This window comes from Sturnus vulgaris, chromosome 23, assembly GCF_052056855.1.
Source record: "Sturnus vulgaris isolate bStuVul1 chromosome 23, bStuVul1.hap1, whole genome shotgun sequence".
NCBI lineage: Eukaryota > Metazoa > Chordata > Aves > Passeriformes > Sturnidae > Sturnus > Sturnus vulgaris.
Genome location: NC_142265.1, coordinates 3,807,071 through 4,038,267, shown reverse-complemented (window position 1 = coordinate 4,038,267; position 231,197 = coordinate 3,807,071). Strand labels below are relative to the sequence as shown.

Genomic DNA, 231,197 nt, shown 5'->3' with positions numbered 1-231,197 from the left:
GCTGGCTTTTCCAAAGCACAGCCGTATGTTTTGTGTGAAACATCTTTTAGCCACCCTTAACAAAGTAAGTGCACACCATTGAAGCTTTTTGTGTGGCTTCCTTAGAGCATTAAGTATTTTGTTCCTAACAATAATAAAGGATTATTTATTTTGCTTAGAGGAGAGTGTCTGAGCTAAGACCAAACTCAGCTACTGAGAATGTGGCAGAGCAGGGGTGAGAGTTCTCCCAGGGCCGATTGCACCATTCCTACCTAGGTGATATCCCAGGAAAATGAAGCTGCTGAGAGAAACCTGGCTTGGGTTATGCACAGAGTGCTTTCCACAAGCTGCATCTGCAGAGTAGTGAGGTCACATCACCTCTGTGAGAGCTGAGCTTGCTGGGAGCCCCATGCAGAGCAGGGGAGCTGTGGCCATGGCACAGCCTTTCCTACAGCCCAGAGATTGGGGTGCAGTCCTAGTGGAGTTTGGGGTCTGTTAACAGCTTTTCAGAGCACACAAGCATTATCAAATAGATTTACTGATGGTAGCCCTGATTTCCTCAGCTGCCTTTCACAAATCCTTGAGAAATAGGCCACAAACACCCAGAGTGAGATCTGTGTGTCTGAAAACCACTCTAAGGGCTTGAGTTAATTGCCTTTGAGCATGAGTTGCCTTCGTGTCAGTCACAAGGTCTCAGGTGAAGATAAGAGAGCAGCTCACAGCCATCTATTTGTGTATCTCACTTGAACCTTTACCTCGCTGGTGGTGTTTGAACCCTTCTATCCAAATTCTGAAGTTAATGAATTCAGTGTAACTGCGTGTTGAGTGGCTGTGCCCTGACTTTGGCACACACCCCTCTCATTCCCAAATCTACTGGATTCCTGTGGGAGTGTCTTTAAGAATGCAGGCACTGCATCTGGGTGAACTGTGCCTCCCTAGGTGTTTGATAGCTGTGTTTTGCACAGTTCCCATCACCCAGAAGGTAACAGCTTTTTCTGCCTGTTCCCCTGAACGTGCACATGCAATGTGTGCTCATGCAGAAGGAATTTTGAACAATTTTGAAAACATCAGTTCACCAATTCCTCCCTTAGTGCTTCCCCACAGAAGCTGGTACTGTGTCTCCTGGTTGGTGCTCAGATGAAATGGGTGACAAGAGCCTTGCTTTGCTCTGTTTTAGACCTTAAAAGCTGCTCTTGATTCTGGAGTGGAAATGACAGATGTGGTTTCCTGCCATCCCTTGCCCATCTCTAAAAAAACTTCTCCCCAGGGAGGCAGAACTTACAGACAAGACACTGTGAGAAGCAGATATGTTTTCTGGTCTTGAAGGGTTCTGGGTTTTTTTAGGTGGGAGTGAGCATTGATGGTACTTCAGTATATTTTTCTCTTTCGTTTTTTTCTCTTTGTAGAATCTGACATTGTCTAGACTATTTCAAAGAAAAAACAATATCAGCTACAAATAGATTGCTTTTAAGTATGAAGAAACATTGAGGAAGTAATGGGTACAATTCACTTGTGTCAAAATAAAGTCCTTAATTATTTGTTGGCTTGAAGAATTTCTGTCTGCAGTGCAGAATGGCTTTCAGACTACCTTGGATCCAAGAGATGTGTGAGCATGGCCCTGGTGCCTCTAGAAAGACAGAAAAGAAATGGTAAAATGGATCATTTAAATTCTCTGGGGGCAGGGAGAAACCTCTCTCCCAGGTGAGCACACCCCTGGGTCAAAGGAGATGCTCAGGAGGAGCTGACTCTCAATTCCAGGAGCATTTCTGTGTGTTTGAGTGAAGAGACACACACAAGGAGAAATGATCCCACAGGCTTTGATGCTCCATCATTGCAGGGAAACAGTCCACTGGTTTTGGAAGAACAAGGTAAATTACAATCCCAGCCACTGAAGCATTTAAATAGTCTGTCTTGCCATGAAATTTAAATTGCTCCTTAAGAGCTTACCCATTTTGTGAACTTGACTTTTGCCAGTAGCTTCTCTGACTCAGCAGAGTTTATTTTATAGCCTGTGTATTAATGGGGTGCACAGAACTGTTTTTGGAGAGTTTCTGTGCATAAACAGACCCTTGTACTGTGTAAAACAAAACTGGAGAGAAAAGACACCAAAGAACAAGACTAATAGACAACAGAGCTCAGAAAACCAAAACATCTCTCCAGGGTAGGACTTCATCTTCCCACAATTTAAACGAGAAAAATAACAAAAATCCTAACAAAACCTTTTATATAACTTCAATGTTGCAGTGATCAGTTTCAGGGTTGACGTGACAGCAATTACAAACAACAGTTATGCAACTGCCTCGTTGATGGAATTGAAATTAATACAGAGAAAAGAAGGAGCCAGACAAAAAGAAATGGCTCTGGGTTGGACTGTTATGCTTGAAAGAAATAAAAAAATGCTCAGGTCAGCCTCTTTTGAAAAAGTGAGCATAAGCCCAGGCTGAGAAATCTCCTTGAAGAAAAGACAGAGTCAATTGCTCTTAAAAATTCTCTTTGTGTTAGAGGCAAAAATGTGTTTTCTCTTCTAAGGTTTACAGCTCGTTTTTTGTAATCTGACTAGCTAGTTCAATGTTTTAATTTTACTCGAGTTCCTTTAAGTCTCCTTTTTAAAAACCGTTTAACAGAGCATCACTGGGTGTTGTGATTGCAGCGTGGCTGATTCACACCAGCCGAGGAGCAGCCCACGAGTGTCCCCCCATCCCCTCCCTGTGCAGCTGCGTGTTTGTGAGTGCAGCTGAAGGCAGCTCTGGCACCCTGGGCAGGAACCTGGGGAAAATCCTGAGTCTGAGCCTGAGTCAGAGTCAGAGCCCTGCCTGCATTGACAGGAGCTGCTCCTGGCTCGTTCCTGAGATGTCTCTGATGAGGCAGGATGCAATTTCTGTTCACACAGCAATGGCTTTGTGCAGGCATGAGCCAAACCCCTGCAATTCATTTGCCATTCACATGAAGGTGACCAAACCATGCCAGGGTGGGTCTCTTATTGAAGAATCTTGCAGATTTCTGCAGGGGGTTGGAACCAGATGATCTTAAAGGTCTTTTCCAACCCAAACCACTCTGTGATTCTATGAATTTCTCCTGTTGATTCAGCGAATAGGAATTAAACCTGGTGTTTCTTTGCTCCTCTTCACCTTTTTGACCCTGAGTGGCAGGAAGCAGAGGAACCCTGAGCTTTTTGCTTCCAAAGGGAGAGGAGGAGCAGATTTTGGAGGAGCCTACACAAGATGAGTTTGCTACACATCCCACTGCCATGTGCTGGTGAGTGTGAGTCACCTGGGAATTCACTGCATGGAGCAGGTTCAGTCAGAGCAGTGCTGAAGGAAACTGCAGGATGGAAAACACTGACTATCCATGCATGCCATGAGCTTTTGTGCTGGGTTCCCTACCAGCTTTGCCACGAGCAGGTGTTGGACATGTGGCTTCATCCCCAGCAGCCTGGCTGCTCAGGAGAGAAGCTGATCTCCAGCAAAGCCTTGGCTGTTGAGTTCCCAAAGGCCATTTGTTCTCACCTGTGTTTCTTGGGCCAGGAACTGAGCACTGCATGTGGCCCTTGGCTCCTCAGTGACATGAAAAGCCCAATTTCTGTTGTTCTCCCTTGCCTTTCCTGCTTTCCTCCTCCTGCCTGCTGCTGTGGGTTCTAAAGGAACAAGGGAAAAGTGAAAGCTTGCATGGCCCCTGACACCCTCCACTCCAGAAATGAAGGCCTGGGAGGTTAAATCTGATGATTTGCCTGGCCTTCCCCTCTGGAGACACGGAAAGATTAGAGGAGCTTGATCTGCAGTGTGGCTGGGCAGCTGTGCTGGGTGCTTTGTTACAGTCCAGAGCAATCAAGCTAACACAAACCAGAGCCTTCCTTCTCTGTGGCTTTAGAGAAGCCTTTAAAAAGTGATGGATGTTGTGCAGCAGGAGAGGAAGGGGAATCAGTAGGTTAGGTCAAACTGCAGAACACGATAACCAGGGCAATTAATACCACTTAATGGGGAACTGCAAGCTGCTCAAATATTACAGAGTTTATAATCCAGGCCAGATTGCCTTTGAAGTATGGCTCTCATCAAGGGAGGCTGGAGAGCCTTGCTACAACAAAACCATTCCAGGGAGATGATCCTTGTCCCTGTCTGCCATGCCTCAAGTCGTTTTTGGCTACTGGCTTTGGCCCCCTTTGTCTCGGCACTGTAGGATCTGTGCAGCCTTGGGGGAGGGGATGGGATCCCTTTCTCTGGGGAGGGGGAGCTGAGCTCGGTGGCAATGGGGCCTTTTCCCCATCCTCTGCCATTTATGCAAATTCCCTGAATTGGCTGCAGAGCTGTGACTGGGCACCAAGTGCTGTTGTCCTTGTTGCTGGTGATGGTGCCAGAAATCCTTCAGCCTGAACTCCCTTCCCAGAGGGGATTTGCAGGAGCCACGTTCTGAGGAAGCACAGAGCTCTGAGATGGATGTTGGGAGGGACAAAGGCTGTGACAGCACTGGCCAGGACACATTTTCCTCTCCTTCAGCACCCTGCATGTTTGGATCCCTGAATTAACCTGAGACTTTCCATTTTCTGCTGGTAGCTCAGGCAGCTGCTTTCCTGTCTTCTTGCCTCAAGCCAGAAGGGGAGGAATCAAACCTCTGCAGGAAGAGGGAAGAATCAAACTCCAGCAGGAGAAACCAAAGAGGAAGAGGCAATTCCTGCTGAACAAGTGTCACCAGGATATAAAACCCAGCCTGTGCAGGGCCATGGGTGTGAGTCTGTATTTCCTCTTCTTATTGCTTTGTGCTGCTATGGTTTTCTCTGACAGAGTGCAGCCACATCATTCCAGGCTTTCCTGTGTTCTGAAACTGGCACAGAAGTGGAAGAACTGAGGTCCTCATGCCCGTGATATTTTTTATACAACTGCATAAAATTCATTCCTGTGCTGGTTTTGGTTTCTTTTATCAAGGGGTGTCAAGCACAATCACTTTGCTCATTAAAACTAACTTTATTTTTAAATTCCTGAAGGGAAACAGAGAGAATGAAGAAGTGAAGTTTTAGTTTTCTGAAAGTGTCTTGCAAAGAAAATTACTGGATTATTGTAATTATCCCCAAAGCAAAAATATAAAACCTGCAAAATTGGAAACCAATTTTCACTGCAACTTTTTAATTTAGAAAGTGACTTTCATTCAGTCGGTTCATTCTCCCTGAAAAGATGGAGGTGGTGGTTTTGTACAAAATACTTCTATGATTTTGAAACAGCCTCCAGAAAATGTCACCTGTTTATTTTTTAACATGATATACCTTGCTCTGAAAGGTTTTCTTCTTGCCTTGGAAGACAAGGTAATTTCAGAGCATCAAAATCTCTCACAAAGACAACTCTGGCTTGGCCTTTGGGCAGGCTCAACACTCCCCTACTTGCATTCAAGTCATGTTTGGTAGTTTGGCTTTGGGACAGAGGTGCTTTTGTCACGGTTTTAAGGACTGAAAAACAAACCCTTAATTACCCTTGAGAAAACCAAAAGGACTGTAGTGAGAGTCACCAAAAGGTGTGTGGAAAAGGGCAGGTATTGGCAGCTCAGCCATGTGTAGTTCCCCAGCAATAACCATGGAGCAAAATGCCTATTTATAGAAAACAAATTTAATAGCATCAGAGCAGGAGTCCAGCATTAGGCTGGACTCAGAAAATTGCATTAGCATATTGGCACAGTGTGGGTTCCTGGCCTGGAAGAGTGTCCATAACACAACAGGCTGGTCCAGCAGCCCTGAGTGACAAAAAGCAGATTTTGCAAAGTAAACCCAATCCTGCTCTTACCTCTCCCTGTGCTCAAACAAAGCAGTTCCATCTCTGCATAACCTTGTGGTGAATGAACATCAAGTCTCTACAGCCAAGTCTGAATTTAGCTTGTGGCTTTTTTATCTCCAGAGGTGTTTCATTAGCTCAATTACAAGTGACATGTTCCACTATGTGCTGCTGACTGAAAAAACTCAGCCAACCTAAATCCCTCTCCAAATAGAATCCAATTAACCTCTTACTCCCCCTTCCTTTAATCCCCTGTGCCTCATGACTCATTCACAGGCACACCTTTTAAAGAAGACCAAAGTGAACTCCCTGAGATAACTGAGGACGGAAGAGCTGAGGTGGTTTTTTGGGTTTGTTGGGCTGGGGTGTGCAGTGATTGTCCCAAAGGCCAGAGCCTGTTTTGGGATGGTGTCCAGTGACAGATCTCTGCTGCACAAACCACCACGGGCAGGTGACCCTGTGTGACACACGGAGGATCCCAGAATACTTTGGTGAAAGGGACCTTAAAATTCACCCAGTTCCACCCTCTGTCATGGGCAGGGACACCTTCCACTATCCCAGATTGCTCCAAGTCCTCTCCAACCCGGCCTTGGGCACTTCCAGGGATCCAGAGGCAGCCACAGCTTTCTGGGAATTCTACTCCAGCCCCTCATCACTCTCACAAGGAAGAATTTCTTCCACATATCCAACCTGAATCTACTCTCTATCAGCTTGAAGACATTCTCCCTTGTCCAGGTGTATGTGAAAAGTCTCTCCTCATCTTTTTTATCAGCCTCAGGTACTGAAAGGCCACAGCTGGGTCAAGCTGAACCTTCTCTTCTCCAGGCTCCCCAGCTCTCCCAGCCTTTCCTCCCAGCAGAGCTGCTCCATCCCTCTGCTCATCCTGGTGCCTCCTCTGGACTGGCTCCAGCAGCTCCAGGTCCTTCCTGTGCTGGGACCCCCGGGCTGGAGGCAGCTCTGCAGGTGGGGTCTCACCTGAGCAGGGCAGAGGGGCAGAATCCCCTCCCTGAGCTGGGTGCTGACCTGTGGGTACCTGCAGAGCCCACTCTGCTCCTGGCTGGGTGATCAGCTCAGGGTCTGGGTGCTGCTGTGGACACATCAGGGTCTGGGTGCTGCCCCAGCTCCGTTCATGCCCTGGCACAGGAGCTTCCCCAGCACTGCTGTCAGGACAGGTGGATGCTGAAGTCACCAGGGAGGTTCAGAAGCTGGGATGGAGGGCTCGGCTCAGTGCCCTGCATCACCACACGAGCCTTGCCCGAGCCTGATCTTCTCCCCAGGAGCCACCCTGAGCCCTCAGCAGCACAGGCCATGGCACAGCATCCCATGCTCTGTGTCTGTGCTCAAATCCTGGGGCAGCAATCCCAGGAACTGGGATTTGGAAACCCTGAGTGCTCCATTTGGCCACAGCCTCTCTTTGCTAATACACACAAACATCTCATTTTCTCCATTTTTTTTTGCCATCATATCCGTGGTCTGTGTCCTGATGAACTTGTACTCCCTGTGAATTGGTGGTAGGATTGTTACTGGAATTTCATCTGCTTGCAGGCTCAAAGAAGCTCTTGATTTGAGATTTAGGCTGTTGAAGTTGTTGTGTTTGGTTTTGTTAGCAGACAGTTATTTTTTAAAATAGTTTTTATCTTACAAACATTTTTCTCCAAATAGAACTACAACAAATAAGCAGTAAAAACTCAGTGGCAAAAATGTGCTGATGAGGAGGAGCCAGCCCTTGGGACTGCTCAGAACACGTTACAGCAGAGCTGTGGGGTTACAAACAGGGGAATACAGCAGAAGATATACAGAAAAACTCCATCTTTTCCAATATTAATGTTTTGTGTGTCTTGTGGGTCCTGGATCAGCACAATCCAGCTCTCTGTGTTCCAGCCAAAGCTAGTTTAGGAAGTATTGCTACAAACAGCACCATAAAATTTCATATCTGTGTTGGGTTTCACTTTTAATTCCTGTAGGTTTGAATGTCCTGACAAGGATGTTTTAAAAAAAAAGAGAAAAAAAAAAGAAAAAAAAAGAAATCTGTTGCGTGAACTGAGCCCAGGAATGCTGTAGTGCTGTCCAAAATGAGTCAGTGCGTTCTGGGGGTAGCAGAGCCTGTCTGGGGTGGCTGATGCCGTGTGGATGGGCTGGGCTGGGCTGGGCTGGGCTGGCTGCTGGTGGCACAGGGGCACAGTGTCCCACTGATGAGCGCCAGCACAGCCCCCGGAGCGCCGGCACAGGGCGGGGGCTCCTGGGGCTGTCCTGAGCCAGCACCGACAGAACCAGTCTGGTCAGGTTTTCCTCAGACAATTATCTATTTATTCTCTTCGGATGACATCCCTCTAAATCCTTTGCTGGATTTTCTGCTTTTAATTCTCCTTTCCTCCCCGAAGCAGAACATCAGAACATCCATCCTTTCCCGTCCTCTGCTGCCCGCAGCCCATCCTTGCCAGCGCTCCCTGCGGCTCAGGCAAAGCTCCTGTCTCCCGTCATCAGCACAAACTGCAGCCTCTTCCTCCTCCTCTCCTCCTCCTCCTCCTCCTCCTTCTTTCCTTCTCCTTCTTCTCTTCTTCTCCTCCTCCTCCTTCTCCTTCTTCTCTCCTCCTCTTTCTCCTCCTCTTCTCCTTCTCCTTCTCCTTCTCCTTCTCCTTCTCCTTCTCCTTCTCCTCCTTCTCCTTCTCCTTCTCCTTCTCCTTCTTCTCTTCTTCTCCTCCTCCTCCTTTTCCTTCTCTCCTCCTCTTTCTCCTCCTCTTCCTCCCCTTCTCCTTCTCCTCCTTCTTTCCTTTTCCTTCTTCTCCTTCTCCTCTCCTCCTTCTCCTTCTTTCCTTCTTCTTCTCCTCCTCCTTTTCCTTCTCCTCTCCTCCTTCTCTTTCTCCTCCTCTTCCTCCTCTTCCTCCTCTTTTCCTTCTCCTCCTTCTTTCCTTCTCCTTCTCCTTCTCCTTCTCCTTCTCCTTCTCCTTCTCCTTCTCCTTCTCCTTCTCCTTCTCCTTCTCCTTCTCCTTCTCCTTCTCCTTCTCCTCTCCTCCTTCTCCTTCTTCTCTTCTTCTCCTCCTCCTCCTTTTCCTTCTCCTCTCCTCCTCCTCTTTCTCCTCCTCTTCCTCCTCTTTTCCTTCTCCTCCTTCTTTCCTTCTCCTTCTTCTTCAGATTTCAGGCAGTTTCTCTGCTCTGAGCCCATCTGGGTTTGACACAGGGACAGTCCTGCTCCCAGGGTTGATCTCAGCCTGCCCAGAGGTGCTTTCCCCACTCCCCCATCGCTGCTGGGATGCTCACAGGTGTCACGTCCCCAGGAGCTCTGGGCTGTCTGAACTGCACGCAGCTTTGCTGTGGCTTTGGCCTCTTCCTTCGTCTTCTGCTCTCTGTTCTTGGAGACGTTTTGTTTGTGCCCTCCCCCTTAAGGGGTCAAGTGCTTCCACGGGGAGGTTAGCCTGGAGTTTTCCATGGATCCAGACTGCTCCATGCATGAGTGGATTTGTTCTGTGATAATACAGCCCAGCATGCAAAACCACAAGTAAATCAGCCTGGGTTTTTTTCCCGTTTTTAATAACAGTTTACTATTCTGTAAGTGCATGTAAAGCACATGCCCTGTTCTCCCAGCCAAGGAGCTTGACAGCTTGTCAGCAAGAACTACCATAGGTCTAGAGTGACTGATTTATACAAGTAAAAGCACACGTGCCAAGCCCTGGCAACAGCCTCCTCCTTTTTTTTTTTTTTATTGCAATGACTTGGCAACCCTCTGTCTTCTCCTTCATCCAAACTTTTGCCTTTTATAGTCTTTGAATAACACCTTTTTTTGAAATATATGTAGCAGCTTCCCTCTCTTCTCTTTCAGCCATTTGTTCTCCTTATCTGAATTGGCCACGGGACAGGAGATCTTGGCTTCACAGCAAGCAGCTCCTGGCTGAGTGCACACAATCACAAAGCAGATTGCACATGGGCCTGTGTTTTTGTGGACTGGGATGGGTGTGTCAGGGATTTGTTACGCTGCTTTACCTGTGTTCTGACCTCTCCAGGCTCATGTGTTTTACCTGTTTGTGCTAAAACTCCCCTCCCTCCATAGAAAGGTGCCCAGATCTGAGCTCCCACTGGTGCAATCAAGTGTTTATTAGCATTATTCTCATGTCTTCAGTGTGGAACACTCATTTAAGGGATCACACAAATTCCTTTGTATCATGCAGGAATCCTTACATTCTCTCACACACACATAGAAGCCACGTTGTGTAATCAAAGAGCCTCCAACAGAGATCCCAAGTGGGTGATGCCAGGGTTTGTGCCTTTGCTGTGTCTGCCAGGGCTGGGTTCAGGTGCAGGCTCACTCACAGCTGTGCAGCCACCAGCTCTCTCAGACACCAGCATTCTCAGCACAGACAGTCTCTCACACATAAGCTTATAGATTTATGATTTGTTGTGAGAGTGGAAAACAGCTGCTGCAGGCTAATCAAATACAGCAGAAGATTTAATGCAAAATATTGAAAAACACTGTCTGGTAGGAGGGTGAAAGTCTGAAAAACATGCTGGTCTCATGGCAATGGGCCAGTACAAGAAGATTTGCACCTGGCCATGATAAACGTCAGCAGCAGGGCTGGAGGAGGCTGCTTCACCCTCCCAGGCTGCCAGACACTCAGGCTAAAAGTCATGTTGGGTTTGGCCCTGGGAAGAAGCAGCTCCATCAGTCTGGGGCTGTGCTTTTCCAGGGCCGTGCTCAGCGTGGAGCAGCAGGAAGGAGGAGCAGCCCAAGCCTTGCAGGTCTTTGGCAGAGCAGGATGCAGCTCTTGCTGCTGGCTCCTTTCTGCCCATCCCTGTGGACACATGGCAAGCCTGTTTGCTCAGGGCTGTCAGTTCAGCACCTTTCACCAGTTCTGCTAAGGCTGCGAAGGCTTGGAAATAATTAACTGCAAATGAAAGAATTTCATCTCAGGTTTCTGCTGACTGACGACACAGGCAATTTATGATGCCATAAGAAGGCTGGGATTATTTCTGTGTAACACCCAGTGCTGCTGCTTGGCAGCTCAGTGATGGTGTTGGAAGGGACAGAACTTGATTAATACCTCGTGGATTTCAACTATAAACTTCCATGGGTTTGGAGGGCTCAGCTTTGCTGAGTACAGACTAAAACTGTGGCAGCTTGCAACATCCTCATCTGCCTTTCCTGGTGCTGTAGGTGGGACTTGTCAGCACAGCTCTTCCCTTCCTCACCTGGCAGGTATGATCTCACTCATCCATCTCCAAGAGTCAGACCATGAAAGGCTGGGCTGTGAAAATAGCACAGGATCTGTCTTCAAAGTGTCCTTCCCACTGAGCCCTGGCTTGGCAGCCTCGGGCTGCCAAAACAAAGCCACCTGCTCCTGCTTCCTTGGTGCTCAGCAGAGAAACAGGACACCTGACCAAGGCACTCCCACCCTGTGGCTGAAGGACAGGTGTATTCTGATCCTGGCAAACAGGGACCTAAGTGGTGGCAGATTGGGTCTGGGAGGAATCTTGATCCATGTGGAATTTTAGCAGGCAGAAGCCCAATCCCAAGCACAGGGCCCTGGACATGAACAGTGGCCATTTTCCCTGAAAACAAAACTCACCTTCCCAGTTTAGTATCAGTTTGGAGGAGGCATTTGAGACTCCAAAGGCAGCCAGGGTTCTAGGTAGTGACAGCTTGAGCTTGGGAGAAATCCTGATCCATTGGGAATTTTAGCAGGCACAATCTCAGTCCCAGGCCCTGGACATGAATGGTGAAACTTTTTCCTGTGAAGCAAAACTCAGCCTCCCAGTTTATGAATATCAGTTTGGAGGAGGCATTCCAAAGGCAGCCAGGGTTCTAAGTGGTGGCAGCTTGAGTTTGGGAGAAATCCTGATCCATTGGGAATTTTAGCAGGCACAATCCCAGTCCCAGCCACAGGGCCCTGGACACGAATGGTGACCCTTTTCCCTGGGAAACAAGACTCAGCCTCCCAGTTTCCTGATATCACTTTGGAGGTGTTTGGCACTCCAAAGGCAAAAAGAGTTCTAAGTGGTGGCAGCTTGGGTCTGGGAGAAATCCTGATCCATTCTGAATTTTAGCAGACACCCAGTGCCAGGCACAGTGTCCTGGACATGAACAGTGGCCCCTTTTCCCTGTGAAACAAAACTCACCCCCCCAGTGCCATAATGCTCGTTTCAAGGAAATGTTTGGAGTTCTTGGTCTGCAGGACACAAGAGGTTTCTGCTTCAGTAGTGCTGCAAAAAGAGGTCGTTCTTGTCAGCTGATGGCTGTGGGGTTAGTCCCTGTTATTTACCTGCCAAAGGTGCCAGTTTTTCTGCTTGGAAACTCCCCAAGCTGAACCAGGAGGTCACTTCTGCTGCTGTGAGCTGGGGTAAGATTTTCTGAGAAGAGCTGTGGGGCAGTTGGGCTGAACTCACTGATTTTGCATCGCCTGTGTGCACAGTGCCTTAATTCCAGATATTCCTGGTCTTTCCTACCCAACACGTGCCCTGAATGTCTCCGTGTCTGGCTGTGTGACAATCAGGTGTTTGGGGCTGTTCTTTGCAGCTGCACAGACATCACAGTGCACCAGCAGGGCTCTGACTCACAGCCCTGCTCTGCCAAGGAGCCCAAATCCCCTTTCCCCAGGGGCAGACAGCCCTGGGTGGCATCAAGTGCTCACTCAATTGCACCATCCGGGGATATGAGAAGCATCTGTTCCTTGCAGATGTTCAGGCATCTCATTGTTTGTTACATTTCAGGACGGGAACCCTCTTCAGTTGTGTGAGACACTCACTGTTCTCAGATGTCTGGGAAGAAATGTCTTTGTGTGACGCCAGCAAGGAACAGAGACAGAGGTTTCGTGCTCTGTGGAAAATACTTGAAAGGCCTTTGAGCTCTGGCTAATCTCCATTATCTGTGTTTTCCAGCAGCAGAAGAGTGCAGGCAAGAGAGCAGGGCTGAGAAGTGGAGCTGGAAATCTCTCCCGTGCTCAGGTGAGCTTGGCAGAATCCACTGTGGCAAATGGAGCTGGATGTAAGAGAATCCAGGCTTAAGCTCGGCTCAGATCTTAGGCCCAGCAGAGCCTCCTTAGATGTGCAGGAGCTGTGTCAGAATCTGAACACATTTCAGCCTCACTGAACCAACACAAGTGCAGCTGTTTGCATTTGGCTGTGGCACACGGCAGAGGGGAGGGTGCCCACATTTGAGGCCTTTTTGCCCCCAGGCTTTTTAAGTCTTTGGGTTTTTTACAGATTTCTTTCCCTCTTTCTCTGTAGATCAGCTTTTAGAATTCTCACAATTCTGTTGGACAGGACTGGCTTCACCACCAGTCCTTTATTAGAAAACCTTTTCTCCCTTCTTTCCATAGACTTCTCTCAGGCAATTCTGACTCCTTCTGTTCTCTCTGCTAACCCCCAGCTGGGGTGGCTGCCTAAAGCCCAACCTGGCCACCTTACCCTGACTGTCCCTCACACAGCATCACCCTGTGTGTCCCTTGCACAGCCACATGTCCCTTACCTGCCCACAGCACAGGCAGGCTCCATCCCAAACTGCAGCAGGCTCAGAGCCTCTAACTCCAACTGCAACTTAACCCGTGGCCAGCAAACCCACTCTTTTCTAACACCCAAACTCATTGTGCAGGCAAGGCTGTTTCCATTTCTTGGTGATCAGTACAGCAGTAATTCACTGGGAAAGATTCCCTCCTGCACTAACCTGACAAAATCAGTTTTCTGCTCAGGTTATGTACAGAGTGGTACTTGCAGGCAGGGACTGGAGGATGGCACTCTGTGAAAAGTTGGGCTTTTTTCTGTAGCAATGAGAGCTTGGCAGTCTGTTTAACAAAAAAAAAAAAAAAAGTAATTACTTCATAAATCCATACCATTCTCCTACACTCACAAACTCTTCTCCTGCATAGAATGACTGGTGCACTGCAGGCTTTGACCCCTTAGTGTAGGAAACCTGAGGCACAAAGCTGCACAACAGCAGTTGCAAAGATGCCAGGGAGGGTTTAGCAGAGCTGTGCTGTACCTGAATTCCAGGTTAAACCTTTGATCCCCTCCTCTCCCAGCTCACTGCCCTTTAGCCATTTGCAGAGTGCCTTTAGGTCTGAGTTACTGTGCCCAGGTGGGTTTGAGCTACAGGGTCCCCACCTGGGTTCCATTTCTGATGGAGACATTTCTAAACCAAACAGGATTTGAGGAGCAGAGGTAGTGTGGCTCTCAATTTTTCTGTGTGGGTTCAACCAGGTACAGCCTAGAGCAAGGCCAGAGTAGAAATCTGATCCTGATCAAGGCAGTGCCAGAAAGAACTGTCCCTTCAGTATATCCCTCCCACTTCCCACAGAAGGAAAACTCCATGCAGCCCCCAAACTTTCCTAGTCAACACTTGTTCCCTTTCCTCTGCACCGGCAGAAAAGCTTTGTTAAAAAGAATCATTTTCAGGATTTTGAATGTTTTGTTCCTGCCAGTGAGTCAATGGTTTTTCCAGTCCCTCCTCCACAATAAGTGAGTGCAGGCTGAGTGTGGTCCAGAGGAAAATGTGAGTTACACGTGTCCTGGCCACATGCTGCTCTGGTACCAATGATAACCAGATGGTGGCTTTCAGATCCCAGCTCCCCAGCAAGGAGAAGTGTTAGCAGGAGTGAGGGCAGAGTAAATATATAACCCAGCCTTGCCTGTGCCCAGCAAACACCTTCCCACAGGAAGGGTAGGGCTGTGGGACCTTGTTTTGTTCTCAGCATCCCCTGAGCTGAGGAGGAATGGGCTGGAGTTCAGGAACCCCCTGTAACAAACTCATCACTGAGCCCAAACTCCAACTGCATCTCCCATCCCCAGCACTTTGCTGTTCTGCTCATCTCCACTCCTCTTCATCTGAGCATATTTTCTGTTCTGGGAAAGGAAATTAGAGGGGCTGGATAATAGCAGAGACAGGCCTTGAGATAATTTCAAGGTTTGGGGGCAAACCAAGTGCAACTGGTACCTTATCATTTTGGATCTTACTCATTTAGGATGCAAATACTGCCAACCATCTGTAGCTGGAACAGTCCAGCAATTGGCAGATTTGAGGACAGTCATGGAAGCAACTCTGTCCCAAAAAAACAGCAGTGCAGGAGCCACAGTGTGCAGCAGGCCCCTGGGGCACGTCAGACCCCTTTGCCCTTGCACACAAAAAAAACCCCTGCAAATAAGCTCCCCAAAGTTACCACCATCATCATCATCATCATCATTTTCTGCAGAGTGATAGGAAAGCCAAAGCCCAGGTATCCAGAAGATTTTCCTGTAACAAGCTGAATACCTGGGAAGATTGGGACATGCAAGAAATCCTCTCAGTCTGAGGTTGGTGCCTTCGTTTCCCTTTCTCTGCTTGCCCTGGTCTTTGCTCTCACAGGGGGTGAGATTTCCCATTCCTCTGTGGAAACAGCGAGTTCCTGCAAGCACCCTTACCTCACTTCCCTCTCTTTCTACTTCCTTATTTTGAGCCACTAAGGGAGTGAACAGGAAGAGATCCATTGATGATTTTTAGGGTAAAATCTCAGGTAGGTTATCTTTATTAAAGATAAGCTAAGTACACAGAAAACATAAGCTTTACTCAGGCAGTAGTTCACAGGAACTTGGCAGAGTCCTGCCTGCATTTCAGAATCCTTCTCCTTTTTCTAGATGAAAGCCCTGCAGAAGGATTTGTTTTTCAGACAGAAGGCAAGCCAAGTTGGTGATTTCATCCTAAGGCAGGCTGTGTCAAGCTGGTCCTATTCAAACATGCAGGAAATCAACCCTGGAGCTCGTTCAGAAATGAGGATGGAGAGTGGGGGTAGAGAGAGGGGCCCTGAGGAGGACAAAAAAGCAAGCTCAGAAGAAGCAGAGAAGGTACCTGCAGTCAGGAGCCCATCCAAACCCTCGGGAGGATTGACTGACACAGTTTCATTCATTTCTTCATTTCCAGCTCTCCCATCTCTGTCCTCACAGATTGCTGTGAGGGACACGCAGGCACTGCTCTGGTAAGGGGTCAGGTGGCTGCCACAGCCCAAGGAGGATTTCCCCAGAGTTCCCCCATTCTTTTTTCTGTTCAAAACAATCATTGCTAATTAAAGCAGTTGGTTTCTGAGTGTAAATGAGGAGAGGAGAGGAGAGGAGAGGAGAGGAGAGGAGAGGAGAGGAGAGGAGAGGAGAGGAGAGGAGAGGAGAGGAGAGGAGAGGAGAGGAGAGGAGAGGAGAGGAGAGGAGAGGAGAGGAGAGGAGAGGAGAGGAGAGGAGAGGAGAGGAGAGGAGAGGAGAGGAGAGGAGAGGAGAGGAGAGGAGAGGAGAGGATGCTCATGGGAACAGGGAAAAGGGAGAGGGAAATGGAGAAGAGACTCTGTGAAGACATTCTTTACAAACTGTCACAATTGTCTCAATTTAAACATTTGTAGAGCAGCAATGGAACTCCAGTGATCGAGGGGAGGCAACAGATGGCAGAATTCAGAACATTTGTTCTTGGGTCTGCTTCAAAATCTCCGAGCTCTTTGGACAGTCCATTCCCAAGCAGCAAGGGAAGGACTGTGGAGAAAAAAATTGGCATAATTTTATCTTCTGCATTTTTGCAGCTGCCAGCTTGCCTGTTGTGTGGTGAAGTCATCACTCCAAGAACCTCCATGGCCCTGCAGCAGGCTGAGACCAGCACTCCACAAGGAAAACCCATGAGAAAAACCTGCTGGGGATCTGTGTGTGAGTGTGTATAATCCTTCATCCCCAAATAACATCTGCAGGGGCTTCTGAGCAAGGCAGGCAGCGTTTGCTGTCACTGCTGGAAAAAGCTCAGACCTGCCCCTTTGCACTCACTCTGGCTACAGAAAAACTTCAAGGGCTCCAGTCCTTCCTTTCTAGCAACTGCTCTGCTGATTCCAGATTTTAGTGGTTTGGGTTTTATTTAAATCAAGCACTTTCTGATGTGAATAATACCAACAAAACTTTTGTATCTTGGCCTGGAAGATGGGAAAAATGCAGACACCAAAAGCCAAGGCAGGCTCTTAAATGTCGATGCTCATTAGGAATTTTTAACATTAGTGCCTGGTGCTGGAATCTGCCCATGCAGGCTGGAGGATGAGGAAATATGATTTGAACACATCTGCTCCAAGAGATACTGTCAGACTTGGGGAGCATCTTGTGGTAATTAGGGGAATTAATTTCTTCATATTATCCAGCAGCAGGGTTTTTTCCTGATTTTTTTTTCCTTTGGTTTTTTGTTCATTTGTTTGCTGCTTTGATTTTCTTTTTTTTTTTTCTTTTTTTCTTTTTTTTTTTTTTTTGTGGGGGGGATCCATTAACATTTTATTTTCTGCATTTTTTGACAACTGAAAAGCTCCCTGGCAATATTAAGAGCCTGTGTTCTCATAGCACCTCCCTCCCTGCTGCAGAGCACCTGGGTAAGAAACATTTTGGAAGTCAAGGAAGAGAACTCTGTAACCAAGTATTGTACTGTATTTTGAATTTTTGGCTCCAGATACAATACAGCTGTGGACCAAATTTGCCTTTCCCCTTTCCTGTCTCTGCCATATCTTCTCCCTCTACATTTCCCAATCCACACAGATTTCTCTCCAGAGGCCCCCACGAGACCCCCGTGCTGTGGTTAAAGCAAATCTTGGACTCTCCTGTCCAAAATACTGCCCTGAGCCCTCCCCAGTCACTGGTTTTGAGTGTTCCATGGTTAGTGTGGAGGAAAGGGGTTGAGCTGGATATTCCAGATTATGTCCCAGGCCAGAAGCATCTTTTTCCTCTCTAGCTGCTCTTACCTGTGTTCCCCAAATCAAAACTCTTCCCTCAGCAACTTCCATCTCCTGAGAAAATCTTTACAAAATCTATTAAAGAAAACAACAGCTTTAAGCCCTTCTTCTTTTTTTTTTTTTTTCCCCCCCTCTGGAAAAGGGGCCTATAATATTGTTTAATTAAAAGCTCATTCTGCAAGGCTCATTTGATGTCAGCTTTGAAATTCTGTGCGTTTTGTTCCCATTCTTCTTCTTTTGTGTGTTGAATTCAGTTCATTTCCAAACAAGGTTTCTGTGTGCTCGCTCCTTGAACCTCAATGCTTTGTGCAGCACTGAGCAGTGACAGAGTTATGTCAACCTCTCTGCTTCACTGGGCACATTTGTTCTCCCAAAATCAACAGAGCAGCTGGAGATGCTGACATCTGAAACACTCCTGGCTCCCTTTGCAGCACACAGCTCCTCTCTGGGCTGGGTGCAGTGCACAGAGTGCCTTGCACTGAACTCAAGCCAGAAAAGCAGGTGCTTAAGGACAATGAAGCCTTAGCCAAAAAAAAAAAAAATATATATATATATATATATCTTTAGCTAGGAAAATACAGGTTCATGGGCTGGTTTTGTGACTCCCAGTTTGGCTGCCTAACTGGGAGCAGCTCCATGGGGTCACTTTATTGGCATGGAGCACCTCTGTTGGGTGGATGTTGATTGGGGTGGGTTTGCTTAAAGTCAGGCTTGAGCTGGGGCCAGCTCGACCCAAATCTTTCACTTAGGCTAAGCATAATGTGGTGGGTTTAAATAAATTCATACAAAGCACCACACACAAGTACATGGTTGAGCTTTAATCCTGCTCCTGGAGGAGGAGAGCTGGCTAACCCTGCCCTCTGCTCCAGGAGCTTCTCCAGCCCTTCCTGGGAAGGCAAAAGCTTGAAGGAAAAGGCAAGGATCTTATACTGGGGAATGTGGAGGAAAAGGCAAAGATCTCATCTTTGAAAACTTAGAATCTTTGAAAATCAGAATCTTTGAAAATCAGAATCTTTGAAATCTTACTGATCTCTGAAAATCAGAAATTTTCAAAGAGAATGGAATGGGAAATGTGGTTTTGCAAGAGGTGGATGTTGGAGAGCCTGACTGAAAATCCTCCTTCTCAGATTTGGGAGACTGAGCTGGGCAGCTGTGAGGATCCAGCAGGGTGGAAAAGCAAGGTGGGATGTTAGAGGTACAAGATAATGCTTGAACACAAATGCTGTGTGAATTGGGGTGGGGGGTGGAACTGTGCAGTGATTGTATTTCTGTCTGATCACTGTCTGGGGAGTGCAGAGCTGGGGAATGCTGCTGGGAGAGCAGGCAAGGTGTTTTAGCTTTTTAAAAAAAAACAAATTGAAAGGTCATCCAGAAAAAAACCCCCAACATTGATATCAAGGTCTAAGAAATTTGCAAAAGTATTGCAGGGTCTGACCCTACTCCTGAGTTTCCATTTTCAGCACACCTGGCTGCTCGAGCCCATCCTTGAGGAAGCCTTTTCCTCACCTATAGCAGGGACAGAGAGAAACCACAAATGTCTGCCTTGAAGAACTGAAGATTTCATGGGGCCAGCTCTGTTTTGTGTCTGCACTTTGAGAGGACAGCACGACCAGAAGGTGCTGGAAGCGCTGGGAAGATGCAGATGAAGGCAGGGAGGGGTGGGAGCGAGAACTCGTGTGTGGGTCCCTTCCACCCCAGAATATTCAGTGATTCAGATGCCAGGGAGGTGGGCTGGGAGGGCGAGGGGGCTGCTCAGTTCTGTGCCTTTTGCCTGAAGCATTAAGGTGTAAATGCCGAGGTCTGAACCATTTAAATTTTATTCCTAACTTTATGTGTGTGCACAGCTCATAAAATCAGTGATGAGGGTGCCCAGTGGAGATGAAAGCTTCCCACCTGATGTGTACAGTGAATAACAATGATAGCTCAGGTGCACATTTTAGAATAGTTCCTGTTATTCTAGGAAGATGAAGCTCTGCCATGAAATGGTGGATTTCCTTAGGCTTTGGCTGTTTCTTAGCACCCGTGCTCATTTTCATGTGGCTTTTCCATTTGTTTTTCTCAGTGCTTGGAGGTGCCTGCCTGGCCTCTATGCCAGGGAAGATTGGGAGCAGGGAGTATGAAATTGGGCAGGTTTCCCCTGTCTGTGCTGAGCACAGGAGTGATATTGTGGTTTCTGAATTCGGGGGAAGCCTGTGGTACATTGCCAGCGTGGCTGTGTCCTCCCCAGCCAGGTGTGAGCAGAGGTGGTGGCCGTGGCCCTGTGGCTCCAGGAGCCATTTCTGGTGTGTGACAATAAGAAATGAGTGGTTGTCATGGTTACCTGCCTCCCTTTCCTCATCTTGCCAGATGTCTTCTCTGGAGCCTTGGGCTTGGAGCAGGATTCAGCATTTCCCTCCTGTTGAGATCACTCTGATCCAAGCACCTTGAATTTCAAATGTGCTGCTCTGTCCCCCTGGGGTGACATTTGTGAGTTTGGGTACCTTGGGAGCCTCTGGTGCTGCTGTCTCCCTACTGACCCTTCAGAACAGGAGAGAAGGGATTGAAATGAAGGCATCTGTGGGCTTCTTTAGGGGTGCAGCCCTGAGTTTGCTGTGGGGTCTGGGTGGTTCTCTCTTCACCAGACCATCCATGGCCTCAGAACAGGCAGTGCCTCCACAGAAAAGCTCCCAGGGGTCAGCCCAGCTCTATCTTTTCTCTCAGTCCTGTTTTTTGATATCAGACTAGTGTGGCAAGTTATAAAGTGACCTGAACCACGGAGGTCAGTCTCCACAAACCTTTTGGATTTAATATTTTTTCCCCCTTTTAGTGCCTTTTCTCCTTCTTTGCCAGAAAAGGAAGCTTGAGTGAGAGGGGAGCAGGTTAACAAAGAGTCTCTTTAAGGTTTTTTTTGTGCTGCCTTTGGTCAGCATTGCTTTGGAGAGGAAACTGAGCTCTGAAAAAGGGTTCATGCAAGCCATGCAAGAGTCCCATGCAGCAAGGGGGTGGCAGGGAATGCAGCAAGTCATGCTGTAGGAATTCTTGGAGGAGGAAGGTGAAGAGTCTCAAAGGAAGCAAAAGGTCATTTCCCTTTTAACAAAGTACATTTCAGAGATGCTTTAACAATTGATCAGTATCTAAATGTGCAGTCTGCTGTAGGGCTTGGAGATGGGTTATTTTACAGACTAACACCTGGCAGCCAATGTTAACAGGATGGACCCCGGAGCTGCAGGGAAGGTGACTACCCCATGGGGAAGGAAAACTTGCTCCTCTGGACCTCTTTTGAAATTAGGTCAATTATATTTACCATTTAAGGAGGATAAACCAAATTAAAATTATGAGGGTGCAAGGAATCCACTGTTTCTTCCTTTCTGTCCAGCTTTTATAGTAATAATCATTACCAAAAGCCCAGGAATGAGGGGCAGGGGAATCTCTGTGCATAGACAGCCAAGTGTTACAACACAGCTCTGGCTCGGGCTGCTGAGCCCCCTTGGAGCCTGGAACATCTGGTGCATGTCCTGCTGGAAGGTCAGCCTGGGAGCCAGGCAGAGCAATCAGCTCCTGAGGGCTGCACCAGGGCTCCGGGGGCTGCCCAGCTCTGTCTGCAGCTGGAGTCTGCGTGCTGGAGGAGCTCCTGCAGAATCAGATCAGCCCGTGAGGTCATGCAGGCAGTGATCCAGGCTCCTCCATCCCCTCCTGGATCCTGGAATGGCTCCCAGCAGAGGGTTGGGCTTCCCCAGCCATCCCTGCAGGGTCCTGCTCAGGTGTTCCTGGCTGCAGGTGGGAGGGGAAGGAGGTGGTGTGGTTAGGACAGCAATCCCTCCCTGCTTTGTTGGCTCTGTAGCTGGGAAGGGTCCAGGACTTGCTGCTCTGCCCTGCTCACCTGGGAAAACCTTTGGATTGACTAACCTGCCCAGAATTTTCCAGGAACACATCAGTGTTTTGCACACCCTCCCCTTCAGTCTCCTGAAATCCACATCACGCTTGTCCAACACCTGTCTGGGAGCTTACCTGGTGACAACTCTGACTGTCCCATGAACTGACCAGGTCCCTCCTGGAGGTGGGGAGGGAATTGGTGCTCTGTGCCTTAGGGTGACCAGTGCCACAGGAGTGGGAAGGCATTAGTCTTCTAATTAGCATTAGTAGGGCAACTATTATCTTAATTAAAAGACTGATAGTGACACTGAAGTTGTATTTGAGGTTTAACTGCTGCAGGGCCCTGAGTGAACTGTGTTTGTTAATCCTCAGTGAGGGAGTTCTATTTCACTGAGTGGTGTTTATTTAACGTACAAAAAGGGTCTTAATGAATCTCTATTAAATGCATATGTGGAAACCTTAATTTGAAGCATTACAGAAGAGAGTGAGATCTTCAATTCACAAAATCCTTTTTAAACACTGTGAGCTCCAAAATTTGGCCAGTGCCAAAGCAAACTGAATCCTGTAAACTCTGTGCCAGATGTCTCATGTGGGGTATGCTTAAAGTCCAAAGAAAATAAGGTCTGAAGGGAACAGTTTGGCCACTGACTCCCTAATCCAGCCTATATAAAGGAGTTTCATTTCCATTCAGGAAATAACCTCTTCTGGATGGATCCTGTTCAAAATGTGTCCACTGAACAATCCTTCTCAGCAATACCTATGCCTGTGAGCAGAAAGAGGATCTCATGGGAAGCTTTGGGAAGAATCTGGAACCTCTTGAAGTCTAAGAAAGAAGAGATAATAAACAGGTTAGAAACATCTCTGGGTATTTGGTGTTGCACTGGTCACTGCCTGGCCTGATGCTGAATACAGAGAATATTCTGACATGTTCTGGGTGTGATGTGAGATGAAACTTCAGCCAAATGTGTGACTTGCTACTGTGCCTTGTTCTGCTCTGTGCAGGGCACTCCAGGATATCGGGGTTAAAACAAACTCCAAACTTAACATTTAATCTTAAACATAACCATAACCCTATCCCTAAAACTAATGCTAACCCTAAACATTAGGACAACCCCAGCACGAATTCTAATGCTAACTATAACCAAACTCTAACCCTGAAGGTAACCTAGCCCTAAATGTTAACCTTAACCAAAACCCCTAAATGCTGACTCTAACACCAGGTACTTCTAAAGGCCACGAGCCCTAGTCCTAGAACTAACAATTAGCCCCAAATATAAACCCTACTCTAAGCAGCACCAACAGCCACCAGCCCTAACACTAACATCATCCCTACAGCCAAAACCAAAATCTAAACTATAATACTAAACCCAAACCTTAACCTAAGCCTTACAAAACCCTACCTCAAACTTTAATCCAAATTAACCCAAACTCCTAACCCTAAATTGAACTGTAACCTTAACACCATAACTCTAAATATAACCCTCACCTTGCCCTACATAACCTCCTAATCCCAAACCTTCCCCCTTGCCTTTTCAGCAAGGTGAGCAGCTCAGCCTTGGTGTGCAGCTGGTACAGGGCCCAGGGCAGGTAACACCCAGTAACAGTGCTCTGGCACCTTTAGAGGGGATCAGTCCCTGCATGCTTGCTGTTTTGGGGGAGAGGATGCAGCTTCTTTTGAGATGGGGTCTTTAGCAAAGAAACCAGTCATGGATCCACACATGGGGTGGTCTTGGTGAATTTAATTGCTTTTTCTAGTACACAGTTCTGTCTGTTAGAGCTGTTGAACCATTACAGGGGGAATGCAAAAGCCAAGCTGGTGAGAATTTCATCCTGGTACCTTTGGCATGTGAGCAGTCCCTGGTGCTGTTCAGTCTGGCTCCTGACTCGGTGACTGTCCTGGGTTACAAGGCAAAGATGTGCCCAAAAGTGTGAATTCTGTCCCCCTCTGTTAACCCAGCTGGGGCAGTGATCCTGATCTCTGTGGAGATCTCCTCTGTTAATGGACATCTGTTAACCCAGCTGGGGCAGTGTTCTTTATCTTGCCCACAGCCCATCCTCCCTCCAGGAGATCTCTCCTGTTCATGGCCGTGCAGTCCCGGGGCAGGGCTGATCAAATTCCATCATCCCATTGGGAGATGCTCCAGCCAGGGCAGGAGCCGAGCATTTCCTACCCAGATCAAAGGGGAGATTTGGAACAGCAGAGCAGCCTTTTCCCACTGGATCCCAGAGGACAAGAGCCACCAGACCTTTCTACAGGATCACTGCTTCAACCAGAACACTCCATCTGGACTGCCACCACCACCTTAACCAGGGGGGTGTCAGGTTGGATTCTGACACTGGCAGTGGTTTTCTTTTGTACTATTGAATGTATTTTATTTTTATTTTTATTTTTATTTTTTTTTCTTTTTTCCTATTAAATGGTATTTCTGACTTGGAGTCTCTCACTGGTTTTGCTTTCAAACCAGCACAGTGAGGCAGAAGGATTTCGATGGTGCCTAGAGCTGAGAGGGAAAGTGCAGATACCAGGGTGTGTGGTGCAGTTCAGGTTAAAGCCAGCAAGATTTTCTCAGCTGGAACTTGGGTGAGCTCTGCTTTTGCTGGATGTTTTTGAGTTTGTAGCTGAACTCTATGATAGAGACAATGGTTATTAACAGGAAAGGTTTCGTGTTGCCGTGTGATGCAAATGAGATTTTGTACTTGGAAGGGGAAGGTGGGTGAAATCTTTTTGTCCTGCCAGAGTTATCTGAGAGCAGTGACATTTTCAGCTGGGATCTGCCCTTTGGTGGATTAGAGATAGGCAAGGACCATTGGCTTCTTTTGCAAGTGCACAGCGCCATTGTGTGGTGGTTTTGTGAGAGCTGACCTCGGTCAGGTGAAAGCCAAGAGCTTTTATATCCTGGCACTGTTGGTGCAGGAACTGTGAGTGCAATGTCAGGGCTCCCTTGTGGGTCCTGGCTCCTGCAGACTGACAGAACGTGATGCTGCACATCCCTGGGAAGGAAGGCCAAGTCTCATCCCTGAGTTTGTAGGCTGCAAAAGAAAAGTGAATTCCAGCACTGCCTCTTTCTTCCAGAACCTTTTCTGTGCTGATCGTTTTCAGCTGCTGAATGTTCTTAGGTTTGGAACTGGACTCTGTGAAAGTGCCTGAGGGTCCATTGAGCTGAGCACACAGAGCTGTGTGTGCTGCACTTTAGAAGCTCCAAGGGGAAAGTGAAGGCCAGCACTTACTTTTTGTTCTAGGATCTCTGGTGTGGCTGGACATACTAAGTTTTGAAGCTGGGCTCTGCAAGAGTGGAAGAATGTGATGGGACCTGCAGCTGAGCACGAAAGTGCCAAACTCCAGAAGGTTGCTTTTCCCAGGATGCAAATTAAATGTGCAGACAACAACTGCTTGCTGAGCTGGAACCTTTTGTGACCAATATTTACATTTGATACAGTTAGTTTGGTTTCAGCAGCTCTGCAAGATTGAAAGAACGTGACAGGACATTGAGTTGGAAAGGGAAGCTCATAGCTTTGGTTTGCATGATCTTGTTACTATCCTTCAAAGTCAATGTGAAACCCAGCAAGTGTTTTCTCCTCTTTTGTTTCCAGATTGAAATTATGGAGCTGGATTGAGTGAGAGCACAAACATAAAGGTGCAGGCAGCACCTGGCCTCAGCACCAGCATTTTGGTGTTATCTGCCAGCTTTGCTGAGGGTGCCCTCTGCCCCAGCTCCCAGACCATCAGTTAAGGGAAATGTTAAACAGGAGATGTCCCAGTGCTGATTCCTGGGAGACATTCCTTGTTCCTGGCTCCACACTAGAGTTGGTGCTGCTGAGCAGCAGCCCTGGCCCAGCTCTCCTGGCCACTGCTGGCTCATGAAGCCCAATTTCCTTGGAGTGAATTGAACTTCATATTTAGAAAAAGGAAAATTCCAGGTGGGCACATGCAAGCGCAGAGTTTTCACAATCCCACCACACCAACATCCCTCACTGTGTGTTTCCACCAACTGCCCCAAAACCCAAAGGAAGGGAACATCCTGTAAAATATTCATGAAAGGCCGAGAAGGGGTTTTAATTATGGGTTTGGCTCTTCTGTTTGTAGGCTCCCAATGAGAGTTTCTTCCTTTTGCTTTCTGAGTGGTGGTAGTCCCTGAGCTTCACGAGCTGTCTGCAGAGATTGCAGCCCTGCTGGGAGGGTTTGCTCTGCTCTGCTCTGCTCTGCTCTCTTGGCAGGGGCTGTTCCCAAGCAGCCCTGTGTGCTGGAGCAGGCTGGAAGCTCCTGTTGGAGGGCCCTGGAGCTGTGGCATCCCTGTGAGTGTTGTCATGATCTGGAGGACTCATTCTCCTCCTCCTCCTCCCTGCTGAGCTGTTGTAGTTGGTGGTGCTCATGAAATATCTGTGGCGTTCATTGCCCCACCGTGGGGATCTGCTCCTGTCCCTCTCCCTCTCTCTCTCCCTCTCCCTGACACTGTTCCTCCGGCTCTTTGTCACCCTAATCCTACCAGGCAGACCCTGTGCAGGACCTGCCTGGCTGCTGGGCTCCTCCTCACTGGAGGAATGGAATGATGAAGAAGATGTTTCTTCCCTTTGTGAATTGGAGCGCCTGAAGGGAAAAAAAAAAAAAAAAAAACAAAAAACGAGGGATGTCTGTTTAGGGCATTTCTTGCAGACTTATCTGGAATTCAGTCATTTTTTTGAAGTGGTTCCTATGACAGAGAACCAAGGTCACCAATGGGAAATTCAGACACACGGGGTCTTCTTACCAGGTCTGTCCCTGTCATAGGAAGGCCTTGTCTTTAGAGCCCCTACAGCCTCCATTTCACAGAATCACAGAATGGGCTGGCTTGGAAGGGACCTTAAAGCTCATCTCATTCCAACCCCCCTGCCATGTGCAGGGACACATCTCAATATCTCAGGTGGCCCCAAGCCCTGTCCAACCTGGCCTTGGACACTTCCAGGGATCCAGGGGCAGCCACAGCTGCTCTGGGCAACCTAAGCCAGAGTCTCACTGCACTCACAGGGAAGAATTTCTTCCTTGTATCCAATCTAAATCTTCCCTCTTTCACTTTGAAATGGTTACCCTTGTCCTGTCAGGACTCTCTGATAAAGAGCCCCACCCCATCTTTCCTGGAGGCTCCTTTAAGTCCCCTTCTCTGCATTAGCCAGCTTCAAAGAGCAGACAAGGAGCAGCTTACACAGGACAGCAGCCTAAAGCCCAGCAAGGAAGAGAAGAACTGGTGTGGGATAGTTCAGAACCGACAGCACTGAAGGATGCAGGGAGGAATTGTCTCCTATGGCACAAACACTCAGGAGGATGAGAAGACAAACAGCAAAGCCAGGAAAAGGAAACAAATCCTGAACAAGTCGCCCTGGTATTACCTGGCATAGAACAGCAGATAGGCTTGCTGCCCCAGAACCGTGTGGATGCCACAGCTGTCCACAGCCACATCATTCATCTTGTACCACTGCCCATCACTCGCCTGCAAAGGAAGGATCCGTGTCTGCCAAACTAAGACACTCCAAAACAAGCCCAATCCAGCCCCAAAGCCTTGGCTGCCAGCAACACGGCCAGGATGGTGTGACTTCCCAGCACACATGGCTCCCTGTCAGGAGGGAAGCTGCTCTTCACCTTTGTGTAGCACAAGAAGTGTCCTTCAAGGCAGGTGTGACCAGTGTGCACCACCACAGCATACAAGGAGTAGAGGAGGGGCTCTCCATCGGGCTCAGACATGTAGGGCCCAAGATCCAAGCACTCAGGATACTCCACAACCTAAGGAGAAACCAAATAGCTCAGAAATGATCCTGGGCTGCCACATGAAATAACCTTCAAAGTGTCACGGTTTGGGTGGGGGGAAACTGTTCTCTGCCAGGGCTGGTCTCCCCATGGGAGTCTCCTGTCCCTGGGAGGGAACACGAAAAGCCCAACATGAGCAGCTTGTGACAGAGCCTTGGGGAATTTCTGCCCCAAAAGAGGAGAGGATTCCCCAACCCTCTGGCTGCACACACACCTGGCTGAGCTTCCTCCTGGTCCGATCATCAGCCCTTCCCAGACACACCGTGAGGATCCTGGGAGCCTGATGGATTGTGACCACCTTGGACACAGCAACCTTCTTCTTGCACCTGGAGCCCAAGCACAGAGCTGAGTGCTGACATGAAGCCAACCTTACCTCAAGAGTGCCAGCAGTCTTTCCTTTCTCACACCCTGGCACTAATTTTAAGGCTATTCCAGGCTGTGAGACCATAATAAAAAAAGCTGCCTTCAATTATTGTGCATTAAACCTGAGAAACTGCTTGATTTCACACAGATCCTGCTGTTAATATGTTGTAAGAAATCGTCTTACTTCCTACATTTGAAGCACTTTCTCCCATCTGTCTGCTTGGGTGCCACAAAGTCCTCCAGAGCTGTGGTGAGGGATGAAGCTCCCTGGAGGAGTGAGAAAGGAGCTGCTGAGCTGTGGGAAGAGCCCTCACCCAAACATTTCCCAGGAGCTGACACTGAGGAGACCCAGCAGGACCCCACAGGCAGTGTTTGTAAGGAGACAGAAAGAGGGTGTGATATTGAACATTTCCCTGTGTTCCAGGGGATCCTGGGGCCATCCAGAGCTCCCTCTCAGTGCCACTGCTCAGTTCAGCTGCTGATGGCATGCAGGGGCATCAGCAGTGAAAAGTGATCCAGCCCATCAGCCTGGGGGCCAGATGGGTGTTGAGAGAGGGCACAGGGAAGAGGAAGGAGAGTACATCAAAGGTGCAGAGGGGACAATGCTGTTTAAACCCAGCACCACGGACACACCAGTGCCACAGCCCTTGCAGAAGGACACTGTCCATTCCACCACCAAGATCCCTTGTGCTCACAAAAGAGGTTTTTAAGACAAATCCTTCAGTTCTGGAAAGCTACAAGGGCCTTGGGACCTCTTGAGGCACAGTTGCAAATCTCTTACCTTGATTTTCAGAAGAACATCCCGGAAGGCTCTGAAGAAATCAGAAACTGTTTTGCAGCTCAGGCATGTGACTGGAAGGAAAATCAAAATGCTGAGGGAAGTGAATTGATGGTGTCAGTTTATGCTCGTGGCTCCTCCTAGGCCAGTCATCACAGGACCAGCTGCATGTCACAGGCACTTTAAGGGCACAGAAAATGCCAAGAAGGGCAGTAGTTGTGGAAGCATACCTCTGGATCTCAGAAAGCCCCCAAATATTTGATGGATGATGGTAGTTTCTCGGGAAGAGACGTCTGAGCTGGGAATAAATGGCAAAGCAGAGAGTTACCTCCTCCAAGAGTTTAGCACTGAAAGCCCTGGGTGTAAGTGTTCCTTGATAGGAGCACTTCAAGGAGTCCCACAGATTCAGGAACAGTGAAAAGGGAATTTTCAATGGGGATTTTCTTGTGCTTACTCGCTGCTTCCACTCAGACAAGCTCTCTGCATGGCATTGACAGTGCAGCGTAAGAACTCGTAGGCATCTCCTGGGATGTCAGGCTTAAATTCTCCTATGACTAAGAAAGGAGTTAGCAGCTCTCCCCTCAAAGAAGGAAAGAAAACCTGTTGAAGCACATGGAGTTGCCTACATTTGAGGTCCCTGATGACAGCCCTGGGGCGGATGGCAGTGGCTGAGGAGTACAGGACTTTCCGAACGTGAGCTTCCATGATGCACATCATGCAGAAACCTTGCCGGCGACCTGGGCAAGGGGGGAAAGAAACTCCTCAGGTCACCAAAACAATCCCCAGGTGGAAAACATAATGGAGGTCTTGAAGTGTTAAAGACTCTCTACTCCTCCTGAGGTGCCAGGTGCTGACAAGCCCAGGACATTTTAGTGCATAGGAAATGTTCTTCATGGGGAGGCTAAACTGGCACAAGTTTTCTGTGCAATAAACCAAGAGGGCTCAACTCGAAGGGACAGAGACCCAGGGCTAAGAAGAGGTGCCTGAATGCACCTTGATAGGACAAGTGGCTTTTAGTTTGAGTGTTTGAGGAACATAAACTCCTGGGGCTAACAAAGAATGGCTGCTGTTCTCCTCAACCCACCTGCAGTTCTGGGAATCTTTGGGACGTGCCTAAGAGATTTAAAAGGAGATATTCCTAAAAGAACTCACAGAAGCGGCTGTGCTGACGAGAGAGCAGGTAATTAGCCAGAGGAGCTGTGTATGTCAGGCACTGCAGGATGACATTCAGGTAGCAGGTACTGCCCAGGTTGTAAAGCCCTGCTCCAGGTCTCCGCTTTTGCCTCCAGTCCATGTAAATCTTCTCTGGGGGAAAATGAATCTTCCGTGGTGGAGTCATTTCCTTGCCTATGACTGCAGGCAAACATTTAGAAAGAGATGAGACAATAGGTGGGGGAGACAGGGAGTTGGGGTCAGGGGCAGCAGGGGACAATGAGGGACAATGGGGGACAGTGGGGGACAATGTGGGACAGGCACACTTTTCCCTGGGTAACGGCCAGGCAGGGCCCAGAGCGTGGTGGTGAATGGTTCTGCATCCAGCTGGTCACCAGGAGTGCCCCCAGGGATTAGTGCTGGGCCCAGTTCCTGTTTAATATCTGTTTAATATCCTGTTTAATATCTTCACTGATGATTTGGATGAGTTGGTGGAGTGCACCCTCAGTAAATTCACAGACCACAGCAAATTGGGTGTGTCAGTCTGCTGGAGGGCAGCAAGGCTCTGCAGAGGGCTGTATCAGGAATGGTGTGGCCAACAGCACCAAGGAAGTGACTGTCCCTCTGTCCTTGGCTCTGGGGAGGTCACACCTTCAGGGCTGTGTCCAGTTCAGGAGACACTGAGGGGCTGGGGCATGTCCAGAGAAGGGCAATGGAGCTGGGGAGGGTCTGGAGGGTAAATCCTATGAGCAGCAGCTAAAGGAACTGGGATAGTTTGTCCTGAAGGAGGCTCAGAGCTGACTTTATCACTTTCTGTGACTACCTGAAAGGAGGTTGTGGCCAGGTGGGGGTGGGCTCTTCTCCCAGGCAATAACCACTGGATAAGAGGATACAGACTCTGGAGCTCTCCCAGGGGAGGCTCAGCATGGACATCAGGAGGAATTTCTTCACAGAAAGAGTGATTAGATATTGGGATGAGCTGCCCAGGGAGGTGATGGAGCCACCAGCCCTGAGGTATTTAAGAAAAGCCTGGACGTGGTGCTTCGTGCCCTGGTCTGGTTGACATGGTGGTGTTTGGTCAGAGGTTGGACTCGATGACCTTAGAGGTCTTTTCCAACCTAATTGACCCTGTGATTCTGTATTTAATGCTATTTGATTTAATTTAATGAATATTTAAATGCTGAGTTCACTATATGACACCAAGGACAACAGCTCTAACTCCCAAAGCAGAAACATCAGGGGAAGCCCAACACCCTGTTGACATCTACTGACAGGGAAACACTTCTGGGAAACAGGCTGTTCCCCTGCTTAGTCTGCCAAAATCCAACAAATCCACACTGATTTCTGGGCCTCAGGCTGCCTTCCTTTCCCTCTAGAGCCTCAGATTATCAGATCTTCATTTTCCTGATTGTAATGTGATGAAAAGAAGCAACACCTGGGTCTGCTGCTCTCAGGGAATGCCCCAGAATTCACTCCAGGCTGTCAGCACATCAGCATTTAGGGATGGAGCAGTGGCCATGTCCGTGGTCCGTGGTCATTCACAAAGTCCAAGCCAGCTGGTGAAAATGTTACTCCAAGAAGTCACTCCCTGTTGTAGCCATTGCTCCTCTCAGGTACAGAGCAAAAACCTTTGGATGACAAAGGATATCAGCACCTCCTGCAGAAAGATCCAATGTTGGGAAAGGAAATATTTGTAGCTCAATAAAATGATTTTTAAAACCCCAAATGTTACCCAAAAAGCACCTTCAGCTGTCAGAAGCGTTTTGTTGGTGCCTGTGGCTGCTGCCAAAGACAACACTTGGGAAAAGGCCAGGCCTTGCACAGGTGAGCTCACAATCACCAGGCACAGGTTCCACATCTCTGCCACTTCTGTGACACAGGGCAGCACACATTGTTGGCCCTGTGGCCACCTCATCCTGGCTCCTCTCCCAGCTGGAAGTCTCTGGAGCTCCCAGGTGCTGATGCTGGAGGGCTGCTCATGGGCCAGGGCTGCTCAGGGCTGTGGTGGAGCCTGGGCACAGCTCTGGCTGGCACTGGGGGTTTCTGTCCTGTTCTTCACAGGTATTGCACTGTGCCCTTTGGGTTTTTAATGGTTCATTCCCAAGGAATTTTCTCTGACCCCAAACTGCCACTACCAAGGAGACACCTCCAGTGGTGGCACAGGGCAGATTTCAGCTGCCCCCAGGCTCCCACCCAGGTGGGAGTGAGGCCACCCAGTCTCACCCAGGTGAGACCCACCCAGGTGCTCTTCCACCCTGGAGCTCCCTAAAATGATCGTGGATGGCTTTTTTAGCATTAGAATGCTTTGGAATGCAGCACTCAGGAGAGCACATTGGGCTCCAAACCTTCCCTTAGGGTGCAAGCTCCTCACTGAGAGCTCAAAGCCTCGTGTTCTTCATGTCTGAAGCCTCCTTTTGCAGGTGCAACAACTGATTTCTGGGGTATGAAGTTCCATTTTGAAGGCCAAAAGACTAATTTGTAAGGTCCATAGCCTTTTTTTAGGACCAACAGTTCCATTTTTAAGACCCAAAGCCTCCTTGTTTGAATCCATGTTTGTGCTCACTCGTTTTCTTTTTCAAAGTCCTGAGCATAGAGGCAGAGAAAAACCAAAAGGCATTTTCAACCAGAACCACCTGGGTCAGTCTGGCTGCTCTCAGCTCCTGCTGCCCCCTGTGCTCAGTTCTGGTTCCTCTCTGCCCCAAGAAATAAATCTTTGGTCCTGACTAAGAGGGCTTTGGGCACTGCAATGGAAGCTTCAAGCAGTAAAAGATGGCTCTGGGCTCTCCAAAAGAGGATTTGGGTCTCAAACCAAGTATTGACCAAGCATTAAACCATTCTAAAAATGGATCTTTGAAAGGGAAAAGGAGGGTCTGAACCCGGAATTTAAGTTTTGGACTCTCAAAAGATGCTTTGGTAACAAAAATAAATCTTTAGAGGCTTAAAAGGTGTTGAGCCTGCCAAATTGCAGACTGAATCCTAAAGAGGAGGGTTTGGTCCCTAGATGGGCTTTGGGAGCGAAAAAAAGAGTCTGGGCTCAAACCTGAGACTTTGGACTCTGCAAATGAAACTTTGGACCTTCCAAATAACCCTTGGGGCTCTCAGAATTGCACTGTGGGAGCTTCCGATGAGCCTTGGGACCTTAAGGGCAGGGCTTGTAACTTAGAGATGAGGGTGTGTGACCAAACAAGGACCACAGAAATTACACTGTGGACCCTAAAAATGGTGAGATACTTCAAATGACCCTTTGGAACCTGGAAAAAAAAAAAAGTGGAACTACTGGTTCCTCTCCAGCCCCAGGAAACAAAGCTTTGCCCAGCACAGGTGAAGGTCTGGGGTAGCTGGTATTGATTATTGTGACAGGCTTTCCATGAGAATCCTGCTTTTCTCATACCTTTTGCCATTAACAGTGTTGGTTTTCTCATCTCATTGCTGTTCCCAGTAAATTGTTCTTTTCTCAGCCCATGGTCTTTGCCTTCTGTGAGGGGAAGCAGCATGTGGTTTGAGCAGAAATGCTGAACTGGAGGACACTAAACCATGACACAGCTGTGCTGCAGAACATTCAAACCTGCAGCTCTGTGTCTCCAGGGTCCCAGCTGGGACCAGCTTGCCCAAAAAGCTGCTGGGGAGCCACAGAGCTGGGCTGGGGGGGCTGCTCTGCTTCCCAGTGTAGCACAGGACACCCATGATGCCATTTTAGCTTTTGCCTTTTTTTCTTTTCTATGTTCTCTGTATTCCTCACACACATATTTGGAGCTCTGTAACCTATTGTATTAGTGGCTCATCTTCCCAATATTCTCCATGGCCTTTCCCTAGGCAGAAAGACAAAAATTCCAGAGCTCCAAGCCCCAGGGGTACAAGGCCCCTGTGCTGTCTTGGTTCTTCCAGGCTACCAAGGCTGAGAATTCTGGAGATTCATTCATGGACAAAGTACAGCCAGTGCTGAGGGGGGACCCCAGAGAAAGAGCTTGACCTGGGGGGAATTGATCACCACTCATCCTCCTCATTGGTGCTTTTTATCAATTATGCTAATTTCCTAAAACCTTTAAAAATGTTCTCACCCCTGTGGGGGTTGGCTTTTGTGGACATCTGTCCATAACTGCTCTTGAAGGCCTTCAATAAAGATCCACTTTTATATTAAATCCTTACTAAAATTATCTGGAGATGCATTTCCAGGTTAAAAAAAAAAGACAAAGCCCACACCATCAGAGAGGAGGAAGGATGAGCACTCTCACCCCCACCATAACACACTGGGACCTAATTGAGATGAAATAATGGTGACTGGAGAGATGTTGGCTCTCTAGGAGCCATTTCATTTCTCAATTTCAGCTGCTGTGAAAAGGCAGGAGCCATTCAGGGGTGAGGCCTGAGCTCTGGTGTGTGCACAGAGCAGAGCTGTCTGTGTGATCTCAGCCTCTGATCCCAAACCAGACCATGCTCATCTGTCCCTCCCAGTGCCACTGGCTCTTCCCTGTCTGTTTCTGTGACACCACAAATAACTTCTGTCCCTGGAGCAGTCTGTGACACTTGGTTCACAAGGAAATCCCCATGGGCATCACCTCAGTGTGGTCTCAATTCTGTAAAATCTGAGGCATGATTGACTGCAAAGAAATGCTTCAAAAAGAGTCATTGAAATCAGCAGCAGAGAATTTGTGCTGGGTTTCTTAACCTCTCAGTAGTGCTGGTGCCTTGTGCTGAGTGTGAGCTCTGGCAGCAGAAGAGGAAGGGCTGCAGTTCCAGCTGCCCAAAGCTGGGTGAGGACAAGGAGGGGATGACCTGTCCAGGAGCAGATGGCAGTGGCTTTGGGATGATGAGCAAAAGGCATTTTCATTGTTCCTTTTTCTTCCCCAGCCTTTCTTCTCCTTCCCATGTCTCCATCCCACTTCTGCCCACAGAGAGGAGGGCAAAGCTGAAGGGGGCCGGCAGAGCTCTCCGTTAAAGGATGGGCTCTGCCTTTATTTCACCCCAAAGCTGACAGCCATAGGCTGCCATAAACAATCCCCATGTCCACCCCCACCATCCCAAGGGCTTTAACAGAGCCCAGGGAGGGACCTGCCCCGTGCCCAGGGGTCTGAGAGCAGACAGGGAGGCCAAGGCTGGGGAGGAGAGTCAGAAAAGCACTGAGCTGGGGAGGGAGATTGTGGACACACACATTCACAGAGCTGGGGAATCACAGCTTGGAAATTCTTTCCAGGCCTGGATTTCTCCTGACTCTCAGCTCCATTCCCAGGCTGACAAGCTGACTGCAGCTTCAGTTAGGGAGGAGTCTCCCAGGGTGACAACACGGTGACAAACAGAGTGGAATTCATCACCAACATTAACCCCTGGTGTCTTTCCCGTGGGACACATCCTGAGGTGCTGTCCCAAGGATGTTTTTCCCAATTGTCCAATGAGCTCCTGTCCTGTCCTGGCTGCACTGACACACTTTAAATCCGGGCTGTCTGTACAATAAATTGGCCTTTTTTCCCCACAGAGCCCCGTGTGTGTTGCTGTCCTTTCTCTCTCTTTTTGGCACAGTGACCACAGGAGATCTCTGTCCCTGGAGGTGCTCAGGGGGCTGGGAAAGGTGAGAGCTCCCATGTCCTGGAGCTGGGTGTACAAGCAGGGCTGGGCTGGGGAGCATCCCCTGCTCCAGGGCAGAGGCTCAGCAGAACCCAGCAGTGCTGGAGTGAAACAAGGAGGCAAAAGAAGGGTTTATTTCCTTTTTTCTTTTTCTTTTCCTTTTTTGTAATTTGTCAACAACTTCTACATGAACAAGGTAAAACTGCACAAGTATCTCCACAGTTCTTCAACATCATTCCCAAAAGAGCAAAACAGAACAAAAGCAACGAGTAAAAAGAAATATCATCAATATCAACATCTACACTGACCCCCCCTTTGCTTTTCTTCCCCTTCCATTTTCCCCCCTTGCCTTTTCCCTCCTTCTCTCCCCTCCCTTCCTCTCATTTCCCTTTTGCTCCTCCCATTCCCTTTTCTCCCTCCTTGTTTTGTTTTTTTTCCCCTGCCTTTCCCTTCCTGTGGGAGTCACCTCAGATTTGTTGAGAAGGGCCCAAATCCTTTGAATCAACGGCATCAAAGACTACAAATAAATCTGGGGACAAGAATCGAGGCAGGATTTGTTCAAAACACCCCAGCAGGCTCAAAATTTCTGAATATTTATCGCAATTAATTAATTAAACAACACTGCAATGCTTTATATGTATGCATATGGATTTAATGGTGCTAATTAACAAGCTGCATTAAGATGGTTTCTCCAAGGATCTTTCCCTGTGGATCCCAGTGCATTTCCCAAGTGCTCCAGTGACCAGGTTTTATTTTCACAAGGTGTGAAATGCCATGGAAGAGCAGTTGTGGCAACAAATCCAGAATTTTGGCATCATTCTCACATGACCCCTTTGCTGAATGCCATTGTTTCCCCATCTCACAACCAGATACTCCAAAATATCCCCCTTGGACAGAGTAGAAATCATATTGTGAAGGTGGTTTGGCCATGGAAGTCAGTTGGAAGGGCTTCATTTGACTTTTATTTCTTTTTTTTCAAGTTATTTTATACCCCCAAGTATCTCTCAGCTCACAGGTTTTCAGCTTCCTGACACTCCTCATAGAACAACATGAGCATTAAAGTGTTTCAGAAATATAAAGTCCTCTGCAGAGGTCCAGGAGAATCCACATTTTTGTAAAAAAAACCAATTTCATCCAGATCTTATGAAGCAAAATCATTAAAATGCCCATTTTTTCATCACCTTGTCTCACACCATGAAATTAAAAACATTTTTCCTCCATTTCCCACCTCAAAAAGAGTTTTAACTCTCCCGATAATTTAATCTCCAAACTCTTGTCACCCTGTAAAGTGGGTTTTTTAGGGGTAAAAATTAAATTCTGAATGCTGGAGGTGGAGGGAGGGACACTCACTGTGGTTCCAGGGAATTGAAACGGATCCAAAATGTTCTTTGGGCTAGAAATGGCTCATGTGAGGCAGCATTTCACCACTCCACGGGGTCTTATTGCTGCCTTTTGGTTTTGTCCTGCCTTGCCAACAGGGAAAAGACATCAAATCTCTCATCCTTCAACATCTGGAGCTGTTTTATTGGTGATTCCCCAGCTCAGAGCTGGGACCCCCAGTGTCACCCCCGCTCCTCTCCCACGGCCGTGGAACGTGGCCCCCAAACATCACGGGGTGGCCACCAGGGAATGTTGACCTCAGCCTTGGGGGATTGGTTGCCAACAACAGAACCTGGCCCTGGGGTGGTGCAAACGCAGCCCTGTGCCACAACCGGGGGACCTTTGGAAATGACCAGGTGCCAGCGAGGGGACCCTGCCCTCAGCCATGGCCAGGTGCCGCCCATACAGCTTCCTCCTCTCCCTGAACCCCCCCGGCCACAGTAAGCACTGCTCTGTAAGGAATAGCAGATATTCAGATTTACAGGGAGATCTCGGAGCTCTGTTTATTTGATGGTTGTTTTCAAGGTTGTTTTCAAGATTGTTTTCAGGTCCCGGCGTTCGCTCCTGCGTTAATTAGTGGGAACTGTGCTCCTTAGGAATCAGCGAAAAAAATATGGAATATTTGGGGTCTAATTTAAGGGTATTTCACCCTTGTGGTTGCTGAGCCCCGAGGTCAGGGGGTGCCATCCCTCATGGCTTGAATTCACTCACCCCCTCTCACAGAGATCCAGGAGGCTGCAAAACATCTCAATGCACAAATCCCCCTCACTGGGGAATGGCAAGGGGGAGAAATCTTCCTAAATATCATTTTGGAGGATGATAGCTGAAGATATTTTTATCTTTATATGTTTCATTTCTTGTTTTATTTGATTTTTATTAGTAGTTTCATATTGCTGCACCTCCAAATCCAGCTCAGATCTGAGGAAAAGAGGGAAAAGCCCAAAAACACAGTTTCCAAGATCTGCTCATCAAAAGGGGTTTAGGGGGAGGTGGCCTGGTGCTGATTTCAGGTTATCATCAGAAAATCCTCAAATCCTTCCAAAGCGTGGGATTTTAGGGATAAAAGTGCATAAATTAGTGATGTTCAAGGTGAGTTCTTGCCAAGCTTTGCCAGCATCCAGCTCCACGTGCTCCTGGTGTTCAGGATCCCCAGGACCATCCTACACCAGGCACCCCTTGAAGAGCTGAAAAAGAGCCAAAAACCTGCGGGTTTGGGTTTCAGAGTGAAATGTGAGCTCCTGCTGGGAGAACTCGGAGTGAAATCCATCCGGTGCACACACCAGGAACCACCCTGGAACTTCTCCAGGTTCCTGGCTCTGGGTTGATGCCCCTCGGAATAGTGGAGCCACCACCCTGAGGTGTCTGCTGATCTGGTCATCATCATCACCACCATCACCACCATCACCATCATCATCATCATCACCACCATCATCATCATCATCATCACCATCATCACCACCCCCCTGCTCTCCTGACACGTTCTCTCTCTGTCCTTTGCAGCTCTCAGAGGTGCCAACAGCAGCTGGGGCGTGCCAGATGTATTTTAGTAAGTCCCACAAGTTTGGGGTGGGAAAGGGGATTCCACCAGCCTCGATCTCCATCAGGGATTCTCTGGTGCTGGGCTGGGTCACCCAGCGCCAAAATCCCCCTGAGGTGTCCTCCAAAAGGGATGAAATGGGAAAAAAAATCCTCCAAATGTCTGGAAATACCCCAACAGTACAGAGAATAATGCTGGGATGGCAATAAACCCCCTTTGCAGTTCTTTGACCCAGAGCTGTGGCATTTAGGGCTCTGTGTGCTGCCCAGACAATATTTTGCCAAATGGTTCATTTCTTCTTCTGATCACAAAACTGTCGATGATTGTTGATTGTACCGTTCTGGGGGAAAGGAGAATCAGGGGAGTGAGTGATGCAAGAGGCAAAACCTGGCCTCTGAGAACCCACCTGATCATTTAAATTGCTCATAAAACGTAATTATTGGACCATAAATGTGTGTTGTAGCATCATTAGTTGTAGCATTTATTAACATTAATTTGTTAATTAGGTGCTGGCACTGCCTCCTTAAACCTTTTTCTGGTTTTTGCAGCAATCCTCAGGACTTGAACATTTTTTTGCCTCAATCCACAACGGTGAGTGACAACTCAGCTCCCTCCCCAAGCCCACACAACTTCTGTAACACAAACATTTTCTTTAAAGAAAAACTGGATTTTTACATCAAACCTCCGCAAAGCTCATCATCTTTTGGGGCTGAGTTCCTGCCCCTGCTCATGCAGTACAGGGATTTGGGGGATGTTTTGAGCCAGAACTGGGAACAGGCAGAGCTGCTCCCCAACTGCTGGGGAGAGCTTGGTGCTTTCTGGGGCTGCCCCTCACTGCTGCACCCTCTTTTGATTCCTCTCTTCTTTTTTAATTCTGCACCAAACAAATGTTTGTCCTTCCAGACTGACCGTGCTGCTCTCTCAGCACAGAGGATGCAGCTGATGCCTCAGGATTTCAGTTTTTCTATTTTCCATCTATTTGTAACCCTGCAGTTCTTTAGTGCAGAACTCTAAACTCCATATCCAGTGTGAGCTGCTGCTCTCCCATTTGGGGCACACACAACAATTCCTCTCCAGGCCTGGCAATCAAGGACACCTCACTGCCTCAGGCCTGAGAGATGGAAACAAAAGGGAGTTGGGGGCAGCAAACTTGGGGTAAATGACTTCATTACCTGGAGCTGGAATTGGAAGATGAACCCCCAAAATGCAAATGGCCCAAAGTTATCAAAGTGTGCAAACCCGTGACCCATTGTCCATTTTTTGGGTGTAGCCCCTGGGGAGCTTTGTCTACCTGAAGGCTCTTCAATAAATAGAACTGCTTTTTATTTTCTTGATTTTGTCTGGCTTTTGTTCTTAGGTAGCCCAAAAAGGCACCACAGCCAGTGCCTTTTTTTGGAAGGTGCTGGGGTTGGCCTTTTCTAAATTACTCCTTGGAGATCCTTTCACTCCCATCACCTTCAATTTCCTCTGTGAAAAACTAGGTTTGCTTTCCTGATAAATTTCAAAAGGTTTAATAAAAGACAATAAATACAAACAATAAAGCAAAATATTATAATGGCCAGGTGCTTGACATTCAGCCAGGAGCACACCCTAACTCAGAAAACATTTGTTAAATGCATCAACATGTTGCATATTCATAGACTTTCATGCTTTATTCAAAATCATCCCCCCAACCTGTAAACCAACTTTTTTTGTGGCTCCATCCTGTCACACACTCCCTGATCAATAAATTCCCTGCCTGGAGTTCTGGTTATCTTCATCCAGATAGGATAATCCAAGAACATGAAGAATTTCCTGCTTACCTTTTTCCCATCCTCTGAGTTAATTACATGAACAAAAGCTTTTTACATCCCCACGCTGTAGCCCGAGAAAAACACATTTATCACACTGCTATTTCTACGTTGTGTTAACAGCAGAACTAAAAAAAAAACTGTATTCATACAGCAAAGCTTTAAACGTTATATATATAGGATTCATTTTATTATTTGCACAAAGCCAATAATATGTTATTATACATGATATATAATGTTATTATATATGAGATATATGTTATTTTATATGAGATATAATATGTTATATATGTGTTACTATATAATATGGTGTAAATATGGAGTTTAACACCTCTCTCTCTGTGTTTCCCATCCCTTTCCCAGGTGTGGGAGCCCTCCCTGAGCACTGATCCAGCCCAGCCCGTGGTGGCCCAGCCCGAGGGCTACCTGGGGCTTGGTTGGGCCACCTTGGGGCCACCTCAGGACCTGCTGCAGCAGTGCCTGACAGCAGCTGGCATCACTGAGCAGCTGCTGGAGGCCGAGGCCAAGCAGGACCCTGGCACCTGCCAGCCCCCCGGGGCTTCCTGCGGTGCCCCCCAGGTCGCCCCCATGGGTGCCCAGCCAGCCCTGGGCCAGCTCGCCGTGGCCAGCAGTGCCCAGCCCTTCGTGCAGCACCTGGGGCCCTTCTCCTGCCTGCCACTGGCCATGGGGCCAGCTCAGCTTGGGGGACAGCAGGTGGTGGCCACTGCCCTGCCAGTGCCACAGCTCGTGTTCCTGCAGCAGGCAAGTGCCAGCCCTGGGCACCTCCATCCTCTCCGGGCTCACTTCTGGAGTTCTGTGCTTTGAATTTTTTTTTTTCTTTAGTTCTTTTAGTCCCATTTCTGTCTCTTTAAAATTCCTTATGGATTTTAATTTTCCTTTTAATTCTGTGTCTTTTGTTTTTAATTCCTTCCCGTTCAGTTATCTCAGTTTTTTTAGTTTTTTCATCAGGGAAGAGGAACGGGGACGAAGATCCCAAAACTTGAGCTTTTATTTGGCTCAGTCTTCACCCCTCTCTGTAGACCCCTGATTTGTGGGTTTGGGGCACACACCTCCATTTTTAGGGTTCAGACCCTGAGAAGGGCAGCTCTACAGAACCCTTTGCAAATTGTAGAGTCCTTAAAGTTTGGAAAACCCTGGAAGATCCTCAAATCTGACCCTTCTTGTCCTTCCTCGCACCCTCTGGTGGCAGGACCAGAGAATCCCCACATTCACACCAACCTCAAGCACTCTGTGGGTTAAAAAGCACCGGATTTAGGGCGTGTTTCCATTTTTTTTGTGGTGTTTTTCACCCTCTCCAGGTGCCTCAGAGGATCATCCTGCAGGTGAAGCAGCCGGGCCCCCCCACACTGGCCCTGCTCCCCAGCCCAGCCTCCTGTGTCCTGGCGAGTGGCCAGAGCCCGGGGCCACCAGCCCACAAAGCCACTGGGCACCCCCATTCTGCCACCCTGTCACCCTGTGGCCACCCTGGAGCAGCAGCACCCCAGCACAGCAGCGTCCATTGAGCCAAACTGGGGGAAACTGGACTCCTTCAGTTCTCATTTTTAATAAAACTCCCGAAGGAAAGTGCAGTCAGAATCCAAAGTGAGATTATTCAGCGTTAAGGCTTGAGTTTAAACACACCCCAGGTCTTGTTTCATACTGGAAAGTGTGAAAAATAATAACATAATCATCACCTTGGTCCCTGAGGAGAGGAAAACCTTCTGCAGAATTTCTGTCCCCGTTTCTGCTGGGAAGTCCTTGTGCCATGCAGCTCCCCTTCAGGTGAGGAGCTGGCTTTCCTGGCAGTGCTCTTTGTTTCCAAGGTTTTCTACTTTATTTTCCCAAAGTTTGGTGGCCAATTTTCTACTCCTTCCCAGTTTTGTCCTTCATTTTTATTTTTTCCCCTCTAATTCCCATTTCCCATTTAATTTCCAAATTTTACACCTTCTTTCACAGCTTTACCCTTTATTTTCTAGTGTTCCACTTTCTTAGCTTTCCTTTTTATTTCCAAGTCCTCCACTTTGATTTCATTTTTATTTCCAAGTTTCCTTTTATTTCAGGTTTTTTTTCTCTTTCAAGTTTTCCTTTTTCATTTCCACGTTTCTCCATTTTGTCCCGAAGTTTTCTGCTCCCTTTTCAAGATTTTCCCCTTCACTTCCCAATTTGTCCCTTGATTCTCAAGGTTTTTTTCCACATGAAAGCCCAGGAGAAATGCTCTGACTTTTCTTTGCACAGTCAATAGCTGTGGGTGAGAGCAGAGGAGGAGGAACTCAAAGTGAGACACAGGGTACAAGATAAAGAAATTTGGTGAAAAAAAAATGCCCTCGTGACAGGCTAGAGGGTCCAGAAGGAAGATCTGGATCAAGAAGACACCAGGGGGCTACAGGACAGACAGGGAAGGATGCAAAAATGGTATCTGAGAGCTGGGCAGAGAAAAATGGAATATAATGGAAATGGAAAATGGAAAAATGAGAAAATAGACACGAGCAGAGGGAGGGAGGACCTAAAAGATGGGGACAAGGTTCCTGGTGCTAAACCTGGCCACTCCCAGGGTTCAGCCAGGCCATTCCCAGGGCTAATCCAGGCTGTTCCAGGGCTAATCCAGGCCGTTCCCAGGGCTAATCCAGGCCACTCCCAGGGCTAATCCAGGCCGTTCCCAGGGCTAATCCAGGCCGTTCCCAGGGCTAATCCAGGCCATTCCCAGGGCTAATCCGGGCCGTTCCCAGGGCTAATCCAGGCCGTTCCCAGGGCTCTGCAGTTCCCCACTTTGGCCGCTCGGTGGCAGCCGCGAGCGTGGGAACTGCCCGGCGGGTGGGGGGACACGGAGGGGACACAAAGAGGACACAGGGGGGACACAGGGGGGACACAGGGGGACAGGGACACAGGGGCACACGGGGGGGACACAGGGGGACATACGGGGAGACACAAGAGGATACGGGGGGGGATCCGGAGGACAACCACAGGAGGGGGCACAGGGACACAGGAGGACACAGGGACACACAGGGACACAGGAGGGACATAGGGACACGGGGGGACACAGTGGGGACACAGGGAAGGACACAGAGGGGACAGGGGGACAAAGGGACACGGGGGAGAAACAGGGACACAGGAGGGATATAAGGGGACACAGTGGGGACACCGGGACAGGAGGACACGGGGGGACACAGGGACGGAGGGGGGACACGGGGACACAGGAGGACACACAGGAACACAGGGGACGCAGAAGGGATACAGGGGGGACACGAGAGGGACATGGGAACACAACGGGGACACAGGGAGGAACACAAGGGGAGCACAGAGGGGACACAGGAGGATACGGGGGGTACGCAGGGACACGGGGGACATGAGGACACGGGGAGGGACACAGGGGACGGGGGGGACACGGCGGGGGACACAGGGACCCGTGCCTGTGACACTGCAGGGGTGGGAGCTGCCCCAGTGCTGGGGGAAGCTCCAGGAGCTCCTGGGCTCCCTGGGGTCCAGGCAGGTCCAGCAATTGTGGTGAGAAATGATGGACAGAACGCTTTAAAGTTCTAGTGCTAAAAGCCCCACTTTAATGTTATAGCCTGGTTTTCTATTTACTTATTTTATTTCTTTTTGTAGCCTATTTTTGTCCCGTTTTTAAAGTTATTGTGTTTAATTCTAATTGGTTAGTAAATTTCTTGCCCCTCAATTCGTTGGTGTTTGTGTGTATATGTGTTAAGATTCTCCTTTTACACAGGCATTTACATTTTTTACTTTGTGGATTCTTATGGGATAAACTTCTTATTTTTCACAGATGTAAACTGCTTTTTTATAAGAATATTATGTAAACTGATTTTTATTCTTATGGTTCTTTTTCATGAAAGCTAACAGGCTAGCTGTTAATTCAGCTGAAATAGTAAAGTCTGGGAGATTTGTAGCAGAATCCTCCCAATGCCCCAGTGTTGTCTGAGTTTAACACAGTTATAGGGGACAGAGACTCCAAAATGAGCTACTTCTCCTTCAGCTTCAACCACTCCACTTTCACCAAGAAGGAGAGATGGATGTGAGAAGATAAAAGTGAAAAAAATAACAGAGCAGGTGTGAAGGGTGGTGGGTCCCACAGAGCAGCAAGTCAAAGAGCTGATGCTTCATTATCCTTCTGACATGAGTTCCACACTGGGGATTTCTTTTTTTTCTCTCTTTCTTCCTCTCTCACTTTCTTCTCTTCCTTCTCTTTCTATTGTTTTTTTTATTTCCCTTTTCTTCTGTGCCAGATGGCTCCATTTTCCATCCTCCCAATATCAGGTAAATAAATATGCAGCCTCTTGCCTCAGCCCTTGCCATGTTGAGTCAGGAATGTGAATATTTAATATTTAATTCCTGTAAATGCTGGACAGTGTCACTCTTTGTTTGGCCAAGTGTTTCCTCATTTGGTCCCTGAGCAAAATTTCGCCATTATATTGTGAATTTGTTGTTCCAGGTGTGAGAAGGATGGATCCTGCCTCTTTGGCTAACACAGCATGGATCACCCAAGGGAGCTGGGACAAGGGCCTGAGGGACAGGACAAAGGGAATGACAGAGGACAGGGATGGATGGGATATTGGGAAGAGGGAGGTGAGGCCCTGGCACGTGTGTCCCATGGAAACTGTGGCTTCTCCATCCCTTGAAGTGTTCACATCCAGCTCTGATGGGGTTTGGAGCAGTTTGGTCCAAGCTCTGAGAATAAAATGAGTTTTCGGGTCATTTCCAGCCCAAACTGTTCTGGGATTCGAGGATTTCTTCAGCACTGTGCCAGAGCACACGATGCTCCAGCAAGGACTTGGCAAAATTTCATTAACCTTAACAACAACCATTTCACAGACGCTTTTGAGGTTTTTCCTTAATATCAGCAACTTGAGGCCATGTGCCAGCAGAGAAATTCTTCTCCTGTCCTGCTGCATGGAAATCAGCATGGAGAGGGAGCAGGCAGCTGCAGGCAGCAGTGCCTACCTGGGAAACTGAGCTTAAACCCAGATATTCCATTGGCTCTGAACTAAACCCAGATTTCAAAAGAAAAAAAACCCCAACAATATACATGACATTCATCTAAAGCAATTGTTTAAATTTCTAATAAAATTTAAAAATGAAAGCTGAAAGAGAATTATTATAAAAAGCTACTCATTTCTTGTGATTACTATTTTATTTTGTGAGAGGAAAAAGACTTTTTTTATTTTGTAATTCCCTCTATTTTTATTTTCTAATTTTTAACTGTTTTATTTTAGAACATAAAAGATTTTTGGATATATGACTTGACCTTTATGTAATCTTTTTTTGCCTTTCCTATCTGTAAATTTCTATTGTCACCTCCATGCCTTGCATTATGTTTTTTCCGTTCTCCCTCAGTGTCACCGATACCCGCGTCAAAGAAAGGATAAATGAACGATGGACATGGCGGGGGTTCAAAGGGGATTTTAGGGATGGAAAAAAGGATGGAGCCCCCCCGGGGTGAGGGATGACGTCACGGCTCCCTTGACCACCATCCGCATCCCTTCCCGGTGACGTCACCGGTCCTGTCCTGCGCCTGCGCAGTGCGCGCCCAGCACCCCCCGGAGCGGCGCGGAGGATGCGGGGCTGCAGGTGGGGATGGGGGATGGGGGGGATGGGGGGGGAAAGGTGGGGATGGGGGGGCTGAAGGTGGAGTTGGGGGGCTGGGGGGGCAGCGAGGGGTGAGGGGATGGGGGATGCAGGTGGGGATGAGGGATGCAAGTGGGAATGGAGGGGTGCAGGTGGGGATGGGGGGCTGGAGGGGTGCGGGGATGGGGGATGGAGGGAGGCAGGTGGGGATGGGGGGGATGGAGGTGGAGTTGGGGGGGCTGAGGGGACAGCGAGGGGTGCGGGGATGGGGGCTGCAGGTGGGAATGGGGGGCTGGAGAGGTGCGGGGCTGGGGGGATGAAGGCGGGGATGGGAGGCTGGGGGGGCAGCGAGCGGTGCGGGGCTGGGGGGGCGATGAAGGATGCGGGGTTTGGGGGGTGCGGGGCTGGGGGGGCGATGAAGGATGCGGGGTTTGGGGGGTGCGGGGCTGGGGGGCGATGAAGGATGCGGGCTTTGGGGGGGTGCGGGGCTGGGGGGCGATGAAGGATGTGGGGTTTGGGGGGAGCGAGGGGCGATGCTGTCCTTGCAGGCGGGGGCGGATGTCGGGGCGCAGGCGGGGGTCGCACGGGGGGTGCGGGTGTTGTGGGGGGTGTCAGGTTTGGGGGCTGACGCTGCGGGGAGGGCTGGGGGGCAGCGGAGAGGGCGGGGGAGCGGGACCGGGGGCTCCGCCGCCTTCAGCGCCGGTGCGGGGGCCGTGCGGGGAGGGGGGGGCGCGCTCTGAGCTCTGCGGGGGCGTTTTGGGGGGTCTCGGGGGCGTGGGAGATGCGCGTGCGGGGAGCGGCGGCGAGGGCGTGTCCGTGTGCGTGTGTTTGTGTGCGTGTGGGCAAAGGATGTGTGTGTGTGTGTGTGCACGTCCAGATGTGTGTGTGTATGTCCAGATGTGTGTGTGCAAGGGATGTGCATGTGCAGATGTGTGTGCGCCTATCCAGATGTGCACGTGTACCTGTCCAGATGTGTGTGCGTTTGTGTGTGTGTGTGAAGTGTGTGTGTGTGATGTGTGTGCACGCAAGGGATGTGTGTGTCCAGATGTGTGTGTGTCCAGATGTGTTTGTATGTCCAGATGTGTGTGTGCAAGGGATGTGCATGTGCAGATGTGTGTGCGCCTATCCAGATGTGCACGTGTACCTGTCCAGATGTGCGTGTGTGTGTGTGTGTGTGTATGCAAGGCATGTTATGTGTGCAGCTTGGTGTGTGCATATTCAGATGTGCGCGTGTCCAGATGTGTGTGTGCAGGTCTGTGTGTCTGTGCAGATGTGAAGGTGTGCATGTGCAGCCGCAGGGGCACACGTGCAGGGATGTGTGTGTGCAGGGATGTGTGTGTGCAGGGATGTGTGCAGGGATGTGTGTGCAGGGATGTGTGTGTGTGCAGGGATGTGTGTGCAGGGATGTGTGTGCAGGGATGTGTGTGCAGGGATGTGTGCAGGGATGTGTGCCGGTGTGTGCAGGGATGTGTGCCGGTGTGTGCAGGGATGTGTGCCGGTGTGTGCATGCAGCGTGGTGCCTGTGGGGCCTGGAGCTGGGTGCCGTGGGCATGGTGGGCTCTGTGGTGCATGGGTGGGAATGCACAAGTGCACAGCGTGTGGGGGGGATGCAGGCATGCACAGGAGTGCACTGTGTGTGTGTGTGCAGAGCATTGCATGAATGCAGGAGTGCAAAGCTGCGTGTGCATGCAGACTGGCATGGAGCAGGGTGTGCACCCACCGGGGCACTGGGGGTGAATGGGGGTGCAGTGTGTGCCCATGTGCACCCCTGCAGCACACATGCATCTGCCTGCAGACACTCTGGGCACACATGCACTGCTCCATGTGTGAGCCTTGCATCTCTGTGTGTGTGTTCACGGGGAGCAGGGGGCATGGAGCAGGCGTGGGCACCGTCCCTGTGTCCCTGTGTCCCTGTGTCCCTGTGTCCCTGTGTCCCTGTGTCCCTGTGTGTGTGTGTGCACCCCCATGCCCCACAGCTGCAGGTGTGTGCAGGGACGGGCTCACCTGCAGGTGCATCTGGGGCACACATGCATGGGGCAGTGGCCGTGCTGCACACGGCTGTGGGTGCTGCTCAAAGCCCTGGTGAGGTCAGGATTTCCCCCAGAGCTGTGGTGTTCGTGCTGCCCTCGCCAGGGGAGCATCTCTGGGGCTGGGGGATGAGCCGGGGCACTCACACCGTTATTCGGCTGTTCCTGCCTTACTACAAAGTCACTGCTTGCTTCCCGTGAGGCTGCTGCCAGGACGCTGCTGGGATATTCTCACTAATCTCCTGAGGGAGTAGTGAAATATTATCGAGACACAGCTGAGATGCTCTCAGGGTGCTGCTGGGTTGCTACTGAGATGCCAGGAGTTTACTAGAATGTGGACAGGCTACTCTGCAGACAGCAGTAAGATACTCCCAGGTGGCACTGAGGTACTCTCAGGATACTGTGTGGATGCTACAAGAGCTCCACTAAGGTACTATCAGGCTAATAATACTAATAATAATACAAATAATAATACTAAGGTATTTCCAGAGCTGATACTGAGGTGCTCGTGTGGAGGTACCACTGGAGCCGCTCACACAAGGCTCCTCTCAGGACATGTCCAGGTTGCTTTCAGTGTAGTTACATGGCAGTAAGGAAATACCTGGACAATGCTTTGCACCAGCAAAGTACCACCAACACACTGTGAGGAGAACAGCTTATCCCACTACACCACGATTGGGATCCTGTCAGGACACTCGTGACCTACTACTGTGATACTATCAGGGCACCAGGATACTATTGGGATGCTCCTGACAGAATCAGGATATTCCTGCCTGTGCCAGTACAATACCAGGACAATGCTGAGCTATTCAATGGCTGCTACTAGGATACTCTCAGTAGCACTATAGTGGGATACTCTCAGTGTAGCACAAGGGTACTACCAGCACCCTGCTAAGATGTTATCAGGAAAACATCCTGGAGACTCCAAAGTGTCACATTGCTAATGAGGCACTACTAAGATACCACAGGGTCATTACTAGGACACAACATGACTGGCACTGCTGTGATAGCACCAGGAAATTCCCACAAAGCTACCAAGGTGCTGCCAGGACAGGAGCCAGTTTTCAGTAGGATGCTGCCAGGATAAAAGTGCAGGCATCTGTAGGATACTAGCAAGATACTACCAGGGCACTAGAAAAGAATGTGGTAAGATACTTCTGGGAAGCCATCAGGGCAACATTCATATTTTTGGGGCATTGTTGGCACATTATTGATATTTTCAGGCCACTTGCTTTGTAGTGATATAGTATAAGGGTACAACTAAGATACTACCACTTCAGGGAAATAGATAGTGGTATGACATTTTTTACATATTTTCATGGTCACACTAAGCTACTTGGACCACTGTCAGCACTTTGTTGCAACTAGTAAATTGCTACTAGAATAGTGCCACAATATCAGAATATTTTTTCTGAAGGAAGCACATCCTGTTGGGATACTGCCAGGATACTACAGAGATACTGTTGGTTGTGTAACAGCCCTGGCAGGAGCGTTCCAGTGAGCACAGCAGCAGCGAAGGGAGCAGGGAGCTGGGTGTAACCTGTTAGTAGCCTGGTGCTTGTCCTGGTTTGGAGCAAATTTGGGAGAAAAATCTCTGAATGGGGTCCTTCCAGGAAACAGATTCAAGCAGTCCCTCCCCCAGCTGGTTCAGGGAAATGTTTCCTTGGAGACAAGTGAAAAAAAAAAGTGTTTCTTTAACAGGCAAAGCACTTCTTAGCACAAAAAAAAAAAAATGAACAATAGTGAACAGCAAAACCTCTCGCTGCTCCAAAGAGATGACAAATTCAGAACGTCCCTATCGTGGGGTGCAGCCCCGCTCACCCAGTCTGTTCTCAGTCCCTCTGGTGCTGGGAAATGTCACAGCCCAGGTGAGCCACAGGTGTGAGCTCCTGCTGCTCCTCTGGGTTTGCAGTCCAGAGCAGGTTTGAACAATTCCAAGAAAAAGGAAAAGAAAAAAAACCAAACCCACAGTCTGGGGAGCTTCTTTGCCTCAGCTAGCCAGAAACTAACCTAGAGCACAGGGAGAAGGAGAGCTGTGTGCTGCCGAGCTCTGCAGACAGCACAGGCTGTGTGAGGGATGGGGGCAGCAGGTTCAGTCTGTGACAACAAACTCTGCACCCCTGCTCTCCCCCTTCACCCCTGGCACCAGCCTTAGAGATTCAGAACTCAATAAATAGCCAGCAGTGACAGCACAGACAGCTGGGGACACGAGCACCATAAAGCCACCCCAGGGCGGTGCCTCAGGGGTCGCTGTCCCCGCAGGTAAGGCAGCAGCGTGTCGAGGAGGATGGAGGCGCCCCTGGTCAGCCTGGAGGAGGAGTTCGAGGAGGGTCCTGGCCACGATGGGGGGTCCCTGCAGCGCCCTGCAGACCCAGCGCTGGCCGAGCTGGAGAGTTTCTCTGCTGAGATGATGAGCTTCAAGTCCATGGAGGACCTGGTGCAGGAGTTCGATGAGAAGCTCACCGTGTGCTTCCGCAACTACGACGCCGCCACCGAGGGCTTGGCGCCCGTGCGGGGGCGGCTGCAGGCGCAGGAGGAGGAGGAGCGGCTCCAGGATGAGGAGTGAGTAAAACAAACCCCCCTGCCCTGGGGGCCCTGTGCCTCTCACAGCCCTGACACCCCCCCCAGCACTGCCAGCAGTAGCGCTGTAGTATCCTGTGAGTAAGGGTCTGCGTGGTGCCGTGCAGCATCACAGCCGTGCAGCAGCGTGGAATGGCTGTGTAGTATCTTTGGAGTAGCTGTGTAGTATCTTTTGAGCCTGTAAGTAGGTCCTGCAGGCATCCTGTCATGGTCATGAAATCCCCCTCCTTCCCCAGAGTGTGCAGTCCAGCTCACAGCAGGATTGTGTAGCACTTCGGAGTAGTGGTGTAGTATCTTATGAGTAACCTCCCTCCGGGGCCTGTTGCACCTCCTTGCACTCTTCTATGAGCCCATCACATGCAAGTCAGCCCCTGGAGTGTGCTGTGATCGTACAGCACCTTGGAGTAGCTGTGGAGGATCCTTGGAGTAGCTGTGTGTGATCCCTGGAGTAGCTGTGTGTGATCCCTGGAGTAGCTGTGGAGGATCCCTGGAGTAGCTGTGGAGGATCTCTGGAGTAGCTGTGGAGGATCCCTGGAGTAGCTGTGTGAGGTCCCTGGAGTAGCTGTGGAGGATCCTTGGAGTAGCTGTGGAGGATCCTTGGAGTAGCTGTGTGGCCCCTGGAGTAGCTGTGGAGGATCCCTGGAGTAGCAGCCTGTGAGGAGGAGCAGTGTGTCCCAGCCACAGCTCTGTCTGTGCAGGGAAATCCTCTGGGGCTGAGCATAAACCCTGAGTAAGGTGTGAGCAAAGTTCAGCCACCCCCTCTGTACCATGGCCGAAATCCCTAAGGTCAAATTCCCCCCTAGACCCCCCCAATTATTATTGTGCCTTTTGTGTTCAATTCTGCAGTTTCATTAAAATCCTTGGTTTTTTTTACAAAATCCCATTTTTTCCTGCAGATCCTTGGCCTTTTTCCTTGTGATGATTCCACACTATCCCATTCCTAATGGATTTCCTGTGTGTTTAATTGAGATTATTCCAAAATTACTAACCCTTCTTTTCACCAAGCAAAAGGATTGCTTTCAACCCCAAAAAAACCCCAAATCTATTGGTTTGTATTTGGCTTTTTTTCCCCCCAAACCCACTGAGGCTGAACTGATTTTTGCAGTTGCCTGAATTCATGGTTTTTCAGAGCAAAATGCAGCTTGGCTGCGTGCCAGGGCTGCCGCGCTGTCGCCGCTTTGTGCCACTTATTGTGTCTTTTTTTTTTTTTTGGGTCACTTTGGGCAAAACAGGGCTTTTTTTTTTTTTTTTTTTTCATTCTTCTTTGAATGAGCCCTGTGTGCAGGCCAGGGGAGGAGCCATGGCCTCACAGGCTCCGGATTTCCAGAGTTTTTAACCATTTCTTGCCATAATTTATTCAGAAATCCCTGCTGGTCTTTGCCTACCCTAAAGGGGTGCTGGTCCTTTAAGGGCAGAGAAAAAAGAAAAAGCAAATTTGATGGGGATAATTACTAATTTGCTGTGCTTTGTTTAAAAAAAATGAGTATTTAAGATGTGGCATCCACATTTTTTGGGGGGAAATCTGTAATTCCAAGGGGAATTCAGCCCTGGTGGGGAGGGGAAATGTAATAAATCCCCAAAAAATGAACAGTTTGGGGTTGGAAAGGGAGAAAATGGTTTTGGGGTGATTTTCAGGATTCGGATGGACTGAACCCTGGTGGGAAAATGGGGGGGTTTGCCTGAGATGGGGAGAAAATGTCTAAAATTTCTAATCTCTTTCTGTGCCTTTCCCCCCATTTTTTTACTTTTTCTCCCATTTTTGGCCTTTTTCTCAATGTTGCCAATTCTCAGCTCTTTTTTCCCATGTTCTGTCTTTCTCCTCCATGAATTCCCTTTTCTGCACTTTCCCTGATCTTCTGTCCATTTCCCCTTCATTCTTCCTTTTTTCTTATATTTTCTTTTTCCCAATTTCCTTTTTCTCTTGATTTTTCCTTTTTCCCTTTTTCCCTATTCCCTGTTTTCTCCTTTTTCCCTTTCTTCCCCTTTTTTCTCTTTCACCATTTCCCACCATTTTCCTTCTTTTCCCTCTTTCTCATTTTTTCTTCCATTTCCCCCTCTTTTACCCAGATTTTCCTTCCCCTACTTTTCCTTTACCCCTTTTTTCTCTTTTCTCCTGTTTTCCCCCTTTCCTTTTTTTCCCTCTCTTTCCCTTTTTCCTTCTCTATTTTTTCCTCTTTTGGTCAGTATTTCAGGAAAGCATTTTAGGATATTTCTGGGTGTTGAAAAGTGACATTTTGGGATCTCTGGGGTATTTCAGTGAGGGGCTTTGATTGTTGGAACATGGCAGGGTGACATTTTGGAGCTTTGGAACCTTTAGGGGTGTTTTGGGAGTATTTCAGAGAATATTTGGGGACAGTTTGGAGTATTCCAGGGCAGCACTTTGAGGTGTTTTGGAGCCTTTCAGAGAGTCTTGAGGCTTTGGAGCTGCTTTAAGATAATGTCACTTCAGGGCATCGTGGTGATGCTTTTGAGTGGCATTTGGGGACATCTAGAGACATTTTGGGACATTGCTGTGGCCTTTTGGAGTGTTTTGACAGCAGCATTTCAAAATGACATTTAGGAGGCATCTCAGGTGCTGAGGCAGCATTTTTTGGGTACTTTGGGGTATTTCAGGGCAGTATTTCGTGATGCTATTTTGAGAAGCTTTGGAGTCTTCTAGGACAGCATTTGGGGTTTTCTAGGATATCATTTGGGGTGTTTTTGGGATGTTTCAGGCGTCTCAGTGGTGGTGTGGGATTTTTGGAGGTCACTTCAGGATGTATCTGGGCTGCATTTCGGGATGTTTTGCAGCATCTTGGCACGCCGTTTTTGGGATGTCTCTCTGAGATGCAGCATTTTGGGGTCAGCACTCACCACCCACCTCCCTGCAGGGTCTGGGATGCTCTGACTGATGGCTTTGCCCCCCGGAGCTCCCCCCGGCCGTGGCAGCTCCCTGGGACTGAGGCCCTTGATGGCACCGACCCCCAGGTATGGCTGTGACACCCCTGTCCCCACATGGTCAATCAGCCCCAAGGCTCAGGGACCATCGTGGCCCTGACTGACATGGCACAAACTACCCAAAAATTTTATTTTAGCAGCTGCTCTTTGCCACTTTGCCCCCATGTCATGGGTGGGGGGGGGGTGTTTTGGGGGGTTGCATTTGTAGTGAGTTTGTGCTGTCAGGGTTGTAAAAATGTCCCAGTATCCACGGGATTGAACCCATTTGGATGTAAGCCTGTTGCTAAAGGGGGGTGAGAAGATAATTTCCTTGGGTTATTTTCTGCTAGAAAGATGGGAAAAAAAAGAAGATTCCTCCTCACCCAGCATCTCCATCAGCCATTCCCTGGTGGTGTCCCCTCTGCCGTGTCCCCATCTGGTGTCCCCACCCCTGTCTCCATCAGACCTCTCCCATTCAGCTCCACCAGCCTCATGTCCCCATCCAGCATCTCCTGTATCTCCACTGAGTGTGTCCAACACCTCCATCCAACAGACCTGGACGTCTGCTGTCCTCTCCCTGGTCCATGGCTCCATTCTACCCCTCTCCATTCAGTATCTCCCTGCCCAACATCTCCATCCATCTGCTGGCAGCACCTCCCCCTCCAGTGCTTCCCTGTTTATTGTCCCCAAAGCCCCATCCAGCATCTCCATGCAGTGCCCTCCATCCAGCATGTCCCCGTGTCCCCTGAGCCAGGGTTTCCTGGTGGCTGTCCCCATGCCAGGGCAGGGCTGTGGCTGTGGCTGTGGCCATGCCCACACCAGGCCTGTGGTGCCACTGCCCAACCTGTGTCTCCTGCAGCTCGGTGGGAAGGAGGAGGAGGAGGAAGAGGAGGAGGAGCTCACTGAGAGGAGTGAGCAGGACTCTGGGATCAACGAGGAGCCTCTGCTGACAGCTGAGCAGGTACCCATGGGCAGCTGGAGCACTGCATGTCCTCCAAAAGCCAGGCTTGGCCACCCCAGCCCCATGACCATGGGCTGAAAGCACAAGAAAAAGCCACATCCCATCATCCTGGGATGCTGGACTGTGGATGCAGACAGAGGTGTAGGCTGTGGGTGCTGATGTGGGATTTGGGTGCACGTGGGAAGGTGGGCTGCAGATGCTGCTGCACAAAATGGGTGCCATGGGGGGAAGGATCCAAGTGTGGGGGGCAGAGATGGGATGCAGCTGCAGGATGCCAGAGGCAGGATGCAGATGTGGGGTGCAGGGTGCAGATGAGGGGTGCAGGGTGCAGATGTGGGGTGCAGACTGCAGGGTACAGGTTTGGGGAGGGGGATGTGGAGGCAGCTGCAGGGTATGGATGCAGTATAAAGAATGCAGGTGCAGGTGCAAGTACAGGATCCAGGATGCAGGAGGAGGAGGTGGGTGCAGGCAGGTGCATAATTTAAATTTAGATGTGGATGCAGATCCTCAGTGTCCATGGAATTTGGGATTTGGACGTGGGTGGGAATGTGGGATGCAGATGTAAGATGCAAATAAAGGAGCCAGGGCACAGATGGATGTAAAGGCAGGTGCTGATGCAGGATGGAGGGAGCAGAATGCAGCTGCAGGATGCAGGGGAGGATGCAGGTGCAGGATGCAGAATGCTAATAAGGATGGAGGATGGAGGGAGCAGACTGCAGATGGAGGATGGAGAGACAGGATGCAGGGGCAGCATGAAGGGGGCAGTTGCAGATGTGGGTGCAGGGCAGGAGTGCAGGTGCAGGACAGTTTTAGGTGTGGGTGCAGGATGTGTGGGGTGCACAGTGCACACCCTTTGTGCAGGTAGCATGTGCAGGTGCACACGGAGGTCACTGATGCCCCACAGGTCATCGAGGAGCTGGAGGAGCTCATGCAGAGTTCACCTGACCCTGAAGCTGACCCCGAGGGTGAGGAGGAAGAGGAGGAGGAGGAGGATGAGGAGGAGGAGGAAGACACCAAGGCTGATGCTGAAGGCAAAGGCGGTGGTGGGGGCACGGAGCCCATCCTGCTGCGGGAGCTCCATGCTTTCTCCCCTGCCCTCAACAACAACTGCTCCCACGAAGGTATGGCCAGCAAAGCCCAGGCCAGTCACTTTTTGGGGACAATTCCAACCAAATTGGACAACTGAGTCTCTCCAGGCCTCAGTGCTGGCTTGCTGTGGGACTTGGCCAGAAGGGCTCTTGGCAAAAACTGTGAAGAACACAGGGATGTGGCTTTTGGTGTGGAAAGGCACGTGGGGTTCACCAGGAGCCTTTGTGTTCTGCATGGGGTGTTCCATGCACATGAGATTTGTCACTGGTGCCGTGGGCTGTGTCACCAACAAGCCCAGGCACGTCACTGATTGCTCTGCTCTTCATCACACCGTGCACTAATCACACCATGTCACTAATTGCACTGTGCATGTCACTAATTGCACCATGCATGTCAATAATCACACCATACATGTCACTAATTGCACGATGCATGTCAGTAATTGCACCGTACATGTCACTGGTCGCACCATACATGTCACTAATCACACCCTGCCTGTCACTAACTGCACTGTGAGTACCACTGAGTGCACCTTGCATGTCACTAATTGTGCCAGGAAGTTCCTTAATTGCTCTGGGCACGTCGTTTATGGCGCTGAGCAGATCAGTAATTGCACAACGGGTTTATCTCTTGGTGTCTCAGAAAATGCAGAGCACATCTCGCTCGGCACGAGATGCATTTTAATGTTGCAGTGTGCGTTTCTCTGACTGCACTGGGGGTGTCACTGATTGCACCAGGCATTCCCCTCCTTTCCCCATGCATGGCACTGGCTGCAACGAGTGCAGAGGAGGCCATGGAGATGCTCCAAAGGCTGGGGCACCTCTGCTGTGGTGGCAGGTTGGGAGAGCTGGGGGTGCTCAGCTTGGGAAAGAGAAGGGTCTGGGGAGAGCTCAGAGCCCTGCCAGGACCTAAAGGGGCTCCAGGAGAGCTGGAGAGGACAAGGGATGGAGGGACAGGACACAGGGAATGGCTTCCCACTGCCAGAGGGCAGGGCTGGATGGGATATCGGGAAGGAATTGTTCCCTGGGAGGGTGGTGAGATCCTGGCACAGGGTGTGGCTGCCCCATCCCTGGAAGTATCCAAGGCCAGGCCGGACGGGGTTTGGAGTCACCTGGGGTAGGGGAAGGTGTCCCTGCCCATGGCAGAGAGTGGAAGGAAGGGGCTGTAATCCCCGGCACGGCCGCTGTGGCGGGATGTGCCCTCGGACACGAGCCCAGCCCGTGTGTGGCCGGCAGGGCTGGGCCGGCTGTCGGCGCGGGAGCTGCTGGCGGCCGCGGGCCGGGCGGAGGCGGCGAGCCGGGCGCTGTCGGCAGAGCTGGTGGCGCAGCTGGCGCGGAGGGACGAGCTGGCCTTCGAGAAGGAGGTGAAGACAGCGTTCATCGGGGCCCTGCTGGCCGTGCAGGGCGAGCAGCGAGAGCAGAGAGAGGCCGCCCGGCGCCGCCGCAGGGACAAGGGGCTGAGCCTGCAGGGGACAAAGGGCTCCGAGCGCGGCAGCAACATGCCCCGCAAGGTGCGGACCTGGTGGCCGCGGGACTGGAGTGGCGGTGACTCGGGGTGACAAGGAGGGGGCTGGGGGTGTGGGGACAGGATGGGTCAAGGGGATGAGGATTGGGATGGGATGGATGATAGAACAGAATGGAATAGAATTAAGAATAGAATCAAGACTAGAATATAGAATAGAATGGAATGGAATGGAATGGAATGGAATGGAATGGAATAGAATAGAATAGAATAGAATAGAATAGAATAGAATAGAATAGAATAGAATAGAATAGAATAGAATAGAATAGAATAGAATAGAATAGAATAGAATAGAATAGAACAAGGTGGGATGGGATGGGATGGGATGGGATGGGATGGGATGGGATGGGATGGGATGGGATGGGATGGGATGGGATGGGATGGGATGGGATGGGATGGGATGGGAATAGTGACATGGCAGAGGGGCCTGAGACAGGGGATGGGAAGGACACAGGACGGGGTCATGGAGCAGGGACGGGGAATGTGGGACAGGGGGACAGAGGGATATGGGATGGGGAGATGGAGCAGGTGCTGGGATCTGGGCAGGGTGTGGATGTGGGAGTCAGGGAGTTGTGGGGGGTGCAGAGGAGGTGCCATGGGTGATGTGGCTGCCCCTGGGAGGTGACGGGGTGACACGTTGTCCCCCCCAGCGCTTCAGCATGGAGGGCATCTCCAGCATCCTGCACTCCAGCCTGCGCCAGACTTTTGGTCCTACCACCAACGAGAAGCAGGTGCCCTTTTTCCCCCCCAAACATTGCCCACATCTGTTTGTTTTCACTCCTTCTCCCTGCACTCCCCATTCCCCAACATCCCCCAATCCCCTTTTAAAATGTTTTTTAATTTTACAACACTGCTCTATCCCCTACACCCTGCTAATCCCTCTTGGAAAACGGTTTTCACCCCAAAAAAGTCCTCCCTGAGGAAGGAGAGATTCCGGTGGAGTTTCCAACACCCAGTTAGTTCAGCACTCCCCAAAACACCTGCAAATTAAATTGCAGGAATTTCACAGAAATACTCTATTTTTGCACAAAATTGGGGGTGGTTTGTCTCAAGGCAGTGCAAAACCCAGGTGGGTTTGTGCCATCTGGGTGTTTTTTGGGGTGGATTTTGTTTTTGCAGTACCTGAACACGGTGATTCCCTATGAGAAGAAGGGCTCACCTCCCTCTGTTGAGGACCTGCAGATGCTCACCAACAGTGAGTATTCCTTCAAGCTGCTCTTTTGGGTCAGCATCACACGTTTTGGGGACACAAAGGCACATTCTGCTTTGCTTCAGTGGCTGTAGTTTGGGGTATCATTGCAGCACAACCGGTTTGGGGGATTTTTTGCATCAATGCAGCACGGGAAATTTGAGGTGCTACCACCCATGTTGCATCATCATTGCAACAAACCCACCTGGTGAGGGAAATCCCTGGTTTGTATCACTGCAGCACAGCTGGTTGGCAGCCAACACTTCCCCCCAGTTTGTGCTGCTTTTAATGGGTTGATCTGGGGGTAAATCACCCATTCTGCACTGCCTCGGGGTGGGTAATTGGGGAAGAAAGTCCTGTTTGTTTTATGTTCCCAGGCCTGCTGTATAAACTGTATGGGGAAATTGTACAGCAGCTGTGGGGTGGTTTGGGGGAGGGAAAAGGGACATTTAGGGGAGAGCAGGGCCAGGCTCACAGCTTTGTTTTTGCTCACAGTCCTGTTTGCCATGAAGGAGGGCAATGAGAAGGTGCCCACTCTGCTCACGGATTACATCCTCAAAGGTACCCTGTGCCTGCCCTGGGCACCCCTGGTGCATCCTTCAGCACAGATCCCCTCTGCATCCTCTTCATTGCACCCTTTGTGCATCCCTCTTGCAGCCTCATTTGTCCCTTTTGCATCCTTGGATACATCCCATGTCATTCCTCCTGCTTCCCTCGTGCACCTCTGCTGCATCCTCCACACATCCTTCAGGAATGCCGGGTGCATCTCCTGCACACCCCTCAGGCATTCTTTGTGCAGTTCTCCTGTTCTGCCACACCTCTGGAGGTCCCTGTGCAGCTTCCTGGGGCCCATCCACACAGCCTCGTCACCCCCTGTGTGCCCTCTGTCACCCCCCACGCCCCATCAGGCATCATCCTCTGCCTCCTCTGCCTCCCTTGGTCATCCCCATCCATCTTCCTTGCATCTCCCAGGCACCCCTGTGCATGTCCCACCCCCCTCTTGTCCATCTCCTGTGCATCCTCCCGAGCCCTCGTGTGTCCTTGGTGCTCTTTCTGTGCACGGCTGTGTGTGTGCATTCCTTGTGCATCCCCTTCATGCTCCTCCTGCATCCTGTGTGCAGCCTCGTGCAGCATTTGTGCCTCCTCGTGTGCCCAGGTTCACACTCGTGCAGCCCTGTGCATGCCTGGCTCTCCCTGTGCCCACTCGTGTGTCCTTGTGCAACCCCCAGGCACCACTGTCCTTCCACATGCAGCCCCACATGCAGCCCCACATGCAGCCCAGTGCAGGCCTGTGTGTCACTATGCACCCTTGTGCAGCATTGCACTGTGCATTCCAATGCATCCCCATGCACACTTGTGCCTCCTCCTGCATCCTTGTACATCCCTGGGCATGCTCATGGATCACAGTGCATCCTCGTGCATTCCAGTGCATCCTTCTGCATCCTTGTGGATCCTCATGCATTCCAATGCATCCTCATGCACACTTGTACATCCTCCTGCATCCCTGTATATCCCTGTGCTTGCTCATGGATCACAGTGCATCCTCCTGCATCCTTGTGCATTCTCCTGCATCTTCCTACATCCCTGTGCATCCTCCTGCATCCCTGTGCATTCTCATGCATCCCAGTGCACCCTCCTGCATTCCAATGCATCCTCCTGCACACTTGTGCATCCCTGTGCATCCTCCTGCATTCCAGTGCCTCCCCATGCACACCTGTGCATTCTCTTGCATCCTTGTGCATCCTCCTGCATCCCTGTGCATCCTCCTGCATCCCTGTGCATTCTCATGCATTCCAGTGCATCCTCCTGCATCCTTGTGCATCCCTGTGCATCCTTGTACTTGCTCATGCATCCCAGTGCACCCTCCTGCATTCCAATGCCCCCTCCTGCTTCCCCACACACACCTGTGCATCCCAGTGCATGCTCCTGCCTCAGTGCATCCTCAGTGTCCCCCCCAGTGCCCCACCCTCTCTCTCTCTCTCTCTCTCTCTCTGCAGTGCTCTGCCCGACCTGACCCGGTGCTGTCCCCCCCTCTCCCACCCCGGAGCCTCCAAAACGGGGCCAAACCCGAGGAAAAAGGGGCCAAACCCGAGGAAAAAGGGTCACCCACCCGTGGCTGCCCCACCCTGCACTTCCCCCTTTGCACAGCTGGGAATAAAGAATTCCTTACATTAATTAGGCAACTGCTGTCCAGTGTCTGTGTACTCCTGGCGGTGCTTTGTAACTTTTTGGTAGGAAAATGATGTTTTTCAGCAAAAAACCTCAACACACGTTTAGCTGCAGAGTTCACAAATATTCTAGGATGTACAAAACCACAAACTTCTGGCTAAGGAGCTGCTGGGTGCTCAGAGGCAGCTGCAGCTTCCACCATTAAAGGAGCAAAATCCAGATTAAATTCCATTCTCCGGGATTTTTCCCATTTTTTCACTTTTCTGCAGCCCAATTTTCTGCTAAAAATTGTGCAAACATCACCCAGAAAATCAACCCATTATTAAGGAATAGTTCATTAAGGGACAGGGAGGCTCCCATTGCTTCTGTTTGGGGAAGGACTGCTCTGTTTTGGGGTTTGTCACTCATTTTGGGGAAGAGTGCCTAATTTGGGGGTTGTTGCTCACCTCCTAATTTGGAGTGTTGTCCATTTTGGGGCAAATTCAGTCATTTTGGGGGAAATCACTTATTTTGAGAAGAGTCACTCATTTCCAGAAGAACCAGTTTGGGACAACATCCTTTGGGGGGCATGTTACTCATTTTGGGGGAGAATTTTTGGAGAATACAACTCTCCACTCTGGGGAGAAGCACTCATTTCTGGGAGAGATCAGCCCCTTTTGGGTCATCATTTGATTCTGAAGAGCATCCCTCCTTTTTGGAAACCATCACTCATTTTGGGGTTGTCTGGAACACTTTGGGGGAGCTTCTGGGGGGAGATTCACTCATTTTTGGAGAATCACTCATTTTTAGAGAATCACTCATTTTTGGAGAACACAGCTCATTTTGGGGTGTGCATCACTGGTTTGGGGGGTCTGTCATTCATTAGTGGGCAAAATCCCATTGGAGCTTGTTTGAGGGGGAAAAAATTTTCATTTTTGGTTACATTTTTGCATTTTCAGTTTTGGAAATATAAATCTAATTTTCTCCACGTCACTCAATTACCAGTTTGGGTCCATCCACCCATTCTGGGGGTAAAATGAGTTTTATGAGGGGAGTTTTGCCCATTTTGGGGGGGTTATTCCTGCATTTTGGGTCTTCTCCACTCAAAGGAAGAAGCTGCCAAGAAAATATAGGTGCAACCCCTCATCTTGTAGCACTTTATAATAAATGGCCAGGAATTAATACTAAATTACAATGAATCCTTTATGAAATTACAGATTACATTCACGCCAGATCAGTATCCAAAAATAGGCATTTCTGCCCATTGCATCACTTGTGGTTTTTATCCCAGCTCTTGTTCAGGTTCTTTTGTCAACTCTTCAAGAGCCAGGAAAAAAAAAAAAAAAAAAAAAAGGACAATATGGGCAAAAAGCCACCAAGAAAATGATCTTTCTCCTAGAATCTCACATTTAGAGCAGGAACCTGCAGAAGACAATTCCTTTATTTTTGCCCTGGTTTGCTTTTGCATTTCCTCCCATGCCACATTTTAAGGCGAATACACCCTTTTGCTAGCATTTAAAATAAAAAAAAAAACCCCAAAATACAGGGTTTTGGCAGCTGCCCTCCTCCACGGGGCTAAAGCTCCACCATTTCCCCATGTGGAGGGACAATACCAGGGAGAAATCATCTTTTAAGCAACAATACTGAGTTTCCTTCCACCCAGACGAGTCTTGGTGATTGCCATTCAATTTTGGGTGAAATCTTGCATTTTTTTAGACCAATTATTTCCCCATTTTTAACAAACTCTGTGCCAAAATGCCTTGGAAAAGTTTTACTTTGGGCAGCCTTTGCCCCAACTCTGCGTCCAGCCTCAGCCCTTAAGGATGAGAACAGGGTGAGTTGGATTTTTTCCAGATTCAGCAGAGGTTTTAGCACATAAATTAAAAGGATTTGGAGGAATTTCCTCCTTTTTCCAGAAAGTTGTGTCCAGAGTCACCAAACAGCCACAGCATCGGGGCCAAAGTTGGGAGGTTTGGAAATCCCACGAGTCGAGCACCGAACCCTCCTCGGATAAAGCAGAATTTCCACTCGCTGATCATTTTTCTTCCCCCTCCATTCCAGTATTTATGCCTGTGAATGACCTTTCTGGGGGGGGGAAAAAAAAAAAAAAAATCCAAAAAGCATCAAGTCCTGGGGTTGCTTTGACTTTTCTTTGCACCAAGAAATCCAAGGGATGGTCACCTGCCACTGCCCGAGCGTCACGTGGGGAAAACACCTTCCCCTAAAAATGCTTTTGTTGCTTACCCCAAAAGAAATGAAGGGAAAAAAAGAAAAAGAAAACCTGAAATAAAAGATTAATCTGGCCACAATATGTGCCTTGTAAACGTGTGTCCTTCACTTCCGTGCGCTGCCATGGTGGTCCCCGTGCTCCTGTGGGCAGCCAGGGCCTCTGCCAGCGCTGCCACTTTGCTTTTCTCTCACTAATTCCTTCTTCTTGCCTTTGTGGTTTTTTTTTGCATTTCGGGGGGAAGTTTTGTATCTGGTGCTGTCAATGATTTGGGAGGGTGCAGGAGGAGCTATTCCAGTGAGTCACTGTGGTCCAAACCAAGGTCAGCGCCAGGTGCTGCTGGGAGGCCACCAGGCTCTTCCTCCAGCTCTTCCTCCTCTTCCTCCTCCTCCTCCATCTCGTCCTCGTCCTCCTCATCCTCCTCCTCTTCCTCAGTGCCATCCAGGGAGTCGTCATGGGCTGCCAGCATCGCCTGCTGCATGGCCATGGTGGCAGTGGCTGAGGAGAGGGGTTGGAGGTTGTCCATGCTGAGCGAGCCTGCAATTAAAAGGACACAAATAAGAACTCCCCAGCTAATCCAGAAAGCACAAAAGAAATGCATAAACCAAGAAAAACTGCAGTGAAAAGCTTGGAGAGCTTCACCCATAGGGTGTCCCACCTACCCCAGTCACTCCTCAAGGTTCAATCCTTACTTTTTTTAGCTAATGCATCATTAAAGAACAGGGAACCTTAGTTCTGAGCAAGTAGATGCCCAAATTGGTTGGGCAGATCTTCTCTTCATCTTCTCTCAAGTCCTACCTTTCCTCCTCTTCACCTGGCCTGGTGTTCGTTCATTTCTGCCCTCTTCACCTTCTCTTCATCTTCCTCATCTGTTCCTTGTTCATGATCTCTCTTCATCACCATCTTCTCTACCCTTCATTTTCATCATCTACTTTCTCTGCATCTTCTCTCTTCCCATTTTGTCTCCATCTGTCTTCTCACCTCCATCTTTCCATGTGTCCCCTCCCTGCCTTCCCCAGCTCCTCAGGAGACACCCCAAGTGTCCCATAGTGAGTGACCATCATCTGTGCTGCCCAACTGGAAGGACATTCTTGCATGGACCACCTCGAGTGTTCCCCCACATAAAGATGGCTAGAAATTACCAATTAAGGCTGTAATTAACGCGTGGCCACTCCTTCCTGGAAAGCAGAAGCCCCTGGGGCTTGTCCTAAACATCAGGATTTGTCTCTGGAAGGGCAGAGGCCAATGGGGCTGGTCCTAAACATGAGGATTTGTCCCTGGAAGAGCAGAGGCCACTGGGGCTTGTCCTAAACATCAGGATTTGTCTCTGGAAGAGCAGGGTTCACTGGGACTGGTTCTTACCATCAGGATTTATCCCTGGAAGAACAGGGAATTCTGGGGCTGGTCCTAAACATCAGGATTTATCCCTGGAAGGGCAGGGGCTGGTCCTAACCATCAGGATTTGTCCCTGGAAGGGCAGGGGCTGGTCCTAACCATCAGGATTTGTCCCTGGAAGGGCAGGGGCTGGTCCTAACCATCAGGATTTGTCCCTGGAAGGGCAGGGGCTGGTCCTAACCATCAGGATTTATCCCTGGAAGGGCAGGGTTCACTGGGGCTGGTCCTTACCGTCAGGATTTGTCCCTGAATTGCCACCCTGCTGCTGCAGGACGCCGGCAGCGATGGAGTTGGGCCAGAACCTCTGCGTGGGCCGGTGCTGGGATTTGATTTTCTTGGCTTTGGGGGCTGGGTCCGGGTTGCTGGCGTCGAGCATTGGCTGCAGGATGCGCCGCCGGGCGTTTATGAACCTTCCCGAGGAAAAGAGGGAACGCTGGGATAAGTAGGAGTTGTAGCAAATCAATGAGTTGCAATATTGTAATAATGATGATACTTTAGGAAAGCAGCTTCATGGTTCAAAAAGCTGGGCTGGTTTTTATTTGCCTGTGGCACGTTATGGCTCTGCATGAATCCCCCGTGCTGAGCCGGGAGAATGCTGCACGTTGGATTTGCCAGGAGAGGGCACTGAGACCTTGCAAAGCACTAAACACAACCCAGCTCACCTCCCAGAAACCCCAGAGTCACAAAATCTCACAAGATGCTGAGTTAGAAGGACTCAACTGAGTCCAGCTCCTGGCCCTGTGCAGGACACCCCAAAACCCACCCAAGTTACCCCCCAAAAAAGCATCAAATCAGGGTGAGAAATGTGCTAAAGTCAGCAAAATGACTGCGTGGGCCACCAGTATCTGCTCACCAGTTGTTGACTTGCAAGAGGGTCAGGTTGGTTTGGGCAGCAATTTGCCTCTTCTCATCCTCTGTGGGGTAGGGGTGCTGGAAAAAAAGAGAGATGGGATAGCAAGATTACATCCCTGCATGTAAGATGTCATCCCTGGGTGAAAAATAATTTTTTTTTTTTTCCCCACCCTAAATTTGGTGGCTTCTTGCTTTTGTTGCATGGTGGCATCCAAGAGCATCAGGATTTCCCTGGGTACCTTTAGGGGTTTTCTAAAGTTTTCCATCAAATGTTTTCCTTGAAGGAAAATGTCTTTGGTGGCTTTTTTAATTCCAGCAATTTTCCAGTGATGGTTGTTGGTAAACGTGGGATTTGTGCTTCAAATCCCTGAAACGTCAGCACTGGGAACCTCCAGCACTCCAAGCTTCAGCAGCCTCCTTCCAACTGTGCTAAAATGCTCTTTTCCAACCTCAGAAATGAAATTATTATCAAATTATCAAATTTATATTTATTTTTTTTAAATATATCTATATAATTATCAAATTTTTATTATCCACATGCCACGTTTTGGAGCCCCAAGCCATGAAAATTACCATGACTTGTTTTTCAGCTGGTAGCCCTCAGATCTGTGTGATTTCCTTGGCAACACCACCCAAAGTCAACACACACTGGGGACTCACTTCCCACTGGGGCCTCAGTGGTTAAAAGTGGCAATTTTTTTTGCAGAAATATTCCATTTTTGGTGTATTATTTCCAACTTTCTTTCTTTCTTCCTGCTGCTGCTCCAAAATTTCCAGTAAAATGATGAGCTTTTTTTTTTGGTTAAAAACCACATCACCTCTGACACCAGATGGAGAAATCTCATGGGGAAAACCCAAATTTCTTCTGACCACAAGGACCAGGCTGAGATCAAAGGTCCAACCATCCAGCAGAAGAATTCATTTTGGTTTTTCAATTCAGTTTTGGAAATTTTGAACTATAGGGTTCTCCTGGCACCTGGCAGAGAATTGTTTTGCAGTTTCTGGTCTTGTGCCTTCAAATCTGCAGTCGTGGCCTTCAGAAAAATGGGAGATGCATGACACAGCAACATTGTGTCCTCATTCCAATAAATCCAGAATTTTCCATTAAAAAAAAAAAAAAAAAAAAAAAAAAAGGTTGGGAGGTTCCCAAGCTGCTGCTTCTTCATGTCCTGGCTGATTTTTCCACAAGTTGCTCCTTGGAGCTTTTACCTTCTGTGTTACTGATGCCTTGGGGATCTCCCACCACTCTGACTTCCTGCAGAGCCAGTCTTTGCAATCAGTTTCCAAGTGATTTCTTGGCTGAATTATGCAGGGAAAAAAATGTGGGATTTTTGGCTTTTTGCCCTTCTCCCAGCCCTGCTGATGAGAGAGAACTCCTCATGCACAAAAATATCCAGTTTGCATCTAAGCTCCCTCTCCCTTCCATCTCCTGCCCCCCAAAACGAGGTGATTTTGCAATTCTGAGTTGTGACTGATGGCTGATGTGCTACAACCCCACCTGTGAGCAGCTCTCACATTCCAGCTTGCCAGAAAATGATATTTTGGAGCTGTTAACTGCAAAAAAAATGCTCAATTATCCATCTTCAAAAAGTCATGAGAGTCCCTCCTTCTGCATTTGTGTGCTTCATCTTGCCTTAAGGAAACATTTCTTCCCAACTGCAGTGACAAAAATTCCCAAATACACCCAAAATACAAACCACCAAACACAAATCCAGGCAGACCACCAGCTGGATTTGAGAATTTCTGGGGGGTTTTTTTGTCCTTTTTTTTTTTTTTTTTTTTTGTCCCCATCTTGCAGGGTGTTTTGGTGGCTGTGGTGCTCACCATGAGATGCTGGAAGAGCCATGAGCGCATGATGTTGGTGGCGTGTTTGGGCAGGACCCCCCGTTTGTTCTTGGATTTCTTGTCCTCACCATCGAGGAGGGAGGTGAGATCCAGGTTTACCTGTCAGGAGAAAAGGAATGGGGAGAGAATTGGTTGGAAATGGTGATGGGCAACCCAAAAAAAGGAGCAAAACCAACCTAAAATGGGAGTGGGATGAGTGAAAAAACACCTGGCACTTACAGGAGCATCCAAAATCCATTTCCTGCTCCACCCAATCTGCATAAATGCAGATTTTCTCCCAGGATCTGCATCTTTTATCTCTTTTTTGGTTTGGTTTGTGTTTTTTTGTGTTTTTATTTGTTTGCTTGTTTGGGTTTTTTTGTCAGTGCTTTACAAGGGTTAATAGCACTGTTGGGGAGTGTGGTAATGATGCCATGATAAATTTCAATGTGTGCTTTAGGAGGAAAACACTTTTATCTGAAAAAATAATGTAAAAAAAAAAACCCAAACCTGATAAAAAAAGATGATTTTCTCAACTGAAAGTTAAAAGAAGCCCTGCCACTCACCAACCCCTTGCAAACCCATGTTCCTCACCCAGCTAATTTCCACCACAAGGAGGGAGATGCCCATTGAGCCACAATTTGCTTTCTGCCCCCCAGAAATTAAAAAGAAGCATCTTGCTGCAAGAGAAGTTTTAATGAGGATTCAGGAACCAAACTGAAATCTAAGCACTTGAGTTAAAAAGGGATTTTTTTATTTTTTTTTTCCCCCAAGTCTTCATCAAAACACTTCTCCTGGATGAATTAAACATCAGGCCAGCAGGTCCCTGTGATTCCCCTGGGCTCCAGCTGAATAAATCATGCCAGTGGCACAGGAAGAGCATCCAGAGGTGCTTGTCCAGGCTCTCTCCCTGCCCCAATATTCCCTGTGCACATGTTTTCCCCACCACAGAGGGTTTTACTGCAAGATTTAAACCTGCATTGGAGAGATATTATAGAGAGAGAGAATTTCTCAGCATTGCACAGGGAGGTGTCACCCCTTTCCAAAATTCTGTTTGTTTTAGAAGAGGTTCCTGCAATTAAAATGGGGCATTTCAGAAATAATGGGGGTGAGTTTCTGCTGCTCTGCCCCCAGGAAGCAGTGTTACAGAAATTTATGTTTTTTGGGGATTTTTTTTCCCAGATTCCTGGGGAATAGGGGTTGGGAAGAGCTCCTGGACAAGTTGTGCTAATAAATCCAGCTCTGCTCCAAATCATTGTGTCACTGCAAGAATGCAGGGATCATTGCATAACTCATTGCAATGTCAGGGGGAAAAAAAGGGAATAAAACCAGAGCAAATGGCTGGAAAATATCCCTGAATTCAGAAAGGAAGACCTAAAAATGAGCCTTTCCCTCGAGATTGCTGTGCTGGACAGACAATGGCAGTGATCCCAGACCTATAATAGAGCATAATATATAATATAATATAATATAATATAATATAATATAATATAATATAATATAATATAATATAATATAATATAATATAATATAATATAATATAATATAATATAATATAATATATAATATATCCCAGATCTATAATATCTGTCCTATCCTATCCTATTCTAGATATAATAATTAATATAGAGTATGTTCAATACACAATATATAACAAAGCACACAGAATAAAATAGAATGTTCTATCACACATTACAAATAACACATATTGTTGCATGTTATACATTGCAAGAAATAATATTATTATTATATTTTGTAATATATATTAGATATACTATATATTATCTATTATACATAATAATTATTATTATTATATGTTGTAACATTTTATAACAATAATATAAGCATTGTTATAACTTCTGAGGTCACTGCTGGAATTTGTTAGGTACCCCAAAGGCACCTGGCAGATGGGTTTAATCAACATTTCTTGCTAATTAAAAATTTAAGACACTCCAAGGATTGGATTTATGGAGAAATGGGGGGATTGTGCCTGCTGCAGTGCTGGGGTTTTTGAGCTTTCTGTGCTGTCAGGCACTGACCCCCTGGAGAACACTGCTTTGGACCTGAGGCCTTGGAGAAGGCTCCCAAATTTGAGTAATAAAGTTAAAATCACGGGTGTGTAGTGAAATAAAAAAGTGCATTTTCACATAGTGATAGGTTTTAAATTTGAAGTTTTTATAGTATAGTAATAACTATGGAACAATAGAAAAGATTTGAGGCATTCTCTCTTTCAATTTTCATCTTCTTCATAAGTTTCAGGTAGCAGTTTCTAGTTAGTCAGTCAGTGTCACATGAAGAGTCATAAAAATTATTGAGTTAAAAGTATAAATAATATAAATGTTAATTCTCTATCAAGCTATTTAGCTTTAAGAAACCTTGTAGCAGATAAATCTTGCTCCATTTTCCTCGCTTCTAGCTGGAAGTGCTGTCAAACACTCTGCACTTTCTGATAAAATTTAACAAACAACTGTCCTGGGTTACAATGTAAAGATGTGCCCCAAAGTTTGTATTGTATCCCCATCTGTTCACCCAGCTGTTGCAGTGTTCTTTATCTTGCCCACAGCCCATCCTCCCTCCAGGAGATCTCTCCTGTTCATGGCCATGCAGTCCCAGGGCAGGGCTGATCAAATTCCATCATCCCATTGGGAGATGCTCCAGCCAGGGCAGGAGCCGAGCATTTCCTACCCAGATCAAAGGGGAGATTTGGAACAGCAGAGCAGCCTTTTCCCACTGGATCCCAGAGGAAAACCAGAGCCTTGCACATCATCCCTGGAGCTTTGGAGGAAAACTGCACCTTGTGCAGGAGCCCTGCTCCAGCAGAACCACATCTGTCACTGCAGGAGGATGCAGCCACCATGGGATGGGACTGCACCAACCCTGACTGACTGACGGGGGCACCTTGGATTCTCACTCTGGCAGAGTTTTTCTTTTCTACTATTGCATGTATTTTATTTTTTCTCTTTTTTCCCCCATTAAATTGTATTTCTAACTTGCAGCTTCTCACTGGTTTTGCTTTCAAACCAGTACAACAACCAAGCCCAAACATGACAAAAACCATTTCCATCAAGCTTTTGTTAATCCTAGCTCTAAATAAAAAAAAAAAAAAAACTAAACCAAGCCACTAATTAAGCAGTGCAAAACTCCCACCACTGCTACACTGCAGTGACATTTTTGGCTGTAATTGGAAGTGGGAAGGCCTTACCTGGGCATTGGGGATCTGCAGGGCACCAGGGGTGATGGCTTGGGCGAGCACCTGGCCCTGCGACGTCACCATGGTCACAGGCTGGTACAAGGCTCCACCTATGGGAGAAAAAAAAAAACCAAAACCAAAAAACCACACGTGGGGGTAACAAAAACCCCCCAAACTCTCACTACCCACCACCTCCCCCGCAGTGGTGCCTACCTGGCACAGCAGGTGAGCTGCTGCCAGTGCCCATGGCCAGGTTTCCGGGTGGCAGCGTGGCCGCGGGCACCACGATGCCCGGAGGGGGGTTGGATGCCGGGGGCAGCGCTGCTGGAGAGCTCTGCAGCATCTCCTGCACAAAAACAAAAGGTCAAATTTTAGCATGAAAAGTCGTCTTGTTGGTTTTTTATCCCTCCCTCTACGATTTTTTTTTTTTATTCCGGCGGTTCAACAGCAAAAATGTGATTTTTCAGTTTGTTGCAACTAAAAAAAAAAAAAAAAATCATTTAAAAATAAGGATTTATGCTCTTCAAAGCCTCCATTTAGCATCTTCCCCAAACTTGTTTTCTTTGTGCAGTCACTCTTTTCCCTAAAAAAAATGAAAGGGGGGAAAAAAAAGAAATCATGAGGGACCAAAAGGAATTTCTTTTATCTTTTTCTTTCTAAACATTTTTTGGTGCTTTGGCTGGGATTGGATGATGTAGCCTTTGCTAAAATTCAGGGTGAGCACCATGGTTTCCCTTTTAGTAAAAAAATTAAGTGAAAAATAGTAAAAAAAATTAACAATAATAATAAAACCCCTTTTATATCATTCCTTAGCTTTAAGCTCATTTCTTGCAAAAATGGGCAATTTTTTGAGCCAAAAGCTGTAATTTCACTTTAAGGCCCATCTCTAGAGCAGAAAATAAAAGACCCCAAATTGGATGATTATTTGATTATTTATTTTAATATTTTAATGACTATTTGAGTAGTTCATGTGACATTTTGGGAAGGGAGGAATGCCACAATTGAGGCTACAGAGGGAATACAGGGCATTGGACCCCAAGCTTCCACTTGGGCAAGATTTTGTAAATAATTTTGGTAATATTGATAAAATTCTCATTTTGGACCCAATGCCTCTGCCACAAGTTACTTTTGTTATTTTTCTTATCTGGAAAATTTTTCTGCAGTTGCTGTGAATTTTTCATTTGCTTCTCAGACATTCCTTTCCATAGCTGAATTAATTTTAAAAATGCAAATATGACTGTAAAATACTTTCACTTTTTTTTTTTTTTTTTAGCATTCCCTCCCCACCTCCAGTCTTCTGGGGGATGTAGTTTTCAGTTTGAGAAATGAGTATTTCTCAGGATATAGAGAGCAAAATTAATCTCTCAGATTTGGCCCTGGCAAAGGATCCAACTGATAAACACTGTGGAAATATTAATAAAAAAACAAATATGAGAACACTAAAAAGCAGCCAGATATGCCCAGGTGCAACCAAAAGTTTGAGCAGCTTGAAGACCTCGAGCTTTCCTCCCCTGCTTTGTTTTTCCATCATTTTTCCTAAAAAAGGGCATCTAGAACACCATTTTTGGAAGTGCATTGGGAAGGATCAATCTGGAATATCAGAAAATAGGAACATGAAACTGCTGTTTCTAGAAACAATGGTCAAAGATATTTTCAACAGTATTTTGTGATGAAAAACATTGCCTTTGTTTTTGTGGTGTAGAGGAAAACTCTCCCAAAGTAACATCTCCCTAGTGTCCAGAAAGGCAGAATATTAAATTATTAAAAAGAGCCATCAAAGGAATTAACAGTCCTGCAACAGAGCTGAGAAACCAAAGTGACCCAATGGAGGTGGAGGCTCCACCTTCAAATAAATATAGAGAGATATCTCCAAGAAGATTTTAAAAAATATATTTTGCATACCACTTGCCTCAGATTGCAAATGTCAGCCAAATTCTGCTAGACTTGGCAGTTTTGCTGCAGTGGAAAATATTTGATATATTTTATATTATGAGACTGAATGAAATTCATAGAATCCCAGAATGGTTTGGGTTAGAAGGGACCTTAAATCTCATCTTGCTCCAGCCCTGCCAGGGACAGGGACACCTTCCCCTGTCCCAGGGTGCTCCAAACCCTGTCCAGGATGACCTCGGACACTGCCAGGGATCCAGGGGCAGCCACAGCTGCTCTGGGCACCCTGTGCTGGTGCTGCACCACCCTCAAGCTGAAATGCTTTGGGCAATTTTGAAATCTGAGTGGGAAAAAAAAAAGCATCACTAGGTGTCTCTGCAGACCCACATCTCAGTACTGATCAACAGCAAAACATGATTTCTCTGAATTAAAACCTGATTTCTCTGAATTAAAACCTGATTTCTCTGAATTAAAAGTCACTTCAGTGAAGAAAAAAAACCTGGGACATGACACAAAAAAACCTTTTCTTAAAAAAAGGAAAATAGCCAAATGCCAAATTGTAAGAAATGCTGAAATCCAGTCCTACTTGAGCTGCTGTCCTTGCCCTTATGCCACAGACATTCATTTTTGGGTGGCACATGTGTCAAAATGTCTGTGTCATCCTAACTCTGGAAATTACCTGTACTGGGGGAGATTTGGATTAATTGGAGAGAAAAAGAAACCCACAGGCTTGCCAAGAAAGAGCTGGCTAAACTCAAAGCCATGGAAGATAATTCAAAAGGCTCCTTCATGAATGGATGGGTGGGTGGAGATGAGAAAAAAGTTGGCTTTAAATAAAGAGAAATGCAGGGTTGATCACAGGGCAAACTTGGATAAATTAAGATCTATATAGAGCTCCCTTTGATGCAAAGCAAAGTTGAAGTGAAGCATTGATTTAATTTGGTTTCTTCCCCCTTTCATCAAAGAAGGACCTCCCCTCTGCCATCAGAAAAAGCTAAAAAAATACTCATTAAATAAAGGGAGGGGGTTAAAAAGAGCCCAGTGTGGAGTTGAGGTAGAGGAATGAAACCAACAAAAATAGAAGAGGAATTGCTTGGTGGACTTGCAGGACAAAGAGCCAATGACTCAATCACAAGAGAAAGCAAAGCACAAAATGAGGAAGCAATGGAGAAAAGAGGGGACAAAAATCTTGGTAAGGTAATGAAAGTTCAGGGAAGATTCATCACGTGGGAAAAGCTCAAATTTGTCACCCAAACTTGGCAACACCAGGAATCATCTCTGGGCCTGGCAACAGAACAGTCAAAACACCTTGGCTGAGTGTTCTCCCATCTTCCCATCTTCTCAGGCATTTTACACCTCCCAAAATTCTGGCATTTTCCATCTTAGAAAGCAGAAATAACAGCAGAGGAAGGACCATCCTTTTTGGATACACCAGAGAAATCCAAAAGATTGTCCTGTGATGATTTTTTGACACATCCAGACATTGTTTTCCCAGTTTGGGTTAATATCCTTGTTATTGTGTGTCCATATTTTTTAAAATATGTCCTGTGGTAAAAATCTTAGCCAAAACCTGAGCTATTTCACTTTCATGACAAACTTGGTGCATCTCCTCACAAAATGACTGATGCTCCTTCCCAGCCCTAAGAAAACCTATTTGCTGAGAAACTTCCTCCTTTGACACTAATTACATTTCATCATTTCGATTTTTTTGAAATCCTAAATTAAAGCCCATTTGCTCTTGCACCTCCCCTCAGAGTGAAACCAACAGGATAATCAGAGAACTCATCCCACTTGCCATTTTTAAAACACCAATCCCATGATTTTCCAGCTCTCTGGAACATCCTTAGCCTCTAAAGCCCAACTGATGGATACAGAGTATTTCCACCCTTTTTTTCCATGCAGACTCAGGTATACTCAATGAGCTGAAGTACTCAAGCACTTGACATGGCATAGTTGGATACAGAAAATATTTGTCATTATTTTATCACCAGTCTGTCATCCTTATCCCACAACCAGATGAGATGGTGGCTCTCCCATGGTCCATCACTATGAATATTTCAGCTCCATGAAAATCCCTCAGTGGCTGAGCCAACATTTCTCCTCCAGTTGGGTCTTCCCTGGGTGTGTTCCCATTTATTTCACAACTGCCTCCAAATCCTCACTTGAATTCCTCAACTTTCAAGCCTGGCCCAGAAGGGAAATGTCAGCAGCTCTGGGTTTCCAGGAATGAGAAGCTCTTGGTACCTCTCCATGGGCCTGATTATTTTCCAAAGACTTGTGCTAATTTTCTGATATGATCCCCACCTCTTTGTGAGACACTAAATCCTCATTACTTTTCCTGACCGATGCATTCTAATTAGATCAACACTTTAAAAAAAAAAAAAAAAAAAAAAAAAAAGGAAGGAAGGAGGGAAAAAAAAAAAATTCACAATAGCCACAGGACGGCTTTCCATCTCATTAACTCCCTCACTTATTATTTTCATGAAAATTACTGATAAAAAACGTGCATCTCCATTTGCTGGGACCAGGAGCTTTGTCGGCTCATATCTAACATCTCTCTCATCACCCGGGATGTGAGCTGTTGCCATGGCAATGCACAATAATAGAAACTAATAAATTACAAACGAGATGCTCGTTGAGCAATTATTGTTCTCTTTTATGCAAGTGTCTTGCTAATTTTGATCATAAGGAATGCTTCCATAAAGCAGCAAAGGGATAATAAGTCTATTTCTAGAGATTATTCGAATATACAGTGAGGATGGGCTTTCTTAGATCAATGATTAAGTGGTTTGGTGCTTTCAGGGAACCCAAATAAGAAATGGAACTTTTCTGGGGGATTTTCCTTCATCATGTTGGGAGCTTCAAACTCTGCAGCGGCACCTGAATCTGAGCTTTTAAAAATGATTTTTTTTCCTTTCCACCACCTGAAAAATGCCCCAAAGGCCCTAAGAAGGGCCCCTCACCTGCCTCCCTTATAGGGAGAGCCCCAGGAGCTGCCTGGATTATTTTGGGTTCACTAGGGATTGTGCAACCCTAAATTCCATTTTGTTACCCCAAAAACCAAGTGTGTGAGAGGGAGAAATGCCCTAGGGGAACACAATATAGCATTGAGTTTTTTGGGTTACAACCAACCAAGATTTACTCCCTGCACTGCAGATGCACCTGAAAACCCCAACCCATGGGCAACTTCTTTTCTGAATATTGGGTTCCAGCCCCTTATTTTGTCCCAAAAGCCACCAAGGCTCAATTTGGTTTGGCTGCTTCAGTTGATATTTCTGCAGTTCTCAGGCCCTTCCTTGTGCTCTTTCACTTATGCTTGAGGCACCAAATGTCTTCTTCTCCCAGCCAAAATCCAAATTATGCAAAAGGAGAAGCCAAGGGAATGCTGGTCATGCTGGGGGAGAACTGCAAGATCTGCTGAGACACAAAAAGGAGCAGTGAAGGCAGAAAGGGTTACCTGAGACCCAAAACTCCTTTGAGCTGCCTTGAAACAAAAAGTGAGAGAGAAGCAGTGAAGAAAATCCTGATGTTTCTATCCTCCCTGCTAATAAATAGCCTTTTTTCATTAAAAAATGCAACTTCCTTGTTTATATTCCCATACATGTGCATGGTTCCCCTGCCCTCACATTTAATTGCTGCAACATTAGAGTTTAGGAGTCCTTCACTCTCCCTCTTGCAGAGCCACAAACGCTGGGGTTGCAACCCATGGAAAAAAGGACATAAAACAATTAAAATAAAGAAAAAAAAAGTCACCACAACATCATTTATTGCACTCTCTGAGTAAGGTACAGGATTTTTTTCAATTCCTGGGGATGGACTCCAATGACTTTTCAGGAGGCCACAACTCCTGCAGAGCAAGTCTGAAACCTTGCTGGCCCAACTCCCTGTTGGCCAAAGTGCAACAATGGTTATTAGAGAGGAATTTTAAGGTGTTACCTGGGGGTGGAGGCTGATGGAGGAGGGGTTGGGGGAGTAGGGCCCCCCCAGGTCATTCCTGAGTAGGTTGTCACTGTGCATCTTGGTTTTGAGGCAGGTGATGTAACGGTTGCAGAAGTCCTTGCACAACTCATTGACCTTCTCCAGCTCCAGGAGGTGGATACGCAGCACCTGGATCGCCTTCACCATCTGCACAGGGGCACAAAGGCAAAAATAAACGTTCTGCCCCAAAATCTGCCCCAGAACTGATCCCCTACAGCAGAATGAAATTCATTTCCTTTCTCGACACACACAAGAAATGAATATTCTCGCCCCAAACCCATCCCTCTGCATTCCTTTTCCTTGCCCATCAATCATATAACCCTGAGATCCAAGAGGTAAAAAAAAAAATCTGCCAAATTCACCTTTGCCTTGCTGGGAATTGCTCCCCATGTCCCAAAAAAAAAAAAAAAAAAAAAAAAAAATGCACAAGGCCAAACCCCTCGTTGTTGCAAAGTGTTTGGTTATTCTCTGGAGGCCACTTCTTCTAACAAGATTACGGGGCTGCAACTCAGCCGTGAGCTGTTGCTGGTGCAAAGCCTGGGCCTCATTAAAACGTACCCCATAAACCTTCAAAAATTTACACATAAAACATTCCTCTCACCGAGCTGAAACCTTAAGTTTTACAGCCGCTGTTTGAAATCTTGCATAATATATAAAATTTCAGCTATTCACTCCGGGGCAATAAATCCGGTTTTATGTAACAAAGCGTCTTTGCATTTCAAAGAGTGTTTTTAACTTGCAAATTTTAGTGGTCATCTTTACAAACTGCAAGTTGCCATGGTTGGGAAACATCCTGAAAAATCCAGGGCCAACCTCCAGTGGCAGCTCCACGATAGAGAAAGTGAATTTTTGGTTGGTGAACAACAGGGATGATGGGTTGTGGCTGGAAAAAAAAATCTTTAATTTAGGTTTCTTCTTCTTCTTTTTTTCTGTTTTTTTTTTTTATTTTCCCTCCTCCACGGTTGACGCAGGCAAAGCCCAAGGTGGAGGCGCCGTGCCCACATTGGGCTCAGCGGCCATGAAAGTCAACATTCAAGGGCAAAGGCAAGAAGACCTGACACATATATGTAAAAAAATAAATCTCTCAATTATCTCAGCTCATTTGCTTAGGGTCTCATTTTATGTCCCTGCTCTGCTGCCTCGTATATCTGTCGGGATAAAGAGTTACAGTCCGATGGCGTACGTGCGCGGGGTTGTAAAAAATACAGATGCTGAATTAATTGACTGTGTGGCACTCGGCAGCTGATTGAGTTGATAATGGCGAGATCTGACCTTTTTCTAATTTCTAATTATGTGCATCTTGGCAGAGAGGAATACATGACTCTTATTCTAATGATAGCTAATGCCACTGGCCTTTTCAGCCCCGCTGTGCCATCGCCAATTCCTGGCAAACGGGTGGAGGTAAAAAAAAAAAATAAATGGAAAAACAGCACCCAAAAAATAACAACAACAAAAAAAGGGCAGTGCAAATAGGGGGAAAGTCTCAGCTCAAGAACAGGTTGAACTGTTGAGTTTTGAGCACTGCAAGACTTTTTAATCCAAAATTCCTTCAACTAGTGCTTCCCACCACCCAAAAAATAACAACAACAACAAAAAAAGGACAATGTAAGTCAGCTCAAGAATAGGTTGAACTGTTGAGTTTTGAGCACTGCAAGACTTTTTAATCCAAAATCCCTTCAACTAGTGCTTCCCACCACCCAAAAAATAACAATAACAAAAAAAAAAGGACAATGTAAATAGGGGAAAAGTGTCAGCTCAGGAACAGGTTGAGTTTTGAGCACTGCAAGACTTTTAAGCCCACAATTCCCTTCAACTAGTGCCTCCAAAAAATAACAATAAGGAAAAAAAGGACAGTGTAAATAGGGGAAAAGTGTCAGCTCAAGAACAGGTTGAACTGTTGAGTTTTGAGCACTGCAAGACTTTTTATTCCAAAATTCCTTCAACTAGTGCCTCCCACCACCCAAAAAATAACAATAACAAAAAAAAAGGACAATGTAAGTCAGCTCAAGAACAGGTTGAACTGTTAAGTTTTGAGCACTGCGAGAGTTTTTAACCCAAAATTTTAACCCAAAATTCCCTTCAGTGCCTCCCACCAACAGGAATGTGCTTGTCCAGCACCACATCAGCCATCTCCTCTATCTGCATGCAGGTTACCCACACTGAGCTGCTCCTTGTTTGGAGTTCTGGGCATTGGATAGAAAATATCCAGCTCTGTATTAGAACTATGGCAAAGCCACATGAACAGAGATACAGACACAGCAACAGATATAAAGACATGACTATGACTGTATCAGGTGTATACATGGAATTAATGGGATCAATCCAACTGCCCATGGCCAAATTTCACCTTGGCAGCAAGAGTTGCTTCAGAATATGCCTAAAAACCATGACTGGTGTGTTGTGGGGTTTTTTCTTTTAAAAACCACAAAATTAAAAAAAAAATTAAAAAACCCTGAAAATAGCCAGTGTAGATATATTTCCTGCACTATCTGCTGGTGATGTTTCATCTTGACATGTACAGAAATAGGTTTTCCTTTCCCAAAATTTTAGATTTTTTTCTTTCTGGCTCTATTTCTCTCCTCCTGCTAGACCATTACACCGATTTTTATGCAATTTAATGCAGTGGGGGTTTGTTGGTGCACCTCAACATTTGTTTAGTCCAAAAACTGAAATAATCCAAAACATTGGCTGAGTTGGTTTTTTGGGTTTTTTTAAATTGCTTTTCCCAGAGCAATTTCTGTTCTTGACTACAAGTTATTGCAGAATGAGTTTAGCAATATGCAAAAGGGGCTTTGCCTGGCCTGCAAATTTTTTGGAGGGCATTCCACAGACTCTTGGTTTAGGGATGTTAAAAACTCTCCTCCACAAGCTGAAATTGGGCACAAACATGTGGGATTTTACTGCACCTTGAAATCCTCTCTTGACTTTAAAAAAAAATAGTTCTTGCACCTAGATAAGTTTTGCTAGCTCTTCCCTTTTTGATACTTCATTATTCAAAATCACCTCCTTGATATCTGTAACACTTAGAAAAAGGAGCCTGTGAATTGCCTGATTTTCTTCTTTTTTGAGATGGAAATCCCTCTGCTATAACTCCCAGGGGACACATAACCCCTCAGGGAAGGTGTTTTGCTCTTTGCATCATCAGAAATGTGCAGAATTCCCTCTTCAGACCTTGAAAATTTGCTTGTGGAGCATCAGGATGGTGCCACGAACTTGTCAACCAACATGTTTGCCATGGAGACCATGTCTGGATGCTTTCTGGACAAAGCAACAGGATTTGGGGATATTTCCTGAGGTCAAAACAAGAGAAATCCCAAGCAGAGTCTTCTGAGGCACCTTCCAGCAGCAATTTGAGGAAATTTGAGATGATGTGGCAGGGAATCCATAAAACCAGTCCAAACTGTTCCAATCTGTTCCAAACTGTTCCAAACTGTTGACATCCATGACATTATGGAAAAAGTAATTATTTTGCCTGCTTTGAGGACATGAGCTGGCCATGACACTTCAAAGCAGATGGTGCCAGATGAGAATGCTGACACTACTGCATGTTGCACTGAGGAGCAGTAATTCCTACAGACTGCAGTTCTGGGACACAAACCAGACAGAGATCTTGGCTGTTTTCAGGAACCTCATTGACCCCACGGAACAATGAGCCAAAAGGGGGCAGAGGGGCTGCTCTTACAGGGGATCTTCTGGAAAATGTCTCAGAAAAGGTTCTGGAGAAGCTCTCACAAGGTCTGTGAAAAATATTGCCAAGATGACCAACACTACAGAGCCCAAAGACACGGTGGTAAATCTTCATTTGCTCCTCACCCCCTACCTTTTCAACACCCCCCAAAAATCATCTGCCAAGCCCCAGCTGCCTATACCAGGTTGTCGAGCTCGGGGTCGTCACTGAAGAAGGGCTTGTGCTCCTGCTCCTGCTGGTGGACAAAGTTCTCAATGTCCACATCAAAGCTGGCTGAGGTGATGCACTCAGAGCCCTGCGTCGCCTGCTCACACTTCTCAAAGAGCAACGTCAGCAGTGGGAACAGGGGGTGCCTGCAGAGGACAAAGGAGACAACCCATAATAGCCACTGGTTCAGGTCCATGCCCCACATCATTAATCCATCATCCATCATCCATCCATCATCCATCCATCATCCATCCATCCATCATCCATCATCCATCATCCATCCATCATCCATCATCCATCATCCATCCATCATCCATCATCCATCCATCATCCATCCATCCATCATCCATCCATCCATCATCCATCCATCCATCATCCATCCATCATCCATCATCCATCATCCATCATCCATCCATCATCCATCCATCCATCCATCATCCATCATCCATCCATCATCCATCCATCCATCATCCATCATCCATCCATCATCCATCCATCCATCCATCATCCATCATCCATCCATCATCCATCATCCATCCATCATCCATCCATCATCCATCCATCCATCCATCATCCATCATCCATCCATCATCCATCATCCATCCATCATCCATCCATCCATCATCCATCCATCCATCCATCATCCATCATCCATCCATCCATCATCCATCATCCATCCATCATCCATCCATCCATCCATCATCCATCATCCATCCATCATCCATCCATCATCCATCCATCATCCATCCATCATCCATCCATCATCCATCCATCATCCATCATCCATCCATCCATCCATCCATCATCCATCATCCATCCATCATCCATCATCCATCCATCATCCATCATCCATCCATCCATCATCCATCCATCCATCATCCATCATCCATCCATCCATCATCCATCCATCCATCATCCATCATCCATCATCCATCCATCCCCTCCCATTCTGGAAGAACCTGGCAGTGCAATCCTCACTCCCAAGTCACACTGGAAGTGCTCCTTCTTTCAGCACAACAACAAAAAAAGCTTTAAAATTGTAAAATTCACTATCTCCTCTATCAGGCAATGACTTGTTCCAATGTCTTGGTGTTTTCCACCATTGCACCAAAGTCAGCATTTCCTAAACAGGCAAAAAGGATGTGTTGGACACAGCCAGGATGTCCTGGAGCCATCTGCTGTCCAAGTGGCTTTTCCTTTCAAGGATGGACATCAGCACCTGCTCATTGATGGAAATATTTTACCTCAAAATGTCTCTGTTGGTTGGAGATGATGGATGGGGACCTCTACCTGCCTGCAGATCCTATGGACCAACCTTGTTATGGGCTGCTCCTCCACCAAGAGGCCTCTTTGCACCTCTGACAAGTCCACAAAGATGGGACAAATCCCACTTCTCTCTTACCATTAGATAATCTTGAAAACAAAGATTTACAGTTCTTGAAATTCCTATCTGTCCAAGGATGACACGAAGCTGATGCCAGTACACAAACAGCACCAAAGCACGTGGACAGCAGGGGGTGAGGACCACGGCTCAGGGCCAGCCTCAATGAGCCTCTCCAGCTGTGCAAATGCAAATCAAAAATGTTTCATGGAGCCTTTCCAGGCAGAAATGCAAAATGCTCCTGCAGGAATGGTCCCCCACAGCACAATGGGAATGGCTCCTCCATTTTATCTCCAAAAGATGGCCCAAAAGATGATTACAAATCAATTCCTCACAGCCTTCTGGAGCCAGAGTCAGGCGAAGGGGTTAAACCCCTTGGCTAAGTCTTCATTTGCAGCTGCTAATACCACAGCATATTATAGTTTAATCTGTCCTGATCCTGGTTTAATGCAAGATTCAGCGAGGCTGGAGCAGAGAGAGGAGAGGGGGGAAAATCATTTCATAATTTCAGGAGCCCCGCCGGAGCTTAGCCAAGGGATATGAAAGGCAAATTCCAGGCGGAAGGTTGAATTATTGGGATTTATGAAGCGGTGGCACCGCAGCAGAGGGGTGGAATTACCCCAAGGATGGGGGTCTGGGGAGGGGAGAAGGGGGTTCCAGCCCCTGAGAAATCTGTAACCCCTTTTTTTTGAGGGGTTGCATTGACCAAGGGGGGATTTAGGCCAGTGCCAGCATCACCCCGTGCTCCTCGGTGTTGATTGCTGCTCTGTGCCCCCAGGAAGGTTTTGGGGCTGGCAGGGAGTAGGAGGAGGAAAGGAATTGTTTTGCTTTTCAGCTGAAAATAAAATGGAATAAAAAATTTAAAATCTAAGATCAAATTTAAATTTAAAAAAACCCAGCTGAAGTGGAATCCAATCCAGTCAAATCCGTGAATAGAGAAAAAGAAAGTTAAATGAAACAAAATAATAAAATAAACACGAAACAAACAAAAAAGTTCAAGAACATTAAACAAAAAAATATTAAAAACATAATAATATAATTAAAAAAAAAAAAGCACAAGGGGAAATCAGGGGCCAAGACCCCCAGGGAAGGCACCAAGGGCATCCTCTGAGTGCAGTCTCGAGGAGTGCTGGAATTTGGGGGTTTGCCAGGAGCTTTATCCTGAATTGTTGTAGAATTTGGTTGGGGTTTTTTTTTCATTTTTGCATGGGTAAAAACCCAACCCTAACCACCATTTCCAGCCTTTCCATGGCCACACCACGCAGAGGAAAGGACAGCACAGCAGGGCAGGTGGAGGTTGTGGCATTAAAAATTGAGAGCTGGAGCCCCTTTTGCCAGGAAATTTGCAGTGGGGGGAATAAATGGATATCCAGGATGCACAGGGGAATCAGGAGGATTTTCCCCACTGTGAGTGTTAGGGAGGTGGAAAACCACCCCTATGGCACAAAGGAGTGTTTTGGGGTAGAAAAATCTGCTTTTTCTGATTGTGGATTTGCAAAAAAAAAAAAAAAAATGTTTTCTTTACTTGGGGTTTATTTTTTTGCTGGGGAATCCTCCAAATGAAAGGGCTGAACCAGCCCTGACATTTTCCTGCAGGAGAGAGGTCGTTTGCAGCCACTAATAAAAAGGATTCGACACGGGCTAATAAAGAGGAATGAATTCCTCTAATGGCCTAATTTCCCACCTTCAGCAGAGCCAGCAGCACAGCAGGCACATCACAACAAGAATTTAATTTTTTTTCACCCCTTTTCCCCTAAAAATACCCCAAACAACCCAAAACAAAATTAAAAAAAAAACAACCAACCGAAAAAAAAAAAAAACAAACCCACACAAAAAGCTCCCCACCAAACTTAATGCAAAGAAATCCAGCCATTTCCCACTTGGAAAAATCCAATTTGTGGTGCTCGGGTGCTTTAAGCATCATTTCCCTTCAGGAGCATCATCTTTTCTGGTCCAAAATCCATTGGGAAGTCCCAGCCCCGCTGTTGCATAAAGTCAAGAAAACATTTCAGCTGGGAGGAAATTGCAGCTGAAAAGTGACACTGCTGGACCAGTCCCTGCCAAGAATGTTGGGGAAGGATTTTTTTTTTTTTTTTTTTTCTACTTTTTTCTATTTTTTTTTAACGGGTGATAAACCCCCTGCTAGGGCATAAAACCCGGCAGGGTGACTTGTCCATCGGTTTTTATATTTCCCATCACATTTTCCCAGCAATTTCCCTGCAGCTTGATCGACTGATGCTCACAGCCAATACCTTCTGCCTTGCTGCAATTATTGAAAATTAACAGAAATCCGTTGTTTTGGGTGGAAGGAAATGGATCCAAGAGAGCTAAGAAAAAAATCCTCGTGTGCATTTGATACCTAATCACATATACAGCCACTGGATAGGGGGATATCCAGCAAAAAAAGGTTAATTTCTTGGAAATATAGAATGTATTACATACATTACATATAGTAGCATGTATTTGTTTTATATAAAATATATTTGTGGGGTTATTTTGGCTAGAATCCAAAAATAAGCATCCAGGTTTGGGCAATGAGTGCACACATGGAACTGGACAACAAATTTCCCCAATTTTCTAGGGGGAATATCCCTTTAACCTTCCAATTGAGGCTGTGAAAACTCCAAGGGTGGGGTTTATTTCCTTCCCTTTATCCCACAAATGCTGCAGAACTCCTCGTGGAAGGGAGAAAATAAAATGGTTTTGTCCTCAAATGGTTTCTTTTACTTTGAGGAAATGATTTCCATCACTGGGAGACCTGCAGCAAATAATCCTTTGTGTTTTCCTGGGAAAAAGTGAGTTTATTCCATACTTTCATCCACATTTCAGCCTTGTAATATTTGAATATTTGGAGGACAAATGCTTTAACTCCTTCAAGTTTTGATTCACAAGCCCCCACAGTCCTGGTGGTTGACAGGTTAATCCTAAACCTTAAACTTTAACCCTAATTATATTAGAATATTGTTACTCTGCCATCATTGCTCTGTGTTCTAATATTGCAAATTATCACATATCACTGGTATAATTACGTATTACTTATATAATTATACTATTTACATAATTAGAATATTACTTATAGCAGTTATACAATAACACTACTGCATATATTAAAGTATAATATATTATTATGCCTAAATTGACCAAAAAAAGGCACTGGAGGAGCTGCCCATCCCTGCCCACATCCTGTCCAGATGCAGGAACTGCACATTCCAGGTTAATATTTAACTTCACTCCTTGTTCAGCCCCAAATCCCAGAGCTTTGCCCCCAAAAAAGGTTAATTTTGGGGGGGGGGAGTGAATATTTTGAAGGGCAGAGATGCTGCACAACAAAGTCCACAAAGGAGCTCCATCACCACGTTTTATAATCAATGCTTATTATTGCTAAAAAGCAGCTCATTACTAACCCCCCCCCTTTCCCGTGTGTTAATTAATGCATTAGAAGAGCAGCAGATTAATAAGGCATAATTAATAACGCATAATTAATGACGCATAATTAATAACGCGCAATAACAACGGCGCGGGGCGGGAACCCACGCGTTAATTAACGCGGCGCCGGCTCCACGCGACAACCCCGCGTTTGGGCGACCAAAGCATTAATTAGAAAGGCATTAATGAAGGCAATGAATCTCTCCTCACCTGTACACAGCTCTCTTGTCTGCCTCCAGCTGGGCCTGGGGGTCTCCTCCGGCCGCGGGCAGCGGCGCCGTGGCCGCCGGCGTGGTGAGGTGCACGGGCTGGGCTTTGGTGGGCTGCTGGGCTGTGGCTGTCATCTGGGCAATGCACAGAGTGAAAGGGGATGGGGGGAAAAAAAAAACAAAAAAAAAATGTAGAATCAAATCAAATTTCATGAAATTCAAGTCAACAAAAGCAATTTTTGCCGGGTTTTCCCTCCACCCACGGAATTTTGGAAGTCGGGGACGCGGCGAAGGCGCGCAGGAATTTTGTGTGCCTGGGAAAAGAAGATTTGGGGTTTTTTTTTTTAGCACTTTTTCTACTTTTCACCAGGGGAAAATAGAAGGAAGAAGTCCCAGCACCTTTATTGTGTGGGGTAATTTACTAGAGGGATGTTTCACACAAGGCCCAGATTTAATCAGCTGCAACGCCGTGCTTTGCCAAGAATTCTTTCAAAGCACAAAGTTCTTTTCAAAGGCATTACTGTCTAGACACAGTCATTTCCAATTTTAGCCCAAAATTAGGTGAGCCTCTTCCAGCTCACCAAGCCCAGCCATGAGTCACCTCAGAGCTGGCAGGAGACAGCCAAAAAAAAAATTAAAAAAAAAAAAAAAAAAAAATCCAACTTTTTTTTGGTGCCCATGCCCAAATCACCCAACTTCAGCCCCGCCATGGCAATGTGCTGTGCAATAAATTCAGGAAGAATTTGAAATTCTTTGGGTTGAAATGCATCAGCAGCACCCCAAATCCAGTGGTTTCAGCCTAAAATCCAGTGGTTTCAGCTGTGCAATAAATCACCCTGACAGCAAACACTGGTATTTTAAAAATTGGGATTTTAGGTAAATATCAATTTTAGGATGTGGCTGTGCCATTGCTCTCCAAATCCCTGAGCATCCTTCCAGCATCACCCCAAAACTGGAACAGGGGAAAATCATTTAGGGACAATTTTCACTTAAAATTATCAAAATCTAAAAAAAAAAAAATCGGAATTACTCGCTGTCAAACTTCAGAGAAGTCCAATGTGGGCTTTGTGTTATGGTCACAAGATTCTGTTAAAAAAAAAAAAATCCAGGAAAAATTTGAAATTATTGATGTTTAAGGTGCATCAGCAGCATCCCAAATCCAGTGGTTTCAGCCTAGAATCTCATTGGAAAATGATTACAGAGTGGTTGGTTTGCCTGCTTGTCTGCTGAAATTTGTGAAAAAATGAGTATTTGCCTATTTTTACCTGTAAATGTTCAGTCCTCCCTTGAGGCACAGTGCAAAAGGTTTTTGCTAAATGTTATATATGTAATTTTTTATTTGTCTTCCCCACTTATTTCTGTATCTATATATAATTATTTGTTATCTATTTCTATACCATGGTTTTTTTTCCTGTGTTTTGATATAAATAATACCTATTATTTATTTGTCTGATCCACTTCTAGATTTATCTCTGTGTTTATACAGAAATGGGCTTATACACATTTTGATTTGTCTAATATGCCTTTAAATTTACTTCTGATTAATACATCATAATATTCACACACATAATTATCATGACATTAATTAGAGTAAATGTGAATATATGCATATTTATACAGAAATATGTAAAACTTTATAAACCCAAGCTGGACCAAAATCATGACACCTTTTGCTTTTAAAATATTTGCCTTTAATATCTCCTGCCTGACCTTTTGCTGTGGCTTTTTTTTTTCCACTTTTTTTTATTTTTTTTTTTCCCCCCCCCCTTTTCAATCTCCTTTATTGTTCATAACTCCAAAGTTGGGCTCCAGCACCTGCAAATTCACCTGGCTCTTATTTAATTTCCAATTCTCCCAACAGGTTCCATTTCTGTCCCTTTTTCCTTTCCCTGGTGCAAAAGAAATGAGAGGAAATTTGGGTTTCACTTCCCCTCCTGATCCCAGCAGTTGGGATTTCTCCTTTTCTCCCCACTGTTTTTTTATTTTAAAATAAAATTGAGCAGATTTTGGGATGCTCCAACCACATCTTTCCCTTTTCCCCCCTTTTTTTCTCCCTATTATCTCTGTAGAAAATTACACTTATACAGGGAAAAATGGCTTTTTTTTCCCCCAACCTTTTCCCTTTTTTTTTCTTTTTTTTTCCCCATAATCACACTTATTTACCAGGATTCCAAAGCTCTTTTTGCATCCTGCCAAGTTGACTATTTCCAGCCAAGTCTGCAACTAATTGAGCTATTACCCAAGAAAAAAAAAATAAAAAAATAAAAAAATAAAAAAATAAAAAAATAAACCTCCTTTGGGGCTGCTCTGAAGCCATTACCTCACCTTGGACTAAAGAAAAGAACCAAAAAAAATAAAAAAAAATAATTTCAAGTCTATGGAAAAAGAGGTGAGAGGATGCTGGGATGGGAGGGATTTGCAGCTGAATAGGGAGGAAGGCAAAAAAATGGAGCCAAAAATGACATTTTTTGGGGGGAGAAGGGAAAAGGCAGCAGGTTGCTGGTATGTGGGAAAATGGGAATATTTGGGTGTAAAAGTTGTAAATTTGGATAAAAAATACAGGTGGGCTTTGATTTGGTTTTTTTTCTCCCCTGAAAAATCACCAAAAAATAGTTGTAGGAGAGGGGAAAATGGTAAAAGAAAAATAGAAAGCACAAAATGTTTAAAAAGCAGCAAAAAAAAAGTATAATTATATAAAATATAATTATGTAAACTGTTAAAAATGTGTTAAAATATGTTTCAAATATGTTCAAAATGTGTTTACAAATATATTGGAAAAGGAAAGTTTTAAAATGTTACAGATATGTTCAAAGATGTGAAAATCAAAGCAATGGTTCATAAATATGCTAAAAATGGATTTAAAATCTAGAAAACTATTACAGAAAAATATAAAAAAATATGTTTGCAATTGTGTAAAAATCAAAAATGCTTTAAAATATAGACATTTTTCATTTATAGCATTTTAGAACTAGAATATTAAAAAATGCTAAAATGTTGAAAAAATTTAGATTATGTTTAAAATGTCCTCAAAAATATGTTTTAAATATAGAACATGCAAAAAAATAAAAAGGGCATTAAATATGTAAAAAATATATATATATTTTTTAAAGAAAATAACAACGAAATTTTAAAAAAATAGTAAATAAAAAGTAAAAAAAAAAAAAAAAATTTAAAATCCCTGAGATTTTGCAAGGCTCCTGGGTAAAAAGATTTTTTTGAGGTTCTGTTTGCTCGATGCTGCTTGGGCTGTGTATGGAATTTCTGGGTTTGGGAATTAAAAATTTTTGGGTTTGGGTATCATAAATTTTGGGGTTGGGTATCAAAAATTTTTGGGTTTCAGGGATGAAATTTTTGGATTTAGGAATTAAAAATTTCTGGGGTTCTGGTGCAATAATTCTGGATTTGGGAATCACAAATTTTGGGTTTTACAAATTTCTGAGGTTCTGGGATGATATTTCTGGGTTTGGGAATTCCAAATTTCTGGGCTTGGGAATCACAAATTTTGGGTTTGGGTATCAAAAATTTCTGGGGTTCAGGGATGAAATTTGTGGATTTGAGAATTAAAAATGTCTGGGGTTCAGGTGCAATAATTTTGGGTTTGGATATTATAAATTTCTGAGGTTCAGGGATGATATTTCTGGATTTGGGAATTCCAAATTTCTGGGTTCAGGGATGCAATAATTCTGGGGTTCAGGGATGAAATTTTTTGATTTGGGAATTAAAAATTTCTCGGGTTCAAGGATGAAATTTTTGAGCTTGAGAATTCCAAATTTCTGGCTTTGGGAATTCCAAATTTCTGGGTCTGGGTATTTCAGATTTCTGGGGTTCAAGTGCAATAATTCTGGGTTTGATATTATAAATTTCTGGGGTTCAGGGATGAAATTTCTGGGTTTTTTTTTCCTCTTTTGGGAGCAAATCCTCTGCTGGTGTTGGTGGCTGCTCCTGGGGTTTGGGGGTCAGATTTAAATGCCATAATCCCCCAATTTCAGATTTTATTTGAACACTGTGACCAAAGACATCAAGTCCAGAGAGCAAATCCCCTAAATCATCATTTCCCCTACTCTTTAATGGGATGCTGAAAACAGAAATTCTGAGCCCCAAAACCTGCTCAGGACACCAGGAATTGGGGGGAGGTTTTGTGGCTCCTACTGAAAAATTCAAATTTCCACCCAATTTTTAACCTGTGACTTTTTTAAAAAAAATATTTTCATAATTAAAAAGATAGAACCGTTCTCATAATTTTTAATTTTTGTCCCTGTTGTAACCACTAAAAAAAGCACCATTAAGGGAGTGGAGGAAAAATATTTTTCTCATTTTCTGTGCTGAAAATGATGAAAAATCCACTTTTTCATCCAAATCTAAGATATTTTTCAAAATATATTTATAGAGGAAATTTATTTATTTATTTCTTGGTCATTTTTGTCCCCATTGTAACACCTGGGGAGGAGGGGGAAGATGCTTTTTATCACTTTCTGTGCTGAGATTTATGAAAAATTAAGCCAATTTTTAATGACACTTTTTCTTAAATATATTTTTAGAATAAATAAATTAATTAATTAATCAATTAATCCTTCTTCCTCCTTTTTTGTCCTTTTTGTGACCACCTAAGAAGCATTTTTTTGGTGGTGCAAAGCTGCTTTCACCACTTTTTATGCTGAAAATATCTATTTTCAAAACAACCTCTTTTTGCCAATGAAAAGGCTGAAGACCCTTCCTCAGCTTTTTGTTTTCCTTCCTTACAGAAAACTGATTTTAATGCAGATTTTCAATTTCAGCAGGTACAGAACTGAAGGAATGTTTGGTATAAAAGATGCTCCACGTTCCACTCCTTTAACAAATTCCAGTGATTTATGGAGCATTTTTTCCTTCCAAAATGCAGCTTTTCCCATCTTTCCTGCTTCTTTTTTTTTGCTTTTTCTGACAGAAACAGCCTCTGCTGGAAAACATAAATGCAGAGCTCCCCAAATCTGGTTTTTTCTGCTCCCCAAATCTGTTTTTTTCTGCTTCCCAAATCTGTTTTTTTCTGCTCCCCAGAGTGGTTCCCTTGATGAGGAGCTCACTGTCTGATAATCAATAATTTTTCCATTCATCACCAATTCTCCCCATTTCTTCCCCACATTCAGAGAGAAGAAATTTGTGTCATTTCCTTTCCCAATCCCTAGAAATCCCAAATTTTCAGGTGAAAAGTTCACAGCAGTCGCAGGCGAGTCCAAAAAATTAATAATTAAAAAAAAAAAAAAAAAAAATCAACAAATCTTGGCTGCAGCTTTTCCTCCAAACCCACTAAACAGAAAGAGAAACGCTTGAGCAACCCCCTTGATAAAGTAAAAAAAGGAAGGATTTGGTCAGCAATGCTCCTGAGGGTCTCCAAAATTCAATGTATTAAAAAAAAAAACCAGGGGGCAGATAAGGGACGGGGAGGGAGAAGGGAGAGAGAGGGGGGGGGAGATCTCCAAAGGACGTTCCAGAAAATGTCGCTATTTTAAAAAGTCCCTTAAATTGCCCATTAGGACTCCAGCCGTGCCGTGGCTCCCCCGCTGCGTAAGCGAGAAAAAGGGACAAAAAAAAAAAAAAAATTTGGAAAAAAAAAAGAAAAGAAAAAAAAAAAAAAAGAAAAAAAGCCCTAGTGGAGGCAGAGCAGCGAAGCGAGTAAATGATGACACAGAAGTTGGAGGAGCCATAAAACCCCACTGAGTGCCGTTTGTGACGAGTGACCTTTTCCCACCAAAGGAAATGAGGAGAAAGGAGAGGGTGGCTTCAAGGAGTGAGGGGGGGGGGTGTAAAAGTCAATTTATTTATTTTAGCTTGCACAGGACAGGCTTGGTTTGGGGTTTTTGTTGTTGTTGTTGGGAGATTTTGCTGCTTTTGCAGGTGAGAAATGCAGTAAATGTAGAAAAACTTGAAATCTTCCATGTGAATAAAACAAAAAAAAGCTGCTTTGAAGGTGGAGCTGGCTCAGTGCACAATACAGATCACCCCTGCTCAGTCACTGGAGCTGGAAAAGTGGAAATGTGATCTAAATTTACCCCTAAAAAATCTCAGGATGGGTTTCAAGGTGCAGGAAAATCTCCAAAATCCATCCTCAACTCCCAAGTCCAGCCCACTGGGGTGCTCCAGAAGAGTTTCTCTTGGACAAACTCCTTTTCCTTTAATAACTTGACTCCACAATGATGCTTGGAAAAGATACTTGACCTCTTAGAGCACCATTGGAGATAAAATCTTTTTTCTCCCCTGCCACAGGTTATTAAAAAATGCCATTGAAATAAATCAAAGGCCATCCCTATGACTAAACCTGTCCTGGCTGAGCCAAATATTTCATTTTTCCAGCTAATTTTAACCTGCTGGCTACAATCATGTCACTATGTCAGCTTTCCAAAAAGACCCAGAGACCTCAAAATTTCAGAATCATAGAATCACAGAATGATAGAATCAGAGAATGACAGAATGATAGAATCACAGAAACACAGAATTATAGAATGATAGAATGATAGAATCACAGAATTATAAAATGATAGAATCACAGAATCACCAGGTTGGAAGAGACCTTTGGGATGATCAAGTCCAACCCAGCCCTAACACCTCAACTAAACCATAGCAGTGAGTGCCACATCCAATCTTTTTTTAAACACATCCAGGGATGGTGACTCCATCACCTCCCTGGGCAGATAATTCCAGAACTTTATCACTCTTTCAGTAAAAATTTTTTTCCTAACATCCAGCCTAAATTTCCCTTGGCACATCTTAAGATACAAGACAAAAAAAAGGGGGAAAAATCATAGTTTTACCCCAAATCTTTCAATCTGGGAGACTGACACCAGGGGTTTTCATTCTGCCAGCCTGTGAGCTGAATGCTCTGGGGTGAAATATTTTACAATGGCCATTATTTAGGAAATTTAGGAAGGTGAGTGATGCAGGAGCTGGGGGCACCGAGGGGTCTGGAGGATTCTCACCTGTGGGCTGTCCTGGTAGGGAGGAGGAGGCACAGTCTGGGTGGCCATCATGGTCAGAGCTGGTGCTGGGGAGACATGGTGCATCCTGCTTGGGACTCACATCGAGAACCTGGGGGCAGGAGAACAGAGCTGCTGCATCACCAGGGATCTGCCCCCTCCCCTAGAAAAACCCCCCAGAAAGGGAAGGACAAATAAAAGTCAGAAAGGAGAGGTGACATTCCTCACACGCAGTCCCTGCAGGAAATTCAGGGTGGTTTGATGACCATTATTGGCATTTGATGGTTTGTTGAGATGTGGGATTTTGGATAAGGAATGCATTGTGGAGAAAAGAGAAGCAGGGAGCTCTTCACTGGAGAGCTCCTGGAGATGATGGTGCTCCCAGTGAAACTCAGGGTATTTTCTCCTGTGTGAGCCCTGGCACACTCAGGCCATTTTAATTCCACCCCTCATGCCTAACCACAGCGCCTCAAATGGGGATTTCCATCCCCTCTCCTGCTATTCCTCTTTTCTGGAAGCACAAAGACAAGCCATACATGCAAAACTTGCCATTTTTTACATTATACACTCAACCCCCCCCCAAATGGTCTCTTTGCCTTTGGCCACCATGGAGTCCCATCCTCATGCTCAGTTCAGAAGGGACATGGAGAATCCAATGTGGAGATTCACCAACATATTTAATATACTTATTAATTAATGTATTTAACATATTCCTATGTTGTGCTGTCCAACCCAGCTGTCTCCTATGTTGAGGTGACTGACCCCATGGGCATTGAAGTCACAGAAATGTGGAAATTCTTGCTTGATTGGAACCAGGGAGCAAACCTGGATTTTGCACAGCCCATAAACTGAGGATGATGATCCTCATGCTGCCTCCAGCCTCTCTGGAAGATGCTGCTTTCTCCAAAATGCACTTATCTGGGAGGAAAACAGACTCATTTTTTGTATCTTCAGGTCCAAAGGAGATGGAGAAAAAAGAGGGGCACCAGGAAAGGACAAATTTGTAGTGGAGCACTTGGCTGGGAGAAGTCCCCAACAAATAGACCTGGTGGTAGATGTGACCCAAAAGCAATTCTTGGCCCTGAAAAGACCTCCTATTCCTATTCCATTCCTATTCCTATTTCTTTTTCCTATTCCCATTTCTATTCCTATTCCATTCCTATTCCTCTCCCTCTTCCCATTCCTTTTCCTATTTCACTGCAGCTGGGTGGTTGCTTTAGAAAGAAAAGCAAATAATCTTGCCTAAGTTCTTAAAAAACCCTGTCCTGTTCCCTCTGGGCTCAGAGCTCTGTTTTGGGCCAACTCACAAAGTCACCCAGCAAATCTTCCTGGGTCCTCCCAAAGGACATTTCTTCTTGCAGTGCCTCCTTTTTGTAAGAGGTGACAGGGATGTCCCCATGGATGTCCCTGTTGTGATGCTCTGGCTTTCCTGTGCTTCTCACCTGGAGAAGAGCCATGGCACCAGCCCATGAGGAAATGCAGAAAATGCCCTGAGATTGTGAGGGAATACAACAAAAAGCAGAGTCACCATTGCTGTCACCAAAACGGTGAGAGGCAGGAAGGTGCAAGGAAGAGGAAGAGATGAGCTCAGTCAAACTGAGGCACATTTGGGAATCTTTGTGAAGAATTCTCTCCTTTCTTTGAGGTCCATGGCAATGTTCTGATCTCCTCGAGGCTTCAGGCTTTGCCAGGCACTGACTTTCCCCACATCCACCTGGAAATCCAAGTGCTGTGTGCACAGGGCGAGCATCAACAACTCTTATTGATTTTGCATGAATAAATGAGGTTATTCTTTCTTATACTTTGCACAAATATGGATAACCCACGGATTGAACACTAAGAAATCCCACCTGAAATCCTGTGCATTGTGAAGGTAGATCAGGGTTCTTGCATGACACAGACCTCTAGCAGTGAGGATATTGCATTTATGGGATTAAAATGATGCTTTTCATCTTTTTCCTCCCAACAGCAAAATAGCAGGAGGCAAAATTATCTGCTCCTGAGCAAACTCACAGCTTAAAACCTTTGATGTCCAATGTCAAAACTCAGCTCACAGCTGCAGGCACACAAATATCCATTTCCTTGGGGGGTAGCACCAAGGGAAAAACCTCCCCACCAGAAACAGCTTCAGCTGGGGAAAAGCAGAATCCAGCACTGTGACAATCTGGACATCTGGGTGGGAAGCTAAAAAAAAAAAAATAAATAAATAAAAAAGACATTGCTATTTTGGGAAAAATACCCTGCTTGGCATCTATTGTTCCTGCCAAGAGAGATGCTACAAGCAGCACGTGGCCATTCGCTGGGGGTTTGAGCTTCTTGGGTGAATTTATTCCCAGAAGGTGGCAGCCCAGAGCCCAATTTAATTGCTGAATATTCTTTAAGCTGCTCAAATCAAGCCTTTCATTGAGGTTTATGGGTGTTGATTTGTTTGGAGAATAGGACTGACAGCTAAATGTGGGGGAAAAATAAAAAAAAAAAAAAAAAAAAGATTATAAAAGTGGGAGAGAGCTGTTGCCAACAGCAGTATATCCATCTTGGGGGAAACAAATCTGTAAATATCCAGGAAAGTCTGGTGCCCACAGGAAAAGCTGGACAGGTGTTCCACGTGGGAGCCTCCAGCCATGAATCTCAGGATAACAGAGCAGAGCTGTCAGCCCCATGGATTTATTTCTTTCCCCACAGCAGCCAACTCAGGGAAGGCTTGAAAGCTGCCATTATGTGCATTAACCCTTTCTTATTTTTTGGCATTTTTTTGTTTTATGAATTAATCCCCTCTCTTTTCTTTCTTTTCCCCCACTTCTTAAATGAATTTGTCTGTGTGAGCTCTTGAGTGTGAGCATCCAGATATGAGGACAGAACATCACCAAAGCCCTGCCAAGCCCTTCCACCTCAAGGAAATGTTCAAATCTTGGGTGAAGAACAAATTCTGGGCATCTGGAGATGAAGGAGGGCAGGAATTGCAGCCAACTCCTGGGGGATTTGCACAGAAGAAAGAAATGGTGAGCAATAAAAACCCATAAAGGCTCTCTCATTTCCGGAAGCAGCAGTACTTCACGTTTTGGCAGCGACTTGAGATCAAAGTATCCTAAATTTCCTTATGAAATAAAATTATTTCAGCTATCACTGAAATGTTGCCATTACCCTGGAAATGTATTTCCCGAAGAGCTTGTGCCTATCTAAAAGACTCTCAGATTTATAGGCTGAGGTGTTTTTTTTGGTTTTTTTTTTACCAGCAATATATTACATCCTTTTTCAAGTAAAAATAATTAAAGACTACATTGAAAAGTTGAGGATTTTTTTCCAAGATGCCTCAGAACACTTAAAAAACCAAAGTACTGTCAGTCACCCACCACCCTCCAAGTGAGTATGAGCTCCTTGATTAACAAAACAGCCATAAACCCATATTGGTTGGTCAGAATTGGGGCTGAATGAAAAAAAAAAAAAATCCCTTTTATGGACTCTACATCACTGTTTCCAAAGCAAAATGTTTGAATATTCAATCTGTAAAGCACAAATCTTGATTCTGAACCAATGGGAAAATGGGGATCACTTTTTCTAAGTCACTGAGAAGCTTCTGCCACACAGCAACACATGATAATGGAAGATTCAACACAAAAAAAATCAGAAAAATCAACTTTTCAGGCTTTTCTTCTTCACCTGAAGCAACAAAATTATTAGAGATTCTTGAGAATGTCGTTTTTTTCCAGCCATGGAGGGTATTTTGGGGTGTTGAGGGAAGGCTGCCTTTTCTAAAGGGGATTTTTTTGAAGACATTGGTGGCACTCACACTCTCTCCACAGCAGGCTGAGTTTTTTTATGTCACCACCTTCACAGAGGGCCTGTGCAGGCTGAAGTTGATGATATATGCATTCAGCTAAATTCAAATGAAGAAATACAGCAGAGCAGGGATGGAGAGGATCCTCCAGGGGATGACACATCTCACTGAGAGCCACGAGGACAGGTCACCCCTGGGGGTGATGCCAACTCTGGAGTGGCAATAAAGGGAATTAAGAGTGACCCTCTCCTCACAAATGTCTCATTTCTATCAACAAATCTTCACCTTTTTTGCCTGTTTTTAGCAAAATTACCCTGGATGATGAACACCAGCTTTTCATGCCATTACAGGAAATCCTTTATGCAACCCTGAGCTTGTTAAAAATAAACCAAGTGCTATTGAATGGTCAAAACCAGAAAAGAATCCAAGTTTTCAAGACTGCCCTCTAACCATTCCTCCATGGTCAAGTTTGCTTCCAAACAGGCTCAGGTAACACCTCCTGATGTGGGGAGATCAGGAATGTTTGTGCAAAGATATCACTGTGCCATCAAATAGTTTTCAATTTTTATAGAATATATCAAATTTCCTCAGTCCAGTCCAGTCCCAGGAGGTTTTCTTGCACTGGGAGCACCTTCTGCTCTCAGCCAAGGTTTTAGTAAATGCTCACCTCCATACCCTCCCAGCATCCTGTTATTAGTGATTGCCTGGTTAAAAAAAAAAAAAAGGAGAAATTGAGCCTGTGTTTCTGCTCCAGGCATGGGTTAAAGCAGACAGTGATTTGATATTTCTGTAGAATAAATTCTAGACCAGAGCAAATCCCTTTTCTATTCTGCTCCTAAAAATGCAGTTGGTCAATACATAAGCACTGGGATAAAAGGGAGAGGAAACACCATGCTGGAAAATGCCCAAAAAACTCTTTCCAAACAATGTCAGTGGATGGGCCCCTGAGCACCAGGAAAAGGAGCATTTATTTATTTAATATTTTCACCTAAGTATTTAAAATATTTGAATTTTTGTTTAATATTTACCTGTATTGATTTGTTACTTGTGTTTATTTAATTAATATTTCCCAATCCTGCTCCCAACTTCAGCTCCATAGAAAGGATGGAGCTGCTTCAGTGGATTTCTGATGAGAACAACAATTACTGCTAAATATTTCTCTCCTCTCCAAAGATACCCATCTCTGAAAGGCTCCAGGGATATCTCTGCAACATAAACATGAGAATAAAACCTGCAAGAGCCAGTCAGAGCTTTAGTAGACAAGGTTAATGTACCTTGAACAGCAGCATTAAACAACTTTGCTCATTTTTTTTAAGTGGAGAGCTGAGATACCTACATACATTTTAAAGTGTTATTTTTATAGGGGAAGACCATTAAAGCACCTTCCAAAACAAACTGGCACAGGGAAACATCAAAGAAGCTTCTTCAAAGTAACCTGAGAATTCTTGAATTTTGTGCAACCCAGCCCTCTGCCCAAGAAAAGTTCCCAAAAGAGCAAGTTGTGATTTTTTTTTTTCAGCAAATCAAAAAGCTTTGAAGTGAAGTGTAGCTGAGGAACCCCAAAAAGGCAGAAACTTCCTCTTGCTGGGCATGAAATTGTAAAAAAAAAAAAAATAATTCTGGTTGTAAAAAAAAAAAGGGAGCAGATGAATGTTTGAACAGTTCTTGTCTGAGAGCAATTACCTCTGAACAATTTATGCCCAAAGTCTTGCATTCACACCTTGGCTTGTGCTCTTCTTTCCCCATCACAGCCTGCCAATTGCACGGGTCAGCAATCACTGAGCACCCACATTTCCATGCTGCAAACACCAAATCTTGCCAGGGGCAGGGGAAAGGGACTCTGTGTGCTGGGGAAAAGGGAATTTTCATTCTCATGGAGCAAGCCCTGGGGTAATGGTGGTCCTGACCACAGGGCTGCCATGGCAGTGCCCAGGTAAAGCTCTGAGCTCTCTTCTGTACCTTTGGTTTTTTTCTATTGCTGTTGTCACAAGTTCATTTTCTCATCTCATTGCTGTTTCCAGTCAATTGTTCTTACCCCAGCCCGTTTTTTGTGCCTCCAATCTTTTCTCTACAGAGGACACAGGGGAGGGGAAGTGAATGAGCTGCACCGAGTTTTGGAGACTCGGGGAGAGGGCACTAAATTAAATAACAACAACCAATTTCTGTGCCACTGCAAATACCACAAAGTGCAAAACAAACCAGTGCAAAACCCACCTGCAACCTCCACACTGCCAACAGCTCTGGCACAGACCCCACCACAAACCAAGGGCTTTTTGTAAATGCTGCTCCCATCCTTAAACACCCCACAATCAATATTGCACCTTTCCATATTTTCAGACAGGTTTTAATTTGATGCCTTGCCCGGGCATTGTTTTGCAACTCAATTGTTTGTTTTGCAACTGAAATCTCGCAGGTTTTACTCAAATCTCCAAAACCTCTCTTGAGTTTTTTTTGTCCACCTGGTTTTTGGTGGACTTGCTAAAACCAGCAGAGTGAACCCAGCTGCAGAAACACGGGTGAGGTGTGAGTGGGAGCATGCAAAGAATTCCCAGTTCCCTGACTGGGAAATTCAGGAAAACAGCAATACAAGGACACCAAACAAAATCCTCCCTTAAATCTGCCTCATTTCTTGCTATATCCTGCTATCATGCTTGGAAATTTTCCCCTTGGGAGGGGGAAAAAACTCCCTCTGAAACCCCATAAGGCAAATAAATCAGAGTTTTTGACTCGCTGAGTTTTCACTTCATATCCCTCTCCTGCAGCTCTCTGGCTCCTCCTGGTCTTGAATTTCCTATGTAAAATGTTAAATTCCCTATGAAAAAATGACACTGCTGACCAGAAAACAAAAATAAGGTTTTCCTTGAGGCATGTCAGGTTTTCTGGCACCTACAGAGGGTTGTCCCTATCCACACCCCGAGCCAAGGCACTGAGGATTAAGACAGGAGCATTTTGATTAATCACCACAATTGAAACATCTTTCATTTGCCCATTTGGAAGCAATTTTTGGGCCATATTTCCAGCCTCGATGATAAAAGAGAAGTTTGAGGTATGATGTGGTGATTTATAGGGAGTTACAACGAGTTTCAAACTCCTTTAGTGCCACTTAATGAGACTGTCCTCTGCATTTACTCCAAATGGGAATAAACCTCAGCCTGGACTGAGCTCAACACCATGAGGAAATTGGGGTCAAAAAAGGACTGGGAAGTGTTCATGGTGTGAGACAGATATGCTGAATTTTTTTCATTACTTTTTTTGCACCATGACAAAAGGTATGGCCTGGCCTTGGAGGTCACAGAGGCTTCAGGAGGAGGAAAACTGAAAGAGTTTTGTGCCTGGAAACTGAGGGGACCAACACACAGTGGAGAAAGCCAAGGGAAACCAAGTTGTTTCTCAGAAGGCTTCAGGAAATTTCTATCATTAACCACTTAGATGCCAGCCCAGTGTCCCAGAAGGTGATTAACTGGACACCCACCACCATCACATCTTTCTGTGCCTTTACAGGAAGGTGTCTGGACCTTGTTGGCACAATTTGCTGAGAACTTTGGGTTTGTTCTCTTTGCTGGAGATATTTCCAGGCCAGGTTGCACCTTGTGTCCTCCAAAGAGAGGAAAATACACAAAAATACACAAAATACATGGCAGGGTAATGAGTCCTTTTGATGCCTTAAGATTTTAACCTTTACATTTTCCAAGTCCTGTCTGCATTAGTGAATAACTCTAAACTCCATATAAAGTGTCAGCTACTGACACTTTGGTCAGACAAAACAATTCCTCTGGGCCTGGAACACAAGGACACCCTACAGCCTTATGTCCTGAAAAGTACAAAAAAAATATGAACTGGGGAGGAGCAAACTGGGGGAATGTGACTTCATTACCTGGAGCTGGAATTGGACAATGAACCCCTGATATGTAAATAGAGCAAACTCAGAATTGTGTGGAAAACTGGTGAGCACTGTCCATGTTGGGTGCAGCCTCTGGGAGGCTTTGGCTGCCCAAGGTGGATCTGTTAAAGGCCTTTAATAAATCCCCACTTTATTCTCTGGACTCTGCCTGGCCTCTGGAGCCACTGCAGGGCATCACTTTCATGCCAGTATTGAAACACAGATTGGGAAGAGGGCATCAAGCAGGGAGGATCCCCCCAAAAATGATCATTGTGGTGACCCCAAACCCCCCACACTCACCAGCAGAATAATTTCAACATGAACACCAACCTGTGCCTTTATCAGAACGGGGTAAAATCAGGCTAAGGAGATTTTCATCACTTCCTTAATTGTGGGGGTTTTTTTTGTTTTGGCTGAAGTGGGGTCACCAGCAAGAATCAGAGCTTAAAGGGCAGCCTGGGGGAAATAATCCTCCCCCATTGGCTGCTTCTTATTAAAAGGGATTTTCTTCTCAGAAGAAAAGACTCAAAGAAAAGATGCTGTGCTGGACCTTGGACCAAATGAAGGTTTGGGGTTTTTCCCCACTTAAATATCACCAGTTTAAGAAGAAACCAGGCACTTTTGCAGAATATTTATGCAAATTGAAGGTGTCACTCCCATTTTCAGTGACCAAAGATTTCTCTTTGCTCCTACAGGAGGGAAGTTGTAGCCAACAGGATTTTATTTTCTGTGTCACCTACTGGGTGCCCTGCTTTTGGCACGGATCAAGCACATTTGTCACTCTGTCAAGCCCTAATTTTAGTGATTGGGGTTGACTAAAGGACTGTGAAACCCTTGGTTTCATGTATATCTTATTTTAAGCTCTGCATTTCGTTTATTTTTAGTAGGTGACCATTTCTCTGCACCCTCCTGCAGGCTGTGCCAAAATCTTGCAGTGATAACAGCCTATATTTCAGAGTATTTTCACAAAAATATATCTGTGTTTTCCTCCAGGCTGCTTATGTCTTGTAGGGTTCTTAACAATATGTTATCTACACTTGAGCTTTAAAACAAGACTCTGTGCACAGACTGATTTCTTGAAAAAATTTTTAAAAGTGTAATTCTGCTCTGAAATGCTCACTACATTTAGAGAAGGGTTGATACCACTTCAATGCAACAGAAAACAGCAGAAATTCCTCCAAACAAAGCCACACCAAGGTCATGACTCACCACATCCTGCTCAATTAATGTACATAATTGCACAGTTAATACATATAATTGGTTAATTAATATAAAGCTATGCAGCCTTACTGTTAGGGGGTGCTCAGGGAGCCACTGGCCTGGAAGTGTCCACCCACTGCCCCAAAAACTGGGTAGGGATCAAAACCTGAGAAAGAAAAAATGAAACATTTGAATATTGAGAGAAAATGATGAAATAAGAAAGTGAAATCCTAAGCAAAGGATGAAGGTCTGCACTAGGAAAGATATTCTGGCAGTGGCAGTGAAGCCATGGGTGGCAAGTTGCTCTTAATGCATTTTTTTTGGAAGGATGATGGGGAAAAACAGGAGAAATCAAGGAAAAATTAGGTGGGAACATCCCCTGGAGGTGAAAGCAGGAGTGATGGCTGAGCTAGATCAGGGATTTTCCCCAGCAGGTTTCAACATCTCCAAAACAGGACAAAAAACAAATTTAGAGGTCGAACCCAGCTATGTCCAGAAAACAAAGGCTTTGTTGTTGTCTGGCCACAGGGGATGGAGGTCAAGGTTGTCCTGTCCTGTCCTTTTCCTCTCCTGGTGGCTGCAGAAAGCTCCTCACAGGATCACACTGAGGGCTGCAGGTACAATCCAGGTCTGCAAAGAGAAAAAAAAAGGAAAAAAGGAATAAAACATCACTGATGTTGGCTGTGCCCCCCTTTCATATCATTTCCCTGTTAATTGTGATATTTCCTTGAGTGTAAATGTGTTTTGGTATTAAGGCTCAGGCAGAGTGAACTGGGGAACAGCCACCTCCAAAATGGGGGAGCTCCCAGGCATTATTTCACAAGGAAAATCCATCTGATATGCCAGAGATGATTTTGCAACTGCCAAGAACCTGGACTTCATGGGACTGGGATTTCAAGGCCCATCTCAGCAGTTTCAGTGGAAAAACAAAGATGGGCTTAGCAAGGACCAGCACAGCCACCAACACAGGGGTGTTTTGTGTTTGTCTGCAAAAAAAAAAGGAATACAAGAGATAAAATTCACCAGATGTCTCCATATATATCACCTCCAGTGAGCCCCTCAGACCTGCAGTATCCATTGATGAACATCAGCCCCAGACATTACCTCCATGTCTAGAAACATCACCTGAGATCTCCAGAATATGTCTGATGTATCTACCTTGAGATAAATCTCCTGGTAAAGATCTCCTCAGTGTAAACCCCCTTCTATTTTATATAAATATATAAATATATAAATATATAAATATATATATTCCAACATGTCCCTTGATGCACACAGCCTCTGCCAAGCCTGATGTATCACCCTGGTACAAGGCAGCCCTCAGCAATGCTCAGCTGACAGGAACATCTCTGACCAGGAATATTTCATGAATATCTAAACGGCACCTGCCTGGAGCTCCTCAAACCTGTCACACACCCAGCATGGCACACATCACCTTCAGGGAGCTCCTCAGATTTCAATACACGTCCAAAACACCTGCCCTGATGTCCAAAACCTGTTAGAGATCTCCTGAGATTGCTGGGAAATGTCTCACACACAAAGATGTGTGCACACCTCCACTGCTGGTTTGAATGAACACCTGATATATGGCACCAGCAGCACCTCCAAACAGCTCCTGAGCTGCCCAAAACACACCTGAGATACCCAAATAACCACAGAACCTACAGAGAGCTCCTCAGCTGCCCAAAACACACCTGAGATACCCAAATAACCACAGAACCTACAGAGAGCTCCTCAGCTGCCCAAAACACACCTGAGATACCCAAATAACCACAGAACCTCCATGGAGAGCTCCTCAGCTGCCCAAAACACACCTGGGATACCCAAATAACCACAGAACCTACAGAGAGCTCCTAGTTACCCAATACACACCTGGGATACCCACAACAACCACAGAGCCTCCAAAGAGCTCCTTAGCTACCCAATATAACCTGAGATACAACATCCAGAGAACCCCTGGAGAGCTCCTTGATGCCCAAAACTCACCTGAGATACCTACAACAACCACAGAACCTCCAAACAGCTGCTCAGCTGCTCAGCATACACCTGAGATACCTACAACAACCACAGAACCTACAGAGAGCTCCTCAGCTGCCCAATATAACCTGAGACACAACATCCACAGAACCCCTGGAGTGCTCCTTGCTGCCCAAAATACACCTGAGACACCTTCCAACACCCACAGAACCTTCATAGAGAGCTCCTAGTTACCCAATACACACCTGGAATACCCACAACAACCACAGAGCCTCCGAACAGCTCCTAGTTACCCAATATAACCTGAGATACAACACCCACAGAACCCCTGGAGTGCTCCTTGCTGCTCAAAACACACCTGAGATACCACCCAACATCCCAAGAACCTTGAAAGAGCTCCTCAGATCCCCAATTCACACCTGAAATACCAACCAACAACCACAGAACCTCCAAACAGCTGCTCAGCTGCTCAGCATACACCTGAGATACCTACAACAACCACAGAACCTACAGAGAGCTCCTCAGCTGCCCAAAACACACCTGGGATACCAACCAACATCCACAGAGCCTCCATGGAGAGCTCCTACTTACCCAAAACACACCTGAAATACCTTCCATCATCCACAGAACCCCTGGAGTGCTCCTTGCTGCCCAAAACACACCTGAGATACCACCCAACACCCACAGAACCTCCAAAGAGCTCCTCAGCTGCCCAAAACACACCTGAGACACCTTCCAGCATGCACAGAACCTCCAACCAGCTCCTCAGATCCCCCAGAGCACAGCCCAGGGATGCCTCTCTGCTCCCCATCAGCAGCACAGAGCTGTGTCTGGTGTGGTGAGGGCAGGCAGCAGATCCATGAGAACTGTTCTGGCCTGGTTTTAATTCCACCCCAAGCCCCTGGCAGTAACAGCACGTGTGGTTTGTGCCTTCCCAGCAGGCACCATCATCTTCCAGCATCTCACCACAGACATGAGTCCAAAGCTGATACAGGGGGAAGCCTGCATAAGGAAATGCCATTTCTGGAAACTTGGCCTGAGGTCACTGCCCAAGGGTTTGGAAACAACTGGGTCACTGCAGGGCAAAACACAGCAGAAACCTCCAAACATGGAGAATCTGGTGAGAGGGACAAAAGGTCAAGGTGCCTCTCGACTTCTCCAGCCAGTGTGGGTCCTGCCAAGACAGGCAGAGACCTCATCTGCCCAGAAGGGTCTAAAACTCTTCCACAGCAGCAGGAGAAATATTAAAATTATTTATGGTAAAAAATTAATGCTCATGCCTTGGAGGAGCACGAATGGGCTGATGTCAAATACACATCAGGAACCTGGGACTTGATTTTCACTGGATTTGTCCTGACATCATGATGGAAAAGCTCAAGTTTTGCACCAGTCCTTCACCCCTATAAAGACTTTTTTCTATCCCACAAGAAAGACTTTTCTCATCTGGGGTTGCTGTGTGACCAAAAGGTGAGGGTGAAGGAAAAGGAGCAGAAATAAGGCTCTGTCAGTGTTTAAAGGGCTCTGACAGACTGATTTCATCCCTGGAGGTGGTCAGGCCCGAGGTCTTGGGTGCTGCCTGCATTCAGGATAAAATCATGGTGCAACTTCTGCAGCAGTGATGCCATTTTTGTCCCCATCACGAGGAACACAAAGAGCCAGCCCCACCAGGGACATCTCCCTGAACACCCTTGCAGAGAGAGAGAGAGAGAGAAGCCTTTTTGAGCTGGTGAACACTTTTAGCAACTTCAAAAGGCATCCTTTGAAGTTCAGCAAAGGCCTTTGAAGTCCTCCCAGTGCAGAAGGGAATGGAGGAGATGCCTCCTCCAAGATGCTCCACCACAGGCAATGCAAGATCCACGGTGTCCCATGGCTGCCCCGGGGCCATAAATGAGACAGCACTCCTGACAAGCCATCAATCCCCACAAATGCCCTAAATCCTGATCTAGCTGACCTGAATTGCATCCAGCAGCAGAGATGGGAGCCCAGTATCCTGGGACAGCTGCAAAGAGCCAAGGGCATCCCTCTTAACAAGTTTTTAATGAAGTGGAAGGGAGTGCTAATAAAGATGACATTTAATTAAACAAAATTCCGGATTTTTTGCAAAAAAGTGTAGGATTTTAAAGCAAGAAGGCTTTTCCCAGCATGTCACTGTGTCTCTTCCAATGGTGCTTCCAACCTCATCATGGCAATGCTGTTTGATTGTGACTATCATGTTTTAATAAATTAATAAATTCAATGCCAGCTCCTCTGACTGAGGGGGAAAGCACAAATGGTGAAATCCTCAGTACTGCTGGGTTCTGTTGAATTATTTTTATACCCCACACTATGCCCAGCAGCAAGCTCCACTGGCCCCAAACTCCACACCCATGGGGACAACCAAAGAAACCCTGTAGGTGTGAAAAACAACATAAATGCAGAAATCAGAGCTCAAGTTTCAGTTAACCCTTTAAGGAGCTCCAAGGGACGATCATGACACTCCAAATACCTCGGCAATACCTGCTGCCATCTGCCAGCAGGACTTTTGTGATAAAAACCTTTGGTGTGCTGGGCTTTCCCCCAACAGTGCAATTTCTGTAACTTCTCCAGCCTCTGGATAAGAGCTGGGGCCTTACCCCAGGTGTTGGGGATGCTTCAAAGAGGCAAAGAAGAACGAGGTCTTTTCATTTCAGAAGTAAAACTAGCAATGCACCAACCCCACCCTTTCTCAGAGAAAGATTTGAGACAGGCCCATACACCCAAATATTTTTGTATTTCTGCAAAAAGCAAAGCTGCTTTGAGGCAAAACACGGCTGGGAGAGACGTGTCTGCTGGCAGAGCCCTGTTGTAGGGGACTCCCATTTATCCATGTAGAGAAATATTGGACATTCCCAGCCCAGGAACGTGCCTGTGAACACATCTGGATGTGGGGAACAAAAGCAGCCTCCCTCCAGTGTGCTGATAAATAATGGAAAGGCAGAGTGCCCTGCAGAAACAGCACCACACTGCTCGGCCTCGGGCGAGATGCAGGAAAATTCGGTGCCCACGAGGTCTGGAACAGTGGGATTAATAACACATCAATTTTAATGCACGGTGGCTTGTGCGGGTTTTTTTTCCCCTTTTTTCTTTTCTTTTTTTTTTTTTTTTTTTTTCTCTCTCTCTCTCCCTGCTTCACAAACAGCAAAGTGAATGTTTGAGCATCTCAGTGGGGGGTTAATGAGGACTCTGATTAGTTATTCAGATTTGCCGATGCTGCCTACATCCATCCTCGGATGGGGGAGTAACAGCAAAGGGTTTTGCAGAAAAAGCTTTTAAAGATGACCTGCATGGTTTTCACAGCTCAGGGGGATGAAGGTTTTGGGGGGGCTCACATTACAGGGGTCCCCAACCCCAAAATCCTAATGCCAACTTGGAGATGGAAAAGCTTAATTTCCCTTCATTTGTAAGGGATGCTAAAAGCTGCTGCACGTTCAGCCATACCAATTCCTGTAAAGTTTCTGAAGAAAATATTTGATTTGTGGGATTTTTTTCATTTGGAAAAAAAAAAAAAGATTCTTGGGTGCCCTTAATAAAATTTCTGTGCAGTTCTGGTCAGGAGTATAAGACCAAAAAATGATGGATGGACAGATGCAAGGACACGTGGATTCATGGATGCAGGGATGCAGAGATGCATGGATGAATAAACACGGGCAAAAAACACATGGAGGCAAGGGTGGAAGAAAAGGATCATCCCATCAGCCACCACTGGGCTGCAAAAATGCAACAACTGCTGCAGTATTTCCTACAGCATCCCATAAAAGTCTAACAGTGCTTTATGTCCTTGCAGAAAAGCAATGAGCTCACCTCCTTGCTCCTTGACCCAGGGATATTTTAGGCAGGTTGAGCTCACATCAGTATTTTAAGAAGGTTGAACTGCTGTATTTCGGGGTTTCTTTCCACATTTAGGCTTTTGTTTCTTCACCTGCATCAAAAATCAAAAGGGAACCTGAGAAAATAAATGGTGGGTGTCCAAAATGATGCCAAAAAAAGCCTGAAGGATGGAGCCAGGGAGGTGTTTCATGGCATTGCAAAGGGGCCAATAAAAAAATCAGACATTATTTCAGGATTCACTCTAGGATTCATGAAGAAGAAATATTTGAAGGAAGCAGGAGGGTGAAGGCACTGTCTCAGTGGTAAATTCATCCTGGCAATGAATGTCAACACTTGATTTCTTTTTGGGTCTAGAGACCCAGCAGGCTCTTGCTTTGAGCATCACCCCACCGAGCACCCAACAGGGGCTTTGGGGGGGCTGAACCCCCCGGTATTTGTGTCCTTTCCCAAACACCTGCCAGGATCTAAGGGGAAAGACAAACTGGAGGTATCCTGATCTCACAGGGAGGCACTCCATCCCAAACAAGCTCTTTTCCCAAGGACTGCCTCCATATGCTTAGTCTGGCTTTTAAACGGTGTGTTAATTGTTCTGAATTAACAGCTCCAGCTGGAGAAGCAAACAAGCAATTTGCAGCCTTAAGATAACACCCAACTTATCTCAAGTGATTTAAGTTGGGATTTTTTTTTTTTTTTTTTTTTTTTTGGTTGGTTTTGGGGGGGTGTTTTTCAGGGAATGTAACACCTTGCTGGTTGTGAATGCATTGGCCAGAGCCTGGCTAAAATCACTTAGTGCACCCAATCTATCAGGACATGGCCACAGGAGGAGGTGGGATTGTAGGACAAAGGAAAAAAATGAAAAAATCTGCATTTCACTTTGCTTTAGAGACAGGAAAAATCTAATATATTCTCATCACTGCTGGGCAAACCCCTGGCTGCAGAAGAGCTAAGGATTATTTTCTCCCCAACACCCCTTTTTTTTTTTAATTACATAGAATCAGGGAATCCAGGAATGGTTTGGGTTGGAAGGGACCTTAAAACTCATCTTGTTCCAACTCCCTGCCACAGGCAGAGACACCTTCCACTGTCCCAGGCTGCTCTAAATCCCTGTCCAGCCTGGCCTTGGGCACTGCCAGGGATGGGGTAACCTGTGCCAGGGCCTCACCACCCTCACAGGAATTCATTTCCATTTACACTTTGTTTCAATATATTCAAGCTCTCAAAAAGACAAAAAAAACACCAGCAAATTCTTTCAAGCTTTACCCCTTTTCCCTCCTTCACCTTTTTCTCTTTTCCTTTTTGCATTTGCTGCTAGAGGAAGGGAGAAGGAAAGACCATGATGATTATTTGTTTACAACACTGGATCTTCAACATGGATATATCCATTAAAAAAAAATTGTCATTTCAGCAATTTAAATCCTTTCTAATCTCACTCAGGGTGTGGGATTCAAAGTCCAGCCCTCTCTCCCCACCCTTCCATGCCTGGTTTTAAGAGGAGCCAACGATTCTTGCAGAGAAACAAACTCCACAAGGAAAGATTTTTATGATTATGACCAAGTGTCTGTCGCCAGATTGAGGGGAAACTCCTCTTGCTACCTGTCGTGGTTCCAGGCAGGACAGGGTTAATTTCTGCACTGCCTGGTTATTCTATACCACTTCACATCTTTTTTGGGGGGAAGGGCAGGAAAGGGACTCTCTTCCCAGCCAGAACAGCTCTAGTTTAAGGTGAGCATTTTTGTATGTGAATCACTTTTTTTTTTGTACCCTTTTGTTATTAATATTGCTGCTCTTACTGTTTGTTTTCTCGTTCCGGTTCCCAGTAAATTGTTCTTATCTCAACCCATCTTTTTGATGATGATCTTTGCCTTTCATTCTAATTCTAAAAACCCAGGAGGAGAAGGGGAGGGAGGGGAAAGGGGATGCAGTGAGTGGCAGCACGGTTTGCAGAGTCTCAGCAGAGGCACAGAATTGAGGGGAGCACTCCTAAACCACGACTCTACCCCAGCCAAGAGCTGGGAGCCAACGTCCATCAGCCTTCAGAAGTGTCCCAGGAGCATCAGGATTGGGGCCTGTCAGATGTCTGGGATCGTGGGTGAGCTCCAACACGTTCTTCTGCTGAAGCTGGGACAGTTTGTCTCCATTTTAATCTCCTTTTCCCAAAGGAAAACAAGGTCTAAGTGTCCCTGAAGACACGGAGAAGGGACATGAAGATGCAATGATGCATCCAAGGATGGGGGAAACACAAACCCGACCCTGGGGCACTGGGACTGGGGCAGGCTGGGATGCCCAGACCCCCAGTGCCAGCCTGTGCTACCTGACCACCTCCTGGCACATGGATAAAGGAACAGGAGACAGGATAAATCACTTTGGCACCTTCCCTGGGCATGGCAGCCCTTGATAAAAACCCAAAACTCCAGGGAGGGAGTGACACCACACGATCCCCAGTGCACTCTGCAGCACAGATTAATCCTTCTTGATGGAGAATTACAATTAGGGCTCCTTCTTAAGGAGATATCAGCAATCAGATATCTTATCAAATGCCACCTCAATTATTCAAATAATCCCTGGCTCTCAGATTTGGGTGCTGTTTAGGGAAAGCAGTCCGATTAATGTGCTGACACTTCCCCATCACGTCCCACATCCTCAACTTCACGTCTGATTACGGAATTTGCATTCAATTTAATTTTTTCCATCTGGAGTAAATGAATAATCCGAGTACCTACCCCAGCCTTAATTACATTTGTTAAATTAAAAACCTGGGCTGTGAGAAATTTAAATGCATGTAGCTCCATGGCCAGACAAACCTGCATGTTCAACCTGCTGCAGCCCTGCCAGCTCCTGCTCCAATTTCTCTTCCTTCCCCACAGCCAGGCATCAAGGAAATTACAACTAGAAAACAAAAATCCTTTCTAAACGATGAAACAATAGATGATCTTTTGACATTTCCAGTGCTGTTTGCAAGGGAATGAGATAAAATGTAATAAATTCATATACTTCTGTGTGTTTCTTGGCTCCAGCAGCTAAAATTTCCATCTCTTTATGCAGGAGTCCTGGGGAGCAGAAATCCTTGATAATGCCAAACAATTCGACACTTTATTTTCTCTTTACTCCACACCATGCAAAACACAGGCTTCAAGCTGCCAGCTGCTGGGAGTGAAACCAGATGCCACATCCCTTTTCCATATGGAAACAGAAATGGCCCCGTCTGGGGGGGCCGGGGGCTCCCCTCAGTCCCAGCCCTCTGTGACCCCAGGGCTGCTACTGGCACACAGCAAAGGCTTCCTCCATCAGCAAAAAAAACACCATTTCAATGGTGCAATTGTCATTTTCCACACTCAGCCGGATCCTGGTACCCTCAGACCCAGGGAACATCAAAAAAGGTTCGCCCCAGACCACATTTCCTAATTTTAAAATAAAGAAGGAAACGGAGAGGTGGAAGTAAAACTAGTGAACTTGATAAATTTTTCAAAATCAAGTTAGCAGGAGCTTGCTGAATTTCCCTTCTTTTGGAGATGATGAAACTTAAAAGGATGGAATTAATAGGTGGACTTGAAGTGGTGATGAGAAAAGTGTCCAAATAATTAAAGAATAATTAAACACTAAATGGAAGATAAAGCATTACCAGCTCGGACCATTTTAGGATGAATACTTCACAGATTAATTGGAAATGGGAAATGTCAAATAAATAAATGTAGGTGTTGATCTAGATGTCAGCAGCAATGAAAAGGTTGAGGAAAGTCTTTTCTCAACACTCACAAAGACTGAATTAAATAACTTCCATGTGAGTGAGTGCAATGACTGCAATCCCCCAGTTTGAGGCTCGGGAGCCCAGGAATAAAATACAGTTAAAAATAGTCAGGGAAAGCCACGCTGGGGTAAAGTGAGACAGGTGAGAGCAGAATCAAAAACAGTTTTCCCTTTCCTCCCAGCATGCTCGCAGCTCAGACAACACTTCTGCACTCCTGGAAGCTGGATTTGACTCCCCAGCCCAAAAAAATCCCTTCAGAGGCTGTAACAGAGCATCCCCCGGGCTCAGTGGCCAGCAGAGCAGGCAGCTCAGCTGCAGCCCCATGGATCTGTGGTTCCTCATCCTTCCTGACTTTCTTCTGCTTGGTTTGGAGTTCCCAGTCACAGTTCCAGAGAAGGAAACATCATGTTTTAGCAATGATGTCCCCAGCGAGGCTGTTTAAAAATTAATTAGTGCCATGCAACGTATTAGTGATGAATAGTAATTGTAGCTTTTGTACCTACTTCAGTGCCTTCTACATGGTTGTTATTCCAGCTTTTCCATGGTCCTCCAGCCAAGCAGGACCTACACAGAGCATACCAAGGAAATTATTGGCTGTGCCCCCTGGAAATACCCAACTCAACAGCAAACACCCACCCCAACGTGTTCTCTCTGAAGCTTTTTCAGAAATTCAGGTCATATTTGCTGAGCAGGTTGGGAACCTGCTGTGCTCACAGAGGTGCCCATGGTCCCAAAACAGCAGCTGGCCAAGGGTAGGAGCCTGCCCAAGGCCAGTCCCTGGGCAATGTGGGTGCTGTGGAATAGAAGAGGCTGTGGGTCGTGGCTCCATCCAGGGTGGGGGACAAAGATCCTCCCTCCATGGCCAGACATGGGTGGAGATCTCCCAAACCTGAAGAACCTTCAAGGATGGAGGTGTGCCAACCCCACGTGTATCTGCCAGCCCCAAGGATGAAGATTTTCCTCCAAACCCAAGGAAGAAGAAGATTCCCATATCCCAAAAATGGAGATACACTCCCAATTATGAAGGTGAAGATGCTCAAGCCTCAGGGATGGAGCTCCACAAAACACAAGGAAGAATCCACCTAACCCCAAGGCTGGGAATTCCCCCAACCATAAGGAAAGGGATCTCCCAACCCTGCACATGGAGATCTCCAAAAAACCAAGGATGGAGACTCACAAACTTCAAGGATAAAACTCCTGAGTATGGGGATCCACCCACCCTGATGATGTAGAGCCTCAAAACCCAAGGACCCTCACAACCCTGAGGACACAGAATCCTGCAGACTCCAAGGATGGAGATCCCCCAACCCAAGAATGGAGAGACAAATCCCCTCCAGGACAAAGACCCCCCCAAACCTAAGGATGCAAACCCCATCTCCCCAACCCCATGGAGGCCAATCACCCCCTGGGACTGAAGTGACTGAAGTCTTCACCCCACACTGCACAGAGCAGAGCCTGGAGTCATCACCCGGCTCTGGGAATGGCCACCCCCCAAACTGAGACCCCAAATGAGCCATCTCCAACCCCAAATGAGCCACCCCCCCAAACTGAAACCCCAAATGAGCCACCCCCAAACTGCAGCCCCAAACGAGCCAGCCCTGTGCTCCTTGTGGCAGTGAGTGAGGCAGCAGGGACCCAGGAACCTCGCTGTGTGGACTGCCTTCAGGTGGATGGAGGGGGAATTTGCTGGCACATCTGGAATATATTGATTTTATGGCATGTTTCATATCACACACAGGTACTTTGAAGCAGTTAAGTAGTAGCAGGGCAGCACGTCCCCATGGGTGGGCTGTGGTTTGTGCTTTCAGCCCGAGCTGCACCAGCATGACAAAGGGGCTGGGGAGACAGAGCTGACGTTTTCCAAACACAGCTCTGTGCCTCTGGGGGCAAATCCAGCAAGAAATTAAAACCCAAAAGGCCGAAAAAAAAAAAAAAAAAAAAAGGAAGAAAAAGAAAGAAAACTACTCCCACATCTAAGTGATGTTGATCCCCACATCAGGCTATTAATAGGCCCATCACAAATTGTAAATGACTCAGATAAATTAAATGGCTTAGCAACTGTGAGGAAAGCCCTTCTGAAGATTCATTTGTTTTGTGGAAAAGAAATAATTCGAGAATTTAAAATCTTTTTCCAGCAGCTTGACACAGGCACTCTGTCAAGCCCACGTGTTGATGCTCACGAAGCCCTGGGAGGCAGTGAGCCCTGAAAGAAGTCAGAGAATCACAGAATCCCAGAATGGTTTGGGTTGGAAGGGATCTTAAAGATTCTTCCAATTCCCTGAGACTGGCAAAGACACCTCCCACTGTCCCAGGCTGCTCCAAACCCCATCCAGCCTGGCCCTGGGCACTGCCAGGGATCCAGGGGCAGCCACAGCTGCTCTGGGCACCCTGTGCCAGGGCCTGCCCACCCTCACAGGGAACCATTTCTGATATTTAAACCTTCTCTCTTCCAGTTCAGTGCCATCAAAGTGCTCTGTGAACCTCCAAAAGCAGGGGGATACAGGCGTGCTCCTGCTGGGGAGCACTAACAAGGCTGCTCCTCCTCCTAGCAGAACTATTAAATCCTCAGCCAATGAAGAGGTGTGGAAATGGGATGATTTCACCCAAAACATCTCCATGCAGAGGGAAAGCATGAGCTTTCTGCAATTAAAAAAGAAAGGGGGGACAGTAACATGGGAAAAGAGTTAGGGTTGCAACCCTGAGTGCAGGGAGGGGCAGGACCTGCAGTGATCCCCCAGGCCCAGGGAGCTGCAGTGATTTACCCCCCAAAGCAGGGAGCCACTGCTCTCCTCCCACGTTCATTCATGAAATTCATGAGTTAAACCTACCTGACTTCAGAGGCAAAGCCCAACTCCCCATTCACAGCCCTTTTAGCTCATGCAAAATTGAGGGGCTCCTCACCTTCACACGCTATTTCGCCAGCAGCAGCAACTCAAAACCCCTTTTAGTGCAAGTTCAGAGGTATAAAAGATGCAAAACACCCCTAAATTATTCACAGGGTGTTTCAATCAAAGCCACACTATGGGGTAAAGGGAAGGATCTGGTGACCCTGGGGATGTCTCCCCATCTCTGTCTGGATGGAAAAACCCTTCTTGTAGTTACTGGGCAGGAGTGAATGGGGGAGACAATAAAATAAAAGGGTTTTCTGTATCCAGAAAGGGCTGGAGAGTGAGGAATGCAAGAAGGATCCATATTTCAGGTGCATCCAACCAGAGAATCCTGGTTGCATTTGCCCTTTGGCAACACTGAAGCTTTTCCAAACTTTTATAGCACCAGAGGAGTAAAATTAAAGCAGGGCACGGGAAGAGAAATTGCAAACCAAGAAATCCAGCAAGAAAGGATAGGAACAACTAAAAAAAAATATTATTTTGTATTTCAAATACAGGAGGTTTTCAAAAAAGGAAAAGCCTTCAGAGATATTATTTTCTTCCATTTTTTTCCTCTCTGTTTTGCTTCTTTCTCTTTCATTGAGCATCCAGGTGCTCCTGAGCTGGGATTTCCATTTCTCGGCTCCTTCTTGGGGCAAAACCCCAACGGCCCAATACAAAAAAAAAACCAAAGCCCAATCCCAAAAGTAGGACACTGAGCCTGCTCAATCCAACCTCAGCTTGAGGCTCACTAATTACCCAGTAATAGTATTTATATGCTGCTGGCACACTCGGAAATGCAGCTCCTAATAACCGAGGTCAGCATCAATATTAATGTCCCTGCTTGACTCTCCATACGCAGGGACCAATGAGAGACAAAAAAAAGCCATCACAGCAAAGTGAAAAGAGGAGCAGAAAATGAATTTTAAAAGTATTTTCCTGTGTTTGGGCAGGAAGGGAGTGCCTGAGATCAAATGAGGGGAGCAGCAATAAGAGCAAATGGAAGCTCCCAGAGCTGAGGCATAAATCTTCCAGCAGTGCAAAATTTTTCACCATTCCTCAAACTTTGAGTTTCCTCACAGGTAGGAACAAGCCAAAAAAACTCTTCCTGTGATGGGAATAGATTCCTAAAACTCAGGGCCTTCCCCTTACCAGAGTTACTCTAAAGCAATCAGTTTCAAATATTCACCCCTGCAAAAATCAGTCTTCTTTTGGTTGCTCATGCAAAACCCCAGGCTTTGGGTTGGCTCAGCTGGAAACAACCTCCAGAGAAGCACTTCTTTTTCCAGTGAGATTTTGGGAGCATATCCCCCCAGATCCAATATTATATTGCATGCAAATGTACACAGAATATTTGCAGGAACATGGCTAAGCAGGACATGGTGTGGGTTGCAGACTTGTCCCATCACCACTCCATAATTCGATTAAAAAACGTCTTTTCTTAATAATTTCTACGCAGAGACACTTGTCACACCAGGAGCATTAAGGCAGAGTTTAAATGGAGTTAATAAAGTATTAATAGCCTGCAGTAAGGCTGGGATAGATCTGAGCTGCATGAGATCAGGACAAGGTGTTACTGCCACTGGAAAAAAAATCCAAGGTCTTCCCTGAGAAATGCAGCAGCAGGAAATCAGATTTCTCGTGGGAAGATGCATGTTTGGGGGATGTTTCCCATCCAAATGAAAGCTGCCAGTTGAAGATCAAGCATGGATGTGGAAGAGCATCAGGCAGGGTATCAGCCCACCCCACTGACACCAATTCATGGTGATTAATGCTGAAAGAAAACCAACAGAAGCCGTGAAGTTCATGCCCAAGAATTCAACGTTAAGACATTCCCGGATCATCATTTTGCCACACTTTCTTTCCAATGCAATTTGAGAATTTCCTCATTTTTCGTCAAATTCCAAGCAAGAAAAGGGTGAACTGTGGAAAGAATTTGAAAATGGGTGCACAACTTCCCCCAGAAACTGTGGCTCTGAAGCATTTACTGACACGTTTGGAGCTGTTGTTAAACAACATCAACGAGTGACATTGACCCTCCAGAGAAGACCCAGCCCTGAGTTAATGACCACAATGGCAATGAGTAAACTGTTGATCCTACAGAGAAGACCCAGCCCTGCATTGATGACTATGCTGTGTAGAAACAGGACTCAAGCCAACTGCCTAAAGACTGCCATAAAAATCAAATGCTACTATGAAGTGATTTCAGGTATTGCAAGAAATCTCCAGAGACTAATTATAACCTCGTTTGGCAATTTGGGTGGAAAGCACACTCTGCAGTTGTAGCCTTGGCCATCAATTCTGGTCCAACTTGAGATCTTTCTAAAGAGCCATTGTGTGACCCAGTGGAAATGGCAATTTTTCATATGGAATTTTTCCCAAAGCTTAAATCGCCTCTTTATTAAATATTTCTCAGTTCTAACTTGTGGAAAGAGGCTGCGAGGTCTATTCCAGGAGGAGCAGTCTGTGAGAAAATGTCAGAGGGTAAAAAAGTCTCAGGGAAAAAAAAAAAAAAAGTGAGGATTTCCACTCGAGATGCTGACTGGCACCACCAGAGAACCAAAACCTTAAAACAGGAGAGATTTGGTTTTCTTTGTTGGGGTGATGAAAGAAGAACCATGAGAAGGAGTAACACCTTCTTCCACCTTCTCCAGCTGCTGCAAACCCAGCAAGAAATTAAAATCCAAAAGGCCAAAAAAAAAAAAAAAAAAAGAAAGAAAAAAAGAAAGAAAAAGAGAAAGAAAAAAGAAAGAAAAAGAGAAAGAAAAAGAGAAAGAAAAAAAGAAAGAAAACTACTCCCACATCTAAGTGATGCTGATGGTCACCTCCTTTTGGGCATTCAGAAATGCTGTTTCTCCAATAAAAACCCTCACTCTAAGACTCCTCCCCACCTTCCAAGACACAGGAGAGAAAGGAGAGCACCTTCCCCCAACCCTTCCAGCAGCATCAGAGAAAACACCAAAATCACCACACCTTGCAAATCCCTCCCTGCCTTCCCCTCCCCAACATCTGCTTTCCCCAAGCATCCCCCAAGATGTCCAAAACCTGCTCAAAATCACCACCTGCCAAACAAATAATTGAAATGGAGCAAGAATTAATTAATCAATGTGTTAATGAGTAAATTGGGACACTGAATTGTGTCCGTGGCTGGTTCATCCGTGCTCCAGGTTTGCCCCCATTGGTTTGCCATGAAATGGGAGCTGCAAGGACTGAGAGAAATAAAAGAGATTTTGGGGGTTTCTGCAGCTTTTCAGCTCTGATTTTACTGGCTGGTCTCCTGCACAGCTGCTCCCTGCTCAACACACACACCCCACCTCCAGTGGCCATCAACCAATGTGGGAATAAATGCAACTTTTGGGTTGTTTTGTTTTTTTGTTTTTTTGTTTTTTTTTTTTTTTTAGTTGGTGTGAATTATTTGGGGATTTTTTTTTTTTTTGCTAAGGAATAAGTGGTGATTTATCCAAAACTGCATTTAAATGGAAAAATCCCTTTTTTGCTGTCTCATCCCTACCTAAAGTGGGCAGCTCAGGGTGGTCCAGGGCAGTGACCACCACCCCACAGCCAAGTGGGTCAGCATCATTTCATACCAAAAACTGGGGAGAAACATTGTATTTCTTCAGCAATAAATGCCCCTTTTTTTCCCAAAGTGCTAGTTCAGAATGGAGAAAAAACATTCAGTTTTGAAATGCCTCAATGAAATTTAATTTTTGGTTTGAATCAACAGCTTCACTCGGTGCCATTTTAATGCTATTTTATGCTGAAATGTCAATTGGAAACTAACATTTTAAAATGTCAAAACATTTCACGTCTGCAGACGGTGCCGATAGTTTTTTGCTTCCATGTGTCCAAACAGAAAAAGCTTTTGGAATTTTACCATGGAAAGAAATTAAAAAAAAAAAAATTATATATAGAAATATATATATATATATTAAAAAAAAAATCAATATTTTGACTTCTTGGAATGAAAACAAAGTTAAAATACAATATTTCCTCGAGGATGCAAACAATATTTTCTGACAAGCTGTAATCACCAAAAACAATCTGAGCCAAATGTTTGCTACCACGAGATCTGTTAGAGCTGGATGGCAAGAGAAAGATTTTTGATAGTGTAGCCTCTCTGAACCCTATTTTTTTGTCCATTTTTTCCAGGGTGCAGGAAGCTCCTTCCACCACACAGAACCCACTGATTTTCCTTAATAGTGGGGAAAAATAGCCTCAAAAAATGATGATTTTTCTCAGCAAAAAAAGGAGAATTTTGGGGGGATTTTAATTTTGGGGGGATTTTTATTTATTTTATTTTATGCACTCATGACACTTTACCCCAACCAGTTTGGGGGAACTGGGGAGGAAATGGAACTGGATTTTAGCACACTCAGGCTGCAGGGAACACGTGCACAGGGTGTGGGGGTTTTATCCAATGTAAATGCAATTATCCACTGATCTAACCTTTTAAATTCCTGCCTTGCCCATGCGTTACCAAAAAAACAAATGGAGAAAAAAAAAAAAAAACCAGGAAAAGAAAGCAAATAGAAGAAAAAGGGAAAAAAAAAAAAAAAGAAAGCAATTCAGGGCAGTCACAGTAAAAAAAAAAAAAAAAATTTTTGTTTCTTTTTCTGGTTCCAGGAGCAAGGTGTAAACAGCATTGGTAAAATGGGATGGAAACTGGTAGTTTTGGGGAGTTTTTCTCAGTTTCTTGGTCCAAATCTCACAGCTCCATCATCCTCAACAGCACAGCTCTGCCACCCTCCATCACCTTTACATCTCCTCCAAATTTCTATTTTTCTCTTTTTTTTTTTTTTTTTTTTTTTTTTTTTTTTTTCCCCCAAGCCCAGGCTACAGCCCCGCGCGGGGAATAAGCGCAATTATCTCGTCTCGCCACATTTTTCCAGCTCTGCCTGAGGTTTAATTAAAGCCAAGAAGAAAAACACAGAGGAGCAGCACTGGGTTCTGATATCACCCCACCACATGTGGCAGGGAGAGGGGGGAAAAAAATGAGGGGGGGGAAAAAAAAAAAAAAAAACACATAGAGAAAAAAAATCGGGAAAAAAAAAAAAAAACACCATCCCCTTCATCATCGACTTTTAATTTAACAAATCATCCTGGATATTGCTCCTTTATCACATTTCCTTAAAAAATATATATATAAATATCTATATATGTAGCTATGCAGGTGTCCAGGAATATATGGATAGTAGGATGTGCACACACCCTATGTCTATAAAAAAAAAAAAAAAAATTTCTAAGTGTAGCCTAATCCCCTGTAATCTCCTTGAATTACACCTCAACCACCCTCCTCACAGGTGACCTTTCCACAAAAGGCTGTTTCTATGCCAACAGCATTGTTTGAGTCAGGCAAGAGAAAAAAATACAGCACAATAATCTGTAATTTCTCCTTAATTCAGTGTTTTCACCCATGGTGAGGAGCCAGTTGGTGCTAGAAACATCCTGGTCACAGGAAAAAAAATAATATTAAAAATGAATTGATAGCTAGGATTTGAATATGAAGGGAAGAGGGTAGTAACCTTGACCCAATTTAGATTTTTACTACATCCCTTGAATTGTTTTTTCAGTGAAATTCCCCCCATTTAAGGGTTTAGGAGTAAAATCCTAGAGTTGTGAAGTCTTTTCCACTTTAAAATCTGCATTTTTCTCTCTCCTGCTCCACCTCATCTTGCCAACACAATCCACAGGTCCCAGCTCCTACCAACAAGTCCAATCATGGAAAAGTCAGAAAATCTCAATTTTTTTTCCCCATTTTTACTGTTTTTTGAGGAATTCCACCAAGTAGTTTGCCTCCAGTGGAAAAAAAAAAATAAAATTACAATGCATAACAAATCTGAAAAGTTTGAGAAATTGTTACAACATGCACCAAGGCAGTGAACAATGTCAGGTAAAAAGTGCTTAGGAGATTTGACTGAGCAAAAGCAGCTCAATAGAAATAATTTTCCAGACAAAAAGATTCTTTGGGGTCTAGATAATGTTACAGCATTTAAAATTTGCAATATTTTTCCTCACTTTTTTCAATTCCTGGAATTCCATAAACATCATCCCAAAGCAGAGAATCTAACAACGATACAGAGAAAGAAAATGAGATTTTTTTTCCAGCCCAAGTTTTGGGGGTTTTTTTTTGGTGCATTTTGGAGAGTGGCACAAGGACCTATTGACTGTTGGGTTGAAACATCCCCAAAATTGTTTTTGTCTGCTTTGGTGAGAGAGGGACAACCTCAAATTCCTGCATATTCTTCTTATTGGCTGGTGGGGGATTTATTTCTGTTTTTCTTCTGACCCAAGGCCAACATCTTCATGGGTCCCAGGAGGGAAAATATTTCCCAACAGATCCATCTCACAAGCGCTGAACCAAGAGGATAAAAATACCAGTTGCCATGGGAACACAAATTCTGGAGTTGGAAAATACCAGAATTAAACCTTACACTAATTTTGATCCTTAAATCCTTGTTTTTGCATCGGTGTTTTGGTGGGTTTGAGAGTTTTGGAGCAAAAAAAAAAAAAAAAAAAAAACAACTAAATTTTAAGACCTCTGCCAGGGTTGAACATCCTTACAGAGATTTTCCTGCAGCTGGATGTATCCTCAAGCCAGGAATAAATTTATAAACTTTAAAATTGAAATTCAAAGCTAAATTTTGAACAGAAATTATTCTCTAATTTAATAACAATTTTATAATTTATTAAGATACATCCTCCTCTAATTCAATAATCCAGGTGACTTTTAAATTAAGAACAAGGATTAGTCCCAACTTGTGGAATCACCTCTCACCATCCAGCCTTGGAATCTGCCCCATGGATAATTCCTGGAATCAGGGCAAGGATTTGATCAGCCAGGGCCAACAGATACAAAATCCATTTCTGCTTTTTTTTTTTTTTTTTTTTTTTTTTTTTTTTTTAAAAAAAAAACCTCCTGAGATTAATTTTATTTTGCTCAAAATACACCGCAATCAGTTAAGAAATATCAAATAAATAAATAAATAAATAAATAAATAAATAAAAATAAAAATAAAAATAAAAATAAAAATAAAAATAAAAATAAAATAATAATAATAATAATAATAATAATAATAATAATAATAATAATAATAATAATAATAATAATAATAATAATAATAATAATCAGGCCCAGAGCTAATGATGTTCAGGCAGAGAATCCCCTGCTCGATGGCAGCAAGAGCCTCAAACGAGTTTAATGCAACTTTTGGAGCTGGTGTTGAGCGAAATTGCTCAGCCCAAAGAGGAAAAAGCAACACTCAAAGGAAAATAAATAATATTTTACTCATTAATAAGGAGAAAATTTGGGATTGGTCAGCTAAGGAGAGCTGAGTGATAATAAAAGGATGGTGAGTGAGAAGGGGACATCAATATTCCTCATCACAAAGGAAGATCCAAATAAAGTTGAGTTTCCAAAGGAAAAATGGAGGAGGGAATCCACTCCCAGCATCAGAAAAACACGGAATTACTGCAACTGATTTGTTGGCAAGAACAATAAAATGATTTTACAGCGGCATCAGAGGAGTGCTGAGGGTTGGGAGCTTTTGCCATGGGCTGCTCTGGGTTTGTTGGATGTTTTTCCAACACGACCCCAAGTGTTTGGAGTTTTGGAAGAGCTCAACCAGCTGCACCACCAAGGGAAACAAGGGCTCAGTTTCCTCCAAAAACCCAACTCAGGCTCGTGCTTTGGGCTCCCCCCAGTCCCAGCTGCAAAACTTCAGGTGCCAGAGGCACCACGAATAACAATTCCCACTCTCTTTTCTCCCAAAAAACTGGGGGGGGATGCTGTGTCATTTCATTTCTCTAGAGGACCAAGGGAAAAAAATCCTGCTGCGTTTTGAGAAAAAAAAAAAAAAAAAAATCGGAGTTTTGGGGCGTTGTTAGTTAGTGTAGGGTGGAGAAGGAACCGCGGGGATTTACTTACCCAGGTGACGCCTTCCTTTGGCAGCAATATCCCCCCAAACCCCAAAATTTGGGGGGGAAAACAAGGCTCTGGGCCCAAAAAGGGCTTTTTTCACCTCGAATTCCTAGCTGGGAGAGCAGGCCTGGCTGCTTGCATGCCTCCACATTAAAAAAAAAATAAATAAATATTAAAAAAAAAGAAAAAGCCAAAGGAGCGAAAAAGCAGAGGGAAAGCAAAACAAAGCGAGGGAAAGGTGTGGGGGCAGAGCAAGGAAAAGCGAGGAAAGGTGGGAAAAAAAAGAAAAAAAAGCAAGCAAAAAGCAGGCTGGTTGGTGCAGTTTGGGAAAAAGAGGAAAAAAAGAAAAAAAAAAAAAAAAAAAAAAGGAATCAGGCTCTGTGAGCAGCTTTCCCATCGCCCCACAATCCCTCGCTGGCCCCCAGTGGGCTTGTGCAAACACCATCGCTGGCCACGCTCCTGGGGCTGGGATTTTAAATAAATACGGGAAACTGCAGCAGCCAGGGGCAGGGGGAGAGGCTGGACCCCCGTCCCAGCAGGGAATGGGGGGTTGGAGGGTGCTAAAAGGTGGATTTGGGGGGAATCTGTTTGTGCCACATGCCTGAAAATGTGATTTTCCAGGGAGCCCGGGAAGGGTAAACTTGATTTTGAAAGGTAAAAGGAGTGAGTGGGTTGGATATGGTACATATGTGTATATTCAGAATTCATATTCCGAATTAATTTAGGGGTTTTTAGCAATCCAGGCAGAAATTCAAGGTATGATTATGGCCACCACATCCCATAATGTTATATATTTTATATATGCTTTATGTTACAGGTTACATTTAAAGAAGTTTAGATGTTCTCTAGCATTACATGTTTATATGTTAGATAGAATACAGAACATATTAGAGTAATATGTATTAGTTATATCCCAATCATAGATTATACATGAATCTATTTTACATCATGCCATACCTATTATAAAAGATGGGAATTATTTAGTCTCTATTATTTCCTTACATGGTTATATATCTATGATGAGATGGGAATAACATATATTATGTATTATTCTAATGTATATTACCTATCATTCCCATATATTATTTGTCTGATGTGAGATGTATCATAGAGATGGATTTATGTATGTGTGAGCCTTAGGATTTTCTTGGGCATTTAGTGGGGAAAACATCTTTTCCCAGAGGTACCTGCTGGATGTGGGACCACTGGAAAAGCAGAGCACAGATTTGGGGGGAATGTGACCCCCCTGGCACTGAACCCACCTCTCTCCCCCTGCAAAACTCCACTGCATCATATCAGGGATGCTTTCAGTGCCAAAAAGAAAAAAAAAAAAAAAAAAAAAAAATCCCCTTATTGAGCATCAACCTCCCAAAAAGGAGCTGAAATTTGGTGCCTTTCCCCATTCCGAGTTTTTACCTGGACTTGGTTTTCAACCCATCCCAGCTAAAAAAAGAAGTCAATAAAGGGAAGATAAAAAGCTATTTATTAGGATTGATAACAATCATTAAACTGGCTGGGTAGGAAAGCACAATTCTGCTCCAGAGAAGGAAGAGGGAAAAATGCAAATTCTGCATGAAAAGAAGATATTTCCCTAATCGCCCCAATCAAACGCTGGTGCAATTATCTGTGGCCAACCCAACGGGTTAAAATTATCCTCTTCATCTCCGGACACAGTGAGGAGCCGAAAAAATGTTTCATTTTAATAAAAATGAAATCTGGACCCTGCAGAAAGCAGCTTCGCTAATGACGTGTTTACACAGAAAAAGACAATTTCTATTTAATGGTGATTACTAGAGAGAAGAAATTAAACTTCCCAGAGTCTATGGGTTAGGGATAATGGGAAGAAAGTTATTGAGGGTGTGTAAATCAGGAGAGCTCGATGTGGGGATGGCCACGAGTGCGGGCAGCTCTGCTTCACTGGGGCTCAGTGGGCAAAAATGGATGGTTTGCTATGCAGATTGACGTGCCTGGGTGTGTTTGCATATATGCAAATACCTGCCGATGTGCAACGGCACAAGGAAAAACGGGAGGGGAGCGCGGTGTGCAAAGAGCACCTGGAAATGCACGGGGGAAAGGTGCACACAGGTGCAGGCACAGCCACAGAGGCCGAGGGACATCGGGGACAGGGCAGGGCACACCTGGGGACAGGGCAAGGCACACCTGGGGACAGGGCAGGACACATCTGGGGACATGGGAGGGCACACCTGGGGACAGGGCAATGCACATCTGGGGACAGGCCAGGGCACATCTGGGGACAGGGCAGGGCACATCTGGGGACAGGGCAATGCACATCTGGGGACAGGGCAGGACACATCTGGGGACAGGCCAATGAACATTTGGGGACAGGGCAGGGCACATCTGGGGACAGGGCAGGACACATCTGGGGACAGGGCAATGCACATCTGGGGACAGGGCAAGGCACATCTGGGGACAGGGCAGGACACATCTGGGGACAGGGCAAGGCACATCTGGGGACAGGGCAGGACACATCTGGGGACAGGGCAGGACACATCTGGGGACAGGGCAATGCACATCTGGGGACAGGGCAGGGCACACCTGGGGACAGGCCAATGAACATCTGGGGACAGGGCAATGCACATCTGGGGACACGGCACGGCACACCTGGGGACAGGGCAGGACACATCTGGGGACAGGCCAATGCACATCTGGGGACAGGGCAATGCACATCTGGGGACAGGCCCGGGCAGGCACAGAAATGCAGAAGACGCCGCAGGAGCGCGCACGGGGAACGTGAACGCGCACGGGACACAAACCCCAGCCCTGCTGCCCCCCAGGCCCTGCACTGCACCCCTCCCCGGATCTTGGGCTCCCACTTCAGAGTTTAAAAAGGGCAAAGGAGCATTGGATGGTGAAGCCCGTGCCAAAATTTCAGGTTCTGGCTCCCCAGGTGAGCGGTGCGGATCTTTCCTATTCGTTCTATTTATTTAATTATTTTTTAATTACTGTTCTCTTTTGAAATCACTTCTTCGGGATTAAAAAAAAAAATACATTCATTTCTTTTCGAAGAAGCCAAGACAAGATTTTTTCACACCCTTCTCTCGCCTAGGATGAATTAAGTTTTGGCGTTTTCCTTTGTGCCAAAGCCATTTCCATCCCACACCGACCTGTGCAAACCCATCCTGGGGCAAAATCCCTCCAACCTCAGGCTTTAATGTCTGCTCCTTCCTAGAACAGAGCAAACATCTGCAGAACAAGCCCAGATGTGAGTGGTGCTCCCTCCCCTCCTTCAGGAATTTCAGCTCCGAGGCACATAATAAGGCAACGTCTGGGATGGTTTAATAATAGTAAAATTAAAATTGTTCCCGAAGCAGAGTGAAGGGCACACTCGCGAGGAGGTTTGCAAAACAAAAACGAGCCCCGAGCTGAAGTCTCAGGGGAACAGTTGGATCAGAGGAACAGTAAACAACGCACAGAAATGCAACTTAATTATCTTTACAACGAGTATGCAGCCGGCTGCCACGGGTTTCCACGGAGTGGGAGCAGAGAGGTGCCCGCAGCCCCATGCTGAAGCTGCAGCATCCCCAAAAAAACAAGAAAAAAAGACTCTTTTTGCAAAGTTTTGCTTGAATTTTCAAGTCAAGAGCTGAAAGCAGCAGGGCTGATGTGGGACTGGGGATGCTCATCTTGACTTCTTATTCAGCTCAGTAAAATACAACTTGCTGGTGATTTTTTTTGCTCGTTTTTGTTAAGAAAAACAAATTCTTGGCTTGACCTTGTCAGGTTTCACTGCATACGTGACCCCTGCATGAACACCAGCTGGGGAACTGCTACCCCTCTCTCACTGGGATGTTCTTTAATGAAAAACTGATGCAAAAAATGGGAATTGGCAGGAAAAAAATGTCCATTTATATATCTACAGATATATATTTACATATACAACCTGGAAATGGTGTTAATTTAAAGTGAGGATGCTGATGAGAAGTGATGTTTGAAATCAAAGCACGGGAATGGTGTCAAGCCAGGGATGCTGGAAAGGACCAGATCAAGGAGGCTGGGCAGGATTAGCTCAAGGATCCAATAATGAATCCATGGATGTTGGCTCTTATCAAACTACAACTTCCAGCTAAATACAAAATGAGGATGCCCACAAGGACCAAAGCTAAGACCACACCTGCAGATCAGGGTCAAGAACATCCAAGAACATTCAGTGCATCCATTATGCAGCCTGGAGGGGCACAGCTCCATGAACCTGGCAAGAGGATGGAATTCCTGAGGGAAAGGGCAGAGATGGAGAGAGCCACTACCCATCACATTTGAGAAGTGGCATCTGCACTGAACGTTAAAGGGGAAATACAACCAGGGGAGAATTTGGGGGGTGAGAGCTGGCCCAGAGCCCCCCGTGCTGGGCTGATCCCCCAGCGTGGGCAGCAGGGGAGGGGGGATTCTGCCCCTCTGCCCTGCTCAGGTGAGACCCCACCTGCAGAGCTGCCTCCAGCTCGGGGGTCCCAGCACAGGAAGGACCTGGAGCTGCTGGAGCCAGTCCAGAGGAGGCACCAGGATGAGCAGAGGGATGGAGCAGCTCTGCTGGGAGGAAAGGCTGGGAGAGCTGGGGGTGCTCACCTGGAGAGGAGAAGGATCCAGGGAGAGCTCAGAGCCCCTGCCAGGGAATAAAGGAGAGCTGGAGAGGGACTGGGGACAAGGGATGGAGGGACAGGACACAGGGAATGGCTCCCACTGCCAGAGGGCAGGGCTGGATGGGATATTGGGAAGGAATTGTTCCCTGGCAGGGTGGGCAGGGCTGGCACAGGGTGCCCAGAGCAGCTGTGGCTGCCCCTGGATCCCTGGCAGTGCCCAAGGCCAGGCTGGACAGGGCTGGGAGCAGCCTGGGACAGTGGGAGGTGTCCCTGCCCATGGCAGGGGGTGGAGCAAGATGAGCTTTAAGGTCCCTTGTTAATCAAATCATTCTGGGATTCTGTGCCAGTTAAAATTAAACCAAAATCCTGTCTGTGCCCACAGCAGGGATGTCAGCTGGGACCAGTCCAGGGATGCTGGCCTGGAACCAGCCAAGGCCAGCAGAGCAAACTGAAGATGGAGCCAGGACCAAAGCAAAGACATTGGCCTAAAGCAAAGCTCAGCAAGTCCCCACTTCCATCCAACTCTTTAAAAAAATGCTCATTTTGATGTCTCCCAGGCTGCCAACAGCCTGGCAAGGTCCTGCACAGCTCCACAACCCCTCCAGCAAGGCAGCAATAGGTTGGTTTTTTTTATTATTAACCTGACTGAACTAGCTGGGAAAAACAGAGACATTTTCTGGCAGAGTTTGGATCACAAAAGGTCCAGCCTGGGGCTGCCTGCATGGTGCAGGCCTGCCTGGAAGTCAGCTCAGCTCCCCCAAAATCCATGGGCTATTTCTACCCAGTGGTTTGTTTTCTTTTTTGCTGCAAAAATCATTTGTTGCTCCACAACACACAGCTCCAGCACATAAATTCAGTGGTATTTTTGCTCAAAAAGTGCTTTTCATCGAAAATTCCTTGCAAAACACACTGCCAATAACTTCTGCACCCAGCACAGGGTTTGGTTGTTAAATGGTGATGCTCCTTTTCAAGGATATTCCAGCAACCCCAAACCAACCAAAACCGTCCCAAAACTCCATATTTAGTTCTTGAGATCATCAGAAAACTTCAAGATTTGGGTGTTTCTTGGGGCTTGGAGTTTGAATTTTTTTACACCTGTCTGTACTGGCAAATCAGGTATCTGAAGTGGAGAGTAGTCCAGTCTTTACCCAACTTCAAAAATAATTTGTTTTAAAAAGCATCACACTTTGAAATTCAGTTCACTGCCTTTTTTTTTTTTTATTATAAAAAATTTTGTATTTTAAAGAATAGGTGATTCTTCCTGGAAACATACAATTTTTCACCACTCCCTTGGCACACCTGAGCTAGATTTAAACCTCAGAAGTAAGAGCAGGAAAGAGAAAGCTGCAAAAAACCGTGGATTTCCTGCAAACCCAATAGCAATGCAACAGCTGGAGAAAAAAACCAGTCCCAGTCACCCACCCCAGTTACACCCAGTTTCCAAACTGGACAGCAAATAATTCCTCTGCTCAGCTTTCAATACAAGGAAGCCACATTACAATATTTTCTTCCCTGGGATGAAGATAAATTAAGACCTAAGTGTTGCTAAAGCCCCATTCGATACTGCATCCTAAAAAAAAAATTTAAAAAAATTAATTGCAAAACAGTTTTTTAATTACTTAACCAAGGGTGCAGCTCTGACAGGGTGAGGTGTGATGCTCTGCAACCCCTCCAGCCTCTTTCTCCATGCATTTAAATGCTCTAATGTCACAGTCCAGCACTGGAGAAGTTTGGGCCACAGTTCTACGAGCTTCCTGCTTAATGAGGGGCGCCTAATTAAAATTGGGAAGCGCTGACTTCATCAGGAGACCCTGCATCAAGTCTGTCCTAGCTTTTTTTTTTTTTTTTTTTTTTTGGGAAGTGAGCATCCCTGGCCGTCTGGCCACTCATCCCAGCAAGGTCACACCTGCAATAATTTAAGTTGCACCATCAAAATAATCAAAATAATCATAATAATACCCTGAATTATTCTGATTATTAAGACGGTGCTTGCATTCCCAGAGAACAGAACGTGCAAAAATCATCTTAAAATCTTTGGAAACACAGAAAAGCTGAAAAGCTTGGAGCGGGTTCAACCCCTCAAACCCAGCTACCCAACACAACGAGGATGAGGATGCTGCAAAAACAAGGCTGAAGGCAAGAGTGGCACATCCAGCCCTGGCTTGGTGCCAGCTGCCAGGGAGCCCCAAAAGGACAGGGGTGAAAATCAGCACCAGCAGCCAAGGGAGTGGAACAGAGCCCTGGTGGCACCCGGCGCTGGCTTAATGGAGCTCTGCAGCAGCAGCTGGCGCCTGCTCTGCCAAAAATTCCACGGTTTTACCCCAAATAAAACGCTGAAACAGCTCCAAACCCCCTCCCCTCTCTGTTTTACCACCCTAATTTTAGGTGGTTTTGCTGCTTTTTTAAACCTCACAGCTGCTAAGATCGAACCTGAGCTGTCCCCATCAGCCCCAGTGTGGCAAAGGCAGCCCACACCTTTAGAAAGCTTCAGAAGGTGACAAAAATGGCATTTTTCTAGGAAAAATGCACACACACACACACTGTGTGCTGGAAGGTGAGGCTTGGGGGTCAGGCAGTGTCTTGAAAAGATACATTTTGTAGGTTTTTAAACGAATTTTCGCTCCTTTTATCTCTTTGGGGGAGTAAGAACGAGCAGCTCGTGGGTGGGAGTGGCACGTGGGAAATTCCCATGGCTCCTGCAAGGACAGTATTTCCAGTATTTCCATTATTTCCATTATTTCCATTATTTCCATTATTTCCAATATTTCCAATATTTCCATTATTTCCATTATTTCCATTATTTCCAATATTTCCATTATTTCCAATATTTCCAATATTATTTCCATTACTATGAGGAAAGCAATATATTTACATTGAGACACCCTTGTTCCTACATCCAAAATTATTCTTTTCTTTTTTAAGCTTTTTTTTCCCATAGGGCACAGGCAGTTTTTGTTGCACGGGATTTGTGCAAGGCAGAGCTATAGGAAACTGTGGGATACAATGAACAGTGCCAGTCATGAGGGGTTCAGAGGTATTTTTAAATTAAAAAAAAAAGGGCTTTTCCTGAGATAATAAAAGATTTCCTCCCCTGGTTTGGTGGACAAATCCATATTTCAGTGGTTTAACACCCAGAAGAGTTGGAGTTCTCTATGATGAATATGCAAAGAGCAGCATCCAAGATAAAGATAATTGGATCATTTTATATATATATATATATATATATATACACACTTTATATAAAGAACACCTTTAAAAGAACATTTATATACCATCCTATACATATAGAGAGGATATTAGGTGGGAAAGGAGAGAAAAAGAGGATATATAGAAAAAAGATATGTATATACTGGATTAATATATTGGATATATTATACTTTATATTTCCAATGGATATAAAATTGAATTTATGTAAAAGTGTGGCTACAAGGGTATCATATATGCAGTGCATTCATATAATATTTCCAGTGGCTGAATATATTGTAATATATCCAATATATTAAATGTGTGTGTGTATGTGTGTATATATATGTATATAACCTATATCCTATATATATTTTATATAAATATATATGAAAAATAATGATAATAATTATTATTATTATGATGCACTATTCAAAATAATCATCCAACATAATCCAATTGATGGCTATAATGGAATATATCCAACACACTCAATGTGTATCCAACACATATATTTCTATGTAATATCCAATATCATGGATCCAATGGAATAGAGATACTGTAACTTCAATATTTATTCCATAAGCATTAACCCCTTCTGCTGCTGTTTTTCATCTATTTGTCAAACTTCCACAAAAAACCCAACTTTTCTCAAGTTTTTGGCTTTCTCTCCTCCCACACCCTGGTAAAAATCAGCATTTTCCTCTGAGGAGCAACCCCCATATTAAAGCATTTCCCCTTTGTTTTGGGGGGGAACCCGCTGCCAAAAATAGCAATTTCTGGAAATGCAGCAGGGGTGACAGTGCAGAAACCAAGCTGGCCATTCTAACCAGCTTTTCTGAATTTTCTGACATCTACACAAGCACTGCTGATTGTGGGGGTGCCTCTGAGTATTTCACCCACGGTGAATTTTGATTTTTTTCAAGGGTTTTCCCCAGTTGCCAGCTGAATTTTCCTTTGCCACTCCCACATCTGTGCCAGGATGCTTCAGCCCTGAGCACCATCCCATGGCCAGAGGGTTGATTTTGCTTTTTAAAATAAAGAATCCCCCCCAAAAAAAACCATAAGGGTCTTGGAGGGATTGATTTTTGTTTAATATTAAAAAAAAAAAAAAAAAAAAAAAGCATTTCCCTGAGCTGTGACACCCAACTCCACAGGGTACCATGATGGATCCCAGGTCCATCCCAGCACATCCACATCCCTCAAAAGAAGGGAAAAAAGAGGAAGGATGGGGGAAAAATGGGAGATATTTCAAAACTAAAATGTTTTCAGAAAGAAAAGATAACACTGAAGTAATATCTGCTTGAGGAGTAAAACCAATACCCAGTGAGACTCCAAAATTCAACCAAAACCCCCAAAAGCTTTGGCTCCACCCCTGCCTGTGGGGCCAGTTTCTGGTTGAAGAAATGGATATTTTATAACAATAAATAGATGATATTGAGAAATATATATAGTTAGATATATAATATTTCTAATTAATGCTATTATAAATAATATATACTACATAATATATAGCAAGATAATCATTCCTTATTATATCAAGCATTGTATAGCAATCCAATACATATTCTATAATCAGTGTATCACTATATATCAAGCATTATAAATAAATAGATCAATGTGAATAGATCCTAACCAATTCCTGTAACAGAGGATTATGCCATGCAGTTATTTAATTATTTATAAATATTTGTGTATTATATTCACTCAGTATAAGGTATGTATCAACATTATTACACTGCTATGTAGCACACACTTTGTAATAATATTTATGGCAATGAATAGAATTTAGCATATAAACAGAAAGGGAAAAAAAAAAAAAAAAAGGAAACTAGTTTAAATTAGCAACAATTTAGAGAAAAAAATAAAATTTAAAAATCCCCTAAAAGATTTTAGGGAAAACCCATTTAACACCTGAGCACCCACCCAAACCCCAGCGTGCCCGGCCGAGTTCCCCCAACGCGACAAAAGAACTTGTTTAAATTTTTTTTTTTTTTTTTTAATCTTTTCCTCCCTTTTTTTTTTTTTTTTTTTTTTTATTTTACTTTATTTTTTTTTTTTTTTCTTTTTGCCCACAGAGCTGGAGCTGGGAATCCATTAGCCTTTAATGAAGTGAAACCCTCATCTCGCCGGAGCCACCTCATTTAGCGCAATTGTTTCGCAGCCATTACGGAAAGACAATTACAAGGAAGCGGCGAGAGTAATTGGAAATGCTGGCAGGAGTTGGGCGAAATGATAATAAATAAAAATATTCCCCCTAATAAGCTTGCCAGGAGGGGGGTGGGCTGGAGAAAATCAACATAATTAGAACTGAACCTCGGCGAGGAAAAACAGACAGCGGGGTGGCGAGCGCTCGGCGCGGGGGGAAAGTGCAGAAAACTTTGGGTTTTTTACTCAAAAATCAGCACCTGGATGCAGCTAGCAGGAGTAAAAAAAAAGAAAAAAAAAAAAAAAAAAAAGTTGGGGATGGGAGATGTTTGTGATGCTCCTCCATCACCTGTTCCAGGTGGGAATTAAAGCTCAAAAAAAAAATAAATAAAATAAAAAGATTAAAAGTGAGGTTTCGCTCGCGGGATGCCATTGAGGAGCATCATTGGGTACCAGGAATTTCTCCTCATTGGGTACCAGGATTTTCTCCTCATTGGGTACCAGGATTTTCTCCTCATTGGGTACCAGGATTTTCTCCTCATTTGGGGAAAAGTGGAGTTAACATGGAAAACACAATTATTTTTGCAAAAAATCTGTATTATTTAGATTATGACCAGAAAGCATTAAGGATGTGGATTTGGGGGGAAAGGGTTAAATCATACTCAAAACCCAACAAAGCAGCTGTTGGTTGGTTCTTTCTTTGCTCCTAAAATCCTTTTTTTCTTTCCACCAAATAATCCCCATCCCCTCCAAAACCATCCCCACTTTGTTCCCATTCTCATCCCAACCCAATTTTGCTTTAGCAGCTCCTCCAAAACAATTTGCAGGAAAAAAAAAACAACTTGAAATTGGGGGTTTGCACCCAAAAAAGCCATTGAAGCAAAGGTTTGCCAAAAAAAAAAAAGTCCTTCAAGCAGGGAATTGTACCTCAAAAAGTCCTTAAAATAGGGGTTTGCACCCAAAAATTTATTATTAGCAGGGGTTTTCAGAAAAAAAAAAAAAAAAGTCCTTAAACAGAGATTTGCAGAAATTAAGTCTTTCAAACAGAGGTTTGAATTAAAGGTTGTTTATACCCCAAAAAAAACTCCCTCAGAAAAGGGTTTGCAGCAGAAAAACATAAAATATCCTCCCCAACGACAAAAAAAATCCCGAAATGTAATCAAATATCCTCTGAATAAGTTAAAATATTACAATTAAAATTAAAGAGTACCCCGAACGAATTATAAAATGCAGAAGAAATAAAATGTTCAAAATAAGTAACAAAATACTCCCCCAAATAATAAAATGCTCCAAATAAGCAAAAAAATTAAATTAGAATTTTAAAATACCCCAAATGAATTATAAAATATAGAAAAAATAAAATGCTCCAAATAAATAACAACACACCCCCAAAACAACAAAGTGTCTAAAATAAGCAAAATATGCCCAAAGTAATAAAATACCCCAAATAAATAACAAAAAAAAATAAAAATACTCCACGTAAGTGATAAAATAGCCCTAAGCAAATAACAAGAGCCCCAAATAAATAACAAACTACATCTCCAAAAACAATCAAATACTCCCTCAAATCATAAAAATCTGTTGAATAATTAATAAAATATTCCCCCAAATGGTCAGAGAGTCCAAATCTCTGTCCCAGCCCTGTGCAGAGAAGGCGACTTTCATTTAAAAACCACGCACGTTTTTTCCTTGCCAGTTCCCAACTCTGTTAAGATCATTATCACAGAATGGGAGCAGAGATAAAACATTTTTATTTTCTTTTCTTTTCCTTCGAGTGGGATTTTTTAGCAGAGCATCCCCCCACTCCCAGCTCTCATGGAAGTCAGCTCATGTTGGGAGTTAATGTTTCGTTAATACATGGGGTTTTTTTGTTAATTTATTTTACTTTCTTTTACTTTTCCATATTTCTCCTCAGTCACCAATTATTTTGTTCCCAAAGGGATTATTACAATTCTCTCTGTGACTTTTTTTAGCCTTGGTGCCTTCCATAAGCCACAGGTGATGCTCATGCCACAATAATGCATTATTAAATAATATTCGATTATTTAAAATCATGTAAAATTATTTCAAATACATCAAATGTTATTGAATAGTATAAAATATTATTAGATCTTATGAAATATTCTGCAAAGCAATACACACAAATATTTAGGAGCTGTGAAATTCCTCCACCACTGATCTGGGATGCTCCAGTGGGTACCAGCAGGCTGAGTCCTGCTGGGAAATGGGCAAAGCTCAGGAAAACTGGGGGGAAATTGGGATTTTTGGAGTTTTTTCGATCACTGCTGGTGGTGGAGAGGGAGTTGTGGAGTGTGGTGAGAGCGTGGGGAGGGCAGGGGTGTGGGAGGAAAAAAAGGAGATGGAGTTGTGGGAGTGAGCAAGGAGTGAGTAGGGAGTGAGCACAGAGTGTGCATGTGCTGCATTCAGAGTTTTAACTTTTCTATTTTCCAAATATATAAAGTGCCTTCAGTTTTAGCTTTTCTAATCCTGCCCTGCCTTAGTGCCTAACTCTGAACTCCAGGCAGTGTTAGCAAGCTCTCCTCACAGTTTGGTCACACAAAATCATCCCTGCACGTTTGAGAATCAACAAAATATGAACTGGGGAGGAGCAAACTGGGGGAATGTGACTTCATTACCTGAAGGAATTGAACAATTAACCCCTGATATGTAAATAGAGCAAACTCAGAATTGTGTGGAAAACTGGTGAGCACTGTCCATGTTGGGTGCAGCCTCTGGGAGGCTTTGGCTGCCCAAGGTGGATCTGTTAAAGGCCTTTAATAAATCCCCACTTTATTCTCTAAACTCTGCCTGGCCTCTGGAGCCACTGCAGGGCATCACACAGGGAGCAAAGAGTGAGCAAAGAGTGAGTAAAGAGTGAGCAAAGAGTGAGCAGAGTGTGAGCACAGAGTGAGCAGAGTGTGAGCAGAGCGTGAGTACGGAGTGAGCAAAGAGTGAGCAGGGAGTGAGCAGAGTGTGAGTAGAGAGTGAGTAGAGTATGAGCAGGGAGCGAGCAGAGTGTGAGTACAGTGTGAGTAGAGAGTGAGTAGAGTATGAGCAGGGAGTGAGCAGAGTGTGAGCAGAGTGTGAGCAAAGTGTGAGTAGAGAGTGAGTAGAGTGTGAGCAGGGAGTGAGCAGAGTGTGAGCAGGGAGTGAGTAGAGTGTGAGCAGTGTGAGCAGAGTGTGAGCAGAGTGTGAGCAGGGAGTGAGTAGAGTGTGAGCACAGAGTGAGTAGAGTGTGAGCAGTGTGAGCAGAGTGTGAGCAGGGAGTGAGCAGGGAGTGAGTAGAGTGTGAGCACAGAGTGAGTAGAGTGTGAGCAGAGTGTGAGCAGGGAGTGAGCAGGGAGTGAGTAGAGTGTGAGCACAGAGTGAGCAGAGTGTGAGCAGAGTGTGAGCACAGAGTGAGCAGAGTGTGAGTAGAGAGTGAGCAGGGAGTGAGCAGAGTGTGAGCAGAGTGTGAGTAGAGTGTGAGCAGAGTGTGAGCAGGGAGTGTGAGGGAGCTGGGAGCATGCCCCACCTTCCCACTCATTAAAATCCCATTAGATTTCCTGAAATTCACTTCTCTCCCTCAAAAATAAAAAATAACTTTAAATTATATTTAAATATACAGTTATAATCATATGTAACTATGTATTTATATATTAACTATTACCTATATGTTTAACTATTACAAATAATATATACAATTAATAGTTTCTTTTTATAGATACACACTATATAATTGTTATCTATATTATTTATTCTATAAAACAAATAGAGATAACACAGCTTATCCTATATATAATAATACTGTATTACACATAATATTCTATATAGTCTATATTATATTTTGTATTTTATCTTTTATGCTCTATATTATCTATTACCATCATTCTCATACATATGAATTATATTCTAAAGCTTTATTAGATATTTTATATCTATTATAATCGACAATATCTCATATATTTATCATATACCACAGATATGATATACATTGTATATCATATAAATACATGCAGAATATGTAATTTATGGAAAACCCATGGTTCAGTCCCTATTTTATATAAAATAAATTTTTTTAAGTCCCAACCCAGCCCCTAAAGACAACCTATATAAAAAAAAAAAAATCCAAAACCTGAAGGATCACTTCCCATCGAAGAGAAATGTGGAATATTACACCTGAGATGGAATACATCTCCATTCTGGATCTCAAGTGAGATATATTGAGAAATAACAGGATTTGAGGTATTTGGGAATATCTCATTTACAAGGATCTATTCTAGTCCATTCTATTCTATTTAATCCAAAGTGAATTTGCTCAGAGATTCCCATGGAGGCTGGCAGAAATAGGAATCTTTAGGAGAAAAACCAACACCTCGACACTGAGATGCACAACTTGGGAGTGAATGGGACTTTCAAGAATTTCTTCCCTGAATTCCCTGATTTTCCTGATTCTGCAGGATTCTGCTATCCTGGCATTGTGGAGAAAAATCCAATTTATTCTTCCACAAATCCACCACAAGACACAAAACAAGATGATGATTTTGGGGCTACTTTAAAGCCCCCAAACCCCACTCTGCCTTTTCCTGATCAACCATCCCAGGCAAACCAAAACCCTCTGGAATTTGAAATCCATCTATTTTCTGATGAATGAGCATCCCAATGTCTGACCGTTGTTGGAAGGAGCAACTCCCTTAAATTTTTTGGTGGGGGGGGGGGGATGAAAAAGCATTTTCAGGGTTGCAAGAATTAATTAATTCACCAAAGCAGTGTTTGCATCCTGCATTCCCAGTGGGAATTTTTCAGTAGCCAAGTGGAAAGGTTTATTTAGCCGGGAGCGGCGCTGGCTTCACAAACATTTCCCCTTATCCAGCAGGGAGAACCTCACCAACTGAAAGGAGATTTAATTAGTGAAAATCTCGTTAGGCAAACGAAATTATCCGTAAGACAATCCTGCTCTGGACAGGGGGGTGATTAACCAGAGCCATTAATCGAGAGTGGTGCTCCAACAGGCAGCTCTGCTGCAGGATGGGGGGGCTGAGGGAGGACACCACACCCCCAGCCCTCTGTGCTCTTGAGCATCTCATCAGCTCACCTTGATTGCATCATGCAAATTGCAATTAGCTTTTAGTTTCATCACCCCAGAAAACAGAAAAAAAAAAAAATAAAATAAAACCAAAAAAAAATGTATTTTGGAGGTGCGGGCGTAGCAACCCCCAAAATTTAAAGAGTGATGATGTGCCTGCATGCCACCACTGAGCACTGAGTGATGCATTGTTAAAGTTGTTTTAAGATATTTTGTTATTATTTCCAGCTCTTACAGGAGGGGTTTTTTTACCCCAAAGCTGTGCACTGGTCCCTGATGATTCCTGAGAGCTCCACGTGCCAGAACACCAAGGGCACGGTCCAGGCAGCTCAGAACTGCAGGGACACCTAAAAAAGCTGAGAGCACGAGCTGGGCTCCTTCAAAACTCACCAGGGCTGAAGCTCAGAGGTGATGGCACAGCCACAGGAGTGGGAAAGGACCTGCAGCTCTTTTAACCTGCTGCTTTCACAGGATACCACAGAGCCACCTGTAAAAATGGGCCATTCAGGGCAAGAGAAGCCTTCCCAAGAATGCCTTTAAAAAAATGGGGGGAAAAAAAGGCAAAACCTCATAAAATTGGTGCCCAGAGAACACTCCTGGGGTTTATATTTATAATTCTATTTATACATCTCTTGTTCAAGAGGAATCCTCAGGGATCTCACCCCAGGAGCAGCCAAGCTTGAGCATCCCTAAAATGATGATTCCCACCCTCACCAGTTCCAAGTCTGGAGCAAAGACTCAGTATTGCCATCACCACCTAAAAAACCGGGAAATTTGGGAGTTTTTTAGATGCAGAGTGAGGATGAGCTCAGTGAAAACCACCCAGGGATGGAGTGAGATGATGGAGCAGGGGGATGATGACACTGAAGGAATGACCCCACCTGATGTCACACAGAGCAGCAGGTAATTAAGAAATACCAATTAAATCCCAGCTGGCAGGGTCCAGTATTTATATATTCCCCATATATTACATTCCCAAATATGTTCTTCCTCTATATTCCCCAATATACTATATTTATATTCATTTGGATGTATAAAACATTGTATTTCCCAATATATATACAGGGAATATTATCCAATTTTCTTCAATACATACAGCATTTCCTAATATTTTCTATTCCTAAATACATTCCCCAATATTATGTATTTTATATTCCCCTATAAATAAATAAACAAATTTTAATAGTCCCCTATACATAAATAAATAATATATATATATAGATGCTATATTATTTGCACTGCCCTTAACTTAAAATTAATTCAGAGGCTGCAATTAATGCAACTATTTGAATTTTTTTGCAATATCCATCAATTTTTTTCAACATCTTGGGCTTAAATTACTGTTGTCCAACTTCTGTCACAAATTTGCTACGAGTTTTGAGGCAAACCCACTTCATTTTTGTCAGGCAAAAGGAGTTTATTCTTTAAAGATCCTTACCAGATCCCACTCTTAGAACACAAAAAAAAAAAAAATTTAAAAATGGAAAGATGTTTTACTTAAAATCCGGTTTCATCTGCAGATCAGATTTTACTGAAAAGCTCTGTATTTAAGGAAAACTATTGATGAGCTTGGATGGGAATTACAGACTTTGGGCATCAGATGTGCTAAAATCCATTTTTGGATGAGACAGGAGTGACATCCCAGCAGTGCAGGATGTTTGATTTTGGAGTTTTGGGGAATTTCCAGGGTAAAAGTGAGAGCAGGTCTGGAATTTGGGTGCTGGGCACAGACCTTTGGTGTGGGGGTGCTTTAATTAAGGAGCCCCTTTGCTAATTAGGGAGCTCCATCAGCACCTTGGCTGACCTGGGTACCCTACAAGCTAATTAGGGGGCCTGGCTGGAGTTTTAATTTGGGGGCCCTGCAAGCATCCTGGGTACCAACTCAGTGTTTGTTAATTAGGGTGCCATGCCAGGGTCTTTGCTAATTAGGGTGCTTTGCTGATTGGGGCACTCTGATGAGGTCATTCATTGGGGTACCCTGCGAGGACCTGGGCTCACCTGCACACCCTGAGAGCCTCCATCCCTGCCCAGGCAGGTGCCACATCAGCCTCTCTGCTAATTAAGGCCTGTAATGACCTTTCCTGACGTGGGCACCTGGCTGGCACCTTTATTTTTGGTGCCCTGGAAGGTGTGTGCCACCCCATGGCCTCTGCCACCTGAAATCCTGCTGAAATCCTGCCCCCAGGTGCCCTCAAGGGGTCTCAGGTGCCCCGTGGCACCTTGGCTCTCCAGGTCGTGAGCAGCAGGTGACACAGAAAGGACAGAGGTGACACCGAGCAGCAGGTGACACAAAAAGACACAACAGGGGTGACACTGCTGCTGCCTCGCTCTGGGATGCTCCATGGGCCAGCCCTGCATCCACCCCTCAGCCACAGGAATGGCTCTGCACCCCAAAATCCTGCAGGGAGCAGGGGACCCAAAACCCAGGCAGGAGCAGGGGATGTGAATCCCAAAATTCCGCCAGGAGCAGGAGATGCACATCCCAAAATCCAGCCAGGAACTGGGGATGGGCATCCCAAAATCCTACAGGGAGCAGGGGACCCAAAATCCACGAGGATCAGGAGATGTGCATCCCAAAATCCAGCCAGGAAATGGGGATGTGAATCCCAAAATCCACCACGAGCAGGGGACCCAAAATCTGCCAGGAGCATGGGACATGAATCCCAAATCTCGTCAGGAACAGGGGATGTACATCCCAAAATCCAGCCAGGAACTGGGGATGCACATCCCAAAATCTGCCAGGAGCACGGAATGTGCATCCCAAAATTCTGCAGGGAGCAGGGGACCCAAAATCCACCAGGAGCAGGGGATGTGAATCCCAAAATCCAGCCAGGATCAGGGGTTGTGCATCCCAAAATCCACCACGAGCAGGGGACCCAAAATCTACCAGGGGCAGGGGATGTGAATCCCAAATCTCGTCAGGAACAGGGGATGTGCATCCCAAAATCCTGCCAGGAGAAGGGGACCCAAAATCTGCCACGAGCAGGAGATGCACATCCCAAAATCCAGCCAGGAGCAGGGGATGTGAATCCCAAAATCTGCCAGGAGCACGGGATTCACATCCCTGTAGGGTGTGGGGCAGCTCCTGGGATGCCTCAGTGGCATCAGAGCATCCCCAAATCCCATCTGCAGCCCCCAGGCCGCATTAATGATTCGTAGTTTGCTAATTGTACAAACCTAATGGGGGAAAGAGCTGGCGGGGGGGAAAAAAAGGGTAATGGCCATCAGGCCAGCAATAAACCAAAATTAATGGGCTGTGGGAAGAAATCATGTCCACTTAATCCCAGCTTTGGAAGTCTAATAGAAATCCTGGAACACGGGGGGGGTGCAGCATCCCGAGGTCACTCCTGGGCCGAGTTTGGGGAGGTTCAGAGCAAAGAGCAGGAGCAGAGTCCCTGGAATTCCCTGGAATTCCCCGGGATTCCCCGGGATGCTGCAGGCAGCAGGAGAGGGAAGAAGTCCCGTGGGAGAAGCAGAGATGGAGAGGAACACTGCTGGAAAACTTCAGCTTTGAAATTTTATTTTTTTTTTTCCCCAATTTTCCTTTATTTTATTATTTTTTCCGATTTTCTCCTTTAATGTTTTTCTAGCTTATTGTTTTCCAATTTGATTTTCTGAACCCATTTTCCTTTTAATTTTCTTTTTCTATTAGCTTCCCCATTTTCCCTTTTGTTTTTAATCAATTTTTTCCAGTTTTGCTTTATTGTTTCTTTTTAACCAATTTTTTCCATTTTCCATTTTGTTTAATTTTTCCTTTTCTTTTTTTTCTCTATTTTTCCCAGTTTTGCTTTATTGTTTCCTTTTAACCAATTTCCTATTCTTTTCATTTTCCCTTCTAAATTTTTTTCCCACTTTTTCTTTTTAATTTTTTTACCAAGTTTTTCTTTTTACTTCTATTTTCTTCTCCCCCCCATTTTTTTGCTTTTCATGACCGTTTTTCCTCCTTTGCTTCCTTTTTTTTTTTTTAACCAATTTTCTTTTTTCTTTTTATTTTCCCATAGAAAAAGGAAAATAATTTCCCCACCTCAAAGCAGGGAAAAAACCCACCCAAACCTCTAACCCAGAGATTCCCAATCCCTATTTTCACTCTCCCATCCAACTTCTTCCCCAGCCCTGCTTCATCCCAGTAGAAATTTAATTATTTTGTGATTTTTGCTTGCCCTGGAACAAAAATCTAGTGCACAAATATCTTTTCCTAAAGGGATGGAGATAAAGCTCATCCCAAATTTTCCCTTTGGATTAAAAAAACAAACAAATAAACAAAAAAACAAACCCACAAAAAACTTTTTGCCCATAAATTTGGGTAGGAGCAAAGGTTTCATTCTAGGAAAACTGGGATTAAAAGTGGATGTGGAGAATTTCTGTCAAGTTGTACAAATACAGATGTGAGTGGATATCATCAACACTTGGAAAAACTCAAATTCTCCGTGTCTTCCAATCAAACTGCCCTGCCCAGGAGCCAAAAAAAATCCAGTAAAATCCCAGTAAAACCCAACGGTTTGTATGAATGCCCCAAATCATCCTGGGAGTGAGAGGCTGCTCTGCCAGCATCCCACAGCCAGGCTCCCTCCAAAAACCCCAAACCCCACTGGAGGCTGGAGAGCTTCTTCCTAAGGGAAAAATCCCCATTTTTTTCTCTTGAAAATGCCAAGGGGGAATAATTATTTTAAAAACGCTCCTGTTGTTGAGAAGGCACTGAGGGCTGGGGAGGATGGGAAGGATGGATGATGCCAGGATGGACCAGGGATGCTCCAGCTCCCTGGGAGCAGGGATACAGGGATCACCCAGGGCCACCAAACAGGGACACAGGGATCACCCAGGGCCACCAAACAGGGACACAGGGATCACCCAGGGCCACCAAACAGGGACACAGGGATCATCCTAAATGGATCATCCAGGGGCACCAAACAGGGACACAGAGATCACCCTAAATGGATCATCCAGGGAGCACCCAGGGCCACCAAACAAGGATACAGGGATCATCCTATAATGGACCAGGGATGCCCCAGCTCCCTGTGAGCAAGGATACAGGGATCATCCTGACTGGATCATACAGGGATCATCCAGGCTGGACCACAGATGCTCAGGGATGCTCCAGTTCCCTGTGAGTAGGGATACAGGGATCACCCAGGGGCACCAAATACCCAGGGACACCAAACAAGGATAGAGGGATCACCCAAGGCTGGACCAGGGATGCTCAGGGATGCTCCAGCTCCCTGGGAGCAGGAATACAGGGATCATACTGACTGGAATAGGAATTCTCCAGCTCTCTGTGAGCAAGGATCATCCTATGTTGGACCAGGGATGCTCAGGGATACTCCAGCTCTCTGTGCACCCAGTGAACAAGGATACAGGGATCATCCTATACTGGACCAGGAATTCTCCAGTTGCCTGTGAGCAAGGATACAGGGATCCTGCAGGGACACCAAATAAGGATCCAGGGATCATCCAGGCTGGACCAGGGATGCTCGAGCTCCCTGCACACACACAGAAAATCAGGCACCCAATACAGATATACTCAACTCCCAGATTCTTCCCTGCAAGGATTCAGGCTGCTCACGTGGAAAACAAACCCAGGGTTGCAGGCACGAGCTGCTGTGATGCCCTGACAGCAAAAGGAGGAGCGAGCTGATGTAAATAAAGCCGGGATGTGCCCCGAGGCTGCCGGGGCTCAGGTTGCAGCATCCAGCGAGGGATTGCGGGGCCGTGCTGGAACGCAGCTATTTTAAGATTGGGGATATCATTTCACCAACAATTCCCCCTCAGTTTCATGTGACACGGAGCCAGCATCCCGAAAATAAACGGGGGCTACACCCCGTCTTAAAGGGAATGGAAATAGAAATGTTAAATAACAGGCACTCAAATCGTTGGTGTTAATGATTTGCCTTGTTTTATTCCTAGGAAGGAGAATAAATGCACACCAGAGGGTGAAAAGCACTTCGGATTTCAGCAAATATTTGTTAATTAATGGTACAGTGGACACAAAGATGAAGCTGAGATCCAGAGCTTGGGATCACAGAAGGATTTGGTGGATGTTTATATTGTATTTGGGGAGTTTTCCTGTGGACATTAAAAACAAATAAAAACTTTGCACTTGGTCCCTGCCAGTGACATGCTCAGGGTTCCTTACCCAGAGCAGCAGAAAGATTTGATGCTCCCTGTGCCAAAGTAGCAAAAATTTGGAGGAAAATTGTTTTTTTTTTTCCCCTACTATGCAATGAGCTGAATGGGGATTTTTGCTGTTTGGGGCCAAAAATGTCAGATTTTGGATTATCCCCATTCTTCTCGCAGCCATATCACTGCTTAATTTCATTGTACATTAGAAGAACTTTATATTATATATATTTATATTAATTGTATTCATTGCTATACATATGTTATACACATTATATATATTATATATATTATACTACATTATAAAAGTTTGCTAACATATCCCAATCTCTTCATTGAAAACTATCATTTATCAGTTGGAAAAAAATCATCTGCATCTCCTGTGGAAGATCAACATCACTTTTGGCAGCTAAAACTCACTCAGCAACAAGTTTCAAATTTCTTTTAGACTCCATTGCTGCAGCTTTAGAGAACCCATGTCTGTGCCATTCCCCTTTCTTGCTTGCAAATGGAATGTAAAGTTTGAAATTCAGGTTGGAACCCAAAAATAAAATAAAATAAAATAAAATAAAATAAAAAAACCAGCACAGGGAAAAGGAATTTCCCAGGAAACTGAAAATTCACCAAGTTCATGCACTCAAACACTGGCAGGAGTGTGTGCACGTGTATCCAAGTGATGTTTTTCCCTGGAAATCACCACTGGGATGTTTCGTTTGCATCAGAAAATTTCTTTTCTTTCAGGAATACATGAGCAGGTTGAGCACCAGCTGCACTTTGCTATGGGGGACAAGATTTTCCTTGCCCAGAGCTGCCCAGCACTCACACTGCTCTCCTGCACAATAATTCCCTCTTATCAATCAATCAATTAATCGATAGTTTTCTATTACAAATCAACCAACATTTGTATTAGAAATCAATAATTTTCTCTTATAACCTAATAAATCCGTTAGTTTCTATTATAAATCCACCGATAATTTTCTAGTATAAATCAACCCATAATTTTTTACTATTAATCAACCCACTATTTTCTATTGTGAATCAATCAACACTTTCCCATTATAAATCAATCAACCCACGATTTTCCACCCCAAACCAGCCCATAAATTTTTATTACAAGCAAACCAACTCACGACTTTCTATTACAAATTGATCCATCGATAATTTTCTATTAGAACCCAATCAACCTTTGGCTCTGGAGTATAAATCAATCAATCCATGGGGTTTTTATCCTGAGTCAATTTGAATCCAATTGAAATTAATTAGATCCTGGCTCAGTTGCAGCCCCCCACACACCCCCCCAGCAGGTATTTATAGCCTCAGTGTCTCATCCCCACTGCCCTCAGCCCCGGCCATTAATTAAATTAGCACAAAGAGGGGCTTGTTGAGAGCTCCAGCCTCCAGAAGTGGAGCCACGGACAGGAAACAAAGGGTGGGATTCTGGCTGCTGGGCTCAGGGGTGCTGGGGCAGGGCAGGGGGTGCCCCCACCCCACAACTGCGATGCCCCGGGGTGGGGGAGACCCCCGGGCTGGATGGGATGGGAATCTTGTAAAGGGAATGAAATCCTTGCTGCAGGTCTGCTGCTCGGGAAAGGGGATTTAACCCTTTAAGGGCGGGGGAAATAAGATGCACAGCTCCATGGGCGTCTGTCATGACAGGAGGAAAGAGCCAAGTCACAAACACACTTGGTTTTATGGTAAGAGCAGAGAAAAGGTGATTGGTTCAGAGAGAAGACACCCCAGGGCCTGGGCACACACCACAACAGGTATTTTTGTTATTAATTCCTTTTTATTTTGACCAAATTACCACCCTGGGAGAAATTCTCCCTGGCCTTGAGCTGGGCCAGCTCATGGGCTGGGCACAGAGCTGAGAAGCTCCAGCCTGGAATATTTTTCAGGCTGTAATTTTCTTAATTTCTCAATCTGTGTCCCCACACAGGTCTCACCCCATCACTTCCCAGATTTCCACTCAGGGCACCCAAACCAGAGGCTGGAATGGCAACTGAGCCACTTCCCAATCCCTGAGCCCTTCCCAGCTTAGCACAGCCCTGCTGCACTGAGCACAATTAACGCTCCCAATAATTCCTGCAGGGATAACAGCACCGGGAATTTCTCTGGCTTTTCCCCCTGTTGAGCCAAATCCCTGGATAAATGGTTGCAGGGAAAAATAACCCCCCTGATGTCTCTACCTTGAGATAACCTTGGCCACTTGCCAGGTACTCAGCTATTAAAGATGCTACTAAATCGCTTTATTTAGTGGTTTTAGCATAAATATTCTCACCAGGACCTTCAGCTCCACTCTTAGGGGTGTTAAATTTAAAAGGGAAGCAAGAGGGGGAGGAAAAAAAAAACCTTTTGGAGGTTGTTTAGGCAAGGAGGAACGATTTAGCATGGTACAGGGTGGGATTAAGATGGCAAAGGTCACGTTTTAAAGAAGGCAAAGCTCCCCAACAGCAAAAGGAATGAGGAGAAATCACTGAAATGCTCAAAAAGAGTGAAAAGCAACTTGATAAAAAAGTGATGTTTGAGACAGTGGGACTGGGTTTGTATGGGGGAAAATAGTGGGAATGGGGAACAGGACCATGAGGGCTCCTGGGCTGGGGGAACATCACCAGAAATGGCCAAGGGTTGGTAAAAATGCACCAGAATCCCCAGACTCGGATAAGCACCCAAAAAATTGTAGCAGCATTGCTAAAATCAGATGAGCAACACGAGAAATGGATAAGCAGCCCTAAAACTGCATCAGCATCCCTAAAGTTGGACCAGCATCACTAAAATCACACCTTAAAACTGCATCAGCATCCTAAAAATTGCAGCAGCACCCCGAAAATTAGTTCAGCATCACTAAAGGTGGATGAACATCCCTAAAGTTGCAGAAGAATCCCTAAAACTGAAGGAGCATCACTAAAACTGCATCTACGAAAATTGCCCTGGCATTCCTAAAACTGGCAGCAGCATCCCTGAAGTTGGATAAAGATCTAAAAAAATCAAAATCTAAAAATCACACCAGCATCACCTGATAGGAAAATAACCCATTTATTATTATTATTTATTATTATTACCATTTATTATTTAATTCATGCTATTATCTTTAATTATTGACTACTTGCTTTTTATTGGTTATTGAGTGTGTATTACTATCTTTTTATTGTTCATTTTTTATGATAGTTAAGTTTCTTCTTTACCATCCCACTGACAAAGTGCCCCACTTCATTATTTTTGTTTTAATTAATTGCCAGAGTTATGAGATGTTGGACCTGACAACAAGATATAAAGAAACCAATTTCTGCACATAAATGCATTAAAAGACCTTTGCAGGCATTTTATATAAATGGGAATTTCTTGGGATTGAGATAAATAATAAGAATTATTTCTTTTTTTTTTTTTTTAACTCCTTCAGCAAAGTTCATCTCCTCAGAATCCAGATTTTGGGTTTTTTTTTTTAATAATAATTCTATCTAAATTGGGTGAGCAAGGTCAGGGATGCAGGATGCAAGAGGTGGATGGAGAGCAAGGGATGCAGGATGGTCTGGAGGGGAGACCTCCACCCACCACCCCTGAGCCAATTATTTATAATTATTTATTATGAGCTGATGAAGGGGATAATAAAACACAAGAGGACAGGGCTCACTCAGTGGGAAAGAGGCAGCAGGAGAGAGTGCAAATAGGGTAAAAATAGAAAATAAGGGCGAAAAAGGAGAAAAATCAAGCAGGATTTTCAAATCAAGCAAAGAAAAAATGACTTTTTTTTTTTTTTTTTTTACTGGGATAGCATCAAAAATCTCAATCCAGGCTCCCAGCTCAGCAGCAGCAACAGGCAGCAGCATTGGCATGGAGAAATTAGCAGCTTGGAACAATAAATTCCCTTTTAAATTTATTGCTCAGGAGCATTAAAAATGTCTAAAGTGGTTTACATCCAGCAGCACCGTGGGAATTCGCCCAGGGACCCGGGAGCTGGTAATTGCTATTCTCCAACTTGCCTTGGAAGCTTCAAGTAGTGTTTAAAAAAAAAAAAAAAACCAAAAAAAAAACACATTTGAAGGGCTTTATAAAGCCATAAAGTGCCCTCGATGTACCTGGGAGTGATGGAGCAGGGAGAGGCTGCACCAAAAAAAAAAATAAAAATCCTGGGAATAACTCACTGCTCATCTGCTAATGGGAAAGGAAACTGCTACCATGCAATATTGGATTTTTTTTTCATTTTTTTGGCCAAGTTTTGCCTTGTTGTTGGGCTGGGGGAAGAGAGTGTGGGGATGTCAGAGAGTCTGGGCTGGGGAATTTTAAATTTGCTGCTTGGACAGGGTTGAGCTGTCAAAATTAATGGGTAAAAAGAAGGAATGAAGAGGGGAAAAAGAGAAAATCATAAAAAATAGAAGTTTTAAAAAATAATAAAAAGGGAAAGAAGAAAAGCCAAAAAAATAAAAGAAAAATTTAAAAGGGTAGAAAAAGGAAAAATGGGAGTGAGAAAGAGGGGAAAAGGGAGAAAACATTCTTTTTTTTAGGGAGAGGGAAAAAAAAAGAAAGGAAAACAAAGAAAAAACGGGAAAAGAAAAAAATTTAAAAGAAGGAAAATCAAGGGAAAAATAAAATAGAAAAAGGAGAAAATTTTAAAAGAGGAAAAAGGAAAGAAAATAAAGAAGGAAACAAAAAAGGAAATACAGAAAAAGGGGAAAGAAAGGGGAAAAAAGAAAAGATGGGGGAAAAGATGACAAAGGAATATAGTAAAGAAACAGATATACAGTAAATTTAGAATATAGTAAAAAAAATAGAATATAGTAAAAAACAGAATATAGTAAAAAATAGAATATAGTAAAAATATAGAATATAGTAAAAAAATAGAATATAGTCAATAAAAATAGAATATAGTAAAAAAATAAAAAGGAGAAAAGGTGGAAAAGGGGAGAAAAAAGAGTGGGGGAAGGGAGGGGGAAAAGGAAAACTAAATCAGCTTTTCCTGACATGGAAAAAATTCCAAGGGGTCCGAGCTCTGCAGGAGCTCCCAGGTCCTGTGGGGGCTGAGGCTGCTCCAGCCCTTCCCTGATGGGATTTTCCCACTCAAAACCCCACTCCCAAACACATCTCAAAAAAAAAAAAAAAAAAACAAAAAAACCAAAACAAAACATGAAATGGGGGAAGAAATAAAAGAGAAGCTTCCCATAACTGGTCCAAAATTGGGATTATTTTTAATTGGCTTTCTGAGATTTCTGGCAGGGATCCAGGCAGTCAGCACAGCCAGGGAAGGGAAAACTTGGCCAAAAACTGTGGCTTCAGTAATAACATTTTTCACAGTTCTTGTAACACCTTGTTAAAGCCAAAAACTCCGGATTGAACATTCATGGGCAATTTTTTTTCCCCTCAACACAAGTTGGGTTTCACTTTCTCCTCCACCTGCAGCAAAATAATCTGGTTTTTTTTGGGGAGCATCAGCAGTGCTGAATACCTAAACCTGAGAGTTTCTGGCTTTTTGGTGAGGTTACCTGGATATTTGGGATTCTGCTTTGTATGGGAGGGATGGGACATGCTGAAAGGTGGGGGAAACATAGCCTGGAAAATGAAAGGTAAAAAAATCAAATAGTGATAAAGCAGAAACAATGAAATAAACGGTTTTTAAAAAATAAGATAAAAAATAAGAATTAAAAAAAATTAAACCAGATAATCTAAAATGAAAAGGAAATAAACTAAAACAATAAATAAGAAATAACATGAAATTAAAATCAAATTAAAATAAAATAAAAAGAAGCAATAAGTAAATAAAAATTCGTAAAAATTGCAGACATGGTGCTTGGGGAAGTGGTTTAGTGGTTGATTTCACTGATGCTCTTGAAGGTCTTTCACAACTCAACTATTTCACAGACAGCAGTTTAACCAGAGCTGGGAGTACCCAGCGTTTGTGTTCCTGCTTGGAAGAGGAAAAGCCAAAAAAATCTGATACAAGCAAAGCAGTTGGGAAGCACTGAGGCCAAATTCCCATTTTATTTATCCAGCTGGGCCAAGGCAACCTCAGCCCTGTGGGAGCAGCTCCATCCCCATCCCACCCCATCCCATCCCCTTATCCCACCCCATCCCCATCCCCTTATCCCATCCCATCCCCTGGGGCACCATCTCAGTCCTTCCAAGGCTGGAGGCAGAGATAAACCCGAGTTTAAATTTAATTGAGGATTAATTCCCATCCTTCCGGATTATTATTATTTGGAGCCGGCATCTTAATGATCTGACTAATGATGCTGGGAATTAATTTATTTTTGGGCTAATTAGAGGGCATTTGTTAACACCCTCTTTGGTGGTGGCGAAAATTATTTGGGAATCAAGTTATTCAACAGTGCATGGGATATGAAATGCGACTGGGAATTGTCTGGATCCAGTAAATTATCCCACTAACACCCCAAAAAAAGCACTTTTCCACTTGCTGGAGTCGAGTAAGGATGGGGAATAAGTGGGGGCAGGATGCTGGGATGCATCAGCAGTAGCCATGACCTAAAATAAAGACGATCCTGATGCTCAGTCTGGCTTTCCCACCAGGATTGCAGACACCAAATCCCCCTCAGTTCATCCCCAATTGTGGCAGAAGTTTCCTCCCAGCTTTAGGAAGTGTGGGCTGTTGCTCCTTGCATCCCTCCCAGCTCCCCCATCCCATCATTCCAACTCATTTCCCTGATTCCTTCAAGCCACAGCAGCTCCCAGGAAAATAAATTGTGACAAACTGGGGTGTCCCAGCACCCTGGCTGAATTCTCTCCATGTCTTCAGGAAATATCCCAAAAATCCATCACACAAACCCAACCAGGATGTGGATGTGCATCCCTGAGGATGAGGATGGGTGGGTGAAGGATGCTTTTCCCAGCAGGACCAAGCCAATATTTTTTTGTGAGAGGACAAAAAAACCCTGTTATCCCTCAGAGATTTAGAGATGCTGTCCATCAAGTTGGAAAAAAAGACAAGAAGTAATTCAGAAATTCCCTGGAAAAGCCAAAATCACCCAAAATCCAAAGCTGCCCCATGAAGGTCTTGCTTTATCCTTGATTTGGAAAAACAATTATTCCTGATGTGCCAGAGGGGTAAAACACTCTTCTCCCAATACAACTTCATGCACTTTATCCAAAAGAGGAGATTTCCTTAAAAAAAAAAAAGTGACTTCCTTTAAAAAAAAAAAAATCTATTTCCTAAAAAAAAAAATAAGTTTCACTTAAAAAAGGAGTAACTTTTCCAAAAAAGGCAATTTCCTTAAAGAAAGGGAGATTTCTATAAAAAATTTGATTTCCTTTATTTCCCCCTCCCAAAAACGATGGCGAGAAAATGGAATATGTTCCTGCAAGCTCAGTGGAGAAGCTCAGCATCACTTCTCTCCCTGTTTTTTCCCTTGCCCCATGATATCAGGGAGTGTTTCATGTTATCTAGAAATAAATAGCTAATATTCTAAAAAACTCAGGTTAAAATTGAGGGGCTTATGGGCCCGCTTTGGGGGGCAAGGGCTGCAAAGTGCCTTAAAAAGCCCAATTTGGGGATGCTAAGAACACAGCATCTCCTCTTCCTGACACTGCCAGCTCCCCTATTAACCTCTCCTGTAATTAGCCCCAAGCAATTAACTTTTGCTCCTAACGAAGGAATCTCAGTGCAGGGAGTTAAATATAATAGGAGGGAGGAGGGGGAAAAAAAAAATAATGGGGAATCCTGATCCCATCATCCTTGTGTTCCACATAGCTTAAACCCAAAACAAGGTGCTATTTTTTCACCTAAATCTCCCAAAATCCAGTTGATTCAGCCAAACCCCTCTCCCCATCCACACGAGGCTGGAAAGAGCCCCTAAAGCATCGGACCCCAAAGGTTTTTGGGGTGGTTTTGGTTTTTTTTTTTCCCAGGGAGCACCCGCTTTTCCACAAGGGGATGATGCCAGCCACGCCGAGTCAGCACTTTTGGAGGCACGATGTCCAAAAGTTTCATCAAAGCCAGGTCCACTGAGCCACACACTGCTCTTCCCCACCCCAACCCCAGGATTTAAAAGCAAAATAAGTTGAAAAAAAAAAAAACCAAATTAAGCCATTTCCTCTCCTATTTTCTGCTTCTCCCCGGCAGACAGCTGTCCCGCATCCCAGCCAAAAATAATCCATCCCCCCCCTTTCCTCAATGTAATCTCCCCGGCTGGGAGTTTGAAAATATCCTGCCGGGTTTAGGGTTTCCCGTTACCCGGTGGGCGGCGAGATAGTGGGAAAAAAAGATCCTTGGGAGCGAGAAAAACCGGGAAGAGCCCAAACAAAGAACCGGAGCCCAAGTTGAGCTTGGACACCTGGCGAGGGCTGGGATGGAGCGGAGGGAAGAAGGGACACCCCAAACCCTCGGCAAAACTTCCCGAGTTGCACAATGCCAGCGGCGGAGCCACCCTCCCGCAGACGGAAATGCGACCAAAAAAAATTCAAAGATCAATTTCAAATATGATAATAATAATAATAATGATTATTGTTATTATTATTAAGAAGAAGAAGCCCTCCCTGCATTGCTGCAGAGCCGCTAAAAGGGATTTCTGGAGTATCCATCCAGCGCTGCGGGATATGGGGGGAGCTGCCAAGGGGTCCCGTGGAGCGTTCCAGGGGTGAGGGGCACCCTGGGGTGCACGGAGGGTGGCACACGGGGGATTTGGGGGTGCACGGAGGGTTTGTCCCGGCAGAGGCGCCGGGATGCGGCATTCCTGCCAGGGCCACTGGCGGCGAGCCCGCAGGAGGCCCTGCCAGGTGGCACTGCCGTCCCCCGGGAGGGCACCCCGACATCACCGAGTGCTCTGCAAAGCCGCGATGCTGCACATAAAGAGCCCCCCAGCACAGCACCCACCGCCCCCCAGCCCAGCCTGCACGGCGGGCAACTGAGCGGCCACCAAATGCCACGGGCTGGGGGGGGGGGGGGCTACAGCTCTGCCCGGGGGTCGGGACCAGCTTGGGGGGGCTGCGAGCCCCTCCTCGGGGGAGCTGTGAGCACTCTGGAAGCAGCCACGGGGGACGGCAGGGGTCAGGGGGGGATGCAGCCCCCAGGGAGGGCACGGAGAGCGCTCCGAGCTCCCGCGGTCACCGCAGCGAGCCCGGGGGGCTGCGACCCCCGGGGGGCACCGGGAGGAGGGGTCTGGAACCGGCCGGGGGGCGCGACCCCCCTAAAAGCCCAGCGGGCAGGCTGCAGCCGGCGGGAGGAGCCGTGGGGTGCGACCCCCCGAAAAGCCCCGCGACCCTCCCGGGGGCTTCTGCAACTTGTTGGGGGGGGGGGCTGCAACCTTTGGGGGGGTCTGTGAGCGGTTTGGGGGTGCGCAACCCGCAATCGCCGGACATCCCCCCCCCGGGATCGCCGCAGCCGGTCGGCGGATGGGGAGGAGGGGGCGCACCCCGCCCCAATCGCTGCATCCCCCCAAAATTATCGCGGCCGGCCGAGGGGGTCACGGCGGAGAACCGCAGCGGCACAGCCGGCCGGAGGTCAGCCCGCAGGGGGAACCGGACACCGGGGACGGGCACCCGCGCTGCCCCGGCCCCGCACGGCCGGGGAGACGGCGGGAACGGCAAGTTACTTCCCGCACCGGAGGGGATGGGGGGTGGGGGGGTATCCCCGCCGCCGCCGCCGCCGCACGTGCCCCGCCGCCCGCGCCGCTTTGTCCGCCGGGCTCCGCGGCTCCGCCCGCCCCCGCGCGGCGGCCCCGCCGTGAGTGACAGCCCTACCTGCCCGCCAATCTTCATCACACCGACACCGGCCTGACAGCGCGGCCGCCGCTCGCCGCCCGCCCGCCCGCCCGGCCCCGCCGCGCCGCCGCCGACAGGCCCCGCCCACCGCCCGCGGGGCCACGCCCCCGCGCCAGGCCACGCCCCCTATCGGCCCGCCACGCCCTGCGGCCACGCCCCGGACACGCCCCCTCGGCGCTGCCCTCAGCGCCCCCTGCTGGCCGGCGCGACCCCTCCGCCCCAAACGGAGCCGCCCCCTCCGGACCCCTCGGACCCCCCAGGACAGCGCTCGGTGTCCCCCGGACACCTCTGACACCGGAGCCCCCCATGCTGCACCGCATCTGCCTCCCCAGCAGCGCCCATCCCCCGCTTTATTTCCCAAATTCGCCGCCCCGCACCCATGTACCCCCCCAGCACATATTGCCCCCCCCGCGGCATCTGCTCCCCTCCGTATTTCCGCGCATCCCTCCCTTCCCCAATGCTCTCGCCATCCCAGACAGATTCAGAGCCGGCCTTGGGCTCCTCTGATTCCAACCCTGACTCCCTCAGAGTCCCCCCTCCATCAAGCCCCCCAAACCCCCCAGCACAACCTTGAAATTTAGGGTACCCGGTGAAACCCCACCCCAAACCCCTCCTCTGGTATTATCCCCCAGGAAAAACACTCTTAATTTGGAAATATCGTTTATTCTTAGTTTGGATGGGGGGCTTCTGACCGTGCTCCCCCTACCCAAATTTTGGTCTGCATGAGACATCACCTGCCCTTCTCTTTCCCAAAGACCTGAAGATGAGATTTTCCTGGAATCACATTCATTGGGAGCACTGGGTCCTAGAGACAAATTTTCCCACGTTTTATTGCAAAAGCCACAGGGACAGATTTTTCTGGATCAGTCTGGCCACATCTTTTTTTCTCCCAATTTTCCATCCCTTTCCCTAACGAAGAATGCCGTCAAGAACAGATTTCATGAGAAGCACTGAATTTCTGCACTAAAATTCCTAAAGATATTGGGTGGGGCACGGAGCCACTCAAAAGAACCCCAGAATTCCTTTGGAAGAGTTTAAGGTTAATAGGTTAAGGAATAGGTTAAGGAATAGGTTAAAACTGGCTCCAAAGAATTACAGAGGGATGCAGGAGCCAGGGGCACTAAATGTTGTGTAAGGGATGGCCATGGGGTCAGGGATGCAATGGGAAACGTGGACAAACAAATTAAATTAAAGGCCAAGAACCCAAAATACTCTAATTTTTCCTCTTCAGTTTTCCACAACAAATGGCCTCTTGAAAAATCAGCGTTCCTAAATCCCTCCTTCTAGTTTATCCCCAAAATAAGTCCATCCAGAAAATATTTTCTCCACTGTTTGTACTTCCTACTTGAGAGCAGTCTCTAACACACACTGATGTCCTTTGGCTTGGCCAATGAAGAGCAAGGCAAAATAGATGGCTCCCACTTGGAACCCATCAATAAAATAACAGAGAGATGCAGTGGGTGGTTGGGATGAAACCCATCCACCCCCCTCCCCTCCAAAAAAAAAAAAAAAAAAAAAAAAATCACTGCATTGCATCACTGAGAAAACCAGCGGGAACTCAGAGCATCCCCCCAGTCCTTCAGAGATGTTGGAATGATTTATAGGAATTTCTTGCCTTGTAAATCAGCCAGCGGGACGTTTCTCCCCTCCCTTATTACTATTCCACAGAAGCGAGCAAAGATGAGGAGCCATAAAGCTGTCGCCGGTTGTTTCAACCAGCTGGGGATGCCAGACAGAAAATATTTCGAGTTTTGCAGAAGCTGGAGAATTGGGAAGGAAGAGAGAAAGGGAGGCAGATGGAAAAACCATCACTGTGATATCAAAGGACCACTGGATCATCCACACTTGGCATCTCATCTTTCTCGCATCTCGTCTTGGAAAACAGGGATGTAAAAGAGCAGGCACATGTGGGGCATATTTTAAGCTACATCATTGCCAAAAATATCCAAGAGCTCAAAATTTTAGGGTTCTCATGGTGCAGGGATATTTCTTCTGGAGCCAGCAGCAACAAGCTCCTCACATTCGTTCCCCAAGCATCCCAAGTTCATTCCTCAAGCATCCCACATTTGGTCCTTGAATATCCCACATTTGATCCTTGAATATCCCACATTTGGTCCTTGAATATCCCACATTTGATCCTTGAATATCCCACATTCACTCCTCGGGAATCCCTCATTTATCTTCCCCAATTTGTTACCAATCACCAAAGCAATTCCTCCACTGGTTTTGGAATCTCACTTCTAAACTCCAGGGAAGGTATCCAGGCCCAGATTTTTCCTTCACAAAGGCAAAAGCTGCCTCTTCCCTGGAGAGTTTTTTCCAGAGGTTAATTATCATCAATTATCATGCCTGGTTAAAAAAATACATTTCCCAGTTGGATTGGCCACTTCATCATCCAGCCATGGGAGCTTGTTGGAATTTTTTTGGTGATAAATTAAAATTCTCTCACACTCAATCTCATACTTATTTTCCCCAGGAAAAGAAAAAATCTTTCTGCTGCAACAGATCATTACTGAGTGATTTTTTTGGTCAGGTCTCATCCCATAAACCCTGAGCCTCCAGCTCTCCAGGACCAGGGGTGCCTGGCTGCATCCCTGCTGAGAAGAGTTTGGATCCCAGCTCACTTCTTCCCACCTGGACTGCAAGGGATATCCAAACCCCAAAACCAGGAAACCCTCCTCCTTTTTTCACCCTTATCCCAATCCAGATTGCTGCAAAACCTCCCTGAAATTAAACCAACACCACTTAAAATTCCCCCAAATTCTGGGGGTCGTGCCATTTCCATGGCCCACACTGGAGCATGGGCACCTCAGGGAGATTTTTTTGCACATGTGAAGTCAGTGTTGTAAATATATAATTGCCAGAAACTCACTGGCACTTATTCCAGAGGACATGGATGGGTCCTTTCCAAAAGAGACGAGTACTCAGAGCAGGTTTGATAAAATATTAAACATTTGGCAAGAGCAGTGACATACATAACCAGCAATATTTACATTTTTACATAACGGGCTTCAGGAGAAAACAAATTACATAAAATATAGAGGTTTAGTCTCCATCATTTCACTGCTCCTCCATAAATAATTCAATTCTCTTTCCAAGATTGTATTATTGCTCGTGTCAGATTTCTCTAAGAAAAACTGTAACGGGATTCTCTGCAAGATGCAGAAGAGCAAAACCCAGTAAATTATTCAATGATGGATGTTCAAAACAAGACAGGGTTTTGGGACATTTCCTTGAGGCTGAGCCTGGCTGAAGCACTGCAGGAGGTTGGAGGGGTGCAGTGTCCCTTCCAAATTACAGGGAGGGTGTCCAACCCCCCCAGGAGTTACAAGATGCTACAAAGGAATCCCTAGGGACAATTTAGGGCTTGTTTCAGGCAGGGTGTTTCTCCAAAATGTCCCACCAGCCCCTCATCCCTCTGGCCTGGGCACCACACTTGGATTCAAATTAAAATCATTAAAATTTGTGCTGGATTTTTTTAGGAGATATTTAAGGACGTGAATATTTTCCTACACTTTTCCAAACCTTCTCCAGTAATGAGTTTCAAGGAGTGAGAAGAAAATTCAGCATCGACCAATGCAGCCTTAAAAGCAATGTAGGGACCATCCAACTCAGAATGTTGTCTGTCCAAACCCAACAATGCTTGTGCCAAATGTGGGATGAAATTAAAGGATTCCCCAAATTTTAACTGCTTAGCTCATGGAAGATTTCTATATAATTTGATTTTCCCTCCATTTTTTGTACTTCATGCACTCACAGGACAATTCATGTTTTTACCTGTGCAGATGATTTTCCTGGGAATAATGAGAGTCAACCCCCAAAAGATTTACCACAGCAAGACAACAATGTTATTTTTGAAGCCACTGTGCATTTTAAACAGGCTCAGACAAACAACAAGCATGTAATTTCACAAGAACTAATAGATAAATACATGAAAAAATATAATTAAGGGGTTTATCAATAATCCATAGGGACAAGGAGGATATATTAAGAATAAGTGATCAATGCCAGGATGGCTCTATATTCCCAGAGGTTTTCCTATGCAAGATTAAATAAGATTAAGTTTATTTCTTGTGGGAGAGTGATGGATTGATAATGAAGAAAGCTAAAGCCAAAACAAAGGATTTTTCCCCATTGAGGAGGAAAAATCCACCAAGCAGCTGGGATTGAGTAGGAAAATATCTAAAAAAATGGGATTTCTCCCCTCCCCACACTGGCTGAGTGGGGGGTTGATGATGGCTTGTTGAGCCAGGAAAGCATTTTGAGGTCCTTCCAGAGGGCAAGTGATGGATAAATGGCAGGTTATATATATTTTGATTAGAAAATCCCTGCTGCCAACTTACTCCTCTTAAATGTTTAATTTCAAGGCATAATAAGTCCTCGGCTGCTTTTTGCTGCTCCTTCGGGCTCTCCTGTGCAAAGTTACTTAAAGCATCTGACTGACTGATCCTTTCCCAAGCATTTCCAGGGATGAATTAAAAACTAAAAAAAAAAAAAAAAAGAAGGCTCTGGATGTTTAAAATGACTTACCTCCAGCACTTGGACAAGCTTTGGAGTCTATTTTCCAGAGGCAGTATCAGCTGGGCTGGAGGGATACCCATGTGGGGAAACAAAAATTCTAAATAACTGTAAAACTGCACCTTGTGTAAATAGTGCAGAAACAAACCCAGGGTTGGTCAATAGACTGAGCCCCCTCTGATTTATATTTCCTTGGATATCTGCAGTGCCTGACAGTCAGCAAACACAACGTGGAGATGCTGATCCTGCCCTTTTAAAATTTTGACTCCACCTGGGATGTTTCTTCACCTTGGCTGGGTTTGGTGCTCGTTCCCACCCTCTTTGGGGTTCAGCCCACGATGGGACTTCAACCTTCACCTGCAGCATCTCCTCACTGAGCTGTGCCAGCACCAGCCTGGCTTCCCAGGAGCTGCTGGAGGGAGAAGCAGAGAGGTGGTCACAACTCTTTAAAGATGCAAATTGAGAGGCAGCCATCATAACAAGAGAGCTCTGCTAATTCTCTTACGAGTATGCAGATTTCGATGCTGACTTTTCCTAGGCTTATTTGTTTTATTTAGCAATAAATTTAATACCAGCTCCCTGAAGCAAAGAGACAGATGGACTATAAACTTTGAATTTTGAGTAGTTTTACTTTCTTAGGTTCATGTCATCTTTGATGTCTTCTGAAATTACATCTTGGAAAGTTTGCAGGGATTGAATTCTGCCTTTTTACAGCCCTCAAAGCCGTTTGATTAGCCAGCTTTTAATTTTTTTTCTTGTACAGGTTACCTGAAGGATCTTAAATACCATCTCAGTGATTCATATCCTTGGCTGCCAGAGTTGTCTCAGGGAGTTGCCAGTGGACCTGAGAAAACCAAAGCACTGCATTACATCTTCTCTGCAGGCAAAGGAAAGCAAAATGAGTTTTATGCATCCGTTGGGATGGAAAACTTCTGAGATCTGAGACCAAAACCCCTGGGCTGAAAAAAAATGATGCCCTTGCAGAACACAGGGCAACTGGGGTGGGGTTTTGGAAGGACCACAAAGTCATAATGCAGCAGGAAGGATTCATCTCCTTTTTTTTTTTTTTTTTTTTTTTTTTTTTTTTTTTTTTTTTTTTTTTTTGCCATCCACCAGCAATTAAAAAATTAGGTTGGAAATGAGGAGAAACAACTGAGAGGTTGTTGCAGCCCGGGGGAGCCCCTGGGAGGAGGGTGGTCTCAGTTGTCCACAGGTGGTCAGATGAAGCCATGAGGGTCAGATACACAAGAATCTCCTTTTTACCAACAGCCCTGAGGTGTGTGACAATTTAAATATTATCTGGAGGTATGAAAATCACATTCCCTGTGCTCAGGAGTCAGGGAGAGGTGAACTTCAGGGTAACACTGCAACTTTTGAAGTCAACTGCTTTGACCTAGCAGATCTAGGCTTGGCCAGGTCCCATCATGACTAATTTCCCTACCACCACACACAAATAGAGAAGGAAATTAAATTTTTAAAAAAGCAAACAACAACAACAACAAAACCCCCGCATCATTTCCCAGCTGCAGCCCAGGAAACATCGGGAAAAAAATCGATATATGTCAAATGAAAAAGGGCGAGAACAGAGGTGCTGCAAAGAGCCGAGAATAAAACCAGAATGCAAACTGCAAACAGGCTTGGCTGCCAAAAAATCCACCTGCCTGCAAGTCCTGTGGGTCTCAGCAATAAATTTGGGCCATTTCAGTTGTGGGTTGTTTCCAGTCACCCAACACCCCAGCACGGGCAGATGTTGCCATCGCTCAACCCTTTCCAGTTTTGAGACATTATTGGCTGCTCAATTGCAATGGAATTACGATGGATGATTATTATGGGCACATTAAAGTCTAATGAGTGGCCAGTGATTAATGCCATTGTGGAGAATACCAAAAGAACTAATGATGATGAGCCACTTAAAATGACGTGTTGTGGGTTTCATTATCAATGGCTCCTTGGTTTCTCACCTGAAAGCTCTTGGGTGGGAAGGAAGAAGAGGTTGATAAAGGTAAAGGTGCAGGGATTCCAAAGTGGTGATGCAAGGAGGACCCATATAGGATGTCTTTAAAGTTAAAATTGGTGGGAAGTGGCATTTCTTGGGGAAAAGTGTGGGAAATAGAAGTTTCTTGGGAAAATACTTGACTGTGGGCTTTAGAGCCTTTGGGAATGCCAGTAACAAAGCAAATTTTAACTTTTACCATCTCCCCACATCCTGTTCTTACCTTTCTTTTTCCCCTCGATCTTCTTATACTCATTCTCCATGGATTCTTTACCTCCTTCCTTTAGCTTTGCCTCTTCTCCATCCCCTGCAGCACTCATAGAGGTCTCCACAGCCAAATTTCAGTCTCTCAGGCAATTTCTCTCCTCACTCATTTCCTTGGTTGTAACAGATTTTGCCACAATATCAACCCATGCTGAGTCCATGGGGACACATCATCCCACGTGGGCACAATGACATTAAAACATCCCCAGGACACAACTACAGGGACTTTCTTTTTATAGGGTTTTTATGGAAAATGCAGCAGTTACTTGAACTTCAGAGTACCAAAAACCTTATTTGCACCAATCTGTAAATTTACTGGACTGAACTAAAGCTAACAAGTCACCAAACCCAAATAATTACCAGCTTCCTCCCACTTGGGAGGGATGTGAACCATAAGAGGAATTACAAGGTGTGATGACAAGAGACACCCTCTCCTCATCCACCTTCTCCAAGAACTTCTGGGTTAACATCAGTCTTGTCCCACAGTGGGAAATGTTTTCTTTCCTCCCACCAACCAGGGCTTTTTAGAGGCATTTCCACTCACTGGGATTTTTTTTTTTTTTTCATTTGAAGAGTGACTTCATATTCCATTTTATTATTTTTTTAATGTTGCAGGATTTATTCTGTTTGAAGTCTTACATCCTCATTTCCTGTCAGGATGATTAAAATTGATTTCCGCCATCAGCTAGAAAAAGATAATCTGAAGTGGGTTCCTGTGAGAGAGAGTTCTATCCCCACTGGAGACATTACTAACCCTCTCCTATTATTTCAACTTTCTTTTTTTTGGGGGGGATGTCTCTTTGGAAAAGGACAGCTCAGTGCTTCTCAGCCGTAAGTGTCCTCCAGGTAACTTGGGAAGAACAATTTAACCTCATTTTTCCCCATCACAGAAAGTGGACTGAAGGATTTAAATAGCTCTTGTTTACCACTGCCACTCTCCTGGCAGTATTTTTAGAGAAGTAATTGGATCCTCCTGACGCCTTCACTTTGCTTTCTCGAGCTCCACATCCTCTGACCCCACACCTGCACCTGTCCCAGTTTGTATCTGGGCAAAGCTGGAACGGGATGGGTTTTCCCCCAGCATTAAGCTGGGTGCACTCAGACTTTGCAGGAGGAGGAGGACGAGGGAGGGATTTGGGCTGGAAAACCATTGGCAAGCTGCAAAACATCTGGCCGACAAAGAAAACATGGAAAAAATGAGTCCAGAGGGGCAAGGGATACAGGGATACAGCTGTTCCAACCTTTACCCATCTCTTAAATCTTAAGCTAAGCCTGGAATATTCTAAATAAAAAATCAATTAAAACAAAATAATTTTTTTTCAACATCAATTCAGTACATTTTTATAATTGATTAAATAAATTTTAAAATTAACAAAATCAACTGAATTCTGGATATCGTGAATAATCTCCAAAATATCCCTAAAACATAAACAACATCTTTCCAGGCTGAAGGATTCTGGGGCCTCACGACCACGCTGGTTTGCAGTGAAACCCCATAAACAAATTTATGCAAATGAGCGCTTCCTATTGCACCGAGGATGAAAATGATGTTTGTACTGACTCTCTTTTCCCCAACCACCATCTCCAGACTCCCAACCCACCAGGAATCCCCCCAAAAAAGGGGTCCCCAGCCAGGTCCCCAGCATCCAACAGATCCCCATCTCAAGGCTTTAACACCCTTACACGAGAGTAATTTAACGCCATTCCCAGCTTAAGCTCCATATCTACCGGGCGTGAAATTAGTTCCAGCAAGCTGCAAATTTGCCACTAATAAAAATATTTAGCAATTCGCTAGTCTTTAAATCAGGAGCAGAATATTTTCTTTCTTGCATCAACGCCTGTTTCTTTTTAATTCTAATATTGGAGCGCCGGGGAGCTCCAGCCGGAAAACTGGAAGTCTCGCGACGGCGCGAGCAGTTTTAAATCAGTTCCTTTGGCACTTCCAGCTCCACCACCGAGAGTTTGATCATTTATTATCATTTGATACTAGGCCACGTTGGTTGTTTTGGCCACCAGGATGAGCTGGGCACGGTGGATTTGAAGGTTTTCACCCCAAAGGGGCCGTTTTGACCCAAACCCGCGCTGTTTCCAGGGGCTGCTCCTCCAACGAAAGAGCTTTGATCCGTGTGATGCTATCCTGCAGGCCTTGAAGGAAGGTGACCTCTCCATCCTCCTGTGCCAAGCATTTAATTAGCCTCAGCACTAATTGCATCTCTCTGCCAAGCCCATTTCAGCCAATGCCAGCCTCAGGATCTTTGTCAGACCTTTGCCAAGAAATGCCACAGTTCTCTGATCTCTTCCTTGGGAAAAACTATCTGTAGTGATGACACATCCTTCAAATCACTCCTTTCCTTTGGCAGGACAGCAGCGCCCTTCCACTGGAGAGCATTGAATTATTTGTGTCCAAATAAATCCTTTGAATTGGGTTTTCTGGCCCACAAGCATCCAACAGCCTCTGTATGACTCCACTTCTCCTTATTTAAAGCAGATTATTGCTTGAGAGCCTTTCCAGGAAAGGCTTTATGATACCTATATTATGGATATCAAACACATTGGAGCTGGAATTAATCATCACCACATCATCAGCCATCACTTTGATGTGTCCTGTCCCCAGCACAAGGGTTTGGGTGCAAATGCCACGTGATGCAAATCAAAACTCTTGGAGAAACCTGAATGTGTGACACCAACAAACATCACCCTACATCAACAGTTATCCTGGAAAAAAACACCACAAATGTGAAGCTTCTCCCAAAGTCATGCAAACAACACAAAAATCCTCAGTATTTTCAGTCCTCCCACGTTTTTTAATTTACCTTTTATACCCAGCATTGCCTTTCTCCCACTTTCTGTTACTTCTTTTTTCCAAGTGCAATGCAACTCTGACACAAGCAATAAATAAAAACAAAGCTGGAAGGAAAAGTTATTTTAGGCCAGCAAGAAATGATTCTTTGGCAATAAAATCAGATCCTTGCATTCAGCTGAGGGGCTGATGGAGCAGTCTGCAAGGCAAATCCCCAGCAAGGCATTTCTGCTGCTGGGAGGAGGCTGAGATGCAGAGGAAAGATGTGTTTAGGATGATGAGCTTTGTTGCAGATGGGTGGAAGAAACCTCTAGTGAAGGTTGTGCTTGGAAATATCACATCAGTGAGGTTGGTTTTCCCAGCTCCTTAATTGTGGATTTACCATTTGCCTTCATTGTGCCCAGAGAAACCTGCAGCCTTGCTGGGATACAATGTGGGCTGGGTAAATAAATATTAATAAATATCACAAAAATATAAATATAATTAAATATTAAAGGAATAAATACATAAGTATTTTGGAGGGTATTGGGCTACTGGGCATCATTTAAACTCCAAACTTGTGCTTGAGCTGCCATCAGCCCTGCTGCCATGGTGAGCTTAAAACCAACAAGCAGCATGGCTCAGAGCTGGCCATTGGATGTGCTTGCTGGGCTGTATATTGCATTTATTCTTCAACTTCTGGCCAAATATCTGCGCTGTGATGTGGTCCACCAGCAGGATCAATAGCTGGATGATTCAAACTCTCTGCTTCAATCTCTTGAACTGGCTTAACATTGCTACTGCTGGCATCAAAAAACTACCAGCCAGCACCAAGACACGGAGATGGGAAATAAAAACTCAATTAATATGGGAAGAGGTAAACAAGGCTGTTGGAAAAGCTGTGGGTAAGAGGCACAAGAGAAAAATAAGCCAAGGAAAAGCCTTATTGGCTGATGAATAAAACTTATCACTTCTGGATGAAAAGCCAAAGGATGCAAAAGGAATGGCAGAAGGAGAAGGCTCCAGAAGAAAACAGGGTTATGAAGAAGAAATTTGGGGGTTTAGAAACTGCCAGGTTCCAAAAAATGCAAAGAAATGGGAAAACAGAGAAAAGCAAAGGGGAGATTCGCAAACAATGGGAGCAAAAGTTGAATTTCTCGTGGCCAGCAGGAAGCACAGGAGAGAAGGAGAGGGAAAAGAGATGGACATCAACAAGGGACAGCAGAGAGGAAAACCCTGCCTGGTGGGATTCCCAGCACGGAGCAGAGCAGGAAGGAGTTTGCTATCAAACATACGTTTTTAATGTGCTGGCAGCAGGTTGGCACTCTATGCCAAGTAAAGGCAGGTGTTGGAGACAGTTTGTGTTCTGCTTGCTGAAGCATTTTGTGTCATGCTGGAGACTCTGATTTCATCACAGGCAAAGGCAGGTCGGTGCTGCACACAATAATTAACCGCTGGTTTATTCCTCCCCTTGAAAGAAGCGACAGAAAATGCCCACTCAGGTGACATTTTATGCAGCCAAAGTATTGCACACTTCAAGCAGTTGAGACAGAAAATATCAGTGTCTAGGTTTTTTTGGGTTAACTGGTGTGCCTGGGGTTGGAACAAGGTCGTCTTTAAGGTCCTTTCCAACCCAAACCATTATGTAATTCTGAGATTCTATGATAAATCACTCATCAAACCACATTGGCCTTGGTCTGACGGGCAATGGGTGATGGTGAAGAGACAGGATTTATAAACAGGCTGAAATATTTCTTTTAAATGGAACTTCCTCTTGTCTTGATATCAGAAGATGCTTATAGCATTGACAAACCTCCCTAGTTTGGCTTGGCTGTCCCAAACTCCCAGCATGGATGTTCCAAAACCTTGCTGTAGTCCCCGTCTCAGCATCACTGTATGAACGAAATATGCCTGATTTTGGCTCTAAATATAATTGAGGGCGTGGACAGCTCAATTTTTTTAGGGTTTTGGGGTGAAAGCGTGTTCAGAGATGCTCCCTGCAGAGGGGTGGGCAGGAGCTGGGTGGCTCCGGCCAATTCGAGATAATAAAGCACCGATTCGTCTGCACCGGGAGGGAAATTCCCGTTCCACCGGGAGCAGCTGCGAGCTCTGGGACAGAGCCCAAGGCTGCGGGACGGGGAGCGGCTGGAGCGGAACCCGGGCATTCCCGGAGGACCGGGGTGCAGTAGGGACCGGGTCAGTAGGGCCGGGGTTCAGTAGGACTGGGACCGGGATGGGGGCCGGGATCAGGGATCGGGATGGGGATGGGGATGAGGATGAGGATAGAGATAGGGATGGGGGTGAGGATGAGGATGAGCATGGGGATCGGGGCCGGGATAGGGGCCAGGATGGGGGCCGAGATGGGAATACGGATCGAGACTGGAATGGGAATCGGGATGGGAGCCGAGATCGGGATCGGGATGGGGGCCAGGATGGGAAACGAGATGGGGTTGGGGATCGGGATCGCGCACTCGGCCTCCTGGGCGCGCCCCCGCCTCCGGCAGCGCGCAGAAAGCCCCGCCCACCCCTCCACCCTCAGCCAATGGGAAGAGCCGAGAGAGCGCCAGGCGGGGCAGGGAGCGCAGAGGCCGCGCCCCCGCCCTCCGCCTCTCAGCCAATAGACAGCGCGGACCGCTGTGCGGGCAGCGCTGATTGGCTGGGGCGGCGCGGTTGCTAGGCAGAAGCGGCGGCGCGGGGCGGCATGGCGGGCGCGCTGGGCGTGGGGCCGGGGGTGCTGGCGCTGCTCGTGCTCTGGGCCATGGCGCTGCTGCTCGTGCTGGCGCTGGTGCGCGCCGGCCGCGCCCGGTGAGAACGGGGACGGGGCGGGGGCGAGCCCGGTGAGCGCGGGGGTTCGGGCCGGGCCGTGCCCGGTGAGCGCGGGGGTTCGGGCCCGCCGGTGCTGAGCTCTCCCCGCTGTCCCGCAGGGTCGCCGCGGTGCCGGTGGCGCTCGGAGCCGCCGCGCTCACGGCCGCGCTGCTGCTCTTCCCCCGGGAAGGCGAGAGTCCGGCCCCGGCCGGCGCTGAGGAGGTGAGGCCGGGCGGGAGGGGCCGGGGCTGTGCCCCGGGATGGGCTCAGTGCATGGCCCTGGCTGTGCCCTGAGGCCTCGGGAATTCCTTGGGAATGGCCCCAGATGGATGTGCTGGGAATGGTTCTTTACCCCAGGGATGATGCCCTGAGGCCCCGGGAATGGGCTTTTAGCTCAGAGATGGGAAAAGGTCCCTCTTTTAGCTCAGAGATAGGAGGCCCCTCTTTTACCCCAGAGACAGCCCCGGTGGCCCAGAGATTGCCCCATGCTGCCTTTTTGGTCTCTTGCGGTTCCTTCTCCAGCAATCTCCCGCTGGCACAGGCTGTGTCGCTCCTGGAGCTGGTAACTATTAATTTATCTAACTAAATTGCTGGTTTACACGCTGCTCCACCTGGCCCGTGGGGCTTGGCTCCCCTCCTCCCATCCCCAGGGGCTCTGTGCAGGGGCTGCGCTCCTGCTTTGGTCCCTCCCAGCTCCAGCAGCCTCTGCTCCCTCTCTGCCATTCCCTTTCTTTATCGCTTTCCTTCCAATTCTGCAGCCTTTCACTTTTCCCTGGGCTCTGTTTTCTGATTAAAGCCCAATAACAGCTCTTCAGCTCTCGTGTAGGTTCTTGCCGTGCTTGAGCATGAAGCCATCTGCATTGTCAGCCACAGGGATCTCCCCCAGTTTTGGGATCAGGCTGTCTGAGCTGCCACCTTGAGCTCTCCCAGAGCTCTTTGGGCTTTGAATACACAAAGTTTTGTGGTCTTTCAGGTGCCGTTTCCTCTGTTCTATTATTAATGCATGTTAATTATTGCTCTTCTGGTTCTTGTTCTGTGTAAATCCCTACTAAAAGATACTTGTAATGTTCTTTTCTTCTCTCTGTGTCACATCTGACCTGCTCTTGTGAAGGTTAGGAGTGAGATGAAGGGCAGCCCACTGCGTGTTTGTTGCCTGGGAGGCAAATGGAATTGGAAAGCTGATTTTTTTACGGATCTTCAATTGGACTGGACCTGCCCTGCCTATCAATAATACATGACCTGGGCTTTCTGCACCAAAACTCTGCTAATTGGCTAATTAAAAAGTGAAACGTGCAGAAGGAGCCGGCGCTTGGCTCACCAGAGACTCTCTGCAGGAGCACCAGGGCTGAGCTAATGTGATGGATAAAGCTGAGCTGGGGCTGAGCAGAGCTCTGGGGGGTATGGGGAGCAGAGAGGGGATTTCATAAACAGCCTCCTCGCCATGGGCTTCTCTTTGTCTTGCCTAGCTACCACGGCTTTTTTTTTTAATTTTTTTTCCTTTTCTCACTATCTCCCTTCTGAAAGGGAATCAGTTTGTGACTGGGGAGAACTCCTTCAGGGCATGACTGCTGTCTCTTCCCTGTGCTCAGTTCTGTGCTGCTCCATATTAACATTCCCGGTAGCTTTTTGCAGGGATTCTTGTTCTCATTTGTCTCACACTGTGCATCCCCGAGACTGCCCATGCCAGGGATGAAAAGCAGGAATAGAAATCTGGGGGAGCCCCAGAGGTTCTTTTTTCCAGGACGTGGCTCCTGGAGCAGGCTGGGGCTGTGACGTGCTGGGATCTTTGTGTTTCTATTCCCTGCAGATTGTGGACACCTTCCTCATTGGCCGCTTCATCCTGCTGGCTGTGATGAGCCTGGTCTTCCTCGGGTGCCTGTTCCTGTTCCTCATTTACCACCTCATGGAGCCTGTGTATGCCAAGCCACTCCGCAGCACCTAGAGACAGCAGTCTCTGCCAAGAGGAGATCCTGATTTCATGGGAATAAAGCAGAAAGAGACAGCAGGGAGCTGTTCTGGAGGTGACCATGACGTTGTTTCTGAGCTCAGAAAGAGCCAGTGTAGAAAGTGAAGTCTTTGCTTCATCTTGAAAAGCAAAGTTTGGTCTGAGCATGAGCCCCTTCCTCCCCAGGGGGTTCAAGCCTCTGCACCTGCAAAGGTGTGTGAACCTCTGAATCCTGCTCTCATTTACAGGAGAGCTGAGATTCAGGCACTTGGTGCTGCTCCTGATTCAGTGCATTGAACTGAACTGAGATGTTTTGTTATTGTTACCCACAAGAGATGGTTTGTTACTGCTCCTTTTTCACTGTGGTTTAATAAAACTTTTTGAGAAATCCCCGACTCAGGCTTTATTTATTCCACAGGGATGTCACATTTGGCCACACTGTGGTGAACAGTGCCCATGAGAACTGCCTTTTTCTGGGGCAGACATAGGGGTTTGAGGAAAAAAACCCAAACAAACATCAGTGTGTGGCTGTGGATTGTTTGGGATGGTCCCTTGGACTGGAACTCGGGGGCTTTGGAGTGGGGAGTGAATAACGTGCCAAGTGAAGGCAGAACAGCAGATGGAAAGCTGCCCTCCCCAGGAGTGAGGGAAAATCTGTCTGACCTCCCTTGTGCTGAGCAGTCCTGCCAGCCATGGAAAAGCCCTGAGTGTTCCCTGCCTCTGAAGGCCCTGAGGTGTCACCCTGGCTGCTGCCAAAGGCTCAGAGCTGCTGCTACCCTAAAACTTCAAACCATTGCTCAATTCTAGCACAGATCTGCTGAAGCTGCTGGTCAACTCCACCTTCCCTGTCCCTTTTTCCCTCTTGGGGGAGACACCTATGTGTTGCAGGAGCAGCAATGGGGTTGAATCCCATTTTTATCCCTATTTTTGGGGGAGCAGTCTGCTGTGGCAGCAGTGGCAGGAGCTGCCTGCACAGCCCTCAATGGCAGCAGTTTGTTTCCTCACATGAAATCTCAAAAGGCTTTTAAATTGCAGGAGAAAAGTATTTTTGGTGGCCTGGAGCATCCTGTGACTGCTCTGTAGCAGGGAAGAAGCCTTGACCCTCCCTGCTGCACTGGGGAGAGGTTCCCCAGGTGCCCAGGTCACGGGGTGAGATGGGTTCTGTTCTGGCTCATGTTCTCCAGCCCCACAGGGATGGAGCTGCTCAGCCTTCCACAGTTAAGCAGGCAGCAAGGTCAAAGCAGTGAGGCAGCCCTGAGCAGTGCTCAGGGTCAATACAGCCAAAAACTTAAGGGCAGAAACTCAGATTTTTTTTTTCCCATTCTCAAGATTTTATTTTTTTTAATTTTTCATTTTGAACTGGAGACAGTAAATTAAAGAACCTTTTTCCAGCCCTGCCCTGACAGCTGTCAGTCACCAAGCAGGGCTTTCAGGACATGAAAGATTGATAAGGCAGAGCCAGTGGGCGTGGAGGTGATGCTTCCCTGGCAGAAAATGCCCCAGCACCCCAGAGCACCGACTCAGTCAGCTAAAAAATGTAAGTACAGTCCCAAAAAAAGCAGAGAAGAGGCATTTCTGCTTTCCAAACTGCAGCCATGCTCAATCTCTTCGTGTCCTGATGATGTCCAAGGGAGCTGAACGAGGGTGTTGAGGAAATGCTGAGCATTTATGCAACACAAGCACATTGGGGTCTCTTGGTGATTTTGACGTTATGCCTGAAACAAAATTCATATTTAATTCATCGTGTTAATAACATTTAGAAACAGGGAGTTTGTCTGGCTGCTCCAGCTCTGTGCCTCCTGTTTGTGGGGTGATTTGGGGAGCCTCAGCGAGGCCACAGCAGCTTCAGGGCTTCAGTCCAGCAAATGGAAGGGAAACCACAGCAAAAGCAGCTGGGGCACTAAAAACCCAACTTTAAAAGCAGAAACTTCTCCCCATGCTGCACTAAAATTAAACCCAAATAAGGGTTTTTCTGTCCCCTTAAACTGTTTGTGACTAAAATGAGTCGAAAGGCTGATAGTGCAGCAGTTATTTTGGGGAGAGCAGAGAGCCATGCTCCAAGAGAGACACAGCAGCTCCGGCTCAAGGAGGCCATTTCAGCATTTTCCCAAAAATCCCATTAACTGGGGAAAGAGCCTCATGTGCTCCCACCCCCACCGAGACATTCTGAGCTTCATCCTCATCCTTCACAACCCTTGGCAGTGGGGAACAACCAGCTGGATGAACTCAACCCAGGCTCTCTGTGTATTTATTTATTCTGGGGACTTCTGCTCCTCCCCGCACAGGGGCTTTCCAAAAGGTTCCTGTTTATTTTTGGAAAGGGAAAGACCACGTCAAGGAATTGGTATGAGCCAGAGCTGCTTTCCAACCAGCCCCAAATGGTGATTTTTTGCTTCCATCCCCATCCCAAATCTCCAGCTCTTGGAGGATAACTCTTGCTGGCACATCTGCCTCCGTCCAGCAGCCTGACCCTTTATTTTGGAATTAATGCACCACAGGAGGGCAGGTTTGTCTTAAACCTCAACCTCTCAGTTGCTGGTGAGGATTTTGGGACTTTAGAGGATGTTATAGCCAAGGAGCCTTGCTCCAGCCTAAACTCCAGCCTAAACTGATCCAGCCTTCCTCTTGCAGGGTGAGCGAACCAGATCTGCTGTGTCCGGAGGTACAAGCCCCATGCAGGCAAAAAATCCGGCTGAACCTCAGCACAGGAAAGCTGCTAAAAGACCCCGTGTGTGCCAGGCTGAGGGCAGGATGGCTGCTTTCAGGTCAGGGGGGAAACCAGCCCTTTTTTCCCCCTAAATTCTCTGCCTGGCTCGTTTGAAATGAGCAGGGATGCCCCTGCAGCAGGATGCTGCTGCCCAGGTAGTGCCAGGCTCAGCAGCCTGAGGAGGGCAGGGAGCAGTGCCAAAGCAGGGCTGGAAGGAGCACGAGTCTGCAGGGGAAACTCCTCTCCTTGATTTAAGGTCCTTGAATGACGGCAGTTCCTCATGTCTCACGCTGCTCTCTGCTGGCACTTAATTACCCTCACTGGAAAAACTGCCCTCAGATTTCCACCTTGACTTTGCTGACTTCAGCTTCCCTGCTGTTGGATTCTGATTTGCCTTTGGCTGCTAATTAAAAAGCCCTTCAGCCTTTGCCAGCTGCTCCTTGCATAGGTAATTACAGACCGTGCCCCAGCCACCTCTTCACCTTCCCAGCAGACCAGCAGCATTCCTCCAAAATCTGTGCAGCCTCTTTTCCCAATCTGCCTCCTGGTGAATGTGGTGCAGGACTGTGGGGTCACTGATAGAAAATCCCAAATGCTGCACTTACCCATCCTAAAGAGCCCCTTGGAGGCAGGACAGAGGTGGACACTCGTCCATGCTCTAAGGGCTTGCAGTGACAAAAGGGCTGATGGCAGAGGAAAAGCAGCAGCCCCTTATCCAGCAGAGGAGGAACAAGTTGTCTTCCACACTCCTCCCAGACGAGCTCAGCTCCATTTAAACAGTTTTTTTGGCTAAGGCAAACCCAGGGGATCCCCTCTCTGCCTTCCTGCTCACCCTTCAATTCCAAAGCTCAGTGAGATCTGGAGTTTTCTTTGGCATTTGGCTCTTTTTATTTTAAGTTTAAAACTGCCATGGGCTGTGTGCCCTTTCTCCTCACTCCTGGCAGCAGAGTCAAGGCTGTTCAGACTTTCCAAACATAAGTGGGACATGGCCCAGGCCTAAATTTGTCCCGGAAAAATTTTGAGCAGCTGAAGGAACAAGCAGAAGGGGGGAAAGGCAAAAAAAATTCTAAAAAAAAGGAAGAAAGGGGAGAAAAAAATCCTTAAACCAAATTACTGTTGCAGTTAGTCCACATGTGTGTCAGGACTTAGGGGATTTTTTACGTGCAAATGTATTTTAAGGTGCCCCCTCCACGAGAGGATGGTCATTAAGCAAAGTGAAAGCCCCATCACACGTGCACTGCCAGAGCCATTCTCAGCCCAGCTCATGGATCTCTGCTGGCAGCGAGGTCCTTGTGCCCACAGAGGCCACCTGTGCCACGAGCCAGTGGCCTGGGCACGCTGCAGGGTCAGCTCTGCTGAGCACAGATCCTCTTGTGACACCTCTCCCTATGGCTCCATCAGGGTTTAGCCCAGTGGGATTGATGTTTTCCCGGGAAAAAGGGCAATTGGGGATTGTGTTTTTCTCTGCCTGCTCCATCATTTTTCCTGCTTTCTTTCCCAAGGCCCATTGAGTATCACCAGTGAGGGTGGAGGGGATCAAAGGCCATCACTGTTTGGCCACCTCAAACCTGCAGCTGCCACTCTCCAAGCTGCCTGATCCCCTGTGCCACTCCATCACCTTCAGAGCTTTACAGGGAGCTGGTCCAACTGGCTAGCAAGTTTCCTCCTTTTCTTCCCCCCATACTATTTTCCCCTTTGCTGATGAAATGAGCACTTAATAAAATCACATCAGGCCCAGATGTTTTCTCCTCGGGTCGAGATCCAAGGAGATGAAGTCAATTAGAGTTGCAATTTATCCCAGGCATACACAGAGCCCCCAGCACCAGGCACTGCTCTGCTCTGGGCAGAGAGCTGGAGCCTGCCCAGGTATGGTCCCAGGGTGGAGAGGGGATGTAAACACATCCCAGGTGATGCAAGCGCATCCAGGGGACTGCACTGACATCCCAGGGGATGCACTCACATGCCAGGGGACTGCGCTGACATCCCAGGGGACGCAGACACATCCCGGGAACTGTAAATACATCCCAGGGGACTGCACTGACATCCCAGGGGATGCAAACACATCCAGGGGACTGCACTCACATCCCGTGGCTTCCAAGCGCTCCGCCCCCTCGCACATCAAAGCCAGCCCCCCTTTCCCTCCCCGAGCACACAGCTGGCTGCACAGCTGGCCCTGGCTTCAGTCAACGGACACCGTGGGGGCTTCTGAGCCCCATCCCCGCCCGGGGAGCCGGCAGGGCTGGCAGCCAGCGGCACCGCCTTAACCTCCTGGGGCCCCGCCTAATTAGGAAGCGCCTAATGAGGATCATCAGCTGCCCGCACCGGACAGAGAGCAGCCAGAGTGTGTGAGCAGTTCACCGTGGCGTGGGGGTTGATGCATGTTCTCCTTTAGGAGCTAAATGGTATGGTTTTTGGAATATTAATCATCAGGGAAAAACATTGGGTTTAGTCTTTTTTTGCAAGATGAGTCAAGGAGTAAACCCAGCTTAATTTGGCTCAGGCCAGGGACGTTCTCTGAGCAGAATAAGCAGTGCTTTGTAGGTGAGGCAGTGCCTAAAGTGATTTGGCATCATCGTCCTGATCCAGATCCTGGAATACCAAGCATCTGGATGGGGCAGGCTCACAAACAAGGAGGAAAGCAGGAAAAGGGGTGCGATCACTGCCCCCAGGTATTCACAGACTTGGCTGAGCCCCATCAGGACATGGCAAGGAGTGGCCACACACTTTTTGCACGTTTTTATTAATAAAACGGCCGATGGTGAAGAATTGACCCAGAAAACCTTTTGGCCAGGGCCCTTTGCCTACTCCTCGCCCCTGCCTGCGCTGGAAGCAATCCCGTGGTGTGTGAGCGAGCCCGCGGGGCCGCGCCCGAGGCTGCGCGCTGCCGAACGCCCGCGCTCCGCTCCGTGCGCCCCAGCCTCTCCTCCCGCTGGGCTCGGGGCAGCTCGCAGGGGGCGTCAAAACTCCTTAAACCTGCGGGGAGAGAAGCGAGCGGCTCAGGGCATCGTCCCCAGGGTGCTGGGATCCGTGGACGCTGCGATGCTGCCAGAGAGGGAAAGGGCAAACAGCTCTGCCGGGAAAGCCCGGCCCCGTCCGCACCGCGAGGAGGAGAAGAGGCGCAAGGAGGAGATCCAGCCACTGTTTTGTCTCCGGCCAAAGCTGAAATGTCCCCAAAAATCCTGCAGTGTGCCTCTCCTCTGCAAGCTGCTCCAAAGACACTCCCCAAAGCCCTCAAGACATTGCAGCACTGCCACAGTCTGAGCCAGCTGCTCCCCCCAGCAGAAACCAGCCAGTGCTCGGTGCAAACACGGATGCTGTCAAGCCCTAGGACCGGCATCAGCCTAACCAGCCCCGGCACAAGAGAGCAGAGCCTGGCAGCCCTCCACCGGCAGCCGGAGAGGGAGATTTGGGCTGCACTTACCGCAGCACGAGGCCCAGACTATTGGTCTTTCACCTGCAAACACAAGACATAAGGGACGAAATGTTCGCAGGGGGTCGGGGTCTGGCAGCCCCAGTGCCAGGACCGGCTGTGGTCCCTTGCTCGGGATGTCACATGGGGGTGTTGGTGGCAATCAGAGCCAGGCCAGTGCTGATTTGGGGGTTATTTACACACTCACTGCAGTGATTCAGCTACAGATTTGATTAGCGAGCCCTGGCTGTGTGTAATCAAGCTCAGTAGCACGGGTGGGCAAAGCCTATAAATTCAGTTGTTTCAAGTGCATTAATCAATCCCAAGCGATTGGAGATACTGGCCCAGATGCCCAGAGTCAGTCTGAGACAAGGATGCACTGCCCAGCCACATCTCCCTCCTCCTCCCACCCTTCTGCACTCTTTCCTGGCCATTACAATTTGATCTTTTGATTCACAAATCTTAATCTCGGCCCTAAATGATTGGGGGAGTGGCTATTTCTAGGCTGAGCCTGCAAAGTGAAACTCAGAATCAGAATGGATCAGGCTTGTGTTTGCATTTAATCCTCAAGGCTCAAGTGAAGATACTTACACCGAGCTACTTCCCATCCATCACTGACTCTGTTAGCTGCACACTAGAGCTACAAAGACACAAGGACACCGTGTTTAGCACCCCAAGTGTCTTTTGAGGTGCAGATGGCTAAAATCCCCCAGGTGCTGCCTTGGCTGGAGGTGGAAATGTCTCTGTGGCCACAGGAGCGAGACATCGGGTGGGCGGCCCCGCGATTCCCACACGAAGATGCAGCAGCGACAGCAAGGGGTAACAAACATCTTTCTGGAGCAGCACTGACACTGTGTTTGGGCATGGTGGGACTGCAGGCTGCCCCAGGGTGGTGACTACGTACCCTCTCTGCCTTGCCATGTGGCCACACCAGCCACGAGCCTCTTTGACCACCACACGAGCCAGGAGCTGCAAGAGGAAGGGTGGAGGATGGCTGCAAGGCTGGGGACACTGCAGCCTCCAGCCTTGGCATGAGTGCCTCCATCACCAGGAGAGCAATTCCTCAGCTCTTCCTAGCAAAGATCATATGAACTAAAGCAGTGTGAGGAGGAGGGAGGAGGGAAAAGCCAAGTGAAAGCAGAGGCTTGGAGTCAATACAGGCTTTTGCAGTTTGCCCTGTGCCTGGATGTCTCCTGAGAACCATCTGTGTCCTCCACCAGGGAGCAGGCAGCTAAAAGGGAGCCTGTGACACCCCAGGGTAGAGAAAGGAGTCCTGCCAAGGAGAGACCTACCAGACAAGCCAGGACATCAGCTGCTATCAACATGTAAAACACATTATTCCAGCCCGTGGGAGAGATGAGCCCTGCGAGCAGCGGCCCCAGCGCAGCACCTGTGGGGGCACATGAGCCACGTCAGCCCCTGATCACACATGAGGGGACCAGGACACCCAGCATCCCTCTGATCACACATGAGGGGACCAGGACACCCAGCATCCCCCAGCCATACACACCAACAGATCCTGTGCCATCAATGATGGCCGTGACAGTCGAAAGGGCTTTGGCATTTCCTTTCAGAGATTCATGGGTGCCCTGCAAGGATAAAACATAAGGAGCAAAAGCAGCTTGGGGTGCATGGCCAGCATATCCCAGAGTGAGGCCGATGTCCCAGGCAGCAATTTTCATGTGTCAGACCCAGCCACAGACGGGAAGACCAAACTCAAATGCTGCCTGCAGCCAAATCATGGCAAAAACCTGGATCACCAACAGCGGGCAGAAATTCCCACCAAATATTTCCACTCTGCTTGTATTCAGAGGGAGATGCAGCAAAGCTGAAACACAGTCATGTGGCCAAGGTGAAAAAGCAACAGTAAAAAAAACCCATGTTTAAGGGAGGGTGAGGAGCACAGCACCAGCTGTGACAGCTCTGCTCTTCTCCACTGGGCTTTGGAGGCATTGGAAAAGGTAAAACGGAAAAAATCCAGCCAAACATCCCTCTGGGAAAGAGGGAACAGCCTCTGGGTGTGCAAGGGCAGCGTGGTGGGGTGGAGGTGCAGCTCTTACCAAATCTGCCGACACCGCTGTCGTGATGAGCGCGTAGGGCCCATTAACCAGAGCACCACAGATGATCAGCATCGCTGCAGAGGTACCCGGGAAGAGATTACATCTTTAGGTGCAGGGAGCAGCAGGACATTGGATCCATCATTCCCAGCCCGTGTGTGGACATTGCTGTCCCATGCATCCATCTCCTGTGCATCTCCATTTTCCCATGAAGATCCCACCCAGCAGGCAGTGGACACTGATCCAACACCACCCTCCCCCAGATCCAGCCTGGGAGCCTGGCTCAAGAGGAGGAATGAAGGCAGGTGAATCCACAGTGTCTTCCATTGCCACTTCAGTGACAGGAGCTGGCAGCACCACGGAGCTCCTTACCTATTGATGTGCCAATGCCATTCTGACCCACGTGGTTATACAGGAACAGCTGGAAAAGAGACACAAGGTGAACCAGTTATGACTACTCCAGCTGTTTTACCAAGTGTTTTCCTCGCAGCAGTACCCTGGAGATGGCATGGAGAATGTGGGGAGCTGAATTACTGCTCGTGCCAAGCACCAGCTGGGATGGGGGGCTGAGTGCACCCCTGACCTCTGCATCCCACTGGCATGATGAAATACCTGGCAGCTGGCAAACAGAGGTGCTGCCACAATTTATGGCCAGTGAGGCTCTGCTGCCTCCCACGGCTGCAGCCAGACATAATTTGCCCCAATGGTGCTCTTGGGGCCGTGGACGTGACGCAGCCCCTCTGCTTCCCAGCATGTGCCAGCTCCTTCAGCTCCCATTCCAGAGCCAGCCAGGATTGGATTACAGCTAATTAGCCAGGTTGTGGAAGCAAAGCCAAATGAGCTCCGTGCAGGTGTTTGGGAAGGATGTCCAAGCCAAACTCCAGCAGAGCATGAGGCCGTTGGCATGGGGGCTTTTGGGATGAAAATCAAAGAGACAAAAGCTGGACCGGCTCGATGGGACCCCAAAGCCTTTCAGCAGAGTTATGGCAGGATGGAAAAACCAACAGGGCTTTTTCAGTTGTCAAGGTCTCTGCAATCCCTTCCCAGCCCCTAGAGCTGGACATCCTTCCCAGGAACATCTGGGCACGTGAATCAATCCCAGCTCTGATCTGAGCCCAGCGCGTGACCAGCTCATCCCAGACGCTCGGGGAGAGGAAGGCAGCTGTGACTCAAAGGAGCCAGAGCAGAGCAAACCCTCGTGATGGGGTTTTGAGCCCACATGACAGCTCACCATGGGAGCAGCAACAACCAGCATCACGCAGCACGTGGTGGCTCTGCCGCCAGTGTAGTCAGAGATGAGGCCAGCGAGGATCCCCCCTACAAGAAAGAGTGGCAGGTGTCAGTCACAGCACCCCAAAGGCAGAGCTTTGCCCTGGCTCAGCCCAAAATCCAACGTGATGCTCTTTCATCCCACAGCTTCTGACCAGTATGCTCCCAAGGTTAAACATAATAATATCAGAGTGAAGAGCTTTGATTTATCCCTTCCACTTCCTCCCTGCAGATGGTTTCTCAGCACTTCCCTGCTGCTCTGGTCTCCTCCATGCATGTAAGAAAAGGAGTGCCTGAGCAAGAAGGACCTGAGGAAAGAGGCTGTGGTGGTCATCAAAACATAAATGGATGCCAAAATAAAATGGAGGGGTGTTTGCTGCCTGCTGAGTGCTGTGAACGCTGAATAAACCTCTCGGGGGAAAGAGATGGTGTTGTCTGTGGGGGGGACCAGCCAAGGCTGGTCAAGGCCAGGATTGTCCCTAAATCATCCCTGATCCACCCCCTCCATCCCAGTATGTTGACAAACCTAAAATACCACCGACGTCAAAGAGGGTCGACAGGTCCCCGGCTTCCTTGGCACCGAAATGAGCTGTGAGGGAGAGGAGAGGGGTCAGGAGATGCTTCCCTTGCAAGGCTCACTCCCAGCTCACTGTCCCCAAAACTCACCAACGTTGACAATGTAGAGGGGCAGCCAGTACAGGAAGGTGTAGCTCACCAGCTTGGCAAAGAGCAGGCACAGGGAGAATTCCACCACGCCCTGGGAGGAGAGGAGGGGACATCAGAGGAGGCCCCTCTGGATGGTGAGGTTTTCCCATTTTCTGCCCTGTGGATGCTCTGAGCTGCTCTGGCTTTGCTCTTTCCTCCATCCCAGCACTCACAGGTATCCGAAGTGCCCCAAGGAAGCTGATGGCTTCGGGCTCCTCAGCTGGCTCCTTGGGGCTGTTGGAGTGATGATCCACACTGCTCTGGCCTGAGAGGCTGAGTGGGCCCTCGTTGGAGGGGACTGTTTCAGGATCCTTCTCACTGGTGGTCACTCCCCCAGGATCCTCATCATAGGCCGTCTAAAATCAAGCCAAAAGCAGCAGATGTGGCTCTGATGGCTGGAGGAGGATGAAACATTGGCTCTGCTGCAGGGATGGCCCAGAGGATGCTCCCAGTGGAAGAGCAACAACCACCCCCTGTGGCAGCTGAACATTGCTCCAATTCCTGCCGTTAGAACCTGATGACCCAGTTGTTTCACTGTGCCCTGAGTGACACCCAGCCCAGGACAGGCCCCTTGGGAACCAGCAGGACTCACATGATGCAGAGGTGGACTGCAGTCAACATCCTCAGGATCTGCAGGGACAGAGAACACCCTGTGAGGAGAGCCTCATCAACCCCATCCACCTGCTCTCCCTCCAGCATCTCACAGAGGCTGGGAACCCTCAGGTCTAGGCTGCATCTCTGGGTACCTTCTTCCCCAGTAAAAACCCAAAGGATTTCCCTGATATTTCCTAGAAAAACAGGCTCAGAGGAGTGTCTGGTACAGGGATGAGCCTCCCTGGAGAACCCCAATGATGCTGAGCATCCCCATGGTGGTCAGATCCACATCCCTGCTAGCCACAGGTTTGAAACAAGTATTTGGTATTGCTAAAAATGCTTAGAGATGGCCATGGTGGAAAATTGTATACATTACACAGGTTGTCTACTGTGCCTCAGATCACAACACTCACACTCCACGAGGAAGAAGAAGCAGATGATGCCCACGGTGGTGATGATGATGCCAGGCACAACAAAGGACAGGCCCCAGGCAGAGGAAACCCAGGCACCAGCGATGAGCGACCCCAGGATGTTGCCAACGGAGGTGTGTGAGTTCCAGATGCCCATGATCAAACCTCTCCTGGTGGGGACACAGCCGGGTCAGTGGCACTGCCAGGGTCAACAGGGACCAGGACTGGCATGGAGCATGTAGGAGAAAAACTCACTTTCCTTTGCCAAACCAGTTTCCAACGCATGCCACGACAGCAGGCCAGCCAGTTGTCTGCACCAGCCCATTGCAGACCTGGCAAGAGATGGGGAGCATCACCCAGCCAGCACCGACCACAGCCACGCAGCCCCTGCACTGTTTTGGGCAACTGGGCTCAAAAACAGCCACCCCTATTCTAAAGCTGCTAAGAAAACACTTGGTGTGTTTGGTTTTTTCCCTGCTGGGGCAATCCTGGAGCCGTTTGCATTGCTCCCATGGCTAACCTGGGAGTGGCTGGTGTTGCCAAACCAGCTGCCTGCACTGCTCGGGACGGGCACGCCCGCAGGTTTCGACGCCCACGCCACGCACAGCCAGGTTTTGGGTTAGGGTTAGGGTTATGCTCAGTGGGTTAGGGAAATGCTCAGTGCTCCCCTGCTCAGAATCTGGGCCACCCCAGTCCCTGAAGGTCACTAAAAAACTGGGATAAGGCGATGGTGATAAATCCTGGGCATCCTCCAGCACAACACACCTGCACAATGATGAAGTACCAGAGGACGTGGATGTCCCAGAAGTAGCCGAGGCCAAAAAGGGAGGTGAAGAGCCCGCTCAGCACCATTCCCCCTGACAGGTAATAGCGCAGAGGGAGGCGTTCCCCAAAAATGCCACTGCAGAGACAGGGAAGAGCACGACAGAAGCTGTCACAGGTGATGCCACCAATGTGCATTATCACACCAAGCCAGTACCCGAATCCTGAGTGGATCCCTGGCTGCTTTCCTGTTAGCATCACCCCATCCCAAAGGAAAGCAGCTTCCACCAGACTGGTGCAAACTGGTAAATGGAGGGAAAGGCCCAGGGTACCTGATGAACATCCCGATGGCATAGGCCACCAGAAAGGCATTATCCAGTGCCCCAAAAAGTTCCTTGTAGTTGTCCCCATCTGGAAAACAAAGATTAGAGCCACCACATTAGCCTGGCCCCCATCTTGTGTCCTCTCCCCGTGACTGCTGGCTCAGTCTTGTCCCCCATTCCCAAGAGCCTGGTCTCCATGGGGGCTTCTGGGGGCATGGCTGGGTGCCATCAGCACTGGGACCTGGTCCTGTCCTGTCCTGGATTTCACCACCCATTGCTGCCCTTTGGCCCAGGGGCATGGGACAGACGTTCATCACTTAATTACCTCCGGATGCCTAATGAGCAGCCGGCCCCCTGCCAAACCCTGGCCACGACCTGGTTGTAGGGAATGGGGGGAGCCCAGCTTGGCTGCCGTGAGTGTGGGTTTTGGAGTGCCTGGGGGGCTCAGCCTTACCAAAGGGGGCCCAGCTGCACCATGTGGTGCTGTTGGAGTCATTGTGGGGGTTTGGGCCCAAGGTCGAGCAGTTGGGGTGCAGCTGGCTCTGCAGGGAGAGAGAGAGGGGTGAAATCGAGGTGCTGTCAGCACCCCCATCCCCGTTTGCCCTCTCCAGGTTCCCAGTCCCCACAGCTGTGGTGAGGCTGGAGCTCACCTTGACGATGCTGATGGGTTTTCGGGAGAGGTGGTAGCTGGTGTAGGAGAGGAAGGTCAGTACCAGAGTCAGTCCCCGATAGCTGTGGGAGGAAGAAAGTGGAGAGGTCAGGGTTTGTGGGACAGGGATGGGTGGCCTCAGCACCCAATGGGACCCTTCTACTGGATTGGTGACCTGAACCAGCTCAGCTGAGCTGGTCAGGGAGCAGACCCCCCAAAAAAGCCCAGGATGTGACTCAAAAAGATCAGCTGAGTTTTGTGGAGAGCATCAAGCAGTGTTTCCACCTCCTCGAGCAGTTCCATCCCACCAAAACACGGGGTGAGCAAGTCCCTTCCTGGTGTCATGAGTGGAAACTGTGCTGATTCATCATCACTCCCAGGGTTAATAAAAGATAAGCTGGAAAAAAAAGCAGGGGGCAATACCTGCTCCCCTTCCTCCACCAAAAAGCTTCCATCCATCCTCTTTGCTTGGATTAAATGCAGGGAAATGGGGGAGTCTGGGCTCAGGAAATGGGGATGCTGCACCCATCAGAGCTGACAGATAAAGCTTGGAGAATCCCAAGAAGGATCTAGCACTCTCTGGAGTAAGATGAGCGTCTCTAAAGGAACTATCCTGCCTTCAGGAAGCATTTTACAGCAGCACAGGGATGCAAGTGGTCTGGAGCAGCTGCAGCACACAGACATGTCACAGGGTTGCTCCAAGTTTAGAAAAACAACAACCTTTTTCTGTGGTTTTGGCCTATCCTGCTCCTCTTTGCAGTTTCACTTCTCCCTGGAGCTGCAGCAATGACGGGTGTCCTGCAAATCCAGGGCAACTTCCTGTGCTGTGGTGCCAGCTCCAAGGCTGCACTGTGGCTGAGAAACTTCTTCTTCCCACCCCAAAAAATGAATAAACCACCAAAATCACTGCTAGTGATTGCAGAGCTGATCCAAGAGGATCAGAGTAGGGAAGGGGAAGATAAACTTCATATGTAGCATCCCCCCTGGGCCTGACACTTGGGTATCGGGTTTTTTCTTTTTACCCTTTGTGTTCTGGCAGGGAAAATTCTAGCAGATGGAAAAGCAGGGGGAGGAGTGTCTGGCAATGGGCTTCCAAAAAATCCAAATATTAATTGAAATTAAATGGGCAGCAGTCCCATCACCACATCAAAAGAGAAGGCAGCAGGCGAGGTCTCTGTGTTGGTCACATCTCACTGAATTTTGAGTGAGGGCCTGAGACATCTGGAGGCTGGTGGGTGCTGCTGCCCATCTCGAGGTTCCCCCTCCCCAGGCCGAGTCCAAAGCCCTGGGCTGCAGTCGGTGTGGGCTTATCCCATGTCACAGTGGGCCCAGCGCCTGAGGGCAATGCTGGCCCTGGGGGAGTGACCCCTAACCCAGGGTTTGATCCCTGTCCCAGTGCCAGTCCCCAGACGAGTGGTCTCCAGTCCAGCACTGGTCCCGGTGCTGGTCCGGGGTCAGTCTCCGTCCCAGTGCCAGTCTCAGCTTCAATCCTGGTTCCACTTCCAGGGGCTGCCAGTCCCCAGGGCAATGACACCCCCTCCTCCCTAACCCAGGGCTGATCCCTGCGCCGGTTCTGGTCCCATCCTGGTGCTGGCTCCTGTCTCCAGGGCCAGTCCACGAAAGAGTGAGGCCCATTCCAGAGCCTGTCCCTATCCCGGTGTCGATTCCCTCCCTGCCCGATGTCAGTCCCTGTCCCAGTTCCAGTCTCGTTCCCAGTGCCAGTCCCTATGTGCAGTTCCAGTCCCGATCCCAGTGCCGGTCCCCATACCCAGTTCAGCCCCGATCCCGGTGCCGGTCCCTATGCCCAGTTCCAGCCCCGATCCCGGTCCCTATGTGCAGTTCCATTCCCTATCCCTATTCCCGGTTCCAGCCCCGGTCCCGGTGCCATTCCCCCATCCCGCTCCCGCTCACCGGCTGTCCCGGGGGAGGGCTCGCAGCAGGCGGACCCCGGGGGCGAGCGCTGCCCTCATGGCGAGCGGCGGCGGCACTGGGGCACCCCCGGCTCCTTTTCACCGCCCCCGGGGCCGCCGCTCCCGCCCCGCCGGCCCCGGTCCCGCCCCGGCCCTGCCCGGGCACAGCCCCGGCTCCTCGGCCGCCAGGGGTGAACCACGCTGTGCTCGCTCCTTCTAACACAAAAATCCCCTTCCAATGCGGCTGGAACGAGGGAACAGCTGCGCTGGGCAGGGGCAGGCGACAGAGCCCCGAAGAGCCCTTTTCATATCCCCTCGGGGCTCTGTGAGCTTCCCCAGGTGCTGTATTTTCCAGCAGAAAAAAATTGATTTAACTTTTCCTCTCTCACTCCCAGCAAAACCCCCGAACAGGCTGCCCTGATGGCGACTGAGCTACCCCAGCCATGCTTTGGGGTTTGACATGCCAGGGATTTCAGGAGTCCTCCTCTTCCCCCACCCTTTCAAAGTATCCCATTTAGCCTACTTGGAGCAGCAACAACTTTATTTATTCCTTTAACTAATCCCCTTTTAACACAGCCCCTTTAGGGATCACTCCAGAGAGGCAGGAACAGGGATCCTCAGGGCCTGAGCAAGTTCCTTGGGGACTTGCCAAGGAACTGCTTGTCCTCAGCTGCCCGAGAGCTGAAATCAGTTACAAAAAACCCATTTGCAGCTTTAGCCCTTTGCTTCCTTGCCCCCTCAAGGGGCACATCCTGCCCTTTCCAAACCCACTCCAACACCCTGAATTAGGGCTGCAGCACCTTCCCCTGACGCAAGTGGATGTTAATAAACAGCATCAGCCACCACGGATCCCTCAGTGAATGATTCTCCAGGGGGAACTGAGGAGCAGTCCCTGGCTCTGTGCCTCTGTGCTACCTCTGGACTGGGGGTGGGTTTGCTTTGTGCCCAATGAGATGGGAACAGGGAAAAGAAATGATCCGGCACACTCGGCCACCCATCCTTCCTGCCATGGTTAATATTGGAGAGGGCGGCCAGCAAGGAGTAAATATTAATGACAGGGTAAGGAGTAACCTCTGCCCAGGACCACAGGCACTTTTGGGAAAACCCATCTTGCTCCCGTCACTCCTGCAAAGGCCTGCAGATTTTTTTACTAGAAAAATGCTCCTTCCTTTCAGGGGTAGAGGCTATGGGAGCCTGGGTCAGTTACAAAGTTGTGGGGGTTTTACTGGAAGAGAGGTCCTCACACAGAAAAGGTGCAGGGAACAATAAATATCTGTCTGTGGAAGGTGATCCAAGTGGCAGGGGCTGGCAGAAGCCCTAGGGAAAGGTTAGAAATTCTCCCTTAAGAGATACTGACCCCTGGCACCTCATTTCTCCTTTCACACTTCAAATGAGACAAACAATCTTTCAAAACAGTTTATTCCACAGTCAAATGCTGGAATGCAAGTGCCTGCCATAAACCAACCCCGCAGAGCAATTGTCTCGTTTACCTCGGCCATCGCCCTGGCCAACTGCACACCTGGAGCAGAGTGGGAGAGGCACAGCACAAACCGGGAGAGCAAAGGTGACACTGTCCTGGCAGCTGGCGTGGAGGGGCAGGCAGGACACGGCACAGCCCCACTCCCTGCTCACCCCAGTCCCTGGGACACGGAGCTGCCTCGCTCACAGGCGCTTCCCCACCCGAGCACAGAGAGCAGCCAGGTCCTGCAGAGGCCGTGTGGCTGCATGGCCGTAGGAGGAGATCACCGAGTGCAGCACCTGGCTGTAGGCTGAGCAGGATGGAGACACAGAAACACTGTCAGGGCACCAGAGCTGCCTTATGGCCCGAAACTGGGCTTGGCTTTAGCCTTTCACCAGAGCAGAGAGAGAGCAATTGGGGCTTAAGGTAAATCGACATGCCCGTAGTTTTCCACACACTCGTTTGCACACTCTGCACACTCCCAAACATAAAGCAGTACACAAGCCAAAGATTATTTTATGAACCCAAATGTCTCTATTTTCCCTCCCAGATGACTCCCAGTTGCCCAGCCAGGTATTTTCCCAAGCTGTGCTCAAGGTCAGAGCACTCCATCACCTAAGGAAGGCCCTTTCCCCACCTTTGTGCATCCTCCAGCAGAAGATTCAGCATTTAAGGCAGAGGGCTTTGTGTCCCTAATGAGATACTTTGCAGCATTTTCCTCATGCTTGTGTCCATAGCTACACATGGTTGTGTCAGAGCTGTATTTTTTAATACATTGTAGGGGCTGGTGCCTTGCTGAGGATGCCACTACATTCCCTAAGGGACAGAGGTTGGATCAAGCAGCAAAGCCCCTGACTTGCTCTCTCCAGAGCATATTTGGAGGAGCATCTCTGCACAGGAGCATGGAAACACCTAACCTGGTTTGATTTCTCCCTCTGTAATCAGGCCCAGGTGCCTCCTCTCTGAAAGCAGGAGCTCCTACCTTTGTGGTTTTTGTAGAAGACGCAGTTATTGGCACAGGTATCCGGGTGGGAATCCCAGAAATCAGACCCACAGGAACACAGTGGGGGCAAGTCGATGTTACAGAATTTGACTTTCTCCCTCATCTGGGCTCTCAGAGCTTCAACATACCTGCAAGGGATCAAACATTCACCTCTGCCAGTGACACCTGGCTCTGCACAAGGAGTGCAGACTGGCTGTACCTCATGTGCTCCTTATCTCGCTGCTGTCTGTCCCTCACTCTCCTCTCCTCCAGCTGGAGGTGGGCCAGAGCTTCCCATGTTCCCTTTCCTGGGGAGGGCTCTCGCTGCTCAGCCATGTCTCGCATCCTCTGCTCCTCTGCCCGGCGCTCATTCTCCTTCTGCCTCTTAATCCTGCAGGAAAACACACTTAGAGAAGGAGCTTCCCGCTCCCAGCCTCCATTCCTGGCAGTGAGGTCAGGGCACAGGAATCTGGGTGATGCTGCTGCTTTCAAAGGCAAAAGTAATTCTGCACTAATCACAGTATTAAATATAAATAAATATAAACAAATACATTGGCTTTAAACACAGAATGGTCAAAAAATTTTCCCAAGTCTCCGTTCTTCCCCTCATATGACAACACCAGCCTGTGAATGCTCTCCTGCCCTCAAACTCTTCCTGCCTGCCTTTCTCACTATCATGGACTTCCTCTTCCAGCTCTTTCCTGCATCACCTCCACATGTGCTCCTGCCACCCACAGCTCCCCAAAGCTGCACTTCTGTCCTTAAACAAAGCATGTAGGCTGGGCTCTTTAATAATCCCCAGAAAGGACCAACACCTTGGCTTCCCAGCTTCCCCACTTCCCACTGTTTCTGATTATGAGGCAGCTTGGATCCTTCTGTAGCACTTCCAGGACAGGGAAGTGTGACAGGTACAGCAGAGACATTCCAAGGATCCCACTTTACTCCAAAAGATGTACTTTTATCCAAATTTTCCTCTATTTCCTCAGTTTCCCTTGCACCTACACAGCCCTCCAGCCCTTTAGTGGGACCTGGGTTGTGTCATTCACAAACACACTCCCCTGACAAGCAGCAATTGCAAAGCACTAAGACTTTACACCAAAGTATCTGACATTTTATTCTCAAATGCAATAATGTGTCCCGGACAACTCCTTGCCAGAGGGCATAAAAAACAAAATCAAGGCTGGGAAGAAGCCAGGACAAGACATTTTGGACCTTACTTCATGTAGGGGGTCAAATCTTTGCATCCAGAACGAAAGTGCTGAAGTTGAACTTCTCTGATTGAGTTATGAACTCAGAAATGTTTTTTAAATGACATGTAGAACCTTAAGTACAGCACTATAAATCTGCTCCAGAAACTGAGATCAAGGCCAGCTCGGGGCTTTACACCCTGTAATTACAAACCCAACTCTTCTCTGCATACATTTCGAGGGAAAAATAATAATAAAAAGGTATCACACTAACTAGGAAGTTCCTGGGCCCTTGCCAGCATTCACAGGGTAGGACCAGCTCTCCCAAGTGCTATTGGAATGTCAGGATGTGGCTCATGGAACACTGCTTTAGACTTTCCCAAAAAATGCCCATGAAAATCCTGCCCTCTGCTGCCTGTCCCAGACCTCCAAAGCCTGATCACAGAACAGCCAGGATGGTTAAATTTAGGTCAGTTCATTCAAAGGAAAGCCAGGGAAAAAACAAACCTATTTTTCCTGTTTTGATGTGAATTTGCAGAGCTTCTCCTTAGTGAACCCCTTCACCAGAGAAGCTGAGAAAACTTCACCACAACTGATACTTTTACACAGATACCAAGTTGTTCAACTTGGGAACAAATGCCTGGAAATCATTTTATTACACTGTGTAAGTTTTTATGGCTGTGAGGGTGAAGGGTTTGGTACTAAAAATGCCAGGGAAAGTCACAGCTTAGCACAATAACATGACCCACCCCAAAGTTTCTAGATTCCCAGAGTCATGGTTTGAGAAGCTGCACCTCTCCCAGCACCATGATCTGGCTCCTAACTCCTAAATAAGCTGTACAGGGACTTCAAAACTAGAGAGAGAAGTGCTAAAGGACTCCACACAGCCTAAGGGTCTCTGCTGGGGGGTTGGCAGTGTAAATCCCACCCCTGGGGCATTACCCATCAGTGCCTGCTTTACACCAGACAAACCCACAGGACTTTTCCGACTTTTTGAAGGACTCTGATGGAGGAGGTGACCCCAGCACCTGCACAGACTCACTGGGCACCTCTCTGCTGCCTCTCTCGCTGCCGCTGCTGTTCCCTCACTCGCTGCCGCTCCAGGGCCATGAAGAGGCGCCGGCACCGCAGGAACTCGTTCTGCCGCTTGGGACAAGAAGAGAGAGACATTTGGGAAGCATGTCTGGGATAAATATCGAGCAATGTCAGTGCTCAGCTGTACATGTGGTGTTTGCACCGCTTAATTAGTGGATCGTCTGCAGTTTTCTTTTGTCTTTAATCGGAGTCAGGATTAAAAACACAAAGGAGATGAATTTTCTTGTGTTCGGGCTTGGTTGTTTATTAAAGCTTATCTAAAGTGCAGAGAGTTCTGCAACACTTCCAGCTACCAGCTAAAAGTGAGCAAAATGGAGGTGAATTTAGCTGGTTACAAGGTCTCTTAAAACTAAACAGTCCAATAAAAAATTAACACCTATATTATTTACACTTTTGACCCAATAACCAAAGCCCTGTGACCTGCAGTGCAACACTGTCTAACCAGAAACTACTACCTGAAATCATGGAAAAAAAAGAAAGAAGAACACCAAAAGAAACAACACCCAAAATTCTCCATCTTGTCCCCATATCTATTACTAGATTATAAAAACCTCGAATTCAAAATCCTTCACCATGTGAAACCACACACTTCTATTTAATTATACACCCATGACTTTAACTCAATCACTCAAGTTTGGAAGCCTCCTCCAAGGCCTCAGGTCAAAAACAGTGTTCTCCAGGGGGTCAGTGCCAGAAAACAAAAAAAGTTCAAAAATCCCAAGTTTCTGGAATCCAACACTCAGCCTAATTTCCGGAGGATGGAACCTCACTCTTTCCCCAAAAAGATCCTCAAACATCTCTGAGTTCCCATGACCCAGGACTGGGAAGCAGGAGAGATGGCACCAAGGTGGAAAAGACCAAATCATCTCAAAGCATTGGAGAGCTTTGTACCAGCATCCCTCCACTGAAGCTGCCTATGGATGGAAGTTCTGCCACCTGGCAAACTCCTCAACTCTCACTTTACTGAGGGGAAAAGAGCCAATTCCAACTTCAGCCCACTTGAATTTGGATCCACCTGCAGTGCACTGGAGCCCTGCATCTCCTCCAAAAGATGACACCAAGCTGGATTCTCTACATGCAGGAGAACCACAGAGGTGGCAAAACCAATGCTGAGACAAATCCAGGGGCCCTGCAGGGAAGAATTCCCATATGGATTCTGAGGGTTTAGTGTCTGGGCTTTGGCTGATCCCACTGATGCAGCAATGGCAGGGAAACCTCCTGGCCAAAGCTGACATCAAAAGCCCTCCTGCTGTGGGGTACAGAGATAGTTTGAGCTCCAAAAGCTTTAATGCATAGATTTTTCTTCATGAATGCCAAAACCTTTGGGCTGAGTTTGCCCACCTCACTCGGTGGAGAGAGCCCAGCATAGCTGGAGATAAAGGAGGAGAAGAAGAGATCACCAGGCTGCCAGTGAAGAAAACCGGATGGAAAAAACCCAGACAGAGGAGAGTGCTGCAAAACCAGTTATCTTGGATGGATCAGAGCCAAGGAGATTAGAAGCAAAGGGAAAAGCAGGGTTAGGAGGAGCAGCCTGAGAAGCCCCAGCTGTTGTTACACTGTCGAGAAACCACAGCCATATTTGGGATCAACTGGTTAGAAAACACTTGTAAGAAACAAAAACATGCAAATTGTTCAGAGTTTTAAGTTCCAAGCTGCAAGAAAGGTGACAAAAGGAGAGAGAAATGTTCCTCTTCGTGGCAGGAGGAAGCAGGAAAATAAAAGTCATTGGCTTCAGGCAGCCAAGACAAACATCATCACTCTGTATCACCGAGATTAGCACGAGCCAAATTGTCCTGGACAGGCTGTAAGCCCTCACAGTGAAATCATCCACTTGGCCTGCAGGCTGGGCTTGAGGCTATTCCCAAAATCAGAGAAACCTTTATATTCCAGCCTTGCATTTAGACAAGATAAAGTTGGCTTTGTTCTTTCTTTCTTCTCTTCTTTTTTTTAAAGCATTTTTTGACAGCTTCTTGGGCTCTCTGCAACTACAGCAAGCACCCCTTGGTTTTGCCAGGCAGAATGAAAGGAGCCTGTTTCTCCTTCAAACTTCTGGTGTCACTGAGATCCCAGATTTTGCAGGAGTTGATAACAATTGCACTTAGTCGTGACAGATTTAAAAAAATAACCTGGTAGCTTTGCCCAAGACCTAAACACCATGGAAGCTGACAAAGTAAACCCAGTAGGGGTTTCATGCATCAAAGCTCCTCTGAGGCTTCTTATTTGAGCCAGCAGCATTCCCAACACCCAATCCCTTTCAAAGAAAACCACAAGGGCTTGGCTCCCCTGGACAGACCTGCTTCCTGGTTTCCTCTTGGTCAACACCAGCCCAGAGTTTGAGGGGAGGTTGGTATTCACTGTGTGGCCTCCCAGGAGGCCCAGGCAGGCTCAAGTCCTTCACTGACCCATCACAGACCTGAGACACAATGGAAGGCAGCAGCATCAGCATCACCACAGTTCTTTCTCATCTTCCCCCAGCAAAATGCTCTTCACTGGAGGCAGAGCCTCTGTGTGATACCTCCAAACCTCATTGGGATGACCCACCTTGGAAATGGGCTTTATCTGGTGCTCAGGAGGGATGTGCCACATCTGAGCACCAAAGCTTTGTCAAAACATCTCTATAGATATGCTTTGAGGAAGGTTCTGGATTAGTTTAAATATGGATGCACATCTCCCCATCCTGAACTTTTATTATGAGCTTCTTGAAGTGTGAAAAAAATAACTAAATGTAAGGTGAATTCCACAACCAACATCTCCCAAAACCTCAGCGTAAACCTCAGCATAAACTTCCTGTGTGCCAATCTGCCCAGCCAGGATTTCTGCAGCAAGCTGGACTAATCCCCAGCCAAGGTTGGGCACACACTGCCACAGCCACAAAGCCTTTGCCAACCACCCCAGGTAATCAGGATGAACCACTTCCACCTCCCAGATGCTCAGAAAAAGCTGGCTGAAAACAAAAGAGAAAAGATAAGTACATCAAGTCCTACTCAACCCCTACAGGCACAGGGATTGCGACAGCCATCTCCTTCACCTGATACAAAGCTTTTTTTATTTTTTTTTCCCCTTTCAAGGAGGTTTCTGACTGATTTGATCTCTTCCACCCTCGGGTCTTTCGGAGTGGTCTGAGCATGGCTCTGGGTACGATGTGACTGCATGCCCTCGGTTTCAGCTTTCACCTGGGCAGCTGCCAAGTGGCATCACAAGCAGGCAGGAATCCAAGGCCACAACTGTACATGAAAGCAGGGAATGGCAGTGCCGACCTCACTGAGCTCCAGTACTGCTCCCAAGCCCGCTCTGAGGACAGCAGGCTTAAGAGTTAAGCAGGCCTGAGGAAGCAACTGCTCTACTCCAAGAGCAGCCTCTTCCAGACACCAAAATAAATCTAATGATCCAAACCTGTTAAGACCAACTTTGCACGAGTCTTACTTTTTTCAATTCAATCTTGATGTAGAAGTCATCATGCTGCCCAGTGCCATTTGCAGCTGTGCCCTGCTCCAGCAGCTCAGCAGGCAGATCGTGGTGTCCTGCCAGCAGCAGCTCCTCACTCTCCTCCATGGGCACTGCAGCTCCCAGGCAAGGGTCTGGTTTCTGGAGAAGGAGGACATGGGTGTAAACATGGAATAGAAATCTGGCTGCTTTGGTGCCAAGGGAAAACTGAACACCCTTGGAGCAGCTTTAACACACACGAGGCTGTGTGTGCTGTCACTTGGATGTGATCTGGCAGCACCATGTGTTCAGCAGCACCATGGGCCACCAGAGCTGGGAAACAGGAATGTAGCAGGGTGGCTGTGACTGTGCCCTCCTCAGCTGCAGAAGCAGTGGGACAGACGTGTGGGGTGAGGGGAAGGCAAGGCAAAAACCTCTCCAGGCACTATTTCACAGTGGCAAGGAGCTGGGATCTCTGAGTGACACCAAGTACTCCTTCAGATGGGAAGTGGGCAGGCTCCCCAGTGGCAATCCACAATATTTTGAGAGGCAACAGATTGTTTCCTACAAACTAAAGAATCAAAATGCCAGAAGCAAGCTTGAAGCCAGGATAGATTTTTTTTGTCTTGCTTTCTTTTTATCCTTCAGCATGGCGGGAAGGGAAGCACAGGACTGCTGACAGGGAAAGGATGGATCAGCAGGAGAACAGGTGATGCCAAGAATTCCTTGATATGGCTCTGCTGCTGTTTGGGAAGGACAGAGAATAGTGTGGAGTCATTCTGAACATGGAATTATTTGATAGGCACAGGAATTACTCCATCAACCCCATTATGACAGAAACATGACAGAAGAGCTGCTTTGGTAAGGAAAAGGGAACAGAGGGGAAGGGTTATTGCTTTGCAAGGTTGCTCTGGAGCACTGAAGGTAGAAGGACATAAAACTGTGGAAAAACACCACCAACTTGGTGGAATAAGACACTGGGGAAAAGAATTTGGGTGCTGGGGAGCTACAGCTGTCCACCAAAGCCTGAAGGCAAAGACTCAGTAACTGGACAGGTCATTTCCAGGCAATTACCATTCCAGTATCTGCTTGGGAAAGCAGACAATTAACTCTTTGGATGCTTTTAACCTGAAAAGAAATCTTGGGAGGAGGGAAAGAGCAACAATTTTAGGAATGGATTATTGATCACAGGGAATGCAACACTTTACAGGGAGAAAGGAAAAAGAATAAAAATGCAGAAAACAGGACTGAAGGAAAAATTAAAAACAACATTTCAGCCAAAGACTTGCTTTGACTTAGCAGCAGCAGGGAGAAAAATGCTGGGAATATTTTTGGGAAGAAAAAGTCAAGTTATTCCCAAAGCTGAAGTTTTTAAGGAGGATGGACCTGCCCTGGGCTGCTGCCAGGAGCAGCAGCAAAGGTGCAAACAGCTCCCTGAAATCTGTGGAGGTCCAGATTACTGGAAACAGTACAAGGAGTGTCTTTCTTTATTTAAAGGAGAGGAGGAAAAGGAAACACCAAACAGAAGATTTTAGCCTCAAGAGTTTACCTGTGACTTTTGAAAAAACAAGAGGAAATCACCTTGCAAACTGCTGCCTGTAAGCCACAAGAAAACAAGATAAGCAGCAAGCAGCATAAATTTGCCAAGAGCAAGTCAGGTCAGGCTAAGCTGAATGTCTCCTACAAAAGAAGGAAGAGGCCTCAGGCAAAGAGCAGCAGAAGACTCTGGGGTTCAGCTGAGCTCTTGACTTGACCTAATAAAACTGGGGTAAAGCAAAACCTGTTAGATGGAATTCTGATGTGGGATGCACAAAACTGATTAAAAATATGGCCCAGATTTGGTCTCAGGAGTTCACTGCACAGAAATAGGGTAAGAACTAGGTGGGCTCTTGATTTCATTATCAGCCTGGATGAAGGAAGGAAGAAAGAAGTATCTTGATTGAGCTACTGACCCTCACTTGCATAAGTATTGGGTGAAAAACCCTTGGGTTCAAACGGAAGAAATGGGCTGGAATGCAAAGCACAAGGAAATCCAGGGAGTACAAAAGCAGAGGCAGCACCACCGAGGGGGTTAAGCCCATGGTTATGTCTGTGGCAGCCTTTGCACCTCAAGAGAAGGGAACACACTGCTGTCCTGCCAGGCTGGGAACGAGCCAAACCTTCATACAGGGAGAGATTCAGATTAATATGGGAGCTTTTTCTCCTCATATATCATGGAGTAATAAAACAGAGCAATATAATAAATCAATATATTCCTCCCAGAATAAATCAGTGAAGCTCTTAAACTTCCTTATGTGGATTAACTGCAGCTGCAGTGAAGCTGGGATGGGAGGATAGTCCCAAAACCTTCCCAGTGTTTCTCACTGCTGTGGATGACTTGCCCAGGACTCCCACGGATCTCCTGTAACCCTCTGGCTCAACTGGGAAGTGGCTTTATTATTTATGTAAGGGCATGAATCAACTCATCTTGCTGAATGCATTAATGGTTCGAACAAGAAGGATGTTTGCTATTAGAAACAGGTGACAAGTTTTTTGAGACCATAATTATTATGCTTCTCTGAGTCCTATTTGCAGAGCTAACTGACTTCATCAGAAATCCAAGAGTACAAATAAGAGGAAGAGCCAGATCAGTACTTTTATAAAAGATAGTTTCTAGATAATCAGCAAACATCTATTTCACCTTTGGTGAAGCTGAGAAAGAGAAGGGAATGAAGATTTACAGGATGGGCAGGAAACTGGCTCCAGAGGCAATACGTCAAAACACCAGGCTGGGCTGCTCCTGGTGCTCTCCAAAGTCCAGCAGTTTAAGAAAGGTCTTGGCATAGAGACCGGGAAAATAGTCACAACACAAAGGTGTTCTTGAGAACCGAAGCAAGATGAAATTCAGCAGAACTAAAGGTGGCACTGACCTCCTTCCATGCACTGCTTTGAGGAAAGCAGCTGCATGCCAACCATTCTCTAGCAGAAGCCAGCCCCAGGTGAGGATCCAGATCTTTTCCACCCACACAAAATAAGGGATTGATGCAATGGAAAGAGATGTTGAGGCTTGAAGAAATAAAGGCACCTTAAGGGAAGGCTGGTCATCACATTCCTCCCAGATACCCAGATCACAATCTCAACCTTTAAAATTCTTTTTTGCATTCTTGAGTTCATCTCAAATATTTTCACACATTTTATCCTGCTGCCTTCTCTGAGGTGGTGTATCAGGAAAGCACAGTTTATTTCATTCCTGCTGGAGAAATTTCCTGAATTACGCTTTGGATTTGCTAATTAGAGCCAAACCTTCAGCAGTTTGCAAGGTGATTTCTCTGCCCTCAGCCCAGACAGCCGTCACTCACCTCCTGCCTCCACAGGGCGCTGCGGGACGCCAGCCTGCGCCGCACCTGCTGCACTGCCCTGCTGAGCTGCACCCAGGGGACAGGCAAAGAAAACACAGGACAAGTTCAGCTGCACGGAGACATCTCCCAGTCAGTCTGCTCCAGCCAGGGAGCTCCATCAAGGCAGCACGACCCAACACACAATCAGTCAAGGGTTTTGCAGAGCCGCCCCAAGGTACCGAAATCCTGATCCAGGCAATTCATCTGTTCCCAAAACATCTTGCTGAGATGCCAGATCCCAAATTTTCTTGTTTGGTATCCAGCCAGAAGTGATTTTCCACCCCAAGGTACTTCAACTGGAATGCATCTCATGGTGCTTCAAGTGGAATAACTCCAGCTCCTAGGCGAGCACACAGGCTTTCTAAACCACCAAATGCATTATAAACATCACTAGTTAAAAAAAAAAAAAAAAAAAAAAAAAAAAAAAAAAAAAAAAAAAAAAAAAAAAACTTAAACAGTCCTGAAGGCAGGTTTTCCCAGATTTTGGTCTATACGAGACAAGCTGCAATGAGGTGGCACCACCTAGTGCCACCTCTGCGCCAGGACACGGCTGGGACAACACCGTGCCTGCCAGCAGCCAGACCAGTTCAGCCACAGCATCTGGGACGAGCCACCCAGCTGGATACTCTGAGGAGCACAACAATGTTCGGGGTGACAACGCGAGCTAACGTTTCATTCAGTATCTAAACCCAAATATAAAGGATGTGCTGCAGAAGAAGAAAAGAAAACATGGCCCCGTTCCCCATTTCAAACACTGAGGATCCAAAATGCTGAAGCAGCAATGGAAGTGCAGGAGGGGCAGGGCTCACCTCGGCAGCTTGTTGCTGGAATGGCTCCCCATACTCCTCTTCTGGCTGGGCTGGGCCAGAGCCAGCACTGGGCCCACGGATGATGGGAGCAGGGAGACTCTGGAACAGGCAAGTGTTCCTCCAGGGGGTGGAGTACTGCACAGTAACACAGCTCTCCCTCTCTGCCTGCCAGGAAAAAGCCAGTGGGATCTCCAGTCATGACCTGGGAAGATGTCAGCCATGGGGACATTTCATCACCCTTGGGTGAAGTTTCTTGGGAGGGAGGTTTTGGCTCTCCATGCTGAGAGAATAAAAAGAACCATCAGGCTTTTGGGGCTGAGGGCATTTGCGGGCTTCCCCTTGGAGTTGGCAGTTACATGAGGACATCCCTAGTCAGCCATGGAAACAGCCCAAACACCCCAAGGGTGGCCAAAGCTGGTGACATGTCAGTGCATTCTCTTTTCTGCCACAGTCAGATCCTGGCAAGTCTCCCCAGCACTTGTTTGAGAATAGAAAGAATTCAACACATTCACAGGATAACCCAAAACAAGCCCATGGGGGAAAAGGGAATGTGGAGACAGAGGGAAAGTGTTGTTTGAAAACCATTTGGCTGCTTTGGAAAAGAGATCGGAAAAGAGACAGCACAAACTGTTTTGCTTCAAATGCAGCCAGGACACATCCACATCGTTCCCAGCTCCTGCCTCGCTGTTTTTTAACTCCAGGCAATTCCACAGTGAGTTTCAGAACTCTGTTCTGCTGTTGCCTGAGGGAGCCAGCAATCTTTCCCTGGGGAGGCTTCAAAGCACCTCCAGCACCAGCCAAAGTGTCACATTGACTCAGCCTGCCTGGACACTGTTTGTCACCACAGCGTCCGAAAACTCAAGGGTTTTTCTCGTTAACACCTTGACTTAAGGTGTTGACAGTGTTTGGATTTTTCCCAATTTAGGTTGGGTTTGGAGGAGTTTCTCCTGACAGAGCTCACTTACTGCTTCGTAGGCTTTCTGCAGCTCCTGCCTGCGGCGCATCCTGACCTGCCGGTTCACCCTCTGCCTCACCTCGCCCTGGAATCTCCTCAGGCTGGCTGCCTTCCTCTGCTGCTGCTCCTTCAGCTCCTCCTCCACACGGAATGCTGAGGCCTGGGAGAGGTGGAAGCAGATTTCACCACGTTTTGCCAGACTGTATCCCCGTATTCCCTTTTCTCCCATTCACAGTGACCAGGCAGACAAGCAACACCCAGAGCAAACTCCACGTTTTGTTTCAAAATACGTGGAATAACAGCTTGGACAATATCTACTGGAGTGAGTCTGACTAGAGATACAGAGCATGCACACTTCTGCCTCTGCAACACACAGGGAAGGAAAGAAAAGGAGACCCAAGGAGCAGCTCCCAGCTCCTGCTCCCATGAAAGGATGCTCAAATATCAAAAGCCTGGATCCAAAAGGAACAGACCAGGCCCTCATCCCGTTAATGTTCTCCAAGGCTGGAAGCACACCAGGGAAGCAGCTCACAGAGCACAGCACTGCTCTGGAATATCTTTACTATCTGAAGTGAAAGATTAAGAGCAATGACCTGAAAAACCCAAAAACCCCATTTTATTCTCCTTGCAATTTTGCCAAGCAACTCCGCAACACCACCATGGCTTAAATTAAAACAGCACTGCTCTCCTGGCTGCCAACTCAGCAAGAGAAACCAGAGATTGAAGGGATGGAGCAAAGGGGTGAGGCCAAAGATGAACTTGGAACAGCAGGGTCAGCACAGCCCAACTAAACTCCAACATGGGGAGAGATCCACACTTTTAAGGATGAAATCAAGACACTGCTTCAGGGAACAGTCCATTGCCAGCTCACCCACTGCCCACCTCAGCAGCAACTCTGATGCATGAGGCATTACTATGGATTACTTAGAAGCGTATTAAATAAGTTCAGATAACCCTGGGCAGTTTAATTCACCTCTGGAAACCTCACATGGGGGACCCCAGGAGCATCCAGGCCCCCTGAAGCTGTCAGGAAAAGTCCAGCTCCCCCAGAAGTTTCATAGAGCCAAGATGAAGTCCTGTGCAATACGGAGATGATTGATTTCCATAAATTATCTCAACCTTTCAGGGTTTAAATTACAATATAGAAATGAATCATCTCAGAAGGGCAGGAGCTTCGATAATGTTCAGACATTAATTACAGGGGACTGAACTCATCATCCAATATTTAATGCACTTTTAGTCCTCTTAGAATAACCCTCAAAACAGAAATCCCTGAGATAAGCATACATGAAGATTTCCTTAAGTGTTTCTATCAGGGTACAGTGGAGATTGGCTCCAGACCTTGAAACACTCAGCTTAATTTTTTTTTTTTTTTTAAATCAGCAACACAGAATAAAATCTTGACTCCCTGACATCCTTTAAGGATGAGTGGGAAAGCGAGAAGCAGCAGTAGCTGGGTTCCCCAGCTGATTGATGTCTAAAATTGATTAATTTCTCCTCAAAATCCACAGTTTATTGGAGGGGAATCATCCTAGAGAGATGTTGTGGGCTTGTGCAAAGGGGAGATCAGAGTACATGGACATCACAGAGGTTTCTGACCCTGCTAATCACATTAAAACAAATTATTTTTAGGAGCCGTATTCCTGGCTGCCCTCAGGCTGTGAAAAAGATCACTTTTGGCTCTGACCCTCCCTGGGGGTTTTACTGGCACACTGAAGATGGTGCCCCGGCAGATGGTGCCCTCGGTGCACTCACAAAGGCCGGGCTTTGCTGTCCTGGCGCACTCTCCACCCAGACGCCCACGGGCATCACGCTCTGGTTCCTCTCGGCCAGCACTCGCCATCTGCGCTGCAGGGGTCTCGCCTGGTGCCTCCCCGGGGGCTGCCCGGCCCCCCGGCGCTGCTCCTTCGAGGGGAGCCCCATCCCTGGGGAGGGGGAGCAGAGGTCAGGGTGTCCCCCGAGCCCGCACCCTGCCCCATCTCCTGCCCTCAGCAGCCCAGTGCCCTCCCAGTTCTCCACTGGGACTGCGGCTCGCCACTCTGAGCGGGCGCCCCCAGCCCTTCATGGCTCAATGCCCCCTCTGCCCCCATCACTGCACCCTCTGTCCCCACTGCACCCCAGTTATCCAACCCCACGGCACCCACCTTCAGCTCCCCCTTCCCCGAGGGCCCGCAACCCTTCGTGCTCAAATCTCCCTGCACTCCCCACCCTAAACAGCCCCTCCCCAAACACCTCATCGCCCCCCACCCCAGTGGGACTCGCCCTCCCTCATCTCCTCATCCACCCCAGGGCACTGCTCCACACCCTCGGGCCCATCCTCCCGTATTTCCCCGCCACTCTGAGCCTTCGTTCCCCGCACCCCTCCTCGCCCGGCCCCGAGCCCCGCGGAGCCCCTCAGGCCGCACCAACCGCCACTTCCGCCGCCACCGGCGCTTTGAATCCTGGCGCCACTTCCGCCGCACGGCCACGCCCCGACCACGCCCCCGGGAGGCCAGACCACGCCCCGGGCACACCTCGGCCACGCCCCGGAATCCGAGCCACGCCCCGACCACACCTCGGCCACGCCCACGCGCGCCCTGGCCACGCCCACATCGCCCCGCCTCACCCCAAACCCCGCCCCCTCCTCCATAGCCAACTGCTCGCCACCCCCAGCTCCAGCCCCTCAGGGTTCCGAGGTCCCCGGTTCGAGTCCCGCCCCCGCTGGAAAGGGGGTGGAGGAACTGCGTCTGCCTCAGAGCATCCCCGAAACTGCCCCCTGAGCATCCCTGAGCCACCCCACACAGAGCATCCCCGTGCAAATATCCCAAATATCCTTACAGTGTCTCCCCACAGCATCCCTGACTCTGTCCGAGCATCCCCTTACATTTCCACGCAGCATCCCCTCACAAAACACCTCCCCATAGCGTGACCCCGAAGCATCTCCCTCCCTTGATGTCTCCCCAAAACTCCCTCAAAGTTTCTTTCTATAGCATCCCCTACACCCCTCTCTGTAGCATCTCCCTATAGCGTCCTCCCCAAAAGTCCCCCAAACCCCTCCCCTGTAGCGTCTCCCCATAACGCGTCTCCCCCAGAGCATCTCCCTCCCTCTGGCACAGGATGCTTGGAGGCATCGACCCCTTTTGGGGGCCAGGAGACCTCCGGGAGGGGTGGGCGGTGTCTCACTGGGGTGATGAGCTTGGCAGGCCTCGGGAGGGGGGTGGGAAGCGGCTCCGGGCATCCTGCCTCACATCCCGCTGCCCTATTCAGCGATGCCCGGGGAACGAGCGCTAATTGGCATGGAGCTGGAACGCAGCCTGGATGCCACCGGGCTTCGTTTTAGAGCCTGGGAAGAGGGGGAAAAAAAAAAGCCGAGGGGAGCTCCTTTGAGGTGGGGGTTCAGCTTTGCAAAATACCCCTCCTAAAGAAAACTCCAGCTTAGCTTAATGGGGTGTTCAGAGCCCAAAATGCCATTGGATTGTCCGCGGAGGGGATGGCAAATCTCAGTTGGGCTCCATAGGGTGATGCCCCCCACCCCAAGCGTGTCCCAGGGACTGGAAAAACATGGAACTGGGGGTCTGTAACCGGGGAAAAATTGCAAATCTGAGTGGTTTTTCCTCAAATAAATGTCAGCTCGAGGCCGCCGAGGAGGCGAAAGCCACCAGGACACAGGGCTCTATTGAGAAAGGAAAGAACAAAAAAAAAAAAAAAAAAAAAAAAAAAAGGGAAAAAAATAAATTAGCCGGGCGAAGAGCCAAGCCGGGAGCTCCGAGGGACGTGCCCAGAGTGGGGAAGCGGAGCAATTCGGGGGGCGAGCCTGCCCGAAATGTGGGGAGCGCCGGCTGCCCCGCGGGGCCATCCCGCTCCCCCCTGCTTGCTGCCGGTGACCTGGCTTCTGGCGCTGCATGCAGGTAGGGACTTTTCCCATTTTTTTTCCACGGTTTTCCCGTTTTTTCCGTGGATCTTGGGGGTATCCAGATGGAGGATGAGGGCCGGGGGGAGTGATGAGGGTGGTGATACCCTATGGGGGGGGTTGGAGGGAGGGTTGTTGTGCTGTCGAGCGTACCCTCTGCTTCGGAGCTGGCAAAAAAAGGGGTAAAATTGGAAACGAAAACTGGGGAAAACACTTTTGTGGAGCCAAGCAGGTTCTGATGTGGGGGAGGATTTGGCACCGCCCCCACCCTGAGCTTCTCCCCAGATTTTTTCTTCCCTGAACCCCATTTTTTCCTAATTTTTTAGCATGTCCAAATATTTTCTCTTACCCATTCTTCATCTTTCCTTAAAAAGTCATTTTTCACCCGATTTCTAGGCTTGCCTCATGCCACTGCAACCCCGGTTTTCTCCATTCTCTAAATCCTCATATTTTGGAATTCAATGAGCCCCCAGCCGCCCCATCCCAGGTCTGGCAACACAGAAAATCACTTTCAACTATTTTGTTCCTTTTTACCAAAGTTTGCACCCAAAAGCAGCCCTGGGGAGGCCCCATTTCTCTTCAGATGAGGAGGATGGATGAAAAACAAAACCAACTGAGTTCTTTGCTGGCTTTGATTTAGACCCTAAAAACAGCCAGGGCTGTGGCAAGGACACCCCACAAAATACTGCAGGGCTTTTTAAAAAAAAAAAAAATAAATAAAAATAGGGATTTGTGGCACAAAATAGTGTGAAAATGAGGATTTTTTGGTGTTTTTTTTTTTACAAAAGCCATTGAAAAGGGCTGAGAGATCTCCATCCCTAAGCCAAGGATGCTGTAGGAAAATAGAACATTCCCATATTTATTAATGAACTCCCACATTTCTTCCTCCAGAGCGGAGAAAAAATTAGGAATAAAGGGAAGAAATGGTTAAAGAGCAACGATTTGGCAGTGCACGGGGAGGGGGCAAGGATGCATTGGAGGCCACATCCCCATCCCATGCCTTGGCCTTTCTCTGTGGGGTGAGGGTTCCCCTAAATTTGGCGAGTCGGGGAATGTTTGTGGGGCCGAGAGCGGCGCTGCCGGGGAGGAAGGACGGACGGACGGATGCTGCATACCAATAGGTCCCATGACTTTTCGGGCTTGTTTAGGGCCTTTCTTGCTCCTGCTTCACCCAGCCCAGCTGGTTTTCCCACTCTCCCCTCCTCTTCAATATGGGGTTTGTTCGCTGTCGGTGACGGTATCCGTATGGGGGGCTCACGGATGGGACCGCTGGGATGTCAGGAGGGTGATGCTAAGGTATTTTGGGGAGGGAGAATGTTTTGAGGAGTCCCCTCCTCCAGAAAATCATGTTTTTATACTTTTTCCCTGCCTTTTTTGGCTTAAAACCAGCGATGAGGAGCAGTGCACGTGCACAGACTCGCGTGATGCAGTTTTGCATCTGAGGGGGCTTTGTCTGCATCCAGTGGAGATGGGGGTGGGACACAAAATCCTTCCCCCCCACCATTTTTTGGGGAATTAAGGTATCTTTGAAAAGCATTGCACTGATCCGAGCACTGGCATCTCTCACTCCCCAGGCAGCTTTTGCAGGGCAATGATACAACTTTGCCAAGGGATTCTGCCTCCCACTCCCTGCATTTTTGCAAGTGATGTGTGCATTTTTGCAAAGGGTTGCATCGACCTGGCTGCAGGAGCACTCCCCCTGCATTTTTGGGGGTGACAGATTAATTTCTGCAAAGGGTTGCATTGACCCATTGCAGGAGAGCTCCTGCCCATGCCCTGCACATTTAGGGGGCACCACATGCATTTTTGCAGAACCCAGCAACAGGAGGTGTGCCATCCACACCTCTTCCTTGCATTTTTGGGGTGATGCATGCATTTTTGCAAAGGGTTGGTTGCATTGACCTGACTACAGGAGCACTCCCACCTCCTATGCAGCTTTGGGGGGGGTGATAATGCATCATTGCAGGGGGTTGCATCGACCCACCTCCCATGCTCAAAGCAATTATGGGGGTGATTCCTTGATTTTTACAATGCATTTCCCATGCTCAAAGCAATTTAGGGGGTGATTCCTTGATTTTTACAATGCATTGTGTTGATCTGAGCACAGGAGGGCTCCTACCCCTCACGCTTTTGGGGTGACACATACCTTTGCAAATCTTACGGAACCGAGTTGGGCACCTTGGGGGTGCTCAGCACAGCTCCACCTTGGGGTTTCCCTGTTTTCTCCATGCTTGCACCCCACTGACTCTCCCCACACCCCAAGGTCTGCTGGCAGGGGTGAACATCACCAGCCCCACGCCGCTGGTGCGCGGCACGGCGGGCAAAGCGGCGCTGCTGTCCGTGCGCTACGCCAGCGCCAGCGCCGACAAGCCAGTGGTCAAGTGGCAGCTGAAGAGGGACAAACCCGTCACCGTCGTCCAGTCCATCGGCACCGAGATCATCGGCAACCTACGGCCCGACTACCGCGACCGCATCCGCGTGCTGGAGAACGGCTCGCTGCTCATCAGCCCCTTGCAGCTGGCTGATGAAGGCGCTTACGAGGTGGAGGTGTCCATCACTGACGACACTTTCACCGGCGAGAAGACCATCAACCTCACCGTGGACAGTAAGGGCAAGAAGGATACCCAGTGGTGACTGGGTTATCTATGGGATGTCTCCCCTCACTGCATATTGGGAGGGTTTTCAGCTGGGAGGTGGTTTTGGGGGTTTTGGGGGTTTCCACCACCCTATGTAGACAAGCTGGTGGGGTTTTGATGTCTCTTTCTGTCCCCTGAGCCATGGCATCACTGTGGTTCCTCTACTTGCCCACAGTTCCCATCTCAAAGCCACAAGTGCTGGTGGCCTCCTCAACGGTGCTGGAGCTCAGTGAGTTCTTCACCCTCAACTGCTCACACGAGAATGGCACCAAACCCACCTACACCTGGCTGAAGGACGGGCGGCCGCTGAGCAACGACTCCCGCCTGCTCCTGTCCCCTGACCAGAAGATCCTCACCATCACCCGTGTTCTCATGGCTGATGATGATGTCTACAGTTGCCTGGTGGAGAACCCCATCAGCCACGGCCGCAGTGTCCCCGTGAAGCTCACAGTTTACCGTAAGCCAGCCCTTCTCCCTCCTGCACTCCCAGGTTTGGCCATCCCTTGCACATGCTTTCAGCTAAAATTTGTTGGGGGATTGTCCCCCTTCATTCCTCTCCTGCAGGCCGGAGCTCTCTCTACATCATCCTTTCCACGGGCGGCATCTTCCTTCTTGTCACCCTGGTGACAGTTTGTGCCTGCTGGAAACCCTCCAAGAAGTATGTCTGGGGATAACATGGGAGACAAGGGGGTTGTTCCATCTTGTCCCATCCTGTCTTGTCCTGTCCTGTTTTGTCCCATTTAATCTCTCCCCATCCTAACCTGCCCTGTCCCATACCATCCTTCTCATCTCATCTTGACATCCTACCCCATGCCATGCCATGCCATGCCATGCCATGCCATGCCATGCCATGCCATGCCATGCCATGCTGTGCCGTGCTGTGCCATGCAGTGCTGTGCTGTCCCATGCCATTCTATCCCATCCTACCTTGTTCCATCTCTCTTGTCTTTATTCTATTCTATTCTATTCTATTCTATTCTATTCTATTCTTATTCCTATTCTATTCTATTCTATTCTATTCTATTCTATTCTATTCTATTCTATTCTATTCTATTCTATTCTATTCTATTCCATTCCATTCCATTCCATTCCATTCCATTCCATTCTATCCCATCCCATCCCATCCCATCCCATCCCATCCCATCCCATCCCATCCCATCTCAACTCTCCCTCCCTGCAGTATTCGACCCTCCCCTGCAGTTCCCCCACTGCCTCTAACACGATGCCAGTGCTGCCCCACCCCCTTATCCCTTTCCAGGGAGAAGCGACAAGCGGAGACACAACCAACCTCTGACTACGCTGAGCAGGACGAGGAGCGCCTGAAGCACGAGGGTGAGTGCCGGCCTCGGCGTGGCGGGGGCGGGCTGGGGGAGCACCAAAGCTCCCGGCATGGTGAGCAGCACCTTGCTTCCACACAGCCGAAGGCATCACACGGAGCGGCGAGCACGAGCGCAAGAACCCAGTGGCTTTGTACATCCTTAAAGATAAGGTGAGAGCCGGTAGCGCCAGTAGCACCAGTAGCTCCAGTAGCACGCCGGCAGCGACCCAGCACAGGGTCTCGCACATGTCCCACGCTTTTCTCCTCTTGGCTTTTGGCAGGACTCGCCAGAGGCGGAGGAGGATTCCCTGCCTGAACCCCGCGGCACAGTTGAGCCAGGTTACACCAGCTCGCCAGTACCAGCAGCCGGCCGCTCGCCAGGACCAGTGGGGCGTTCGACTCGCCGTTACCATCGCTCGCCAGCCCGCTCACCCGCCTCGACTCGGACCCACAGGTCACCACCGGGCTCGCCGGCACGGTCCCGCGGCGCTCCGCGGCTGCTGCGGACTGCCGGCGTGCACGTCATTCGGGAGCAGGAGGAGGCCAACGCCGTGGAGATCAGTGCCTGAACAGGGCGGACTGTGCGCGCTTTGGTGGCAGCGTGCAAGGAGCAGGGACAGCAGCACGGCCACGCTTCCGCCACCGAGCGAGCGGGGACACCGGCACAGCCCTGCTCCCACCACTGGGCGTCATTCCGCTCGGCGTAAAGTCACTAATTTCCTATTGATCCCACCCAGAGCTCCCCTCTTCCGTCCCCCATCTTCCTGGGACATCGCTTTAATGGCTTTCTCGCCGGGACGAGCGTGCAGGGAGCGTGCAGAAAGCACACGCGTGTGCGGAGAGAACATGCAATCAGTGCACGGGGAGAGTGTGCCAGAGGGTGTGTGTGGAGCACAGAGCAAGCATGCATGGGGCGTGCAGGACGGCAATGGACTGTGCACACAGGGTGCACGAGGGTGTGCAGCAAGTGTGCACACAGCGTGCAAAGAGGATGCACAGAGCATGAGGAGCCCATGGGGAGAGCACAGATGGAGCGGGCAGCTAAGACTGCACAAAGTGTGCACAGAGTGCGTGTGGAGTGTGCAGAGTGGCCACTGAGCCTGCATGGCCTTTGTGACCGTGCCAACACCGGGTGTGTGTTCCGAGTGTGCACAGTGTGCAAAGTGTGCATGGAGGATGTGGCGTGAACACGCACACAGCATTTATGCAAAAAGTGTGAGCAAAGAGGGTGCGTGCAGTGCTTGCACAAAGCACACACCGAGAGTGCACGGTGTGTGTGGAAAGAGTGTGCACAAAGCAAGCAGAGTGTGCTCAGAGCAGGCATAAGAGTGAACCTGCAGGGCTGGCACATGGAGCCTGCAGTGAGTGTGCAAAGAGTGCGTGTGCAGTGCTTTCACAGGGGGTGTGTGGTGCGTGTGGAGAGAGCGAGCACAAAGCAGCTGAGCACGCTTGGAGTGTGCACACGCACACAGGGAGCACACACGTGTGTGCAAGAGCACGGTGCCCACCCGCAGTGGCACAACCCCCGTGCATGGAGCAGGACATGCACTGGCACACAAGCTCGCCCGAGGGCACAACATGCATCAGGCGGTCTCAACAGGGGCGTCCCTCCTGTCCCCCAGCTCCCCAGCTGCAATGTCCCCTAAATGTGGGCTGCAAGCCTTGGCCCAAGCATTGCCCCTTTGCCATGGTAGGATTTTCTGTGAAAATCCCCCGGTTTTGGGGCACACGACGCTGTCTCTCCCCAAGCCTTCATGGGAAATAGGTTTAGGATGAAAAGCAGAGAGTGACTGGCCAAGCGAGCCGGGCCCTGGGGCACCCGGGGTGGGTGCCAGGGCACCCCGGAGTGCTCGGGGTGCACTACTAACCAATAAACTAAACGTACTACCCGTCCAGTGGTGGCACCCTTGGGTGTCTTTGTGGGACAGGGGTCCCCCAGGGTGGGGGGACACATGAGAAGTGGCTGACAGGTAAGACCACACAAACCCCATGCACCTGGCTGGCACTCCACCTGGCACTTGAAGACCTTGGAATGTTCCCTCTGGTACCTACTGATGGTGTCCTCAGCTGAGAGCCCATTTCTTCTTAATTTGTCTTCCTCTGAATATGGTGAAGGAAAAGGGGAATTTATTCTGACTAATTAAATTCATTAACTGCTGGTGTCCCCCACTCTACTGTCTGCGGGTGCTGCCACCGTGGCCGGGCGCTCCCACTGCCACAGGACGGCTGAGCTGTTTGTGTTCACCGTCACCTTCCCCCCGCTTTCGGCATTTCCCGGCCCCCACATCCTGCTATTGTACCCCCCCATCCGGAGCCGGATCCAGCCCCGGTGCTGGCAGGGAGGAACCGGGATTTTGGGAGGAAACGGGAAGGCTGGCCAGGGCCGGCATGGCGGGCGGCTGGGAGACAGCGCTGGGCCTGGGGCTCTGCCTCGCCGCCCTGCACCGCGGAGGTGAGTGCAGCCCATGGGGGCCAAAATCCTCTTAACTCTGCCCCCTGCCCCACCCCGGATCTGAGACCTTGGGGCACCTATTGGCATTCTCCCGCCTCCTTGTCACCCGACAGGCTGCCGCCTCCCCAGCGTGGCCACGGCACCCCAAACTCCAGCTGGTAAGGACACCTGGTGGGTGGGTGATGCAGGTGGGGAGACACCAGACAATCCTGTTCCCCCCACGCACAATGTGCCCTCCCCACAGCAGTGCTGCGGGACAATTTCCGCCTGCAGCCAGGCGATTTGGTGACCACGGCGGGGCAAGCGTTGGAGCTGGACTGTGTCCCCCCCTTGGGGTACCCCGAACCCTACATTACCTGGAAGAAGGACGGGGTGACCTTGGACTTGGTAGGTGGCAGGTACATGGTCACCAAGGGGAAGTTGCAGGTGGCATCAGCACTACGGAGCGACTCCGGTCTCTACATCTGCGTGGCGGCCAATGCGGCAGGCAAGAGGGAGAGCAGGGGTGCCCGAGTCTCTGTGCTGGGTAAGCCAAGGGTCTCCCGCAGGGGGTGGGCACGTCACACCCAGCCACGGTGCCATGTCCTTGATGTCCCCCTGCAGAGAAGCCGAGCATTGTGCGGCACCCAAGTGAGGCCGTGGCAGTGCCTGGCAGCACCGTGGAGCTGGGTTGCAGCGCCCGAGGTGACCCGGCGCCACAGGTGCAGTGGCACAAGGAGCATGGAGACCTGCCCTGGGACAGGTAGGTGGTGCCAGGGGGGTGGTGTCCCATCCCTGGCGTGGGGATGAGGCTGATGGAGAGCTGGTGACCCGCAGGCACGAGGTGGACCGGGAGCACACTCTGCGCCTCTACGCCGTGACGGCCGCCGACGCCGGCGCGTACGTGTGCACAGCACAGAGCCAGCTGGGCACCGCTGCTGCCACCACCTTCCTCCACGTGGAGGGTCAGTGTGGGACCTCCGTGGCCTCCACCATCACAGGCACCCAGGACCATCCTGGGGTTCATGCAAGGGGATCCATCTAACAGGGTCCATCTAATGGGGTTCATGCAAAGGGGCCATCCAAGGGCAGTCTGTCCATGGGGGTCCATCCAAGACCATCCATCATCCATCAAATTAAGTCCATCCAGCTGAATCATTTGAGGGGATCCATCAAAGGGGGCGCTTCCAAAGGTAGATCCATCTAAACACATCCATCCAACAGGATCCATCCAAGACTTCCATCCCAGAAGCTCCATGTAAGGGGAGCAATCTAAGGGGATGCATTGAGGTGGGAGTTCACCCAAGGGGATTCATCCAAGATCATCCACCTAAAGGGGATCCAGCCACCCTGGTTCCTCCAAGAGCATCCATTTAAGGGGATCTGTGCAAGGTGGAAGTACATTAAAGGGAGAGAGAACAAGAAATATCCATCCAAAGGGTGCATCTAAGAGGGACAGATCACAGGGATGTATCATGGGATCCCATCCCATGTCCCTGGGGGCGACACATCAAAGGGGGCCCATCCAAGAAGGGTCCATTCAGGACAGACCCATCAAAGGGTGCCTATACAAAAGGGTCCATTTGAGTGAGTCCATCCAGGTAGACATCAGGATCTCCATGTGCAGGTATCTGAGGTAGGTGTCTGGGCAGGTGCCGGGGGACCTTGGTCCTGCCTGGTGCTGCCATTCGCCTTCTTCTGCCTCACAGACCGGCTGGCAACGGGCCAGCAGGAGGCTGCACCACGGGACCTGCTGGCTGTGCGGCTGCACCTGGACAACGGCACTGCCCTGCCCACTGCTGCCGTGCAGCTCCGCTGGCAGGTTGGTGTGTGAGGCTCGGCTGCCCCCAAGGGGAGGGGAGGGATGGGACACATCCCCGTGTCCCGCCTTAACTTGGAATCCTTCCCATGCCGTCAGTTGCTGATGCCGGTGCCGGTGCCTGTGGGTTACATGGTGCTGTACCGCAGCCTGCTCCCGGTCACCACCTCCTGGATCCAGCACGATGCAGGCAGGGAGCTCAGCGCCGTCATCCCTGCGCTCCGCAGGGGCTACAAGTACGAGTTCAAGGTCCGGCCCTACACTGGAGGGACGCAGGGTTCAGACAGCAACAGCAGGCACCTCTGGATACCTGAGGAAGGTGAGTTGTGTCCCCCGGGATGTCTGGGGAGGTTGGCTGGGGGTCCCAAGGGTCTCAACATCCCTGTCCCAGCAGTGCCTAGTGCAGCGCCCCAGCGTGTCACCATCCAGGCTGAGACAGGGAACGGCACCGTGGTCGTGAGCTGGGAGCCACCTCCTCCTGAAGGCCACAATGGCGTCATCCAGGGCTACCAGGTTCGGGGCAATGGGGCGAGGGGGCAGGGCTGGAGTTTTCTGCCCCAGGAGGGTCAATCCAAGGGGATCTATCCAAAAAGGGAGTCTGTCAAAGGTGGGCAAGGGGGGAACCATCCAAGGAGTCTGTCCAGGAGGCATCTCAACATGGGGGTTCATCCAAAAGGGCAACCAAGGTGGAGGTCCATCCCAGGGCATCTGTTAAGTGGCATCCAAGGGAGTTCATCCAAAGGAGTCCAGCCTAGAGGATTCGGCCAAGGGGGTCCATCCAAAGGAGTATCCATCAATGGGGGTCCATCCAAGAAGTATTCACCCAAGGAGGTCCATCCTAGTGGCACACAATGGAGCCCATCCAAAGGGGTCCTTCCAAGTGGAGCCCATCAAGGAAATTCACCTAAGGAGACCTGTCCAAGTGAATCTATGCATGGGGGATCCATCAAGGGATATTCATCTGAAGGGGTCCATCCACAAAGGGTCCATCCACAGGGGGACCATCAAGGCTAATCATCTAATGGGACACATCTTCTTGGTGCCTGCCAGGTCTGGTCGATGGCTGAGGGCTGGCAGCGTCCCACCAACAGGACAGTGGACGGAGCCACCCGCCGCCTGGAAACCCTCCTGCCACAGCCTGGGGCTGAATTCTGTGTGCAGGTGGCAGCTTTCAACAGTGCAGGGCTGGGGGTTCCCAGCAACGCCACGTGTGGAGTCCTGGGTAGGAGATGGAGAGCAAGGTGGGGTGGTGGTGGGGGTCCAGGTGGTGACATGAAGTGACACTGATGGGACCCTTATAGGGCTGACAGCAGGGAGCAGCAGGGTGGTCCAGGCACTGCGGCAGCCTGCTGTCATCGCAGCCGCTGGCTCCATGCTCTGGTTGGCCCTACTCGCCCTCCTCCTCCTCCTCTGCCAGCGCCGTGCCAGCCAGGACGCTGCAGCTCGCCACAGGTGAGAGGCCATGGGGTGGGGGACATGGCAGATCCCCGGTGTGGCGGGGATTGATGCACTGACAGCACCTCTCGCTCTGCAGGCTGGTGGCTGGTGACTCGCCGTGGCTTGGTGGCCCCTGGAAACCCAGCTGTGCCCCCCAAAACCTCAGCAGCAGCAGCAGCCTCAGCAGCCGACTCCTGGGCAGTGATGGCAGGGACCCCCACCCCTCCAGTGAGCCCGCTGGGGACTGGGCTCCCCACCCACTGCCATGGGACCCCCACCCCTCCAGTGAGCCCCCTGGGGACTGGGCTACCCACCCACTGCCATGGGACCCCCACCCCTCCAGTGAACACCAGGGTTGGGACCCCCACCTCGTGCTGTAAAGCCTCCACTCTCTGCCATGGAACCCCCACCAATAGCGTGGGGCCCCCATCCATCCCATGTGATGCCCTTGGATCCCCACCCGGTTCCATAGAGCCCTGACTTGGTGCAACAGGACCCCCAGCCCTGGCCTAGGACCCTCACAGAGTGCCATGGGACCAGTGAAGTGTACCCCAGACCCCCACCCTATGCCTGGAACGCCTAGTGCAATGGGAACCTCACCACTGTCTGTTTGCAGGCAGCAAGGATTTGAGGACACACAGACCCAGGGACAGAGGGGACAGGGGACACATGGCCCCATGGGTGCTCTGACCTCTCTTACTCTTCCAGCCCTCTCCTTGGAGCCGCCGAGCCTTGGCCCTCCCACACCCCCCATCCACAGCAGCCTCCGTGGGGGACACCCACCGCCCCTCAGGGACATGGGGTGCTGTGCTGGGGGGCATCCCGGGGTGCATTCCTCACCCAGCACCCCAAACCCAGCACCCTGGGAGCGTGTTCGCAAGAGAGGTGGGTGTGGGGGGACATAGGGGGGACATGGGGGGACAGAGGGGACTCCAGGGTAGTGGCCCATGGTTCTGTGTCCCTCATTCCCCTTCCAGAGCTGCATCAAGTGCACAGCACCCCGGTGCTCATAGCTGGCCCCAGCCACATCCCTGTCACTGGAAGTGGAGGCGAGTGGGGGGCAGATTTTGGGTTGGCAGCCAGGCAGCGTCAGCAAAGGGGACACGAGGATGACACCGCCGCTGCCATGATGGACAGCAGGGACTCACGGCTGCCGATCTTCAGCTCTCCAAAACCACGTCGGGGCAGCATTTCACTGGCCTCTGGTGTAACCAGGTCACCAGTGACACCCCCGAGACCACCCCATGCCTGGCACCCGCCAGTGACACGGTGAGTCTGGGTGTCCCCATCCAGATGGGGGCCCTGCAACCCAACCTTTTGCTGTAAAACCCAGCATGTCCCTTGCACCTGCAGGTCCCCGGCCTCCGTGTGCCCCAGGGACACATCTCTGGTCACCAGGCATCCCAAGGACATGTCCCCAGTCACTGGGATCCCAAGGGACATGTCTCCAGTCATGCGATGCCCCAGGGACAAATCCCCAATCACTGAGAGCCCCAGGGGTGTGTCACCAGCCACCAGGAACCCTAGGGACATGTCCTTGGTCACTGAGCACCCCAAGGACATGTTCCTGGACAGCAGGCATCCTAAGGATGTGTCCTCAGCCACCAGGACCCCCAGGGACATGTCACCAGCCACCAGGCACCACAAAGATCCATCACCAGCAAACAAACACCAGAGGGACACAGTCCTGGCCACCAGGCACCCTGAGGACACCTCCCTGGTCACCAGGTGCCCCAGAGACCCATTACCAGAGGCCAGGTGCCAGAGAGACATCTCACTGTCCACCAGGCACCCGACAGACATGTCCCCAGCCAGCAGGCACCCTAAGGACACATCCCCAGGCACAAGGCTTCCCAAGGACATGTCACCAGCCACTAGGCACTGCAGGGACAAGTTCCTGGCCTCCAGGTATGCCAAGGACATGTCCCCAGCCAACAGGAACCCCAGGGAGCTATCACTTGTGACCATGCACACAAGGGACATGTCCCCGTGCAGCAGGCTCCCTGAAAACACGTCACCGACCTTGAGGCATCCCAACGACACATTGCCAGCCACTGGGCACCCCAGGGACACATCCCCACTCACCAGGCAGCCTGAGGAGATGCCACCAGTCTCCGAGCACCACAGGGACAAGTTCTTGGGCACCAGGTACTCTAAGGACATGTCTCAGGCCACCAGAAACCCCAGGGACCCATCACTGGTGATCATGCATAAAAGGGACATGTCTCTGTGCAGCAGGTACCCTGAAAACATGTCACCAGCCACCAGGCACCCCAGGGACACATCTCCAGCCACCAGGCACCCCAAGGACACATCTCCAACCACCAGGCACCCCAGGGACACATCTCCAGCCGTCAGGCATCCCGAAGAGGTGTCCCCAGTCACTGGTCACCAGAAGGAGATGTTCTTGGGCACCAGGTACTCCAAGGACTTGTCCCCAGCCACCAGCCACACCAGGAACATGTCCCTGGAGACCAGGCACCCAAGGGACATATTCCTGGCTAGCAGGTACCCCAAGGACACTTCCCTGGCCTCCGGGCGCCTCTCGCCAGCATTCAGTGATGGGGTCCTCACGCAACAGCAGGTGGCTGAGGTCCTGGAGATGGACCAGGACACTCCCTGCTGCAGGTATTCCCCATCCCCCTGGGACACTCCCATGATTGCAGCATTCCCTGGTGCCAGCAGTTACCCCCACTGTGTTCCCCACAGACCCGCGGCACCGACCACACCACGGTCCTTCTCACCCCTGCACACCTACGGCTACATCTATGGGCCACCAACCTCTGAGCTAGGGGAGGAGGAGGAGGAGGAGGAAGAAGAGGAGGAGGAGGAAGAGCGCACAGCCACCAGGGGCTCGCCGGGAGGGTCGCTGCTGAACGGCTGGGGGTCTGTCTCAGAGGACAACTTTGCCAGCACTCGCTGCAGCTTGGTGAGCTCCTGTGACAGCTCCTTCCTCCTGGACGCCAGCTTCGCCCGGGCGCTGGCCGTGGCTGTCGATGGCCTCTGCTGCAGCCTTGAGGACACTGATGGGGTCTATGGAGGTGAGTGAAGGCTCCCTGGACCCCCTCTCTGACCCTGAGCACTGTCACCTCCCCAAGGAGCATGGCTCCATCATGGCACCATGGTGACGCCACCGTCTCTTGCCTTCTTCCCTGCAGGTCCCTCCCCACCACCATCACCCTTGGAGCAGATCTTCCCACCTGGAGTCCACACTACCACCTGGGACTGGTGGACAGCACTGGAGGTCCCACAGAGGACCAGGACAGGGGCAACCATGAACAGTAGCTCACAGAATGGTGAGTAGTGCCCCAATGCCAGGGTGGTGGGCACTGGGGGTGGTGAGGTGTTGCAGGGTGTTGGAAAATGTTTCCTTTGCTTTCCAGGTGGCCAGGGGTCAGGGATTGGCAGCCCCTGGGCCAGGGAAGGTGGCGAGCTGGGGACAGGAGGGACAGGAGCATGGCAGTCCCCAAGGAGCAGGACGCAGCAAGGCCAGAGTCCCCTTGACTCAGCTAAAATCCAGCTTTATTAGGCAGTTCCCCAAACAGGGGTTCTTTACTAGGAAAAGCCACCCACAAAGGGTGGGTGGCACCAAGGCGGGTGGGTGTCCCTTCTTACTCAGCATTCTTGTCCTTCCCAAGTGTCCTCCTTCTTCCACAGTGTCTCCATCTCTCCTCAGCATCCCCACTCCTTCCCAAATTCCTCATTTCTCCCCAGTATCCTCATCCTCCCCAAGAGTCTGCATCCTTCTAAGTGTCCTTGTCCTTCCTCACTGTCCTCCTCCTTCCCCAGCATCCTCATCCCCCCTAACTATCCTTCTCCAGCCCCAGCACTGTTGTCCATCCTGTGTCCTTGTCTTTTCCTAGGGTTGTTGGCCCCCTGAACATCCCCATTCCTGCTGATTTTTCCCATTCCTTCCAACTGTCCTTGTGCTTTCTGATAGTTCATGCCCTTCCTCAGCATCCTTGTCCTACCTTGTCCATCCTTGTCTCTCCCAAGTGTTCTCATCCTTCCCAAGCCACCTGAGTGACCTTGCGCTCCCTCTAAATGTCCTTGTTCCTCCTAATCATCCTCATTCCAGGCTTCTCAGCCCTCCTTAGTGTCCCCATCCTTCATTCAGGTGTTTTGTCCCCCATGCCAAGTGTCCTTTTCCTTCCCTGCTGTCCTCATCCCCCTGCAACCATCCTCCTTGTCCCTTACTACTGTCCTTGTCCCTCCCAAGCAATCTTGTGTTTCCCAAGTGTCCTCTTCCCCCCAGCAATCCTCAATCCCCTGGAAATCCTTGTCCTTCCTCCATGTCCTCTTCCATCCAGGCATCCTTGTCCCCCAGCCTTCTTTGTCCCTCACCAGCACCCTCATCCATCTGCTGTGTCCTTGTCCCCGCCATGTCTTGTCCCCCACAAACTGTCCCCTTCCCTTTCAATCACTTCATCCCTCCTAGACGTCCTTGTCCTTTCCCAGCATCCTTGTTTCTCCCAGCTGTGCTTGTCCCAGGATCCTTGCCCCACTTAAGCATCCTTCTCACCCCTCCCCAGCGCCCTCATCCCTTTTCTGCTCATCTGTCCCAACTGTTTCTGCCCCCAGGGTTCATGTCCTTCCCTGAGCATTTTCCTTGTCCCTCCTGAGCATCCTTGTCCCTCCCCAGGGTCCTCATTCCTTGTGAATTCCTTGCCCCACCCCAAGAATCCCTGTCCCCCCTCACGCTGATGCCCACCGGCCGCGACCTCTGTGCAACCCTATTTCCATGGAGCCGCTCAGAAATTAAAAAACATCCCTCCGTGTCCCCTGCGTTCCCATCCCCATGTCCCCGACTCTGTCACCGACTCGCCCTCCCTTTTATCGCTTCTCCTGCGGCGTGCAGGGATACGGGGCCCCGGGGCGGCGGCAGTGGCCGCTCCCCTCGCCGCGGTCCCCCGGTGTCCGGCTGCGCCCCGAGCCGTGCCCGCGGGAGCTGCTGGAGCCGCGGGACGAGACGCTGCCCGTGGTGGAGCAGCTGCCGGACACCTGCCCGCGGGGCAGGCAGGAGGGTTTGCTGTAGGGGACGACCTCATCTGCAGGGGAGGGGACAAGGTTGGGGCTCGGCGGTGACAGCCCCAGCCCTTTTGTCGCGCAGCCAGTCGGTGGCTGTGCCTTACCGCCGCGGGGCGGGCGGGGGGTGACCCTGCGCTCAGCCCCGCTCGGCTCCAGCTCCGCACAGGGCCCGGGGGTCTCGCCCGGCGGCGGCAGCGGCGGCGGTGGAAGGTCTGCGGCAGAGAGGGAGGACAGGGCTGAGCTCCCCTGAGCCTCCTGAACTCCCTGGTTTTAATTCCCACTCACCTCCCGTCTGCTTTTCCCGGCGGTAGCGGCTGCATTTGGGCTTCAGGCGACTTTTGGAGATCACACCGCGGGTTTTCCCTTGGGGGTGGGGATGGCAGCGTCAGCCCCCCCAGTAGTGGGAGGCAATGAGACCCCCACCCACCCAACCTGGCCCCTCAGGGCTCACCTGTGCCAGGAGGGCAGCGGGCTCGGGGCGGGTGGCCCTCGCTGGCATCCGGAGTCACCGAGGGACTGGGTGCCTGTGGGGGGGTGCTGACGCCGTGGGGGGGTCTCCTGGCAAAGAGGGGGGTGGAGTGAAGCCAGGGTAGGGGGGGTGGGATAGGGGCTTAGTGGCCACCACAGTGCTGGCATAAGCCCTCTAGAACTGTGCCAGAGCTGGAAGAAGCCATGTGGAATTGTCACAGCTGGATGGCACTGGTGTAGCTGGGCTGAAGTGCCACAGCTGGATCACAGCCACACAGCTGGGGTGGCAAAGGGGAGCTGGATGAGTGCAGTGGCACAGCCTGGCAAGGTTGTGATAGCATGGCTGGCCTGCAATGGCACATCTGGAGCACAGCTGGGTAGAGGCTGCTCAGCTGGATTGCAGCAGCACAGCTGGATCACCACACATCTGGATTTCAAGCACACTGGCAGACTGCAGCTGCACAGCTAAATCATGACACACCTAGATCATAGCACAGCTGCACTGCAACCATGCAGTTTGTAGCTGCACAGCTGGGCCATAGCACAGCTGGACTGCAATCATGGCACTTGATTGCAGCTGCACAGCTGGACTGCAGGGCCATGCCAGAATTGAGATGGCACAGGTGGATCATGACAGAGCTGGGTCACGACAGCACAGGTGAGTGATGATGGCCCAGCTGTCTCATGATGGGGCAGCTGTATTGCAATGCCCCAGTCAGCCCACAATGTCATGGATGTGTCATGACAGCATGGGCAGAGCACAGCTGGAGAGCAGGGGTGGATGGTGACACCATGGATGGGTCACAAAGAGACACCTGGACCATGGTAGGACATCCAGACTCCACTGGGGCATCCAGGCCCCAATGGTATGGCCAGACCATGGTGGCACAGCAGGACCAGATCATGATAGCGGGGATAGATTGTGATGGGACACCCAGGCCATGGTGGGACATCCAGAGCCTGATCCAGATCCAGGACCTTGGTGGCACAGCTGGACTGTGACAGCATGGGTGACACATCTGGACCATGACAGCACGGCAGAGCCAATGGTGACGAAATGTCTGGGTTGTGATGGAACACCTGGACCATGGTGAGGCATCTTGACCCCAACAGAACATCTGGACCCCAATGAGACACCTGGACCCTAATGGCACAGCTGGACCATGACGGCATGGCAGGGCTGGGTAGTGACAGCATGGCTGAATAGCAATGGAACACCCAGGCCATGGTGGGACATCTGGACCTTGATGGGACATCTGGACCCCAATGGGGGACATCCAGAGCCCAATGGCACGGCCCTAGCAAGCAAGGCCCATCTCCTACCGGGGCAGGAGGGAGCTATCGAAGTCGCGGAGGCGAGGGATGTCCTCCGTGGTGCGAGGTGACGGTGTCAGCGTGGCGGTGGAACGGCAGCCGGAGGAGGTGGTGGGTGAGGATGCAGCGGTGGCACAGGGGATGTCCTCACCAGGGTACCACACCTCCATCCCCAGCCTGCAGGGTGGAGACCACAGGGTAGGTGCTGGGGGCAGCATGCCCAGCCCCCGAGCCCCCACACTCACCCTCCGGCTGCCTCTTCCTCCTCATCCTCCTCTTCCTTCTCCTCCTCCTGGGCACACTGGCTGAGCTCACTGGCTGAGGGCGGCGGGGGCAGCAGCTCTGTCCAGCTCACTGCCGGCGGTTTCACTGCTTGCCCCAGCTTTGCTTTGGCCCCTGTGCCAAGGAGGGATGCTGGGGGGGCTGTGGGGAGGGCACGGCACCACCAGCACCCACGTGTGCCCCCACCCATCCGACCACCCTACCGTGCTCAGCCCGGCCACGGGGCACCTGGGAGGCTGCAGCATCCATTGGCTGGGGACCCCCGCCAGGGTAGGAGGCCCCATACTGTGAGAAGGGGCGGGGGAATGTGCAGAGCTCCTCACTGTCAACCTCGATGGTGCTGTAGACCGGACCCTCGCCAGCCCCCGCTCCAAACTGTTCCGTCTGGGCGATGTAACGGGTGATGCCGGCATCTGCAGAGGGTGACCAGCATCAGCAGGGACGATCATGACTCCCCCGATCAGAGCCACCCAGCCCCTTGCTGACCCCTCACCGTTGTAGTATCTCTCAGAGGTCCCCAAGCAACCGGCAGCACTGGCTGTGCTGCCACCACGCCACGCATCCACCAGCCACGGGTAACCAGCGCCAGCAGCTGCCCTGCAAGGGGATGGGGTGAAGGAATGCTGGGGGTCAGCCCTGGGGCTCCCGGGGAGGGCAGGGGATGCCGGGGAGGGCAGGGGATGCCGGGGGCGTTACCTGGGGTTGCTGCGCACTGGAGCCGGGAAGGAGACTGTGGAAAGAGATGGGGGTGAGGGCAGCGAGAGGCCGAACTGGGACCCCGCAGCACTTATGGGCTTACCGGTGGGTGTGTAGGCAAAGGATGCTGTAAAGAGAGGGACAGTGGGTGGCTGATGGGTGAGGGGTGAGGGGCCCCAGGGGTAGCACCGCCCTGTACCAGTGAAGTGGCTGAGCTCCTTCTTCCTCCGGCGGTGGCTGTAGAGCCAAGCAGCAAAGGCAGCGAGGATGACCCAGCAAGCACCACCAACACCGGCAATGAAGGCTGGCTGCCTGGCTACCTCTGCTAACTGCTCAGCCAAGCTGCTCCCGCCTGCTGGCCCCGCATCTCGCTCCACCAGGGGGGCTGCAAGTGACACGGGAAAGAGGGACACACCGGCGGGGTGCCAAGGAGCCACCCCCAGCACTGCACTGGGTGACCCCATCGTGCCCCACCCATGGGTGCAAGTTGTGACAATGAGGGACTCACCGATACGGATGGGGACAGGGGCACTGCGGGCACCCACACCAGCACTGGTGGCAGCAGCAACTTCAGCACGGTAAGGGACCCCAGGGACTAGTCCCTGCAACACTGTGGCCAGCACCGTCCCCTCCACGCTCTGGTTGATGTGGAAGCGGCTCTCATTGCCCAAGCACCAAATCTGGTGGAGACCAGGAGGAAAAGACAGGGAACACCCATAAGGACACCAGGACATGGTGTGATGAGTGGACAGAGTGGACCTGCCACATCCCTGCTGCTGTCCACGCTTACCCGGTAATCACGGATCACCCCATTCTGCTCTGCCGGAGGTGGTGGCTGCCATGAGATGCGGACACTGGTGCCGTTCCCAGCCACACTGACAGCTCGTGGCGGGGCGCTGGGGGCTGCCAGTGGAGCACACATGGGTGTCACCTCCAGGCTGTCCCCGGGGACCCACACTATCCCCCGCACCCCTGCACTCACCTGCTTCAGGGGTGCGCAGAGCTCGCACAGCGCTGTCGGGACCGTGGAGTTGATGAAAATAGGGTCGGACCTTGACCTCGTAGTCCTGGCCCCAGCGCAGCTCGGTGAGCAGGGCCCCCCGCTCCCCCGGTGCCCACACCGTCCGTGCCTCCTCCCAGTGCCCGCCGCGCTGCCGGTACAGCACCCGGTAGCCCTGAAGGAAGGGTGCCTGGTGCTCCACCTGAGGACCCGAGGGAAGGGTGGGATGGGGGGATGGTCGACACTGGGAGCCCTGTAGCAGTAGGGAGGCTCAGCACTCACGGTCCAGGAGAGGTGGACGGTGCCCAGTGGCAGCACCACAGGCTCCTTCAGGTGCACAGCCACTTGTGCCAGCTCCTGCTGCACCTGCTCAGGATCCAGCCCTTGCTGCATGGGGTTGGTGTCCACTGGAAACATGAGAGGGTGGAGGGTCCATGCCTATCTCCACTGGTGTCACCAAGGGAAGGAGCCATGGTGACAGCACATACCCATGGCAGGTTCATGGGAAACTCCATTGGTATCACTGGGCAAGGATGGACCCAAAGATTTTGGGTGCACGGGCACCTCCATTGGTGTCACCAAGTGGAGATGGACCCAAGGGTGGGGGGTTGTGGACACCTCCACTGATGTCACTGCTGGCTCTCACCTCGGGTGCGCACAGGCTCCGAGACGCCGCTGGGGTCACTGAGCCCGTAGGCATTGACCGCCCGCACCAAGAACAGGTAGACAGTGTCAGGGACAAGGCCGGTCACTGTGTGGGTCTCACCCTCCACATCAGCTGCCACTGTCTGCCACGGGCCACCCGCTGCCTGGCTGCCAGGGGACAGGGGTGACACGTGACAGGGTGGTACCAGGCCACCACATCATCCCTGCAGCCACAGAAAAGGCTTGTGTGATACCTGAAAGCCTCCACTATGTAAGAGGTGACATCGCTGGCACCACTGTCCTCGTTCCTTTTCCAGCTCAGGGTGACACTGCTTTTGGTAACGTTGGTGACCACGGGGGTGGAGGGTGGCCCAGGGAGGAGACCGGGTGCAGGGGAAGGCAAGGAGAGGTTGGATTCATCACCTGCAGGGAGATGCATGGAGGTCTGGAGTGGCTTTGTTCCCAGTGCCACAGTGTCCCCGCTGCAGTGACATCTCCATGACCCACCTTGTACCTCCAAGGAGATGCCCCAGCGCGTCTCACCCGCTGGGCTGGTGGCCACACACTCATAGAGCCCGGAGTCTCTCACCTGCAGGGGGAAGAGCTCCTGCCCCATCACCCTGAGCACCCGTCACCTCAGCACCCAGCACCCTGAGCACTCACCACGTTTTACACCCACCACCCTGAGCTCCACAACTGCTTGTACCCACCACCACGAGCACCCATCTCCCTTTGCCCCACCCCTCGCAGCCCCTGCCCCCTCCCTGCCGTGTCCCACGGTGCCCCTGCCGGGGCCGGCTCACCCGGAGGCCGGTGATCTGCAGGGTGCCGTTCTCCAGCAGGCTGGCACGGGGCTGGACACCTACCAGGGCACTGCCATCCTTCAGCCACCCCACGCTGCCTGGGGGGTCATGGGCCCCCGCTCTGCAGGGCAGCCGCACCGTGGCCCCCCCTGGCAGCACTGTCCGGTTAGTGGGGAGCAGGCTGATCACCGTGGGGTGGAGTTCAGTGGGTGCTACAGGGAGAAAATTGGGAATTGCTGGGTGGTTGGGTGGGTATCACTCATACACCGAACGTGCCAGTTCTCCACTGGCACTGGACTTACCCCCTGTCACCTCCAGGCCTGCCCTGGCCAGGACACTGCCGGCCACGCTGATAGCCTGGCACAGATAGTGGCCGGCATCGCTGGGCTGGACGTTGACGATGGTCAAAGCACCGCTGGGGCTCACCCAAACACGGCCAGGAGGGATTGGGGGCTGGCCCGGGAACAGCAGGGTCTGAGAGGAAGTGGGATTAGTGGGGAGATGAGGGAGGGGGAGGATGAGAAGCAGGGGATGAGATAAGGACAGGGTTAGGGGTGGGAATGGGAATGAGACTGGGGATGGGATGGGATGGGATGGGATGGGATGGGATGGGATGGGGACGGGATGGGGACAGGGATGTTATAGGGACTGTGATGGGATGGTGATGAGGACAGGTAGGAATGAGGATTGGTGCTGGTGTGAGGCTGAGATGAGATTGGGATGGAGATGAGATGGGGATGAAGTGGGAATTCAGATGAGGATTATGATGATAATGAGGACAAGATGGAATGGAAATGGTGATGGGACTGGGGGGAGGATGGGGTTATGATTGGGTGTGGGGTCAAGGATGAGGGAAGGAGACAGACCTGGCTCCCCTCCTTCTGCCAAAAGACAGCAGGCGGTGGGTTGCCCTTGCTCTGGCACTGGAAAGTCACGCTCTGGCCAGGGGTCACAGCTTGGTCGTGGGGCCCAGTGACAAGCTGGGGGGGCACTGCAGCAGTGTGGGGAGAGACAAGGGCTTGTCTGGGCGCTGCAGCAACACCCAAGGGCGCTCCCTAGGGCCCCCTTACCGTGCACAGTGAGGGTGCCCGATGCCTCCGACCTGCCCACGCTGTTATCAGCCACGCAGGTGTAGGTGCCCTCATCCTCCACCTGCAGCCGGCTGATCCGCAGGGTGTTGTCTGGCAGCACCTCCCACCTGGGGGCAACCCCATGAGGAGGTGGCACCAGCAGCACGCTGGGACACCAGAAGGGCATAAGGTGCCATGAGGTCGGCATGTAGTGAGGATGCAGGATGTGATGGGTACAGTGGAAATCTGGGATGCAGGAAAATGGGAGATGCAATGGGGATGGGAAATGTGGTGGAGATGTGGAATGTGATGGGGATGTGGGATGCAATGGGGTTGTGGGCTGCAGTGAGGATATGGGATGTGATTGGGATTTGGGATACAATAAGAATGTGGGATGCAGAGAAGATGTGGGATGCAATGGGGATTTGAGATGCAAAGGGAGATGTGGAATGTGATGGACATGTGACACAAGGGGAATGTGGAGTGCAATAGGGATGCAGGATGTGCTGAGGACGGAGGATGCACCAGGGTTATGGGATGCAATTACTTGATGCCATGAGGATGCCAGGTGCTCCAAGCACACCAGGCTGGCACACACTGATGCCACCCAGCTGCACCACAGAACCCTGGCTGGCCTTGGTGTCCCTGAGCCACCCCCCTCGCCCCCTACTCACCTTCCCAGTGGCATTTCACCCTCCTCCTTGCGCCAGCGCGCCACCGGCTGCGGATCCCCCACCGCCTCGCAGGCAAACTCCGCCGTCCCCTCCACCAGCACCACCTGGTTGTGGGGCCTCTTGCCAAATGCTGGGCGCTCTGTGGGGTGGCTGTCAGTCCCACCAGGATAGCACCCACCTCCCTTACACCCCAAAAATTAAATCCCCACGCACCAAAGACGACCAGCTCGGCCGGCTCGCTGTCCCTCTCCCCCACCACGTTGGTGGCCACGCAGACATAGACGCCAGCATCGCTCTTGTGAGTGCTGGCCACCATCAGCTTCCCACCACGGATCTGCAGGAAGTAGAGCTCATCCCATATCCCCATCACATCCCACATCCATGCTGTATCCCACATCCTTATCACATCCCACATCCCCACTGCATCCTACCCCCCATATCTCCACTCCATGACATCCCACATCCTCATTGCACACACACACACCACATCTCCCATCCCCATCAAATTCTGCATCTCCATTGCATCTCATATCCCCATCTCATCCCAAATCATCATTGCATCTCTCATCCTAACTGCATTCTGCATCCCCATCACATCCTGTATCCTCATTGCATGTCACATTCCCATTGCACCCACACTCTCATCACATCCCATATTTCCATTGCATCCCAAATCTCTGATGTGTCCCATATCCCTATCCCATCCTACATCCCCATCTCATCCCATATCCATCACATCACATAACTCTCTGCTGCATCCCACGCCCCCATCACATTCCAGATCCTCACTGCATCCCCATCCTCCCTGCACCCACATCCATGTCACACATCCCCACATCCCCATCGCATCCTGGATCCCTGTAACATTTCCCATCTCCCTGGCATCACTTTCAGCCCAGTTCTGGACCCCTAGTTCATCCTTGACTGGTGGGGTAATGATTGGGTTGTTCGGTTTGTTGGTGGGGGGAAAAACGGAGGGAGGTTAGTTATGGATGGAATGATAATAAATGGTTTTGGTTTAATGTAGGGAAAGGTAGTTAAATGCTTGAAGGCTAGAAACGAAAAACTACAAGAAAAAAACAAACGAACATATAAAATAGGGGTTTAGGTAGTAATTCCTGGAAGGTGAAAATAGAAAAAAATATGTCTGGCAACCATTGCACTATCTGTTAATTCAGAGATAAGTAAGGCACACCGTCAGCCGCTCGTCCTTGTCGCTGACCCGGACTCCGTTTTTCTTCCAGGAGACGCTGGGCTCGGGGTGGCCGCGGGGCGGGACACACTCCAGCACGGCCGGTTCTCCCGCTGCCACCACCACGTCCCCTGGGGGCTGTCGGAAATCGTCCCGCAGCACTGCGGGGACACAGCGGCCTCAGCAACCCAGCCCTGCACCAGGGCCATCGTCTGGTTTTAATTTATCTTCATTGATTTTACTTTCAAATTGATTTACTTTCAAATGTTTGCAAACATTTTCATTTGTTCTCATTTGTTTCCAATTATATTCACCTCTTAATTTGTTTTACCATGTTCTCATTTATTTTCACTCATTTTCAGTAACTTTCACTTATTTTCATTTATTTCCAATTAGTTTCCGTTTTTTCATTATTTCTCTTCACTAACTTGCACTTATTTTATTTTTTCATTTATTTTCACTTACTTTGTTATTTTCACTTTCTTTATTTAATTTCTCTTTTTTTTCCACGTTTTAATTTCTTTTCTGTTATTTACATTAATTTTCACTTCCTTACTTCTATTTTCATTTATTTTCACTTGCTTTCTTCTTACATTTGTTTTCACTTAGTTTCATTTATTTCTAATATTTCTCATTTCTTTGAATTTAGTTGCATTTCTTTTCACTTTATTTATGTCTAATTATTTTCCCCTCTTCCCTTGGCAGCAGAGAATGTGAGAGCCCCTCATCCCATAGCAAGTGGAGAAGGCTGGGCTTAGGGATGATACCAGAACCCCAAATTTCCCCAGCTCAAATCCTCTCTCAGGACTCACCGGCCACCTCCAGGGAAGCGTTCCTGCTGGTGGCCTCTCCCAGGTAATTCCTGGCCACGCAGACATAAATGCCCTCGTCGGGCTTTCCCCGCCTCCCGTGCAGGATCCGGAGGAAGAAGAGGGATCCTCCCGGGAGGAGGGTGCGGTGGGAGCGGGGATCCTCCCGGTCCGTCTCCACCCGCTCCCCGTCCTTGTACCACTCCACCACCGGGGCCGGGCGCCCCTCGGCCTTGCAGCTCAGCGTGGCCGGCTCCCCCTTGGACACCAGGACATCCGTGGGGTGCTCCACGATGCGGGGAGCCGTGTCCTCCAGCTGGCTGTGGGATCCTGCGGGAAGATCAGGAGGGGTAGGGATGGGGTTTGGGGGGATGAGCATCCTTGGCTTGTGTGGTGCTTTGCTGGCTGCTGCTTTGCTTGGAAGGCAGGAGGTGAGAGATGAAATGTGGCCAGGTCCCAGCCCAGTGTATCCCATGGGGAGGGAGCAGAATCACAGAACCACAGAACCACAGAACCACAGAATCACCAGGTTGGAAGAGACCTTCAAGATCATCAAGTCCAACCCAGCCCTAACACCTCAACTAAACCATAGCAGTGAGTGCCACATCCAATCTTCTTTTAAACACATCCAGGGATGGTGACTCCATCACCTCCCCAGGAAGATGATTCCAGTACTTTATCACTCTTTCAGTAAAAGACTTTTTTTCCTAACATCCACTCTAAATTTCCCTTGGTGCAGCTTAAACTCGTGTCAGGAGGGTGTCAGGCAAGGCAACTGGGACAAAGCAACTTCACTCCCAGTAATGGTCTTTTCCACCCAATTTCACCTGGGCATTCCTGAGGAAATGGAGTTGGGGCTAAATTCTCCCAAAACAGGGATTTTTCCATCAGCTGCAAGTGCTGCCTTTCTGTAGCAGAGCTGGTCATTCAATGCAGAAAATTCTTAATTTTAAGTTTTAAAGAGCCCCATATTGGGGTTGTGAGGCTGTTCCAGGAAAAAAAACCAACCCCTGCTAAGGCATGGGAATTGATGGATGGTCATTAATGCCAGCATAATTAATGCTCATTAATGCTGGTGTGTCTTGGTAGTTTGGTCCCCAAGTGTCACTGCTGGCCCATTGGCACAGGCACACACCACTGCATGCCCAGCCACACGTGTGCACATGGGTGTGGGTCTGCATGCACCTGCATATACACAGACATATGTGCAGCTGTGCATTGTGTGTTTACACAGGTGCATGCATGTACATGTGTATTACAAGTGCAGGGGGTGTGTGCACACATGCATTGCACACACAGGTGCATGTACACGTGTGGGCAGTCAAGCAGGGGTATGCACACACACATGCAGGCACACACGTGTGCTTGCTCTTACACACATATGCACACATGTGCATTCAGGCAGGGGGGTGCATGCACAGATGCACAGATGCATTCACGTGTGTGTGTGTTCATGCAGGCTGTGCATGCACACACACACACACACACCTGCACATATGCATGTATGCAGGTGAGGGGGTGTCCTTACACACACACACACATTCACACAGGGGTGTGCATGCACAGGCTGCACACACAGATCCATGCACATCTGCACACACTCGTGGGGCCGTGAGCCTGCACTTACCCACATTGCTGCATGCACACACATGCACACACATGCACACTGCACACACATGCACACATGAACACTTCACTTAAATGCACACACACATGTACACTGCCCATAAATACATGCATGCACATACCTGCACACGCATGCACACATGAGCACACTGCAGGGACATGCAAATGCCTGCACAATGTACAGACATGCACACTGCCCATAAATGCACACACACACGCATACATGCACATAAATGCACACACATGCAAACACCTGCACACTGTATAGACATGCAACACCTGCATGTTGTACAGACATGCACACATGCACACGTGTGCACACACACACACCACACACGTGTCTCCCACTCACACACGCCCTTCCCCTGTTCCCCCACACCCTCGGGGGTATGCGGGCATAAAGGGGCTGCAATTTGGGGTGCCCATGGGGTTGCCATGGGGATGGGATGTGGCTGCCATGGGGATGGCAGCAATGCTGCACGGTACTGGGTACCCCCGGGGGGCACAGCAGGAACTGAGGGGGCCGCAGCTGGGCCCGGTGACTAATTGGGACAAGCAGGGGGTCAGGGCAGGCCCCTTCCTGTGCCCGGCTGGCTATGCAGGGGTAGGGGGTCCCGTGAGGTTTGGGAACACCCCCGCCCCCTCACCAGTCACCCAGGGCCAGCTGGAGGGGACAGACTAAAAATGAGAGGAGAAGCTCAAAATGGAGTCAAAATTAAGGCAGACACCCTCTCCCTCACCCCTCCTTCACCCCCACTCTGTCCCAGCTCAGGGTCGTGGGGCTGGTTTGGGGACATGGTGAGGATTAGGGCACACGGAGCTGTTTGGAGGACACTGGGATGGTTTAGGAATGTAGAGACAGTTTGGGAACACGGAGCCAGTTCCAGTTAGTAGTCTGGGGACTGGCTTGGGGATACAGGACTGGTTTGGAGGCATGGAGTCTCTCCTGATTGTGTCTGGGAGTTGGTTTGGGCACACAGGGACAATTTTGGGACACAGGGCTTGGAGACGGGATGGATGTGGGGACACGAAGGCTGTCTGAGGACACTGGGTTGCCCCTGGTTTGGGATCTGGGGACTGGTTTGGGGACACGGGGACAACTTGGGGATGCTGTGTCTGTCCCAGTCGGTGGTCTGGCAGTTGATGTAGGAGCACAGGACAGTTTGAGAACAGGGAGCTGCTTGTGATTCAGGATTTGGGAACACAGGACTGGTTTGGGAACACCAGGAGTGTCCTGACTTGGGGAGAGTGGGTTGGTCTCGGTTTGGGGTGGTGGAGACGATCTAAGGACACCTCACCATTTCTGGGAGTTGGCCTGGGGACAGGGAGCTCCCAGAATGGGGACACGGGGCTGGTGTGGGGACACTGGGTCAGTTCTGGAGTTGGGACACGGGGCAGGTCCCGGTTTGGGGACAGGGGAACAGGTTGGGAATCCAGTGTCGGTGCTGGTGGGGTCCCAGCTGGGGTTGGGGTCTGCGGGCTGCTTTCAGCATCACCGCTGGACCAGGAGCAGGAACTCCGGGACAGGGGGACAGGAAGACCGGGGATCACGTACCGTTACCGGGGGTGAGATCGGGCAGGTGCAGCGCGGCGATGGAGCGGTTGATGCCGAGCAGGAGCGAGGAGTTGGAGCCTTCGGCTCCCAGCGAGTCGGCGAACAGGTTCATCTGCAGCAGCGTCTTCAGCAGGTACCGCAGCATCCTGCCCCGCCTCTGCTCGGCTTGGCTGAGATCGGCTTGGCTCGGGTCGGCTCTGCACGACACTGCCCGGCACGGCAAAGACTGGCCCCGCTCAGCCCGGTCCGGCTCAGCTCAGTTCGGCTCTGCTCGGCTGAGCTCGGCTCAGTTCAGCCCGGTCCGGCTCAGCTCAGTTCGGCTCTGCTCGGCTGGGCTCGGCTCAGTTCAGCCCGGTCCGGCTCAGCTCAGTTCGGCTCTGCTCGGCTGGGCTCGGCTCAGTTCAGCCCGGTCCGGCTCAGCTCAGTTCGGCTCTGCTCGGCTGGGCTCGGCTCAGTTCAGCCCGGTCCGGCTCAGCTCAGTTCGGCTCTGCTCGGCTGGGCTCGGCTCAGTTCAGCCCGGTCCGGCTCAGTTCAGTTCGGCTCTGCTCGGCTGGGCTCGGCTCAGTTCAGCCCGGTCCGGCTCAGTTCAGTTCGGCTCTGCTCGGCTGGGCTCGGCTCAGTTCAGCCCGGTCCGGCTCAGTTCAGCCCAGTCAGCCTCAGCCCGGCAAGACTCAGCCCGATCCTGTTCAGCCCGGTCCGGCTCAGCCTGGTCCAAATCAACTCAGTTTGGCTCTGCTCTGCTGGGCTCGGCTCAGTTCAGCCCAGTCTGGCTCGGTACAGCCCAGTCCGGCCCGGTTCAGCTCAGCCCACCTCGACTCGGCTCAGCCCAGCGCGGCTCAGCCCAGCCCGACTCAGTCCGGCTCAGCTCACCTCGGCTGGGCTCAGCCTGCGGCACCGCCCCTGGGTGGGGGCCGGGCCAGGGCGGTGCTGGGGCGGGGTCATGGGGGTGTCCCAGCGTTCCCTCCCCGTGCCTGGGAAGCGGGAGGGGGACGAAGGCGCGGGGTGTCCCGTATGGGGTGGGGGCTTCATGGTGGAGTGGAACTGGCATGACTTGAGGAGCAGAGGAAAGGGGGGGGGGCCCGAGCTGGAGGGGGAGAAGGAAGAGATGCAGCAGCTCCCTGGCTTCACCCCAAATTACGTGACACCACTTGGGGCTGCTGTCACCCCCCTCTCAGTGAGCCCTGAAAGGCAGCATCACCCACTCGGGTGTTCCTACAATCCCACGGGGTTCGAGTGAGTAACATACCCCAACACCGGGGTGTGCTGGTAGGGATAGGGACACTTTGGGGGTGCTGGGACCACCAGTGGCTTTGAATTTGCGGGGGAGGGGGGTGAGGAACACGAAGGAATCAGCACATGGTGCCATTGAATCCGTAAGTAGCAATTGGCCACTTAATTATTGTGTTGGGGCTGATGTGGACAGCAATGAGCCTCCTTCAGCGACCCCCCGGGGGGGCGTTTGGGGGAATTCGTTAGGGAGGTTCATTATGGGGGGGCTGCTCGGGGGGGGGTTGTTATGGGATTTTGTTACTGTGGCACTTGGAATGAGGGAAAAAGGGGAAGTCGGGAGTGTGGGGAACCTGGAGGGAAAAAGAGGAGGTGGGGAGGAGAAGGGACAATGGAGGAGGAGTGGGGGGACATACATCTGGGTATGCACATGTGGAATATTGGGAGGGAGAAGGGGCCTCCCATCTGCATGCACTGCAGCAAGTGAAACGTGCCCACACGTGTTTGCACATCTGGGTCCCCAAGGGCATTCACATCTGGAGAACTCTTGGGGCATAGTTGGGGAGGGAGGAGGCTTTTCCACACACATCTGGGAACCAGGGATCTCCAGGATGTTGACATCTGGGAGGATTGGGTGGTCTGGGAGATGCAGCTGCATTCAGACCAACAGCTGGAGAGGTCACTGATGTCACAGCTGGGCATACAGCTGAAGGCATGGGGATGCTCAAGCACATCTGGAGAAGCAGGTGGTTTCCATTTGTGCACATCTGGAGGCACAAGGTGAGTGCACATCTGGAGAGCTTCGCCAGGCTTGCTTTTCCACACCCAGAGCTGTGCTGAGGCTGCAGACAGGTGCACATCTGGACTCAGCCTCACCAGCATCCTCTGGGTTCTCCATATCCCGCTGATTCTGCCAGGTGTCCAGTGGGCAATGCATTATTCATCTGTCCCTTGGATCCGGGCACAGAGAAGGTAAATAAATATTAATTTAGTGGGAGCACAAAGCTTTTCCGCTTCTCCTGCTGGCAGTGTGGCAGCACAGGGATTTCTCAGTAGGATCAGGGGAAAAAATAATATCCATGGAATAACAGGTTTATGCAACTATTACCTGAATAATTTCTGGGATGGGAATTGATGGCAATGCTGGAATATCTAAAGCTATGTTTCCCCGCCTTCTCCTTTTGGGTCCCTCTTGAAAAGCTGACCTGAGGAATGGGACATCTCCAACATGGAACTACAGGATGGAAAAGAGTGTTAATCCCTGGAAAGCCTTTGGGACTCTTTTCATGGAGTTCTTGGAAAATGGGAGGATTTTTAATGGGAATCCTGGAGGTTTTGGGAGCCTCAGGGATTAAAGCACCTGTGTATTAATCCCACTATGAGGCCTGAGGCTGCAGCGATGGGCTCCCAGGGGTGACACGCGCATCCAATACCTCCTCTGAGAGAGCTTGTGATGGGGAATGCAGACAAAGGAGCCGCCTCATCCCGATGGATAATCCCCTCAGATTCATCCCCGTTAATCAGCTGGGCAAACAGCGAGTGCGGGGGCATCGCCTCCTCGTTAGCAGATTTATTCTCACTGCCACGGCATTTAATTGATGCTTGATTTGGCGATTAGCGGCTGTTTGCCCAGGCTTTGCCCAAATCGCCCTCCTCAAAGTTTATAGATGGAGGGAGGCTTTCTCTGTACTTTGTTATCCTCATTATTCTACATTGGTTTTGCTGCTTTCTTATTCCTCTTGTTTTTTCTCAGCCCTCGTTGGGCGGCATCGGGTGGCTGGAGGGGGGAGGGGGGGGAAACTGAGGCACGAAGTTTGGCCATAATGAGGAGCGACAAGATATTTGTCTGGGCAAATGAGCGGCTGGGTCCCCCCTCCCCGCTGCCAGGGGGGAATCCCTGGCAGCCCCGTTATTAACATTCCCCTCGGGAGCCCCCCACCCCAAGCCAGGCGCTTGGCCGGGAAATGCAGCTTTTTGAATATTTATAGAGGTTGTGGCAGCACTTGGGGTGGGGAGGAGGGAAAGGGGAGCAGGGGAGCTACTGGGGGGGTGGGGAAGGCAATGTTGAGGACTGGGGATAGTGGGGATGGAGCTGGAATCCTTTAGGGATGACACTGGGATACTGGTGTAGGGAATGGTGCTGGGATGGTGTAGGTGGTGACACTGGGATGCATTAAGGAATGGCATTGGGATGCTGTCAGGAATGACTCTGGGATACTGTAGGGGATCATGGTGGCATGATTGAGAGGACAGTGCTGGGATGCTTTAAGGAATGATGCTGGGATGTTTTAGGAGAACCTAGTGGATGTTCTAGAGGATGAAAGTAGGATCCTTTGGGAGATGATGATGAATACTTCAGGGAGCGACAAGGCTGGGATTGTTTGAGGGATAACGGTGTGATGCTTTAAGGAAAGATGCTGAGATGTTTTAGGGGAGCATATGGGAATGACTGGGATGCTTTAGGGGGTGGTATTGTGACGATTTAGAGGATGATGCTTTAATGTTTAAACAAATAATGCTAGGATGTTTTAGGGCATGGAGCTGGAGCATTTTAGGGAGCATACTGTGATAGTGTGGGCAATGGCGCTGGGATGGTTTGGGGGGATGAGGCTGGGATGGTTTGAGGGGATGACGCTGGGATGCATGGAGGGATGCCAGGATGAATTAGGGGATGATAGTAAGACACTGTGTTGTAATACACTGGAATGCTGTAGGGGATGGTGCTGGGATGCTTTAGGGGAATGATCCTGGGAAACTTTAGGGAAGCGCCCTGGAATGATTTCGAGGATGACAGCGAGAGGCTTTAGGGGACAATGCCAGGGTGTGTGAAGGCATAACGTTGGGATGTTTCAGATTAACACTCTGGCATGATCTAGGGGATGACACTGGGATGTTGTAGAGGTTGGTGCCAGGATATTTGAGGGGATGGTGCCAGAACTCTTTAGGGGATGATGCTGGGATGCTTTAGGAGAGCCTAGTGAGATGCTTTAGGGAATGACTCTGAGAAGATTTAGGAGAGCGCACTGAAGAGCTTTAGGGGATGATACCAGGGTGTGCTAAAGGATAAAGCTGGATATTCCAGGAAAGTGCGCTGGCATGCTTTAGGGGATGCTGCTGGGATGCTTTCAGTGAGCAGATTGAGATGCTTTAGGGGATGACCCATGGAGCCTCTGTGGAACGGTGTGAGGATGCCTCAGAGGACGGGTGTCAGTCTGTCTGTCCTCCACACCTGGCAGGCGCAGGAGGCCGGTGCGTCGAGAACTCCTCGCGGGCATCCCAGCCCGCCTCATTACCAGCATCTTTGGAAAGCCGAAGCCCATGTGTTCTCGAGACGAGCGGCTTGGGGTATATTAACATCCCATTTCCACCTCTTTAATATAGAGTTTGTCGAGATCATTTATCAGTCGAGCTTCCCTTCAGGGCCAGGGGAAGCCGGGCAGAGCTCGGCAGCTGGGTCATGGCGAGAGGCGAGGGATGCTCGTCCCCGAAGGAAGCCGATGCCGGGTTTAACAGGTAGTGGCTCATGTGCGAATCGCTAGTTTGGGACCGCCACATCATTGGGAAAGGCTTTATCAAAGCTGGGCTTAATTGGGTGGAAGGCTTGTTTGCATGGCCGCTAATGGGGGATCAGAGGGCCGGGGACCCAGCGCTGACGGCCTCACAAAGGCAAGCAATTACTTGCTTGTCTGCATTATGTATTAACCCATCTGGGGTCGGGATATTGGCTGTGAAAGGGAGACAAAGAGGGGGGCGTGCCGGTTGCCCCCGCGCCGAATTAGCCCGCCTGGGTCCCCTTTGTGCAGCGGGCAGGGCAGCTGGATCGGGATGCAGGCGCTCAGGATGCTGATGGGCACCGGCGCGCAGCAGCAGGGCGCTGCCTCGCTCGGCATCCCCGCGTCCTTCCAGATATTGCATCGAGCGTCTTTTCTCTCCTTTCATCAGTTTCCTGCCTGCGGCCACATCTCGGGATAATGACAGCTTTTGCTTTAATTAGCCACCGTCGCCACTAATAAGTTTATACTTCTTTTCAGCAGCATATTTTGGCGGCAGGAGGTTAATTACAAGCAGGTCAGTAAATTGCAGAACACACGGCTCTGGGTCTAATGACTTGTCCGCTCGGCTTTTTGGCGGACTTTCAATCAAGCCTATTGAATTGGAAGGTTGATGGCGACAGGAGAGTGTTGGGGACTAGGGGGGTGTTTCCCCACTGCTTGCCCAAGCTGCTCGTCCCGCCGTCCGCACCCAGGAGCTGAGAAAAGCCAGAACTCGTTCCATGGGTGAGCCTTGACTGAGAGCGGCCACCATTCATTTCGTGGCTGACCCTGGCTGAGAACAGCCAAAAATCCTTGCATAGGTGAGTCTGGGCTGAAAACAGATAATTCTCTGCACGAATAAGCCTTGTCTAAGAACAGTCCCAAGTCGTTGCACAAGTGAGTCTCATTTGAGAATGGCCACAACTCATTGCGTGGGTGATCCTGGCTGAGAACACCCGCAGCCCATTTCACAGGTGAGCCCAGTCGAGAACATCCATAACTCATAGCATGGGGTGATTTGGGGCTGCAGGATTGCAGGGCTGAGCCGTGCTAAGCAAAATCCCGGCTCACGGCAGGGCTGAGCCGTGGCTGAGCAGAATCCCAGCTCAAGGCAGGGCTGAGCCGAGGCTGAGCGCAGTCCCGGCTCACGGCAGGGCTGAACGCGGGCCGTGCTCCTTCCAGGAATGACTGCAGAGGTGCTGGGGGGCCCCATGTCCCCCCGCTCAACCCTCACCCCCCACCCCATGTCATTAGCGTGCGGTCAAATGGCGCTGCCGGGACTGGGAGCTGCATCGCAATCAGCTGCTCTCGGCCGTAATGAGTGTTCAGGCCCTAATTAACCGCCACCCTCATTTGCATCCGGCCCGCCCCCCCCTCCCTCCCCGGGTTTCTAATTGTGCTCTGGCCAGCTCCGGCGGGCTTGGGGCTCTGCAGCCGCGGGCACGCTGGCACGGCAATGTGAAGACACACCTGCAGTGGGGACACGCCTTTGGTCACCTTGTCCCCAAGGACACATGGAATGGCTGGCGGTGGGTGCAGCCGGGACAGACAGCAGGGCTGGCTGTGGAGATAGCGCCTGGGGGACATGCCCCAGGAGTGGCAGTGGGGACACAACAGTGGGGACACTCGAGGGAAGTGGGTGCATACCTTTGGGGACATGATGGCTAGCAGAGACATCCCCTTGGAGTCACACCAACAGTGGGGACTTCTGTTTTGGGACATGGTGGTGGCAGACACATCATTTTGGGGACATCATGTGGGGCTGACGTTGGGGACATGCTGGCAGTGGGAACATCCCTCTGGGAATACACCAGCTATGTGTCTATTTGGGGACACGTCACAGTGGTGACAGTGGGTGGACATGCTGGCAGCAGGGACAACCCCTTGGGGATGTGGTGGCAAAAGGGACATTCCTTTGAGGACATGCCAGAGGCAGATGCATCCCTTTGGGGACATGCCACAGGACTGCCATTGGGGCATCTCTTAGGGGGCACGCTGGCTCATTACACCCTCGGGGATGTGGTGGCAGCAGGGACATCCCTTTGGGGGGACACACCAGCGGTGGGGACATCCCTTAGAGGACATGGGGGACACTCCCTGGGGACAGCAGCTGGTGACAAAGAGCCCGGTCGGGGTGGGGGATGGAGTGTGAGGTTAAGGCTCCCCCCCACACCCGCAGCCTCGCGCCGCCGCTAGCCCCTAATCCCGCTAATTAGAGGGGTATAATTACACTCCTGATCGCTTCGCGCCGTGCTGCGGACAGGGACAGGCACAGGCAGGGGGGGATGTCCCCTTCTATCCTTCCCCCGTCCCCCCCCTCCATTTGTTTAACCAACACGGCCCTAATTAAAGCGTTTAATTAACCAACCCGGGCGGGGATCCCATAGGACCTCTCTAACCACCCCCCTTGGACGGGGGGGGGCCTTTTAAGGGGATCTGGAGAGGTGGAATCTCCCCGATGCTCGTTAGTCTTGGCTTAACGAAGAGTTGGGGCGCAGCTGGGGTGTCCCCCC

The 231,197-nt window shown here is 48.4% G+C and overlaps 9 protein-coding genes and 2 long non-coding RNA genes across 34 annotated transcripts; 6 read left to right on the top strand and 5 right to left on the bottom strand.

Moving 5' to 3' along the window:
• Positions 1-15,495: 15,495 nt before the first annotated feature.
• LOC148221340 (uncharacterized) lies at positions 15,496-68,677 on the top strand. 2 transcript variants are annotated; one of them, XR_015808183.1, is made up of 4 exons: positions 15,496-15,661; positions 16,247-16,367; positions 21,966-22,122; positions 68,479-68,677. It is a non-coding gene; the product is annotated as an uncharacterized LOC148221340 (long non-coding RNA). The 2 variants fall into 2 exon arrangements; XR_015808182.1 differs by lacking the exon at positions 68,479-68,677 and adding an exon at positions 23,324-23,517.
• Positions 25,328-26,987, bottom strand: LOC148221342 (uncharacterized). The gene is made up of 3 exons (XM_088177765.1): positions 26,886-26,987; positions 26,636-26,736; positions 25,328-25,859 (listed from the first exon to the last, which is right to left on the bottom strand). Exons 1-3 carry the CDS (start codon positions 26,985-26,987, stop codon positions 25,328-25,330), a joined length of 735 nt encoding a protein of 244 aa, XP_088033891.1.
• On the top strand, positions 37,688-40,051 carry LOC148221341 (uncharacterized). Its single transcript, XR_015808213.1, has 3 exons — positions 37,688-37,828; positions 38,368-38,410; positions 39,973-40,051. It is a non-coding gene; the product is annotated as an uncharacterized LOC148221341 (long non-coding RNA).
• Positions 45,107-59,652, top strand: FEZ1 (fasciculation and elongation protein zeta 1). Of its 2 annotated transcripts, none has more exons than XM_088177820.1 (10): positions 45,107-45,189; positions 49,476-49,775; positions 52,664-52,760; positions 53,569-53,670; positions 54,575-54,791; positions 56,073-56,269; positions 56,931-57,011; positions 57,400-57,475; positions 57,965-58,030; positions 59,467-59,652. In XM_088177820.1, exons 2-10 carry the CDS (start codon positions 49,501-49,503, stop codon positions 59,481-59,483), a joined length of 1,128 nt encoding a protein of 375 aa, XP_088033946.1. In that variant the 5' UTR covers positions 45,107-45,189; positions 49,476-49,500; the 3' UTR covers positions 59,484-59,652. The 2 variants fall into 2 exon arrangements, with proteins under 2 accessions (XP_088033946.1, XP_088033945.1); XM_088177819.1 differs by having other exon boundaries at positions 55,995-56,269.
• On the bottom strand, positions 60,748-150,907 carry PKNOX2 (PBX/knotted 1 homeobox 2). 10 transcript variants are annotated; one of them, XM_088177812.1, is made up of 16 exons: positions 150,826-150,907; positions 109,758-109,818; positions 108,311-108,395; positions 105,483-105,600; positions 100,169-100,316; positions 99,777-99,852; positions 90,835-90,943; positions 83,886-84,019; positions 78,843-79,014; positions 74,932-75,120; positions 69,319-69,451; positions 69,118-69,215; positions 65,916-66,035; positions 64,093-64,169; positions 63,471-63,649; positions 60,748-62,381 (listed from the first exon to the last, which is right to left on the bottom strand). In XM_088177812.1, the coding sequence occupies exons 7-16, from the start codon at positions 90,916-90,918 to the stop codon at positions 62,134-62,136; spliced, it is 1,434 nt and encodes a 477-aa protein (XP_088033938.1). In that variant the 5' UTR covers positions 90,919-90,943; positions 99,777-99,852; positions 100,169-100,316; positions 105,483-105,600; positions 108,311-108,395; positions 109,758-109,818; positions 150,826-150,907; the 3' UTR covers positions 60,748-62,133. The 10 variants fall into 10 exon arrangements, with proteins under 10 accessions (XP_088033938.1, XP_088033940.1, XP_088033939.1 ...); XM_088177814.1 differs by lacking the exon at positions 150,826-150,907 and adding an exon at positions 120,046-120,190; XM_088177813.1 differs by lacking the exon at positions 108,311-108,395 and having other exon boundaries at positions 109,754-109,818.
• A 12,194-nt stretch (positions 150,908-163,101) lies between these two features.
• TMEM218 (transmembrane protein 218) lies at positions 163,102-165,538 on the top strand. 2 transcript variants are annotated; one of them, XR_015808193.1, is made up of 4 exons: positions 163,102-163,205; positions 163,325-163,427; positions 164,032-164,178; positions 165,013-165,538. XR_015808193.1 is itself a non-coding variant. In XM_014888749.2 (3 exons), exons 1-3 carry the CDS (start codon positions 163,102-163,104, stop codon positions 165,145-165,147), a joined length of 342 nt encoding a protein of 113 aa, XP_014744235.2. In that variant the 3' UTR covers positions 165,148-165,538. The 2 variants fall into 2 exon arrangements, 1 of the variants encoding a protein (XP_014744235.2); XM_014888749.2 differs by lacking the exon at positions 164,032-164,178.
• A 1,158-nt stretch (positions 165,539-166,696) lies between these two features.
• SLC37A2 (solute carrier family 37 member 2) lies at positions 166,697-180,041 on the bottom strand. Of its 6 annotated transcripts, none has more exons than XM_088177795.1 (18): positions 179,947-180,041; positions 178,037-178,118; positions 177,841-177,928; positions 177,396-177,474; positions 177,067-177,202; positions 176,557-176,633; positions 176,305-176,471; positions 175,890-175,927; positions 175,471-175,653; positions 175,259-175,349; positions 175,119-175,181; positions 174,555-174,640; positions 173,696-173,744; positions 173,327-173,400; positions 172,777-172,855; positions 172,559-172,656; positions 172,171-172,235; positions 166,697-166,865 (listed from the first exon to the last, which is right to left on the bottom strand). In XM_088177795.1, the coding sequence occupies exons 1-18, from the start codon at positions 180,003-180,005 to the stop codon at positions 166,817-166,819; spliced, it is 1,563 nt and encodes a 520-aa protein (XP_088033921.1). In that variant the 5' UTR covers positions 180,006-180,041; the 3' UTR covers positions 166,697-166,816. The 6 variants fall into 6 exon arrangements, with proteins under 6 accessions (XP_088033921.1, XP_088033923.1, XP_088033926.1 ...); XM_088177797.1 differs by lacking the exon at positions 166,697-166,865 and adding an exon at positions 170,579-170,830; XM_088177799.1 differs by lacking the exon at positions 166,697-166,865 and adding an exon at positions 171,293-171,311.
• A 1,307-nt stretch (positions 180,042-181,348) lies between these two features.
• On the bottom strand, positions 181,349-195,701 carry CCDC15 (coiled-coil domain containing 15). 7 transcript variants are annotated; one of them, XM_088177801.1, is made up of 11 exons: positions 195,642-195,701; positions 194,988-195,157; positions 193,243-193,392; positions 192,278-192,442; positions 191,430-191,495; positions 188,092-188,253; positions 186,962-187,081; positions 184,616-184,719; positions 182,607-182,777; positions 182,387-182,535; positions 181,349-181,714 (listed from the first exon to the last, which is right to left on the bottom strand). In XM_088177801.1, exons 2-11 carry the CDS (start codon positions 195,153-195,155, stop codon positions 181,608-181,610), a joined length of 1,362 nt encoding a protein of 453 aa, XP_088033927.1. In that variant the 5' UTR covers positions 195,156-195,157; positions 195,642-195,701; the 3' UTR covers positions 181,349-181,607. The 7 variants fall into 7 exon arrangements, with proteins under 7 accessions (XP_088033927.1, XP_088033929.1, XP_088033928.1 ...); XM_088177803.1 differs by having other exon boundaries at positions 195,638-195,700; XM_088177802.1 differs by lacking the exon at positions 195,642-195,701 and adding an exon at positions 195,592-195,636.
• Positions 195,702-196,961: 1,260 nt separating this feature from the next.
• On the top strand, positions 196,962-202,970 carry HEPACAM (hepatic and glial cell adhesion molecule). The gene is made up of 7 exons (XM_088177793.1): positions 196,962-197,119; positions 199,385-199,726; positions 199,933-200,214; positions 200,322-200,415; positions 201,016-201,089; positions 201,176-201,246; positions 201,357-202,970. The coding sequence occupies exons 1-7, from the start codon at positions 197,035-197,037 to the stop codon at positions 201,642-201,644; spliced, it is 1,236 nt and encodes a 411-aa protein (XP_088033919.1). The 5' UTR covers positions 196,962-197,034; the 3' UTR covers positions 201,645-202,970.
• Positions 202,971-203,463: 493 nt separating this feature from the next.
• ROBO4 (roundabout guidance receptor 4) lies at positions 203,464-211,540 on the top strand. Its single transcript, XM_088177768.1, has 20 exons — positions 203,464-203,527; positions 203,641-203,685; positions 203,772-204,053; positions 204,131-204,269; positions 204,344-204,471; positions 205,216-205,328; positions 205,425-205,644; positions 205,720-205,838; positions 206,376-206,547; positions 206,627-206,777; positions 206,860-206,990; positions 207,471-207,647; positions 207,740-208,031; positions 208,116-208,670; positions 208,758-208,910; positions 208,998-209,180; positions 209,268-209,390; positions 209,472-209,803; positions 209,921-210,058; positions 210,146-211,540. Exons 1-20 carry the CDS (start codon positions 203,464-203,466, stop codon positions 210,289-210,291), a joined length of 3,663 nt encoding a protein of 1,220 aa, XP_088033894.1. The 3' UTR covers positions 210,292-211,540.
• Positions 211,541-211,595: 55 nt separating this feature from the next.
• Positions 211,596-224,069, bottom strand: ROBO3 (roundabout guidance receptor 3). The gene is given in 26 exon segments (XM_088177767.1): positions 211,596-211,810; positions 211,895-212,002; positions 212,076-212,153; positions 212,242-212,348; positions 213,582-213,749; positions 213,818-213,956; positions 213,959-214,267; positions 214,348-214,451; positions 214,551-214,677; positions 214,750-214,935; positions 215,059-215,230; positions 215,341-215,453; positions 215,533-215,752; positions 215,833-215,957; positions 216,197-216,363; positions 216,450-216,618; positions 216,703-216,784; positions 216,999-217,210; positions 217,301-217,472; positions 217,865-217,989; positions 218,069-218,196; positions 218,743-218,881; positions 218,956-219,076; positions 219,938-220,095; positions 220,747-221,073; positions 223,925-224,069. Coding segments are annotated over 26 exon segments (4,116 nt in total).
• Between the last annotated feature and the right edge of the window lie 7,128 nt (positions 224,070-231,197).

What these genes read in the sequence shown, in the direction of transcription:
- LOC148221342 (XM_088177765.1), bottom strand. Translation starts at nt 26,987, where the DNA reads ATGTCTGAGCCCGATGGAGAGCCCCTCCTCTACTCCTTGTATGCTGTG. An exon ending in ACTTCTTGTGCTACACAAAG is followed by an intron (nt 26,737 to 26,885) that starts GTGAAGAGCAGC and finishes CTTCCTTTGCAG; the next exon opens with GCGAGTGATGGGCAGTGGTA. An exon ending in TATCTGCTGTTCTATGCCAG is followed by an intron (nt 25,860 to 26,635) that starts GTAATACCAGGG and finishes TTTTCCCTTCAG; the next exon opens with GCGCTCCAATTCACAAAGGG.
- FEZ1 (XM_088177819.1), top strand. Translation starts at nt 49,501, where the DNA reads ATGGAGGCGCCCCTGGTCAGCCTGGAGGAGGAGTTCGAGGAGGGTCCT. An exon ending in GAGCGGCTCCAGGATGAGGA is followed by an intron (nt 49,776 to 52,663) that starts GTGAGTAAAACA and finishes ACCTCCCTGCAG; the next exon opens with GGTCTGGGATGCTCTGACTG. An exon ending in CAACAACTGCTCCCACGAAG is followed by an intron (nt 54,792 to 55,994) that starts GTATGGCCAGCA and finishes TGTGGCCGGCAG; the next exon opens with GGCTGGGCCGGCTGTCGGCG.
- PKNOX2 (XM_088177813.1), bottom strand. Translation starts at nt 90,918, where the DNA reads ATGCACCATGTCTCCCCAGCACCAGCTCTGACCATGATGGCCACCCAG. An exon ending in GACAAGAGAGCTGTGTACAG is followed by an intron (nt 79,015 to 83,885) that starts GTGAGGAGAGAT and finishes TGTCCTCTGCAG; the next exon opens with GCACCCCCTGTTCCCACTGC. An exon ending in CAGCTCACCTGCTGTGCCAG is followed by an intron (nt 69,216 to 69,318) that starts GTAGGCACCACT and finishes TTTCTCCCATAG; the next exon opens with GTGGAGCCTTGTACCAGCCT.
- TMEM218 (XM_014888749.2), top strand. Translation starts at nt 163,102, where the DNA reads ATGGCGGGCGCGCTGGGCGTGGGGCCGGGGGTGCTGGCGCTGCTCGTG. An exon ending in GTGCGCGCCGGCCGCGCCCG is followed by an intron (nt 163,206 to 163,324) that starts GTGAGAACGGGG and finishes GCTGTCCCGCAG; the next exon opens with GGTCGCCGCGGTGCCGGTGG. An exon ending in CCCCGGCCGGCGCTGAGGAG is followed by an intron (nt 163,428 to 165,012) that starts GTGAGGCCGGGC and finishes TATTCCCTGCAG; the next exon opens with ATTGTGGACACCTTCCTCAT.
- SLC37A2 (XM_088177794.1), bottom strand. Translation starts at nt 180,005, where the DNA reads ATGAGGGCAGCGCTCGCCCCCGGGGTCCGCCTGCTGCGAGCCCTCCCC. An exon ending in TGGTTGTTGCTGCTCCCATG is followed by an intron (nt 173,745 to 174,554) that starts GTGAGCTGTCAT and finishes TCTCTTTTCCAG; the next exon opens with CTGTTCCTGTATAACCACGT. An exon ending in CAGCGGTGTCGGCAGATTTG is followed by an intron (nt 172,856 to 173,326) that starts GTAAGAGCTGCA and finishes TTATCCTTGCAG; the next exon opens with GGCACCCATGAATCTCTGAA.
- CCDC15 (XM_088177801.1), bottom strand. Translation starts at nt 195,155, where the DNA reads ATGGGGCTCCCCTCGAAGGAGCAGCGCCGGGGGGCCGGGCAGCCCCCG. An exon ending in TCCAGCAACAAGCTGCCGAG is followed by an intron (nt 191,496 to 192,277) that starts GTGAGCCCTGCC and finishes CCCTGGGTGCAG; the next exon opens with CTCAGCAGGGCAGTGCAGCA. An exon ending in TCAAGATTGAATTGAAAAAA is followed by an intron (nt 187,082 to 188,091) that starts GTAAGACTCGTG and finishes ATTGTGTCTCAG; the next exon opens with GTCTGTGATGGGTCAGTGAA.
- HEPACAM (XM_088177793.1), top strand. Translation starts at nt 197,035, where the DNA reads ATGTGGGGAGCGCCGGCTGCCCCGCGGGGCCATCCCGCTCCCCCCTGC. An exon ending in CATCAACCTCACCGTGGACA is followed by an intron (nt 199,727 to 199,932) that starts GTAAGGGCAAGA and finishes ACTTGCCCACAG; the next exon opens with TTCCCATCTCAAAGCCACAA. An exon ending in TGCTGGAAACCCTCCAAGAA is followed by an intron (nt 200,416 to 201,015) that starts GTATGTCTGGGG and finishes ATCCCTTTCCAG; the next exon opens with GGAGAAGCGACAAGCGGAGA.
- ROBO4 (XM_088177768.1), top strand. Translation starts at nt 203,464, where the DNA reads ATGGCGGGCGGCTGGGAGACAGCGCTGGGCCTGGGGCTCTGCCTCGCC. An exon ending in GACAAGTTCCTGGCCTCCAG is followed by an intron (nt 208,671 to 208,757) that starts GTATGCCAAGGA and finishes GTCCCCGTGCAG; the next exon opens with CAGGCTCCCTGAAAACACGT. An exon ending in GAACAGTAGCTCACAGAATG is followed by an intron (nt 210,059 to 210,145) that starts GTGAGTAGTGCC and finishes TTTGCTTTCCAG; the next exon opens with GTGGCCAGGGGTCAGGGATT.